Below are 261,981 nucleotides of genomic sequence, written 5' to 3' on the forward strand. Positions count from 1 at the left end.
ATTGTTAAACATTTTGAGAATTGTTTAACTTTTCCCTTTCAGATTTTGAAATGATATAATGATTGATAGTTAAGTAATGTAATTATGTTATCATGCCATAGTCTTTTGATGTAATATGTAATGAAGCTAACGTAAATATAATCCTATATTGAAGACACTGCAATTTTGCAGATTACAGATTGATTAGATCACCAGTGTGAATTTCTTATACCTTAGCTGGATCTCTTATGATCCTGATTTTTAAATGCTTTGACTAGTGTTTGCCTTGAAGTAAATCTTTAAACTGCAAGCTAGTTTGGATTTTATAGTTCGATAAGTGAGATTAACTAATGAGTAAATGTTAAAACATATTAGTTTTCAAAGAAATGTTTTTGCTATTATGTATCTGTGATTGTGCGTGTGTTCATTATTATGCTTTTGACAAAAGATGCTCCAAACACTGACGAGAGATGTTTTTTCTATTATGATTGGCTGTCTCAATCATTGTGATTGAATGGTTCAATCTTATTGTGTTGTTATTAATGTGATTGTTATTGTGTATTGAACAAATTATTATTAAAATAGGGTTTTTTAGGTTATCAAAATTGATAAAAAGAGAGGAACTGTTGGGGAATAATTTGCCCTGCATGTCCTCCTTCGCCCTCTGAGCAGCTGACCAACCTTGAGCAGCCGTTATCTCCCATAAGGAGGGGCTGCCCTAGCATATTGTTGATGTTGACAGTTTATGACCGGGCAACTCTCTGTCAGTGATAGTTATTGTTGTGGGACACCTGGAACACATCCTTCTCGGGGTGTAGATGACCCTGAGCCATAAGCGACAACAAATGTGATTCAGTGTCCTCAGCTGTTTAGTCTATCTATTGAAGAATGTTGATTATTACACTCTGAAGTTAAAACCTCGAACTACAGAAGAGTTCTTCAGAATTGATTGTGGCATCTCAACCGTGTGGTCAAACCGTGGCCTTGTGAATTCTCCGGCCTAAGCTCCGAAATAACCCATCAGTGTTTGCCATCAAAGCAGCTCTCCTCGTGTCTCTCTGAGTCCTGACTCCAATTGCTTCAGAAGTTTCCCCTACACAAAACTTTAGACTTTCAAACCTAACAAAACTAGTTTGATCTGCAGTTTGTCATTTAAAGGAAACCTATCATGCTATATTTAAATGATATATTGTAGGGCCATACCTATATAAGGTATATTTATACGTTTCTGTTTTCGAAATACCAAACAGATCATGCATTTTAGCCATGCCTCATTTCGCTCTATGTGTTGTTTGCTGTCTTCGGGTCTGATTTTGCTGACCACGCCCCCTGCAGGAGAGGGGAGACGTGCTCTGATCAGCTGCTGGGCTGTCAGAAGAGGGGGAGAAAAAGAGATCTCCGTCCTCCGTGTTTTATTATATAGAGTCGTTATTCATTTGTTTTAAAGCTCAATAAATAACAAAGAAGACCTTTGACCGGCACTTTTCTAATTTTGTCCGGAAGATTTAAACTTTAACGGACATCTTGACTGGCGAAAGTAACTGAAACTGAAACTCTGCCGCACGGTCCCCTCATTCCTTGGAAGAGGCGGAGAGGTGGGTGTTTGTCATCTGCTGGTGGACTAACCGGAGAGAATTACAGTGCTTGCCTCGACGGGGAGGGATTGCATTGCAGCGGGAGCAAACGCTTGCCTCGGGGAGGGAGAAAGAAAGCCACAGCGGAGAATAAACAGAAGGGTAACCATGGTAACCAAGTCTTCTTCGCTGCTTTTGTGGCAGACTACAGTGCCACTTACAGGCCTGGCATATGTACTACAGCGTCTCCAGCACTTTCGAACGGCAATGGCCGTGGCTGTCTCCTCCTGATTGGTGCAGTTGGCCCAATAGCCGTAGCGCCACCGTCCTGACGTCAGTACAGTGTTCAAATCTGGATCAGTTTTTATCAGATCCGTTGCAGCCCCTTTTTTAGAGATTTGGGTATGGAGGAAAATAGAGAGGGTTGTGTTTTCTGACACTTGGTGAGTTCCCTGGAACACCGGGGACACATATTCATGTATAAAAGACGTACAAAAGTGCATTTTGCATGATAGGTCCCCTTTAAGTGTTCCTCCCAGACCTTCTTTAATAATTTAACAAATAAAAAAGGGACAAAAATACAAAACAATGTAAGCTCTTATTGAGTCTTATTAGTTATTTCAGCTTTTCTCGTCCAAAACCGCATCCTGTTATTCACTATCTCCTTTTATAGACTTCTCTCAAACATCATAGTTAAATAACAGAGGGTTTGGCAAAGAAAGCGACCATCTTGGATGATTATTCCAGACAATTCCTAATATTCCTGAATTTCTCACTAGATTTACATGAATATCCTCCTATTGTAATGTGAAGTCAAAGCGGCTGAATCATTCAAATATATCAATGTCGAATACTTACAATATCAACAACGAGATCCTCTTGATTCAATTTTCTTCACTTTCAGTGTTACCTCCACTCACAAATCTTCAGGAAACATAAAGAAGATGAGATAGTTGTTCCTTTTTGCTATCATGGTTACATTGGTCCACAATCATGTCGAGTGGACTCAACTGTATTTTCCACACTGAACATGTTGTACTGATACTAGCCTCAAATTACGAAGAAACAATTTGAAAAAAGAACATGTATGAATAAATGCGAGGGAATTCAGAGATGTTAGTGGACTTTCCTGCCCTTTAAGTTGAAACGTTCACATATATTCATCAGTCCCTGACTCATGTCTGAAATGCTACCGTAACAAAGTTCAAAGGCTTCTGTGTCAAACCTTACAAAATATCCAAATCTGATAGAATTCTATCGTTATGATTTTGGTGTTCACTGTAACTGATGATAACTTCACAATATTGAACCTTCTCCCTATGTACAGTAATGTAAGAGGTACAACAAACATTATCAACAAACATCAACACTTTAGATGGAGAATTAATACACAGCTGTCTATGAATTTCACAAACTTCCTCCTACTCTGACCATAATCAAATTCATGTGATCTCTTTTAAACCACATCTAAAAAAAAAAAGATTTCACTATCAAACATTTGCAGAACCGACTGCCACACCATGTCGACCCCCACTTCCTGTGGCTGACGTTGTTTACGCACGCAGCTGTGCACTAACAATCCTCCACTACACACTGCGTGTATAGGTGTTTGAGGCGATGGAGTGCAAGAAGGTTTATCATATATCAACTATCAAACTAGATGTTTGAAAATGGAAATGTGCTTACCGCATGCCAAAATCACTGTTCCTGAGTGTGTATTCTGGTGTGCTGGGCATCAAGCATTCATGTCAGCCTGTCAACTTGCATTGCTCTCTTTTTGTGTCAAATCCTGCTGCAGAGCGCATTTCTCGTAAGGTGGTAACTCTTGGTTTTTGTTGTTTCCTCTGCTTGGTGTTAACACTGTGCAAAGGTGTCAGTGTGGTTTCTCAGAAATGTTCCTTTGCATCTGTTGATATGTATTCTAATGAGGAGCTTTTCTATATGTGTTCTGTTCACTTTGGAAAGTATCTTTCAGCTCACCAGGAGTAAGAGATTTTTGTTTAAGTTTTATTTTTAATATGCAAAACTTTCGCAGTTAAAATTCAAAATAGCTTGGATGTTTAAATGTAATGCAACAGATTAACGGTATATAAAAATTCTGATTAAAATGGTTCAACATAACTTCTTTAAGACTAAAATGTAGTCGCTAAGTAATGTTTCTAACAGTAGGGGAGGGTTCCTTTTAATATGTTAAAAATCACACAGACAAAAGACCTTTTCTTTTTGGCACCTCTTCTTTAATGACAATTATAATATATCTTCTCAGCCAAATGTAACAATAATGAACATGTGTTTATTATAGAAGCAGTCTGTCATTGTCTTGATAATGTTACATTACAATGGCAGTAAGAAAGCTACAGAAAGCTACAATGTGCAGTAAAAACCCCATATGTGAATGAATGTATAAAAATGTATAGACTATGTTAAAAAAAAGGTAAACAGTATAAAAACCATGTTAAAAACAAAATGTGTACATACTACTTTACATATTTACAAATGTGAGCCATACAACAATGTTGGGAATTATGAAAAATGACATGTGTGTAGGAAGAGTTCATTGTTGTCTATAGATTGAAATCCTTGATAAATCCCATACACAGCTCAAAAGGTTTTACATCACCCTGTGTTTGTTTTACTTTGTGGTTTTGATTAATCAAACATGAATGAGAAACTGTTTCCACAAGCAAAGGGAGAGAAACAATTTGATGTTATGAAGAACATTTGTTTTCCAAAGTGACAGCTATTCCATGCACTATGAATGTATTTATTTTGCAGGCTCATAATCTCATCACAGCGAACAGACTTCATGGTTACAAGACAAAGATTGTATTGAAAATATTTGATAATAAAAATAATTACTATCAGAGCCTCCTTGATGAGAATATGCAACGCATCTAAAATTGAATGGTTGAAACAAATATTCCATTGCAATAAAATTAAAAAAAACGATTTAAACTTACAAGCAGCTTATTAAAATGTCACACTGCTGGTTAAAAACAGTCAAAAATGGAAATTTGAAACACACATGTGGACTCTTCATGGTCCATAAAACCATAACATAATCTGCCCTACACCTTTTACATGATGGAGGTGACAGCAGAGGACTGAGACACTGTGCTCTTCCTGTATGAGCTATCTGAGAAGTCTCTGTTGGAAGGCAGAAGAACCCCAGGCACACATTTCCTCAGCAGAGGCAGGGCTCGCTTCATGAATTTTTGTCCCACAAAGGCGTAGATGATGGGGTTCAGGCAGCAGTGAGTGTAAGCCAAGGTCTCAGTCACCGTTATTGACAGCCTTAAACTGGCTTCTACGCTGCATTTGTTTGGCAATAACCCTTTAGACTTTAGAAACTCCAAGAACAAGGAAAGGTTATACGGGGCCCATAATAAGAAAAAGGCGATCACAATGGACAGGATCAGCTTGACGACACGGTGCTTTTTAGCACTCCTCATGTTCACCAGTATGGGGATGATCCTTGAGTAGCAAACTATCATCACCAGCAGAGGGATCACTAGACCCAACACATGCATTGTGAAGTTGTTATAAAGCTTCCAGTCATCGTTTTCTGGTTTACAAGCCACCCCATTGGAGTCATTTTTCACCTTTGTGAAGATGATATTCGGCAGAGAGATGCAGAAGCTCAGCATCCAGATGAACACGGTCAGGGCGATGCCTGACCTCAGGGTGCGATATTGTGCCACCTTGTGAGCGTGCATGATGGCCATGTAGCGGTCAAGCGTCATGACCACCATGAAGAAGATGCTGCTGAAGAAACCAGTGCTGTGGGAGCCGGAGGCAAAACGGCACATAAAGTCTCCGAAAGTCCATTGACCGACCCTGGCGTAGTGAGAGTAGAAAGGCAGCGTGAGGACAAAGAGGAGGTCGGAGAGAGCCAGGTTGAAAAGGCAGATGTCTGTCAAGTTGGTCTGGTTGCGATGCTTCACCAGGACACACACCACTAGGCCATTGCCTTGAGAGAGGGAGGGGAAAGATTACCATGCATCATATGTAAAGTAATGGCCTTGTTTAATTTCTCTTTCAAATTCAAATTCAAAGGGGCTTTATTGGCATGAAAGTTCAAAGAAACAATGTTGCCAAAGCATCAAAATACAAAATACTTACACAATAATATGATATACAAACAACATTAACATACATCTCAAATTGTTACATATTAATGATATATATACAGTAATACAATTACACTTCAACACACACGTGTGTCTTAGGGTGTGTGTGTGCGTGATTGTGTGTGTGTGTGTGTGTGTGTGTGTGTGTGTCTCATTCACTGTCCCTCAGGTTGTGGCATTTCTCTCTTTCTCACACACACACACACACACACACACACACACACACACACACACACACACACACACACACACACACACACACACACTCTTACCTAAGAAGCCTAGGACGAAAACAAAGCTATAGAGAGTGGGCAGAAACACTTTGTTGAAAATCAGCAAATCAGCATTGTTGCAAGGAGTGAAGTCTTCCCCAGTTCCATTGTAATAGTCGGAATAGTCATAGTTATATGTGCCGGTTGAATTTCCGTTATCATCTGCAAACAAAGAAATTCAACATTTAAGACTTATTTCAGATTGTCCATTGAGATACACTTTATTGCTTACATTGAAACTGCCAGGTTGCAGTACTGTAGTGGTGATGAATAAAACCGTTTTTGTTGGCTGCAGCATTCAACAATTATATTTAAAAAAAACATGTAACTACATCATCTCAACCAATTTCAGGAGCTAAGTTACAGTACATCTGTATTCAGTTAAACAATGAAAGCTGTTCACCCGTGAATATTCATAAAATATGAATTTATTACAATGCTGTAAACACCACAAAAAATCAGTCAAACGCAGTGTTTCTCAAAGTGGGGGGCGCGCCCCCCCTGGGTGGCGCAGAGGCATGACAGGGTGTCCAGTGGTGGTCGAGAGACCAGGAGGAAAAATGGTTTTGAAAAAACAAAATCATAATTTGAAAAATTATTGATTCGAAAATAATATGATAAGTACAGTACAAGTACGTCTGGGTCTCTGTGTTTCATTCAAGCTCGGCTCTGTGTGTGTGTGGAACGAGCCATTTTGTGCGTGTGAGAGAGAGAGAGAGAGAGAGAGAGAGAGAGCGCACCGGTACCGGAGATCGTTGTTGTTAGCTTCTGGTGCTAGTGAGTTAGTGGCCGGGTCTCAAACGTTTTGGTCACGATTAATGTAAACAATTATTTCCGAGGCACATGTTTATATGATCATTATAGTTATACAAAAATAAGAGAATAAATTAAAAACACATATGAAATACTATATGACAGTAAAACAAGAATAACGTTTAAAGGGCCCATGTCATGGCCATTTCCACTGATCATAATTCCATTGTTGAGGTATACTAAAATAGATTTATACTGTGCAATTTTCCAAACTCACATTGGTTTCTCATACAGCATCTCTGTAAACTACGTGTATTCACTGAATTTCACTCTCTGCCTTTAACGGCTCGTTGTAGCTTCAAAAGCTCCAGCCCCCAACCTCCCTGTGAGCACAGTGTGCTCTGATTGGTCGGGACGTTGTGAATCGCGCTGAGCTCCGTGGAGGTGTTGTTTCCTTGTTAGCGATACACAGCCAAACACAGCCAAACTCATCCTGAGCACACACAAAGTCACAGCCAAAGTAAAAACAATAAGTGTGGCTTGATATTGAGTAAGAAAAAGGTTGATAAACGCTGTGAGAATGGGTCTGCAGAGAGAATTTCACCGCAATCCCAACTGTCTGTTATCAGCCTGCAGCTAGGGAGGAGAAATCAGCTGAGCTGCCTGCTAACTGCACACAGATGTGTGTGTGAGGAAGTCCGTGGATTGGTCAATTTGGACCAATCAGCGGGGGCTTAACGTAACGGCTCCGCGGACGTAACGTAACGGCTCCACGGATTGGTCCATTTCGTTCCGGGTACGGCTTGACATCATGCCGTACCCGGAACGAAATGGAAGAATCAAATGGACAATGACGTATCTCCAACGAGGCGTTTTGGGGAGGTATTTTCTGTGTTAGAGTTTTACTCTTTTTTGCCAAATATCAGCATTTTCTTTCTTTTCATTTTTTTGCAAAGTGGCAAAGTATTATAACTTATTGTTCTAGCAAAGGGATTGCACAATTGTATTATGTATTTTTTTGTTTGACCACACAGACTTATGGAGCATTGTTTTATTATCACTGTTCTAGCAAAGGAATGCTCACGTTCATATTGATGTATTTTAATAAATGTTAACTTGGCCCATTACGTGACTATTTGTGTTGGGGGGGCCAGACTTTGTTTTTTCTCCAAAGGGGGGGCCTGACAGAAAAAGTTTGAGAACCATGGGGTAGATGCAGAGTAGATACACCCTAAAAGTCGGTTGTTAATGGTAGGTATGCCCTCTGCTGGTTTTAACAGGTAGTTCACTCCCTTTTAGAAACACTTAGCACATTTACAGATTAAAGGTACAATCCACTCTTTGCTTCCAAGCCAACTGCTGCATAATAGTCATACAATGTAAATTCCACATCAAAATCATCAGTTATTAAATAGCCTACTATTGTATGTAATTCTGTGTTTTTCCTTTTCACTTGAAGTTTGGCGTGTTTTTTGTATTTTAAGCCTTATAGTGTCATTTCATGTCTCTCTCTTCTAGTGTTGAGTCAACTTGCTTCATACTTTCATAGATCTTAGATGTGTTCCACAGATACAATTATTTTAGATATATATTTCAGAGTGTTTAAATAGTAACCTTATGAAGTTACTTCAGGTTTACATAATTATGCTTCAGATGTATTGCTTCCTTAACTGATGCTATTGTCTATGAATAGGTTTATACATTTGAAGGCTGTGTTTGCTCAATCTGAATAGTTTTAAAGATATTTTTAAAGGCCCTTAGATAACTGCCAAAACGTTTTTAATATACAGTTTAATGTGTCTTCAGTTTAATAAAGAAAATACCAAAATAAAATAATATTTAAGGACCTTAAACTTTGTTTTTTAAAGATCTTAAAGTCAAAAATCTAAAGAAATGTCAGTGTACTGTATTAGTGACATACAACTGACAGAACACTTTTAGACCTCAGGCATTAATAATCAGAAACAAACCAAACAACATTTCTTCAACACGCAGGTCACAAATATATTCATCAATGAATACGTTATGCAAACAAAGAGTTGTCAAAATGCATTCACCTGACATGATGATATCTCAGTGATGCCTGTTCCTCTCAGATGTAGACAGTAGCTGCTCTTCAGGGCTCTTTATTTCTCATGTAAAATGATGCACTGACTGTCTTACTTTCGGCAGTAACCTATTAATGAGTAGCATAGAAAGAGAAGTACAGCTGCTGTTTCCTGTACGTCCCTAAGTGTGAATCTGAGATCTTTATCAGTTGCCCATACAGTTTACATCTACATCAGGGCTTCTCAAACTCCGGACCAAGGTCCGGATCCGGACCGAACTGCAAATCAATCCGGACCGAACCCTGTGTCCCATTATAAAAAAAAAAAAAAATTATTAAAAAAAAAAAAAAAAAAAAAAAAAAATGTGATTCTGATAAATATATGTACATCATTGTGTACGCGCGTCTTGTGTCTGACGCGTGTCTGATTGTGAGAATGAACGTGCATATATATTTACTTGTGTGCGCGAGCGTGACACGCATTGCAGACCGCAAGTTAACCGCAAGTTTACCTTGACTTTCTAATGCTTCTAATGCCTTTTTTGCCGAGGTTCAAGGCATTGGCTACAGACAAACAGTGCCATTTCTCCCACTAGTTCAAGCCATCATACTGTATGTATGTATTGAATGTGTGTGTGTATATTACAGGGGCGCCGTTTGCCGACAGGCAAGGCAGGCAAGTGCTTGGACCAGAAGGGGGCCCCCAAAGAAAGTAGATTAAGAAGGTCCACAGCAACGACAACATGAAACACCCTTTAATTTACTGCAACGACATGTCGGGAAACCCCCTCAATGTTAAGAAACATTTTCTTAATTTCAGTTTCGTTGCACCGCTCCGGGGGGGGGGGGGGGGGGGGGGGGGGGTGACTTTACTGGCATTGACCCGGACCAGTGACCTTGTATAAAGTTCACAAGTGGACCTTTAATAAAAAAGTTTGAGTACCCCTGATCTACATCTTTTGTTATGTAGACAAATCTTTAACACATTGAAAGCAACCATAATATTTAACCACAGTCCAGTATGATTCTAAAAACATATTCCTATTAATTAGGGCGTGCAAGTATGTCCCAAACATTTTTGGTGACACAGTGACTCTTTTATTCGATACATTTACCTCCTAGCACTATATTCAAAAGGGAATTGGTGGTGTCCATTTAGATGTTTTGTTTTTGTTTTATAGGCACATTCTTTGTCTTGTTATGGTTGTCATTATAGTGGCCTATTGCTTTTTCACATCTGACTTTTCTCTATCTTACCCTATGTAAATCACCAGGTACATTAAGCTGTAAACTGTCTATGACTGACCTCTGCTGGTCTAGAACGATATTGTTGTTGTGCAGGGAGGTGTTTGATGGGCAACAGAGCACAAAGCATGCTGGGAGAAACTTGCCGGGAGAAGATATTTGAATTCATAAGAGGCTTCTCAATACTCTAATTTCCCCTCCTCTCTCCTCGGTTCCCCTCCTCGAGTCCTCCGCTAGCATCTCCTGTGGGCGGGACTAAGTCTCGAGGATAGGAGTCGAGGAGGGGAAATTAGAGTATTGAGAAGCCTTCATATCATTTCAACGAGACAACGGCTTTTTCCAAAACATGTAAACCCAACGTACAACAACAACCACCACGATATTAATAATAACACTATAACAATAACACCAATGTCTATTACTTATATGTCTATCTCTATATCTTTCGCTGTGAAGCCACATTTAGTTTGTTTGTGTACATCTCATTGGTGCTGTCGCTTTTCAGCTGGCGCTCAGTGAATTCCCAAGGAGGATGATTGACGTGAGATCTGCTGGCGAAGGCGGGCTCGAGGGAGCGTCATCAAGTTAGAAAAGCACAGCTGCAATAGACAGGAAACCATGTGGCATTGCTTTCAAAATAAAAGTGGACTCTCTCAGGGGGTCAGACATGCTTTGCGCTCGCACGTTATGGATAAACACATGAACGCATATCAGATACATTGATTACAAATAAAAAACTGAATAGTAATAATGTCTCTGGCTGTAAGTAACTCCTCTGTTGGCCATACGTAGCCTACCCTATATTCAAAATCCAAGTGTGTGTGCCCATCATCCAATAAGGTGTGCTTTAGTAGTTGGTATACTTGTATAATCAACAAAAAGAGTAAACATTGAAATAAGAATACATTACTCTTCGATTTGATTGTGTTATATGAACTCTTATTTTGGAAAAAAAGACCGGAAGTTGAATGTATGGATGCAATTGTCTTGACAATGCTCGAGGGTAAATCAACCAGAGGGACTGCGAAGATTATATCAAGTGGATGTAACTCAGTCTCTGATAATGAGGCTGTATTGAAAAGAGTAAGTTGGACTTAATATAGTCAATATGTATCGATAATTAGGTCGTAAGTAGCTTTCACAGACACTTTGCGGTCTTTCTGCTTCAGGTCAGGCAGGACTGTCATCTCTGCGCACTGTCACTTGTTGGACTTGTAATAGAACATATCAATTGTTGTGTTTTTGCCAAAAACGATTCCTTTTTTATATTTTAAAACGGTAAGAAAACTGAGTCCAGCAAGCAAATTAAAGTTATATGTGCTAACTCGCAGGTGGTGGCATAATGGAAATCTACCGAGTTTAACGACAACTGCGGATTTTTGGATCCCAGCTCGAGCACCGCTATCATCTGAAGTTGGAAATCACTGCAATGACTGACTCCTCAAAACCTCCTTTAGGGTAAGTACTTAAATAATAAGTACAGAATAATCAAATGAATTCAAGTTCAATATTATCCCTCCGATGGTTTGTGTAACTCAAAATGAACTGTTTAGTTAATCTAACCTGGGTTTGACTGCTAAAAAACGATGCGCACATTTAACGGAACATTTGTCTACTCTGCATTATGTGTGCAGATCATCACAGTCCTCAAACAATATCTCTTGTTTGCGGTTCTCAGTGTGAAGTTTCTCGTGACACTACACATAGCCTATAACATGTATTACCATAATATTTTTAGGAAACGTTTACGACTATAATTGTGAGTAACAGTCATTAATAACCGTAACTTCATTTGTCAACACTTGAAAAGCATGTGTGGTCTATATTCTATATCAATACTGACAACACAGAGAGTGTTCCAGCAGCCAGGCTAACCTGCTCTCCATTTGCCTTCTGTCTCTCCCTCACACACACACACAAACAAACACTCACACACACACAATGAATATATAGCTCTGGAGCAGAGCAGAGAGTAACAGTACAGTTGGTTTTGAGTGGATGGTAGACAGGCATGGCCTTTATCTGTTGGAAAAACAACAGCAACAACTGCAGGTGCTGTCCACAATGTGCTCATGATCTGTTGTTTGGGGTGTGGCTGGAGCTTGTGTCTCTGGCATGTTCATCAGCTGTTAAGACAACATGGTACAGTAGTGATGCTTTTTCCATTCATCCTATCTGTTCATCACATGTGTGGTATTTTTGGAGATGTGTCACCTGATCACATCAACAGATCAACCTTTAATCATCATTGACTGTACATTACATTTGATTCCACAGTATGCTACCGTTAAGAACAATGTCCATACAGTTTAACTCTGACTCGTCTGGTAATTTTCTCTTGATAGAATGGTCAAAAAGGACCCATTACAGCCTTCCATGGCCTACTTTTTGATGTGTTATTACAATGGATATGAGTTAGTTAATGAGGTACTCACTGATAGGGTACATTGGGGCTTCTTATTTTATGAGATGTCAGACAAACGTGATATCAGCATTGTTATTATTGTTTAAATATGTAGTTTTCTTGTGTCCTGCTGTCATTAGGCCTGTCACAATAGCTTATTTTTGTTGGATGATATACTGTTCCATTAATAATTGCGACAAACAATAGTCTTGTCATTTTAAGACAATTTTGTACCACTGATATTACATAATCTAATGGCATAAAAAGAGCGCTCTTTCAATGAGGTATTCACTTTTAATTCTTAAGATCATGCAGACATTTAAATTGGATTGGGAAAAAACAATTAAATACAAAATAAATGGATAAAACCACACAACATAAAAAGTAAATAATTATAGTAGCAAAAAGTATTATAATGGTTAACACAATGAGCAATACAGAGTGAAAAATGTATTAAAGGCATGCGTATGTGACGTACCATAAGTAAATCATATTTTATTGTGATGGGCCTTAAGGCGACTCTACCTTTTCTATCTATCATGCTTGAGCTCTTCTGGACCCTTTTAATAAATGTATCTACACTGTACTGTATGTTTGTAGTAAAGGCTCAACAGAAGTGTAGCGCAGATAATACATGATGTGTGTTCTTAGCAACACAATTATGCTGTGATACTGTTTTGTTTTGAATTGAGGTTTGCTCTACTTCTCCCCTGATTTTTCAAGTAAAGGTCCCTTTAACCAGATACTCTTAAATACAGTGTTTCAGACACTCAAGAGCTTCTTGGCCAAATTACAAAGTAGTCTGGTTTCACAGTCAGCTGGCAGTGGACCAGAGATGCCGGTCAGTGTGTGACATTTCTGCCCACATAAATTACCATGATGACTCCCTTTGTGTTGTGATTTCTCTTCCGTCATCACACAGTGAGTAACTACTTTACAGCATAGCCCAGCCCTAATAAAACACAGGTAATAAAAGATGCATGAAGTCAGTGACAATCATGTGTGCGCATCAAAGCCTTGTGAGTTTATTTTGGTTACATGGTTCAGTCCCTATGATCAACCACCCAGACCCTGACGTAGACAAACACATTTTTTGCCATTTGTCGATACGCAGGCTAGGTGCATTTATTTTTTCTACATAATTCCTCAAATCGTTCATAGAATACAAAAGCCCCAACCACTCTTAACATCCTGCTTTGTGTTGCCATCTGCCTCGCTGATGGTAGGTCAGACATTTGACGTTAAATGCATCTGTTTAGTTTTAAAACTCAACCACAGGAAGAGCGGGCTGGCAGATACTCCAGATAAATACAGTATGGGATTACATATAACTGTCTGTTTATCCTGAGCACACACACAGAGATAATGATTGGCTACCAACGGTCCTGTTAGCCTGTGTGCACTCATGAGCACTGCACATAGAGAGATATCAACACCAGTTGCTAGCTGCAGTGTAAATGCTCATCAATTTAAAGCTGTGCCCACTAGACTAAGATGTCAGTCTCACCCTTTGCATATATGCCATGTGTGTCTGTCAGTCCATACTGTGTGTCTTAAAATAGTCTCAGGGAGAGACATTGTGTGATAATGGAATCCCTTAGTGCTGTGTCTTTTCCTGCTGAGGTCTCAAATTATGGGGCACTAGCTCCACACCCTATCTTTCACAAAACTCCATTTAGAAGTTAAGGTTCCTGCGGTCAGCCACGAGCTCAGCCGTGCTGACTCAGGGATCTCCCTCTCCTTTTTTTTTCTCTTTTTCTTGAAAGCTGTACTGTATTGATTTTCCGAAAAGAGGAAAATGTTTCAGTGAATGTGGTCACATCTGGATATGTTGGGTTATTTTTATGATGGGTTAAATTGAACTCCTGTGAAAGCTGATATAGGCACAGAAGGAGTATTGGAGGCTATACATTTGTTGGCAGCAGTACAGTTTGCATCTGGTAACGTCTGCATTCACTTCACAGGCTGGGCCTTCCCGTTTTAAATAGAAAGGGAGTGGATGCAATGCTTCCAAAAGCATGTTCTGTACGGGAGAAGCCTGAGCAAAGCACACTCTTAGATGAAAAGTATACATTTTAACCTTTGCTCATTTTAAGTGTTTCATAAGAAAGAAACATAGCGCAAGACTGCGTGTTAAAACTTTTGCATTCGCCCATGTATGAGTTATTCCTTAAGTAGTTAATTAAATGTTTCCATCATTCACATTTTATGAGAACGTCCTCATCTTTAAGTAATGTGTCATAATAACCAATTTCAGCAACATCTAGTGTGGTTAATGAACACTAGGAATAATAACTAGGTCATTGGGCTCCACACATTAAAGCAGTACCAGCTCTCTGACTGTATTTACTCCAAAGCCGTGCCATGATACATCGGAAACATTTTAGACATCTAATCCGGCTGTATTAATAGATTGTTCTGCTCCTGAGGCCCCACTACATTTACCAACCTTTATTCTGCCTCTCTCTTTAGTGAAAGAAGCTGTATAGGTCATACCTTAACTACAAAGTGTGCCTCGATCTCAAGTATCTACAGTGTATCAGTCTGTACTATTATTTTGCAGCTGCTATGGGCTGCTCAGATTTATTTCTGGAAGCCTGCAGTCATATGTTAGTCACTGTGGTATGTGGGTTTGTCAAGAGCGGAAGACAGACGGATCGCATGTGTGTGTGCTCAGATTGGACGGACTCCTCTTACACCATCTGAAGGCCATAGCAGAGGTATCGCCTGATAACGCTGAGGTCGCGGAGTGCTCTTTCTGTCGCACAAGTTGTGATGGTTTTTGAAGCTTTTTAACACCTTTGCTATCTTCTTTATTGACAACCACTTTGTGCCACGGTAATCAGCTACAGGTGTCAAGTTGACAGAAGCTATGGAAACATGGCTGTTATTATGTGTTGGCTTTCATTTAAAAGGGCATCATATGTTTCGATGACCTGATGATTGGATGGTAAAAGAGCTTTTGCCATTCAAAAAACCCTTAAATGTCTGGATTCGGTGCGGAAGACCTGACACATTTTTTATTAAAGGTTCCCACTTATTTGTGTTGTATGTTTTTTAAATCAAAGGATCCTTGGGTGCCCATGAGCATCACCCGTAGAGCAACAATATCTGTTTTTCTTCTTGTTTCTCCACAGCCAGAGCTCGATCTAATTGAACAATTTGCTTAGGGAATAGAGAACGGACTAATTATCATTTCCTGCTATTATGTTTCTACATTCCATCTCTCCTTCCTTTCGCCTCATGTTAGACTCTACCAATCTACCCTTTTATATTCCCTTTCTTGTTGATCTTCGGCCTATGGGGCTTTTTGCCACCTGAGATTCCCTCTTACCAACCTTCGTTATCCCTCCTTCCCTTTTCTCTTCTGTTCTTCTTCTACATTGGGCCCGTTTGCCACCCACAAGCTTTACTGTACTGTAAGTCTGCTTGAGCTGCTACCTGGTGCACAATTCATACCTTTATGTCTTGTTGTACTTAAACTGTACATGCTTAAAATGTAATTCTTCTTCCTCATGATAATATTTCTATAGTTAGAATATGTACAGGACACCAGGAAAATGTTTTGAAATTACTTGACTGAGATTCTCAATCAACATTGAGCTGATTTAAAATGTAGAGTGGCTGGATTTTTACATTTAGTGTAAAGAGCATAAAGAAAACATGGTTTTGTATTGTATTTAAGTCACTTCAAATCTACCTCCATGTATAAAGGTGGTTAGTAATGAAATTGTCTGAATGGAAACAACTAGGATGTTAAGAAAGGGTTAGGATTCAAAAAGGTCTACAGAAGTGTCAGTCATATTTGATCAAATAAGGTCTTCTAAGTGATTTTCTTAAAGCTTCCTTGAAAAAAGGGAGAAAAAGTCTTCCTGCTCCTATTTTTGGAGAATGATTATTGTCTGGGAACATGTCTCGTGTTAATCTGTCACTGCGTGCCTCTGTGTCACTGGTCACAAGAGGACAGGAGGACTGGAGGAGGAAGTTGGGTGTGGTGCTGTTACACTAAGTGGATTTCTCTCTTTTAAGTAGGTGTGAAACAGATACTCAGGGATCACAAGTTACTGAGTCAGGCCCCGTCCACACGGAGACGAAACGGAGACGAAAACAAACCGAATTCGATATCAAAAAAGTCTTCCGTCCACACAGAATCGGCTCAAGAAACGTGTCCGTCCACACGAGACCGCTCGACCCGCTGGAGACGGTGTAGTACATATGCCGGGCCTGTAAGTGGCGCTGTACTTCCGCCACAAAATACACCAAAAGCTGTGAATAAGACCGATGACGATTATTATTATTATTATTATTATTATATTATATTATATTATTATTGTTGCTGATGGTTGTGGTAGAGGAGCTGTAGATTTTGCACTAAAATCTGTATCATGGTCAGTAGCGTCTGGAGCATGAACGCAACCCTGTGATCCGCCATTGTTGTTGTTGTTGGCGAAACGCATCAGCAATGACGCGGGGGTGAGCAGCAGAGGTGGGGAGAGGCGGAGCTATGGCGTCATCGTTTTCAGGAAATGATCGTATAGGGCGTACACACGGAGCCGCAAGCGTTTCGTCCTCAGACCTACCCACTTTGGGAGCCGTTATCAAAGGGTATCGGATTCGGGCTCCGAATCCGCGTTTCCGTGTCGGCCTTGTGTGGACGAACTGTCTATACGATAGAGAACGTTAGCGGATTCAACTGATATCGTCTCCGTGTGGACGGGGCCTCATTCTGGCTGAGAACATTGGGAATACATCCTGAACTCAAACCCTTTAAATAACTGGAAGGACTGTAAGCAACCTAATTGATCCAGAGGAGTACAAATTAATTTAGCACCTGAGGTGCGGTGTTGTTTTTAATCTCCCTGGGGTTGTTATGTTACTGTTGCTGACTCTGCACTCCTGTTGAACACATTGTGCTGAGCTCTCACCTGGCACGGATGTTATGGTGGACCTCCTCTGTAGTCATTATCATTGAGTAAGTTCACTTGGCATTGCAGTTGGGTGGTAATACGCATCAAGGCATATGCTAAATTACTTGTGGGCCTATAGCAACTGTAAACAAACCCTTAAAAAACCTCTTATGTCTCCAATACTCACTTCTAAAACAGAAAGTCTTTCCCCTGCTTTCTGTGCCCCTGCTCCTTTCTCCTCCTCTCTCCGGGTCACTGTGTGTATGCATCCAAAATCGACAGCTGCTACTAAACTGAGGTCTGCCCTCTTCTGCAAAGTCAAGTGGTGTAAATATAGGTTGCCATGGGGACACCATGACACCCAAGGGGGCATGCTGGCTATGTAGCAGGACAGAGGGAGTGGCTCAGGGTCCGGGATGTGTATCATTCACAATGTGTCCAATGCACACCGAGAGGTTAAAACTCAAGTGTGCACACAGACAAGTGTGCCTCCATGTAAGAGTGTGGGTGGGGTCACAAAGTGGCACTCAGGGATAAAACATGCTTACTTTGTTGTTGTTGTTGCACATCACTCAGATTATATTCTAGGTTTGAATGATTATTAACTGAGGCCCTTTTCTATATTCACATTTATATATCTTTATATAATAATTAAGCAATGTAAAAACAAGCTAAACATTTTTTAAAAGGACATTGTTTGCAGTATTATTTATATTCTCTTGAGTTGCCAAGTTATATTCTTTTAAATTACTACTACCTTTATTTAGGACTATAAGGCACAAGAAATAAGCACAATATTTTGTTAATATGCAATACAAAAAAGTGTCATAATGCATGAGACCAGTACACTTTTTAAAACGTTTCTGGGACAAAATTGATATAAGGTCCTTCTATCCTTAAATTATTCCAGGGGACAAGGGCAGTTTATTTAAACATATTTTTTGCCTTGTTCTAATCTCTGGGACGGACCTCTGTAAAACATTTTTAAAGTACATATTGATTTGTTTTTATTTACTTAAAATGCACATAACATGTCATAGTAAAACTAGGTCAGTTTGTGATGTGTTGTGCTCAAATAATCTGCACTGTTTCAAGTTGGTTGTCTTCATTAGAGGATAGTGGCTCTTTGTTTTAGTACTCCTATTGTCTGAAACTGAACAACAGACTCAAACAGAAGCCCCGTCTCTGAATGGGGACACGTCTGGCTGTCTGTCTGTCTTAGTGGCTATCTCTCTGCCTGACTTACTGACTCGATGAGTCTCTGTCTGCTGCTATAAATCATCGTTCAATCGACTCCCATCTGCAGCAGATTTTGTTGTTTACAGTACATTATACTGTAGGTATCACTGAAAGACTGACCATTTCCCCCCAAATTGTAACTGGATCCTTATGAAAGTGATGAAAAGATCACAATAAGCAATAAGCAACTTATATTTACATGAGTACTTTTAAGGTGCGAGTGAACGATTGCAGAAAATGGGTATAACAGAAAAATATTGCTTGACAAAAAAGTAGGCCACTTGTAAATGGAATTTATTTTGGTGGTGGTTTTGCTGACAGAGCACAGTTCAGAGCATAAACTAATATATTCCATTATGTGTATAGCCTACCAGAGTGGGAACTTTTAGGCCTTGTTTCCATGGCTGGGATCAACACAGTATGGGATTACAAATAACTGTCTGTCACTTACAGTTACTTCCTCTCAAAGAAAATCCTCTAGGTAGTCTCCTGTGTGTCTGAGCAGTGTTATGTAATTTGACTTGTCAACTAACAACAGTAATCTGAGTGTGACGTTGATGGATTTGCATTTTAAATGCAGTCCGACGTTATTCGCTGTGATCTTGCCAAACCTGTCATTTGAAGGGGATTTAATTTTTGCCTACATCCTGGAACCATCAGACACCTTTTCCATCTCTTTATTGACGCTCACACACCCAGGCTCGGCAACTGTGCCTTGATCAGTCAGCACACTAGTAATAGTAGGGTCAGGGAGGAGGCAGCCTATACACACACTCACTCTTACTGCAGTTAGACACACAGACGTGTTCACACTCCGACTAATCTTTAAAGAGGCTAACAGACAGACAGCAGTAGGATGTCGGCTGCCTATAGGCCTATGTCTGCCTGTAAAGGTATAACAGGTATAACAGTCTATACACATTACACTTATAGATACTCTATTAATTTACTAGCAAATAATAGCATTTGTCAACAACCAAACATTCACCAAATGCTTTGTCAGACTATCATTTTGTTGATAACTAAGAGTTAGTTAAAATATTTCCGTGTCCAATCAATTACTGTTTTATTTAGTCAAAACCTTAATATATCTGCTTCGGTATGCCTTTTTATGGAACTTTCCATAACTTAATTATCTTTGTTGAAGCATCCTTTCAATAACCTCTTTGCAGGGGAAGAGGATATAAATAAAATACAAACATCTGCAGCTTTTCACTTGCTCTTTGTGGGTAAACCATTAACAAATGAAAACCCCCAATAAGTCAACCACATGTATATTTGTTGTTGTATCTAAACTGTGGACCAAAAACTCAACTTACTGTGTACTCTCTTTATTTTAGCCTCTCACATGTTGTCATGGGTTTTTAGACTGAATTAGTCTATAGAAACCTTTAGTGCTTTAAGATTAATTCAGCATCTGTTTGTTTGGATTCCTCCTTTTGCAACTTTAAAAAAAACACATTTTGATGCTATAAACACCTTAGGCCTGAACATTTAAAAGAGGGAAGTGAAATAAAGATATCCTTGATAATGCTGTTTAGTCAGGTGAAAAGAGCTGAGAGGTTCCGAAAGGTCCATTAGTAACCTGTGTGTGTTTGTGTGTTTGTGTGTGTGCACGCTTGTATGTGCTTGTGTGTGTGCGCGTGTGTGAGCCCATTTGTAACTCGGTCCCTGCAGCAGCTCAGCACTTACTGCCCCCCTGTGCCGGAGCAGGGTTTCCTGCTTTTGGTTCCCTGCTTCTCCTTTACTCTCACACTCCTTCTGTCTCTGTTGAGACTCGCTCATTCTAACTCTGTGGGAGACGGAGCTTTTCCTAAAGGGGGCTTTGTGCGTGTCAGCGAGCGGGAAGGAGAGAGAGGGAAATGTAATGGTGAGACAAACAGCAAGCGAGAGGCAGAGGATACTAGCTGACTGTGTTAGACCTGGATGAGGCCCAGTAGCACAGATCCACAGAGCCCAGTTCTGTTCAACTTTGAAAAAACAGACTGACAAAAAATATATAAAAACATCATCCTTATGCAGGTTTTTATTCCTCCTGAAAATCTATTTTTTCTCTTTATTTTTTGTGATAAAACTGCGCTTTAAGTCAGATCACCGTGCAGTTGGTGATTATACATGATCCACACTGTGATTTGACAAACCCTAAAGTATAGTCTGTCATTCCCATGATGTATTACCCACTGAAAACACTGTGCATTGCATAATAAGTCAATGACATTATGGGTGTTGTGGGCGAGGGTTAGTTGTTAATGGTTAACTTCAGTCAGGTTAGAGTCCGCTCACTGTGCTAGGTTCACGTGCATTCTTCCTTTAGTCGGCAGGAATACCTCGTAGGAAACTGGCTAGTACACACATTCTCTCTGAGAGGGTGTGCCTATTTCTTAGAACTGGATTTATAAACAGCTTGATATAAAGCTGTTTGGGAACACTTAATCAACACAAGGACATTTTGTACGTGAGTGGAATATTATTATGATATCTAAAGCTAATATTTGTGCTGCGAATACAGAAAGGTATGCTATAGAAAAGCAGTTTGTCATCGTTAGCAGAATGAAGTGTTTGATTCCTGTCCAATCAGCTGTCTGTGTCGGGCTAAGTACAGTTCATGTGCCGAGGTCAGGTGTAGGAGCATTTGGTCGCCGGCATGTCATTGACATCTGCCACATCCCCACCCATGTGAACTGTAGTTTGTGTGTGGTTTGCTTTCTGGGTATTTTTTGTTTTCATAAATTATGCCTGGAACTTGAGCCAACCAAATGCCCTTGCTAAAATTTGAATTTGATCAGATGTTTTCATTCACTGTTTTACCAAGGAAAGGACTCTTGCAACTTAGTCAACCTAATGTCCACGTTGAAGTATTACTGATTGATAACATTCTCTGGGCTTGTCTTAAATAAACTGCTCAGGTATTGAAGAATAATCAAATAAAGGGAAGCTGTTGGTGTGGAAGTAAAGGTCATTAACAAACATTGATTTCGTTTTTTTAAGCATGAGTACTAAGAGTGATGTTAAAGAGGGTGTTATTATGAATATTTAATTATTATTCAGAGGAGTGTTAGGAACAGATTGAATAAGCAGCTACTGAGGGCAGGATCATATTGACAACCAAAAGGATCGGCTCAGCATATCTGTGTGCTGTTATGTAATCTAAGTGAAGAGAAAGCTTGTGTCACCAACAGAATCAGAATCATGGGGTCTGTTCACAAGCCTGTTAAAATTGACTGAACTCATGACAAACAGAAATGTTTTTTAAATATTTGAAATTCTTTGAGTGAATAAAAGTGAGTCAGGATGTGCATCAGAAGGATAGGCTGGCTCAATAAACGCGTCATGTGTCCTTTTAGGATCTGATAACAGTAAATATGATATGTAATAAAACTCAGATCTTTACCCTGCTTAAGCCATACATGGAAAACCTTAATAGAATGTAGCAAACTCAATCAAGCATCTGAAAGTTAGTCATGTCATCCTCTAATTGTCTCATTGTCATCTCTCAGGAGGAGAATGAAGGCCCGTGCCCCGCCCCCGCCCCCGCCACATGTCCCTCTACCCGCCCCACGCCACATCTTCAGAAACGCTGTACCTGATGGGGGAGGGACATCAGACATGGACGCCAAGGAGAACCTGCTGAGGCCCACTGTGGATTTACAGCTCACCCTACCCCAGGGACACCAGACTGCTGTCACTGAGGATGGAAGGTGAGAGGGCAATCCATCACATTCATCATGAAATGATGTTTATGAAGGTGAACAATATGAAATAATGTGCTGACCCTGGCCAGACAAACAGCATGAGACCCGTTTGTTGCCTGTTTTGGTTGCTGTGCCATGGGGCCTTGTCAAGGGTCCCATTCCCAGTCTCAGCACAAGCTTCAGCCAGGATAGTTGCCAGACGAAGGCTGTCTGCCAAAGCTCCCTGCCCCTAATGAGGTTCTCTCTTTTGGGGCAGAAAATCAGGGATGCCTCCTTATTACAGAACGACAAGGTGGTCTTTTAGAACCATAAACAAACTTTAGTCCAGTAGGCGTCACTGTGCTACTTTTTAAAAGTAGTAAAAGTAAGGTGTTTCCCTTTTCTTACTAAACAGGGGCATTTCTACAAGTAAAAATTGTGACTTTTTATTAACCATTTCAGATTGCCTACAGTATCATTCCTTAAATCTATTTATAGGTTTATGTTAGCATCGTAATCATGTTGGAGAATGGAATGTATGATAACACATTAAGGCTTCAGATAGGCTGTGTTGACACTTCCTCTTCTGACAACATCATAGCCTGGGATAGTTCATGTGTTCAAAGATAAGATAAGGCCAATGTATCATAAACACACGTGTCATAAATATCAAATGCTAAATAGAAAAATCCCCAACCATTTATTGTGTGAGCATTGACAGTTACACAAAGCCAATTAAGTTAGCAATACCTGCTTTGAATACAGCAGACGTTTGGTGCTCAGATTTCAAAGATTGTTATTTAGTTCAAAACATTTTGTGATTGTGTAGACATAACAAATGTTATGCCTTTTGCATGATCTCAAACAGATGTCCCTGTAGTGCCACTCATCATTATTCCAACATTTTATAAGCAGGACTGCAGTTAAACAGTAAAGTAATGTAAGAATGAACAATAATTGGCTCTGTAAGATGCCTTAAAGAAGTCCCTCTTGTGAACCATGGGGGGTTTACCGGTTGACAAGTTATTTTTGATGAACATACCATCTTTAAAATCATGTAAAGAATCACATAGTGACACAGGAGCCGGCTCTGTTGATTCCAGATTGTCGTCTTAGTTGTAGACTGGGTCCATTTGTAGTGATCGTCAATGGTGTCCTTTGTAGTGGTATCTCTCTCACTTCTGTCATCTGATCTGGCTGTTCCCAGAAAACATTGGAGACTGTCCCTCGGTTTCTTTATCTGAGGATTGACAGGTAGTACTGCAGGCCTCCCCATCAGCTGCACCCCCACGCATACAGACACACGCACAAAGCAATGAAGCAGACCTCAGAGCTTCTACTGTGGCTTAATGGACATAAGTAGTTCATCATAGCACAAGTACTCTGCAATTTGCCTGTCATTATATCTCAATGCCACTTGTTTTGTCCCTGCCTTTTTATTGTTTATGTCTAGATAAATCATGCAGATTGAATCAGAATGTGATAAATGGCTTCTCTGCTATCTGTTGGTGTTTTGGTATTTCTATTTCCCTTGCAGAAGTTAGATCATTTTATACAACTTCTTAAAAAAGACATACAGTACATTAAGACAGATATTTTAAAACATCAATTTATGCCATTGTTGCATTATTTATTATCAGAAAATCTGTCACCTAAATGATTAGTCGACATTCTGTTGCAGCTAAACTTTCTTTTGTCCTTATCATTTTATATTTGTGTAAGATTTCACAATATGGACATTTTAAGATTTTACAATCCTGTCATCATCAGCCAAAAACCAAGAAATAATTATACAAAATAATTAAGACAAAAATACACTTTTAATCTTATTTCTTTAGTACTATACTACAATATATCTGTGATAACATTTGAGAAGCGAATTCACTGAGGGATTTCATGGCTTTTGCGGCTTCTACCCCTGCACCAATGACACGAAAGAAAATGTTTATTTCTCAATAAGCCTCATTGTCAAGGTTTTTAATTTACAAAAATCAGCCATGCGCTGATTGATAGCGACACGCAGTTTAAGTGAAATTATAGGTGTCAGCAAAGATCACGGCATATTGTATCCATAATACTGTTTTTCTTGTCTGGTTTAATTCCTTGCTGTTTAGTACCTCTTCACCTTGCCTGAACATGTTATACTTCCTTTTGAACTCAGCCTCTATTTTACCTACTGTGTTCTAGAAGCAAAAACAACATTTAATTCATGCCACAGGGAGCGTGTTTGTGTTGAAAAATCATTAGCGCATCATCTTAGTGTTGCAATTTATTGCCAAACAATGGTGCTATAAGCACTGAGTGAATTCACCTGTTGATGTTCAAAATCCTATTCTTTGTGTGTATCAAGAAGTCTTTTGTTGTATCAAGTTATTACTACTCTGTTAAGCAGAACAAAAGCTTGTTAGGCGTTGTAACCTTATCTTTTTCTCCTTCCTCTCTGTCTCCCTCCTCATCTCCTCCTGTGGTTCTTTCTTCCTCTTACCCTCCTCCCCTCCTCCCCCTCTCGGTCCCTCCCCCCCTCTCCCTCTCTCAGTAAGGCTCTGATGGACCTGCTGGTGGAGCAGTGCAGCCGTCACCACCTGAACCCAGCGCTGCACACCCTGGAGCTGCTGACGCCCGAGGGCCACTCTTTGGGGTTCAAGCCCAACGCGCTGCTGGGCTCCCTGAACGTGGCCTGCGTCCTCATCAAGGAGAAAGTCTGGGAGGAGAAAGTGGTGCGCAGACCGGCGCCCAAAGTGCCAGAGGTGAGTCACAGCGGAGCCTGATACCTCCATATGGATGTTATTTTTGTTATTTGTGTTTTTTTTATTATCATTCGCTGTTGGCGCCGTGCTAGGTGGCAGCCTGTTACAGCAGCTCCCTGTGTCTTATAGATTTGTGCCTTTTATACTACTTTTATAATTTGTTATGTGCAATGCCTTGTTTTGTTTTATGCTGCTGCAACGAAAAAAAGGATTTTGTACGAGTTACAGCATATTGGATTGTTGGACTTGGCTTGGATTCTTGTGTTTTTTTTATAGACAGCTAATGTTTCAACAAATGATTATATATGAAATAAGAGTGTACACCCCTACCTATGTTTTTCGTAATATAGCTTATTTATAGTCCAGAATGCTAGTGATAGCATATCATTCATATAATAGTTTGCAGTCTGCATGTCCTATAGCCCCTCACCCTGTAGCCCTATGTAATGTCCGCCCCTCCCCTCTCTACCTTTACCTCTGACTGCTGGCAGAAAGCAAGGCCAGAGAAACCTGTAAGGGCCAATGCTAAGGTAGGAGGACAATTGGGATTTACTGGCCTAGCATGACATTGGACGTGGTTCTTATACACCGGTTTTTCAGTCTTAAGTGTGCCTTTTTATCATCTGTTTTGTTTTTATATTTCTTTACATCTCACTGTGCTATACAAACTTATTTCGAGCATTGCCCTTTAAGCCTCTCTTGTTTTCTCTGCCTCTCCTCTGCTCTCCTCCTACAGTTTGAATATTTGATGAGTGCCTTACCTTTAGTTACCATGCATTATTTCTCTGCTCTTCTCAGGGCTCACTGGCTGCTCTCTCTCCCTTTGACCCCATCTGGCCTCTAGCCAGCGGCTGACGCTATTTCAGACGCTATTTCAGACGCTATTTCAGACGCTTCTGTCAGTCATCCTCTTTCTGTGTATTTTCATTGTAACCCTAGTCTGAGCTGTTAAAATGAAATGATTTAAGAGTGAAATACTGAACACTCAGTGGTCAGTACTAGAGACACATGTTGAACTATATTGTATAAAAGTTAGAGCTATTTCTAAATTGAAATGAGCAGGTTAGACATAATGTAATCAGAATACCTTTATTCGTCACACAGGGGAAATGTACAGGGGTCTCTGCATTTGACTCATCCTAGTGTTAGCAGGAGTGGGCTGCCATTATGTATGGTGCCTGGGGATTACAATATCATTTTTCAGTAAATCAGTGGCAGGCAGACTTTAGCTCAGCAAAACGAGCAACAGAAAAAGTAACAATGACAAACAGTACTTTATAATAATTCAATCAAATCTAAACACTGTTTTTGGATATAACTGTTACAATTGTGATGGTTTTCAACTTCCTAAATTGGTGCAGTTGGCTTTTCTTTTTTTCTTTTACTCTGTGCTGTCATCTACAGCAGCATTTTGACTGTGAAACTCAAAACCTTCTGGAGAAGTGCTTTCATGAATTTGAAGCACCATTGACACATAACAATGAATATCCCTCTACTTGAAAAGTCACTGAGGAGCCACAAACTGAAGAGGCATTTTATGAATTCCTGACTTCAGATTGTGTTTTTATAGAGGCTGATGTACACCACTCAGTGATAAAGACTGTACAGAGTGGCACGTCTGTTCTCAATAATACAACACTATGTAATGTGTAGGAAGGAAGACATTAATGCTGCGCCCACACACACATCCTAGATCACATGTATAAATGTACACACATATGCACAAAACTTGCTATTAAATGTCACTTTTTCTGTCAGCAACCAAAGTCTAACCTTAAGTTACCCATTGTTGAAGTGTCTTTCCGTGTTTTGATATATTTATTGCCCTCTCTATCTCTCGCTGCCTTGTATTTTTACATTACATACTGTATGCTGACTACTCTTTGGTTTTTATGTTTAAGATGTATTTATTGATATTATGATGGTAGTCATTGAACTGCCTAAATAATCAGATCCATTACATCTGTGCTAGGTCAGTCAGTAAGCTTTGATTATATTTGTCTGAATTCTAACATGAAGGCAAAATCTTTTATTTTATTTATGTAGATATGTAGCCGGCATGGGACCTCCACTTCTCTAGCTTTCTACTTTCCACTGCATGGAGAAAAAAATATCTCCCTAAGTAGCATTTTACTTCATCCAGTCTGACATTCTGTCTAACTGTTTCCACCCGTCTCCCCTCTCTGTATCAGAAAACCGTGCGTTTGATGGTGAACTACCACGGCAGCCAGAAGGCAGTGGTGCGGGTCAACCCGTTGGTGCCGCTCCAGGTTCTGATACCAGTCATCTGCGATAAGTGTGATTTTGAGCCGGCACATGTCCTGCTCCTGAAGGACGGCATCAGTCGCCACGAGTTACCGCTGGACAGATCTCTGCTGGACCTGGGGCTCAAGGAGCTCTACGTACACGATCAGAGTCTAGGTAAACCTCAACTGCTTGATTCCGTCTATTTTCTGTTTCTGTGTATCAAATTCAGTATATTTCAATTTACTTAATATTTAATACAACCGTCCATTAAAACTATAGCAGATCCACATTTCTAATAATAAACTGATTAGAAATAGGCGGTTTATGGGAACAGTGTTTTTTTTATATCATAATTGACTGTATATAGATACTTGAAATGAAATCACTTGTGGTGGATGTATAGATGTATAGAGCACAGTCTTGATTTATGCTAATGTTAGTAAACTAATTCAAGCAGATAAAGACGTCAGCATGGACACTGATCGGTGACTTGGCTCGTCCAGCCTTTGAGTAATTTTATCTGATGTTGGCCTGGTAATTAATATCATCCTCAATTAGTCTAGCATATTATATTAATCAACCACAATGTCTTCATAAAAGACATGTATGCATTTGTATACAAACAGAAACAGTGAAGATTTAACTTTCCCACAAATGTGACAGCTTTATCTTGCACCATATAACGACAGTGGTATGTAGCAAAGGTTTATATGCATGGTAAAAATAAAAAAGAGAACTTATGTAATGTTTTTTCATTCTCTGTCATGTGTACAGAACAAAGGGTGTGGTGCTGCACTGGAGACTTGGCAAGCTAGGAAAGTATTTTTAGGACAGACATGTGAGGATATTCACGTTTATCCCACTAATTAGAAATTGTGTTTTTATCGCAATCAGTAAAAACAATCTCCTGTCTGCCCCTCTAACCCTTTCACAGATGGGTTCAGGAGGAAAGCAGATGGTCAGTTAGTGGGCAGAAAGTTTAACATCAACTGTTTTTACTCACCGTCACCACCTTAAACCAGAGTTTCGGTTTCAAATCTGTAAAGACACTCAAAGACCCTGAGTCTAAACAGGAAGCAGTGCACAGTATGGATCCAATGCAAATCCAGCCAGTAGCAGCTATCTAAACAGACTCCAGTGCTATGAGCCACTACCAGAATAACATTGTATTCTGTTTGCTGTACAGCATGGCATGCATGTTGACTTAGAGTTATATGCAAGCAGTCAATAATATTGTAACGATAGCCTGTTGTGTTTCCAATTATATTATTTTCAACATGAACCATGGTAAATACAATTTATCCCTTCTGGGTACTATAATTGTAAATCATTATCCTACAGTATCTTGTAGGAAGTTGAGTTATGGTCTAAGATCTGATAATATGGCTCATTACCATAGTAACAGCCCACACCCAGTGGTATTTATAGATATTGTATTTGTCCCAGAGGGTGATCTCAAAGGGAAAGCTGGTGGTTTGTGGTCATTAAGCAAATGTTCAAGAACATTTAGAACCTTTTGCAATTGTTAATGGTCAAATACTATAACATTTAGTTATAGTATGGTATTCCACCTTTCACTGTTATCATGAAGTACAAGTTGTTTATCAAGGAAAACATTCAAATGATGGTTGTTTAGTGAAACGCTGCCCGCTGTGTTGTGTTGCTGCAAAAGTGCAAATACAGATTCATTTATTGTATTCCATGAAGGTCAGTTATCCATAAATTATTTCATTTGTTTTAAACCTTGTTATGTTTTCCAGTTCTCCAGCCTAAAATGGCTTCTGCTCCTGCTCTTAACTACTCAGGTATTAGTCATGATATGTTTTGTCTGCCTCAGTGTTTCTAATTCCAACTAAATGTAGCTGTGTAACCCAATGTCCTGCTGCTTGCTTAATAACCCTGCTTTGTTGCTTTTCATTTGACATGCATTTGTGCTTCTTAGCCACCTATCATCATATAAATAATGTTATGTTTCTAATGTTATTGTAATTGTTTTCCTAGTCATAACAGTATCAGTGCTGTGTATTCTGAAATTACTTATATTTAGCTGAGTTTCTTTTGGAATCCAAACAACCCAGTAGTATAGTTGTTTGATTTAATTTCAAGGTTAGTTTACTTTCCCTCCCTGCCCTCAAGCCAACAGTGTTATCATGACACATTCTTACTTACTGCTTTGTAGACGGTGAAGGTTACATAGAGGAGGTCTTTGAGATAAATGAAGCTATAGCGCCCTCTGCTGAGAAAACCCAGTAGATGGTTATGTTCAGTTTGTGATTATTGAACACAGGTGCAGTATGTTGACCAATCCATAATGTTTTAAAATGACAAATTAAAGTATGCAAATATACAATACAACAAATGTATTGGATATCATATGGATAAAACTCAATTAAATACACGTGAGTTTTTTACAGTGTTCTACTTCCATGGGGATCCCTCACTGAATTCTGTTGTTGACCTTACTAACCAATGCATGCTGGGATCATAACAGTTACTAACAATCTACTTTTTCTGAGATTGAACCTAACTTATTTGCTTTTCTTTTATGACACATTGAAAGTATCTTGTCCAACTCCTTTCCTTCTGCTCTTCTTTTTCTTTTTGTAGAGTCCATCCACTCTAATACTAACAGTTTGGGCAGAGCAGAGAAGAAAGGCCTTCTGGGTATCTTCCAGTTCAGCAAGAGGAAAACAAAGGTAAGACCAGATCTCTGTTGCTGATATGTTTTTGTATTAATCCGACCCTTAAAATTCTTATTTTAGCAGTGTAATTCTGTTTTATTATCATAATTGACATTGGCTATAAATACAGATTATTAGAGAGTTAAGAGCAGCATGAAAGTCATCATAACTCTCAACAAAGTTTAGCAGTGACTCATTTGCTCATGAGGAATATGAGATTGTGTAACATTGTCCAAACTAACCTTGAGTGGTGCATGCAAATAATAGATATTCAGATTGATAGCCGAGGCAGGCTTAACGCATGGCTGAACGTTTGAATGCTGCATGTTAGCTGTGCCCTCCGTTTGCAGACAGAAACAACATCTATGGACATGGATGACTGTGATGATAGAGTAATCCAAAATACAGACACACAATCCGATGTAAGTATTCCTAACACATCTGTGTCTATTGTCCAGATGTGATAAGTGAAATCAGAGAGGGATTTGTTTTTTTGTTATCTCACCTTCTGATCATATACTATGGGTGGACAGAATAACAGGAACATATTTGAAATGTTTTACAATCCAGAACAAACTACTAACTAACCTCAAACATTACCACATGGTTGGATCAATAATTTAGTTTCATCCATAGAATAAATTGGACAAGCTAAAGGTATTACTTAGGTCAGTTTGTTCGAAGGGATCCTGTTGTTATGTCCATGATTGTCATGTTGTTATGTGCATGATGATGCATGATTGCTGATCATCAAACTCGAAAGATTCTATTTCTGTTTTAGAATTAAGCTTTAAATGTCTGCCATCATATTTTTTGTACTAAATCACCCTTAAAAAGTAAAGATAATACATTTGTTATTGTATACATATCATTTATGCAAGCAAATATATCAATATTATATCAGTGATATGATATGAGACTGGACTGTTGTCATTTGAACACATCACATATTTTATATTTTGAACATTTTGTGGTGTTAATGATAAATTACTTAATTGTTTAAAGAATTCTGACATCAGTTATTAGTGCAAATAATCGTAGTGTGGTAGGACAATTGAAACAATTCACATAAAAACTTCAAGATTGTGGCATAAAGTCACAATAGCCACATTTACAGTTAATTGGATGATTGTTGAGCTGTGATAATGTGCACTGATGTCCTCCAGAGGGCAGCAAGTGTCTCCTAACGCTTAGTCATCAGTGTTATTGTGCTGACAGGTCCAAAGACGATCAGTGATGCTTTTCTTTTTCCTATAAATGAGTACTGAATAATACAATGGATATGGGGAATTAAGTTAGAAGAACTAGAAGCAGCTAGTATGAATGGTGTTGACTAGATTTCACGTCATTCACTAAATAACTGAATCCACAATATAATCCCCCTACAACTAATCCAGTGTGTTTGTGTGACGTACATCCATGTTTAACCAGACATTAGGACGCTGCATCATGCAGCTCTCTACCTATAATATCTATAACTCAATCACGTTAATTTGATTTTGAAGCCATGAACTTCAAGTCAGAAGCAGCCATACGTGGCTGACCTCAGATCAATATGCCTTCTGATTGTATTATCTGGATAAACACTGCCCTGCTTACTCTAGTTGATTCACTGTTCCGTCAAGCTCAATGCTTCTGGATGGCCTACTCCACCCTTCTAGCTCTTTTTTCTTGTTTTATCTGGTACTTCTCACTCTATATCGTCATTTTGAAAGATACCTATGCAGTGATCCTTCATTGATCCTTTATTGTTAGGGATAGGGAATGAAAAAAAGATCAAATGGCACTAGAGCATGAATTATGCATTCAAACTAGTGTGCAATTTGCTTTGATTTGAAATACATTTAAAACACTGAGTCAAAGCCATTTATTAATCCATATTGCTATTTCTCGGTCAGGTCACCCTATCCAGTGGGCTTTAATGCAGCTGGGCTTTATCTCTCTGATATTATTGTTTTTTAGCCAGCGCCTGTTATCAGACCACACACATGCAGTGGTGCACACAAGCAAACACACACACACACACACACACACACACACACACACACACACACACACACACACACACACACACACACACACACACACACACAGACACTCAGTGTTATCAGCCTAAAGGCATCATATTACCCTACCTTGGCTACTAGCACTAAAAGCCCAGCCTCTTATCTCTAATTGTTCATTAGGGGATAAACTACTGTGTGTGTGTGTGTGTGTGTGTGTGTGTGTGTGTGTGTGTGTGTGTGTGTGTGTGTGTGTGTGTGTGTGTGTGTGTGTGTGTGTGTGTGTGTGTGTGTGTGTGTGTGTGTGTGTGTGTGTGTGTGTGTGTGTGTGTGTGGTGTGTGTGTGTGTGTGTGTGTGTGTGTGTGTGTGTGTGTGTGTGTGTGTGTGTGTGTGTGTGTGTGTGTGGGTGTGTGTGTTTGGTCTTAACATGGTCAGGGAGCATTATGTTGGAGGGCAGTTCTGATCTGAAGAAAAATACTTAAAATAGGGAAAATGCGGTAATTCAGGTAGATTATTTTAAGTTAAGGTTCATGATTTATTATACGTGTTTGTTTTGATCGCACCATATTTATCAAGTAACTCAGAATAGAGAATTGTTTTAACGAACATGTGGCAGGTATTTTTACTCCTACTTTTGGGAGTCAAACTGTTTTATAAACATTAAGCTCATCGTATTTGTGCCAATACCTAATCACAGCAGTTACATGCAATCATTTGCCAGCCTCAGAACTTTGAACGCATTTTTGAACCTCGAAGCCCCAATACATCACTGTCGGGTGTTCTCATAACACTTCTGACCACACCCATCAGAGGTGAAACAGACTTTAACTGTTGCCCGTAGAGGGCAGAAACATTGCTTTTCAGCCAGGTGTTCAGCAAAGAATAAAGATATTTTCTGTATTTGATGTTGTCTTTCTTAATCACATGTATTCAATTTTGTAATTCTTATAAATATAGAAAACAACAGCGAGCTGGGGTCAATAAAAGTTCACCTACGTGGAGAATTTCTCTTCGTTTAAAGTAGGTGTAGGTCTGTAGGAGGATTCTCCTCTATGCTGATCCAAGATTAATTTAAAGTTTGATTTGTAGGGAGTGATTCTGACATTTTGATAGGCCGCTGAGGATTTTTACATGGGCATGTGTGCTTTTGTAGTAGGATCAGTCCTTAAAGCACTTGAGGCATTCCCTAGAGATGCAGTATGTAAGTCATGTTCCTTTAGAAGAAGTTCTGCAGGAGTTCAATTGGGTAATTTTAAGTTATCACTTTGTAATTATGAGATCCCTCTGAGTTTTGGTTCCCCCTCAAATCCTGCAGTACTTTTGTTACAGCTACCTTCCCCTCTCTCGCTGTTTTGACATATTTCAGACTGTTTACCAGAGGGAAGGAGGAGAACAGAGAAGGTGAAAAAGTCACACAGAGTTCATGTGAATTTTCTGCTTTGAACATTATATTTTGCTGCTCCTTTTTTTTCGGATTCTAAATAGAAATCACATCAATCCTTCACTTCAAACGTTTCCTTTTCTGCTCTTTCGGTCCCCGTCTGCCACCTCCCGCTCCTCCCCCACCTCCCCCTTGCCCTGCTCTTGCCCCCAACAGTCACACAGCACAGGGAAAAATTGACGTTGAATATTTTAATGTAATATATTTGACTTTTGATATTTGTGTATCTCCAGCTTAGGTTGTACTGTGTTTGTTAGTGGCCCTTTGTATGTTTGGTGTATTTTTTACCCATTTGTTTCTGTGATGTTGTTTTTATGCATTTCAGATTATCTAGGAGGTGTTATAGTGACTAATACATCTTATTACAAGGGTGACAGTGTTTAGAAAGGTTTTAATTGTAAATGTTTATTAAAATTAGAGGTGAGAAGTATACGGCAACACTTAGTCGTTTTGGATCTTGGAAACTAATTCAATCATTTCAAACCATCATTTTGTATATGTGAAATATCACCAATGTTTTTTTTTTTGAGTGGTACTTCTTTTCCCATCCCTTCCCACTGTGAGATGATCTAACCTTGGTTCCAATTAATTCTAATGACCTGAACTTTATGTTCCTTTTTGCTTTTATGCTGTATCCAGTCATGTCTGAACGCATCAATGAATCTGCTTTAAAACAGTGCTTTTCTCAGATCAGGGGGGTGTGAGTCGTGGGTTGGTTCCCCCATTGTGCAGGGCTCTGTACCAAGCTGAGCCACGGGGACATTCAGATATTCACAAGCACTTTGGGTTCTCTTTGATCAGATATTGAAAACCATTTTTTTATCCGATGCTTTGGTCAGAAGCAGCCACCCTTTGAAAATGCGGGTGCACTTTCAACATTGTTAAATAAGTGCTGCAATAATTGTTGTGACGGAACAAAAATGACGATGACATGCGTAGTATGTGCGTGCGCGTTTGCATGTTTTACCTCAATACACTGTAAATTAGTGGGGCTCTTCCTTTGATGAGATCAGATTAAAAGTTAATCTAAATATGAAATAATTCCTTTAAATTTCTTTTTCAGTTTTAACCATTAAATCAACCTTGTAATCAGCACTGCCAGACACATGACTTGTGTTTGTTACTTGGCAGAATATCTTACTAAGTGACAGCTTTGAATGACTTTTTCTCAAAAAATAAAGGCCATGTTTAAGAAACAAGGGCTGTTGATCCCTATTCTCTAAAGAGAGAGATCACTAAAGACCGTCCATCAAAATGTGATCAATTTTGGCTCTGGGTTTTGCAAGAGTAATAATAATATAATTGTATGTGAATACTTGAATACATATTTGTCATTGTTACCTTATCCTCCTTTTGATTTAATCACCCACAGCGTCTGTCCACTGCGTCGGGGGTCATCAGTGCAGAAGGTCGGCCCCGCACCTTGGGCCAGTCTCAGTCAGTCATGAACATACTAAGGTTGTCTCCCAAGTCTGAGGCCAAGAAGAGGAGGGCCCCAGCACTGCCAGGGGCCCCAACACCCAGCATGGGACACAGCAGCTTTGAGGGCTATGAGGTAAGGGATAAACTTTTCTGTGTTGTGTTGCATTGTGGGGTCAAATTTAGATACATAGATGAAATGATGCAAATGCTTTGATGTCACCCAATAGTTTGTGGAATACTGTTTTGAAGCCCTGAGATAGCTAACTTGAATCCTTTATTCAGGTTAACTTATGGCGCATTTCCACCGCAGGCCTCGCTCGACTTAGTACGGTTTTGTTAGGCCTTGTTAGGCCCAGCTCACTTTAATGCTGCGCTTCCATTACAGTTTAGGAACTGGGGTAGTATCTATAGTAACGCAGTGTAGGCGGAGCCATGACGTCATCTTCAATGAGCACCCCAGAAAACCAACATCAGCCGTTAGCTGTTAGCACTCAAGCTCACAGCTCCTCATATCTGTTCAGAAACTCGACAAAAGTTAAACGAGTACAAACCACAGACTGCCTGTGTCATGGTGAATACAGTCGCTGGTTTATTTATGTCTGTATAGGCCGTTGTTGTGAGTGTGGACGGTCGGAGCATATATTGCGTTAGCTTAGCCAATCTCCATTTAGACAACGCGCATTTTAAAAGGTTTTTCGCCTGCCGTCTGTCTGCAGACTTGTCAAAGCATTAATTCATGGTTTTTACTAACCGGTATCAGTATGTTGTTACTTCGGCATCATTTTTAAACGTGTATTACAATTAAATCACGGTCAAATATGTTCATCTTGTTGTAGTTGTAGCCCCCTTGCCAGCGATTCTCTCTCTAGTTTAGCAAACTCAGCCTGACTCAGCCCTGTTTGCTGGCCCCGATAGAACCACGATTTTGTCGGGCCAGAAAAAAGGTGAAAAAGTAGCCCCGGGCCGGAACTAGGCATAGTGGAAACGCAACCAAAAACGGGCCCGGCACGACACGGCACGCTTAAACAGCGCTCCGCGCCATGGTGGAAATGCGGCATTAGTAAACATAATCATCTTGGGCGGGAATAGCACACGCTGCAGGAAGTGTACAATAACACAAGTATTCTGAATGCAGACTCCTTAACCTGCTAATTAGATTAGAAATAAAATAATACTAAAATCTCACACATCAAGCCACATTATTTGTCCAATGTTTACATGAAAAATGTACACCACAAACACGGTAAGTTAAAGTGACGGCTAACTGGCAGCTAGCAGCTAACAGCTAGCCATCTGTGACAGCATCTACCTGTCACTCAAAGCGACCACTCCCTAAACCCTGCATAACTTTAAGCATTGATACAATTTGATTTGTTGAGTTATATAGAATATTCGCCGCCTGTACAGTTTTCATGAACAGAGAAAAAAAGCTATATAAACCAGAACTGTTATTTGTGGATTTTGGGATTATAATGATGAGCCCACACAGTTTATTTTCACTTTAGAAAAAGTCCCAGTATGTCAAATATCAGAATCCCTCTGACTCTAAGTGTTGACCTGAATAAGTACATCTATAAAGCTGCAATCTCTTTGGCATCCTTTGTGGCTTTGTTTTGGCCTGAAATTCAGTTCCACAAGGTCAGGGTGACCTGTATCGTCTGCATTATAGAAACTGCTCCCTGCAGTCTCATTATAGTGTTATGGCAGCATGCTGGGAAATGTTGTTTAGCAACCCACATCCTTCCTCACTCCCTTTGATAATAAGATGTGTTTATTGGGAAGGGCTAGTGTTCTTGCTGGATGTTATCGAGAGAGAGAAATGTTGTTCTTAGGGCGGCATTGAGAATGATGTTATTCTCTATAGCTTGATCAACAAAACTGAGCTGAAAGGGGGGGAAGCAGAAAACATTTCTACAAAATCTATGGTGAGAAAGATAATCAATGAAAGTGCAAACACAGGTCCAGATGATCTCATTGGCGTTTAATCTCGTTTAGATACATTTACCTAAACTGAGTTCAGCTAAACCTTGTTTTTCCTTTATTTATTCTGAACTTTATCATGGTAGAGTAAGTAAGCATAGCTACTGTTCATATAGGCTCATATACGGCTAGTTTGGAAAGTCATCTATAAATATGAATGTGTCCTTCCTTTATGCTATTTATTTTATCTTGATTATGGATGTTTCATATTATTCTTTTTTTATTGGATTGTCTAAGTACTGCAATTTACCTGTGTATGAGTATTTTCTGTCCACAAGTTACATTAAGAGTTATAACAGACAGATGAGCTGAAATCTATAATGGGACCACTGGGAGTCACAAGAGCAGCTTTGCTGAAAGGTAGTCGTCGAGGTCATCTGAGGACTCAATGACTGGTCTAATTATAGATTTATCTAACTCGCTTCTATGCCTTCTCTGAACTTACCCAGTGTGAGCTCTAAGTCTCTTGCATATTCATGCACGTCCAGGGGCGCCGCCAGGGATTTTGGGCCCCATGAAAAGATATCACATTGGTTACTTAAACATTTTTTTCTTAATGTTCTAAAATGGTTTGGGCCCCTGTCAGTCACGGCCCTTAGAATCGTCCTAATTTTTCACCCCCTTACGGCGTCCCTGTGCACGTCCACACATTGCAAGGTCCTGCTGCCATGGCGGACACCTCTCGTGTTTCACCTCTCTGTTTTTCAAGGGTTGCTTTTTGAGCTGAGAGATTGGAGACACGCTGTCCATGTGTCCAGCGGGTCTTATCAACAGTTCAGCCGTAGGACAACAACTTTTCCAGACATTTGTTAGCCTATATTTTATATACAGTAGTCTGTTTCATGTGCTTTTAACCCTTTCAATGATTCGCCATATACATTTTTAGACATTTAGTTTAAAAATTGTTTGATGATAAGGAGGATATTTCTGTTTAGCCAGTGTCATCTGAGTACACCACCGAAGTGTGAGTTGTTCGGAGATTAGCAGGCCCTGTGTAGGTTGTCTGAATGTGATTAAAACGGCTTTAGTTTCATAACGGTGAAGGTAGTCATATCAGCCAGGTCTTGTCAGGACAGTTTCTCAGGGGCATTGGCATTAAAAGAGCGCTGCGTGATTTGCATCTGTGGAACAATAGCTCACGTCAAATCACATCACGTTCACAAAGTTGCACTTTTACATTAACGTGCAATTTGGTATTGCTGGAGGCAGTATTTTGCATCATAAGGAAACATTTTGCTTGTCATCTTCATAAGCTCAAGCTTCAGTGAGTACAGATGTCACGCTATACAGTACGTTACAATACAAAAGTCCAGATACAGGTTTGTCGCTCACGCACTATCTATCACCAATGTGTGTTTTTCTTTTGTATTTTTTATGTGTTGTATTTTGCTGACTCAGATGTTTCACGCACTGAAAACACTCTCCATTCCGCTGCATGCACGCTTGTGTCGTAATCCAACCAACCTTATGTAGACATTGTCTGTATACACAGTTCAACAATGTGTGTGCACTATGTGTGTTTGTGTGTGTGTGTGTGTGTCTGTCTGTGTGTGTGTGTGTTTGAGATGGCCTGGGCTCATGATAGCAGGTCATTTGAGGACAGCTCTCTATGATGGCTGTCCTCATTATAGACCTCCCTCTGAGCCGAATGAGCTTAAGTGGCCAACTAATTGTGACTTACAAGACAGAGTAATAGACATTGACATCATCATAAAAGCTATAAGGATGATGAGATTGGTGTAACGAAGCTACATACTTCAAATAGACCTCGGAGAGAAAGATATCGCTGTGGGCGGCGTTTAAATCTAGTAGGAACATAGATTTGATTAAAATCAGTTCACATGCGGAAATGTCGGTCATATTCAGGGTCGCTTTTATTGCCGTGCTTTACAACCTCTGTGTCTATCACGTTAGATAATTTAAGGATAGGTGGATTCTTTTGGTACATTTAACTTCTCCCTGGGGCTCTGTCCCGGGCACAATGTTCTACTTAGAGCTTTATGCTAAATATTCCTGGGATAGATTCGTGTTTTATTTACTTTTGCAAAGTAGTTTGAGGTATTGTTATACACAACTTTGTGTTGATATATATATATTCTTTTCTTTAAATAGATTCCACAGTATTGATATTCATTTTGCTGGAAAAACACATACTGATAAAATTCTTTTTTGAAGTCGCAAAAGTATTGTTATCATTTAGAAGTGGTTAGAGTCACAGCACATTGTGATTATCATTATCTATTATACGTCGTATTTATACAATTTGTTACACAGTATGGGCTAGTGGCAGAACAAATAACCACATGCTTTCACAAGGCAGGTTATTTATTTTGGTATTTCATTAAGCCAACAGATAATTGTTTATTTTATTCGTATTAATGATGCTGTTTGCTGATAAATGCTGATAAAGTGCAATTAAAGTCTCTAAAAATGCATTGGGCAACTGCAGACAGTGCAAGTGTTCATTTAGTTCAACAATTGTGAAACTTTCTCATTTGTTACTAACCTGATGTAGTTTATTATGCGTAACAAAACAAACAATAACAAAATATCAGAGCTCTATATGGCAGCCTCTGCGTTGGACATTCAAATACCTGTATTGGATGACCTCAATATGGATTGACATCAGAGTGTTGAAACAAGAACTTTAACATTTCTATTCAGGCTCTTGTTTCATATAAAGTAATGAAAGTATCTATTTGACCTTTGTGATGTCTGAGGGAAAGGTTGCTATATAAAGCTGTGAGAACAGAAGTAGCAGCAGCCCTAAAAACAGAAGATGCAGTAATCAAGAAAGAGGGTAAAACGTGTTTGAATTCAGGAGAATCCAAAACGTTCTCACATGTTGGGGTTGTCATCAACTCAAACAACTTTTCCTCCTTTGGTTTAACAGTCAACAGTCTGTGTCTGTCTTTATGAGAGCAGCATTCATTTAAAAGATGTTTTGGAACATTGAGTTCTGAGAGACACAAACTTGTTTTTGGATTTTATTCCGGGAGAGATAGACAATCTGTTATTGTGGTTTGGAAAGCAAGCCATGTCTACATTGCATCTTGTGATAAAGGAGTTCAGGAGTTCATGCTGAGCTTTCTGCTTCCCTGCTCAGTAACAGAAGGTGCTTCTTTAGTAAGTGCATCTGTGCCTGTGTGTTGTGAAGAGAGAACAACTGAAGCAGAGAGTGAGAGGGAGGATAGCGCAGACTCTGAGCAACTCAGAGGGTCAGAGCAAGGTAGCATCAGGTCATGTGAGCGTGTATTTAGGTTTTACATTAACAATGTATAAGCTTTGGGGTCATATTTTCCAAAATGCAGTACAGCATGAAATCTGGTTGGCATGCCCTAAGCACCACCCGTATCTTGCAGCAGGGCGACACGACATGGGAAAAGTTCAACAGAGGATGAGCAGCCTTTAAGTTCAGAAGGTGAAGTAGTAATAAAATCAGTAGCTGTAAGCAGAAGGCTGTCTGAAAGTCTGTAATAAAGGTTTTCAAATATTTTCAAATGGATTACCCACAGCTGAATATAGACTTTTAGTTTTCATTGCACCATCTCTGTACTACCATATTTCATTTTGAACTTCTGTCCCTGAACCACAATGAACATTTATTTGTTACTTGCATTTGAATGCATCTCAACATTTATAAATGATGTTGGATTTGGCCATTCAAGCAACATACAACACACAATTAATAAGTTCTACTGAACAGATTTTCTTGTGAAACCTGAAGACAAAACTCATGTCACATCAATGTTCCTGAGACAAGTGAAATCACAAATGAACCATGGTAGCTGTTGCACTTTTGCAACTGTATTAGATTACTAATACAGTATTATATTCATTAATTAAATGTTGATCTATAAAATATCAGATAGAAAATAGCAAAACACCCAGTTTCTGAAAGTCCACAGTGATCAGTCAGGATTTTTCAGTCCTAAATGAATAAAATAATACAATATCTCTGATATAATATGAATCATATTATATCAGAGATATTGTATTATTTTATTCATTGATATAAAACAGAGAAAAGCAGGAATATTTGAGAGGCTTCAAGCAGCATTTTCTGCAATTTTTCCATGCAAAATCACTTGAATGATCAATCAAATTAGTTATTTATGTGTATGCATTGTACATATTCAGTTGTGTGTAGGTGTGTTAAACAACATGCCAGTCATAGCTTTTGCCTCAGTACAGTCCCTACAGTTTTTCTGTGTAGCATAAATTTGTTTTTGTACATGCTGCATTCCTGCCTGTGTCTGTGTGGCTTCGTGATTGATCGAGCTGGCTACGTTTTTCTTCCTGATGATCTGTCACTCTGTGAAAGTAGGGAGTTGGCAGCAGAGCGAGGCTTGTTTTTCACGGCCATCCATCAGGCCCGTAATTGTCTACAACGGTAGCTAACTTTAATCTGCTCTAATGCACATCTCTGGTTCAATCAGCCAGACAAACACAAGTTGCTACTGGATCTGTCTTCAGTAATGAGCGTTCCTGTAAGGGTTTTCCTTTTCTTTGCTTCTGTTTTACTTCTTTGTTTTGCTATCCATCTGTCTTTCTTTCTTTCCCCCTTTTACTCCCTCTTGATATGAGCTTTTTCTTTTGCTGCACACCCTCTGTTTTGTCTCTTTTACAACACTTGTCGACTGGTCACAGCTTTACCCAATGAATACACGCATCCCTAAACAATATTAACAAAGAAGGTCAGCTGTTGGGTTTCATTGCTGTTTAGTCCCTGTTGTATTTGTGGTTAGATAGGGTTAGCCTTGTTCAGATAAGAATCTGAGAGAACAAGAGAGGGAAAGAGGGGGAGGGTAAAAGCAAAAAGAACTGTGAAAAGATAGAAAGAAGGATGGTGACCTGGGTGTTCCTGGTGTGATATGTCAATCATGCTTTGGAAGGTTGATAAGTATGTTTTTGACACATGGCTCCACAGTATCTCTCCATCTACTCTGTGGGAACAAAAATGTTTCTTTAAATCAGTACGGATTACAAAACAAGTAGGCTACTGCTGCCAAAGTAAACAGGCAACCCTTCCTTCACATTCATACCAGCTGAAAACTGTAGGTGCTCTACTAGTGGCTCTAGTAAGGCAATGTTCATTTTACATACGTCTTTAGAGGGCCTTGATTAATAAAAAAACTTGTTTAATTCTTAGTATGAACATACACACGAGTTGCATTCGAATAAAAATCATCATTTACACATGCATTTATAACTCAGGTGCATCAGAGCTACAGCACATCAGTGATAGAATAAGTTAGATTAACCATTAGCAGTGCTGTAACACTATAAAAGGAAATAGAAGATATGTTGCAGGGTTTTTTTTCTATCCATGTGCGTAGTACAGAAGTTAATAAAACTATGATGGCATAATAAGGCCAATATAGGTACAACACAGTTACAGAACCAGGGGAGTGGTCTTACTGTATTTTCAGTTAAAAAGGTCTGAACCACCAATATAAAGTTGAAGTGAATTCACGAAACACGGATACTCTTTGAGATTAAAGGCCTAATATAAAAAAGCATGCTTCATTGAGCAAGGTTGAAGAAAACTAATCACCGCACAGAAAATGCCACTTATCACGTCTTTTGTTCATCAGTGGATGATTTCATTAAATTATACTTTGCAATCGGCTTTAGCATTGAACATGAAATTGTGATATCAGCCCAGAATACACATGTTATAAGTAACTTTGGAAAGACATATTGGTGATTTGGGCCTTTTCAGAAGAGGACACCATACTGATTTGGATGGGATGATTAACTGTTCACCTGTGGCGTATGTGGTTGGATGAGATCGATCCAACCATGCAAATTGAACACATGTATTTCTTGTAATGTTTTTATAAAAGTTTTTTTAAACTTAATCCACTGGCCTAGCAAAAGATCCACAATGGCTTTTGTCATACACATGCATCCTAATACAATTAATGATATTCATATGAATACACACATGTCCTGTGTGCTGAATGTCTGCCTAGTCTTGGGGTCATGGTGGCTGAAGTTTAAAGTAAGTAGGAGCTATAAGTCCTCTATTCTTAAGCACTGACCTTGAAGATAGTGAAAGTGTGAGTTAGGGGCCCGGAATAGGGGAACACATCACCCTGTCATGCTGCCTACAGTATGTGGGACAGAATCTGTTTGCACTTGAAGCTGTCAAAACATCTTGTGTATGAAACTAGATAGTACAAACGAATGATGTTAATGTGTGTACGCATACGTGTGTGTATCAGTGTTAGATTCCTCTGAACCTGTGGTTTTTACTTTATATCTAACAAATTACCAGATTGTATTGCCATTTTGAAGATGTTATCATTGAACTGCTGTAGATTTCAATTAGAGTGCAATCAGGGAATAACTTTGTCAACCACATGGACTAAATGTTGGAAAATGGAAAAAACTACAAACTTTAAAATGTGAGAACTTACAACTGCTACTAAGTTACTCTACAGTGACTCCACTAACCCCTTACTAGACGCTCACTGTGTATACTGCATCACAGTAAGTGTTGGGAAAAAGGGGAAGAAAACATTCAACTTCAGTGGGTCAGTAGGACAAAGTAGACGACAATAGAACTGGGTCAGCCATGTGTCTCCTTATCCTTAGCTAGCCTTTCCTACGCCCCCCCCTTTCACACACACATTGTTAAGACTTTTAACATGAACTCTTTTCATCATACATCCCACATATGTTCATTATAACACACACACCCTCACCCATGCTAACTCTCTTCCAGCCTACTGTTAGGATGATTTTGACCTCTGTGCCCTCTGAGTTGAGACAGTTCAGCTGCATTTATTATCTCTGACACGCACATGCATATATCAATGTGCCTGACATGCACAAGCACACACACATATACAGTGTAACCCCCTCTCATAGACACATACTCCATTTCACATTAGCACCGTCTGTAATGTTGCCCTGTGTTAAAGCCCCTCACCCATCTAGAGTCCTTCAAAACCACTAATGAATATTCACGCCACCAGGTTAAAGCCTCCATGGGTGGCCGTATCTATCAACATGCTCCAACATGGGGCCTCTCAAACCATAGATGGAACATGTAATGGACACACCAGACTGTCCTCACATGTCCTTCTTTGCACTTTTGTGTAAAGGCGCATTCCTTTTAAGATATACCCATGTCCACATATGTTGCGTTGTTTCTCAATCGTTCTTTATCAGGGCAACAAACCAAACAAGAAAAGTGAAGCAAAGATACTTGTTGGTAGATAGTAACTGCTTGTTCTCTACACGCATTGAAGCCAGTAGACCATTGCCCCGACCAGTTGTGATTGACAGGAGAGATTCTAGTTATACTTTAAATTGGCGAAAATATGTGTGCAATGTATTTGTATAATTCTTTGTGATTAGTTATGTTAATTATTATCATAATTGAACAATGAAAAGCATTTTTACAGTTGGTCTAAGTGGTCATTAGTCCAATACATCAACACGGCAGAGAACAGGAAAGCTTTGAATAGCTCTCATCAAGTTCTCCATTTTACTCTTGTTAGTGGATTTCCTGTGCAAAACAAACACAATTAGCGGGGAAACAAAGACTTCAGATAATCAGATAGTCCTCACATCCTTTGTTAATCATCAGACCTGTTGATGGTGTTTCTTGCAGTAAATGTTTATCAAGATAATCAGTATAGAAGGCCTTCACCTTTTTGAGCCCTTTAGATATTCAACACCACAGAGATTATCCACAAATATGGCTCCTTGTGATAAAGATGTATAATGTTTGCATAATAAATAATGTAAAAGTAATGTGAGAGAACTGCTCTACGCACACATCACTCACTTCCACATAGTTGCAGTGATTCCATTTGACATTGTTTCTGCTTGTGATCTGATGCAACATGACTCGACTGTACTTGGGGTGTCACGACTTGTGAATCCACTTGACACTTTAACTCTCTTTTGCTTTGTTGTGACTTGACCTGTGATGGCATGACACAAGGTTGACATAAGACATGAGCAGACGTCGCCAGATCCTGCCTCGAGCTTCAAGCAATGCACGCTGTTAAAATGAGAAAGACCTATCTTATCTCAAACACTAATAAAACAAATAATATTTTTGGTGTAAAGCTATTGGTTCAAAGCTGCAAATGTAATATCAGTTAACAACACACATAAACACAGTGTATACATAATCATATCACATACCCAGCTTGACCTAATATATAGTGTAACCCTGAATGTGGTATAATACTGAGTCTTGAGACTTGACTTCAGCCTCTAATAATCTTAAGTACATGCTGCGTTCCCAGTCATGGCGCCAATAACCACCATGAGAGCATCACACTCTTAACCCTGCAACCCTTAACAACTGCACAATCCATATATATACTGTTCCTTTTTACATGCTGGAGAATATGTGCTCATACTGTTAAGTGTGCATGTGTACAGCTCTCTGCCTTTCTTAGCATAGCTTGACTGCAGTCTTCTCTCTGCAGGGAACACACACATATACATACTCACACACACGTGCATGCACTCACACACATCCATATTCATAGGCAAGTCATCCATTTCAGCTTCAACTTTGGCCCACATCCACTGGTATGTCTGTATTCATGTATGTTTGAATGCCAGGGAGGGAGAGAAGCAGGAGACCAAGGAAGAGAAAGACTACCAGTTGGGGGGGCCATTTGGATTTGCATAGCATGCATTGAGTTCATATGTGTGAAGTAGTTTGCCCGCAGAAAGGCAAGGTGGCCTGATCTCTCCTGTCCTGCTGCATGGTGCAACACTACATGAAGCCCCGGGCATGTTCTTTCTGCTGAGTCTCACAGTGAACTCAGCACAGCATCAGTAATTGGGATTTCTTAAAAGTAAAGACATCTGTACTGTTGAAACTTGCCCATAGCGCTTTTGAATGGATTCTTAGAAAACTGACTTCACATGGACTGAAATCAACTTTCATAGACGGTAGTCAACGGTCTCACCTCCCCATGGAATAACATACATGATTTTCCACTTTCTAGTTTCGTGATGATTCATGGTGTTATGCTTTTTCTTTCCTACTCTATCATCTGTGAGCCTCTATCCAAAAAAGTCCACCCCAGCCATTCTGAATGTATTTCTTTTTCCCTCAGTCATTGTGAAAAACAGAAACAACTCTTAATGTTATGAAACATCCATTGACAGATGTTTCCACTGGGATAGATGTTATTAACTATCATTTTACGTGTACCCCATCATTGACTTCATGCTTAAGTGGGTAAAGATGCTCCTTGACAACATCATGTTAGAACAGAATTGGCACACTGTATTGAAGAACGGTAACAACATGACAAGACAGAGTTTCTAAGTGTTTGTTTTTTTAGTGTTTGCGAAATTACATCATTTTGATGTAAACTGAGCCGTCACTTCATCCCCTGAAGTGATCAGTGATTCAGTATTAAGGGTAAATCAGCAAGACAAAATTGCTTTTCAATAATGCTTCATGTCGCCTTGAGATATTATGAGAAACTCCACAGAAAAATAAACACAGTATCAATATGTACTATCATGATACAACTGCATCACTTTCACTGTGTCACTGCCAGACGTTATAAGTCTTGTAAGATAATTTAAAAGGAATGCTGGCACTCTGGTGAATTTGAAGACTCAGACGCCTGCCAGAACTCCTCTCCATTTAATTACTCAGTAGTAAACTCTACTTCAGTTTTGGAAGACAGGCTGATTTACGGGTAGACCTAACACACACATTTGCACAAGGTGCTCAGATAATTAACTTGCTACTGTCGCTCTCCTTTTATTTCCCTTATTTTTTATTAGATGGGCCTTGGCACAGAAACCCTGCAGAGGAAGAGAAAGGCTCCGGCCCCTCCCCCCACCCCAGCTTCCACCACCCCAGGCCCTGATGACACTTCGACCTCCGCCTCTCCCACCCCTGATGCTACTGAAGCTCCTACCCCATCCTTCCGTATTAAAGTGGCACAGTCAAACACTGTGTCCGATACCACTGTGGTAACGCAAACAGTAAACGCCGTCCCCTTGAAAACTGTAGCACAGCCTCCACCTGTGATCGCTGCCACCCCCACCCCCAGCTCTCCGACCCCCAGCTCCCCGACCCCCAGCGGCAGCAGCACCACAGACAGCCTAGCGGTCCAGGACTCCAGCTCTGAACTCAGCCACAGCCTCGAGGACTCTGACGTTGACCTGGACCAGGCGGTGTCGTACTGCAGCACCCTGACCAGCAGCACGGAGAGCGGCTCTGCTCGGGTCCATCCCGCTGTGAAAAGATCCAGCGGCAGGGTGGAGGAATCCCAGAAGGCCAGCAGCACGACGGCCAAACTAGATCCAGAGGCCATCTCCACCAGCATCTCCAGATCAGACACTGAGTCGGCCCTGAACCTGAAACTGGATGACGTTGAGAACAACAGAAACAGCGCAATGGGTAAATATCTATAAAATGGCAGCACAGTCACTAAAAGAACAAGTCATATAAATGCAGAGATGGCAAAAGTACACACATCCTTTACTCAAGTAGAAGTACAGATACTCGTGTTTAAAAATACTCCGGTAAAAGTAGAAGTACTGACTAAACTTCTTTACTCAAGTAAAAGTAAAGAAGTATGGGCTTCGAAATGTACTTAAGTAAAAAGTACCCATAACTACCAACTGTTTTAAAGAGTAACTGACCTCCCTTTATATTAATAGAACAATAATGTTATTGTTAGCTAATGAATGTTTAGATGCTGAACAACGGCAACATGACAACGTTTTCATTGGTCCCTCTTCTTTAGAGAAGACCAGGAAATGATGGATACACGGATCGTGTTCAAATAAATAGGCACGCAATTACTCTAAATAATAATGATCACGCCACCAAACGCAGATTAAAACTAAAGTAACAAGCCTATTTTGAAAATGTAAGAAGAAGAAAGTAAAAAGTCGTCAGAAAAATAAGTAGTGGAGTAAAGTACTGATACCAGAACAATGTACTTAAGTACAGTAACGAAGTATTTGTACTCCACTACTCCCCACCTCTGTATAAATGTGTGTTGATTTTAGTGATGTTTAACACTCTCTCTGTGGGTTAATGAAGTGAAACAGTCTGAAGTTGAGTTGCCCTGGAGAAATGAGCTGTCACACTGCTGCAACCTCTGAAACTTAAACTGTCAAGAATGACGTAAATCACCTGGTGAAAGAGTGTGTGTGTGTGTGTGTGTGTGTGTGTGTGTGTGTGTGTGTGTGTGTGTGTGTGTGTGTGTGTGTGTGTGTGTGTGTGTGTGTGTGTGTGTGTGTGTGTGTGTGTGTGTGTGTGTGTGTGTGTGTGTGTGTGTGTGTGTGTGTGTGTGTGTGTGTGTGTGTGTGTGTGTGTGTGTGTGTGTGTGTGTGTGTTGTGTGTGTGTGTGTGTGTGTGTGTGTGTGTGTGTGTGTGTGTGTGTGTGTGTGTGTGTGTGTGTGTGTGTGTGTGTGTGTGTGTGTGTGTGCACTTCATGGCTGAAGTACAGGAACTTGTGGAGCTGGTTTTCATCATAGCCTACAAGACAATACAGTCCTTGTCTTTCGCCTGTGCTTATCAATCCCTCACTTTCTTATCTTCTCTTTTTTTTCCACTTTCTCTCTCAGTTGCTGTCTTAATTTCTCTCTATCTCATGTGCATGCAGCCACTCACCCGAAACCCTCAAAGCCGGCAGATACAATGAGACAGATCCATCATAGATTTAAGCCGGATCAACTTGAACTTTAACTGGCCTTGTATTGATCTTTTATAAAACCTAGATCTCTCCCCGTAACAAAGTGAGATTGCAGAAGAGGGCTGCTGTGTCTGACAGGGGGCAGGGATGAGAGAGAGGTAGACCTCAGAAAAAGGGATGAGAAAGGTGAGGGTATCAGAATGGAGTTCAGAGCAAGGAGCATGGGAAGGTTTGGCAGTGGGGATGACAAGGTAGAAACAAGAGGAGTAGGGGGGTTTCAAAAGAGGAGGATGATGGACAGACACATGAAAGCAAGAGAAAGGATGAAATATGAGGAGGTTATTGCATTAGTCAGGAATAGAACAGAGCACAGGGATCATTAATACATGTATATAACTCTTTTTCCCTCTCTCCTGACACTGCTGACAGTACAACACATTCTCTCTGCTCTTGCTTTAAAGCTTCCTTTGGTTTCAATCTTCTTTCTTTAACTTTTAAATGAAAAAAATGGTTTTATTCTTGCACTCAATCTCCACATCAACATGCAGCAACTAAACACTACATGTTATTTCTGGTACACAGGATAGGGTGAAACACCTACATCCTGCACTACAGTATAGGGTGGTGCCCTCTGTTATATATACAGAAACAATATAATATATATATTTAATATAATGTATACAGTGTATTTACATAGGGTTGATTGGCCTTTTATTTATGTGTGCTTCATACAGCCTTTCATTTGAGCAAAAACAATGTGTGCATGTCAAATGGTAAACTGTATATCATTTGCTTTGGGAGCCTTTTAATTCTAAAGACCATCACAAAGTCTTAAAACAGTCAAACTATAAGGGATACTGGAGTATAGAATAGCTCGTTAGTACAATTTTGAATCTCTGTTTGTAAATCATTGCTTCTAGGCAATATTTACATCTTCAAACTCTTGTAATGCTGAAGCCTAAGCCTATCTTTGAAAACATGTATCTGTGGAATCTGCAAATATTCTTCTCACTGCTTGTTCAGCTTGAAGAAATGAACTCAAGTAACATGTAAGTATTGTCTTACCTTTAAATCTGGTTAGCAACCTCCACTGTTTGATATTGGCATTGATATAGTACTTGTGTTTTTGAGACATTAATCATACGGTTATTTAGTTGAGCACCAAAGGCATCAGTGCAGTGTATGTCTATGTGGTTGTTTAGTTCCTTCTTTATGAGAAACATAATGTATGCAAACCCAGACACAATAACACAAGGGGGGAAAACTGTATCAAATTGTAGGATTAGAGAAGAAGAGTTTTACCGCTGGTGTGTGTGTTCCAGAAGCTGTCAAGGTTATGATGGTGTTGTTCATCATCGCAGCCCTGCACGCCGTCTCAGTTCCTTCCTGTTGTCGACAGCAGAGTACACAGATAAAGCAACACATCGAAAGCACCTGCTGACTAAGACACAGCACGCTGAGGCTTCTTTAGTCTTAGAGGGACAGTTATGTAGCTGTATTTCAACAGTGCTGTTTTACAGTCATTTTGCTTTTGCCCCTACAACCCAATATGTTATCCGGATTGACTTGAACCCATTCATCAGTCCACAATTCTGTTAGCATCACCCGCCTCCAGTGCTTTGTGAATGTATATATTACACATCTGTACTCTACTTCCTTTCTTGCTGCCTCTTCTTTCATGAACAAACACATTGCTTTTCTTCTTTGATCAAGTCAACGTTTAAAATCTTCTAAAAATGTCCTGCATTTACAAATATGCTTTGTATTGATTGTACACAAGTTGGAAGCAATACTGAAAGCCACAGTAGCAGCTAAGAAATAAAACACGAGTTCCGCTCCTGCCGCACATGTTGTTATGCAGGTTATTGCAGGATTTATCTAAGCCGAAAGTTAGCCATAAACCTGTTGTAGGTGTCACTTTTCAGCTCAAAAGACCTTTGTTGCCAAGATTTGGCCTAATATACATACAGTAGATTTTTGAAAATCAACAGGATTGTTGGTATTAAACTACATTACAAATAAATGTACTGTAAGCATAAGATTTGCTCACAGCACTTTTAACAAGTGATAAACCCTCTGGCTCAGCACCCACAGAAACTCGAGTTTGAGAACAAGAACATCCGAACATTAAGAAAACCCACTGTTTGAATAACAAGCCGTTTCTAAGAAGTGGAGCAAAGACGTTGCCAGCATAAATAAAAAACAAAATAACTGTGATTGCATAATCTCTGCTACTTTCAGTCTGATAACTTGTAAGATGTTTCTCCCACATTCCCCTCTTTTAATTACAAACATGACCCTGAGATCTTGCCCTGCCTGCCTGCTGTTTCTCCCACAGGAGCCGCTGCTCGACCAGTGCCACCTAAACCTCACCGCTCACCAGGCCCCCTGCAGCTTGTCCTCCCGTCCTCCCCGTCCTCCCCCCCCATTGAGCCCACAGAAAGCAGATCCCCGCAGAGTCCCATGGAGGCGGAGGAAGCGGCTCCCCAGTGTAGGTTCCAGATGGGCTGCCCCTCTTTTTCTTTCACTGTTGCTCTTTCTTTTCTGTAGAAGCTGCCTTCCTGGTTTGCTAACCTTTAATTCCATCCAATCAGAATGTGTTCTATCCCCTACTGCCAAACCTTTTTGTGTGTGTGTGTGTGTGTGTGTGTGTGTGTGTGTGTGTGTGTGTGTGTGTGTGTGTGTGTGTGTGTGTGTGTGTGTGTGTGTGTGTGTGTGTGTGTGTGTGTGTGTGTGTGTGTGTGTGAATAATGCATCTGTCCTCGCCTGCTTTCCATCTTTCCATCAGTGAGATAGGCGTTGTTAAATGATACTGGGGCCATGCGAGGTCAAGGTGCTTCATTTCTATAAATGTCAAACTGTTATAGTCCAACAGGTCAGAGCAGGGGTCACGACCAATCAACCAGAGATGCTTTTTTGTTGCATTTATACAGTGCATGGAATATATTAGATGTATATTGAAATACATTGTTGAGGGATGCTGAACCCGATGTAGGCCACTCTTTTTTTCTGTATGTCTTTACTTTTGTGTTTTTCGCCAAAGGCTGGTTTTATCGTCATCCCTGCTGAATGCAATGTATCTCATCTATCCATCTCAATTCTCACCTGTTCTTTTCTTTACCCCCCCCCTCACCCTGCTTTATAGTGTACTGCTGTGGGCCTGTGCGTCTGCGCTCCAAACACTCCTGAAGTCTCTCTGGCTTGACCCTCCCGTCGCCTGACAATCAAATCCAATCAGTTCCCTTTGCTTCTTCTTGGCCCCTTCTTATATCTGCTGGACTTTCACCACCCTCCTTTCATTCTTTGGAGATGTATTTTTTCTGTTTCTTCTTGTATATGTTGTCTCATTGCTACCACCATTTTCAACCGTCCATGTTTATTTGCTTTCACTTGGAGTAACTGTGCCTCACAGAAAACCACTTTAATCCATGTGATGTTTTGGATTTGAGTTTTCTGAGTACACAAAATGCTACAAGTGAAAGCAAGAAGTGCCATCCAATTTCTCTCCTTAAGCAATGGTTTTTTTTCTTTATCTTTTTTTACAAATGTATGTATATAGCGTTGGTGGTTTTGTATTTCAACTTGATCTGCTGGTTGTTATTGATTTTGCATGAGATCAGAGCTGAGTTCAAAGTGGACACAGAATGTGGTCAGAGGGCTATACAATGACAGATGAGCTAACCCCTGGACGTATCAGTTACAGCTAGATTGATGGGTGGGAGGCTCAAATGCGGCTATGAGGCAAGGTCATGCGATATCTACATGTCAATATTTTGGTGATGCGATATCTGCAGATCAATAGTTTGACAGCGTATGTTTCTCTCTCTCTGCTTGGTGTTATGGCTTGATTTAGAAATCTGAGACCTGAAAGCATGCTGCCTTTGGCAATATTATGGAAAGGGTGATATATCAATGACATGTTGCTCTTAGGTAGTATTGCCTCATGTATTTTAAAGATAGGTTTTTTAAAGACCTTCAAAGGAAAGCTCCGAACAGCTTACTTAGTGAAGAGAATGATACTACAAACTGATTTGTTGTTTGACTTATTATTTGGATAACATCCTTAGCAGTTATTCTGGGATTGTCCCTGCAACGTCAAATGTCTGGTTGAGGGAAAAACAGATTATATTTACTTTGATAAGCTATATTTTTAATCAACCATGAATCAATCAACACATTGGCACATTTTCTCTTTAAGGTAATAGAACCCTTGTATTCATCATCACTGATTCTGTCACAATATGATGCTTTATTGTGTTGTCACTGACTCTTTTTGAGGTATATCACATATTATTTGTCCTTTGCAAGCTCAAAGCCTTTGAGATGTGGTACAAAAGTGTAGCCTAGTTAAGGGAATGTGTACTCATTGAACCTGTTGTGTAGTGAGATTGAAAACATGCTTATCTGTAAAGACAATCTGTTTTGTGATTGAAAAACACAATAAATGTTTGAAAGACATTTTCCAATTAAACAGTTGAAGACTGCATCAAGATTCAAGTACCTTGGTTTGGGTTTGTGCATGGATTGCCATGGTTAGATGTTGTAACAGGTCACACTATTGATTTTGTTTGGCTTTAACTGAAGCATGTGCCTAAGGTCATGTTGAGTTTGATAACTATTTGTTTGTAATGCAAGGATATATGTGTGTACAGACCATAGGGCAGTGTGAGTATATGTGCACTTGTGTGTGTACGTGCATGTGTACGTGTGTGTGTGTGTGTGTGTGTGTGTGTGTGTGTGTGTGTGTGTGTGTGTGTGTGTGTGTGTGTGTGTGGTGTGTGTGTGTGTGTGTGTGTGTGTGTGTGTGTGTGTGTGTGTGTGTGTGGTGTGTGTGTGTGTGTGGGTGTGTGTGTGTGTGTGTGTGTGTGTGTGTGTGTGTGTGTGTGTGTGTGTGGGCTGATTGTGGCTGTAGCTGGCATGATTAAGCTGTTGCTGGGAAGGAGCTGGGAGGACAGCCCTGTGAGTCATCACCACATCTCCTGGAACTGACTGTTCTCTTAGGATCTGGCCCAAAACTGACACATACACGCACACACACACACACACACACGATATATTTGAGCACAAATGCATCCACAGTATGGTATTACAAACAAGGTCACTCACTGTTAAACTCATTTGAAAGAATCCCCTGATGGCTTCCCAGTACTGTTCACGCTGACCTAACAACTGGTGCATTTTCATTATTTTGGCCTAGAGTTCAATCATTTCAGTTACAGACTAAATATGTTCTCAGAAATCCACAGAAAAGACCAAAGCATGACTGTACTAAAGAGATGAGAGGCTTTGCAATACTATCTTTCACTGGAACCCTTAAACACTTCAGAAAAAATCAAATGAAAAGGGTTTGTTTACAATGAATGCACCCGCACATCATTAAAGATCTCAAGTGGAAGCCACAAGTGGTTGTGCTCCAGGCTTTGTGTTTGTATATGTGGCGTGTTTTCTGGTTTGTGTGTGTGTAGTGTCAGAATGAATGTTGAACCTAATGTAAATACTTCCTCCTCTATTTCTTGCTCTTGCTCGCTCTGCATCCTGTGCTCTTTTTCAAACAAATGCTCTCATGATATGTCTTACTGTTTTTATAATTGATTTTTCCAGCTATCAAAAGTCTTTAGTGTTGGTTTAAAACAAGACAAAGAAAAAGGTCAACACGTTTTTTTTAAGTAAATGCATGTCATGGTTTAACAAAACATTTAGTCTTTATTAGGTTTTTATATTTTTCCTACCCAGATACATGCCCATTCTTAGGCCTTTAATTTCACCATACTAACCTTAGGCCATTTGAAACCCTTTGACTTGGATTGTAATATTTTTAAAGGAAACTGATAACACAATACTGATGCTAAGAATGTTCTTGATCCTCTCCCAGCTTGGCTCCACTCCATGCAAAGCTCCGCAGCCGTGTCAAGGAAACCAGAAACGGGCACGCCTGATGAGGAGACCGCGTCTGTGGGCAGTAGCAGCAGCAGCAGCCTGCCTGACCAGGGCTACGCTGCCTCTGAAGGCATCGCAGAGGGCGAGGACATGGGCCTGGTCGGCTCTCCATCTGACACCCAACCCACATCCCCAAATGGGAGTTTGTCCCTGGATGGAAATAGCCGACCTGGACCAGAGAGGCTGCTTGGACCAGTACGGGACAATTCCAGTGACAGTGACGAGGGCTGTGCGACCTGGGGATCAAGACACAGGTAGTGAAGAGGAAGTGATAACAATTACAGAACAAAAGGCACGGAAGTAAGGGTTAATAAAAGTAGGGGGTCAAAGTAGAATGAAGTTAACAAGCAATAACTGTATATCTTTACATAATGTTTGATAATTAGCCATCAAGATGATTGGGTTAGGCCCATTAAAGGTCTCCTATTATACTCTTTTTCATAAATATATTATAGGTCTCAGATATATACAAACGTGTCTCTGAGGTGTTTGGCTAAAATACCAAACAGATCGTGCATTGTAGCATCCCATAAACCCCTCTGTTTCAGCCCTGTTTCAAAAGTGCTGATTTTCTGTCTGTTACTTTAGATGAAAATAAGGAGCCACTCCCCACGCCCCTCTGAGAGATATTTGGTTAAAAATAACCCACTGGTGCTCTAGGAGGAGATTCAGGTGATAAGGAGGGCAGGGGTTACCTTGGTTGGTGATTGGCTAATGGTTACACAAGCCAAAAATTCGTTATGACATCATAAAGTGGCCAAGATCTGATCAGCTCATTTTCAGACAGGTTTTACTTTTTATATAAATGGATCAGGACAAAAAGTGAGCGAATCTTTGTTCCTGAAACTTTCAGAATCTCTTTACACAGAGGGGACACATGTCTATGTATGAAATACATGAAAAAGTGAATTTTCGCATAATAGGTGACCTTTAAGGCATCTGAACTGACCTTGTGATCATATGAATGACTCGCAGCTTCTACCTTACTCATTCATCTATCTGGCCTTCTATTTGCTTTCTGCTGACTTCTACTCCTCTTCTGCCTTTCCCATTGCAGTCACCTTTTATTCTATAAATCCTGGTTTCCTGGCAGGTTGGTTAATACATGTGCCAGTCACCATGCTCTGGGTCTGAGTCAACCTAACCACCAATATGTATTACCTGCATTAATACACATCTATAATTAGATTATTGCATTTGCCGATCAAGTTTAGTTTTACATCTTTATTTCACCTGAAGAATGAACCCTCACTGTTTCAGATGACTGCACTATAGAAGTATTTCCACTGTTTAAACTGCTCCAGCAGCAATAACCAAGAGCAGTTCCCGCAATGTGTTATATTTGAGTTGTAGTCAAGGCTGGCACCCTCAACCTTTAGACGCTGGCTGACATAGTTATGGTTTCTAGGCCCTTCTTCAAAGGCTTTTGTGGGAAATTATTGCAGCCCCAGATCACTTTCCACCTTTTAAGTTGTTGTGAAATGTGCATGGTAATGTGACCAGACCAGAATCCTGGATTGCTGCTATTACTCAGAGCATTTTTATGAATCCAGGGACTGGCCCGATGCGGCCGGCTGCTCTGTTTTCCAGGAAAGCAATAAAACCTTGTTTTCTCAAAATCACTGACATTATATTTGGTTTGGCCTCCTTGTTGCAATTTGTTATGGCTAATATGCCAGTAACTCATGAGAATACTCTGTTGAACCATTCAAAAGAGTGAAGGAAGTATAAACTGTGGTAATAGTATCTTCACGGCTACGTGTTTGAGAGCCAGCAGGCGGCAAAAAAAGTGAAATCCAATTTATTTTAAATATCTGAAACCAACATTTATTTTCATTCTTCAACTGCTGAACTGCATTGAGCCTTTTGGTTTCTGGGGCAGTTTGGTGAACGTAAGGGAGCCAGATGTAACAACAGCATCAAATAAGCAGCACATAACAGCTGGTGGCTGGATGACTGTTAATAAGAATGATGGGCAGTGCTAGTTTATGGCTGCTCCTACGCACTAATCTGTTTTTTGCATTACAAATGTTTCATGACTTCATGATGTTTGTTTTCACATGTGCATCCCTCAATATGTATTATTGACACATGTTTTTGTGTTCTATCCTCAGGCACAATGACATCAGCCCACAAGCAAAGTCTGGCAGGTTAAAAAAAAAACATGACCCAGAGCTCACAGCCCAGCTCCATCAGACTTTTGCAGATTTTGAAGCGAACCTTGCAGGTGGGTGAGCATCGCATACCCATAATATTAAACTGGTATATTTGATTTCTTTATTGAGGTGAAGAATATATTACTTCCAAGGCTGTACATACCTTGGAAGTAATATATTCTGCAGTTCAGTAAAGCATTAAACCCGTTGACCATCATATCACTACGACGTCACGTTTATATATACGTTTATATATGTAGTTTGATGTCAAATAGATTTGAAATGTTTCACATGACTGGGACTATTTCAAACTGAAGTTATAGCCATGGTAATATTTTTAGAAATAAATCTGTGCCCAAAGTATGATGTATTAATGTATTCCATATTTTCTAGATCACATAGATATAGCTTCAGCAAAGAAGTCTCCTTATACCATGTCCACAGACAGTAATGAGGTGCCGGTGTCCGTAGTGGACATGGATGTGCCAGTCACAGCCATAGATGAAGTACTGGAGGACTATGAACGCCACATTGTAGAGATTGAGACAAAGTCACTAACCAGGACTGCTGGCAGCAAAGGTAGGAAGAACGATATGGAAGAGCTGATACGTTGCCGCTGCTGACAGTTGTATTATTATAATATATTTTAAATGACCTTTTCTTATCCCTTCTTATCACAGGTCCAGGCTTTTGTCAGCAGTCCAGTGTGGAGCCACAAAACAAAAACAACAATGCTTGTACAGCTGCTGACAGTAATAAAAGCAGCCGTGCAAACACTAAGCAGCTGTCTCAACCTGAGAAGCATAGAAAGTCACTGGAGAATAAGTCTTTCTCTGAGAAGAAGGAAGGCAAGATACAAGAGACAAAAACTAAAGAGATGCGTGTCACTGATACCAACAGTTTGAAAGAGGAAAAACAAAGAACATCAGCAGTGAAATCCAATGTAGACAAGCAGAAACACAGCAAGCCTGACCCTGTGAAAAGTGACGCTCAATCTTTTCAAGAGAAGAAGCCTGTTTTTCCACCAGCCAGTCAGATATCAGTACTGCCTGTAGAGAGAGATGAAGAGATGCACAGAGTTAGCCAGGGCCGCAGCTCTAATACTTCACACAGTCAAATAACTCGTAACGTCACATCACGCTTCGGTATGAAAACGTTCACTGTGGTCCCTCCCAAACCTTCTGTTGTGCATGCTGCTATGGAAAAGCCAGCTGTCAAACTAACTGTCGGTGCCATTAAGATTGACGATCAAGGAAACATGGTGAAAGGGGGTACCTCCCGAAACAGAGTCGGTGGTGAGTCTGGACTTAATTCCAGTGAGGGGTCTCCTCTTCTTGGAAAAGCCAAAGCTTTTTGGAGCTCAAACGAAAGACAAGAAAGTTCTGTGCCTCACAGCAAAGATGTCAGTGATAAGGTTAAAGAGACCACAGATGGCCTGAAAAGTAGTCCCGCTGCAATCTCAGTAACTACTTTAAGGAGCAGTAACACTGAGGACCTGAAGATGACTCAAACTCCAGTTTATAAACCTGCAGAGAGGACGCAGCCTAAAGAGATGGTTAGAGAAGAAGCGAAAGAACCAGCAAGAGCCGTCATAGTTGCAAAAGAAGAGCAGGTACAGGTGGAGAGCAACATTTCAGTGTCCAAAAACAATCGCCAGCCAAGTAATTACCCTACGCTTCCCCCTCCCATGCTTCCAGACCTGAAGAGAGACCTGTCCTTCCTCAAACCATCCAGGCGGACCTCCAGTCAATATGTGGCGTCTGCTATCACTAAATACACCCCACAGACCTCAGCTAAACCCAGCTCTATCTCTAATGTACATGACTCCTATTCTTCTTCGAAGTCACAGACTGTCGGTTTCCAGAGGGCAGGTCGCTCCATAAAAGTGAATCCAAACCAATCCTCCCAGTCATCTTTGTCAGATAATAAGGAGAATCACTCTTCTTCTAAATCCAACCCGCCCGGTCCTACGAGGTCTATGAGCTACCCGGAGTATATTTCTGACTGCCAGAGAGATTTTGCAGGAGTGAGACCGGACAGGGAAGGATTTGGAAGCTCTGTCGGATCCACCAAAGCAAGTTTTAATTCGCTGGAAACAGAAACAGCCAATAGGCTTATTCAGTCTAGTAGGCCAATCCAAAATGACATGATTGCCAGTAATGACAACGATAATATTAAACAAATTCGTCTGAGAAGCCCCAGCCCTGCACAAAGCAGAACTCCACATTCATCTTCCAAACCTCCCACGGCCCCCAAGACTGTGTCCGAAGACCAGACAACTGTGAGTAAACCCAGTATTGGAATATTTTACTGTTAAACAAATGCTTTACGTACAAATAATCACTGTCAATTAGTTATTTACAACTTCTCATCTTATCTTCAGAACACGAGGGGCACGACCAAGGCAGTCACCAATCTGATACCTGATGCAAAACTCCAGCCTTCTGTCACAGTGACAGACACAAGTGCTTACACAGGTCCTCCACCCGTTACACTGTTTGGGCCAGTAAAAAAGTTCAGACCAGTGATCTCTAAGTCTGTTGAGAAAGACTCGTCTCTGCATGGCAGCCTGATGGAGGCCCTCCAGACAGGCGGAGCCAGGGACAGGCTCAAGAAGGTGAGATACACATTGTACAGTGCACATGGATGATGGTCGAGGAAAGAGCGATTATGATAACAATATGACATTTTGGAAATAATAGAATATGTTAATAATTTTGCCATTACAGCTGAAGGTGTTGCCTGGAAGACTATATTGGAATAATAATAATTCCTCTCTTTTTATCTGTAATTAGCTATCCACTTCTGGTCCCAGCATCACAAAGAAAGCCTCCTATGTAGAGGAGGAGAATGAGAGATCTGCTCTCCTGGCTGCCATTAGAGCCCAGAGCAGCTCCGGGAGGCTGAAGAAGGTAAAACACTCTTAGCTATTTACGCAATATCACCCCATGTCTGACCATATCAAGGGGGTGTGGTAAGGAGCTGAACCAAGCCTTTAAAGTCACAGTATGATGTGTTTTTTTATTTTCATAATAAGTTTGTCATCCACTTTTAACCTCCTTAAATGAATCATTGAATATACCCACATTGCTTATATTATTTGTGCACATAAATAAATGGTCCGACCCAGTGGATGAATCTCATCCCCTTTGTTGATCTTATGACATCTTTGGTATGGTTAGAAATGTCTTGACAACCATTCATTTCCATGGAAGATGGCGCTGAGATGATTCATCATTTTCCTCTTGTGTCACCACCACATCAACATTCTATATATATTTTGTTTATGACCACATTTCTGTAAACTCACTCCACCAGCTACAGATAGAACAGGGATGCTTCTTTTAAATGTTATTAAGAAAAAATGTCAGCATGCTAACAAGCTAAAAGATGAGGAACATAAATCAGCATTTAGCATTGTCATTGTTAGCATGTTAGCCTGTAGCATTAGGCTGTTATAAACTCTTAGTCTTTAATAGAGAACAAACACATGCCCTTATAGCATTACAGGTGGGACAAGAAGGATGTTTACTAGAAATTGTGACTGCTGAACTCTCTGTCTGTATTGTAAGCTAGTTAGCAGCTCACAGAAGGGTGCATGAACCAAGTTATGCAAGCACGGGTGTCTATTTCCATCCCTCTGTGTGGACTGTGAGCTGTGGTTTGCTCTCATGTAAGAACCCATGTGGAATGAAAGGGGCAGAAAACGTGCTTCTGGAGCTAAAACATCTGCGGTTTTATTCTGGAGGTTCCTACCAGAAGTGGAATCTCTGGAATGGTACATGACTAAATCAGACACAAAAACTTCTCTTAGAGAAAGAAAAAAGATAAAGAAAGAAAACTAAACCACTTTGCACAATGGAGTTACAACAATATATACATTTTACAATCATAAGTAAAAACATTCAATGCAGAAAGATTAGGAAAAATGATGTTTAGATTAAAGAATATGGTTCAGAGATTGACGTTAGACCATATGTGAGAGCCCCTGTCTATGTTTACATGTCTAAAGTTACCATTGTTCACTCTTTTGTTTCCTACAGACCAAATCTGGGTCTGCTGATGAGCTTGAGAAGTTCAGGACCGTGACATCTGAGGAGGCAGGCCCTCCCTCCTCTCCCTCTCCTTCTGTCTTCACCCCACCACCGCTCCCACCAGCCCCCATGATGGCACCTCCACCTCCTCCTCCTGTCTTCTTGGCCCAGGGTAGGACTAGCACTGTGGCAGGTGCTAACGCCCCCATCATCCCTGCCTCGGCCAGGGAGGCTATGCTGGACGCTATCCGCACTGGATCTGCTGCTGAGAGGCTAAAAAAGGTACAAATAACGGGAAACAAAAGCATACATTTACACCACAGAGGGAAAGTTGTTACATCCTTTATCTACTCTGCATATAGAGACTCTCTTAAATATCACACACGTCACATCTGATCAAATATTACCAGAGGCTGCTGGCTTCAAAATCTCAGTTCTGTCTGCATAAAAGTTAGGGGAATATATAAACTAGTGAAGAAATAAAAAATAAAACAAAGAGATTGAAATTTAGCATTAGCACAGCAAATGATGAATATCGTAAAGATTCCATTTTTCTTTTAATGAGTCTTGGTGGACAAGGCAGCTTAATTTCACCCATAGAGCCTCTTATCAAAGAAGAAAGGAGGGAGACAGACAGAGACAAGAAAGCCAGACACACAGAAGAAAAAAGGCCTATGATATGAACTAGTGTCCTCTTTCTTCTCACATCTTTCGGTCTGGTTTCTCACGTCTTGCAACGTTCAAAGACACCACTGGCAGAACAAAGCTCTCCTGCGGTGCAGCAGCAGGGAATCTGGAAACTAATCGCACATAGTAACACATTCACAGATTCTACTGACAGCCCTACTGTACTGCTGTATGAATATTTTAAAGTAGATAAAGTTGAATTTCAGGTCAGGAGCTGTGTAAAAGTAGAGTTGACTGAACGTTTTCTCATTAATATTTGCATTGTTTTAGTCAGACGAAAGGTAAATAATTTTCACCACATTCAGACTTGAGCTAAAAAAAAGTACATATAAAACTTTCTTTAGTTAAGGCATTTTTTCTATGTTTTGCATACATGAACTTTTACCACCAAAGTGGAGAATTACAAACATGACTTGTGTTCCTTTTAACTAGGTCGCTGCACCCAGAAAGACAGTCCAAGTGAATGGCAGACTGGGAACAATCCAGACAACCTCCTCAACACTCCCTCAGCCATAGGAGGGGACGCCCACACCACCGTAACAAAGGACATATTAACGCTATTAATATATCGTTTCAGGTCGTTATTGTTTTGCCATTGTGCTTTTGCAAAAGACTTTTGGAAAACTTGAGTCACATTTTGAGTGGATGCTTTTTGAAAGTTGTGGGGAACCTTATCAAAGGCGTGACACAAATTCCAATATAAAAAATAAGAAAGAAAGAATGGTTTTTACATGCCACCTAGATATGATCGTTTGTTCATAAAGGGTTTCGCACCTCTGACAACCAACCAGGGCCTTATGCTTAAAAGATTTTGTATGAAAGGAGAATATTTAAATACTACTAATATGTATTTATGTTGTGAAAGTGGTTCTTAGTAGCCAAACCAATACGATCTCTCTGATAATTGTGTCACAGGTGAAAGGATTGCAGTTAATTCCATGTATAATATCAGTTCTATCAGTTAGCTTTTAACAATAGCCTGCTGGAGAGAGTTCATGTCCATCTTTACAACATTTCGCAGTTCCTAAACATATCTTGCCATCTGTACTTGAATTCAGTAGTCTTAACTGGAATGTTGTACAAAGTGTGTGCCAATGAAAGCAGATTTAAATGGTTTATGATTTTATTTTATTTTTTCCTTGATTTTTTCCCCTCAGTTAAGTTATGGATGCCTTAAACTGTTGCTCACTCAGTGTTATGTATATGATGTTTGCTTTAAATATTCTATATAGGGTGCAATAAGTTGAATCTGCTGATTTTCCAGATTTCAACTACTTATTATTTGTCTAACAAATTACAAAAACTGAAAACTTAAGTGCATTTTCAAAAATAATGGATATATCCATTGATGTTTGATTTTTTTGTTTAAAAGTATATTTTAACCAGATCTGGTCCATACAGTATGCCAACTTCTGCATTTCTTGGCTCTGAGAAAGAAAAAGATGGTGATGACTGATTTGTGCCTTTTATCTAAATATACTTCTAATTTAGCTTCTAATCATCATTTTGTGCTGCTGTTTAAAAGACATTGTAATGCGTGAGTGGCCTGCAGAAACATATACTTGTACAGTAGCGATACAACTGACCGTGCCTTTGATGTTAGATCTATTTGAGAAATTAAGATGAACCTTTTCTTTCCTTAAAATGTCAACATTTTTGAAGCACTGTTATGGAAAGATATCAATGGTGGATGTCACCATGAGCAAAGATATAAGTTAACTAACCAACAAGTTACTATGGCGATTGGTCGTAGGAAAGCTGTAGGAAGGCAGTAGTTTAGGTTGCCTTAATTTAGGCACATGGTGTTGCATTCCATTGTGTTCCATTATAAGTTTACAGTGTGGAGTAGCTATGATGGCTATGAGAAACCTAGAGCATTCATATTCAGGTATAAATGCTTGCTGCTGTGGATTGTGAGAAATCTGAGTAAAGGGAGTCCTAGTTTTATAGAGATTAATTTTAATTCATGCTCACCTGTTTTTCCCTGAGAGGGAAAACCTTGAGATATATTTCTTTTTTCACTAACTAGAAGGGATTATTTCATTCACGCAATAGCCTAAAGCACATTGTAGCATTGTATATTTTGTACACGAGAATCACCGTAAAATATTTGATACAAATCCTCAATAGAGAGCTATTTCACTGATAGTGTGAACATTTTATAAGCTATTGCTTTTTAAGTTTTAAGTGCACATTTATATAGACGTTTATTTTTGTCTGCCCTGCTTTTTGATTCAATAAATAATTTTGCAATCAACTCCAAAGTGACTTGCACCTGATATTCCTGTATTTTATCTTTCTACATTAAAAATGTGCCTTTCTTTTTAGCGTCATTCCAATGTGCCTGAGCCTTTTGCAGCAAATATGTATATATTGTAAACTCTCTTTCTCTTTACCACAATACAGAGGAGCTATTCCAGTCAGCCGCTCATGACCCTGACTCATCACACTTTCGCAGAACTTCAACCTAACCTCTATTCCTGATTCCTGAAACACTAGTCATTGTGCCTTTCTTCCTTCCCTTAGAATGATGCCAATATCCACATTAGCTGTGCAATCACACGTAAACACAGTGGATACACATATTGGTGGGGCAATTTCAAGTCTTTAATTATAAACAAATGCTCTTTGAATAAATATCCCCTTTTCGTGGCAAAGATGTAACCAGGTAAAATGTAAATGGTGGGATTTTTAGATACCAATGAAGGGCGACTGGTCATTTACTGGGTACTGTCGTAGCAGTGGAATATGTCTGAGAGTTTGTAAGAGTGATCTTGGCTGTAAATACCTGCAAAGGACCACAGGCTCTTCTTTTGTGGGTCAAAATTCTGCAGTTGATCTACTTTACAAATCGTGTGGTTTCTTGTCTCCCTGTGGGTGTGAGTGATATTTTTGTCGTGAGTCTGTACGTGTGTTGAAACATACGGTTCCAAAACATTTTAAGCTACCGACAACGTAAACAAGCTCTAATTCAAGAATTACCAGAAAATCACACCACATAAGACAGCAGCAGTTATACAATTTAGGTTTGGCTTTGGTTACGCCTTTATAGACATGTTGGTAAGTGTGTTGCCATAACAGTTTTACATGTAGGGCTTAAGGCAATCCACTTTAGTGAAAGCCTTTCCCTCACTGCCTTGACTTCTATTACTCAGCTTTGTTAAAGTTGACTTATGAGTGATGGAGACAGTGAGATCGATCATCAGCAGGGGTTTGTTTTGACTTTGTTTTCCGATGTTAAGTAGTCTAATATATATCTGATCAATCAATTTTAACAAAAGGCCTATGTGTGATGCTGAATGTCTGATGAGGGGAAATCAACATAATGTGTGTTTAGTTTATGCCCCAGTGCAGTCCCGCAGGAAGAATGCTTTGTTGCATGGTGGCACACTGAATATGAGTGATGTGATAATGTGTTTGTATGTCTGTGATGCAATGACTGCACAATGTGTGCTCTTTGAGTGCATGTTAACACTGATGGGACACAGTGTGAGCCCCTTGTTATTCTTAAACCAGATGCATACACACAGGACTGATGACCTTTTGCACTTCAGATTCCCATGGTGTGTTCACATCATTTAAGCTTACCCAAGTCTGAAATATCACATGAAATATGGAAACAAAGTAAACGCTAGTTCTCCATGTTTTTATTTCTGCCTGAGACTGAGCTTTATCTGACTCTGCTGTGGGCTTCAATTCAAGCTGGTGCATGTCACTCCTCCTACATGTTTTATGTTTCTCCAGTTTAAATTACAATAACCCACGAGGTGAATGTACACCTGTTGCTGTCAGTCATATACACATCAGAATGTCTTATGCAATATCCTCACAAGGCTCAGAAGTACAACAGTGCTCCAAGGTTACTCTGGTGCAATGAGATTTGACCCCCAGTTGTGCAATATGCATACTTCAGTGTTTTGTGATTGTGCACGTCAGAGCAGGGCATTATTACCATGGGACTACTTTGGTTTACCATTGATGTCCTTAAAGTATCTTATGGTAATAATCTTAACCACTGAGCTTACAATACAGTAACCTTAGCCCTTATTAAGCTTAACAAATACTATTACCCTGTTTTTATGAAAGGCTGAAGCTGAATTAAAGTTTGTTTAATTTTTCTTTACATGGTCCTCAGTAAACAACAGTGTGCATATAAACACTACCATCTTACCTAGATATTCCTCAAAACCCCCCTATTTAACCTTATTTAAACCTGGGCCGACCAAAGTCAAGCCATTAATGTTGCTTATGTTTGTTGTATGACTCAACATTAATGTTCAATGGGTTTCATTTCTTACATAAAAGTGTATTTAAAATAACCTGTTGCCTAAAACTGCAAAGTATAAGAAACTGAAGTATGAATTGAACCAATGTTTTTATGCTAATTGTGTTAGGGCTGTTAAAGTATTCTTAGCATATTTTAAAGGGTGTTTATCTTCAAAGCGAATGAGAACTGCGAGGTAAATTAGTAGGCCTATAATCATTGTCACCAATTCTATCAATATAATTTCTAAATACCAGTAAGATTTAGAGGAAAGTTAGTTGTATTATGTTTTCCATGAACATGAAGTTATGCAACAACTTGATTTAGGAGAAAGGTAAGAGAAGAACAATTTTCTATTGAGCAACTGCTTGTCTTCCTTAAAAAATATTTGGTATCGGTTTTATATGGACAACTTGAATATATAACAACCTGGTAAAATATATATTCTTATAGAGTAGGTAACGCCCTCTTTAATTCGCTTTATTTCACTTTAAAGGTACAGATAGGCTACTATATGAACAGCACACACTGAACTGAGCTCTTGAAAAAACAGCAGAATCCTCTGAACACGCCCTTATTCCCATGAGACTTGAACGCCGCATTAATCACCTCACTTGTGGGCGTGGTCTGTTCTAAGGGGGAGGAGTTGTTTGAGAGCTTGTGTGTGCGTGTTTTTGTGCGCGTATGCGTGTGTGTGCGTGTTTTTGTGCGCGTATGCGTGTGTGTGTGTGTGTGTGTGTGTGCGCTCCCCGCCCGACTGTATGAGTTGCCTGCAGTCTTTGCGGCCACTGTTTTCGCCTCCTCCTCCACCTTCTCCACTTCCTCCAGCCTCTGTCTATCTGTCCAGTCCGGGAATGTTGACCACCGTGGCCTGATCCAACGCCGCCGAGTGTCCCTTCTTCTCCTGACTGCCACTCCGTGTTCGTCTCTGAGGGTCGTAGCCTGCCTCTGGTTCTAAGGTGAGTGCATGTTACCGGATGAAGACGCTGTTCCCATGTCTCTTGTTGGGGGGTGGGCATAAAAAGTCCGCGGGGAGTTGGCAGTTAGCGCGTGTAATAAAAGTTTAATATGCTGTTGTGATTATGTTTTGCGGGTCGGAACACATGTGCGCACTGTGCGTTAACCGCCTCGCGGGACCGGTCCGTGCCCTTCTCGCTGACAACGTAGCGGCCAGTTATTGAACTTTGGAAACAAGTTTATTCATCGGGTCAGGCTGTTGCATTCAGCAATATTCATTCTACTCTATATTTTCTAGTGGGAAACTTCCACCGTGCACTGTTCCGGGGTTAGTTCTGAGTCTCGTGCACCTTGCTGCACCTTTCTCAACCGTTCTCAACCGTTACTGTGATTCGAGCGTCTCATGGCATGGGCAACACTATTTTGATCCCTGCCTTGTTTACGATTGCGTAACAGCAGTTACCCTACAGTGGCCCATAGCCTACTTTCTACCCCCCCGCGTTGACCCACACCCTCACCACCACCCCCACCCCCACCCGACCCCTTCACAGACTCAATTCTGTGAGAGTTTCGCCAGTCTCGTCTTATCGCCTTATCCTTTTGGCAGCATTTGCTTTGGGGGCGGGGAGGGGGAGAAAGAGGCGTTTTCCCTGGGTTACTCATGTAGCCCTACTGCAGTGGTTTCCAAAGTGGGCTCCAGGGTCCCACAGGGGGTCCTTGGGTGGGTTCCAGGGGATCCTGGTAAAGTGAGGAACTGAGAGGTTTTCAGTTTTTGGAGCGAGCACAGAAATGCAATAACTAGATGTTTGTAATTACTGAACTGACTATAACAAGTGTTATCAGTGCACTTGTTAAGCAGCTCTGGAGTACTGAATGAATATAAGTTCAAGAGCGCTCCCAGAGGGAGTGTGTTGGGAAGTCTTATCAAACTGAAGTGGGTTTGATGTGAACATATTTAGGAATCTCTTGCATACTTATCTCCCTTCAAGCTGTCACTCAGACAAATGCTGTAAATGCATTCTGTAAGTGCACCACTAGTTTATTGTTAGATTGTTTTAAATGATAACTGGAGGTAGGAGGCGTGTGGTGCAGTGGATTAGTGCGTTGGTGTTCGGATCAGGGGAGCACAGGTTCAAACCCCACAGCATGTCGTTGTTTCCCTGGGCAAGACACTTCACCCCAAATTGCTCCTGTGGGGATTGCCCACAGTATTGAGTATGTAAGTCGCTTTGGATAAAAGCGTATAACAAGTAACATGTAATGTAATGTAATGTAATCTCATATCAAGTCAAAATAAAAAAATGTATTTTCAACAATAATTGAAAAACTTATGTTCAATGATGGTAACACCAATAGAAAGGGTACGTGTATGAGAGCAAGTCTGATCATTATCTAGACCAGGGGTTTTCAAAGTGTGGGAAGGTGAGCCTCCCCTCAGAGAACATAAGAACAGCCGCACCCCCCCTCCCAATTATTATTGCTATTATTATTATTATTATTGTTGTTGTTGCTATAATGCAGGGGTATTCAATTGCATTTCAAAGAGGTCCAGTAAGAGAACATTTCATTAAATGCTCTGTTTTCGCTGTCTACCTTTCTCTTTTTTGAGCACGCCATTTGAAATTACTCACCGACTGCACCGATTTGATTGGCTGAGTACCTCCTTAAAACCTCCTTAAAACATTAAACAATAACTTTTTTAAACCTTTTTCTCTTTATGTTTTTAAAAAAAATTAAAAAAAATTGTAACATTTTCAACATCGTGGATAAATCCTTATATGCTCCCGGCAACACACTGAACGTCAACTTTGCCTCCTTATTACACTCACCCCTACTTTAGTGGGAACGATGAGTCTGCATCTTGGATGCGCACAGGCGGATGATGCGGGGAGAGTCCTGCATCGGGTCGGGTACTCAACGGGTGACCCGCAAAAAAAGTGATTCGCGGGTGGTATTTTTTCAAACATTTTTTTCCGGGTTCGGTTCTGGGTAAAACAAAGAAGATGCGGGTCGGGTCGCGGGTGTTGCATAATAAATATATTTAAATAATAATAATTTAATTTAATGTTTAAAGATTCCTCAGACCTCTCCCCCGCGGGACCGCGCATAATCATAACATCTGCACCGCCTCAGTCTGCTGCTGAGCGCGCCACATTCGAAATGGCTGAGGTGAAGCTCTCTAGCGGAGAATACAGTAAATAACTCTTCCTCAAGAGCGAAATCCAACGTCTGGGAGGCTTTTGGTGTCATCCTAGATGGAGAAAATAACCAACATCCCACGCTTTTTGAGCCAAATACGCAACTGCGTGTGTTAATAATTGCACGTTTTCACTGCTCATAGGATATGCGGGTTCGGATCGGTTTGCGGATCTTGTGCCGACGGGTCGGGTCGGTTTGCGGAACTAATTGGCAATATGTGTGGGTAGCGGGGCGGGTTCGGTATTGCACGTCGCGGGTATGGGGCGGGAGCGGGTCTTGAAAATCAGACCCGTGCAGGACTCTGGCGAGGATGCAATGTAGGCAGGAATAAACGCAGATCATCCTCTGGCTGCAGCCTTGACCGGTACTTGCTTTTGATCAAAGTCAATGCGGAAAACCCGCACTCACACAGGTAGGTGGAGGTGAAGGGAATGAGCACTTTTACAGCCTTTTTGGCGAGGTGGGGGAACTCGGTCTCCATAGACAGCCAAAAGTGTGCAAGTGACACTTTACTCATCTTCTTCTCGTTATTTCTTTCTCACGCTGCGCCTCCCCTGAAGCTCTCTGGCGCCCCCCCAGGGAGGTGCGCCTCACACTTTGAAAACCGCTGATCTAGACCAACTTTATATGTAAAAGTCTCGACAAAGCAACCCTTCATAGATACGGATGGGTACCGAGCCCCGGTATTAAACGGGCCCCGGGGCTGAATTATTAAAGACCGTGGTACCGTTAAGCTCCGACGTTATCGGTCTTTTTATCGGTAGCCTACTGGAGACATCTAAAAAATATGTCATGAGTATTATTGCTACACAAACATTATATTGCAGTTTTAGTGTCGCCAACGCCGTTTCTAATACGCAAAAAGACTGCAAAATGCGTAATTTTTTGTATTTTCGATCTCTCCAATCCAGACGAGAGCTCTCTCTCCCCCGCCTGTGTGCGAGGGGGCGGGGCAGTTTACACACACGCAGCTGCTACATGCAGCAACACACACACACGGAGGAGATGGCGGAGAGAACGCGCTCCGAGGTGTGGTTAAACTTTACCCGTCTCGCTCGTTGCCTAAAGTGCAATAAGAGTTTAGCATGTCAGGGCGGTAACATGAGCAATTTGTCTAAACATCTTGCAAAAGTGCACCACGTTCAGACGGAGAAATGCACCGGGTTCGACTGTCTCTCTAGTAGCTCTGTAGCCCCATCCACGAGTAACGTTTCCACGTCAGGTATATTATGTATGCTAGCAGCAACACACGGAGCTAACTCAATGATTCAAACATGGGTTAATGATTAGAGGGAACTGAGTTATTTAGTTTGTTAAAGTTTCAGCCATTCTGTTCACAGTTCTGTCATCAGATTATTTAAATGATTTGTTAAAACGTTGTTGTTTCTGTTGATGTGAAATATTATGTATTTCATTTAAATAAAAAGCAATGTTAGTTTTGTTCACAATTTGTTAATTTTCATTTAATTGTTTATTTGAATAGGGACAATGCACATTAATGAACACTTTAGACAAATAATGCTTCAAGTGTAAATATGCCGGATTTTAGCTTTGAGCTAATTTCCATCCGTAGTCCCTGACATACAACATATAGTTAGTAGGGCTGTCAGTCGATTAAAATATTTAATCGCGATTAATCGCATGATTGTCCATAGTTAATCGCGATTAATCGCAAATTAATCGCACATTTTTTATCTGTTCTAAATGTACCTTAGAGGGATATTTTTCAAGTTTTTAATACTCTTATCAACATATGAGTGTACAACTATGCTTTATATGTTTGTTTATTATCATTTGAACAATGACAAATATTCTCATGAATATTAAACACAACAACCTCTGAACATTACAAATATTCGCCTCAATTCAACCTAGAACCTCTCTCATACAATAATACAATACTGTGTGTGTGTGTGTGTGTGTGTGTGTGTGTGTGTGTGTGTGTGTGTGTGTGTGTGTGTGTGTGTGTGTGTGTGTGTGTGTGTGTGTGTGTGTGTGTGTGTGTGTGTGTGTGTGTGTGTGTGTGTGTGTGTGTGTGTGTGTGTGTGTGTGTGTGTGTGTGTGTGTGTGTGTGTGTGTGTGTGTGTGTGTGTGTGTGTGTGTGTGTGTGTGTGTGTGTGTGTGTGTGTGTGTGTGTGTGTGTGTGTGTGTGTGTGTGTGTGGAGACACTGTGATGGATTGTTGGAGCTATGTGCAGCTCAAGGCATATATGCCTGTGTGTATGAGCTGTGTTGCGCGCACTATCTGTGCTGAGTGTGCTGTCTGGCTACCTGCATAAAGTCAAGTGCTCGGCGCAGTTGTCGGCGAAATGTCGCTCCTCTGTTTTCATTGAAACAGCTCCTATATCCGTTAGCTCAGCTAGCTAGCACCAGACGCTAACAACAACACGTAAGGTGTGCTTCGCTCGCGCCACACATACACACACCCTCCCGATGGCCAGTCCGGGCCTGCCGGTGAGCGTGGAAGTGTGGTCTGCCACAAGCGGGCAGCAGGAGCGGGGCTGTCAGCATCAGCTTGTAGATGGTATTTTAAACTCGATGCGCTCTGAAACTACGGCGGCCGAGGACAAAAAATACACATGCGTTAATCGCGTTAAAATAATTAGTGGCGTTAATTTTTTTTTGCGTTAACGCGTTATTAACGCGTTAACTTGACAGCCCTAATAGTTAGTTTACCTAATTTTTCTCTCCAAAAGAACCGATAAGAGTACCGTTAAAAGACCGGACCGATAAGCGGTATCGATAAAAGTAGTAGTACCGTTAAAACCTTAACGATACCCATCCCTATTCATAGATCTAAGATTTAATCCGTCCTGTCTTTTAGGCATTCTTCCAAATCAATTTCTTTATTGGCTGCATGCAGCTTCTGCAGAAAGTTGCATAACCAACCGGATTTATGATTCTGGGAACTATCGATGTTGGCCTGTAGGTTTTGAATGCAGATCAGGTTTCTCATTGAAAATGTGGAGTTGCGGATGAAGGAAGAACATAGGGACTGATATACATGCTAAGACTTTGTAAGTAATGCATCCCAAATCTGTCCTGTCAGAGTAAACTTTCTTGGGAAAAAATTGTTGAAATGCTGAGATAACATTATCTTGTCAAAGAGTGTCTGGTGGTTTTGAGTCCATGTAGACATTAAATACATACTGCCTTAATTACTATTTGGTTAATTAAAACTCTGTATACCTTAAAGGTCCCATGACATGCTTTTCCGGTTATTACCCGTCCCCTTGTGTGTTATGTAGCTTTTTCTGCATGTAAACGGTCTGCAGAGTCAAAAACCCTCAAAGTACACCCTGTAGCGAGTAAAACTCTAACACAGAAAATACCTGTGTGTGCTGCCGCAGAACGCCTCGTTAGAGATTTTTCATTTTTTTCTTCCTGAGGGACGTAACGTAACGGCTCCGCCGATTGGTCCATTTGGGTATGGTTACGCCACCATACCCAAATGGACCAATCCGCGGAGCCGTTACGTTACGTCCGCGGAGCCGTTACGTTACTTCCTCACACACACTCAATCTTTTCTCAGCTGCAGCTCCGCGGATTTCTCAGCCTGAGACGGCGGGACGCGACGAGGCTGTGAGTCTGTGAGTCTGTGTGTGAGCACACACACAGACTCACAGCCAGGTTGGCTGCGGGTGTGTGTGTGTGTGTGCTCGGGCTGGGTTTCGCTGTGTCTCGCGGTGTCTCGCCGACCCCACGCAGCAACCAGGAAACCACACCAGTAAGCCAGCTCACACTGTCCGCTCCTCGCAGCAGCGAGCCTCGCAACGTCCCGCCAACACAGCACTCAGAACCCACGCAGCATTCTCATCTGTATGTCATTACTGGTGTCATTTTCTGGTTGCTAACGCCATTGTAACACATAATCACTGATGTTCCGCTGTAACGGAAGGGGGGGGGGCAGGAGCTCCAACAAGCCGTTTAGGACAGAGAGTGAATACACATACTATACAGAGATGCTGTATGAGAAACCAATGTGAGTTTGGAAAATTGCACAATGGAAATCTATTCTAGTAGACCTCAACAATGGAATTATGATCAGTAGAAATGGCCATGTCATGGGACCTTTAATGTAACCTCATCAAAACTTTTCAGAGTAAAGACAAGCAAAGCTCAGTCAGCAACCTTTCTGGAGTCACTAAAGCCTAACACACAATCTGACCAACCACTGATATTCCACTCAACCTGGCAACCTGCACTGGAACCTGTAGATACACAAACTGCACGGCCCTCTGAATGCAGCATACAGTCTAAAACATGTTAGTTGTCTTTTCAAGCATGTCTTTTTTGACACTCTCCCATTCATAGCCAAAGAAGATTTCTCTTTTTCTTTACCCCTGGCCATTATTTCCTGCCTTCTTTCATTTAATTATGTTGTGGTCACATCTCTGTGCACATGGCAACCGCTCTTACTGCGGTTTCTTTCACCCCCTCAGCACCAGTCCTGCTATTTCAAGTCTATGCTCAGTAAGCACAGGCATGACGGGGCATGAACTCTGCGAGACTACAGGCTGCCAAAGGCTGCTGACTGCACATATTGCACATAATTATACTTACAATAAGCTATACTCAACTTGCTCTAGGATACAGACCTGTGTCTTTCGTATTTTGAGAAACTCTTAAGAATCTAAAATGCATAATCCATTTGTTGTTTGATTTGAATTACTTTGTGCTTGGCAGTGATACCCACAGAAATGTTGCGTAACCATAACCAAAAACCTGAGCTTCACTTGAAAAACAAGTCCTTTTATTGATATACAAGTGCAGATAAGATTGTTTGCCCAGCTTTCCCTTGAGTGTATGCTTATAGTTTCAGCTGCCATCCATGGGGAAAAGGGGCAGCGGTATCCTATTAGCTGGTATTGGTGGTATAAGAGCTTGTGGTCGTGCTCCAGGCAGCATTCCATTGGGTCTTGCGTCAACCAGCAGTCATTCAGCACTGGTTAGTCTAGGCTTATGCACTGTTAATACCCCCTCCCTGATGTCATGACACAATCAACCCAAGCCTGCTGGGGGGACCTCAGCACAGTTCATGTCTGTCGACTCTTTCTGCCTGGATCTAAAAGAAAAGCAACTTGATTCCACAAGTTAACAGTCCTTAAGACTCATGTGTCCATATTGACATTAGAGCCCAATTACTGTTTTATGTCCTTGGTTTCTCCATTATAACTGCTGAGTAAACGTGTTTTGCTTTGTAAGGAGTCATTTCTAAGAATCTAAAGCTTTGCCAGATGAAAAATGTTGTGGTATTATTCTTCCCCCTCCTCCTCCATACTGTAAATATGGACCTATACATACCCAATTCTCACCGCTTTCCACTTGTGACCTAAGGTGATGCGAATGCTTGCTTGTTTGACCACTGAAGTGTACAGTGGGTTGGGTTTCTCAGTCTGTTGTTGGACCAAATGTGGCTGAAACACCAGCCTGTGTGAGAGGCAGGAATGTTGCCTCCATTCTGTAAGTAACAGAACACCTGAGGGAGCACATGCTCGTGTGGGTGCAGGTAATGTGGTGTGGACACACAGTGATGTGCCAGACCAAATTATCTCTTTAGCACATATGTACACACTTTTTGCCCCTATTCCTATTGTACCATATACCAGCTGGAATCTGCAATGCAAAATCAAAACAAACCATGGTTAGTTGGCTTTGCTAGATCTGATACCGTATGATTAAAAACACAAGGGGCTTTTCCCCCCTAGAAAAATTCCCACTTCAGGAACACAGCCATTTATTTTCTTGAGTTGTAGCACTGTCCTAAACCTCATTCTGATTCCCTCTTACAATCACTTAATCACACACCATGTATGCACTTATTTTGTCATACATAATGGCATTTTTCTTCCCTCTGGTTTTCTGGTATTATACTCAGACTTAGAAGCAATAAGGGATTAGTGTAGTGAACTTTGGTGCTTAGGAATAGGACTTTCATTCAGTCCTTCTAAATATGTTTTTTTTCAGCCAGCCAAGTTTGTTAGCATTCCTAAGAGTAAGTACGTAAAATAAATCCTGGTCCCCTGTACCAAGTGGTCACATAGAACTTCTGATACTAGTTAAATGGTTATCTACAAGGTCACTTTTATTTGGGTTTGACACTTCCTCTTGTTTTAGATGTTAATGATGCAATACCACAACACAGTGTTATGGTGCTTAAAATGAGGTCTTAAGGCCCAGGTGACCCGTGTTGGGCAAACCACTAAAGTAAGAAGGGAAAATGCATTTATTCATCTGCATTCTTAGAAAAAGTTACCGTTTTTGAATGACTAATATGGACTATTGTGACCTGTTTGTATGGAGTTATTTGCAGAACATATGGCTAGTTGGCCTTTGTCTGTATCCTTTGCGATGTGTTCAAGTGCTACTTTTTGGGCAAGATGTAGGGCGACCCGCCATTTTGCTGTGTGTAGCACAAATGCAACAGTTTTGTGCATTTTACAGCATCAGTCATTTAAATACAATATGTGCTACCAACAGTTGTAGTAAAGATGGCATCATGAGAAGGCATATCCATCTAATGCAGCCCTCCGGACCACCATTACTTGTGCACAAGAACAATTGGTCCCAAGCTCCGTTCATTCATCATTCTATGCCATTGCATAAGACCAGTTCTCCCAGGCAGCCCAATGAAATCCTCATCCAATTAGGAACTGTCCACTTTTCCAAAAGGCCTTTCTCCCATAGACTGGTGCTATTCAGCCTCCCCCGGCATGACATCAGGCCCTCTCTTATAGCCCCACTTTACGCTGCTGCTCTCAAATAATGAAAGCTGACAATTAATGACTAATCAACATGTGCAACAAGCACATCCAGTGAGGAGTGACTACCATCTAATCTGCTGATTAAAACAGAATACAGAGATGCTCTGTTCAACTCTCGCTCCCATTTTTCATCGCGGTATTGCTGTAGAAAGAACAGCCAGCCCACACAACCAAACAAAATCTTAAACTCTTGTAACCTCATATGAGAATTTTGAAAGTTCCTATCTGGAATTATTTGCAATCCTCCTTTTATAGTTGCTTGGAAGAACAATAGTTTTGAGCCGTGGTCAGGGTTGTTGGTTAGTGTAAGACCATGAAGTGCCTACAGTGAATTCAAATGATTTGACTATTTTTAAACTGTTTATTTAGTTGTATGAAGACCTAATTCTGTCCAGTTGTTCAGTGGTGTAATCTAATACATTTGCATATATACATTTTAAAGGCTGCCTAGGTGAGGACTGGTGGGAGTCTGAGGGGGAATCACCAGCCCAGAGAATCTATAGGTCGCCTCGCAGTAGGACGTTTTGATAACTCACAGCGTCCGGCTAAATATTCTCACTTAAGCTGTTCGGTTATTTTAAACAGATACAGTAGAATAATTGACCTCCCCTCCCAGGGGTTGGGTTACGGTCAGTACATTCACTTCAATGGGCTCTCCACAAGTCCCCAGACACAGAGTTGGATCTGTGCCCTTTCTTGAATTGAGACGCTGTTTATGTTCTCGACTGGAGCAGTGCTGGCTGAGGATGGGGGTCGGGGGGGAGAGGGAGGTAGCTATTTGGTTAAAGCGCACCATTGGTTATCAGTGGGAATCAGTTCGAAGGGATATTGACAGGTGTGGTACTGAAGAGAGGGTCGTGAACAGTGTCAGGGACTGGCAGCGTAGAGCGTGAATTCAAACAGTAAGTTGCCTTTAGGCTGTATTTACCAAACTCTTAGCTAATAGATACTAAAACGCTCCATAGAGCTCATGGGAATTGCATTCATGGAATAATTCCCACCACAAGGGTGTCTTCAAATCATAAATTTGAACTATTGCTAACTATATACTAATGATTGAGTAAAGCATCATTTAAATGTGTCTTCTTTTTTTTCAAGTCATGTAGTTAAACACCATGTGATTGACATGCGCTGTTCCGTCCCTCAGCTATCCTGTATCCTCCTTCACGACTCATTTCACCTGTGATTGGTCTATTGAGATGACAGACGGCTCTCTTCTGGCTCTGGGTTTCGGACTTAAAATGTATCAAGTTTAGAGCTAGAGTTGCAGAGGGTCATACAAGCACCAGCTGCCTGCTAAATAACCATCTGGCTTGTTGAGAAACATTTACCAGAAACCCCTGTGTTTAGATTTAAAATACCTGTTTTTTAAATAGTGTCTGGGGACTTTGGCGAAACATGGATAACGGCTTCAAATCCCGGTCGGAAAGTCACTGTTGATGGATAAATACCTCATTGAACCCAACTTCCAACTATCCACACTCTCACTTTATAGGAGTCATGAAGGGTAGTACGTTTAAAACTACTACAAATCATATGCACATACACTGTCTGCTCCCTCTTAAATGTAACAGTGGCTCTCTTGATGCCTTTGACACCATCTGAAGATAAGTGATGTCGAGGTTGTTCCAGCTGTACTGTCTGTCTATCTCAGTGATGCCCGAGCTGCAGTGGGATTCCACAGATCACACAGTAGCCAACACAAATGTGGCAGACGTGGGACGTATTTAATCTTGTGCAGTCAGCCTCTTTATCACGGATGAAATGTCATATACTAAAATATGAAGGCCTGTGAATGATTAGTCTAAGCATTGTATGTAAATGCACCCAGCTTCCAGTAAGCAATATGCAACCTGCCAAGAAATGATATGCACCAAGGAAATTACAGTAACCATCTTAGAAAAGGGACATGACCCATGATGTTATATCCACTTTTCCTTTACCATGCCTCAAGCTGCCATTCTTGACTTGAATGGCATTTCTTTTGGATCAAGACTAATAAACATATCGGTACCACTTTACAATAAGACTACCCTTATAAAGGATTCATAAAGGGTTTATAATTAGGTCATGAATTAGGTTGTAAACACTTTATTAATCATTAAGAACCATTTATAAACCAGTTCTAACATAGTTTTCATACGTCAACACAAGCTCAGATGACTAAGCCTTATATTGGCTACTTAGCGAGAATCAACTCTGTGAACAACAGATACCAAGGATGCTGGCTGATGAAGAAGACGAAGTAAGCTAGGTAGCCAATATAAAGCTTAGCAGTACAGATAAATGTGGGCTCACTATTTGGCAAGCAACCGGTCACAGTTGCCCTGTTTATCTCATGTCTTATAAAAGCTTATTCATGATTGATAAAGTGTTCACAACCTAATTAATAGATGAATTACAAACTATTCGTAAACCCTTTATAAGGGTAGTCTTATTGTAAAGTGGTACCAACATATCTTATAAAAAAGCAAAGCTTCTCTGTAATCAAATCTGTAGGGTTTGCACAAATGTTCCTTGTTAGATGGGGCAGAGGGGTTTTACAGAACACAAGGGACCAGGGAGTGATCAGCCTCCCTACAGGAGCTGGCCATAATCGTTGGAAGTCCTGCAGGAGCACTATGAGATAGAAAAAACAGACCTGTGCGGACCTCTGCCCCAGGGTGTAGAAGATAAAACACTTTGGTTCCTGACACGGCCTGACCCCTAGAAGCATAAAAAAATGCCCTTGTGACCTTATGATACTTAAGTAGGAAGCTTACAATCAGTGTGTGTTATGTATGCACAGACACAGTCACCAGTTCTGCCATATGTTCCTCACTTTTGTTTCAACACCACGCACCATATCCCTGGCTGGCTCACAAATCAATCTATTCGAGGTCTTGCTATATTGCACATGTTATACCGAGTGCCCTATATGGAAGGAATGTGCTCTCTGCATTCCAAAGATGACTGAGCAGAGCTGAACAGCCCGGTGTTAAGCTATGTCCAGTCCAATCAGCTGAAGGCAAGTTGACTGGGATGAACACATTTTACAAATATATACAGAGGGAATATAGTTGACACAGCTGCACAGATGAGATGTACAGATGCTGCCATTCAGCACTGTTGAGTTTGGGTTTGAGGCTACATTTATAAAATAGGATCACTTTATTCCAAAATGTAAAGAGTTTTTTGCCGAGTTTCTTTTACAGATTTGATCTGTTTAATTGAAAATCAAATCATGAATTGTCTGAATTAACAATGACTATATGCACGTACATGCACAACATATTTAGGTTTTTACCTTTAATCCAAAAAAAGACATTATTTCTGCATGTAAACACTGAACAATAAATGCCTCATCACTCTGACTATTTTTGGCCAGAAGGCTCCGGCCGGAGACACATGATACCCGTATCCATATCAGTAAGTCCACATTAGTGGTAGGAAATGCTTCTGCAAATCTTACCGTGCATGCGTACTTAGTGAGAATGCATGCTGTACATTGGAAACCCTATTTGGTTGAGTTGAAAGTCTTCTAATCCAACAAGTTACACAATAAAGACACGGTAATCCAGCTTTTCTATTGTTCCAAATAGATACTCTAGTAATAGCTTTGGCGAAGGCAGAATGGCTATCATGAATCTACATAATCCTTCAATACCTAAGCCACAAGGCATGATTTTATTCAGTAACACTGAAGTTGATTGAAGGTTTAAAGGTCCCATCATATGCTTTTCCGGTTATTACCCGTCCCCTTGTGTGTTATGTAGCTTTTTCTGCATGTAAACGGTCTGCAAAGTCACAAACCCTCAAAGTACACCCTGTAGCGAGTACAACTCTAACACAGAAAATACCTGTCTATGCTGCCCCAGAACGCCTCGTTGGAGATTTTTCTTTTTCCATTTTTTTCTTCCTGAGTATGGTGACGTAACCATGTCCAAATGGACCAATCCGTGGAGCTCCTCACACACACACACTCACTCAGCCTTATCTTTTCTCAGCCGCGGCTCCGTGGATCTCCACTCACAGTTCGCCACACACTCACGTGTGTGTGCTCAGGCTGAGTTCCGCTGTGTCTCACTGTCTCGCAGACCCCACGCAGCAACCAGGAAACGACACCAGTAATACAGCTCACACTGTCCGCTCCTCGAGCCTCAAAGGGCGGGGCAGCGAGCCCCGCAACGTCCCGCCAACACGGCACCCAGACCCCACGCAGCATTCTCATCTGTTTCTCATTACTGGTGTCCTTTTCTGGTTGCTAACAAACGCCATTGTAACACATAAACACACATCAGAGCACAGTGGGCTCTTAAGGCCCTGACACACCAGGCCGTCTTCGGTTGTCTGGCGACAACGCGTTCCTTGTCGCCCAAAGTCAATTTGGTGTGTCCCGAACCCTCGGCCGTGACACGCCTTATTTGGCCTTTCACGGTCGACACAAAATACGGACACAAGCTATCGGGCCAAGAAACCACTCTGATCAGCTGTTCAGCTAGCAAATGAGAAGCGAAACGGAAGTGAGGGACGTAAACAAACAATTTAAAAAGGCACAGGACAGCAGCTAAACCCCAGCAGGTGATACTTAAAGACATCAAACATAGCCCTTAAATGTCCTCTCTTACCTCCCACACATAGCAGGGACATCTCTGATATCGGCGGGAGCGTCCCCGGCTGTCCTCTGCTGAGAGCTCCGTGATTTGTTTGGTCAAGTCCGGTTTTTCATCTCATCGGTTTATTTGTCAGTATAAAGTTGCAGGATTAGTCTCAAGTACCTCAACATTGTCCTTAAGTACAGTGTCTAAGTAAATGAGATACTGTCTACTGCTGTTCATTTACCTATTGTGAGTCGCCTCGAATAAAAGCATCACATGGAAATGTAAATTTAGCAAGAAGTGGCCATTATTACATTACTACATTGCTGACTCAATAAACTACACACCCACCAGAACACTGCGATCATCAGATGCAGGTCTATTAACTGTGATTTTATAGTATGTCTGCACTTTATGTGCTCATTTCATCATTCATGTATTTTTATATTCTAAAACATGTTTTCGATGGACGAGAGTGAAAATGGAACGCACACGCTATTTGCTGTTTGTTTATATCGCAGTCTGTTCTTCTTCTCTGTCTTCCGGTTGTTGCCTATTTTGAATGACGAATACACACTACCGCCACCTGCTGGTAAGGAGAGTTATTGCCACTCACGCATGCACAGTTCGTACGTGCTCGGCTGAAGTCTTTGCGGTGTGTTCCAGTGCGACACATGGTCAAGGAGAACTCGTCGATGGAACTGTCGGTGTCGGCGAGTTCTCTGGTGACTGCCTGGTGTGTCAGGGCCTTCAGGGAGGAGGGGGCAGGAGCTCCAACAAGTCATTTAGGACAGAGAGTGAGTACACATACTATACAGAGATGCTGTATGAGAAAACCAATGTGATTTTGGAACATTGAACAATGTAAATCTATTCTAGTAGACCTCAACAATGGAATTATGATCAGTAGAAATGGCCATGACATGGGACCTTTAAATCTGACAACCTTTTCTTCATAATCATACTTACTTGTACACTAAGCAATTGAATGTCTCTGGATGCCCGCTAGGGCTGTGCAATTAATCGTATTTTAATCTCAATTACAATTTTGGCTTGCAACGATTACGAAAACAGCGTAATCAAAATAAAACTATTATTTTGCTGCATTCCCTTTCGCAATGATACTCTCAATTTGTCTTGCGTTATACATCCTGCCCGCGCGTGCGCTTTTGCCCCTCCCTAAAAGCCCTCTCGGCCAGGTTGTGTTGTGACTTGCAGTCTGTTTAATAAATCCATATAAACACGTTACAAAGGAAGCTTTAGTTGCCGTGTCTTTATTCTCCGGTCAGCTCTAGCCTACAGTCAACTTTTACTAACCTCGTCAAGCTGGAGCGTCTTAGCTCGCTATTTCCGGTTTCCGGATAAGGGGTTACCAAAATAAGAGCACTGCGGGTAGCAGTATAATTAAACATTACAGGTTGTGAGTGACATTAGTTATCATATTTATACATGTTTAGGCGGTTGTGGAAGTGCGCTCCAAAATATTTGTTGATCTTTATTGGTATTTATTATTTTGATATTATTTATTTAAATGTAGATATAAATGTATAATTTATAATTGTATTGGTTTTTCAGTTGAATTATACCTAAAGTTCAGGGTAATCAACTGTTAAAAACATACTGTTCGAATTTTAATTTTAATTTTTTTTAAAGTTCTATAAATGGATGTTTTCAAAGTCAATGAATAATCATATTTAATAATCGTGATATCAATATTGGCCAAAATAATCTTGATTATGATTTTTGCCATAATCGAGCAGCCCTAATGCCCGCTATAAATAACTCTCACTATTTAGAATGTTTTCCCATTTAGGAAAGGACATATATATATATATATATATATAGTTCAGACGCCTCACAGAAATGTATGAGGTTGGCAGTCACTGTCACTAGACGGCTGACAAGTAAACAGAGGGGTAAAGAGAGAGACAGGCAGACAGACGGAAATGCTATCCGAAACAGAGAGACAGGTTGACAGTTGAGACAGACAAACCACACCAACAGGCAGGCAGACGGGTCAAAAAATCTAACTGACTCCTAAGTTTACAACACATGTTTGGACGTGCAACTCAGAAGACACCTTTTATTTCAAGTTTGACCTACATAAAGTACCTGAGGTTAAAAGTTTAATATTTCCATTTCCACTCTAGGTATTTTTATTGGACTCCTTGGAAAGGCTCACGGAATGGAACCTAATAACCTTTTATTAAATCTAGGAGGAAGTTGTAGTCTAAATATGTAGTGCCTCAATTAAAAACCATTTTGAAAGCTTTTTATGTTGTTACTTTTGCTTTGCCATCCCTTATCCCTTTATGGATAATTTGTTCTGTTTACAGTACCCTCATGATATTTGTTGCAAACAGAGGCCTGCAGCCTGTAAAGTCCTCCTATAATCCATCTTTGGTCTGGTGAGCCGGTCAGCCAATGATCCACCACCATTTTTCAGGGAAATGTTTCTACGGTTTCAATTAGGCTTTACTTTAAATAGCCCAGGGTTCTGTTGATCCCAGGCCTCGCCTTTGGCTTCCCTGCAGGGCTTATCACCCTGGGATGTTAAAGCTGGACCCTTGAGATGTAAGCCTATGTCAGCACATTAACCCCTAGACTGACTAAGCATGCTGGCCCACAAAAACAGCTGCTCCACTTTGTGATACACTTGTTGGTTATAGTTTCAGAACTCAGCAAAAATGTGGCGTGGGCAAAGGCTATTTTTCTTCTCCCACGTAAGTTTAGCTTCACCTCCATAGTGACTCATCCTCTTTACGTTGTGACAACCATTACAGCATGTACCACTTAGAGGTCAAGGTGTGTCATTCTCCTAACTGCAGTAATAGAGTTTCACCACAATTGTGACTTGGTGACATGAGTCGCGTTCACACCAAGTACTTTGCCGTACTTAGTGCCGGCACTTAGTGCCCCGGCACTTATTACCCCAGGGCATTTATTACCCCAGGGCATTTAGTACAGATCGCGTTCACACCGGAATAAGTTCCCTGAGGGAAGATTACGCAAATGAGCCGCTGACGTCACTTCGTCTTCTTCTGCTTTGGGTATACTGGCAGGCCGCAAACAACTTCACGGTGTATACTGCCACCCGGAGTCCCCGGCCGGAAGTCCCCAGAGTTGGGGACTGGCTTCAGTAAAAGCTGCTGGGACTCCCAGCAGCTTTTACTGAAGCCTTCCGAGTAAATCGCCAGAACGCCGACACCTCCTCATCTCCACCACTCCCATGTTTTATTTTGTGTTGCCATAAGTTAGTCTCTCTGCGTTTGTGCGCTGGGCGAATGCTAATGCTAATAATGCTAATGCCAGGATAATAAAATGGCGGCTCTACGAAACATTTCAGAGTTTTACGGGGCGTGGTTTGCAATTCGCCCAGCCAATCAGAACTGGGGCACTTTTTTCCCCCAGGAAAGTACCATCTCTCAGCAGGCACAAAAAATGGGGGTAAAAGTTCCCGGCTTGAAGTACTCTTTTTGGTGTGAACGCAACATAAGGGTTACTAACGGAACTAAACGCGAAAAGTACGGGGAAAAGTACTCCGGTGTGAACGCGGCTATGGTCGCCTACTTTTTTTATCTGTACTTGTGTCTTACAAGTTCACATGTGCACTCCCCCTGTTACAGTTTAATGAAACTTTTTAGTAGAGAAAATAACTGAATAATTGTCTTAGTGTTTATGGCTTATTGGCTCAGCGGCGATGTCGTATAACATTGCATGTTCTAGCTCATTAAGTACAAATCTCATACACGTCACATTGGTGCGGGCTCTTTTCTAAAGCATAAGTGTTTGTTTGAATGATCTATTATTTTGCAGCGGAAAATAAAATGCCAATCCATCACTAGTTAACAATTGTGTAGTGTGTGTGTTTTGTAGATGCACATTATCAGATTTGAAAGTTGGAGGCAACGTTTTTCAAAAAGTTTCCATGTTTCTTTCAGATTTCTTATCTTATAGATACATATATTTCCAGGTAATGATTTAAAACCTTTTTTTTTATTGTATGAATTGAGTAGAACACCATATGTGAAGAATATTTGCTGTAAAGTCTCAAGCAGGATAGTGCTGAAAAGGATTTATGATTCATGATTAGGGATGGGTACCGAGCCCCGGTATTAAACGGGCCCCGGGGCTGAATTATTAAAGACCGTGGTACCGTTAAGCTCCGACGTTATCGGTCTTTTTATCGGTACTGGAGACATCTAAAAAATATATCATGTGTATTATTGCTACACAAACATTATATTGCAGTTTTAGTGTCGCCAACTCCGTTTCTAATACGCAAAAAGACTGCAAAATGCGTCATTTTTAGTATTTTCGATCTCTCCAATCCAGACGAGAGATCTCTCTCCCCCGCCTGCTTGCGAGGGGGCGGGGCAGTTTACACACACGCAGCTGCTACATGCAGCAACACACACACACGGAGGAGATGGCGGAGAGAACGCGCTCCGAGGTGTGGTTAAACTTTACCCGTCTCGCTCGTTGCCTAAAGTGCAATAAGAGTTTAGCATGTCAGGGCGGTAACACGAGCAATTTGTCTAAACATCTTGCAAAAGTGCACCACGTTCAGACGGAGAAATGCACCGGGTTCGACTGTCTCTCTAGTAGCTCTGTAGCCCCATCCACGAGTAACGTTTCCACGTCAGGTGTTATGTATGCTAGCAGCAACACACGGAGCTAACTCAATGATTCAAACATGGGTTAATGATTACAGGGAACTGAGTTATTTAGTTTGTTAAAGTTTCAGCCATTCTGTTCACAGTTCTGTCATCAGATTATTTAATATGATTTGTTAAAACGTTGTTGTTTCTGTTGATGTGAAATATTATGTATTTCATTTAAATAAAAAGCAATGTTAGTTTTGTTCACAATTTGTTAATTTTCATTTAATCGTTTATTTGAATAGGGACAATGCACATTAATGAACACTTTAGACAAATAATGCTTCAAGTAGGGTGACCAGGTGCCAGAAAGCCACAAGTGGGACAGAGAGTATGTTTGTGTGGGACAATGTGGGACATGTAAATGTAATGTTGACGCATGAACTGTCAACGGGGGGGTACACTGTGGACCTCTGTCGCCTGTCAGCGCAACTTACATAATGCCGTTTAAAACATATCATAATGGGCGGTGCCGGCCGTCAGCGAACCGAGCCGGCCTTTCTCCGCAGAAAAGCGTTTTGGCCAATCAAAATGAAATATGCGGGACATCGTCTCAATTTGCGGGACGCACCAAAAGTCGTGAAAATGCTGTGCAGTCCCGCGCAAAGCGGGACATCTGGTCACCCTAGCTTCAAGTGTAAATATGCCGGATTTTAGCTTTGAGCTAATTTCCATCCGTCGTCCCTGACATACAACATATAGTTAGTTTACCTCATTTTTCTCTCCAAAAGAACCGATAAGAGTACCGTTAAAAGACCGGACCGATAAGCGGTATCGATAAAAGTAGTAGTACCGTTAAAACCTTAACGATACCCATCCCTATTCATGATGGGCATTCTTAAGGCTTTTGTGTTTGAAGCTGGTTTGAAGTCCACCAGCTAAACGTTTTTCCTCATGGAAGTTTGAGCAAAAATCACTTTAATTAATCCAGATGCAGTCACCTCACCGCTGGGTACAGCTGCCATACCCCCAAGTCCTCCTTTCTAGTCTTTCTAGTGCGGCGACACTGTCCGGATAATTGCACTGTCAAGGTCAGAGATGCTTAAGTTTCAGTACACTGTTGAAGTGGAAGAAATCGAATCAAAGGGCTCTCAGAGGGTCTAATCCTCACAATGGAATGGCTTTGATTGTGACCAGGAGCAATTAAGCATAGGTGCGTGTGTGTTTGGTCAATATATCAGTCACTGAGAGTCACTTTGGCACTTATGAGCACTTTGAAACTTGCAAGGTATTTTAATTCTTTGTGTAATGCCTGAGATTTTCCCATGTTTTATCACGAACAGATAAAGAGAAATGTAAACCACTAATGTTGAAAGGACATATTTCTTTTATTTCAGTGGTATTAAATGTTTACAATTTAATCCTCCTGAATTGAGAGTAGCAATTTTGATAAGGATTAAAGCTTTGGAGAGGCGCGACCATTATGTTTAACTTCTAATGCAGGTCATTGAAGTCTGCTGTTGTCCTTTTTGCGCAACCTCTTGACTCCTGAATATAATAAACATGAAGTTCAGCCACATCTAGGCCGCCGGTGTGTGTGGCGCCTAATGAGGGGCTGCTCGGAGAGTTTAGGCGGATGTTAATTTGTTTTGTTTTTGTTGTAAACTGTGTGTCTGTAAATAATGTGTAAATGACGAGCTGTCCTTGCATGCCAGCCGGACAGGCCACACACATGGACTGACACAATAAGACACACACACACACACACACACACACACACACACACACACACACACACACACACACACGCACACACACACACACACTTGTTTGAAGCAAGCCCTTTTAGTGGTCCCAGTAATCGTGGTGCCAAGTTCTTTGTTTAGAATGCATTCATGGTTTGATCATTAGTTGCAAGACATATTTTGGGCATTCAAAAAACGTCTACATTTTTATTTTTGATCTCATCAGCTGACAACATTTCAGGATAACAACTGCTGAATTGTTGGTCAGATAGTAGGCATGGTTTGAACATCTCTCATGTGCCCTTTTTCAATTTTGATAAATCACATTAAGCGTAACTCGAACATTAAAGTCAATGCTGTCATGTTTAGTTTGATTTAAAAGGATGGTTCATTGTATTGCCTGTTTATTTTCTCACATTCAATTATTCAGAAGGTTTTGCAGTTTAACAGTTTTTCCAGTGTACATTGTGGTACTTTACTCTTCCGGGGGTAGGGTGGTCCAATCATTGTACATTGACAGGCCGGTCAAAGACGGCAACACACACAACTCTGTAAAGCTTCTCAAAGGCCCTGAAAATCCTAAAAATAGTGCTTTTACACACCCACGTAAAGGCTCACATGCAAAGCATATGTAAACGTCCATATACACACAAACATATTCCAACACAGTACATTTACGCAGCACATGTGCAGGCAGAAATGCACAGGCAGAAATGCACACACATATACACACACACTCTGAGGCCACACGGGCAGCCGCCACCACCACTAATGCAAACATGGGATAAAATTAGCTGTCTTTAAAATGGCTAGTCATATTTTTAAAACACCAACACAGGTTCATGAACTGCTGCATAAAAGACTATCATAGTTGCAAGCCCAAGCTGCTCGGCTTCAAATAACCCTGGGATCTAACTTAAGACCTGGAGAGGTGCCTGCAGGGTATTTCTGGGTCCACATTTACAGGTGTTTATTCAGTGGCAGCAGTGCCAAGAGGTTAATAGGATACCCACTTTAAGAAGTTCAAATAGACTAAAGTCCATGTTGTTGCATTTGGGTTTATTTGACCCAAGGAAGTCCGTGAGGGAGGCTTCATAGAGCAGAAGAACGCCTTTAAAGTCCCTTGAGGTGCCACTTCTATCGCAGCTATTTTAATTTACAAACGCCAAGCCATCAAAGTATGGTGAGATAAGCCGGTCGGGTCTGAGACTGTGGAATGATTAACAAAACCCAAAACATCAGAACTCTCATTGAGTTAAGCATCTCTTGTTCCATTATTCATAATCGAGCATTGCAGAAGATGCCAGACTTCTTCATATTTACTCTAAAAATACTGTTGTAAAATGTAATCAAGCACATTAACTCAAGTACTGTTCTTGGATAACATTTTGAGGTACTGTCTGTGCTGCAATGATGTTTAATCTCAATGAGACTTATCCTGGTAAAATAAAGGAAAACAAAGAAAAGAAAAAGGGTAGTGCAACTCCACTACATGCACTTTACTGATTTGATTGGTGCAAATCTAGTGACCAAAAATGTAACTTTCTTTAGTTCCTTTACAAAATGTTTGATCATGTTGCAAAGCATGTTTTTTCAGATGTCTGTTACAATCTGTTCCTTCTTTGGACAAAGGGAGGTACAACTATCAGTGTTGACGTTGATTTTGAATGAAAGTTATTGATTTTGCTCACAATTCAAAATGTAAAGCCAACCGCTGTTCCTCCCTTGTTGCTCATTCATATTGTTTACTGTGGGTTAAGAAGTGCTCTGTGCTATATTTGTCTCCACAGAACTTAAACTAAATGTTCCTCCCCTTCCTTCATCCTTTCTCAGTTGAACCTTCTCACTTTCCTGTGTAGTTTTATACTAACCTCCATTTTGTCTGCTCTTCTTCCTCTACAGATTCATCTTCTCTGTTCATCTTGTATCGAAACTGATCCAGCCAAGCAAATTGTACAAAAGAGCTGAGAAACACTAAACATGGCTGTGGCCGGATGTCCGGATTATTTCCTGCATCATCCAAATTATCAGGTAAATGGAACCTTCCTATGTAGGAAGAATGTATATGCTGCTTTAACAGCTCAATTTGTAGAGATGAAATGTTGCCATTGTAGTCTAGACACCCTAGACTAAAGTTTGAAGCCAGGCGTTGATGTCAGTATCAAGTGTGAAGCCAGATTTGGATTAGAAATAGTGCCATTGTCTGCATAAATTGCATTGCATTGGATCGTGTCACTGCGTCGGATGTTGGACTTGTTTATCGCCAGGGCATGGCGAACATAACTCATAAATTAGACTTCTTGGAATTTTTTAGTTGGATGAGTTTATGAAATTGGACCTCTATCCCTCTACAAACCAGGCACTCTATTATTCAGCATGGGAAACTAATAATAAACCAGCCAAGAAGTACTCAAGGTTCTGTAGATTTGCTTCCAAGAATTCTAGGAAACGGTGAGGGTGGGTGTGAATCAGGTCACTGCGGTACTTTCCAGCAGTCGGCCCTTACCAAATTCTGCCTCTCCCGGTCTCTTTTGATGATGCTCTTAATAGTCTATTTGGATTACTTGTTAGAGAGAGGGAAATAAAAGAATGGCCTTTGGTTACAGTTTGTCCTTTTAGTCTAGTCAAGACTAAAGAGAGAGTTGGTGAATGGCAGTGATATGGTCATAACATTCCACCACTGTGAACACATAGAGTTCACAAAGAGCTGCAGGGGGACGGGCTATAAAAGAGTGTTGGTCCAACAGAGGTACAAAAGCATCTTGTGGCTGACAAGCCCCCAGGTAACAGCTGCTCTCTTTTTCTATGGTCGGCCCATGTGCTTGTACCCATACACACAGAGACACATACACTAGGGTCTTTTGTACTCAAGGGTATTTCATGTGTTCTCGCAGTGGAAATCATATTTCATGTTCCTTGAGTACGTTTTCAAAAGCTCTTATTATATTGGAATGGAAAATGAGCAATGAATACAAAAACATTCATAGAAAGGCCAACAGTTTTATATTTCTATCCTGGGTTTGTGTTGATTGACTGTAGCTCACATGATTGAAAAAGCAAAGCAATTACAGGAACCCAACCTCAACCAAATATAATGACAAGGCAATCATGATAATCAACAGCACTTGTTATGAACATTTGTTAGCTTCACAGTGATCGAGAGAGAAAGAGCAGGGAAAGGATGGGCTGAGCAAATCAATGCAGATTTATAAAAATGTGTAGCATCCTTTTCAATTGTAAAGCAAATAAACAAATCAATCAATGTTGATCCTTGGTCCTGTCACAAATGAATTGACCATGGGACTATTGTCCAGGCATGTGAATTGGGAGTTGTGCTAATTTGTTATCTTAAATACAGAACTTTTGCGTTCATTAGGAAGATATGCTTCTACATGACCAAATGTTGGCTCATTGTCAGAAATAAGTCCTCTGGGACCAAATTCTATCGCTTCAGCCTCACTAGCTGAATTTGAGGTGCAGATCGTTTTTGTCTTTTAATCAAATATTTTCTTAGGTTGAATTTTCACCAACAATGGTAGGGCAGTCTAAACTGTTTTAATCCTGATGTGCTGATGTATTACTTAGCAAGGGTACACTCAACTGGAATATTGGTTTTAATTTAGTGTTAGGGGTAGGATTTTCACGGAAGCCTCCGTAGAGCAAAGGGCTTCCAAACATTTGTATTAGGGCAGTAGCACTATTAGCCTAATCAAGCTAGTCTGTTGTCTGCAGGTCATCTGGGCAACAGCTTTATATATGACCTTTGACCTCAGAGCTAGAGGACAGAGAGTTCAGTCTGCTACACTCTCTTGGATCTCCACAGCTTAGAGAGACAGAAACCAAAAATCCATATAAGTCAGGTACCTAACCCAACAAAAAGACAAGTTCTGAGTTGAAGCTGAAGTTATACCCCCTGTGATGAATCATCATACATATAGTATCCAAACACTGCCTTAAAAGCTATACAATGTGATTGCAGCGAGGAATCATTTAGTTCTTACAGGTTTTTGAATTTAGCAACTGAGGCTACAGTCAGTGTGCAATGTACATAATCTAGTTTGCACACACACACACACACACACTGAATGATAGCTGTTAAAATAACTAAACTTCCATAAATACATGCTATGCTGTATATACATGTAAAACAAATCTGGGCCCTCATCTTTAGTAAAACTTGAGTGGATTAAACAGTCAAATGCTGTGTAAGCAGAGCTCAAGGAATCTCTGTTTACCTATAATATAATTGTCATGGATAGTTGTATGCCCTCTAGTGTACTAGGCACACAATTCCATTTGTTTTGCTTAAGCTTTTGCAATGTTTATATTTCACTGCTCTGTCTGTGGGTAATTTCAGTCGTGTGTCAGTGTAGATTTGGTCTTGAGGCTTTAGTTATTGAGTTGACTTTGCAGCTTCTACTCAGTCCGTCAACACATTTAGTTTAATGTAATGCATTATGATACTATTAAATCATTTTTAGGCAAATGTATGTCTCAATTTCTTGCTGGCTACAGTGGCTAGGCAGGATCACCAGATTAAGAATGATATATTCCACAGGGATGATTTGATACACACTGGTAGATGCTTCAATGTTTAATGTTTATTAATTTAGGGATAAGGGATGCTTTACTGGATATTTTTTTATTAAAAGAAAATATGATTTTTTTTATCCGCCAATGTTATGTAAATAAATGTCAAAGCCCAGCTTGTCAGCAGCTCAGCTGTGCTCTGACAGCAGCTGAGTCCCACTGTATAAACACACAGATAAACGAAGCACTAGAGCAGACATTAGTGTGACCTCCTGATCCCATTCTGGTTAATTATGTAAGAAGGGATTTCCACTTGCTGTGTAGTGTTCATGAAGGTGTTACCAGGACTGTATACAGACATTTCTGTCAGCAAAAAATGTCTGCTAGAAGGTTGAGTAAGATTTCCAAAAAGTTAGTTCTGGGTTAAGCGAACTATAATGGACATTTCATGCCATTTTTTAAATGTTCTTATGAATCCAGTCCACTCTCAGCTGGTCTTTCTTAGCTAAAAGGCTGTCAGTAAGCCCAAGTGCTGATCTATATTCAATAGCCGGTCATTACATTTAACCTCAGTCTGACCTCTTTTAAAGACGGAGCTTGACATGCGTCTCAGTCTTTTCCTTTTAGTTTGAGCCCCGATCTCTGGACCTTTGTGTCTGTCCTGCTTTCAGTGACTTAACCTTGTCTCTGGCCCTCCACTGACCCCTTTTTAAAAGCTAAACCCTCGACCCCTAATTTGAAGTTCCTTTCAACTTCATCAATATGAAAGGGCCCTTATATGCTACTTGTCAAAACTTGGCCTACCCTGAGTCCTATTTTGACCCCTCTCTAAGAACTTAAGCAACATGTGTGTGTGTGCATATAAGTGTATGAGAAAAAAAGTAAAAACAAGTATAAAAGATGAAGCCCATCTGGGTTTTTCATTCAGCACACAATAAAAGAAGAAATGTTGACTTTTTTTTCCCTCAGTCTTTGTTGTCTCAACATTATAAGCTTTAGTAAACCCTTAGTCAAACGCAAACGCAGAGTTAGCCAATGGCATGGCTGAGAATTATGCTAAATGGTCGGTATTTATGGGATTAAACCCCCAAGTTAAAGTTTTGTCAATTGTCCATAGTCGCATCAAAGGCTGTCTGGGATTTGGGACTTTTGTTGGTAAGATCCACAAAAGAGATCAAGTTGTGCTTTAAAGATCCTTTAGTTCTTTAGTGCATGTGTGTTAACTCATTTACTCTCAGACATGCAAAATAGCCTCAAGACCGGTATATGGTCTGAAAGAATCCCTACGTTTTTGCTCAGTGGAGCTGAACCATGACCATCCTGTCCTGAACACACACACACACACACACACACACACACACACACACACACACACACACACACACACACACACACACACACACACACACACACACACATACACACATACACACACACACACACACACACACACACAATCACACAATCACACACACAATCACACATACATACACACATACATACACACTAACGGCGTACCATCCCACCACCAAACAGTGTCCCAGTGCTGTTTGTGTGGCTGGGTACTAGGGATCAGTCACAGTCTGGTAGCTGGACCCCCACACAGTATGTGTTGATGATGGGGTTTGCTATTTAATGGGAATACATCGGGTGATGCGGTGGTTATTTTACCTCCCTTTTTTATTTCAAAAGAAGGTTAGTCCCATTGCGCTCCAAAATATATTTTCCTACCCGGCCAAGACGTCTGGAACGCAAGACAATACAAAGACGGAACAATGCAATGTAATGATTGGATGCGGTTGGGTTAGTTGGTATAGCAGAAGGGTTGGGGGGGTGTTGGTGGTCAGAACCATATGCTGACTTTGACCTTCCAGTTATATCCATTTTAGTGTGGACGTAAGCGACAGTGTATGCAGCAGAGAGGAACACTTATAACTTTTTCTTCACTGGCAAATCATGGATTCTTTATTTTGTAAACTATTTGATTTGAAGAATTGAGTCATCAGAGTGGAATTCTACCTCAAGATTTACTCTCACAGTGAGTGAAATCCCTACAAAATGCTCATTAAGTCTTGTTTGTAAAGGTCATTTCCATGTTACAGATGATTTAGAAAAAGTGTTTTAAATGAGCACTATAACGTTATTTTTGTTGACAAATTTGAGCTTGAAATTCTTTAGGTAGCCTGTAAGGGGGAACACATCTGACAAAATGTATCTAAAACCTTTGAAATTCAATTAAAAGTACCTGTTTTTTTACGGTGCTTTAGGTTGGTTTTATAGTTTACGATACTCTGTGTCATTTTCTTACAGTGATTGGAAATATGATATGATAATATGAGTAAGAAAGGTCAAACGAGGACATTGTCTTTAAATTGTATCTTAAACTGTGCTCTGATACACACCTGGCAGTGTTTTACACTGTTGGTGGGATGTCGTAGTGTTTTCAAACGGGCACTGTATAAAGAGTATCTTTCTCCTAACCTTTTTGTATTTTTCTGTATTTGATAAAAAAATATCTGTATCTTGTAGCATTATCTCCAAATGGAGAAAAAAGGTATGTAGAAATAATAATAAAAAAAGGTATGATTGGTTAATTAAAAATATAAACATTTGAAGGCAAATACTTCACATTAGATTCAACAAATACTGCGAGCACAGCTTCCTCTCTTTTATGAACACATGTACAACTGCAATGACCTCAGCGGCTATAAGCACTTAGAAAACTCTATACTTGTATTTGTTTTGTCTGCATTTAAAATAGTCCCACATACAATTCTTCAATATGTGACCACTCATTTGGATAACAACTTTTCTATCAAAAAAACAAACAAAGAACCCTGATGTATAGCTTACCGTGCTAAAATGCCATTCCATGGATTTGTTCTTTGTGTTTACCAATGTTGATTGTAATATTTTATTTTGAAATATGACATGTTTTCTTTCTTGCTTCTCTCTCCCACAGCAGGACAATATAGACCGGTCCTCCAATCACCGACAAGCTGACCTCATTGGTCCGAGCTTCCAGCAATCAGCCAGTTCTCCTAACCATCAAGGTTGGTACACCACCTTCCACCAAAAGAAGAAGAAGTGTGTGTGTGTGTGTGTGGGTGTGGGTGTGGGTGGGGTGTGTGTGTGCTGATGCTTGCACATTAAACCCATCCATTATTCTTGAGTTACATTGGTGTTGTATGACACAGAAAAACATACTTGGTAATGCGCTGACATCAAATTTAATAGATTTGACACAATAGGACTTGTCATATGATATTTCATACTTCTGGGACTTACTGTACATTGACTTGGTGCAACAAAAGCTGTGTAGTCTCCATTTATTTTCATATATAAAGACTACAAAGGTCATCAAAATTACCTGGGATTGTTGTAGTATTACTATGGGTTTGTGTGTGTTTCAGTACAGTGTGGACAGCGGCTTGCTCCTCATTATCTTCCACTGGGCCGGGGGCGGGGGGGTCAAGGGGGATAATATATATTTGGGTCTCTTCCGCTGTAAACATTTCAGCAGTTCAAAGGATGATCTGCATAGACACAGGGTGCCATTATAATTACGCCGTCTATCTAATTGTGCCATACAGGGTTCATCCATGACAATCGGAGCATGAGATTTAAGCACAATATTGGCTCAGCATGGGAGGTAAGGGCGGGGAGTCTGCAAGGACCCAACCAGTGAATTAGAACGCTTGGCGCTGGCATGGGAAATAAATGGAGCAGAAATTACATTGTAATTTTTCAGGATCAGCCGGGATGGAGGGAACTCAAGAGGACCAGAGAGACAGACGAAATAATTTAACCAAGACATTTAGTTTACACTGTCTGAATGATAATTTTTTAGAGGGACTGATGTTTTATTTTTGTTTATTTCCAATAGTTTGTTAGTAGTCAGGAGCTTGATTCATTTGTGCAGACCATTTAGATTTATGTCAGATCTCCTTTCCTGTATTGTTCTTTTTTTATTTATGAAAAAGGTGTCAAATAAGCTACAACTTTTAAGTCTTTTTACCATTTAAGCCTGTTCACAAGCTGTGTTACATATCATCCTCATGGTCTGTATTATTTGTGCAGACATTTTTAATTCAGCCCCAGTTCCTGTAGTGTTATTAGTAGGGTTGTAATCCTTGCTGACATTATTAAATTCAAAACCACTAAACTATGTATTAATTATTAGAAGGCTATTAGAGCTCCCATAAGCTAGAACAGTCATAAACCAATTCATTTTGGAGGGAATAGTATGTTTTTTTTTGGAACATGTCTTCCATTATTTTACATGCTTGTAATTAGATGCTATTGCACAAGTGGCTTTTGTAGCATTTGTAAACCAACATTTGATGTAGACAAATAGAAGTTGCTCTTGCCAACAATGAATCTATTAATTCTGCCATGCACATTATATTTTACTTTGGAGTTTATTATTATTAATTTTATTGTTTTAAGTTGTTCTAATACAAGTTTAATACAGTTTGCCCAAATGCAGTATTCTTTAAATAAATAGAAGAATGACAAAACCACATTTTCCCGGGTCGTGGTGTGACACACACTGCAGTCCTTTCCAGTTACTCACAGATGCGATGTCTCAGCCTTGTACTGTGCAAACGCTGTCTCCTCTCCTCTGTTGTTTTCCTCTTTGCACACGCCAAAGTGACTTCAGTCGTATAGCCAAGTCCATTGTCTATAGGATTATATAACTTGCTCTCTGCCAAAGGCCAATACAATATGAAAATACAAAAAAATTACTTCAAGGACTAGATTTAATAATCACCAACCATCATTGAGTCAACAGTTGGCCCATCCATCTGTTTTCTTATAAGATATGAGAGAAGACAGCAAGTGTTAAGATTGCATATTTTTTCAGAATAAGCAAGACAGTTGGCAGTTAGGAACCTGCTCTTTTCTTAGTTCAGGACATCGTGTGCCCTGGCATAACATGAAGTCTGGAAAAAGACAGCAAAAGACAAGAGAACAAATTAGAAACTGTGAAAAGTTGAGTTGCTCAAATCAAATGTGATCTACTGCTTTTACTTTAGTTATGACTTAACTAGGCATTCGAGTGGCCTGGGGTCCATCATGAGTTTAGTTTAGTGGCAATTGTGAGACATACGTGGAGGTTATTAAGTATTTTTTTATTGGCCAATATCTCAGAATGTTATGTACTAGCTAGGGATGTCCCGATCCGATCACGTGATCGGGGATCGGAGCCGATCACGTGATTTTCACGTGATCGGGGATCGGGAGAAAAAAATCGGGGATCGGAATTTTTTTTTTTTTTTTTTTTTTTTTTTTATAAAATATTTTTATACATTTTATTTAATGTTACAAAACAAAAATGACCATGTTCACGTCTTAAAGTCATCCTGAGGCCTTAGTTTTGGGTTAAAATTACACAACATCATGTATGTGTTGCTTCTTTTGGGCTTGTTTTCATAGACCTGGTTGCTTATTTCTCTCAAATCTGGCAACAGAGTGGGCGCAGTGTCTAATAGTAGCAGTAAGCTAACAAGAGGCTACGTTCAGCTGGTGACTCGGGAGTCGGGACAGAGAAAATGTCAGGAGTTTGGAAGTATTATAAAATTGAAAGCGAAGGCAGTGTAACAGCCAGATGCAATGTTTGCAAGGCGGAGGTTCCGCGTGGTGGAAAGAACAGAGCTACGTTCAACATGACCAATCTAATACAAACACCACCAACAACAACACGACGAGTACACAGCGGCCACTCAGGTAACGGCACTGAAACAACCGACACTTTCAGAGACTTTTAAAAGGAAAGAGAAACTACCCCAGAACAGTGAAAAGGCCAAAAAAATAACAGCCAAGATAGCTGAATTCATCGCGTTGGATGACCAGCCGTTATCTGTTACCTTTTTTTTCCTCTTAATGCATTGCATAAAGATCGGATCGGGAAAAATCGGTATCGGCAGATTGTCAAAATCAAATGATCGGAATCGGATCGGGAGCAAAAAAAGGTGATCGGGACATCCCTAGTACTAGCTAAATATGTCTGAGGTGAGGCAGTTAAATCCTGTTCCACGCTGTAGCAGACCTGCTGATTTTGTGTACGTGCAGTACCGTGACATTCTCACCCGTCTGTTTTTTGGCTTATAACTTTGTTACAATAACAAAAGGAAGAGGAAGCATGGGATATATTTAACCTATAATTAAACTGCTTATAGGTTCTTATGAGAGGAGTGGTTTAAATGTGAGGTATAAATGAACTCAACAATAATGCCTATGATATCGTTTGATGCTTCAAAGTTTTATATCTGGGTATGACTCCCATAGTTCAGTTATGGCCCAAAACTTTGACTTTGACAGTCAATGATTAAACTCATTATTTAAATAGTATGAACAACATGTTGGAAATGTATTACAATTAAGTGTTGAAACTTGAATTTGGATCATTTACCTGACAATACAAGCTAAAAGACGTCATGTTTGGATCATTTACTTGTCAATACAAGCTAAAAGACGTCATGTTTGGATCATTTACCTGACAATACAAGCTAAAGGACGTGTTTCTGTTTTACCGTTTAAACCACTTCGCTTGGCACAAGAGGGTGGAGTGGGTGTTCAGTTTCTTTTCCTCTCTTCCGAATCTTCAGGGGTTTAAATACGGTACGTGCGTGGCTGCCTGCATGCTGCCCGTGTCATCAATCTGTCAGCCTTACCGCCGGGTGAATGACGCAGGCCTTTGTTTGCCTGATTGTGACATACACAGGTGATTATGATCGGACTGATAATGACGCAGCATTCCCACATCCATGAGTGAGTTTAAGGGTTGTTTCTTTGGAAGAAAACAGCTCAGCCAATTCCCATCCAGATGCCAAACTAGGTCATATTTCGGAGGAAACTTATTTTCTCTCACTAGCCTGGGGTTACATGTCTCACCTTGTGTGATTGATGGATGATGAGTACATGTTTTGTTCGACTTTTGCTTTTGATTTGTTTTTATCTAGCATAACCAGATAACAATTGTTAAGTGTTTAATTTTTTTGTTTAGGTTATATGTCTCTGTTCTTTGTTACAAGTGTCTTGCCCTGTCTGTTCTTAACTTGTGTATGGCCACGTATGAACCCTGTGTTCTCTGGTACATAGCTCTTTAGCTCCGCAGGCTAACTATAAGTAGCTGCTCCAGCTTACATGTCACTATTAATACCGGCAGATTAACCACCTGTGATTTACAGCCACCTGTGATACAGCTAAAAGACGCGTTTTCAGGAAAAGCTCCACAAAGGCGACACTTTAGGTTCATAAGTATAGCTTTCAGCCTCAGTGCTAAAGACAAGTTCACCTGTGTCTCCTCATGTTGTTTGTGCCTCTGGAACATTTTGTATTTTGAAAAAAGTAGTTCCATAGGAAACTGATTCCATCCCAGGCTTAAGGGCTCACTTTGAAGCCAGTGCTTTAAAACTTTATGTCAATCAAATCGTTTTTTCCCAACGTCAGCTTTCCGCTGAGCAGTGGGACTTTTAGAGTGGCATGACCCTCACAGCACCTTGCAGGATCCAGCTGTCAGCTGTCCTGCACTCTGAGCTGTGGGAAAATTTCATGAGTCACAAAGTGCAGGGCAAGTTTTAAGCCTTGTAGTTCTGGACGGAAGGACTGCATGTTAAAGTAAAATTGAACATCCAACAAATGTGCTTTAAAAAAAAAAAGACATGCTTTCAAAGTGTGTTTGCTTTGAACCTAAAAATGCACAGATAATGACAAAGCACCAAATTATTTACTTCCTAACTGTATTCATGGGCTGCTCAGAGAATGAAATGAGAAATAGCCGGTTTGAATTTAGAAAAATAAATACATAAATAAATGTGAAATAGTTGATTGTTTATCTGTCAAAGAGGTTTACTTTTGGAATAGTCGTAACAATGAATAAAAAAAGTGTAGTTCACTTAGTAAAAAGTTTAATAATTAGACTTTTCTACATCAAATTCATCATAGCTCAATAATCTTTACTCGTCACTTAAATTGAAATCCCTTTTTTCATTTTTTCACATCTGTTTCTTATGAATGGGTTTGAATCCGGCTCTGGACCCTTTTCTGCATGTCAACCCCTCTGTCTCCCAATTTCAACTCTGTCTCCACAATAAGAGCGCTGGTTGCCCCCAAAAATGTTCAAGAAATTAAATAATGTTCATTAACATTCTTTCTGATCAGATGGTTCTCTTACCATTACTGCAAATAGCAATGCAACTTATTCTCTGTCTATTATTTGGTTACAATGTAATGCATGCCATTTAAATCTGCCTGTAACACTAATTAATATGTGAGACCATGTCAGTTTGAGAGCCCCTACAGTACACTGTACAATTAGAGCCTGTCCCCCCCTAGTGGTTTACTTGTGTCCTACAGTACAGTTGGCAGGATCTGGATGATCAGAGATTTGATGATGAATTCATAATGGAGAATTATATATCATAGGACGAGTCAACACTGGAGATTGTAATTCAGAAAGAGCAAAGTTATGCACCCAGTTTACCCGGATGATAAAACTTTCATAGCATAGAGCAATTAGAAGGAGATCTTCCCTTCAATTGTGCTCGCTTCAAACTTCGATACCACATGCTCCCTTCGGTGGAAAAATTCTCTTCATGAATTTAAATGAGCCTAGAGGTTTTCACAGGGGCTTTGAGGATAGATTCCACCTTTGAAAAGAATCCAGTTTTTTTTTAAAAGACCTTTTAAAAGCACAATATTTAAAACATGCTGTGAAGTCGAAGCAGATGCTTGCTGTGCCTTCACTGTGAACCCCAGCGGTGAGAGTTGAAAAGTGTTAGGGGCAGGTTGGAGCTTGTTCCTGTTATCCCTGGAGATTTGGCTCACAGAGGAGCACAATGTTCGTAGTCAAGATACTTCTTCTGATTGGGTGTGAGTGTGTGTGTGAGCTCTTGTGTTCTGTGCCTGTCAGTTTTTTCTTTTTCTTTTCAGTATTACTCAGAATCAAGGTGGTGCAAACAAAGTGAGGTCAAGGGTTGGAATCCGGCCACAATGAAATGATAGAGAAACTAAAATAGAAAGGGAAAGTCCCAACAATATCCAGGGACTTTCTTAGTTTTAGTGTGTGCCTCAACTATTTGAAACCAAAACGGAAAGCTTAGAGGAATTTTATTTTTCCTTTTTTATTGTGTTTTATTGCCTTTCGGTTTTGATTTTCTCCCAAGCTTTTAGTTTTGTGTATTCTGCTCCACTATGTCCTTACTTTTAACATTATTTAGTAATGTGTTCCCTTTCTATATATCTCCTCCAGAGGATGATGTCGATTTGGAGGCCCTGGTGAATGATATGAACTCTTCGCTGGAGAGCCTGTACTCCACCTGCAGTGGTCAGCAGACAGAGTCAACTCCACTGCTGCACAATGGACAGACCTCTTCCTCACACCAACAGCACCATCACAATCACGTGCAACACAACCAGCCTCGGCAGGGTCAACACTCACTCGCTCTAAGCCACGTCTCACCAGAGCCGCCCTCCTCTTCTTCGTCGTCTGCAGACTCCCCACAATCCAGCCTCAGGCGGTCACAACCCATGCACATCCTCGCTGTCAGGTACATGCTTCTGGAGTAAACGCAGATATACATTTTTTTTATATTTATTTGCCCCCACGGCTAATAGTTGGATTGGTTGCCTAGCAGGCACCAGACTGCTTTGATGAACAGATCTAAATTTGAATGCAAGAAAATGTACGTACATTATTTTTGTCTGCAGAACGGCATAGTGAGTGTCCTTCAAAGCACCATAGCTAAAAACCAGCATCATAGAATAATAAGGTGCTTCCACATGAATGTTGGTATGACACGAACAGGGTCTGTCAATCAGGTTTTGAAAGGCAAAGTGCTCTTGAGCAAGACATACATTTTCCTTGCATCCAAAGGTTTCATACCTAAACTTGTGTTGCTTTTGATGCAACAGAAACACTTGTGATAATAAGTGCAAAAATGTTTTGTCCTTGAAACTTGACAAAAAAGTGTAACGTGATTTTTAGCTACGTTTTTATTTAATGTAAAGCAGTCAATAAACTATTTATCAAACTAAATGAATTGGTTATTCATACGGAACCAATCAATTAATTATAATAAACATATTAAATAATAAATAATATAAAATTGGCTCAGCCTTTGTTGAATGTATTTAACACATGGTTGATTTGAATTTTTCATAACTCTTTCCTCAGTAAAGTGTTTGCTCTCCTCAGGTGTTTGACAGTGACATCAAACGCATCTCAGGCGCCATTAGAATGAAAGACGCTTGGAGCTAACCATGCACATATACCAGCAGTTAAAAATGTAATTAAGACTTCAAACATGCACTCAGAAGTATGGCACCAAACTTAAAGCTAACTCCTTCCAGCTTCATACATTTGCACATGCATAGCCACACACACACATATAGAGCTTTTTTTCTTTCTTTCTCGCCACATCCTCTCACTCCACACTATCATTCCTCACCACCTTCCCAATAATTGGGCATAACGTTTCCTCCCCGCTCCAAGTCTGTAGCCTTTGAATGACCCGTTCCTCCTTGTCGCTCCCTCTTTGTCTCAAACTACACCAGTAGGAGGAGAAAGGTAAAAAATCTCATTTATTTGAGTACCAAGTACAAATGTCTCTCTCAATTTGAAGAATACTAACCCATTTTCTCCCTAAGGCTGTTATTGTATGCATTCAAAAGTAGGATTGCTCACTCACACATACACACACTAAGTCCCCATGAGTATGGATGGATGCATGCGTTTAGTGCACACAAACTCAAAGGCATCCACAGCAGAGCTGGTGTCAGCTCCTATTATTCGCCTTTGGAGTATTTGAGAGGAACAGAGGAGGGATGATCAGGTAATGGTGTCTTCTGTCTTATGAGCTCTCTCTCTCTTTCAAACACACGCACACTCAGGCTCTGAAGTTCTTATTATTCAGGGCTGACCTCCGAATAACCCTGTTCTCAAGCTCAGATGGGACAACATCAAAAGGCCCGTTCCCTTTTGAACTCGCTGCTTTCTACAGAGAGACAGTTTGACGGAGAAAGAGAGAAAGAGACTAAGAGAAAACCGTCTTCCACAGTGATTCTCTGAGCTAGCTGTCTAGATAGAATTTTACAAACTTGCTTGAGTGAATCCTTAAAAAGTTAGGGTTAGATCAGCTGTCAAAGTTAGATCAGCTGTCAAACCCTCCTTCCTCTCCCAGGCTGTGAGCTTTACTGTACTGTATGTGCCTAATTTAAAAACTGATTCAAAGTGATGTCGTGATTTAATATTGATGTGTGATGAATATTGCAGGAAATTAGCAGGCACACTGCGGGGTCTGTGATTTCCACTTGCTGGGAGACAGTCATTATGGGTAGATCAGATCGAAACAGACATGAGCCTGGATACTGCACAGCAATGCTTTATTTATTCCGGCGCTCTCTTGCGCACATATTTCACATGTGTCAGCGGCTCTCATTTCAAAGTTCTCCCATCTCACTTTTCAGGAGGCTGTTTTAGGTCACAACCCTAAACTTCCATTCATCGTTTTATTAGTGAACACACGCTAATGCTAAAAGTATGTTTGAACACGGTATCAACGTCCCTCTGTGTTGTGTCCATCAGGAGGTTGCAGGAACAGGAGCAGCAGCTGAGGACATCCTCTCTCCCTGCCATCCCGAACCCCTTCCCTGAGCTCTGCAGTCCAACCAGCTCCCCTGTCCTCAGCCCCGGCTCTCTACCTCCAGGAGAACCTTCCACTGGCACATATGTAAGTCCAACCCCACTAAAACACACTGTAGAAACTTTTCAGAAACTTTCCAGGAATTAATTAAGGTTTAATTTTCCCAGCAGGCCTCTTTTGGGTTTCATATTTTACAAGGTGTTATAATATGGTGTGGTTGAACTTGATATTAAACATTGTTTTCATACGATATGGGAGACCATGTCAGAATAACAGGACGTGAGACATCAGCGGATTTGCTTATATAACTGAGACTGGTGATTCAAGATATTTGTTTTGAACTATGCTGTATTTGAATCTCGTAAATCAGCTGTGTTTATTGGTCAAGTGTGTTGGACATAAGCGTTTAGGAATGTTCCACGCTCTACATCTGCCCCATGTTTTTGCTCATCCGAAGCATGCTGATTGCTTGCATGTGATAGCGTGGTGCTGCTGTGTGTGTGTGTGTGTGTGTGTGTGTGTGTGTGTGTGTGTGCGCGTGCGCTGGAGAGGGTTTGTGGCTTTGTTTGAGAAAAAAAAGAACAAGGTTAGGAGTGTAGGAGCCGAGCATATGTGTGTGTGTGTCAGTGTGTACCTGCACACATGGCTGCATTTCTGTGAGCCTGTTTGCATTTGTGAGTTCATGTGTTGACAAAGATTTAGAGACTGGTCTGTCTATTCCTGGAAGTCGGAGTCCCCCATCGTCACTGCTAATGATCTTCACATGGGGCCAGCCTATGCTGCTTACAGTAACATACCAAGTTACAGTAATGTGAGGGCGGACTACTTCTCATAAATACTCTCCCTGGCTGTGATCCTGGCCTGTTCTGGTCATGGCTGTTATGGTGCGAGATCAGAAAGCAGTTCCAGTTAAGTCTGACTTTAATACGACTTACTAAGTCAGCACATAAATGACAAGATGAAGAGATAAATCCCTCGAATCCAGTAAATGCTTTAAGAGATGGGAAGTTGTGGCTCTGAATTACCATCTATGACAAAGTTGGACAGAGTATTTAAAGATTAGAAATAACTTTAGTCTTCATGAGCAAAGGTATTTCTTTCTCTGTGGGAATGTCACAGGCTTGAATCACAAGCTGTGGCACACATTCAACACTGGATGGTAAATCTCAGTTCATACGATAAAGAGGCCAAAGATGAATGCCTTACTAAAGGGTTATGAGTACTGAATTATTAGCTGTTACATAACTTTGACTCTATATAAGTAAAGCAGGCGTGTCTGGTAAATATTCCGAAACCAATTTATTAGGCTGGGGGACCTGTTCGGGACGGGAATATTGTTAGTTTTTGAATTCCCAGGCGGCTTGTTAAGAGTGCAGTTTAAACCAGGAAGTGGAGTGGGGGATTAAAGGAGGTGCAGGGGAGTTGGAGATTAGCAGTGGAGGTAAATTATTTCTGTGCTGTTCGTGCCCCTGAAGGGACTACTAGATCTGTTGTTGACATGCACATTTTAACCTCACATAAAAATGATCATTTATTGTTCTCCCAGGATAACTTTGAATGTAACATTTACGGTTTATTTTTGGCTTTTGAGGGGAGAACTCAAATTTACGTGAACCCACACTCCATTACTTTCCATAATATAATGCGATTGTTTGCACCATTTTTGGGGATTTTAGTTCGAATAAGTTATTTGTTTTATCAGCCATATTAGAGAATAGGAAATCACGTGAAGTGTAACAAGGGTGTTTCCCATCTGTTGATACACTGACATATGCTCAGAATGTACTCAAATCTACACATGGCTGCAAAGGTATACCGTTGTTGAAAAAACTAAGTTTGAATCCGTTTTGTATGGCATGGACTACCAAACTTTTGCAACATAAACGACGATTAAGAGAAAGAGCCGTGGAAAATGTAATTCTCTTTGTGTGTTCTCATTGCACACCCTGTGTTCTCACTCATGTAAAGTTTTGTGAGTGTGCTGTGCATTCAGCCACAATGTATATATGATGTATTTGTTTTTTAGAGGCGTGTTTGTCTCTGTGAGGTCTTTAAACTATTTACAGCATTGGCTCTGTCTATCCATTGTTGATGGAAATGGAAAGAATGTCTCACTGTGGTTGTTCTTCAGTGGAAATTCAATTCAGCACCTTTTCTTCTCATCACAGACATGTGCATTTGGGTCCAGCCCCTGAGGCATGTAGAACAGTGGTAACACTGCTTTGTTGCAAACGCATATTCCTCCCTTCAGGGGTTGGTGGTGGTCTGTTTAGTTTAACAAGTGAGATGGTGAGCAGGTCAATCATTCACCGTCCACCCACACTGAAAGACCTCTAAATCATGACAGTTTTTCCCAATGTGCTCTGGTTTGTGCTGATTATCATCCGTTCACATCTGTCATTGTCTGTCTGTCTTTATTTAGCCCTCTCCCTGCCCTCAAATCCTCCAGCCAGCCTGCTGGTGAGGAGTTTCTCTGTTTAGTTTACAGAACTTTCCAACCTCCAGGCACTTTCTGACTCTCATACCTCTGTCCCTCTGTTCCTCCTTACCTCACTCCTTGGCCTCTGTGCAGGAGGCATGAGGACGCAGCGCTGGGCTGTCAGGAATCTCTGGGCAAGCTGTTTGACATGGCCATACGACTCCCAATTACCTCACTTTCCTCTCGCTCCTGTCTTTTGCCATTTCCCCTCCTTCTCCCAGTTTGTCCTTTAGCTGTACATTCCTAAAGGGGAAACTCTGTAATACAGAAAAAGTTTGCCCAGTGATTTCAAATAGATATAAACAAATGGTAGTGCAATGTTATGTAATGCAGTTCTGCAGAGTGCCAAAGTTATTCTTTGAGCTGTTCTGAAGTGCATCATCAATGAAAAATACAAGGATCATCAGAGTATACACAATTAGTTAATTTTGGAGTTGCAGGATGATTAAGAACATTGAACAAGGAAGCTGCCATGAACACTGGCACTAGTCCATTGTGTTATGTGTGAAAGTGTGCACAGACAGCAATATCCTTCAAAATACTGACTTCCTGTGCCCACTAAAGGATTACTACAAACAAAATATGGGCTTTATGAATTTCTAAAACTCCATACATTCCATATAGAGCCAACTGGTATTACAACCAAGCTACACTTAAGAAAATTCTGCTAGCTTGGCCTGTGTAATCCATGTCGTGCAATGGAAAAACCTATAAGAAGCCCTGAATGCAAGGCAGTTATAGCTAGTATATCCATTAATTTTCTCAGTCTAGTTCCTTGACAGTCTGTCCTCAGTGGTGCAATAGAGAGTGCTGTTATGTACTTACTTGGACACTGTGTTCCCATAGCTTACCCCAGTCGTTCTAGTGTGGGAACACTGATTTGATCACTGGGTTGCCAGATTTTGCTGGATTTACTGTACTTGGACTGGAAGTCCTGTAGCTCACTGTGCTCAATGGTATGGCCGGATCCCCACAACCCTGTCTCTGCCTCTCCAGTCTGTGTTTCATTATCTTTATATTGGTCCGCATATCTCTGTGTCTCTTGGACTGTATGTCAGTGTTTATCTCTCTGTCTTTCACAAATCTTCCTCAGTCATCCCTCTACCCTTTGTCCTTTAACTCCAAACTTTTAATTCAGTCAACATTTATGTTGATCTTAGGAAGTGCACAGTGTCCTGTCATAAATTAGCTCACTAGAATACGTATTCACACATTATGAAGTAAGACGCCTAAAATAGAGCCTGGTGCCAGACGAGCAGTGCACGAAGGTTGCTTTGGCACTAATCGTGTTAGCAAATGAGTTGCTTGTGCTCCGTGCCAGCATCGTGTCTAGTTTCATAAAGTCCTACTGCTTTCTATATCTTCTGTTTGAGAATAAAAAAAGAATGACCTGTTATTAATCTGCAGGAGGAGACAGCTAAGTACATTGCATACAATGTTTAGGGTAATTCCAATATTGCATGCATGTTTTCAAATTTTAAGAAATGATAAAGTTATATTGCATCTATTTATTGGCAACATGTGCGGCACATATTCTGTATGTGATGATAGTTATACTGCTATATTTGCATTGACTGTGTTTCTCCCAATATACACATGTGCTGCACACACTTACTTTAGATCACATTTAAACATGTGGAATACATTTTTAGACGCCTACACACAGCCTTAAATATTTGTTTTTGCTATAATGGTAACAGCTGTAATTCATTTTTCTTTGTTAACTGTATTTTAAATGTGTTTTGCAAAGGGATATTACTTGTTGAGTTGTACTTAGTTTCCTTTTCTGTCTTTTTTATAGTCTGAATGTATTCTCTGAATCTGCTGAGCTACAGTATCCCTGAAGGCATCATTAACATTTTGCTCTAAGGATGAAGATACTTATCAGTTATTCACCTCATCTCACTTTTCCTCATCTCCCTTTCTCTCTGGATGACTGCTACTCCAGGCGACTTCAAAGCTGTGACACCGACTCATCTTAAAAGTTTCACAGTATCAAGTTAACATTTAGATAATGAGCTGATGTTGTTTTCTGCCTCCTTATAAGCGTGAATAAGAAATCATGCGTCCTGTGTTTCAATGTGCTGAAATTCATTACTCTTAGGCTCCCCTCACACTGCACATGTATTAAGTTTTGTATAACAAGTGGGACTACTTGCTTTATTCATTAAAGGGCCCATGTCATGGCCATTTCCACTGATCATAATTCCATTGTTGAGGTCTACTAGAATAGATTTATATTGTGCAATTTTCCAAACTCACATTGGTTTCTCATACAGCATCTCTGTAAACTACGTGTATTCACTGAATTTCACTCTCTGCCTTTAACGGCTCGTTGTAGCTCCAAAAGCTGCAGCCCCCACCCTCCCTGTGAGCACAGTGTGCTCTGATTGGTCGGGACGTTGTGAATCGCGCTGAGCTCCATGGAGGTGTTGTTTCCTTGTTAGCGATACACAGCCAAACACAGCCAAACTCATCCTGAGCACACACAAAGTCACAGCCAAAGTAAAAACAATAAGTGTGGCTTGATATTGAGTAAGAAGAAGGTTGATAAACGCTGTGAGAATGTCTGTTATCTGCGATCCCAACTGTCTGTTATCAGCCTGCAGCCAGGGAGGAGAAATCAGCTGAGCTGCCTGCTCCCTGCACACAGATGTGTGTGTGAGGAAGTCCGTGGATTGGTCAATTTGGACCAATCAGCGGGGGCTTAACGTAACGGCTCCGCGGACGTAACGTAACGGCTCCACCGATTGGTCCATTTCGTTCCGGGTACGGCTTGACATCATGCCGTACCCGGAACTAAATGGAAGAATTAAATGGACAATGACGTATCTCCAACGAGGCGTTTTGGGGAGGTATTTTCTGTGTTAGAGTTTTACTCGCTACAGGGTGTACTTTGAGGGTTTGTGACTCTGCACACCGTTTACATGCATAAAAACCTTCATAACACACAAGGGGACGGGTAATAACCGGAAAAGCATGAGCCCTTTAACTCACTATGGACAAGCAACAAAGATATCGTGGACACCATCATTTCTCCCAATGCATCTTTGCGCCGTTCAAGCGGCTGAAAATACTCTAAAATATGATAATTGTGACTTCTAATGTGCTGCAGAATATGAATGTTGCATACACTCTTATTTATAGCCCCTCAGCAGCTGAAAAAGGTTGGTGAAGCATGAAGTCGCCAAACTATTAAATTAGATATTTTCAAATCATTCCTAGTTAATGTATGCTTCCCACAGTGTGAAAAATGTGAGTTATTCTCTTAAAATGTATATTAAACCCGCAGCAGTCATCCTCATCATCCTCAAAAGTCACTCCAAAGTTGTATGGCAAACAACGGCTTATTTTCACATGAGAGAACAACATGCAGACGCAGAGCAACTTTAGCATTTTGATGAGTGTGTACACCTGATGAATATGAGTTTAATAATCACTCCTGTTTTTTGCTCTATTTTGGTTTCTACCATCATGTGAGAAACAAACACATTCAGTCTTTGTAGCTGCTAAAAAATGACGTCACTGTATTTCCAAGTAACACCTGAAGGTTGAGTAAAAATATTTACCTTCTAAACTTAAAGCAGCCCTTCAAGTTGCTGGAAAGAAGGCGATAGGATTCAAACAAGAAACACCCGGTATATAAATGATGGGCATCAATCCATCCCTCCTCTCTCTCGGAATCATGGCATTCCTTGTCTGCCTCCTTCCTCAATGCTGGAAATACTCCGGGTCAAAGGGCAGATTTTTCCACTGTAAACGGAAAAGCAGATTGGAATGCTGTTGATTCCCAAACTGTTGGCCCCGATGTGTGGGAACGTCTGTGGGCGTGTGCACGAGCGTGTGTATTCAAAAGTAAGGGTGTGTTTGTGAGGCGGTCTAGTTTTGTGTGTGTGGAAGCGTGATGTTAATGTATGCATGTGTGTCTTTACAAGCACGTGTGTGCATCTGTCATAGCTTTAGGCAGTTTGTTTATGTGTGTGTGTTCTGCTTCTCATTGTAGCACTGATGTGTTCAGCAGGCCGCACTGTGCTGAGATCAAAGGTGACGCAGCACCAGAAATCTGCTGGGTCACTCTTCGTGCAGCCGGCGTACTTTTAAAAGGATCTTAAAGTGAAACACAAAACACACACACACACAGACACTTGTTGTATTGCGTAATCACAGCAGCTAGTCACGTTAATATGTTTTGTATGAAAGTGTGTGTGTGTGTGTGATTTGCAATGTTTATGCCATTGGGATTGTTTATGTAATTGTGATCATTTGTAACTGATGGGGATATAAATAATGCGCTCAAACTGAATGTTTTATTGAGCTTGTGCGTGCATGCATCCATGTGTGTATATTTGATCCATGCCTGCCTGCTGGCCTCCGTATTCCTAACATTACATCTAGTCTCTGAAACCATACACACACACACAAGGCCTTTACACACACACAACTCACAACGCAAACAGACAAACACTTTCATGTTATTTGATACTCTTTGTTGCAGAGGTAAAGCGAGCTTGCAGGCAGCACAGTGACCCTTTGTCAGCACACACATGTCCCTGCTCTCTTTCTCCTTCTCAAGCAGACTCATGCATCTCACCATATGCACACATTGCATTGAGTGACTTGAGAGGATTTGCAGCATTGGGTGCTGTGAAATACAAATAGTTTGACTGCTGTTGAACAAATGTTACCTGGAGAAGAGACAGGCAGATTGTGGTCAAGTCTGGAACATCTCATGTGTCACGGCCATATAAATGGAAACATGCCTCGGCCTGCAACTGCCACACATTCGCACACAAACAGACACACACATACAGATGGCCTGCTGTTGAATATTAAGGTAGGGCATAATTAGCCTGAGTAATGGTTCAGTTTAGATAACTAGGACTTTAAAGTTGGCAAAGGACTAAGCCACTTGGGAGAAGATTACCATCATAGTTCATGCATAACAACCTTTGTGGTTAAGGGGAATTTGTTTAGTTGCGGACTCTTGAAGAAGTATCCTTTATACATAGACACAAACTGTTGGTTTCCTATTATATGATGACTTAATTTACACGCTTCCTATGAGTAAAATGGGTCAGTTTAATTGCGACTAAGCTTTCTGCAGCTAACATCCTCTGCCTAGTCTGTACCAGAACACGGCATGTGTTAAACACCATATGATGGCTCCGAGCCAATGAAAAAGCATCAGTTTATAAGAATAAAAACAAAGCTGTAGATGCATAAAAACCTATGTTGGCACTTCTAACATACTCAACCACTGGTTTCTAAGGCATGGTAAAGTGAATTTTGCTCTAGGCTGCTACATAATACAAGCACAGAGGAAGCATTGAGACATTCAAAAGACATTGGCATATAAGAGCAAATACAGCCTTACATAAATATATTTTTAAATATCATCTGCCATACATTTCCCTGCAAGAAACCATGTTTTAAATGAAGGACAAGACAAAGTATTGGATTGCAGTGAACTAAGCTATTCAAAAACATTGGCCATGTCAGGCACTGTGTCTGTGTAGAGCACACATTTCGACTCAACTAACAACAACTCATGATGTCTAACTGTCCATTTTTGCCTACTTAAAAAACAGCCATTCTTGTTTCAGAGTATTATCATCTTAAAATTCAAGGTATACAAAGCAAGAGCAGGTATAGTCACAAAGTAGTCTAAATAATGAAAGCTTATCAATAAATAAATACAGGAAGACTCTAGATCATCGGTTTTCAAAGTGTCAGTGTTTAAAAAAGTTATTGTTTAATGTTTTAAGGAGGTGACACTACTCAGCCAATCAAATCGGTGCAGTCAGTGAGTCAGCACATAGATTCAAACACACACACAGAGACGAGACAAGAGGAGAGAAACAGTCGAAGTCATTTCAAATGGCGTGCTCAAAAAAGAGAAAGGTAGACATTTTCTCTTACTGGACCTCTTTGAAATGCAATTGAATACCCCTGCATTATAGCAACAACAACAATAATAATAGCAATAATAATTGGGAAGGGGGGCGCGGCTGTTCTTATGTTCTCTGAGGGGAGGCTCCTTCCCACACTTTGAAAACCCCTGCTCTAGATATCAACGTACATCAGGTCGTTTTAACCCAGCATCAAATGATGTCATCACAGCTCATGTATTAGTGATAGATGAATGAGGGAATCCTTTTCAGAGCCTTTTAAATTGTTCAATGAGGTAATGGTATGAAAGTACCAGCCTTGAATATAAAAAACTTGTTAATTATTAATATCCTACGTAATTCATTTCTGTATTGAATTCAGCTAGATAAATGTCTTCCATAGGAACCTGAATGGACCACCCAGATACAGGCCATGATGCACCTTTAATGGTCCATCCCTCACTCTGTGTCCCAGAAGGCAGGCAGTGTAAGATTAGAAGCCACAACTTTCACCCGGCTAATAGAGCAGGATCCCATTACTCCTGCAGCTAATGGGGATCCCTGATGGTGTAAGCTCTCTCCTCCATCTCTGTCTCTATATTTGAGATGCTCAGAGTATCAGGTGTGTGTGATTTTGCATTTAGCTACCCTGGGCAAACCACTGACAATGCAAAACAATATTGATTTAAAAACTCTTTGGCCCATTAGATAAGCCTGACAAACTTTGCTCACGTGTTTTTTGGCAACCCAAGTGACCCCTTTTCGAGCACCAGATTGTGAGTTTGCCCACCAATATGTGCGTGAATATTGGATATAGGTGTCCTGCGTTAAGGTTGATGTGTGCCCATGTGTTTCACAAATAGAGCAATGTGTTGCTGCCTGTAGGCATTTCATCTGGCCAAAGCTGAACAGAGCTGCTGGACTCATGTAGGTCATGGAGACTGCATCTCCCTCTCTCTATCCCCCTCTTTCTCAGGAAAGTAGGACAGCTCGGATTTCTGAGGCTGCTGCTGCGAAAGATGGGAAGAAAGAGGCAAAAAAGAAGAATAGAGAATGAGGAATTTAAAAGCTGTTAAAAAAGTGATATTTAGATTTATGAATGTATGGCTCACCCAGGACATAACACAGCAAAATATATATTATCTGCTGTTAAAATGTTCATCCTTTTTATAACTTTGATAGTGCTTTTATGTTGACATTATATCAAGAGAAAGCTCACGGTAATAATCAAAAGAGTCAGAAGACAAATGGGAGAAGAATTATTCTATTTTCCTGCTTAAACAGTAACTACTTACTTAAGTTAACTTAAATATTATAAAACATCAGTATCACGGACGTGCCATTTTTTATTTGAAGTCTAAAAACAGGGCACACAAAAAAGGAGGAGAATATACAGTAATGATGTTACAGATGTACCTTTTGACAATAAGTCTTCAAAGTGCTGATATTGAATTACTGGTTTTTATAGCCTAAATAGGATTTTGGAGACCTGATACAAAGAGCTCAAATAATGGGATTTGTTTTAGAGGAAAGAAAGGGGGAGAGAGAGACTGACACAACTGTGGCGCTGTGATCTTGGCATCTCAAGAGGATACTCTGTTGTTTGGGACAGTTTGTACAGATCTGAGGCTGTTCCTTTGAATGAGAAATGATTGTTTGTAGTTGACTGTAATGCTAGAAGTCCTTTATTAGACTCATGTGACACAAGGACCTGTAGAGGTTTCTCACTTCATAAAAATGTTTCTTTCTCTTCATCTTATTGGTTTTACCTCTAATATTGATATAATTGAATAAATGGCTTAATTATCACATCATTATTACAATGGTTTACTTATGAGTACATTGATATTTGTCTGCAATCTGAACGTATTAAATAAAGTATAACATGTACATTTAAGCAATACAATATATCTTGTAGTTTGGTAGTTTTGGTCAACTTGCCGTACAACCACTTACTTACGTACTTCCAGTGTATTGCCAAAATCATGCCACTGATTTCCTCCTTTGTTTGCCCAATCACATTTCCCCTGCCCCATGCTTCTGCCCCCCGCTTCTGCCCCCCTGCTGTAATTGGACAATGGCTCCAAATCAGCAGTGGTCTGAAAGGATATTTGCCGCCTGGGGTTTCCTGGCAATCGCCCCTGGTACACAATTAAGCATCCGCCCCCACTTTTACTCTTGTTGGTAAAATATTTGTCTCCATGCGGGATGTTTCTCAGCAGGTAGTCTCAATATATGGGGAAGAGATTGTTCTTGCATCATCGTAACCCTGTCTAGATGGCCTTTGAGAAGTGTGTGTATACTCTGCATGTGCACATTTAAATAACAAGGATATGTTTAACATTTTAACCAAATAGTGATCCTTTGAAATTCAAATGATACATGAATAAGTTAGATGGATAACAGGTCAGCTGTGGAGGGATGACTGAGCAATGTTGTTGACGTGTTTGTTCTACGTAAAGCAGAACATTGAAAATGGAAGTTGAGAAAAGCTAGATAAGTTGGAGCCTAGACTTTTGAGAAAAAAAAGAAATAGCGGTATTTTCCAAGAAGCATAATTTGCCATGCAGCCCCTATAAAACCAAACCAGACATTTAACCTCACATCTAGCATAAAAATCGACTGTTACCCTTAATATACACATACATTATTTGTTGTGGCTTTGCCAAAAGTCTGTCTTAAAATATCCTGACTGCATTTCTAATTGAATTTGACCTTGCTCAGCTCAAATAACTTTGAATCTTCGATAAGTCTTAAAACCCTGAGTCGTTGTTAAGACTCCATTATTTACAGACTGAGCAGCTCTGTGGGATAACTATCTCCCCAATACACAGCGTATGGTTTGATGCATGGCTACACAGTGGCAGTGATGGCAGTCTGCCACCATACATGACTTTGTATTGTCAGTGTGCTCTGGGAGTCTTTTCCTCCTATGCTTCTCTCTCTCTCTCTCTCTCTCTCTCTCTCTCTCTCTATTTCTATACCATCCCTCCCTTCCTCTCTGCCCCCCCCACCCCCCTCTGTCCCCTGCCTACTAAATCCCTTTCTGCCTTCTTTTGCTTCGCTGAGCCCAGATAGGCCTCTATGTCTTGGGACTTAATTTGACACGGTAATTGGATGACAAGGGACAGTTCACCGTCTCTTCCTCATGAGTCAGCAGAGTTTTCTTGGCTAGTGCCTCCCACCACTGCTGACTACAGGCGCTGAGTTGGGACGGCCAATTGTCCTAGCCCAATTCAGGTTTTTGTGTCTCCATCTCATCATCCGGACATCAGTTTCCAAGGGCGGGCGAGACCACACACAGCACCACATTACAGTCTGATGGGCTTTATAGAAAGTACTTGTTAATGGGAATATGCAGCAGGGGTGGGTCGTGTGAGCCAAATCAGCTTTACAATGGCTACAGTTCTTTTTTGGCAACACCAATAGGGATTTAGTCGGACATAGACAGAGCAGATATAGCTAAATGTTGAAAGTGGAGCGGTTTGTCTAGGCAAGACTGATGACCTCCAAAAAGCAAGCCCATTGTAATGATCTACTTAGAAAGACAAGTAGATAGTTGTGCAATGGAACTGTGAGGCCTTGGCAAAGGATAGGTGGAAATGAACATTTGAATAAGAAATGTATACATTTATGTATATTTTCCAGTTAACTGATACTGTAGCTCAAATTTCCTTCTGAGCTGTTTCTATTGGAGTAATCAACAATGTAATGTTTCTCAACTCCATTTTCGTTTGTATTTAAAAAAAACAAAACAACAACTATTTAATCCTGATTTATCCTGATTTCTGCTTATACAATCAAGTTTCTCTCCAGGGACCAATCAATTTAATTTCAGTATGCTCAAAATATTAAGCATGCTGCTACCAACACGCCTTTTAATCAGATGTTGAGGTTATAAATGGTTATGGTTCATTTGAGGGCTGTGGTTCGGTTGAGGGTAGGCCATAATTGTACACAGCCTGAAGGCTAAATTAAGAACAAGAACGTCCCAGTGCATGTTAATAATATTACGCACTGGGTGGAAATATTATCCTTGTTGCTACGATATTTAAGGTAGAGTCGAAAACAGGTTAGAATTTACATATGCATAGTTTGTGAAAGACAATACCTGAGGTTTATTTCCCCATGATGCTTGATCACTAACTTTCTTCCTGTTATTCTGGTTTAACTGTTTCAAAAACATTGCCCGCATTAAATGGATCCTGATGTGTGCGCAGGATTCTATATGCCTAATGGATAATAGTCATTTAGAACTGTATACTGCCACAGGAACTCCTATCTGATGTAACAGCTTGCAATGTGTACGTAACACCAAAGGAGCCATTTTTAGAACAACAGCCAATTTAAAAAAAGATGGATGTGTGTGTTGCTGGGTGTGCACACACACACACACACACACACACACACACACACACACACATACACACACTTGGGTACATACCTGAGTTTGCACAAAGCACGTTCTCATACAGCGCTGTTCCCTGGAGTGTGTGTGTGTGTGTGTGTGTGTGTGTGTGTGTGTGTGTGTGTGTGTGTGTGTGTGTGTGGTGTGTGTGTGTGTGTGTGTGTGTGTGTGTGTGTGTGTGTGTGTGTGTGTGTGTGTGTGTGTGTGTGTGTGTGTGTGTGTGTGTGTGTGTGTGTGTGTGTGTGTGTGTGTGTGTGTGTGTGTGTGTGTGTGTGTGTGTGTGTGTGTGTGTGTGTGTGTGTGTGTGTGTGTGTGTGTGTGTGTGTGTGTGTGTGTGTGTGTTCTCAGTCTCTCCCTGGGGGATTACATCACAGGGCAGTTATCAGACCTGAGTCATCAGAGAGGTTGAGAGGCCCTGTTCCTCTCTGCGCCTCCATCTAAATGAAGACACACTTCAGCACATTGGAGATAAAGACTTTCTTTCTTTCTGCTTTTTATCTTGTTTCATTTATATATGACTAGTGCTCTTATTACAACTAGTTTTCTTTATTACTGAGCTGACCTGTTCTCTTGTCCAATACAGTTCATTGTACTGTCGGCCCTGAATAAGTCTTATAACGATTAACAAAGTAAAACTACTACTTACTCCTTTTTATGCAACATTAGAAGATACAGTTCATGTTCAGGGTCTTTCTTTCATTTTCAATTTCTCTTTCTTTTTTACTTCGTTCTTTCTTTCATTTTCAATTTCTCTTTCTTTTTTACTTCGTTCTTTCTTTCATTTTCTATTTCTCTTTATGTTTCTTTCTTTTTTCTTTCTTCTTCTCTCTTTTAAAATATATTATCCTACTTAAAGGTGGGGTAGGTAAGTTTGAGAAACCGGCTCGAGATACACTTTTTGTTATATTCCATGGAATGCTCTTAACATCCTGATAGCAATGAATATCTTAAGTGCTTTGACAAAAAATCCATACAAAAATGTAATCTGTGGAAGCCGTAGTACTGTAAAAAGCACGACCAATCATTTTAGCCGGCCCGGCTAAAATAACTGGATGGCCTACCTGCCTGTCAGCCTTCCATCTGTGCCCAAACTTATCTCGTGCCCTCATTGGTCATGTGCGCGTTCGTGTGTGTTGGAGGAGGGGCTCTATAAGGAAATCTGAAGGAAGGGGCAGATTATTTTCGGCTGTGTACTTTCAAATTCTAGCGTACTCGAGCTGGTTTCTCCATTCTTACCTACCCTACCTTTAATGTACCTCGTATTTTTACTAACAAAACTATCCTTTGCCTTTAAGTAGAAGACCAAGAACTAGAGTAGGCCAGTTAAAATGGTTCACTCTGCTCTCATCTCCGTCTGCTTTCTCATTCCTTCCTCTCACGAGGCAGTCTTATGATTTCGCCACACAGCAAGATACGAGTTCCACAGCTAATGAAAGATCAGTTCCCATCTAAATCCATCTACATTTAGTCATTGCCCTTATCCATGTACACTCTCAGCTGATCAGTATCGTCTGTGTGTTAAAGTCACCAGTCACAGTTGAGGTGTTTCTAATAATGTCACAAAGAGATACTTTTCTGCTGATTCATGCTGCTCCTGGCAGACGCTACTTTTCCTTTCCGCTTCCTACACTCTGTCCTGATGTGCATCTCCACTAGCTCAGCCTCCTCGTGTTTCTTATCATACTTGCACTGAGTTTTGTTCATAACTTGCAACAAGTTATTCTTACTGTATCTCCTTTTTACACAAAGCCTTACCTCTGATAGGGGATAACATTTGACATTTGTGTGCAAAGATCTGACTGTCCCTGTTCACTTAAGACGAGGATGGAAAGTATAAGTCTCTACTCATCCATTAAATGAAACAGGACTTCGCTTGGACATGGCAGACAGTGGGGATGTCCATGTTTATCTTTATCTCCTATGATTATGTATTTGTTCACAAACCCTTTTCAGTTTTTTCAAATATCGAATAGTCAGTTCTCCCTGCACTTTACTGCGAGTGCATTATGTGACTTTAGGTTAATTTTGTCTCCATGATCCCACTTCTGTTTGCAGTGTTAATCTGACTAATAAGTAAGAGCTGCCATTCTAGTGACAAGATGATGATCCCTCACTGGCTTGCAACTTACAAACCCCGCCACACTGAACCCGTAATGCTAGAAGTTCTGCTGCTCCATATGAACCTCTGTGGTAGGCTAATGCCACATGTGGCCCAGCAAAGTTTTTATATTTACAGTTACTACTAACTATGGCATAACATTTGGTTACAAATGTGGGTTAATCAACACTTTTTGGGCTTGAAACTTCACTTTGGACATAACACAACAGTTTTGGCAAAACAAACGTTTGACCCCACCTCTGGATTATGATAATCCTGTAGACATTTTCTTGAATAGAAACCTGTCATAATAAAGCCAGGCCAGGTCATACAACGTGTTTTGATTAATATGCATCAATGGAAAACATGACAGTGTCCAGAATGCCCCAAAACAACTATGACAAAACATAAATTGTGGGGATGACAATCCCATCGTCATCAATCATCAAAAGATTTCCAAAACCTTCTGACAATTCAACTTTATGTTAAAAAGGTTAAGGGTTATCCCTATTGAGCAACTGCGAGAACCTGTATTGCAGCATTTGTGATGTGTGCAGCCTTCCTGGGGCTTTCCCCTCCGGCTGACTAACTGTGACGTACACGTGGGTGTGCGTCTGTGTGAGTGTAGTGGCAGGAGGGGGGTGGGTGGGAGAGACAGACAGCTGTGCAGGCCAGATCTGTAGCTAACAGTAGGAAGCATTCACACTACACATTCTGCTGCAGTGTGTCACCAGACAGTCTTTCTCTTTCCCTCTTGCTGCTGCTTCCCACTCTTTTCCCTTCACTTTTCTCATCTTCCTGTTTCTCCCTATCCCATACACACACTTACATATGTGACTGTGGATGTGCATTTACACACACACACACACACACACACACGCACACACACACACACACACACACACTTCTCTCTCTCTTTCCCCTCCCCCAGCTACAGACTCCCCCTTTCCCTTCCTTCATCCCTCCCCAAAGTTTCCCGCTATAGTAAATGAAGTAGTATCTCTTTGACTGCTACCACTATTTCCTCCTTCCTTCTGTGGAACTGTGCTCATTCCTGGATTACACCTCACCCACACATGTACAAATACTCTTCCTTCTTCTGAAAAAAAATAGGAAAACCAAGAAAAAGTTGCTTCAACGACAGAGTAAAGCTGTTCTCGCCTCTCCCAGACGGGGTGTGTCAAGGCTTTTGTCTGTCTGATGCCGTATTAAATATCAGAGTTAAAAGGAGGGCTGGGGGGGGGGGTCTGTGTGCGTGTGCATGTATGTGCAAAGGTCTTCAGGTTTTTTGTTCTTTAGTGAGAAAGAATGTTGGCACGAAGCTTGCCACCAGGGGAGGAGAAGAAGGTCTGAGTGCTCAAGTGCTGCTCCAGGTTTGTTTCATTTCATTTGCTCTGTAATGAGTCTTGTTACTGCTGTAAGAGGCAGAGAGATCTGACTGGGGAGTTCAAAGTTAAGCCACAGGGAGGGAGGAAAGGAGGGAGGAAGGGAGGGAGAGGAAAAGAGAAGCATGGAAGAGAAAGAAAAGAAAAACCTACTAGCCCTCACTTGAAAACTTCTGAACATTTTGGAGACAAGAAGTGCGACAAAGAGAAACTTTTTTACTCCTTAATTTCTCCTTTCTTTCTCTTCCTGCTCCTCCTCCTCCTCACTGCCCCACACCCTTCTCAAATGAAAACTCTCGCTCAGAGCTCTGCACATAAACTGAAGCAGAGAAGCTCGCAAGAGGTCTGAAAAAGTTGGCTGTGCCTGTGCATGACTGTGCGTCTGTGTGTCTGCTGGAGTGCGTGTGCGCCTATCAGAGTGTGTGTGTGTGTGTGTGTGTGTGTGTGTGTGTGTGTGTGTGTGTGTGTGTGTGTGTGTGTGTGTGTGTGTGTGTGTGTGTGTGTGTGTGTGTGTGTGTGTGTGTGTGTGTGTGTGTGTGTGTGTGTGTGTGTGTGTGTGTGTGTGTGTGTGTGTGTGTGTGTGTGTGTGTGTGTGTGTGTGTGTGTGTGTGTGTGTGTGTGTGTGTGTGTGTGTGTGTCTAGGTCTGTGTGGGAATGATTACATCAGCCTGCTGCTGCCTTATGATTGGTTGGTGAGCGTGTGGTTTGATTCAGTGTGCCTCGGAGCCCGTGGCTGAGGCTGTAACCCTTTGTGAGGGGGAGAGAGAGAGAGAGAGAGAGAGGGAGGGAGAGGGAGAGAGAAAAAGAAAGATAGTTGTCATACTCAACCGGCACTGGAAGCACTGTACTGTACCTGCTGCCATCCAATCACTGACTGTCTCTGTGTCTGTCTTGTGAGCTGCAGCTTTAGGTCACACAGACAGTTTATTTTTTTTTGGAAAGACAGAGCCGGCGGCCTACATAGACTGAAGGACTGTCTGCAGGCTATGTGACAGGTAGCACAACTGTCAACTGTCGCCACTGTATCTCTGGAGGACACAGGGCTACACAACTGAACGGATTTTGTCTTAGTGACTGTGAGTGTGACTGTGTGTATATGTGTGTGTGTGTGTGGGGAGCCAGGCTCACTCCAAAAATGCCTTCGTGTTCCCCGGACTGCTGCCTATTGCGGGCCGAGGTAAGACCGCTCTCTTTCTGTGTCTCTTATCTCTCCCTGTGTGTCTCTGCCTTTCCTTGCCTCCTTCTCTCTTTCCATTTCTCTTTGAAGTACTACCAGGGGCGAGACATGGAATGTGTAAATACATTAAAGGCTGAAGACAATTTGTCTTTTTTCAAGATGTGAGCAGAGCAGTTTAAATAAGGCGTCAAATAGGACAGCGGTTTTGAATGATTGAGGCTCCTTTGCCTTTCTTCTTGAACATGTTGGACATGTTAGGAGCCTCAGGCCTGGTTTGTACAAACTGTGAGGCTACAGACTTCTTCTTTGCCCTCCAAGGGAACAGAATTTCTTTGTAATGTCATATATTATGTGGGAAGTAGTGTGCATACATGACATGCGTAGGATTAGTAGGCTGGATTCCTGTGTAGGCTAACAAGGCTGGATTTATCTGCAGGTTAGGGAGGCTGTTTGTGTTGTCTGTGGGACATGGGATTATATGGTTATCTTTTGAAAAGCAAAGATAAGGAAATTAAGGAATATTTACCACTTTAAATGTGTTATGGGAAATATAATTCCTTGATGCTTTGTTGATCTCCAACAAGTCAAGGCTTCCAGTATATAAAAGAATATATCTGGATGTAAATTGATGTCTCTTACACGGATGAGATCTTAGAGTGTAACCTACTCCGAGCCTGATGCACTGTTGCTATACAGTTTATCAGTGTACAGGTCAGTAGTGGCTAAATATGTATCTGAGTATGTATTGAGTCAGTATTATTAATGTAAACTGAAATACAAATGATTGTAATTCCTGGATTGGATTAATACTGGCTCAAAACATATACCTGTGTCTATGAAGTTGGAAGAAAGAAACACTTTTTCAATAAGCTATAATTAGAAGCACCATGCTAACTTCCTCTTAAGCTACAGTACAGTATCCATTCAGTGTATACTGCCCCTCTTTGTGTTCACAAGGGCAGACGCTTGTTATGCACTGCACTTTATTTGCTTCTATATTACACCAACAAGTTGCTATAAGAACTGCTTGTCTGTGATTTCTAACACCACAATTGCTACATAGTTTTGAATGTCTGTTCTTTTCTATTGTGTGCTATAATTACAGGCCTGTGTATTCTATATTGTATGGGACGCTATATGATAAATACTGTGCTAGTGTTTGAAGAAAATTGCTGGCTTCACCCACCTATTAGGCCGAGTGTTCAAAAAATGGTTTGTGTTAAATGACTTTATCACGAGTTCCTTCTGGGGTTACCATAAAAATGTAAATTCAAACCATCTCATGCTAAATGTATCCTTGACAGATGTAACAGTTTATTAATCTTAAGCTTAATTTCCCTCACATCAAGGACATCCTTATAACTGGTTTGACAGCATTTTTGTCCTTTTTTAAGATTTCATTTTTGAAACACTTCCGTCTCTAGTTTACCAGACTTCCTTGAAATGATCCCTCTTAATGTAAGTTAACTCAAATTATATTTTCTCCTCCTAGATTGTGAAGATCTTCAGTGAAGACGGCATGGGTAAAGTGGTGGAGATCCCAGCGGACATGACAGCCAGGGACCTGTGCCAGCTCCTGGTTTATAAAAGCCATTGTGTGGACGACAACAGTTGGGCACTTGTTGAACACCACCCGCTGCTAGGACTAGGTAAGGGGCAGAGCCCTGCTGGCTCAAATACACACACACACACACACACACACACACACACACACACACACACACACACACACACACACACACACACACACACACACACACACACACACACACACACACACACACACACACACACACACACACAGAACATGGACAAACTCTCACAAACCCACACAGAACATCATGGATTTTTGGGTGGGCTGAGACATGCAATACAATCACTGACTTACACAGGTGCATTCACATAAATGTATGCATGAATGCATGTCTGCATACTTGGGCAGACAGGCGCATATTCTCACGCAGGCATGTTTTCAAGCATGAGTGCATGCACATGCTTTACAGAAAATGCACAGAGCCATAATGTCCAGTGATCTAATCATGTCTAACACAATGGCTGTGTAAAAGGTCAATGGAGTAGTGCAGTATTAAGCATACGAGGAAGGGAAACTGTTTCCTGTGAAAAACCCGAGACAAATATTGAGCTGCTTAATATTTAGGAGAACATTTTAGTTGAGTAAAGTGAATATGACGTGTTTAGTTGAGTGTTGCCTATCCTGTCTCTGGCTCCGGTGTATAATATGCTTGAAGCAGCATGAACAATTATGTTAATTAAAGATCTATTTCCAAAAGTTATTGCTCTGGCATAATTTCCATACGTGGAGAAAGCCTTTCCTACAGAGGTGGGAGAAGTACTCAGACTGTGTACTTAAGTAAAAGAAGAAGTACCAGAGTGTAGGACTACAATAAATGTAGTGGACTAAAAGTACATGATTTACCGCTGAGTTGTAGTGGAGTAGAAGTAAAAAGTACCAAAACATTGAAATACTCAAGTAAAGGTAATCATTTAGTGACCATCAACTGGCGGCCCGCGGGCCACATCCGGCCCGCCAGACATTCTCATCCGGCCCGCATGACAGGGGTGACTGTGGCGTTAGTGCGTTCGCAGCAGCTGCGGGACAGTAGCCTGCGTACTGCGTAGCCTTCCCTGCCCTGAAGTGATCCTTCGTTGTGAAGAGTATGCTTTATGCGCTCCGCAGCAGTAGCCCCGCTACGACAGAGTCCAACAGAGAGGCAGGAGCTGCGGGACAGTAGCCTCGAAGTGAGTCTGCTAAGCTTTATGCGCTCCGCAGTACCTGAGCGTGCTCCACTAGCCCCCCCCCCCCCCCCCCCCCCCTGGTCAACAACTTCAAAATTATGGGCTATATAAAAATCGCTGGCCTGCGAAAGTGTCTATTGGATAAATGTTGGCCCTTGGACAAATGTAGTTGGTGATCCCTGGATCATTACTGATACAACGATGCGACTGATGAACATAGTATCAAACCTTTGGCTGACTTGTGCCTCTCTCAGTGTCAGAGTTGGTGTAATGCTATCGATCCAGTTCTATAAATGACACTGCAGAGAGGTGATGGAAAAGATTGATGGAGAGTTTAAAAGGCCATGTTTCAAGTTAAAGTTTCTTCAGACCAAGAGCAACAATCACCACTCTCCTTAAAATAGAAGCCCTCAGTGCATCAGACACAGACCTCATGACTAATGCAGCATAATAAGGTCAAAGCCATGATACTCAGGAATGAGGAACCATATTCTATGCAGAACATTTCATTTGATTATACAGATTTAGTTGTTGCATTTTAGTTGGCCTGACATTAGCACTGGGTAGAATGTTACACAGTAGATTATTCATGGATTCAGGAATACTGTTTGATATTTGAGAAAGTGGAGGCACTAACTGAGCTTGGTGTCTTTGTACCAATTTGTAAGGAAAAGTAGTCTTAAAAACCCTTGATCAATCCCTAGTGTAGAGCATCTTTTTATGTGTTGCTTCATTACCACGGAAGAGTGTTTTGCGTTTCTGTCGGGCTGATTTTGTGTTAGACTTGGCAGTATAACTGTACGTTGGAAAAGCTGTGGTCAGCTGAACGTTAGAAAACCCAACCTCCCCCTGAGGAGAGGGCGATTATAAAGCACTTATGGAAGACAAGTTGAGCCTGTGCTCATGTCTTTACAGTTTAACAGATGTGGGAGAGGAGGGGGTGTAGCTTTATTTAGAGCAGTTTTCCTGTTACTGTACATGCTGTAGGAAGAGACATGGTGGAAAAAAGTGGAATTCTGCTGTCACGACTAACAGAGTTTTCTTGCCTGATGTGCTGTCACCTCAGGAAACTTTTTGAAAATATATTTGCATTATTCAAAGTGCAGGTCCTAACACTCTCGCCTAATATTTCACCATCCATCATGATCTGATTACATTTCTCATCAATGCTGCCAAAAGGATGCTGCCAAACACAGTTACCTGGGCTTGTTGTAAATGACATCACTTTTGGCTCAGAGTAATCTTATTCTATTATAGCCCTCCTTCTATTCCGGCGCACCTGCTCTGCACCCGTATTCTTGCCATATTTTATGTTCAGGAGTTTCAGAAGATGGGATGTGATAAAGCAACAGTGTGCTGACTGTTCAATTTCAAAAGGTTATCCATTTGCATTGAGTTTGTGTCCACAACAAAATTATGAAAAACTTCAAAAAATGGTGCTCATTTCACAATTTGTAGTATCTTTGTAAATGTCAAGTTCTATTTAATGGTATATGTTACTCCTTTGTGCATTGAATGCATTGTATGGCATATTATTTACCATTCTAAGATATTCCAAGTTACTTTAACTGTGGTTGTTGCATTGTGGTTAACCTATTTATTTGTATAGTACTGATGTTTTTATTCTAGTAGTGTGTATACTGTACAGTATGTTCACGGAGCCACCTAAAAGATAACAGTTGTCGTAAATTAAATGAATCTTCTGAATCATAGTTGATCAACAAACTGTATCTGCTGACATGCTGTATCTTCTCAAATATATTTGTATAGTTATGCAGTTTGTGAAAGTACTGCTTGTGTATGTGCATGATCCTACGTGTGTGCAGACTGTACGTCTGCACTGCACATACATGTTATGTGATCCTTCATGTGTGCACATGTGGTTGGGTGGTAGACGAGAATAGAAGTTTCAGAGAGACCCGAACAATAGCGTGTTTGAATAGAGAAGCCTATTCCCGTACATCGCTGCCCACTCACTGCTGAATGGGATGAAATGGCCCTTTGAGATAAGCAACACTGACCTCCACTTGTCAACCCCAAAAAGGTTAACAGCTCTGGGACAGTGAGGTAGTGTTGCCAGGGTGAGTCACTGTCACGAGCACGAGTGACTCATCAGACAGGCGACAAGATGAAACGGAGAGAAAGAGAAGAGTCGTGACAGAGGGGGAAAACATGAAATGAGATAATGATGAGAGCTGTGCACTCACACATCTCTGAAGTGCTCTATTCCACATCAGGAAACCAATATCAGAGAAAACACTGATATTGCAGAAGTGAGTTAAGCTGAAGCATTTTAATTAGATCTACTGGGGAAAGGAAGGATGTCTTTTATTAAAGACGTGTCAGAGAGGACTTGTTAGGCTGTTGGAATTGAGTGAGTCATGACCGGTCGAAGCATTGGCAGGCACAGAATATAAATCACCAGGACCTCTGAACACGTCCATACAAGGACACACTCTTAGTGGAATCACAGCCTCTTTTGCTCACTTTGAAAGGGGAAGACCAGTGTCTGATCATCAGTCACAACTTGTGTGATGAGTGCATGCCATTAATAGCAACCTGCATTTCTAAATATTCTGTCACACCACTGAGCTGGCCAAAGTATATGTTTAGAGCCTTTAGTACCATTTACTGTACGGTTGATTATTTTGGGAAAATATTCGTATCTATTTTGAAAAATATATTATAAAAAACGTGATTGTGTTTTGTTTGGTCTGTTCATTTAATTGTGTAGGCTGGGACATCTCTGCAGCACAACCATACTTATTTTTTATTTTATTTTTTTATGGTATTTTGGCACAACAATTGTGCGCCTTTCATAAAATTCAGATTCATTGATTAGCCCTTGACATTTTTTTTTTTTAAATGTTGAATTGATTATTGGCCAATGTTATTATGGCACAAGCAGGCGTATCCACACATGGTGTTGTTAAAGTCTGCCCTTTCCAAGTGCAAATGTCGGTAACTGTGACCAAAATCTTATTGGAATCTTGTTGGCATAACAACACATGGAACAAACTTGACATGTAAAGATGAAACATTTTGAACAAAACAATGCACTGGTTTTAAGTGTTGTTTCAGTGTTATTCGGACCATATTAGATCAATCATATTTGTGTTTTAAAGGAAATAAGAGTACTGCTTTAAAAAAGACAAAAAAATTACTTGTTGCGAAGCAGTCAGTGTGGTTTTTCTTTCCGTTTCATTTGGTTGTGTTTCTCGACTTTTTGGTCCTTTAATTCTAAAATCAAATGTATTTTCCATGGTGCTTGTGTAGCTTACTCGGAACATTTGTAATATTTAAGACTGCAGTATATTGAGAAATACACATATTCACATATTGCATTAGCTCCGTTGACTGTCATATTAATGTTCATTTTATTTGACAATTCTGTAATAGTAATCATATATTGTATAGAATAATAAATGCTAACCTCATTCCTTGTTGTCCTCTCTCTGCCTGTCCCCTCAGAGCGCTGTCTAGAAGACCACGAGCTGGTGGTTCAGGTCCAGGCCTCTATGAACAGCGACAGTAGATTCCTCTTCAGGAAGAACTATGCCAAATATGAATTCTTCAGAAACCCCCTGGTAAATTCCTTTTTTTAAAACATTTCTTATCATGTTGTGTCACTTTCAGTGTTGTCTTTTTGATATAAGTTAAACCAATACCCCTAAAATTTAAATTAAAAAAAATGCAGCTATTCGTGGACTGTGTCTTTGCATTTTTGTCATTTTTTTAAAGATTCAAGTAAGGAGTTTACTCGTGTAATTTGCTCTAAAGAGTGGCCTTTCGGAAATGAAAGACATTTCGTTGGACAGAGTGTCTCACTTGGTTTTGGGATCTTGTGAAATATTATGACAGCTGACCGTACTAATGAGATTTGCGCAACGTTTTCTTCCCCCTCACAAATTCCTACCTAATAATTAACCTATAATTAATATTGTCACAGTCACTAATATTCTCCGTCTGTCTGTCTCCATCTCTCTCGTCTTTCTTCTTCCCCCAGACATTTTTCCCTGAGCAAATGGTTGCATGGTGCCAGGAAACCAACCGTACGATTCCACCATCTCAGCTCCTCCAGGTATGAGCAGCACACGCACGTTTCCCTCTCTGTCACTCTCTAAGTCTCTCTCCTCCTCCTGACACGCACAAAGCTTACTTTACCTCCGAGTCAGCACCCGCTGCATACTGTACAATCAGGCTGACATACCTCACCTCTGACCCTGAGACAGGGTGTCTCGTCAGAGCCTGCAGTAATAACTACCGTTGATCCCCTGTTGACACACGGCTGTCTCTGCACACGCACCGCAGTCCTCACACTTGCGATGGATGGAATTAGGCAGTCAGAAATAGAACATACAGTTCCTTCATGTACCCACCATATGTTTGCACAGCACAAATTCACACCTGTGTGTCTTAATGCTTCTTATCACAGACCACTCATGAGCCATCCACTGCTTTCACAAAAGAGATGAAGAAAAGTCTGGGAGGAGACCAGACAAAAAGATTCTCGGGATTTTGAAGAGCTTTGTTCTTAATGGACGGAGGGTTTACATGCAGTCTGGCTCTCTCCTGTGTCTAGTAATGGAGCTGTCAGAGACAGAACCACAAGTGGAATCCATCCCTTCATCCTTGCCACTCACAGAAAGCTTTTAAGTCCCCTGCTGATCATACATACGTTATGCTCTACATAGAGGAGTCAATAAATGAATGGGGAATGTGTTGAGCCTGAGTTGTGCAGGAATCCCCAGTGTTTGACTTATTCTAAACACAAGATCTTTGCACTCAATTGGAGTGCTGTCCAAACCGAGAGGGTTCTGACCCGAGCTCAACCAGGTGTTAGCAATATTTGCCATTTATGCAAGAAACACCTGTCAACGCAAAGCAGAAGGCTGTAGAACCTCAAAAAGAAAGCGGTTTGAATGAACGTCGCGTGTGAGCGTGCGCTCCGAAAAGCTCAGAACCTGCTCATGCATGAGGCCCACTGTGGGGTGTTTCCAAAACACTGGGGAACATGTGCTTTAAATACTGAGTCCTCTGGAGCAGTTTGCCTTCAAGCCACAAGCCACAGATTCCAAATCACCTCAAATAGCTCAACCTGCCACTCTATGGTGTGATATTTTAGTGAAAAATAGAAACCACAATTCAAAGTATTTCATACACCTACTCGACAATTTACGCTTAAGGGGTTTCCAATCGGAATTGGGACACTTTGTCTTTAGTTTTTAAAATAGAAACTATGATTGTTTGCTGCTTAAACTATATACTAAGTTGTGTATGTATACACACATGCCAAAGTCAAGATCCTGTCTGCCTTCCTCTGCCCTCTTCAAGACTCTACACCCTAAGATTGTTCAGACAACAGCAAAATGTCTTGCCTCATAGTGGTTGCTACCGTTCTGTGTAAGCACTCAAGCAGCCGCCCATCTCGACCATCATCTGTCAGTTTTGCACTGATGCAAGGAGCCCAAATGACACTGTGTTCTTTGACCAAAAGCAATTGCCTTCCATCTGTGATGCCTCTACAGATGGTGTCCGCTACAGCTGATAGTATCTGAGAGTGTGACAGGGACACAGAGCTTATAGGCTTCAGATGTGATCCAACATTGCCCTCCGGAGGCTGAGGGCCCTTGATGGAGGACATTATAGAGAGAATACATAGTCCAACATGTCCAACACATTGATTCAGCTTTTGTCCAAAATATATATAACACAATCATATTTTCCAAATGTGTATATACTGTAGATCAGGGGTCGGCAACCTTTTTGATATGAAGTGCCATTCTAAAAAAAAATGTTTATCAGCGTGGGGGGGGTGTTGAAGAGCTCGACGAAAAGTGATGTTTAAAACTCAGTTAATGGGGCTCATTCACTGGCGCTTCCACAAACAGCAACCAACATAATTGTTACATTCAAATGAAGTAGCCTACATTATTCAAGTTTACATTAACTTTGGATAATAAAACGGGAACGCTCTCTTTTCCTCTCTCCCCCTCTCTCTCTCTCTGTCCTGACAGCCTGCCAGTATCTCAAGCAGCTCACTGATCCAGTAATGAGTGACAGTGAAGAATAAATATATTTATAACTAGTTCCAAAGGTAGATCAAATAGCTAAGTGTGTTAGGTCTAACTCTTGTGTGTTCTGCTCCGCTCACCGGTCCGTCACAGCGGGCAGAGCTGCAGGATTTCTGCTTCACACACGCTGCATACCGCTATTTTATTGTCTTTTTCTGACACCTTAAAATACTGCAAGACTGGTGAAGCGATTTTGGCGAGCTTGTTTTGCCGCACACAGAGAAAAGTGTCATGTATGTTACGTCTCGCAATCGGCCTTTTTGAGTGGGGCTGCGTTGCGTGCATGGCTTCCTTCTGCAGGTAACGGGGAGACGCGCTCTGGCGGCGGTCTCGTTCAGGATCCTAAAATAAATATTTTGTACACTTATTCCACTTATTCCTAGTGTGCCACTGGTTACGGTGCCGCGTGCCGTTGGTGGCACGCGTGCCAGGGGTTGCCGACCCCTGCTGTAGATGCATGTTGTAATCATTATTCCCTTCCTTTCCTCCCTCAGAACTTCCTAGCGACCAGTAGCTGTCCAGAGATCCAGGGGTATCTGTATGTGAAGGAGGTGGGAAGGAAGTCGTGGAAGAAAGTTTACATATTCCTTCGGCGCTCGGGACTCTACTGCTCGACAAAAGGAACCTCAAAGGTAACAGAAACTCAAAATCAGAATATTTTTCCGTGTCATTTTTTTAGCATGTTCTTTTTTTTTTACTTTGTAACTACAGTCTTAACCTATCAGAAAATAATTGCAAAGCGTAACATTTAAATGTTAAAGTTTCAACAGCATAAATATGTGAAATGTTATAACCTTTAAATCCGCCTTTTATCGATGGAGGTCCCTGTTCTGGTCTGTGTCTCTCTGTCACCTCCTGACTTATTCATTATTTCTGTCTCCAGGAGCCCAGACATCTACAGTTTCTAGCAGACCTTGACGACAGTAACATCTTCACTGTCACCACAGGCAAAAAGCAGCACGGAGCACCGTCAGACTACGGCTTCTGTATCAGGGTGAGTGACATAAAGCTGATGTCCAATTAAATGTTATGGGGTGAGGAATGATTGACATCCTGTGCTGCTGCCCCTGAATTTGTTACATTTGTATTATTGTTGGGGTGCTGGTAGTGATTATTATGAATGATCTGTGTTCTCATTCCGTCAAATGTTAACTTACAGCCCAATAAATGTCGAGGGGAGCTCAAGGAGTTGAGGATGCTGTGTGCGGACGATGAACAGGGCAGGACGTGTTGGATGATGGCCTTCCGGCTCTTTAAGGTAACGCCATAATAAATGTCCTATATAACAACGTTTTTGATTAAGTGTACCCCACAGTCATTAAGAATTGTGATAGTCTTGCTTAACCAGCTCTCTCCTTTCCTTTACAGTATGGAATTCTGTTGTACCAGAACTACAAGATTCCCCAACAAAGGAAAACATTACTTTCACACTTCTCGGCACCTGTGGTAAGTTTACTGATCAACTTTGCTTTTACTAACTCCCAGATTTCTGAAATAAGCAAAACATTCATTGTACGTGAATACTATTGTTATGCAGGCACTAGGAACAGCTCTAGATATTTGGCTGACAATTTAAAGAAAAATTGAAACTTTTTTGCTCTGCCTGTGTTTGCAGTTGTACATCGCTGCACTTATCTCCCTGCCTTTGTATCCAACATTTGACTGTTGAACTCTGTCTCCCCCTAGCGGAGTGTATCGGAAAACTCCCTTGTGGCCATGGATTTCTCAGGGAGGATAGGCAGGGTGATTGACAACCCTGTAGAAGCTCAGAGCGCTGCCATGGAGGAGGGACATGCATGGAGGGTGAGACACAGCTTCTGTTCAAATGGAGCCAACCTTTTAATGGTCACTACAGATGACACCTTTTCTTTTTGCTTAACTATTCATACAGGTTTAGTTTTCCTCTGGTTGTAGGTGTTGACTTTTTTGTGTCCATAAGATATTTGACTTTTTATATAATATCAAGAACACCAGATCATGAACTCATCCCAGTTGTTTTGTCTGTTTGTGGCATCTCTCTCAGAAGAGGAGTCAACGAATGAACGTATTAGGCTCCCACAGTCCTCTACACCACTCCTCACTAAGCTCAGGTAAACGCAAAAGCATTTACAAAATGCTTGATCTTGTTCTTTACACATTTTCTGTCGGTTAAAGCGTATTTAGAAAGTATTTTAAATACATGTTTTCCATTATTCTCTGCAGTCATCCACATAGCTCAGTTGTGGTTCCACGGCAGGATAACCAGAGAAGAATCGCATCGCATTATCCACCAGCAGGGACAAGTCGATGGGTAAGGGATCTGGAGCTAAAACAGATTTGACACACTTTTCCTATTAACTGAATCTGAAAAAAAAAACCTTACTGGAGAGTTATTATTTATATTTTTCCTAACTTAAAATCAAGTCGGTGGATCCTTCTCACAGTGTCTTCCTTTCTCTTGTTTCACAGGTTGTTTCTGCTCAGAGTCAGTCAGAGTAATCCCAAGGCGTTTGTGCTCACGTTGTGCCATCACCAGAAAATCAAACATTTCCAGATACTACCGGTATGCATTGCTTGGTTTTTGATTTCCTTTTTCTTTTAATAAATAATGGTCCTTGAACAGTGAATGTTTGTTATTGTGAGAACCTTTTTAGGTATTAATACATCTTGAGACAAGTGAATTTAAAATAGAAGCAACCGAGACTTTGACGGTTGTGCTGATCAAAATGATTTTTGTTAAAAGGTATAATAATCTTGCATCTGTTAGCCCATTAACCTAACGTTATAGTGGACAGATCTTTTTTGTGAGCTATGTCCGTCAAAAATGGCAAACCTTCAAAAGGAGGATATTGTGAATTTGGTCTAACTTGAATAAATAAGGTTGCTTGTATCCAGGATCTACAATGTAGGAAATCAATATTAAAATATATATATATATATATTTAAATTCAATACTTGTATATTTCAATACTTGATTTGTTGCCAATGAGTCGGATAATGTAAACGCATTGTTATAGTCCTTTTAAAAAGACTTATATTCTCTTTCTGTTTCTTTGGTGTGTCCCTGCTTGCAGTGTGAAGAGGACGGCCAAATCTTCTTCAGCCTTGACGACGGCTCCACCAAATTCACCGACCTGATTCAGCTGGTGGAGTTCTACCAGCTCAACAGAGGAGTGCTGCCTTGTAAACTCAGACACCCGTGCACCTTCGTGGCCTTATGACATCGTCAGATCACCTGACCCCCGTCACTTGACCTGACTCTGCCTAAAACAACAACACAAATCTTCCTGTTGGCGTTTCGTTTTTTTATCTCTTCAAGAAGCTGGTGAATTGACTGATGTTCCGCTGTCATTTTGATCTGTTGTGAGTCCTCTGAAGACTGCTGAATTGTTGGAATCCTTTTGCATGAATGTTGGAGGAGTCGGACTGACAGATTGCTCACAAGGTTCCTCGAGAAGAGAAGAGAACAGATAAAGGAAATGAACACTGCCCTTTGTGTCAATGCTCTTGCAAATTCTTCTACAATCTTGCTACCCATAGTCATCAATAAGCTTGGACACACAGTGAAACTCAATGTTTATCTTCACAAAGTGTAGACTGTGTTTCCTTTCAACTGAACAATCAGCAGGACCACCCTCTGCTCTCCGAGAACAGACTGTAATCGCATTCAAGTCTTCATCACACGTCCTCAAAACATAAACTGTTGATGGAGAGTTGATTTCTCTTTAGTTTTGCACTCATGGAACTGGGAGTTGCCTTTGACGGTGCATGACTTCTCAGCTGTCTTAACTGTGAGATGGTTCCACCGCCCTCTAGTGTCATAGGCATGCAAGGACATGTCAAAATTCAACATCGACGATATTTAGAAGCCCCAGAAAGAGACACAGAAGTTTGTCAAAGTCAAACTAGCTGGAGGAAAAATCTGGAACTGTTGAAACATTAATTTTTATTTGTGGACAACACAAAACCTGCATCGCGGCCCTCACAGAAATGCTCATCTCTCAGCACACAGGGTTTATTTTCTTATTGATACATTCATTGTTTTGTAATTGCCCCTTTTGCATTCTGGATATTTGCAACTCTTCATTATTTGCGTGCTCCATTTCCCTAAAGTATGTCCGATGTAACTTCCACAAAAATAGAAAAACATTTATCGAAGGGTGAAAAAACAAGTAATAACGTTAGAGGATGTTTATAGCCATGTAGACAGATGTGTTGCGTGGAAGGTTGGAAAGTGAATCAGGTATTTATTTGGTGGGAAATGTGTACGTGCAGTAGTTGACTGCAGGAAAAGGCATGGTGAGAGTATCAATATGTTATTCAATTCTCCTGCACAGGGGAGAATAACCACTAGCATTTCCCTCAGGTGTTTTTCAAGGAAACAAAATAATTAGATCAGATCTGGTTTGTCCTGTCCTTGTTTCAAATGTTGTCCCACAAATGTACCTCCTGGGAGTTGTGAGATAGAGTTAGATATACATGGTTAAGTGTGACTGTTCATTACATTACATATAATGCGGCCTTGGTCTGCCTGGCAGTACCTGTGTGTACTGACACATCACATATAAGCCTCTTGCCCTCAGCACGCCACCTCTTAATGAAATCAGGCAGAATGTTTTAGAAAGTAAGCTAAAGGTTTGGGAAAAATATGTAATAAGAGAAGCGTATAGAAAAGATATCTGCCTCTCCCTAGTCATCTCGTTCTTTCCTCAGCCTGTCTAACCTGGTGTCATCACACTCTCATCGGCATGCTGTGAAAATGGACCTCTGGTACATGATGTGTTTTTGGCAAAACTCTTACTGAGTTAGGTTGAGGATGACAGGAGTAAATAGCCTCAGTTATTGGAAGTATTTTGATGATATTCCTACTCAAAGTCTGTCACAATTCGGTTCATAGTCACTGTCTTTTAAAGTTGCACCACACACTTTTAATCTCAATCTGGGATATTTCTAGAAACTCACATTTTAATTTGTATGTAGTCAAAACGTTGGTGTCAGCTGTGGTTTGGCCACCAGCCAGCAGACCGTTAGATATCCGTTTTTACGTACCTGTAATGCAAACTCAACAGCCATGATTTATTGACCTGCAGGTTATCTCAAGGTTTATTGGTCTTCTGTGATGCAGAATAGCCTCACCATATTGACTCTGTGCATGGTCACCATTATTTATCTAAGATGCAATGACTCAATCATTTTTTTTAAGTATTGTTGCAGAAAAATTTATTTATTTATCTCCATGTGACTGATTACTTGAAATTTTTAGATTTCTTTTTTTTCTCTGCGCTGTTCTGTACTGTTTTCTATTGTCATTACCATGAAATGATTGACCAGTGTGATATATAATTGTTATTATTGTAATGAAATAGCATCTATTGTTTTTTGTTTTTGTTTTGGTTCATTCAAAAACTATTTTTTCATCATAAATACTTGATGTTTAAAAGCACACTGGCATCCATAGTTTTAACATCATTCCAATAGATGTCAAGTGGAATGTTGTTAAACTGAAAAGTTTCCCAAAGCATGAACAATATTGTATTTCCTGCTTTTCTCATTTCTCTCAGACCTTTAAAATATCTTCTGTTAAAATGTTTAACCCCTTTACTTTAAAAAGCCTCAAGTGCTCTCATCGTCACTCGATTGTGGTGACCTAAACTAGAACAATAGTAATTATTTAAAGTAGTGAAGTCACAAATATTTTGGGAAACTAGGTCAATCAACATTCTCATAATGCACTGTTTAAACCACTTGCCTTGACAAAAGATTTGTAGAAATTTAGATTTAGAAAAAAAGCCCTTTACTTTCAATTTAAGTTCGATTAGATTAGATATAATTAAAGAAATGCATAACAGCAGTCCCTACTCACCTATGGGCGCAGTAAGGCATAGTCACTATTTTAATCCCCTTAAAACTGCAATGAACAGGAAGTGGATGCTCCACACCGATAAATCAAACCACACCAGAGCACCGCTGTCAACCTTCTTTCAGCAGAATGAAGCATCTTAATCTGCTATATAGGTTTTATCATTTGCATGAATGTGGATTTTGAGGGTTTTTTATGTACATATAATGTCACTGATTTGTTGATATTTTTTAAGAATCTGAACAACATAATAATACATAAATAATTATGTAGTCTAATATCCCCTAAGATTTGATTCAGTCTGCCCAATCATCTTTAAAGTCCCAATATGTTATTATTCCTGAATGACGTGAATGGTAGCAGATGTCAACCTGTGAGGGAAAGGTAGCGTTTTTAGGATGAGTGAGTATTTGCATATCCACTTACTCTGAATGAAAAAGACGGACAGTAACTTCAATTCGAACACGTACAAAAAAACCTCCACGTTTTTATACTTAACAGAAATGAATGTAACTGGGTTGCTCAGGGTTGACTTGGAGCGTGTTAAAACTACTGGTCCATCAGTTTTTTTGGACTGTTGTGTACAAGATGATGAGGGATTTATAATTACCTTAGGTTTGGTAAACTCTGTGGTCACAACATACTTTTCTTTCATTAAGTGCACCACCATTCTGCTAGTTGTGAATACTTGAAAAATATCCTTGCAGAAAATGGAGTAAATCCAGTGCTATTTAAAAAGGACACTTGACAGCGTTGTTCATTTTATTGTTTAGGCTGTTTATAAAAAAAGAGCCTACAATACTTGCCTGGTTACCTGAGCTGATTTAAACCCTATCTCTAACATTTTTGGCAATTTAACCACAGTTATCATATGGCAACAACAGGTGACCTATTCATTGAGAAATCTTCATATTTCAATTAAATCAGGCGAAATTGTAATGTTATCTGATCGATTTAATCATGCAAAAAATGTAAATACAATTCCTAATAGAGAAGGGCAAAATCAGTTCTGGTTGCCAGGTAACACAACGATGGTGCCTCTGATGACTCTGTGGACCAAAAGACACAAAGCTAGTTGATAAATACAACTCAAACACAGAGAAAACGTGTTTGAGTTGTATTTAACTCAAAATACAAATACATCCCCCTTATGGTTTCAGTTTATTTTTGGAGTTGGAAGTGAATTAGCCCCGATCCTGCAAAAGTGGATTCATCAATTATCATCTCAACTCATGCATTTTCACTATGTTGTCACATTGCAAGATACTGTGGCTGTACAAATGAGTAAAGAAAAAATATATCTATATATGAAAATATAAACTATTATGTATTTCAGGGAATGCAAAAAAGAAAACGGTAACTTATCTCGTTTTTTCAGAGAGAGCTCCTGTATTCGAAATGTGCTTTGCTTAATTCTGTAAATAGTTGAATGGCTTATACATTTTAATTGTAACCTTTTCAGGTATTTTTGTACAAATAAGGGACTGATATATTCTGTTTATTGTAATTAGAATAAAACATTAATACATTGATATAAAAACCTCAACTCTGTTTGTCTTTATTAATGGAACGTTATTATGCGACATTTGCTAACTAAAGGATGTAGCACTGCTGAATCAGATTTATTTATTAGATCTGCACAGTGTTGTATAAACCGTACTGCATGTGCACTGGTTTTGATAATCATTGTTTTTTCAGATTTAGGTGTGCTTAGAATCTGAGGTGTTATTTTAGGTAAAATACCCATAAGGTCTAATGTTTCAATCTGTCTATTGATTTAAATGAGGATATTTGCTTTGCATGTACAATACAGATGCCTTTGTTTAAAACACCTGTCAACAGTGATGGTGTATCTATTTGCTTATTGGTCCTAAAACAAACACAGGTTAACTGTGATGCACTGACATCGTTCAGAGTGAACCACTGACCACTAGGAGGCGCTCCTAAACAAACTTTTATCTTTTACTTGATATATCACATGAATAATATATGTGAGTCTTTATTTAAGTAGATACTTTCTAACATGGTTTTATTTTCAAAGACATTCTGTGTAAAACTAATTGAAAATAAAGCTGCAAGCAGCGTTGAGCGGGTCTTCGACGCTCCGCAGGCTGTTGTCCGCACGTCGAGGTGTGTGTGTAGGTGTCTCGAGGACTCGGCCATTGGCAAACGTGGGAAGTTTCAGGCCGATCGGACAATGTATTTAGGAGTTATGAGAAAACCGTGTTTCACGGCGACCATTTTGTTACCATGGCAACGGCATTTGACGAAATCTCAAAACTGACACATATATGTCTTAAGGGCTGTACTGTTAGCACACATGTAAAGTTTGAACACTTTTTTATCATTTACACAGGAGTTATAGCAATATCGTGCTTAACGGCGAGGGATACATTGCCATGGCAACAGCTTTTGAGGAAAACTCACTTTTGTCATATTGAGGTGTTGAGGGCCGGACCATTAACTGTCATCTGAAGTCTGGTGCAGTTTGGACCATTTTCCATTGACTTAAGACAACATTGTGTTTTACGGCGAGGGATGCGTTGCCATGGAAACGGCATATGATGACATCCCATAATTGGCGTAGAGCTGTTGAAGCATGGACCGGTGATATAAAAGTGAAGATTGGGGGACGATGGGACCGTGTCCATTGGAGTTACAGCGACACCGTGTTTTATGGCGAGGGATGCGTTGCCATGGTAACGCCATATTAAGTAACATCACATTTGACGTAGAGCTGTTCAGGGCCGCAGTGTTAACCATCACGTGAAGTTTGGTGGCGTTCTGAGTATGTCAGTTGGCGTTATGACATCATCGTGTTCCATGGCGAGGGATCGCCTAGCATCGAGCGAACGCGAACTTTGGCGCCAAATCACAGCTACGCCGTGCGAAAGAAAAAAACTTCCGTGATAACTTTGAATTGCCCATGTCTCGAGACGCTACCCGACGAATTTCGAGTCGTACGGATAAAGTCCCTGGGAGAAGATAGATTTCGTGCGGAGGACGAAAAACGCGACCATTTTGTTACCATGGCAACGGCATTTGACGAAATCTCAAAACTGACACATATATGTCTTTAGGGCTGTACCGTTAGCACACATGTAAAGTTTGAACACTTTTTTACCATTTACACAGGAGTTATAGCAATATCATGCTTAACGGCGAGGGATGCGTTGCCATGGCAACAGCTTTAGAGGAAAACTCACTATTGTCATATTGAGGTGTTGAGGGCCGGACTAGTAGCTATCATCTGAAGTCTGGTGCAGTTTGGATCATTTTCCATTGACTTAAGACCAGTGGCGTCGCCTGGCCTGGGCATCCGGGGCTTTAGCCCCGAATGTTTTTTCTCTAGCCCCGGACAATTCTCCCTCAATAATATAATACATTAACCGTGCTTTACGTGAACCTCATCATGACACAAGAGAGGACGGCAGCACTGTAATTTCCCGTGTTCAGTGAATGCAACAGAGGCATGACACCAGACCAATCAGAGAGTTGCATGGAAATAAACGTGTGCTTGTGTCATTCAAGCTCGGCTCTGTGTGTGTGTGGCAATAGCGCATTTAGTGTGAGAGAGAGAGAGAGAGGGAGAGAGGGGGAGGGAGGGACCGGTGCCAGCATGGACCGTGTTGTTAGCATCTGGTTTGCTAGCTGCACTAATGGACATAAGGAGCTGTTTGTTCCACAAGAAGCTGGAGGAGAGTCCTCTCCTCTCAGACTGAGAGACTCAGGTGAGCTAAAGGACTCTCTGAGTGTTTAGATACATAACTTTAGTCTAAGTTATCTCAGTGGGTCTCAAACGGTTTGGTCACAAATTATTCAAAAGATTATTTCCGCGGCACACCTTCATATGATCATTATAGTTATAAAAAAAATAAGAGAATAAAGGAAAAACAGTTATGAAATACTATATGGCAGTAAAACAAGAATAGAGTTTAAAAGGGGAGTGATTAGTAAAATATCCATAAAGAAAAAGTACATCTGTTTACAGTTCTGCTTCATATGGGTGCTGAGAGAGGTATCCATAGATCTCTTCATTTTGCTCTCAAAGTGCACCAGATTGATGCATTTAACTTCAATATTTAAAAAAAAATCTTCCCAGGGGAGCATCCCCCCCGGACCCCCCTAGAGGAGGTGAGCCCCCCACTCATAAAAAATACCACTTTACCCCTGCCTATATGCCGTGAGCTGATTATCGAGCCTTCATTGTAACAGTCGCGGGTGTACTGTGCGTGTGGGGAGTGTTGCAGTAGAATATTCCACTGTAGTGCTGCCGCCACTGTGGGCTAAGCCCCGAATGTTTTCAGGTCCAGGCGACGCACCTGCTTAAGACAACATTGTGTTTTTTGGCGAGGGATGCGTTGCCATGGAAACGGCATATGATGACATCCCATAATTGGCGTAGAGCTGTTGAGGGCCGGACCATTAGCCATCATCTGATGTCTGGTGCCGTTTGGACGTTTTTCCAGTGAGTTAGGACAACACAGTGTTTCATGGCGAGGGATCTGTCGCCATGGCTACGGCATATGATGACATCCCATAATTGGCGTAGACCTGTTGAGGGCCGGATCATTAGCCATCATATGAAGTCTGGTGCAGTTTGGATCATTTTCCATTGACTTAAGATAACACTGTGTTTCATGGCGAGGGATACGTTGCCATGGAAACGGCATACGGTGAGATCTCAGATTTCTCGTAGAGCTGTTGAGGGCCAGACCATTAGCCATCATCTGAAGTCTGGTGCAGTTTGGAACCTTTTCCATTGAGTTAAGACAACATTGTGTTTTTTGGCGAGGGATGCGTTGCCATGGCAACGGCATATGGTGACATCCCATAATTGGCGTAGAGCTGTTGAGGGCCGGACCATTAGCCATTATCTGTAGTATGGTGCAGTTTGGATCATCTTCCATTGACTTAAGACAACATTGTGTTTTTTGGCGAGGGATGCGTTGCCATGGAAACGGCATATGATGACATCCCATAATTGGCGTAGAGCTGTTCAGGGCCGGACCATTAGCCACCATCTGAAGTCTGGTGCAGTTTGGACAATTTTCATAGGAGTAACGGAAACATCGGGTCTTTTGGCGAGGGATGTGTTGCCATGGAAACGGCATATGATGACATCCCATAATTGGCGTAGAGCTGTTGAGGGCTGGACCATTAACTGTCATCTGAAGTCTGGTGCCGTTTGGAACCTTTTCCATTGAGTTAAGACAATATTGTGTTTTTTGGCGAGGGATGCGTTGCCATGGAAACGGCATATGATGACATCCCATAATTGACGTAGAGCTGTTGAGGGCCGGACCATCAGGCATCATCTGAAGTCTGGTGCCATTTGGATGATTTTCATAGGAGTAACGGAAACATCGTTTTTTTTGGCGAGGGATGCGTTGCCATGGAAACGGCATATGGTGAGATCTCAGATTTCACGCAGAGCTGTTGAGGCATGGACCGGTGATATAAAAGTGAAGATTGGGGGACGATGGGACTGTGCCCATTGGATTTACAGCGACACCGTGTTTAATGGCGAGGGATGCGTTGCCATGGAAACGGCATATGATGACATCCCAGAATTGGCGTAGAGTTGTTGAGGGCCGGACCATTAACTGTCACCTGAAGTCTGGTGCAGTTTGGAACCTTTTCCATTGATTTAAGACAACATTGTGTTTTTTGGCGAGGGATGCGTTACCATGGATACGGCATATGATGACATCCCATAATTGGCGTAGAGCTGTTGAGGGCCAGACCATTAGCCATCATCTGAAGTCTGGTACAGTTTGGATTATTTTCCATTGACTTAAGACAACATTGTATTTTAACGGCGAGGGATGCGTTGCCATGGAAACGGCATACGGTGAGATCTCAGATTTCACGTAGAGCTGTTGAGGCATGGACCGGTGATATAAAAGTGAAGATTGGTGGACGATGGGACCGTGTCCATTGGAGTTACAGCGACACCGTGTTTTATGGCGAGGGATTCGTTGCCATGGTAACGCCATATTAAGTAACATAACATTTGACGTAGAGCTGTTCAGGGCCGCAGTGTTAACCATCATGTGAAGTTTGGTGGCGTTGTGAGCATGTCAGTTGGAGTTATGACATCATCGTGTTCCATGGCGTTTGATGGGCCTAGCATCGAGCGAACGCGAACTTTGGCGTCAAATCACGGCTGCGCCGTGCGAAAGAAAAAAACTTCTGTGATAACTTTGAATTGCCCATGTCTGGAGATGCTACCCGACGAATTTCGAGTCGTACGGATAAAGTCCCTGGGAGAAGATAGATTTTGCGCGGAGGACGAGAAACGCGATAAATTGCGTTTTTTCGATGCCAAATTCAAAATGGCCGACTTCCTGTACGTTATTTTTTACCCCTCCGCACCCTAGATATGCGTAGCGAGATTCATTCGTTTACGTGAAAGTTAAAGTGGGGGGAGTTTACGTTAAAAACGGAAGTGGGCGTGGCCTACGCAATTTTTTACGCAAAGTTCCGGAACCAATTACATATCGCAAGTTGCACCACTTCTGACGCGCGTGCAAAATTTGGTGAGTTTTCACATGTGTTGCGGGGGTCAAAGGTTTATCGGTCGCTGCGCGACCGATTTCAATAGGGTCTTCGCCGACCTAGGTCTCAGACCCTAATAATTAAAGCTGCAAGCAGCGTTGAGCGGGTCTTTGACGCTCCGCTGGCTGTTGTCCGCACGTCGACGTCAGGCAGATGTCTCGAGGACTCGGCCGTTGGCAAACGTGGGAAGTTTCAGGCCGATGGGACAATGTATTTAGGAGTTACAGCAGTATCATGAACATTGTGTTTGATGGCGAGTGATCTGTCGCCATGGCAACGGAATTTGATGACACCCCATAATACGCCTAGATGTGTTGAGGGATGCATCGTTATCAAACCTGTGAAGTTTTGGGCCGTTTGGAGCATGTTAACTCGAGTTATGAGAAAACCGTGTTTCATGGCGACCATTTTGTTACCATAGCAACGACATTTGACGAAATCTCAAAACTGACACATATATGTCTCGAGGGCTTGATGGTTAGCACACATGTGAAATTTGAACACTTTTTTACCATTTACACAGGAGTTATAGCAATATCGTGCTTAACGGCGAGGGATGCGTTGCCATGGCAACAACTTTTGAGGAAAACTCACTATTGTCATATTGAGGTGTTGAGGGCCGGACCATTAACTGTCATCTGAAGTCTGGTGCAGTTTGGACCATTTTCCATCGAGTTAAGACAACATTGTGTTTTTTGGCGAGGGATGCGTTGACATGGAAACGGCATATGATGACACCCCATAATGGACTTAGAGCTGTTGAGGGCCGGACCATTAGCCATCATATGAAGTATGGTGCCGTTTGGACGATTTTCCATTGAATTAAGACAACATCGTGTTTTATGGCGAGGGATTTGTTGCCATGGAAACGGCATACGATGAGATCTCAGATTTCACGTAGAGCTGTTGAGGCATGGACCAGTGATATAAAAGTGAAGGTTGGGGGACGATGGGACCGTGTCCATTGGAGTTACGGCGACACAGTGTTTTATGGCGAGGGATTCGTTGCCATGGTAACGCCATATTAAGTAACATCAAATTTGACTTAGAGCTGTTCAGGGCCGCAGTGTTAACCATCATGTAAAGTTTGGTGGCGTTATGAGCATGTCAGTTTGAGTTATGACATCATCGTATTCCATGGCGAGGGATCGCCTAGCATCAAGCGAACGCGAACTTTGGCGCCAAATCACGGCTACGCCGTGCGAAAGAAAAAAACTTCCGTGATAACTTTGAATTGCCCATGTCTCGAGACGCTACCCGACGAATTTCGAGTCGTACGGATAAAGTCCCTGGGAGAAGATAGATTTCATGCGGAGGACGAAAAACGCGATAAATTGCATTTTTCCGACGCCAAATTCAAAATGGCCGACTTCCGGTACGTTATTTTATACCCCTCCAAGAGGCTTTTTTGTTCGTCTCCGCACCCTAGATATGCGTAGTGAGTTTCGTTCGTTTACGTGAAAGTTAAAGTGGGGGGAGTTTACGTTAAAAACGGAAGTGGGCGTGGCCTACGCAATTTTTTACGCAAAGTTCCGGAACCAATTACATATCGCAAGTTGCACCACTTCTGACGCGCGTGCAAAATTTGGTGAGTTTTCACATATGTTGTGGGGGTCAAAGGTTTATCGGTCGCTGCGCGACCGATTTCAATAGGGATCTTCGCCGACCTAGGTCTCAGACCCTAATTAAAGCTGCAAGCAGCGTTGAGCGGGTCTTCGACGCTCCGCAGGCTGTTGTCCGCACGTCGACGTGTCACGCAGGAGTTTTATGGACTCGGCCGTTGGCAAACATGGGAAGTTTCAGGCCGATCGGACAACGTACATGGGAGTTACAGCAGTATCATAAACATTGTGTTTGATGGCGAGTGATCTATCGCCATGGCAACAGCATTTGATGACACCCCATAATACGCTTAGATGTGTTGAGGGTTGCATCGTTATCAAACCTGTGAAGTTTTGTGCCGTTTGGCGCATGTTAACTGGAATTATGAGAAAACCGTGTTTCACGGCGACCATTTTGTTACCATAGCAACGACATTTGACGAAATCTAAAAACTGACACATATGTCTCGAGGGCTTGACGGTTAGCACATATGTGAAATTTGAACACTTTTTTACCATTTACACAGGAGTTAAAGCAATATGGTGCTTAACGGCGAGGGATGCGTTGCCATGGCAACAGCTTTTGAGGAAAACTCACTATTGTCATATTGAGGTGTTGAGGGCCGGACCATTAACTGTCATCTGATGTCTGGTGCAGTTTGGACCATTTTCCATTGAGTTAAGACAACACCGTGTTTCATGGCGAGGGATCTGTCGCCATGGCAACGGCATACGGTGAAATCTCAGATTTCACGTAGAGCTGTTGAGGCATGGAGCGGTGATATAAAAGTGAAGATTGGGGGACGATGGGACCGTGTCCATTGGAGTTACAGCGACACCGTGTTTTATTGCGAGGGATGCGTTGCCATGGCAACGGCATTTGATGACATCCCAGAATTGGCGTAGAATTGTTGAGGGCCGGACCATTAACTGTCATCTGAAGTCTGGTGCAGTTTGGATCCTTTTCCATTGACTTAAGACAACATCGTGTTTTACGGCGAGTGATTCGTTGCCTTGGAAACGGCATACAATGAGATCTCAGATTTCACCTAGAGCTGTTGAGGGCCGGACCATTAACTGTCATCTGAAGTCTGGTGCAGTTTGGAAGCTTTTCCATTGACTTAAGACAACTTCGTGTTTTTTGGTGAGGGATGCGTTGCCATGGAAACGGCATACGGTGAGATCTCAGATTTTGCGTAGAGCTGTTGAGTCATGGACCAGTGATATAAAAGTGAAGATTGGGGGACGATGGGACCGTGTCGATTGGATTTACAGCGACATCGTGTTTTATGGCGAGGGATGCGTTGCCATGGAAACGGCATACGGTGAGATCTCAGGTTTCGCGTAGAGCTGTTGAGTCATGGACCAGTGATATAAAAGTGAAGACTGGGGGACGATGGGACCGTGTCCATTGGATTTACAGCGACACCGTGTTTTATGGCGAGGGATTCGTTGCCATGGCAACAGCTTTTGAGTAAAACTCACTTTTGTCCTATTAATGTGTTGAGGGCCGGACCATTAACTGTCATCTGAAGTCTGGTGCAGTTTGGACCATTTTCCATGGAGTTATGACAACACTGTGTTTCATGGCGAGGGATCTGTCGCCATGGCAACGGCATATGATGACATCCCATAATTGGCGTAGAGCTGTTGAGGGCCGGACCATTAGCCATCATCTGAAGTCTGGTGCCGTTTGGACCATTTTCCATCGAGTTATGACAACACTGTGTTTCAAGGCGAGGGATCTGTCGCCATAGAAACAGAATTTGATGACACCCCATAATACGAGTAGTATGAAGCTGCAGCCTCGGAGGCTGCACTCTCAGGACCACACTCTCAGGACCACACTCTCAGGACCCTAGTTGTTTTGCAACATCGCCACCTAGTGAGCAGGAGACATGAATATGAACGACAACGCAGAGAGTGTGAGTAGTGTGAAGTGCTTTTAAAGTTTTATTTGTTTAACATTAATAACAATTCCGGTGTCTTGAAATGAAGTGTGATTAGCTAACATTAACTATGATAGTCTTAAGGCAATACAAACAAACATCTGTTAGCTTATGATAGCTTCTAACAGTATTAAAGGCACTAAAAACAATTATTTGTTAGCTATAGCTTTCGGCAAAAGCTAATGCTAATAGCATTAGCTTCATTAGCATATTTGATTATTTGTTTAATGAAACTGTAGCGTGATTTTGGCAAGCCCAACTAGGTGTCCTACATTAATTGTTGATTTAATCACTAATTACAGTAAGAGTGTGAGTAATGTGAATCATGTTGTTTGTTTAAAGTTAACAGCTAAATGTCATCTGTTAGCCTATGATGACTCGCTGCAAAACCAACTGTTAGCCTTTTTGTTTATTTGTTTAATGAAACCGTATGTTATGGTTATGTTATTTAGCAGAGGCTTTTATCCAAAGTGACTCACAAAAAACATAAAAGAACCATAATTAACATTAGATTATCAATACAAATAGTTACATAGTCAGTTACATTACGTATTACATTTTTAACAGGGTAATTAGTCATCTGTAACCTACATTTAAAAAAAGTAAACTTCCCAACCCTGATCATTAATTATAGTCAGCTAATTAATTAAACTTCAAAGGATGACAAAAGCATGTCAATATGATCTGTCTGTCCGCTACATTAAATCAGCAGTAGCCTAATATAAGTTCTGTCTTCAGTGTAAATGCTTCTTTAATAGTCATTGTATTACTATTTGAATTCATTGTAAATAATCTTAACTGTGCTGACTGCCTGTTTACTGTTTATCAGACAGTCTCATCATTTTGACATGTTTTGTAATATTGCATGAGGTGTTTTAGTCAGTTATTATGTCGGCCTATTCTGTAGGTTAGAATCTGTCGTGTCAGAATCTAACAATTAGGCCTAATTTATGTCTGTCTGTGAAAGTATTTCAAAATGTTCAGTTTGACCAATTAGGCTCTCTCTTTTTCAAGATGCATATTTCAATCCAAGAAGGGGGCTTCCCGGGGTACTGCAGCTGGAGCTGTTGTCTGGTGGTTGAGGGAACAGCAGACCCCGCCTCACCCCAGTGAAGAATCCACAGTGCCCAATAAATAAAAATGTATTCTGCACTGAAATTCCTCTCGTCAAATTGCATGTTTATCTTTTGCAGCCTGGTGCATAAACACACTAACAGTTGTTTTTGAGTAATCTAGCACCTCTTCAAAGACACATTTGATTTGATTTATTTCGAACGTGTAATACAATAAAAAATATATATATAATAATGAAATGAAACAAGAGAATTATGATACTGTAGAAACATAAGCAGTATCAAATTGATTCAAAGGAGTTTACACTTATTTAACCCCACCCCTTCTCCCAAAAACTAAATTAACAGTTTTGTTTTAACAAAATATACATCTAAATGTATGTCTACATACAATATACATTTACAATTATAAATAGATTATATCATTATTACTACAATATATATATATATATATTTATGTTGTATGTCAAATTTGATAAGACAAATATAAAAGACTATCTTTTTACATCTGACATACAAAATACATTTGTTATTAAAAATCAAAAACATATTAACAACAACTTGTTGTTAATAATAATAATAATAATGTAATTTCAGTAAGAAAAACATATTTTCATGCATTTTTAGATGGTTAATAACAAGCATTACAATGTCTAAAGAGACTCGCAGTGTATGAGACTCAATACTCGCTGGTTGTACTTTTGCGGTCATCCAATCCGCTAGGTGGCGATGTTGCAAAACAACTAGGGTCCTGAGAGTGTGGTCCTGAGAGTGTGGTCCTGAGAGTGCAGCCTCCGAGGCTGCAGCTTCATACTATTGCATAATACGCCTAGATGTGTTGAGGGCTGCATCGGTATCAAACCTGTGAAGTTTTGGGCCGTTTGGAGCATGTTAACTGGAGTTATGAGAAAACCGTGTTTCACGGCGACCATTTTGTTACCATAGCAACGACATTTGACTAAATCTCAAAACTGACACAAATATGTCTTTAGGGCTGTACACATGTGAAGTTTGGGGCCGTTTGGAGCATGTGCAATTGAGTTATGTGGAGTTAAATGAATACACTGTTGAAATTGAAAGCTGCTTTATTCTGAAAACCGGATGTTCACACACTCGACTTCCGGTATTCGCAGTCAACTTCAGGTTAGCATTAGCAGATTCCCAGCGGAGTGAAGAAAACACATGAAACTCACGGGACTCACTCCTCAGTTTATACTGTGTTTTGTTTCAATTAATGCATCATTCAGTTACAAATATGTGATATATCTGAACAACAAAGTGGTCAAAAATTATTTTATTCATTTATTGGAAACATTTTCATGATCACTTTTTCGTTTTACATTTTCATTTATTGTCATTTCCATTCAGTCAGTCATTAAGTGCTATTTAACATGTTAATGTGCTACATATCCACACAAACAACGTGTGCAATCCAATGATTAATGAATGTTAATCTAACTGGGTTTTGATAGATAACATATGTCTTTTTCTTCTCTGAATTATTTTATTTCTATTGTGCACTCTAATCAATATTAATCCAACTATTGTTCGTTTATACATTTTAAGAATGGCGTTCATCTTTTTTGAGAATGAGTTCTTATTTTATTTAATGTATTTGGGTCTACAACAGATGATACAAATGTTTGTGTCAGTAATGTGTACTAACAGAGGCCGGGGTGTTTGTGAAAATAACGGGGACAGAGCTGGGTTGCGTTCGAATACTCCAAAAAAACAGCTCCTAAGTTCTAACCCTATCGTCTATTCCTTGACCTCGGAGTGAAACGTCATGGGGTTAAGGGATAGTGGATAGGAGAATTCAAAAGGATTTAGGAGAAGAGACTGCGGCACTTTAGAGAATCCGACTGCACTTTCACTATCCGACGTGTTTATGATGCGCCAGCAGAGGTCATAAATGTGCGCCTGCTGCTGTGGGGAAACTATGGAAACTACAGTTTTCTATACAACATGGATGTTTAATAAGAACGAGGGACTACTGTAAACTCATCTAGAGACTCTGCACCGTGCTCTGATGCTGTTGTTTTATGCTTTATGAACGGGGACAACAGAGAAACATATTCTTCATGACCAAAGTTGGAATTGAAATAAAAAAGGAAAGTGAAACTTATGCTCGTCACCCTCTCCCTCCGGTCCACATTAATACAAATGATCCCAATACATATGATTGTATGAAAAGATCTTAAAATCAATACAAATGTATTTATTATAAACGTTAGTCCTTAACATCTATCACTGTGTATATCACCATTCAAACATCTTTTAAAAGTTGAACAAACCCCACACAGCTCAGTAAAGACTGTGAAATGTTGACTTTATTTGATCATTTCAGTAAAAACTAACGTTCATATTTCTCTTTTTGATTATAATACTGATGAACGTTCAAAACAAAGCACTTTGGCAACTTACCACATACGTTTTAAAATGCTTAATAAGCACCGTAACTTTCATGATATCATTTCTCGTTCATAATCGGTTGTTTCCGTGAACGGCCGACTGTTGTGTGACGGCAAATGCTGCGGCCGCAAGGCATTGTGGGGCAGCATTTTCTCCTCTCCTTTCGGTTAGGGAGGTCCAGTGGTTCCTAGGCTAAAGGAGGTTATAAAGGAAGTTTGAAACCTCCTTTCCTTTTAATTTAGAGAATTCGAACGGCACTTATCATGGCTGCCACTGAGGGACTTCCGGGTCATTTCACTCCGTTAGGAAGGTTCCTAAGCTAAATGGACTATTCGAATGCAACCAAGCTTTTGGTTTCACAAGTAAAGAAGCAAAGGAGTCTAAAAATGAAAATGTCAACCAAACAACTTTTAGTTCGCCGGCTGTAAGCGGCGTTAGGGTCGATTGTGACAGCTCCACACCGAGGGAAAGGCCTGCCGATGCGGAGCCAGAAGAGGCTTCAACAACGGCAACAGCCGCCGGTTTGACCTGCACTAGCGAACATGACGCTGAAGATGTCCATGATGGCCTGCCTTTTAACTGGACACTGAAAAGATGGAGTGAGTGGAAAGAAAAGTATCCATGGCTTTTCATAAAAAATGAAAAATGTGGATGTGAGATTTGCAAAGAGGCAAAAACTATATTGATCTCCTTGCCGCTCGCAGAAAAATCCACAGGAGTGCACCTTTCACCAGAATGGATTCAGGGAAAAGTCAGCTGTGATCAACAAAATAACCTGCGAAAAAAGATATATAAGCACCATAAGAGTCAGGCACACGAAAAAGCAATCGCATGAGAAAGATGTCCTACCAAACAAGGTATTAGCAATCAATGCGGATCTAATGCAGGAAACATTTTTTTTAACATAGCCTCATGTTGTTATTTATTCTCTCTAAAATGTTATTGTGCCTTGGCAGTAATACCGTCTGTAGTAGTAGCAGAGTGTTTTTATAGCAATTGATCGTATCCGCGCTGCTGCGCCAGTCAACAGAGCGTGCGTGTGACATATTTAGTAGCAGGATGTGCACTAAAACATAGGGCTCCCCCGAAAGCAAATGGGTAATTCGAACACTGATAACAGTACAGCACTGTGTTAGCGTGTTAGACAAAAAGTGTATGTGTGTGTCTGTGTGTTAGGGGTGTGCAATTAATCATATTTTAATCGCAATTACGATTTTGGCCTGCCACAATTACGAAATTATTTTGCTTTGCTAGGTTGTGACAGTGCACTACAACATATTTGATCTAATTAATTTTAGTCTAATTTATTTTTATTTATCATATTTATACATGTTTAATAGCTTGTGGAAGTGCGCTCCAAAATATTTGTTGATCTTGTTTATTGGTATTTATTATTTTGATATTATTTATTTAAATGTATAATTTATTTAATTTATTTTTGTATTGGTTTTGCAGTTGAATTATAGGTTCAGGGTAATCAACAGTTAAAAAGATACTGTTCAAATTATTATTTGTTTTAAATAATTAACACATTAGCAAAACAAACGCTAATTTATTTTTCAAAAGGTGCAGCGGGCTTCAAACACGTTCCCCTCCACTGGTTTCACCCAAGCACTAAATTCGATGTTTTCCAACCAAATACGGTTGAACTTACACTTCCCCATATTTATTTGTAAGTAGATTTGAAGATACATGAGTTTCTGACTGTCGCTAGCTGAAGCTTGCTTGCTAGGTTACTAGCTGGGTGTTCTCCAATAAGGGGCCGGGGGAAACAAAGTTAGTGATTACTGGTTCCATGTTGATTTATTTCAATACAAATTGTTGGGGGGAACTGAAAGGCTCTTACCGTACTGGTTACTTTGCAGCCCGGACATTTCCCCCAAAACACATTTAGACGCTATCGCAACACAGAAGTACCTTTCAAATCCCATCATTTTTAAGACCTTCTAAATCATATTTAAGACCTTTCTTATTTTTTTGGTCATATTTAAGACCTTTTTAAGGCCTTAAATTCAGATTATAAAATGTAAGACTTTTTAAGACCCCGCGGGAACCCTGTATATTTCTATATATATATATATTTATTTGCTTTCATTGGTTAGATGACAACAACATGGCTGACAGTTAAGACACACACAGACACCCCAGATAGCAAAAAGTAATTGAATCAACATTGAGATATTGTCACGCTGAAGATTGTGATCAACATTGATGTCAGACATTGAAATTAACATTGAAAGTGCTCGCTATGATCAGCATTGAAAGAACATTGAATTTTCAATCAATCCCAACAATGAATCAACCTTGATTCAATTACGATATGATCAACATTGAAATAATGTAGAATTGCAACAACATTGATTCAACTATATTATGCGTTGCATTATACATTGAAACAATGTTATTATCAGATAGCAAAAAGTGTTTGAATGAACATTGAGATATTGTCACGCTGAAGATTTCAATCAACATTGATGTCGGACATTGAAAATGAACTAACAAAAAAAGAGCCATTATTTATTCAGTTGATTATTACGATTTAATTCAATTATATGAACATTTTGTACATTTTTTGTCTACTTTAGCACACAAAACATTCTCTCTTTTAAAGGTCTTATCATATGCTTTTCTGGTTATTACCCATCCCCTTGTGTGTTATGTAGGTTTTTCTGCATGTAAACGGTCTGCAGAGTCACAAACCCTCAAAGTACACCCTGTAGCGAGTAAAACTCTAACACAGAAAATACCTGTCTATGCAGCGCTGTATGGAAGCTGTCAGCCGACTCGCCCAGCCCAGCTGTGTGTGTGTGTGCTCAGGCTGAGTTCCTCTGTGTCTCGCTGTCTCGCAGACCCCATGCCATCATCATGTTCTGTTTAAAGCAGCTTTGCTAGACGTTGATAACATGCATTCTTCACATGCTGAATATATGGATTTGAAAAAATGCACGTTTTGCAACATAACACAAGTTAAGGACATTTCTTGACATAATAAACATCTAGCAAAGCTGCTTTAAACAGAAAATGACGATGGCCTTTGAACACAGATTCTGAGGATGGTTTCTGCTTCTGCTTTTATCCATCAGGTCAAAATAGGATTCACACACCTGTGATATATCAGGCCTCAGCCTCTTCAGCACATCACAATCAAAGAATTTAAGAATAAACAAATATAACAATTACAATCCAGTGCCTCTTGTCAACTGGCAACTCACAATTCCACACATTTCAATTTCACAGGCAAATGGGACTTCATGCTAAAAATGACTGCATGTGCAAGTACATACATTGAAGTTTTACCTGATCACTAACAATGAACTTGAACAGTAGAAATACTGGATATGCCCCTCTTTTGAACTGGCAACTTACACATCCACACATTCTTTGATTCTCTATTTCAGAAGGGAACTTATATGCTTCAAATGAAATGAATGCTGTGAGGTTTTACATGAGCACTAACCACAATGCACTAGAACAGGCGAAACATAGGTTAAAGTCATGTCTGGCTTCCCCATTAACATTCACAGCAAAAGCTTTGTTTTCCGAGAGCTTATGCGCTGCGAGCGTCGAGAGCCAAGCTCTTAAAAGATAGTCTGAATGGCTTCAAAGGTATACCTCATCTCCTTTGGAAAATCCATGTTCATTGCATAAAGTATGCCAAAGAGGTATGCAAAGGCAGTAGAGAGGTCTGGTAGGTCATGCAGTACAATGGTCCCTTCCAACACAACAGCCACGTCTCGCACATTTGGCGATATAGCGGCATCATCATCTTCAATGACGGTGAGGATGGCCACAGACACACCTCTGAGCAATCGTTCTTCATGGTCAGTGTCCTGAGGAAAAGTAAAATATGCATGAATGAGTGCTATGGAAAACTAAACAACAAAATACATATCCACTGATTCTAACTTTAGCACCAATCTACTGAGTCTTACCATTCAGCTTGTGGAAGTTATAATTGCAACTCAACAGCACGGCATCTCTGGGCTCAAAATTAAATCTTACACAAAGTGTATTGTGCATAAAATGTATAACTAGTTTAGCTAGTTCCAGAGGTAGATAAAATAGCTAAGTGTGTTTGGTCTAACTTGAAACGTGTGTTTTGCTCCGCTCATCGGTCCGTCAGCGGCTGAGCTTTAGGTGAGCACTGAGCTGCGTGACCTAAACACGGCAAGTGTTGCGGCAAAGTATATATTTTTTCTCTCTCTCTTAATTCCCCAAGCCCCAAAATTCACTCGATGATTAATATACCCGTTTTAGGAAAAGTCACGAAGTTTGAGATGTGTTTTACCCTCAACTAAACAACAAGACCTGTAACGCAACAATGTCAGAGTCACCGGCTGCCGGCTACCCCAATAAACAGACGTTAATAACCGGTGTAACGGCGGAACAACAATGCCGCCCCCCCCCCCCCATTCCGTGTATCGTCACATACACACAAGTTCTGTATAAAACGTATGAACATGGCTCACAGCGAAAATGATAACACATACATTAACGCCATGGTCTACATGCGCTTGTACGTCGCCGCCATGTTTCGACGTCACGTTCACAGTGATCCCTTTTTATTTACTACAAGACAAATGTGCCGTCTTATTTCATACAGTTCCATTTGGATTGAGACAGGGAAATAATCTAAACCTCACGCGTGGCGTTTCACTGTCAAGGGGGGCGATATAGCGTGTATGTAATTACATTGCAAATACTGACTTGAGCACCTTAGCCCTACCATAGGTTACCCAACAAAAATGCTCTGGCGCCGCCACTGACTATAACACCGGTCGTCTCACCATCTAAAATGCATTATAAACGCCTTCAGGTGCTTGAACATAAATGCAACGCCATCTGTAGCTAAGCTAGCAAACCTGTGGTGGGTAGTTGAAGTCATTGTATCTATCTTTTGGTTTAAATAGTACAGTGCACTTTACTGTTAACATTCCTTGTTAGGTAAAACACACACTTACCCGATTAGGCAAACGAGGTAGACAAATGTCCCAAGAATCCCGAACTTCACACTGATGTGTGTCTGACAAATTCACTCAGCGACGGGACCCTGCAGAAAACCCCGTAGACGAAAGCAATGCGCATGCGCGCAGCCGGTGTGACTCTGCACAGCAAGCAGTTGACATTCAAATGTAAATATTAACTATTCTGATTGGAGGGGAGAAATACATATTTTAAAGAAGGAGAACTCTGATTGGTCGCTCATTTCATATATTATGCCTGTTCAACTTGTACTGGCCCTCTCTGCAATTTGCCTGAGGTGAGTGGATGTTGTTATAAATTCATTGTGAAGCTGGTTAACATTTGTTTCTAAAATAAGGGCACATTTATGTCATTTATTAACAAGCAGGTTAAATGCTTCAATAGCTTAAATAAAGTAATGTTTGAAGTCATTCAACTATGAACAATTAAATATATTTCAAGGCATACTTTATTTATTCAAGGTTGAAAGAAGTAATCTGATCCTTTACTTTAGAACAAATACTCATTAGCACATTTATTTGCTAAATATACTTCAAGTATCAAAAGTTAAAGTCAAGGATGCAAACTTGTCACCTTTTGGCGAAATTCGCCGTTTTGAATCCAAAATAGGTCGTTTGTGTGATTCATGTAGATCTGCAATAAAAATATTTTTGGGGTATGGGGGGAGTCTGGGACCCGGAGTAATCTGCGGCCGGGAGCTGTTATGTGCCATCATGACACGTATGGTGTATATATATTATAATGCAGCGCGATCTGTGTGCTCCCTGCCTGTCGGCTCTGCTGATGGATGTATAATAAGGCTCTGATGCCGTGATGTGCACTGAAAAGTGTTTCTGTCGCAATATTATCGTTGTCGAGCTAGCTAACTAGCATACATTGTCACCATCTGCTAACGTTAGCTTTAGCCTTCGTTTTCTAATAGTTTTTTTCATAGGCTATAAACGGAGGTGGTATCAGTATATATCTTGTACTTGAGTAAAAGTAGAAGTACTCAGATCTTGTACTTGAGTAAAAGTAGAAGCACTCAGATATTGTACTTGAGTAGTGGGGGGGGGGGGAGGGGTGCAGAGCTTCGTGACCGCGGAGCGTGTGGACGTTGTGATCAGCTGTTTTAGAGGCCGACTCTGCTTTGTGACACAAGTTACGGTAAGCATTTCAGATTGTTGCCGCGCATGCGTACCTGCGTACCAGTTATGTGCACCCCTGGCTGACATGGATGACAGTTAAGACACACACAGACACACTATAGCTCAGTTATATTTTTAATCAAAAAACTATTGAACACTGAAGTAACTATGATTGAATTGACTACAAATATGGCAATGGTGGTAAAGACTACAACAGCCATAATCCATTCTTTGTTTCAGGGACCTCTGCACCTGACCCTTTGATGTGTGATATTTTCATAACATGTCTGCATAGCAAGCAGTTGACATTCAAATGTTAATATTATATATTTCGATTGGAGGGAAATTACAAAAATATTTTAAAGAAGGAGAGCTGTGGTTGGTCGCTCATTTTTTTTAAATTCGATATATAGTTTGGTTAAACCAGAGACTGTCCTCTCGTTCATCTTATCTTGTCTGGGGTGAGTGATCATTCCTCTTGTGAATTAATTGTGAAGCTGGTTAAAGCAGAATGTCTAAAATAAGGAGCTTATTTTTGTCATTTATGAACAAAGGAAAGCTGGTTAAATGATTCCATAGCTTAAATAAAGTAATTTTGAGTCATTCAACTATGAACAATTAAATATATTTCAAGGTATACTATATTCAACGTTGGAAGAAGTAATCAGATCCTCTACTTTAGTACAGGTACTCATTAGCACAATTGTTAGCTAAATGTACTCCAAATATCAAAAGTAAAAGTACTCTTTATGCAGAATTCATATTTTCACAGAATGATATTATGGTAATTGTATTATCCTGTTTTTATAAATGCAAGAGCATTTAAGCATTTACAACGTGTACCAAATGTTTAATCACCATGTGTGCAAGCATTGTGTTTGCAAGGTTTAATTTTAATTTTATTTTCACAGAGTGACGACTATTGAGCAGTTCATTACTGGTGAGTGTTGGTCAAAGACAGTGTTTGTAGTAACATATACCATGACAATATGTGGAACTTTCCAGTCTTTTCTTTGCAGGGTTTAATGCTGTGTTTTCCCCACAGATTGACAGCTTTGAGCAGTTCTCTACCGGTGAGTTGTGGTCCAAGACACTGTCAGTAGCATAAAGTATAATGAAAACAGATAGGCCCTTTATTAGTGTAAATCTAAGTGATTAGCAGCTTCTAATACAATTGATAATTTTTTTGTTTATAACTATTGTATGCTAAGCTATGCGATTGTATTGTACATTGTGTTAAGTAATTATATTTCCATGTCTGTGATGCTGATTAGTTTCTTCTCTGTTCTAGTTAAACAACCTACCGGCTTGACCAGCTACCCATCTACCTACTCATCTACCTTCTTCACTAGCTACCCATCTACTTTCACCACCTTCTCATCTACCTTCTTCACTAGCTACCCATCTACCTTCACCACCTTCTCATCTACCTTCTTCACTAGCTACCCATCTACCTTCTCATCTAGCTTCTTCACCAGCTACCCATTTAACTTCACCGGCTACTCATCTACCTTCAACACCCAGCTTTATCTCGTGAGCAGTTACAGTAAGTACATTTTTGTTGAACAGGATGCATCAACTATTAATGGACTTGTACGCTTTTGTTGCAGTTGAAATAAGTAATTGCGTAATTATTTGTACTATTTAAGGGGTCTGCTAATGTCTTTATTAATTCTAACAATGCCTACATACTTTCAGATGCCACGTGGTAAATCGTCCCGCCGTTCCCAGGCTGCAAAGCTACGCGTGGCTGGGACACGTGTGGGACATCAGCAGCCTGGCAATGCCAGTTTCGCACGTAAGTAGTCGAGGATTTTGTCATTCAATTTTGTATATGTTTAGGGTGTCCATTTTGGTTGTATCATTGTAAAATGTTTTTGCATGTGCATTTTTTACAGGCAGGCTCGTGCACAGATACACCCCTCTGTGGGCAAGCGAGCTAGTTATGATGAGGAGAATTGACTGAAATACACTTGATTTCTTTGCATTCATTTTTAGATAACTATCATGAAGCAGTGTTTGAAACATGGATTTGTTTGAAATATATACATTTTAAAATTCAATCACCGGTAGGACCCTTTATGCATTTGAGCCCTTTCCCTTCTAAAATCCTCTGCACGTGCCCGTTTACAGGTGTTATTGTAGGAAGGTGTGTTATTATTGCTTACATAATTTAAGAATTGTAAAGGTTCATTAAGTTTAATGTCGGTGTCATTTTCTCTGTTTTTAAATAGCCGCTGGCGGTACGGGTAACCGCCATAGAGTGCAGAAATGGCCAATTTCGTCCCTGACAGGACGACAACACAAGATGGTCATACCAGCGGAGTCTCCAGACAAGGAAGTATGAATTGTTTTCAGATTTTGTTAACAAAGTCTGGGTAATCATTAGTGATTTTCATTTGAAATAATGTCTTCTGTTGTTACAGTTTGTCCTCCTTGTTGGAGCTTCACATCTCCGTTCCATCGTCGATGGAATTGTGAAGATGCCAGAGGGAAGGTTTTCCTTTGGTGCCATGTCCACACCGGGGGCATGCGCAACCCAGCTGCGAACCGAGGCAGCCAATGCTGTGCTGCCTAGGACACCAGATGCAGTCTGTGTGATGGCTCCGAGCAACAACCTGACATCCAGTAGGACCATCACCGAAGCAGGAGAGGACTTTGCGAAGCTCCTCGCCACTGCCTGCAGTCGCTGGCCCAACGTAAGCTTATTTTTTATTGTATTTATTATAGTTCTTATAATATTACATTTTGTATTCTTATTGATGTGGTTGTATGTTTATGAATTTCTGAAAAATTGACATTTTTATCAACAAATTGTGAAAAATAGCGTACCTTTGTAACTTTGATTAGGTTTTTGCCATGGACTTCCCCCCGCGCCTTACCGTTGACCCTGACTACCAAGACATGATGCGTCAGGAATTTCGTCGTGTTGCGGCACGTATGGGTATGTTTAACAAATATTTAGGTTCAAGTACTACCGTAAATCATTTTTATCATTTTCCTATTTTTCATTATTCTTTGTTTTAAAAGAGCAAAATATAATATCTGTGTGGATATGTTAGTAATTGATCTTGTTGTTTTTTTTAGGCGTGAAGTACACACCGCTTGCAGAGTACTTCCCTTTCAAAGAACTTGACCTGTGGAGCAGAGATGGCGTGAGTGACATGGCAAATGGAAACGTTTTCTCTGTATACTTGTTTGTAGCTGAAATTCCAAGTTCCGTTCTTGAAAAAACATATTGAAGGTTATGTGCTATTTGTAAATGTATTTGTATTTGCTGGTTTTTGCAGGTGCACTTGAGTGACAGTGTGGGAATGCCAATCCTGGTCGGTTCTATCTGGAACGCAACATACTTATTTCACAGGAATTGGAGGAGAGTTATCTTCCACTGACACCTGTGTGGTTCAGCAGTGCAATGTTGGTTGAGATGGACAAGATTAGTCCATCCCATCTTCCTGGCCCTGATGAGTGCACACCACCGGTTCCAACACCACAAAAGGTAATTTGTTTGTATGTTGGTTGATGCCCTATTATAAAATGTATCCTTCCTGACAAACTTTAAATGTATTACAGTGAGGACAACTTATACTGTCCATAAGGAGTTATTAGTGGAGGATTAATCATTTTGTTTTCCTTACGTTAGAAAGCAAAGTTGGAGCTGAAGCAGAGGGCTCCTGCCTCCAAGAAAACCCTGGCAAAGCGACAGGTTGTTCTTGTTTTCTTCTTTTTTAAAGGCAATATAGGACTTGTTTAAAACTAAGAAGTTACACGAATATCGGTGGTGTTATTTATTCTCAAGTTTACTAAATTGTTTTGTTTTTTTAGGGGGAGGCAGCTCCCATTGTTGTGGAGGTGATTTTACGGCCACCTACCAGTAGAGGGACAGTTGCTGTGGAGCAGCAGGTCTGTGCTCTTTGTGTGAACGATGTGCTTTCAGAGTGACATTTGAATGAATCATGCTAATTTATTGACATAGTTACTTTTGCTCATTGTTAAAATAAAATAGTTTCAGTTGTTAGCCTGCATGCAGTCAACGTTGTTTCAAGTGTACACAATCAATGACAAGAAACCTCTCTTTTGAGTTCCATTCAATATGTGTGTGGGTAAGTAGAAAAACAAAAGTTAATATATAACAATAATCATTTTGTATTAGTAATTGTATATCTTTCTATTATTTAGTTAAACGTTTGTGAAACAATTTAAGACACATAGTGTTTTTAGCAGTTTTTTTATATATGAATTTTCTTCTAGGAGGAGCCATTGCCGGGGTTGGAGCCATTTCCAGGAGTGGAGCCATTTCCAGGAGTGGAGCCATTTCCAGGAGTGGAGCCATTGCCCCGCGCAGAGCCATCACTGAGCGTGGAGCCATCATCCAGCAAGGAGCCATCACCCAGCGTGATAGTGGATGTTGATGAGGACAACGGATGCAGAACAGGTAAGGGCTATGCTTGCATGTGTTCAGAAAAAGTGCAGCTGGCTGTTGTCGCAGGGACTGTTGTGAGGTATGCATCCGTTTCTGACAATAAAATATCTGTTGCATGTTCTATAGCGGCTGCGATCAAACATTTGATTGCGCCTGTGTGTTCGTGGAGCAGTACAGATATCGATGCCATACGTGTTGCAGGGTCAAAGCTTAACTCATTTGTATTAGGGGAAGCCCATAAAATGAATGTAAAGCCAAAGAACTTGTGCAGGTTGGTTGAGCAGACCAGTGTGTTTGGACGTAAGTGGAACGTCAATATGGGTCTGCCAGTGTACGGCGAATTTAATTTGTCTGAAGGGGAACAGGTATTGTCGGAGAAGCTGCTTGAACACTTATCCAGGGATGGCATGTGTCTGTTTAGCCTAAGTTCCGCAGCCAGTGTCATTATTCAACACAATGACTGTATTGTGGTCGTTGATTGTGGCACACGTGCTGCGTCTGGGTTAGCATCCAGTTATGGCACATCTGTAGCCGTGTTCAACACATGCCTTAATGACCTGATGTTTTACATCAGGAATCTCAATAATTCATTGAATGCACAGAAGTTTAGCATTACAAGACTTTCTGTGAAAGCAGCTGAAGTTAATTCGGAGACGGCTAGAGTCATTGATGGGGATATGGGGTGTGTCAGGGGAACATTCAGTCAGGGTGATCAACGCTTTAAATATGCAGGACTTCAGTGCATGGCTGTAAGTTTGGTAGGCATAGCCAAACACAACATTGACAGCGTGTTTACATGGCAGACCGACAACCTGGATAAAGTTGTTGTACTTGGTGACAATCTGTACACCTCCCTGCGTGACCAACAAGGTATCAGTGGAGGATACAGTCTACTTTCGGTTCCAGATCTGCCCAAGGAGACCATTATCGACGGACGAAGATTTCTGTTTCAATACAGTGACTTTGTGTCTGGAGATGTGGATGTGGTTGAGGGTGATTTCATTGATCAGGGTGTGCACACCACTTTAAAATACGCACTGGAAAGCATGTGTAGTAAATATGACACATGCTTTCTGACAATGAATGGCGCTACATGTGCCATCATTGGTCAAGGTGGACACTACGCAGTGGTCGACTCCCATGCACGCAGTGCGTCTGGGATGAGCGATGGCGAGGGGCGTAGTGTTGTTCTGTATTTCAGAGGCCTTGAACACGTGTTTGAATACATATGGACATTTGCAGCGTTCCTCAAGAAGTCTCAAAAACAGTTTGAGATCGCTGGTGTCCGAGTCACTCACATAGGCCCAATTGAAAGCAGTAATCTGTCTTTGGGTCCAAGAGTGACTCCCAAAACGACAGAGACTGATTTGGGTTGTAGTTCAGCTATTCAGTCCACCAACATTCAGATGGGTGCAAAGCATAACATTCCAAAGGGATCTTCTGAGTCTCAAAAACAGTTTGAGATGGCTGGTGTTCGAGTCACTCAAATAGGCCCAATTGAAAGCAGTAATCTGTCTTTGGGTCCAAGAGTGACTCCCAAAACGACAGAGACTGATTTGGGTTGTAGTTCAACTATTCAGTCCACACTTGGCTGCACCAACATTCAGATGGGTGCAAAGCGTAAGATTCGTAAGGGATCTTCTGCTTGCAAAAAATTTAAAAAGAGTGATGTTACCGCAGATAATTCAGACGTTGCTTTTGTCAAAGAAGTAAGAAGTGGACGACTGCAGTTTAATCCTCTTAGTCATCAACTTGCACAAGCTCTTTGTGAGCAGTTACACCGTCAAAGTAGATGTTGTGTCTACACAAATTGGTTTAATAGGGGCTCCATGTCTCAATGAAAAAATAGAGGGTGACGGAAACTGTTTCTTTAGAGCAGTGAGTCAAGCTGTGTGTGGTACACAAAGGCATCACACAATAATTAGGCGTGCAGTGGTTCATCAAATGCAGAGCAATGCTGTGCCTTATGAGCGTATTTTGACCTCCATGTCAGAATACCTCAGCACATCCAAAATGCGGGAGGTTGGCAGTTGGGCAACAGAATTAGAAATTCAAGCAGCAGCAGATGCGTTTGGAGTTAATATATTCACATATTGTGATCCACGCTGGCTAAAATATAGTTGCGAGAACGGGCAGTTGTCTAATCAGGGGGTTTATTTGGAAAACTGCAATGGTAATCATTATGAGACTGTTGTGTGTGTAAAACAACCTAATTTGCAGAGTTGTTATGGGTATTGCAAATTTGACACTTCTTTGACAACTAGAGGCAAAAGGAGGGTTACCGAACAAACGCATGGTACATCGTCTGCTGGGGACACAGATTGTGTGGAAAAGAGTGATGTAAGTAAAATCACTCTTGAATTTAATCCTTTGTGCAATGAAGTGGCAAAAACACTTTGCACAAAGTGTAATATAGACTTTGAAAAGCAGGATGTACAGGGACCTACAGTAACTGGGTCCCTAGGTGTGGTCTGTAAGACCGAAAAAATTAAAGAGGGACGCTAATAGTTTCTTCGGAGCGGTAGCTCATGTTCTCAGTGGTTCTCAGAAGAGCCATCGAAAGATTAGAAAGACTGTTGTGAAGCATATGATGAATCACGCAGAACAAACTAAAGTAGTTGGGGGATCTGCTTCAATTTCAGACTACATTGAGAAGTCTCGGATGAAGTATGTAGGACATTGTGCCACAGATGTAGAAATCCAAGGGACAGCAAATGCTCTTGGAGTGGACATTTTTATCTGCAGTGGGGAAAAATGGCTCAAATACACTTGTAATTGTGCAATGCTTTCAAAAGAAAAAATATGCTTGAAACATTGTGATAAAAATCATTTTGAGCCAGTGGTTTGTATCAAACCTTACGATGAACAAAGGTGCTTTGAATTGTGTAAAGTGGGGGGTTTGTCAGAGACACGGTCTATGCGTAGCAGTGTCGATATCTGTACTGAGAAGGGTGGGGTTAAAGACAATGCAGAGAGTGTTGCAAACAGCTGGAGTCGTAGTCATTCAACATATTTAAAAAAGAAATACAGGTCACAAATTAAACTGCATTATAAAAGTAACACAGGGTACCAGCAAAGGATTAGGGATGCGTCCATGAAAAAGTATAGTGATGCAGATTATCAAGAGAGAGTAAGAGTCGGTCTTAGAAAAAGGTATTGCGAGGATGAGGATTTCAAACACAGAGCAATTGGACATACTCAGGTTAGATACCATGAAGACCCATTGCATAATCAGATGATAAAGGATTCAAGTAAAAGTAATCCGTTGAAAGTAAAACAATATAGGTTAAAAAAATATCATGACGATGATCTGCATAGAGAAAGGGTTATAGCATTAAGCAAACAGAACTATAGACTAAAAGTTTTACATAGAGAGAAAGTTATAGCATTTAACAAACGTAAATATAGGCAAAATAAATTGCATAGAAAGAAGGTCAAATCCAAGGTATCATGGTAATCCAGATTATAAGAAGCGAGTAACAGCTAGCAACAAATTGAAGAGGCAACAAATGCAAAAAAATAGACAGGTATTTGATTTTGTGATGCAGCAGTTTTTGGCCAAAGTTAAGAATGGACCCGTTTTTATATGTAGCTGCTGCGAGAAGTTGTTATTTGAATCGCAGGCCTTGCACTGTAAAAAAGACAAATATAAGAATCAAGAACTCGCTAATAAATGCATCAGAGACACATATTTACACACATGTACTGATGACTGTGAAGTAGCCTGTGTTTGGATTGAAATTGGGAGAGGGCAGTCTTGGATCTGCAGCAACTGTGATAACAAACTTAAGAGAGGTGTGATGCCACCTGAATGTGTTCTCAATAATTTGGCAGTAGACCCCATTCCCCCAGAATTGGCTTGTTTGAACAGCATAGAGCAGCATTTAATTGCCAAAAATATACCATTTATGAAGATGGTGGCATTGCCCAAAGGTGGGCAAAATGGAGTTCACGGACCGGTGACGTGTGTTCCAGCCAATATAGTCCAAACTACAAATTTGCTCCCCCGCTCAAGGATGGAAGGTTCCATCTTGCGAATAAAGTTAAAGCGTAGATCGACCTACAAAGGTCATTATAAATATCAATTTGCAGACCCAATGCGCATAAAGCGTGCATTACATTTTTTAAAAAGAAACAATAAGCACTATAGGGATATTGAATTTAATAAAAGTTGGTATAACGAGTTTTGTAGGGAGGAGGAAGAGAATGAACAAACCCACACCAAGGAAACATCATCAGAGGCTGCTGAGGAACAGCCATGTTTGTTTCAGGACATGGATTTGATGGCTGTGGATACTGATCTGGAAATTGCAGATCAGTTTTCAGATAGAGAACTGAACATGGCCCCAGCAGAAGGCAATAGTCCTGCAAAAGAAAGTTCATTCATTCCTGTAAGGGTTCCCGAGTTTGAGGAACTTGATGACGCTCTGCTTAATGAGTTTTGGAGGGAAAGGGATGATGACTTTGTAGACAATCCGACCTTGATGGATTTGCCAACTAATGAAACGTCTGATGCTAATGCTGATGATGAGCTTTTACACGACAGGCAACAGCATTGCATGTTTCAGGACACATGTCTGATGCCTGTTGATATTGGACAGGAAGTGTTGGATCAATATTTTGATAGTACATTAAATGTCGCTCCAGCAGAGGGTAATAGTCCTGTGAGGCTGTTAGCAGACATTTCCAACGAAGCAAAATGCTTTCCTGTATTGTTCCCACTGGGCATTAACACCTACCGTGATTCGAGGCCCCGCAAGATAACATTAGCACGCTATTTGAATATGCGTGTTTTAAATGCTGATGTTAGGTTTGCACAAAATATAGAATACATTTTTTATGCTCAGTATTTGTCTGAGGTGCAACAGGTATTGTCCAGTGTGTCTATTGCATTGCGAAAAGGCAAAGCAGGCTTTCCATCCAAACCGATAGAAGATAATTTGTTGAATCAGGAAACCATAAGAAAACTGTTGCAATTTGATGATGTCTTTCGGTTTCTCTCACCTATTAGAGGTACTCCAGCATTTTGGCAGCGCGCACAGAGTGACCTCCTCGCTTGTGTGCGTCAACTTGGTGTGCCTACCTGGTTTTGTTCATTCTCTTCGGCTGATCTTAGGTGGGCAAATTTACTCAACGCTATTTTAAAACAGGAAGGTAGAACACAGACCGCTGAAGATTTAGATTGGGCAGACAGATGTGAACTCTTGCGTCGTAATCCTGTGACAGCGGCCAGGATGTTTGACTATAGATGGAATTGTTTTTTGAAAGAAGTACTTATGTCCCCTTCACACCCAATTGGCAAGATTGTAGATTATTTCTATCGCGTGGAATTTCAGCAGCGTGGCTCACCTCATGTGCATTGCTTGTTTTGGATTGAGAATGCAGATGAAGAGGTGATTCAATTCATCGACACATATGTGACATGTGAATTACCATCACAAGATGAGCCGTTAAAGGACATTGTGACATCTGTGCAACAGCATTCCAAAAGACACTCTAAAACGTGTAAGAAAAATAACACTGTTTGTCGATTTAATTTCCCCAGGCCAGCTACTGCCAGTACATTTATATGTCGCAGCAGTGAAGATCAATGCTTAGCAGAATGTAGCTGTAACTTGACACCATGCGAGTGTGTAAAATTAGAGTCTTTGGCCGAAAAAAAAGAGAAGAAGGAGTTTGCAGTTAAAATTCTGAACTCCGTCAAAAAGGCTCTTTCAGACAAAAATGTAATATTTGAAAGCCTGGAACAATTATTTGAAAGTCTGGGGATTAATCAAGCGATCTTCGAGGCTGCTTACAAATTGGTTGGTAGAAAGACACACGTTGTATTGAAAAGACAAATTGGCGAAGTCTGGATTAATCAATACAACAAACCACTGTTAAAATGCTGGAATGCCAATATGGACATTCAGTATGTGGTCAATGCCTATGCATGTGTTGTCTATATAATTTCCTACATCTCCAAGGCAGAAAAGGAAATGGGATTATTATTGGGTAATGCACATAAAGAAGCATCACAGCAGGGCAATCTAGATGCCAAGGATGCATTTAAAAAGTTAGGGAGTGTGTATTTACACAACTGAGATGTGTGTGTGCCCAAGAGGCAGTCTACAGATTGACACACATGTCCCTGAAGACATGCTCTCGCTTGGTCCAATTTGTGCCAACAGGGAAAAATACAATTAAAATAAGTAGGCCATTAAGTGTGTTAAAACAGATGGCAGATTCAAATAGTCTAACCACAGACAACATGTGGATGACTGGTTTTGTTGACCGTTACAAAAATCGGCCAAATGACGCGGTTTTTAATAATATGTGTTTGGCAACATTCGCATCCGAATACAGGGTTATGTCACAGAGTGAAAGTCTCAGTGGTCGGCGCAAATAGAGCTTTGTTTGAACTTGATTCAGATGAATTACAAAAAATCCAAGACTCTTTAGACGGTAATGTAGATTTTGAAGACGCTTGGTGTGACCTGTGCCCCGAACAGGAATTGGAAAATCTTCAATGCAAAGAAGAGCGGGAACAAATTGAAACCGTAGACGGGGAGCAAATAGACGCTATTCCTGATCTTGCCGTTAATAATCGGCAAATTGGCCATTTGGAAAAGACAGAATATTTTGAGCAGAAGCGAAGGGCTGAAATTAGTTCGGTCTCTAAACGAAACCCAAATGTCTATTTTCTATCAAATACGACAATGGTGTTTAGACAAAATCTCGGGTAAAAATCCAGACCCGTTTCACGTATTTATAACAGGCGGTGCTGGGACAGGAAAGAGCCATTTGATCAAGGCTCTGCAGTATGAGACAGCCAGGTTGCTCTCAACACTCTGTGAAAACCCTGATTCTGTGTGTGTGTTGTTGACTGCCCCAACTGGAATTGCTGCATACAATTTAGACGCAGCAACTATACATAACACATTTAGCATTGGCGTTAATTCAAAATTACCCTACACACCTTTAGGCGAGGAAAAAAGAAATAGTCTGCGGGCCAAATATAGAGACGTGCAAATTTTAATTGTCGATGAAATATCCATGGTCGATCACAAACTCATGGCATATATTCATGGCAGATTACGTCAAATTAAACAATGTAATGATTATTCCCCATTTGGTAGAGATAGTGTGATAGTTGTTGGAGACTTTTTCCAGCTGCCACCAGTGAAAGGAAATGCCTTGTATGTAGAGAAAGTAGGATTTAACCTGTGGCACAACCTATTTAGCACTGTAGAGCTTAAAACAATAGTCAGGCAGAAAGATATTGTTTTTGCGGAACTGCTAAATAGGTTGAGAACACGCTCAAAAGAAACAGCATTGTCAGCTAGTGACATTGATTTGTTGAAGAGCTGTGAAACAGGGGAAGAAAGTTCAGCATTACACATTTTCCCCACAAACGCTCAGGTTAATGATCATAATCTTGTGCAACTGTTGAAAACATGCCCGGAACATGTAGAAATAGAAGCTCAGGATACTGGCCATAACAGAAAAACTGGAAAACTTGAGTTAAAACATGGACATCACACCAACATCTATCAGACATGTTTAGCGGAACGTTTGGTTCTTGGGGAAAATGCTCGTGTAATGTTGACCAAAAATATAGATGTAACGGATGGGCTTGTGAACGGGGTATGCGGCACGGTGAGACACATAGTGATTTCACAAGGTGAAAGATTTCCACAAACTGTGTACGTCCATTTTGACGATGACAGAGTTGGGGCACAGCGCAGGAAAGACTCTGCAAATGCATCAAGTCAATTAGTGAACTGTACACCAATTTTTCCAGAAGAGGATAGAGTCACCGTTAAAGGTGGGTTGCGTCGCCAATTTCCCCTTAAACTGGCTTGGGCTTGTACAGTACATAAGGTGCAAGGGATAACTGTTGATAGAGCTGTGGTGTCACTTAAAAAAAATATTTGCTGCTGGACAGGCATATGTTGCATTAAGTCGTGTTACAAATTTATCAGGCTTAATCATTCAAGATTTTAAAGCTAATGCCATCTATTGTAAAACAAATGTTACGCAAGCAATTCAGTGCATGCCTCAGTTTCTACGTGAAGAAAGGATCCACCCCAAATTGCACACAGACAATTTTACTGTGTTTTTGACAAATGTGCAAAGTTTGACACGTCATGTCGAAGATTTGACCCTTTGCACACAGCATTTGCAGCCTAACTGTATTGCTGTTACAGAGACATGGCTGCCTGCTGTCTCATCATTTGACGACATTAACATCAGTGGTTATACATTTGCTAGTTGTTCTCGAAGTGCATCTTACACCAGCGAGAACCCAGCATTGGTTGCTCTGCAAGACCAACAACATGGTGGTGTTGGCATATATAGTGCAAACAGTATTGAATTTAGTATTCTTCAAGTGCCAGATGTAAATTTATAATGTATAGTGTACAACTGTTTGTCTCACGACATATTAATTGCGGTAATTTATAGACCACCATCATATCCCATGTCTTTGTTTAAAGAACATTTAGGCAAATTACTAGATTTGTTAGATCTATTAGGTGACACAATTGCTGTGATGGGTGATTTCAATGATGACATTTTAAAAACATCAACAATTTGCAAATTTGTAACAGACAAAGGGTATGTGCAGCAAGTCAAACAACCCACTACCGAAAAGGGCACATTAATTGACCATGTATATGTGAAAACAACACAGTATGATGTAGAATCAACTGTGTTGCCCACCTATTTCAGTGATCATGAGGGGATTCTGTGTTCTTTTGCACAACTGCTGAGGTAGAGTAACTTCAGACGTCAAGCAAATGTAGGTAGAAATTCTGTGTTTTTTCTTCACCTTGTGTTTCATCGTGCCAAATTATGCGCTTCTACAGTCTGTCGAGATATTTTATCAGATGAAAACATCCCCCCCCTAGTTTAATTTGGTATGTTTTTAGGTATCATCCCCCCCTGGTTTAATTTGGTATTTGTTTAGGTATCATCCCTCAAGTTCATCATCTTCACCTTCCTCATTCAAAATTATCCTCATCTCTCGGCCCCCTAAACCACATCCCTCCTTCCTCTCACTTAACTCCTCAAAACTAGCTTCATCCTCCCTACTTTTCGACCTTAAGATGACTATTGAGTCACCCACCTGCGAGCTGTCATTCAAATTCTCTACTCTAATAGACAATTTACTGTCAACCAAAACTTCACCTTCCCGACCCATGCCAAAAGACACATCCTCGACTTTGTCTTCTATAAAAACCTCCCAGTACCTTGGCGTAATGTTTGGCCCCACCCTTTCCCTCGATCCTATCATCTGCCAAGTAATCAAAACCATATTTTACCAGCTCTGCAAAGATCTGACCCTCTCCCTGAAATTACAAAAGTCTCATAGTTAGGAATTATTTATTAATTTATATAGTTATTCTGTCGGTCTTCAGTTCTTAAAATCTTCTCACTTAACTCCCCAAACTAGCTTCATCCTCCCTAGTTTTCGACTTTAACATGACTATTGAGTCACCCAGCTGTCATTGAAATTGTTCTTTATTATTAGTTCATTTTTAGCGGCTTTATCTCTCTCTCACAAACACACACACACTACACAATAAAACTAATACAAACAATAAATATTCATGGGGGACGATGGGACCGTGTCCATTGGATTTACAGCGACACCGTGTTTTATGGCGAGGGATTCGTTGCCATGGCAACAGCTTTTGAGTAAAACTCACTTTTGTCCTATTAATGTGTTGAGGGCCGGACCATTAACTGTCATCTGAAGTCTGGTGCAGTTTGGAACCTTTTCCATTGAATTAAGACATCGTGTTTTACGGCGTGGAATGCGTTGCCATGGAAACGGCATATGATGACATCCCATAATTGACATAGTGCTGTTGAGGGCCGGACTAGTAGCCATGATCTGAAGTCTTGTGCAATTTAGACAATTTTCCATTGACGTAAGACAACATCGTGTTTTACGGCGAGTGATTCGTTGCCATGGAAACGGCATACGATGAGATCTCAGATTTCACGTAGAGCTGTTGAGGGCCGGACCATTAACTGTCATCTGAAGTCTGGTGCCGTTTGGAAGCTTTTCCATTGAATTAAGACAACATCGTGTTTTACGGCGTGGGATGCGTTGCCATGGAAACGGCATACGGTGAGATCTCAGATTTCACGTAGAGCTGTTGAGTCATGGACCAGTGATATAAAAGTGAAGATTGGGGGACGATGGGACCGTGTCCATTGGATTTACAGCGACACCGTGTTTTATGGCGAGGGATTCGTTGCCATGGCAACAGCTTTTGAGGAAAACTCACTTTTGTCATATTAATGTGTTGAGGGCCGGACCATTAACTGTCATCTGAAGTCTGGTGCAGTTTGGATCATTTTCCATTGACTTAAGACAACATTGTGTTTTATGGCGAGGGATGCGTTGCCATGGCAACAGCCTTTGAGGAAAACTCACTATTGTCATATTGAGCTGTTGAGGGCCGGACCATTAACTGTCATCTGCAGTCTCGTGCCGTTTGGACCATTTTCCATTGATTTAAGACAACATTGTGTTTTATGGGGAGGGATGCATTGCCATGGAAATGGCATATGATGACATCTCATAATTGGCATAGTGCTGTTGAGGGGCGGACTAGTAGCCATCATCTGAAGTCTGGTGCAGTTTGGACCATTTTCCATTGACTTAAGATAACATTGTGTTTTACGGCGAGTGATTCGTTGCCATGGAAATGGCATACGATGAGATCTCAGATTTCACGTAGAGCTGTTGAGGGCCAGACCATTAGCCATCATCTGAAGTCTGGTGCCGTTTGGACCATTTTCATAGGAGTAACGGCAACTTCGTGTTTTTTGGCGAGGGATTCGTTGCCATGGTAACGCCATATTAAGTAACATCAAATTTGACTTAGAGCTGTTCAGGGCCGCAGTGTTAACCATCACGTGAAGTTTGGTGGCGTTCTGAGTATGTCAGTTGGCGTTATGACATCATCGTGTTCCATGGCGAGGGCTGGGCCTAGCATCGAGCGAACGCAAACTTTGGTGCCAAATCACGGCTGCGTCGTGCGAAAGAAGAAAACTTCCGTGATAACTTTGAATTGCCCATGTCTGGAGATGCTACCCGACGAATTTCGAGTCGTACGGATAAAGTCCCTGGGAGAAGATAGATTTTGCGCGGAGGACGAGAAACGCGATAAATCGCGTTTTTCCGACGCCACATTCAAAATGGCCGACTTCCTGGACGTTATTTTATACCCCTCCAAGAGGCTTTTTTGTTCGTCTCCGCACCCTAGATATGCGTAGCGAGTTTCGTTCGGTTACGTGAAAGTTAAAGTAGGGGGAGTTAACGTTAAAAACGGAAGTGGGCGTGGCCTACGCAATTTTTTACGTAATATTCCAGAACCAATTAAATATCAACATTTTCACCACTTCTGATGCGCGTGCAACATTTGGTGAGTTTTCACATATGTGGCGGGGGTCAAAAGTGCGTGCGATGTTCTAAAATAATAATTATTATTGTTAAGGAATAATTCTTCTAGATATCTAACCTTTTGCTCTGTGACGTTTTATGATCTACTCTGACGTCTGTTATCTCCTTTAAGGAAAGGCCTTGTTGCCATATGTGTTGTTGTCACCAGTTTGGGACCGGTCAACTTGTCTGGCACGAAGGGTAATTGTTGTGAGAACACTGAGGCACTTCTTTATCGGTGTTTGTGGGCTCGAAGATGTGAAATCTTTGAGGCCATGAGTGTCGGACGCAGGTGGCTCAGTGTTCCCAGCTGTTTAGTCTACTCCTTCAGAGATGTTGATTTCTCTCTGTGAACCAGTTAAAAGGTCTAGCATAGAGAGAGGCTCTTCAGAATTGACGTGGCAACTCTACCGTGTAGTCAGAACCTCTGACTCTTTGATTTGTGATGTGAATCCTCCGGCCGAATACTCTGAATAAACCCATCAGTGTTTGACATCAAAGCTCCAACTCTCACCGTGTCTCCTTCCTGAGTCGGTGACTCCATGCATTGCTACACAGAAGTTTCCTCCACAATAATAATAATAATAAATAATCTGACCAATATCAATAATGTGCTAGTTTACAGTGACAGCCCACGTCACTGTAAGTGGCGTGGGCTACCTACTGTCATGATTTAGGCCACTTTTAATGGGCTTTTGCCCGTCTTTTTCCCTGTTTTTTTGTGGGTTTTGCATGGTTATTGCTCGCTTTGCGAGCGACTAAATTGATCGTAACGATATTAATTATGCGAGTTGCAGTCACGTGGGCGGGCTCACGCGGACTATCTGCCGTCATGATTTCCGAACCTTTTCTGTGCTGTTGCCGGTCGTTTTCCCTGTTTTTAGGTGTGTTTCGCAGGTTTATCGGTCGCTGCGCGACCAATTTCAATAGGGTCTTCGCCGACCTAGGTCTCAGACCCTAATTAGGCTTACAATCTTTAAAAACATAATATAGTATGTTGAAAATATCAAGGAAAAAGTCATAGTTTGGTTTTTGTTAAATATGGAAAACGTCATGGTATACTCTGTTGAAAAAGTCATATTACTCTATGTTGAAAATAAAAAAATGTAAAAGTCACAGAGTATGGTATGTTTAAAATGTCATGAAAGAAGTTGATGTATAGCATGTCAAAAGATATGGATAAAAAGTCATATAGTATGTTGAAAAATTGCAAAACGTATTTCGTCTCAAATATCATGAAGTCATAGAATACCTTGTCAGAAAAAGTAATAGTATAGAACGTCAGAAAATGTGAAAAAAGTTATAGGAAATATAACTAAAAAGTCATGATATAGTATGCCCAAAAGAATCATGTTGAACATATTAAGGAAAAAGTCTTTACATATAGTATAGGTTTTGTTTTAAATATGGAGTCATTGTATAACTTGTTGAAAAAGGTAATTGTATAGTATGTTGAAATATCAAGGATATATGGTATAGTATGTTCCAAAAAATTATAATATAGTATTTTGAAAAAATAATGGAAAACTCATGTTATAGTTTGTTTAAAAAAGCAATAGTAAATATGGCAAATTTATATAAAAAAATGTGTACAGCATATCGAAAAATGTTATTCTATGATACGTCGAAACCATTCATCTTATTTTCCACTAGATGGTGCAACATGAAGATCAAAAGTTGATCATCAGTTATGATGGAGAATGATTTGTTGGCACTGTAACAGAAACATATTATGCTCATTTACTTACTTTTAGAATAACACTGTGTGATTCTTACTTGCTAATGTTTATCTCTATTTACAACAGTACCTTCAACTTCTGTGAACTGAGAACATCCTGCCTCCCTAAACTTCCAGGATGCTCCTTTTTTATTGCCAAGCGTGTTTAAATATGCAACACAAACTCTAGTATTCATCTTTCACTCTGCAGACAGTGCTCTCTGTACGATTGACTGAACTTCTTGCAAGAATAAACTACAACAAAGAAAATTGAATGATTCATTCTTAATTCACGTTTGATAAATAAATTCCCACAACAGGCACCACGAATACTGTTCTGTTAATTCTGAGGAAATCCGGTGAATGTTGGCTGCCACAGTAAGAGCCCTGCATTGATCCCAGTGAGAATGGACCCTGTGACCCCCCCCCCCCCCCGCTCTGGTCTGTCACACCCTTTGGATTATCAGTCATGCAAAAGTAGTAAGGTTTTGAGGCTTATAGTTCTGTTGTCGGCAAAGAGAAGGATAAATATCTCTGAAGGTCTGAGTGTGCTGACACAGTAACTGTTAAGGAACATTGTACACACACAGTGACAAATGTATAGGACACATTCACATATTGGATGGAGAAAATAACATCCAATCCAATCCAATCCATTTTATTTCTATAGCACATTTAAAAACAACAGAGTTGAACAAAGTGCTGTACATCAACAACTGTATAAAAACATAGCATAAATACATAAAAAACAGACAGGACATGAAACAAATGTAAAACACAAGACAATGAAACCAGATCAGAAGCCACAGACTGAAACATGACGTAAAAACAATACAAAACACTAGTAAGATAAAAACCCAAATGTAAAAGCACAAGTGTCATACCTGGCCTGTAAATGCAAGGGAAAAGAAGTGGGGTTTTAAACGAGATTTAAAAACAGGCCGAGTTGGAGCAAGTCTAACCTGGAGGGGCAATTCGTTCCATAATTTTGGAGCTGCAACAGCAAAGGCTCTGTCTCCTCGCTTCTTTAGCCTTGATTTTGGGACGACCAGAACGAATCTGTCAGCAGACCTCAGTGACCGTGTGGGTGTGTAATATGTTCACGCCTGCCTGTCCTTGTACGGAGGCGTGCAGCAGCATTCTGGACCAGCTGTAGGCGTGACAGGGAAGCCTTGCTTACTCCAATGTACAGAGCATTGCAGTAATCCAGTTTAGTGGATATAAAACAATGTATTACTCTCTCAAAGTCATTAAAAGAAAGGACAGGCTTGACCTTTCCTAAAAGTCTTAGCTGAAAGAAGCTGGATTTTACCACAGAATTGATCTTGTTGTCTAGTTTAAAATCACGATCAATCCGTACACCCAGGTTTGTGACAATGGGTTTCACATATGGGACAAGAGAATCCAGCACAGGCGGGGCATTGGGGCCACCACTGGGTCCAAACATTATCACTTCGGTCTTTTTTTCATTGAATTTTAAAAAGTTCAGGGCCAACCAGGCTCTGATGTCCTGCAGACAGTCAGACAGACGTTGCTGATGATTTGGGTCATTTATTTTCAGGGGCATGTAGATTTGCGAGTTATCTGCATAAAAATGAAATGAAACGCTATATTTTTTAATGATAGCGCCCAGGGGGAGCAGGTACAGGGAAAATAAAATCGGCCCAAGAATGGAGCCTTGGGGTACCCCGTACGGGAGAGGAGCAGAGGAGTGTGGGGGAAACTTCTGTGTAGCAATGCAGTGGGAGTCACCGACTCAGGAAGGAGACACGAGGAGAGCTAGAGCTTTGATGTCAAACACTGATGGGTTTATTCAGAGTATTCGGCCGGAGGATTCACATCACAAGTCAAAGAGTCAGAGGTTCTGACTTCACGGTAGAGTTGCCACGTCAATTCTGAAGAGCCTCTCTCTATGCTAGTTCACAGAGAGTAATCAACATCTCTGAAGGAGTAGACTAAACAGCTGGGAACACTGAACCACCTGCGTCCGACACTCATGGCCTCAAAGATTTCACATCTTAGAGTCCACAAACACCGATAAAGAAGTGCCTCAGCGTTCTCACAACAATTACCATTCGTGCCAGACAAGTTGACCGGTCACAAACTGGTGACAAAAACACATATGGCACCAATGCCTTTCCTTAAAGGAGATAACAGACGTCAGAGTAGATCATAAAACGTCACAGAACAAAAGGTTAGATATCTAGAAGAATTATTCCTTAACAAGGAGGAAGTAAATTAATTAAGATTTACATTAAAACTTCTTTCAGACAGATACGACTTAAACCAGTCTAGAGCAGTACCACTGAGTCCCACAAAATGCTGCAGGCGAGAAATGAGGTAAGGTCTAAAAGTATAAGAACAGCACTGTTCCCAGAGTCAGTAGCTAAAAACAGGTCATTAAAAACGTTTAAAAGAGCAGATTCAGTGCTGTGGAGGGGTTTAAACCCAGACTGGAATACCTCAAGAATGCCATGCACATTTAAGAAAGACTGCAACTGCTTCAGTACCACTTTTTCAAAAATGTTGGACATAAAAGGAAGTTTAGAGATAGGTCGAACATTGTCAAAAACAGAGGTGTCTAGGTTTTTTTTTTAATCAAAGGCTGGACCACAGCATGTTTTATGCACTTTGGTACTATTCCTGTAGTCAGGCTGCTGTTAATTATATTAAGAACGTTAAGTCCAACAATGTCCCAGATTTCTGAAAAAAATCGCGCAGGGACAACATCGCTTGGAGAACCCGAGGGTTTCAATTGAGCAACAATTTCCATTAGAGCAGGAAGTGACACAAGCTCAAACTGATCCATAACAGCTGAGCAAGTGTCCATGATAGATGAATCATGGGAAGGAAGTGAGATGTTTGCTCTGATGGCGGCGACCTTGTCAACAAAAAACTGCAGAAACGCCTCACAGGTTTCAGTGGAGGTTACCAAGTTGATGGATTGTGGGACATTTAGTATACAGTTTATAGTGCTAAAAAGAACACAGGGTTTATGACAGTTATTACGTATAACATCTGAAAAATACTTCGTTTTTTCCGCTTTAACAACTTTCTGATATCTACACCAGGAGCCCTTTAAAATATCATAAGACACATGCAGCCTGTCTTTTTTCCATTTGCGTTCAGCCCTTCTGCACTCCTGTCTGGCAGTACGAGTGGACTCATTTAACCATGGTTCAGACTTAACTTTAGGGCGAACAGCTTTTAGTGGAGCAATAGTATCAAGGATGTCTTGACAAGAGGATTTAAAGAAAGAAAGTAACTCCTCTGTATCACCAGTAATAGGATATGCTTTGTCATCCACAACATTTTTGAAGGCAGTAGAAAACTGAACAGCGGTGCAGGGTTTAAACATGCGATGAAAATGAGCAGACTGTGGACACTGTTTACCAACAACACAAGGGAGAGTGACATCAAATAGAACAGGCATGTGATCGGATAAATTGGGTTGCATATCCAGGGCCGTCCCTGGCCAACATGAGGCCCCACGCAAAGTTATATGATGAGGCCCTCTGTTTCGCGAGCGTCGACACGGGGGGGGGGGGGTTGCTAGTGGAGAAAACCGTGCCGCAAGCGCATAGGTGCGCCGCATTTTCGGGTCAGTTGAGGCCCCCTCCGCAAGGTGAGGCCCCACGCAGTCTGCATGATCGGCCTGTTGGGAGGGATGGCCCTGCGATGGCCCTGCATTTCTCAACATTACATATTGATAGACCATAAGACAGGACAAGATCAAGAGTATGCCCGTGTTCGTGCGTGGGGCCAGAAACCGATTGAACACTGCACACAGGACCGGATCAGAGCGGCCCAACTCAAATGAGTTCAGTTCAAAACATAATGTAATACAAATACTTTAAATAATGCATTGGCTCTAGTATGTAGTACTGGATTGCATAATGCATAATCATTTTCTTCAAAACATACTAACCACTTGACATGGTTGCTGTTTTAGCTCTAAATTGACTAAATATGCTATGTTATAATGAATTCTATGAATAAGTGTTTTTGTTTGTAGATGGGTGTCCGTAAGATGGTATTGAGGTCCTTTGTTATTTGTTACAGATAACTGCCTGCATGTCATGTTAATGGTACAGATTGATAAATGCTGAACACACACACCAAATCCTTTTGTCTTTATTCAAAATACAAATGTAAGACATACTGTATCTTCCTGTGTATAACATTTTGGCAAGAAAATCTGATCAGATGTCCTTTGCACTGTGTTTTATTGAATTCTGTCTGGTTCTTGATTTTTTTTTATGATTTTGTAATTTATTGTCATTCAATGAAAACGTATGTGTCATGATTACTATTTGGTTTGATATGATGATTTAAGTTTCAGACACACTGAACTTAATTCAGAAAAATGACAGATGTCTTCTGTATTTATACAGTATTTAATGCTGATTGGTGATGTCTATATATTTGCATAAGCTTTTCCTTTTTATTGGGGCACTCTGGTGATGTAGTATTGCAACTTTATCATCTCATGGTGTTTTAAGTTTAGGACAATTCACTCAAATTGGAAAGAACATGACGGATGTCTTTAACTATTGACAAACGTATGTGTTGGTTCTTCATGGCCAACTGCCTGGTATAACATTTGTTTTAGAGGAGTGTGTGTCTTATCATGTAAACAAAACACCCCTGAAATGCATAACTATTTAGACAATGATCAGTTGTTCCCTTGACAAACGTTACAGTCAGTAAACGCTCACTCGTGCATATCAGTAAACTGACCTTAATTCACTCTGAACTCAACACTGTTGTTTGGAAACCATTATGATAGGAGTGTGTGGTTAACATTTTGAATATAAAGAAAGAAAAAAAGTAAACAGCAATGAGTGATCAGGGTTTTTTAATGAAGGCATCTGTAAGGCAGGAAGCTGATCCTGCCAACACAGATTAACTAACCTAACAGTCACCAGAAAAAGTTATTAGCTACAGGAAGTGAGCTAATGCTGGATTCTCGTAAGTATAGCAGTGTCCATTCCTGTAAAGTATTATGGATAATAGTGGAGTTAATAGTGGCCAGTGGCATAGTATGAATTGTAAAAGTGGAAATAAACAGATGTCTGAAGGCTGAATGTTGAAAAAATCTGCAAAGTCATCAGTAAATGAACAATAGCTTAACTTTGAATATGCTACGCAATAAATGCACTCAGCCTACATGTTGTGTAACTTCCATCCTTCTTTGTAACTGCCAATTATAACCAATTACCTTTCTTAGCCTCTGCCTTCTGTTTATTTAGTTAAAGTTCATACAGGTGCAACTAAACACATTTCTATATAAACAAGCAGGGCCGGACTGGGACAATAAGTCAGGCCGGGAATTATACACCCAGCCAGGCCACTACCAGTTTTCTTTTGTGCCATTTTGCTGGATTTATTTGTGAATATTTACAGCGTTGCTGCCCATAGTGATAGCCCTATAGTTTAAATCTACTACCCAATAATAAACATATGGACATATTACTATTTAAAGAAATGTGCAAATGTATTTGGGAACCTATCCATGTGAACATATTTGAAGTGGGGGTGGACTTCAAATCCTCGAGGGGGTCCGGAGGCATGTAAGATATTTTTTGAAATTTTGGAATTAAATGCATCAATCTGGTGCACTTTGAGGGGAAAATAAAGAGACTAGATCTATGGAAACAGTGAACACCCATATGAAACAGAACTTAAATTAAAGAATTTAAATAATCATAAAATCATAAGAACATGGACATAACCAATAACATACCATATCCAATATTAAAAGAAAATTGAAAGTTGTTTATTTATTTATTTTTGGTTCATTTATAGTTGTGAGTGTGTCCGGGCTCCTGAATCAGCCTCACCTGTCCCCTTCTCCCCCCTGCTCCTCTTTGAGGCAGCAGCAAAGACTAGTTTTAGCTCTCGACAAGTTTTAAAAGTTTCTTACCTTTTTTCACCTATTTAAATGTTTTTCTTTTTATTCATGCGTATTTTACTAATCACTCCCCCCTCAAATGGAAATATGTGTTTACATAAATGGTGACCAAACCGTTTGAGACCCACTGAGAACTTAGACTAAGTTAACTATCTAAACACTCTGTTGCCCCTTTCACACCGGCGCTTTTCCAGCTCCTGCTGGGAGCTAGAGCCTGAAAAGCGCCGGTTTTTCCTGTTCACACCGCAGCGGCGGCGCGTCATAGCTCCGGAGTGCGGTTCACTTCCAGCTCCAAAAGTTGTCGGTCCAGAGGCAAGAGCTTTGGAGCTATGACGCGGCGTCGCTTACGTCTCTCTTACGTCCGTCGAGGCGGAGGCGGGGGCAACCTTTTGGGTATGCACTATTTTTATAAGAATATTGTTCATACCTGTTTATCTGTTTACATTCTGTGATTTGTATACAAAATAAAACACAATTCAAGTCTGATCCAGTGATTTTATTGTAAGAGGCATGATACAAAATAGATCAGGTTTACTGCAGTAATATTAGTGGTCCCCCATGTTGAAATACTCCAATGCAGATCTAACGTCAGCTCCTTGTCTACCGTTCTCTGGAAAGGGGTGTAAAGGGGGTTGGTTGTACACAACTTCATGGCAATATTCAGTCGTCCCTTGAAAAGTCGTCCGATGCCTTCCATTTCGTCTCGTAAGAGGATAACCACAGCGAACAGCGCTTCAATACAATCGGCCATTGTTGTTGTGATTTCCGCGCGGTTTGGGTTTTAGGAAGCAGGCACGTAAACGGTTACGTCATGACGCAAACGATGAGGCAATGACGCAGTACCATCCCGGCTCTTGAGCGGTGTGAGCGGTGTGAACAGAGCGGGAGCTGAAAAGGGAAACGGGAGCTGAACCAGAAAAGCTCTCGCGAGGAGCTAGAAAGTGAAAAGCGCCGGTGTGAAAGCCGCAAGAGAGTCCTTAACCTCACCTGAGCTGTAGTTATCTCTCTCAGTCTGACAGCAGAGGACTCTCCCTTGAAACAGCTCCTTATTTGTTAGAGCAGCTAGCTAACCAGATGCTAACTACAAAAATACAAGTAACCGGTGCGCGCTCTCTCTCTCTGTCGCTCGCTCGTGCCACACATACACACACCCTCCCGAGTTTGAATGACACACAGAGACCAATCGAGGGCTTTGATTTATGATCGGTATGGAAGTGGCCATGTCGGCAGGCCACATCATGTAGACAGACAGTCACCCTGTGTGAGGCAGACCCACATTTGCGCAGCGTTGCGTTCACAATACATAACAACAACAACAAAAATTCGCCAGTCCGGGCCTGTAAACAAGACACTCCCTCAGCAAACCGGATGCAGAAAAACTGGTCAATGCTTTCATCACCTCCCGCATAGACCAGTGCAATTCTCTAAGCGTTGGCCCGGGCACCGTGATGCGGCCGCGGGGCTCAGAGGCTCTCCTGCCGTGCATGTTGTGCGATAAAATACCTCCGTTAAAACTATTCCCTACTACTTTATAACCCAGCGGTTATGTAAGAGTAAGTTACTAATGCGCCTATTTGATATTAATTCCTCTATATGTATTTCGCCGTTTGTTTTACTGTGAGCAATGAATTATCTTTCTACAATCTTAGTGTACCCAATTTAAACTCATAGTCTGCAGTTACAGCATCGAGTTGTTATTATACAAAATTAAGTGCAAACTATATTTTTCATGCTTATGCAACGCTATAGATGCAAATCCATGTTGGAATCTGCAGGAGAGTTAACGTTAGCTCTCAGTAGAAAGTCACGGAGGTGACTTCAGTTAAGGTGCATTCAGGCGCAATTCAGTAAAATTGTGTATTGGGCGAGGAGGCATGTATAACGTCAGCAAGATGTGTTCAATGTAGAACAGTAAAATGCAGTCTTTAGCGAGAAATATCAATAAATACAGTTTTATTAAGGAGATGTTTTACTACAACATAAAGTAGATATTAGACAGTATGCAAACGAGATAAAGGAGTGTATATTGAAGTTATTAGGATCTGCTGTGTAGAGAATCATGGAATTGTACTGGTATCTAACAATACCATCCTTAATAAATGCCATCCTTATAAATGTATATAAATACAATACCGTTTTAAATGATACTGGTGTTTTAATGTTTGATTCCATTAATTAATTAAATATGTTTTGATGAATTCTACTGAAATGATTGTTACATTGTCATCATGTAACTATTTTGTTCTTTCATTTGCCTCACCAGAAAAGTCACACCTCCTTTTGCCTCCTGCTATGGACTTCAGGTTCACATTAGGTAAGCCCTTGAGTGTGTCAGACTAGTTGTTGTTTCAGAGGTTAATTCAAGACGTGTTATGTTTGCATACCAATATAATGAGCATCAGGTAAACGTACCCATTTCTATTTTTTTAATCACAGATGGGATACCACTCAAAGTGATATTTTAAAACATTATCGACTCCATCATGGAAACCTTTGGACAGAAACGTGCCTTGCCCTGCATTCATGTAGACTGGCCTGCGCTCTCACTTATCAAGATAAAAGTTGAAATAATCGTCTGTTCTTTTTATTCTAGGACCCATGTGCCACTTTCAGGGTGCGTACGGGTGCTGGAAATCCTTGAAAATGCTTGAAATTGTACGAGGTGTTTTCAAGGTTTGAAAAGTGCTTGAATTCTGGGAATGGTGCTTGAATTTGGGATAAAGTGCTTGAAATTGTAAATGCTTTACTTCGCTTTTTAGATTAAAAGAAAATAAAGAAGTCGGAGCGCGCTTAATTGCTTCGCTTTTACATAAAACAGCTCCGCTCCGGCCTTCCCGCGCAATGCGCGTGACCGGCAAGTGTTTTTGTTACGTGTGTGACCTGGGCATTCTGATGAGAGTGATAGATGACAGTATGCCAGGAGGTTGCCATTTCAACGAGCGTTGGCTAGCAGAAGACAAATACAAGCCATAGCTAAGACGAGGGTCAAGCGAAGCCCAAGAGTAGCCTCCTGCAAAGTGTGCAACAATAACGATGCGAGAGTCTGCGCTGACGAGCCACACCACACGAAAGGTACGCCATAGTAGAGCATTTTAGATTAGGCTATCGTTGCATGTAAAATACATGACACTTTTCTCTGTGCGCGGCAAAAGAAGCTCGCCAAAATGGCTTCACTAGTCTGGCAGTATTTTAAGTGTCCGAAAATGACAATAAAATAGCGGTATGCAACGTGTGTGTGAAGCAGAAATCCTGCAGCTCCACCCGCTGTGACGGACCGGTGAGCGGAGCAGAACACACATTAAGAGTTAGACCTAACACACTTAGCTATTTTATCTACCTCTGGAACAAGCTAAACTAGTTATAAATATATTTATTTTTCACTGTCAGGTCGCTCATTACTGGATCAGTGAGTTGCAGGAGATACTGACGGGCTGTCAGGAGAGAGAGAGAGGGGGAGAGAGGAAAAGAGAGCGGTATCGGCCGATACTGATTCCGGCGATCGGCTCCAAAATTGGCGATTGGAGCATCCCTAATAATTGTATATGATATGTTTTATAATGATTGATCATGAAAGTGTTATCAAAGCTGGTAAAGTTGCAGCTAGTTTGAATGACTTTGTATACTGCAGGGTAGCTTGTGGATTTACTCCAGGTGGAACTAAAGTCTGATTTAACACTTGATTATATTTCACATCATTCATCCACATCTGTGAAGTAACTAAAGGGATTATATACATGCAGTGGAGGAAAAGTACACCATGTACCTCTGAACTGTAGTGGAGTAGAAGTACACCGTGTACCTCTGAACTGTAGTGGAGTAGAAGTACACCGTGTAACTCTGAACTGTAGTGGAGTACAAGTACACCATGTACCTCTGAACTGTAGTGGAGTAGAAGTACACCATGTACCTCTGAACTGTAGTGGAGTAGAAGTACACCATGTACCTCTGACTTGTGTTTACTGCCAACCTAAAAGTACCTCAAAAATAGTAATCAATAATGTATTGAAAAGTTATTTGGCTGATCGTTTTATATTGGCTCAGCCAGGTTATATGGGATGCCCAGTCTACGTACAGATGGGTCACTCATTTTAAAATATTAAACTTAGTTTTCTTTTCTAACATTTTTAATTTGTCATCCTCATGTAGAATGCTATTATGAAACACACATTTGGTTGTTTATAGCATAAAGAACATCTGATTTAATGTGAGGTAGGGAAATAATCATTTGAGTATAAGTATGTGTATATAAATATGTCATTTACAACAGCTGTAAGATGCTTGAAAAGCTTGAAAATGCTTGAAAAGTGCTTGAATTTGACTTTGGAAAAGGTGTAAGAACCCTGCACTTTATATAAATTTCTGAGCATGAGGTGGGGTTAAAAATAAGTAGTTGGACATTTTATGAACTATATCAATATCATGACTATTTGGTTCATTTTCTTGCAAACCAGCCTTTTTTTGATGGCTTAAACCCCTTGTAATGCATGTGAATAGCACCTCTGTTACCGTCTGTTAACAGCTAATGTAAACTGGCTCGTTATGTTTTCAAGACGGATTTGATTTTTGTTTTGAGGAAAACACATGGTGTGTCCTGATTTGTACTCAATTTAGTGTTTTGTTTGTATTTACAGGGAACAGCAGAGGTCGAAGTGCAACAGGCTCGTGATGCACAGCATGAAGTTATACATTGCCCAAGAGCCAGATGCAGTTATAACCATCAAGTAATAACCATGTGTCTCCATGTATGTTAATGTGTTGTGCTTTTAAACAAACTTGTTACTCTTTTATGACAACTGTTTTGAAATAATCACATTTTAATAAAATGTATTAACATGCCCATAACGTTCCCTTTTTTAATTTATTTGTTTAATCTGCGATGTTTCAATGCTATCAAATATTTAAAGGGTTGGATTGAAATCAGGAAGAGTTTGTCGTATATAGGTTCCGGCAACTCAATTGTGTTTTATAATTTACTTTATTCTCGTGTGGTTCTTAGCAGATTGTTATTTGCATTGGTTACACTTAATATCTGGGCTTTTAATTGTAGGCTCATCTCATCTTTTCATATGCAGAAAAAATCACATTAGTGAGTTTACCCAACTCCTATAATTGCTTGGAATCGCTTGACACATATTTTTTAAGTTTTACCAAAGCAACAGTTTTTACAGTGTGTGAGGTGTTATACAATTGTACTGTACTCTGGAGAGTAAGGTAAAAAAGGTAAAAAAGAAACAGCATGATGGGATGCGCAGTACTAGTAGAGAGAACCAAATATGTAAAGCACTTTTTTGTTAATTTATGATTTGCTGCATATAAGGAATAAAACAAAAATCCTCTGTCGTACCAAATTGAAGTATCATTATTTTGCATCGTGTTGTATCGTATCGCCCCGTATCGCATAATGTTGAATCAATTTGTATCGAACTGTATCGCAACAGGGGTGAATCGTATCAGCTCTGAACTCAACACTGCTGTTAGGAAAACCTTATCTGACCCGCATATTTCCATATCATGTGCAAATGTAATATTTGAAAGTGATTTCTTGTGTTTTACAGTTCTTCTCCCTCTTCAACTTCTTCTTCTTCTTCTACTTATTATTTCATTATAATGATTATTATTTATAGAATTACAGTTTTCATAATAATAGTCATAATTATACAAGTCTTCTTGTATATCTTATTCTTCAAACGGAGTCAGACATGTCTATAATGTCTTATTTAAATTTTTGGGGGGTGTGTCAGGGGTCATTACAAAATTATATTTATATTTACTGATACATTCAAGCTTCTCCTTTATTCAGAAACACAGATACACAGAGTGTATTGTAAATACTTAAAATACAGAATACTTAAAAAGTAACAATTATACGATGTTTAATGTTATAATTGTCCAAAATCTTCTTTTATCATTACATGCACAGAATACAAATCTGAAATGTACTAAATATAATTATTTTGTTTGTTATTTTTTCAACCTGGCTTTATTATTAGACATTTCAATTACGGCGTGTAATTCATCCAGATTTAATAAATATTATTTGTTTAGTTTTTTTAAATTAAAATGTACAATTGGTACATTTGGTGACTCATAACATAAGCCTGTGTAGAATCAGGAAATAATAGAAATGAAAAAAAAAAATGTGTATAATATTTTATAACATCTTCTTTACTTTTATTATTTCATGTCTGTTTCTTTTTACCACTGTACACTGTACATGTCCCCGCTGTGAGAATAATAATAATAAAGGATTTCCGATTCTGATAATACTGTAATATATTTTTTATACATTCTTAATATTTTCTTGGTGTACCTTGATTATTTCAATGCTAACTATGTACATGTATACATGTTTTGTAAGTATACACCTAAATGTGTGTTCCGTGGATATCCTTGTGAATCAACACTTGTACTTGTTAAGGAATAATTCTTCTAGATATCTAACACTGAGGCACTTCTTTATCGGTGTTTGTGGGCTCTAGGATGTGAAATCCTTGAGGCCATGATCGTCGGACGCAGGTGGCTCAGTGTTTAGTCTACTCCTTCAGAGATGTTGATTTCTCTCTGTGAACCAGTTAAAAGGTCTAGCATAGAGAGAGGTTCTTCAGAATTGACGTGGCAACTCTACCGTGTGGTCAGAACCTCTGACTCTTTGATTTGTGATGTGAATCCTCCGGCCGAATACTCTGAATAAACCCATCAGTGTTTGACATCAAAGCTCCAACTCTCACCGTGTCTCCTTCCTGAGTCGGTGACTCCATGCATTACTACACAGAAGTTTCCTCCACAGTACTGACCGTGAGCCCTGTTCCCATTGGCTGGAATAGTAGGGGCTGGGGGGTGGGGGTGTGAGGGTGGCAAGATAAAAGGAGCAAATGTCTCTCGTCCTGCTTACACACACAGACACACTCACCCTGTGCCTGCCTGTCTGTCCGTCTGATTGTCGAGGCTAAAGAAGAGGAGAGGCTCCACCACCTGAAGCTTTCACTTGAAAATGTAAGTACGCTCACACACACACGCACACACACACACACACACATCCAAACATGTGTAATCCTATTTGAGATAAGGCTGAGGATAAGGGCTCTGCTTCTTAACAAGGGAGAGAGACATGCAGGGTAAAACACTTGTTGAACAACACGCCCTGGCAACACACTCTCACTCCCTAAGCGTCCAGGAGCGACGCTTGGTCAGGGTCCCGTGGCATCCAGTTGTGACGCGCCGAGGCTCCTTCAGCTTCATAAACGGACGCAAAGAGCTTTCAACTGATTGCAATGTATTCCCATCGGCGTCGGTATTTGTTTGTGTCGGAGGCTGTTAAAGGCAATGTGACCGTCCATTCCCATTGGATAACGGAGAATTGTACACCCGGAAGTAAGTATTCCCCTTACTGTCGATTGATTTGACAGTGATATCTCCACTACTCATCAACTCAAAAACACCAGATTACTGTATCCTTGTTAATTAAATGACATTGATAGGTTTTATTGTGTGTACAATGCTTTTGTCACGTTTTCCCCTTCAATTCTGACAAACAAGTCGTTTTCTATGAGTTTTGGATGGCCGAAGACATGACATTACCCACAATCCTCTGTAGCAACCATAGACTGTATAATATAGACTGTATAAAACAGTTAAATAATACATTATTCCGAGTGTGCTTGCTTTTCTCTTTGAAAGTCATCACATAACGGCATTGTAATACACGTTTCGGCTGCATTAAATATGACATATCTGCCGTAGTTAACTCTATGTATAGAGCCCTGATGACAAGACTTCCAGACAAACAGGAACTGCCGCCAAAACTGAAAACTTGATGTGGATCTTAAATATATAAGCAATTAAACAACATCTTACATTTCTTTTCACACAATATGTCTCCTTGCAGTATCAACACTAATTCGGCTGACTTTTATATTTGATCCAATTGATAGATAGGCTGTATTTACGCCATAACGGTGCACAGCTGATAGAAAGGGACACCTACTGGTTAAAGCACGTTATTGCATTTTATAATTGTATTATTAGATATGAATAGGATCCCTATAAAGTATATTCTTTACTCGTCGTTATTCTCTACTAATAGTTCATTAAAGACTGTATATAATGACTTTTGCACATCCCTTTCAAGATTTCAAGATCTTCTAAGGTTTATTGACATTAAAGACTGTATATAATGACTATTTTGCACATCCCTTTCAAGATTTTCTAAGGTTTATTGACATATCATATTATACACAACTACGGTGTAGTTATGCAATGAATGAAAAACTTGGGTCGCAGGTTCCTCAACAGTGCATTACAAGACATCTATCAATATGTGTGTACCTCCACCATTACATTGTCATATTCTGCACATTTCTTATACTATCTACATACATCTTATAAGAGTATAATACATATGTATAATATCAGTTTAAATAAGTGCTTAAACATAGTTAACATGGCAGGAAAGCAATATATTAGACGTTAAGTACTTTGTCAGGCTTAATATTTATCTGTAGATACAAATTTCACTGTGTGTGCTGTGTGCTCTGCATGTGTGACCATCAAAGAGGGTTTCATCCCTCCATATTCATCTTCTATACCCCCAAAGCTTTTTTCTTATTCAAAAGAAGACCTTAACCTAAAGTATTCTTTAATGTTTAGATAAAGCCTTATTAGTTTGCAGTGTGCGAAAAAGCACACGTCCCACCGTCCGGGACGTGTTATTTACAATATCGGACAAGTAGATCTTTCAATTGACTTGTCCGGTGGACAAGTGACGTTTTTAGCCCTCATTTATTGACAAATTATTGATAAATTCAGTTTACAAAAGGCAGAACTCATTCGCAAATTGTCCGTGTCCGCCATTGTTCGTTTAGAAATGTTAGTTTCGGTTCTGCTTGTCGATTCAGGAAATGCATCTCGCCGCTTTCTGTACTGTTAGACGGGGGCGGGGCGGGAAGTGTAGCACAGTGGCAGGGTTGGGAAGCAAAACTCGGTTCCGAGTAGGAACAAATAACAATGGTCCGGTACCGGGATTAATAAGAGTTGTGAGGACAGGAGGCCGAGCCCCGCGGACCGCAGCTCTCTCTCCCTGCTCCGGATCATCTGATCGCTGCATGGTGCAGCTCAGCGTCTCTCTCTCTCCCTCTCTCTTTCTACACTCAGCGGACCCGCTGCCCGTTTAACAGCCTAATCTTTGTTAAACTTTCTTATGTTCTTTCTTTAACGCGTAATGAAGGTTATTAAGCGTTTTAGCTCCTACGTTGTTAATATTGACCGCCATTTCCTTTATGAAGTAAAGCAGCCTCCCTGTCTGTGTCCTCGCGCTGTCCTCACATCCCCCGACCCCCAGACTCGGAGGAGCACAGGGATGTCAGTATTGTTTATGAAGCAGGGTATAGAAAATACATTATTGAAATGAAAATACTATTTATTTACTTTTACAAACAGTGAGCAGCTGGGCAGCTGCAGCATGTGTATTGCAGGACATGTGTAAGCATGCAAGCGTCTTTGAGTTGTAGAAAAGCGCTAGGCCTATAGGCTATAAATATAATGTATTATTATTATTAGGCCTATGTGTTGGACATGTGTGGTTGGACTCTGTCTCACAGGCAGGTTGCAGTGTAACATCAGAGGAGACTTGGCCAATTGTACATTCTCAAACTGCACCACATAGAACTAACTAAACAATGCAGAGATTATTTTTATATAATTTTATTCAATAACCGTAAGAAATTAAACAGTATGAAGTGATTTGTAAATAGGAATACAGATTTGACTCGTTAAAATCCAAACTATACCCAACCCTATGTGTGATGCAGTAAAATCTTACCGCTCACTTACGTTAGCGGTGTCATAAAAAACGTGGGAAAATGTAAAATACGTTGGCGAAGAAGAAGATTCCAGTGGCCCCAATTTTTGTCCATTCTGGACAAGTGAAAAATGTATTCGGACAAGTAAATTGCCAAACTCACTTGTCCATGGACAAGTACTCTCTCAAAACTTTTTCTCACACTGGTTTGTCTGTTTTGCACATCCTCCTATTAATATCTAATAATAAAATTATAAAATGAAATAACGTGCTTTAACCAGTAGGTGTCCCTTTCTATCAGCACCGTTATGGCGTAAATACAGCCTATCTATCAATTGGATCAAATATAAAAGTCAGCCGAATTAGTGTTGATACTGCAAGGAGACGTATTGTGTGAAATGAAATGTAAGATGTTGTTTAATTGCTTATATATTTAAGATCCACGTCAAGTTTTCAGTTTTGGCGGCAGTTCCTGTTTGTCTAGAAGTCTTGTCATCAGGGCTCTATACATAGAGTTAACTACGGCAGATATGTCATATTTAATGCAGCCGAAACGTGTATTACAATGCCGTTATGTGATGACTTTCAAAGAGAAAAGCAAGCACACTCGGAATAATGTATTATTTAATTGTTTTATACAGTCTATGGTTGCTACAGAGGATTGTGGGTAATGTCATGTCTTCGGCCATCCAAAACTCATAGAAAACGACTTGTTTGTCAGAATTGAAGGGGAAAACGTGACAAAAGCATTGTACACACACTAAAACCTATTAATGTCGTTTAATTAACAAGGATACAGTAATCTGGTGTTTTTGAGTTGATGAGTAGGGGAGATATCACTGTCAAATCAATCGACAGTAAGGGGAATACTTACTTCCGGGTGTACAATTCTCCGTTATCCAATGGGAATGGACGGTCACATTGCCTTTAACAGCCTCCGACACAAACGAATGCCGTGCTTCCCTAAGCGTCAAATACCGACGCCGATGGGAATACATTGCAATCAGTTGAAAGCTCTTTGCGTCCGTTTATGAAGCTGAAGGAGCCTCGGCGCGTCACAACTGGACGCCAAAGGACCCTGACCAAGCGTCGCTCCTGGACGCTTAGGGAGTGAGAGTGTGTTGGCCCTGGTGTAGGAAAAGGGGCAATGTTCACATGTTGGGACATTTGAATAAGCACCGCTAATCATTTGTAAAGAAATATGTTCAAAGCGTTTTTCTACAATAAAATTAACTTAGTGTTGTCGTACTGCAACAGGATTTTTCTTCAATACAATGTATATGCTTTGTTCGTTTGCAGTTGACAAAAAAGCTTATAGTAATTATATTTTCCGTTGGTCATTATGTTCATGTGATGTGATCTTGATAAGACTATTAACCGGGTTTACTGTATGTGGCTGTACTTTGGCCCATTGTGTTATATGAGAATGAGTTTATAACAGTCAATAAACTATACATTTGAGAATATGTATTTTTTCATGCCAATCTGTTCTGTTCGCATACATCAATAAATTGAAAGAAAACTGAGGGATTATCACACTGGCTTAATGTGTCGGTAAGAGGGTCAAGGGTTCATCCATTCATTTATATTGTGCAAGGCTTAGGGTGTGTGTGTGTGTGTGTGTGTGTGTGTGTGTGCTGTAAATGAATACAACACTTAATTTAATTTATTAAGAGTGAGAACAAAGCATTGTAAATGTGTCGTAAAAGAGAAAGGGGATCATATGAGGCATTAAAGTTAATAATTAAAAAACAGTTTTGGAAATAGCAACCAACAACATTGTTATTTTGTTCTACTTGTTGGCAATGAACAGTTTTCCTTTCAGTTTGAACTTGCGCTCTTCTAATTGTTAAGGAATAATTCTTCTAGATATCTAACCACTCACTTGAAAAAAAACTGTGAATTAGGACCTGCTAGCCGGTACTTGGCCAAGTGGAAACGCAACCAAAGACAGGCCGCTGACGTCACAGCTCTCTTAAACGGGGCTCCGCGCTGTAGTGGAAACACACCATTATTTTAGCCGGGCCGGCTAAAATGATTGGTCGTACTTTTTACAGTATTACGGCTTCCACAGATGACATTTTTGTATGGATTTTTTGTCAAAGCACTTAAGATATTCATTGCTATCGGGATGTTAAGAGCATTCCATGGAATATAACAAAAAGTGTATCTCGAGCCGGTTTCTCAAACTTACCTACCCTACCTTTAATGTATGATGCATATGTCATGTGTTTGAGCTGCCAGTTTTTCTGTATGATTTGAAATTGGTGGCTCAACAATCCAATTGAAACTGCTTACTATTAGACTCAGGGCCAGGTCTCCAACACGTCGATCACGAGCTACCGGTAGCTCGCGGGCAACTTTTCAGTAGCTCGCCGCTCGCGGTTCACAGACTGTGTAGATGAAATCCGACGACAATAAATGCACGCACCTGAATCAGTCCGTGTCGCTGCGGCTCAGACACACATGGATTTATGTTTAAAAAAATACTCGCGTTAGCACCATGTCAGGTTTGTGGTGGATTTAATCAAGTCTTGGATTGCATAGTTTGAATGGCCTCTTGCTATTTTCAGTTGATAAATACGTGTGTAAACTAAAGTTTGTGAAGGCAGGAGGAAAAAGCTTCCGCGATCACCGTCTCCTCTGTGTTCCTTCAAACCTCGCCCCCTCCCTAAAAATAATGAGTGACAGGCTGGTAGTAACCTGATAGAAACGTTATTATTCACTTAATCACTGATTGAGATATGATGAAGCTAACTTAATCTCATACATTCATGGGATTTATGTAACAGTAAAACAGAGAATAAGTGTGCACCCACATGCAGTATTTTAGTTTTGATATGCTAGCCTGTTGTAACTACTCCTGTTGTCTGCTGTGTTCAGACTCAAGTCATGTTTGTGATGCCACATTCAGGACATTCAGTGTCCTTTTTTTTTAACAGAAGACCGTTGCTAGAAGTATTGTTTTTTTGTTTTTGAGGATGGAACAATTTCACACACAGATATAGGGAGGCTAGACCTATACAATTGATTTATTATGGTTTATAACTTAATGTCAAGACGAAGAAGAAGAAAAAGATGGCTGAACTGTTCAGTGTCAATCCTGTGAAGATGGAGATGGAGGTTATAAATCTCCAAAATCATGTTCAGCTTAAGTCTCAGCAAAACTCACAACATTTCTGGAGCCTTGTAGACCCAGAAAACTATAAGAACATTCACCAAGCAGCACTGAACATTTCTGCTTTATTTGGCTCTACCTTTGTGAAGCAGCTTTTTCTGACATGAATGTCATGAAATCTAAATACAGAACAAGACTGACTGATGAACATTTAAATGACTCTATTAGAGTGAACCTAAGTGGGTACACTCCAGCATGCACCTCTATGGTGGACTCCATGCAGTGCCAGTCATCTCACTAACTGTAAAAAGGAGTGAATGCACTTATTTTACACATGTGCCATAAGATGCTTGTAAGGTGGTAATGAAGGTGATTAAGGTATTTACTATGTGGGCCATAATAAGAAGTGAACAAATTGTCCTTTTTGTTTCTTTTTCAAAGTAGCTATTAGATAAAGAAAAGGTTGGAAACCCCTGACCATTCCCCCATAGACCATATACAGATTTGAAACTGTCATATGAATAAACAAATGTGTTTTTAAAATTCAAGTGTTTCACATATTTAAATGCAATATAATGTTACAACATGTTACAGATTTTACATGAAATGTGTCAATGTTGCTACACATTTTAAACGTAGCTGCACATTTCAGTGTAAGCAAGTATGACTTAATTTCCTTTAACCTCACTTGGCATTACAAAACTGGATAGATTTTACATCGATCCACTCATCCCTACAAGCAGTTGTGTAGAAATCAGGGCCGTCCCTGGCCAACACAAGGCCCCATGCAAAGTTATATGATGAGGCCCTCTGTTTCGCGAGCATCAACGGGGGACGGGGGACGGGGGACGGGGGATTAGTGGAGCCTCGCAGCTGCGAAACCGTGCCGCACCACACTAATTGCGCCACATAAGCACATAGTTGAGGCGCCCTCCCCAAGATGAGACCCCCTCCGCAAGGTGAGGCCCCACGCAGTCTGCATGATCGGCCTGTAGGGAGGGACGGCCCTGGTAGAAATGATTCAGATATTTAAGTAAAAATAATCTACAGTGTCAACATTATTTATTATAGTAAAAGTCCTTGATTCAAAATCAAATGAAATTGCCCTCTGAAATGAAATGAAGATACTCATTACTCGTACAAAAAGTACACCTCAAAATTGTAAGTGTTTGAGAAGTTTTTTTGTACTATTTTCCAGTGTTACCATGGATACAGCAGAGTTCCGGCGCAGGGGGAAGGAGATGGTGGACTATGTGGCCGACTACCTGGACAACGTGGAGCAGCGACCGGTCTACCCAGATGTGGAACCAGGGTACCTCCGTTCTCTGATCCCCGCTGAGGCCCCTCTGGAGCCTGAGAAATATGATGATATAATGACAGACGTGGAGAGGGTCATAATGCCAGGGGTGAGATCATGCTTCTGTTGAATTGTTGATGCCCTCGATGGCGTTGGTGATAAACATATTCCCTTGTGCTTCTTCTGACTGTGTAGTTCAGATTAGCTCGTTTAGAAAAGTTATACTGGTATAGAGAAGACAGTTCTTTTATTGAATCATGACAACACATTTTGAGAATATATCAAGTAATCTGATTACAACATGTTTTTAGGTGTCCAAAGCTTTCTCTTGGACTCAGAATAGTGTATCAATGTATTGGCTTTGGAGGAAGGCCATAAAGGAGGGGCTGGGATTTTAGATTAAAAAAAAAAGTGATACATTTCATGAAGTGCTATTTTTAGGATTAGCAGAACCAAAGTTGTTTTTTTACCGTATTTTAAAATACGGCTTTATGAAGACATATTTAAAGGACATTCATACAGCAAACCAATCCATCTGGGGGGAATTTCTCCCAATACATTACATGTATTACTCTCATTGTGTCCTTGGTTTTCTAAACAAATGACTGGAACCAAAGAAAGGTAAAAATACGTTTTTCAAAAAATAATGACAATGACAAATGACAAACGAATGACTATCCAAGGTCTTGTTTTCAGATGAATTAAGTATTTGCATGTTTTTTTCCAGGTCACTCACTGGCACAGCCCATACTTCTATGCCTACTTTCCAACTGCTTCCTCTTACCCTGCCATGTTGGCTGACATGCTGTCTGCAGCTATTGGATGCATTGGATTTTCCTGGGTAAAAGACACTTTGCTGTGTCTCCGATTTACAATGTTATGAACATATGGAAACACAGAACATTTGAGAAAATATTTTTATATTTTGGGTTTGTTTTCCAGGCTGCCAGCCCAGCGTGTACAGAGCTGGAGACAGTGATGTTGGATTGGCTGGGCAAGATGCTGAACCTGCCTGAGGATTTTATCGCTGGGACAGAAGGCCAAGGAGGAGGAGTCATCCAGGTAAATGTTTTTTGTGTTTTTTATGCTTCCCTGCAAACATTTTCCCAGGCAGTCCAAGGAGTAAACCTACGTTTTATAATCTACCCTGGTTTGAGACAAGCCAAGTCAAAGGCTTAGTTTTATAGGCTTAAAAGAACCGTGACTCACAACTGAGCGCTGCTGAAATCATATTCACTAGGAATTTGGGTACTATTGATTGTTGCTTTTTCTCTCCCTGGTTCACTGACAATTGGCAGGAAATTGCCTTTTAATGTGTCATCAACAGGTAGACAGAGATGATGATGCTGGGATTGTTTCGTGTGGCAAAAGGCTAAGCGTTAGTTTAGTGTTCCATCGACAGAAGTGCAGTAGCAGCAGAGGATGCTATCTATATACAAGTGTGTGTGTGTGTGTGTGTGTGTGTGTGTGTGTGTGTGTGTGTGTGTGTGTGTGTGTGTGTGTGTGTGTGTGTGTGGTGTGTGTGTGTGTGTGTGTGTGTGTGTGTGTGTGTGTGTGTGTGTGTGTGTGTGTGTGTGTGTGTGTGTGTGTGTGTGTGTGTGTGTGTGTGTGTGTGTGTGTGTGTGTGTGTGTGTGATGGTGAGTAGTGGAGCATGAGAGTGCACTCTGATGACAGATCATTTCATGCCTCTTCTATTGTGACCACCTGTGTGTGAGTGTGTGTGTGTCTTGCCACTCTCCTTTTTAAGTGCAGCCTACAAGCTCACTATGGCAACCAATGGGGCTCTTCTCCCCGCAGCAGGGCTAATGAGGGTTGTGACAGCACATTGTCAGCCTATTATTATAAACCTTATGCCAACACAAAGGGGAACGGGGATTGTTTCAAAAAGACCCTCGTGACCTTAGATCTTCCTTTCTATGACTGTGTGAGTCATTAGATCTGACGGCAAAAAAAAACAGTTTTCCTATGATTAAAATAAATTGCAAATGACAAAAGAGTATGGAGACTAATTGACAAAAATGCGCTACTTAAATATGTTAAAGACACAAACTTGCACTTTCTCTTTACATGTTTACTTTACGATCATGACATGTATACTTAAAAGCAGTGTTTATAATTTCAGCTGCAACAGGTTTCAATTATTTTGTGCTAAATAGTGTATTTGGTTATATTTGAAGCAGAACAGGCTCTAGTTCACTATTACAAGTGGTAGCTAGGAGGATGGATGAGAGCTGGTAGACTTTTGCAGAGGAAGGACATAAAGCCCAGTTGGGTATGTTTGGAATACTTGAGGTTATTTGCTTTTTGCATTTATAAAAATGTATTTTCTTTGGTCATTTCATTTGAGCTAGTGCCATGTTTACATCATTGCAGTGATGGATTTGTTTATTGATGTTTTGGGTCCCTGATGTCTAAAATTGGCTTAATTTTACTCTTCCTGTCTATTTGTTTAGACGTAAATGAAATAGCCTATATTGCCTTGTCTGGGGAGAGATTTGTGCTTATTGATTAAGTAATTGGAAAATGTAATGATGTTTTTGTGGTAATGCCCCAGATACCTGAGAAGCCATGGCTCATTATGTTGCCTCAAACAATTGTCAGACTGGGTGATGACTCAAGACATTGTTTCTATCTACAATGATTTAATTATCTAATGAGGAAGTGGATGTGTCACCAGCTTCATATCAGTGGGAATATCCAACAGCACAAACTGTTTACTTAATGTCCTCCCTTGTGTTCATGAAGGTGTTTGCAAATGGTTTGGTATCTGTCAATTAACATCAGTGTATCTGCCAAATAAAATCTAGATAGGGATTGTTTACACCCTTCATTGGATCCTGCATCCTGAGTCCTGGATCCGGAGTCCTGGATCCAGGACTCCGGAAAGCTCTATCCTGAGTTCTGGAGTTGAGTCCTGGACTTCGAGTTGTGGCTGAACCTATCACTGCGGTCCTGCCTGACTCTCATCATACTACTTCCCTGATGGTTCCACAGGATTGTTGACATCCTCGTGGATTCATCTTCTAATTATAGACACATGCATTTCCAAACATTTGGTCTACCTATGCTGTCAAATGTATTATCTCTTCGATTTACACACGGCATCTATTGCACGTCTGTCCGTCCTGGGAGAGGGATCCCTCCTCTGTTGCTCTCCCTGAGGTTTCTCCCATTTTCCCCCTTTAAACTGTGGGGTTTCTCTCTGGAAGTTTTTCCTTGTACGATGTGAGGGTCTAAGGACAGAGGGTGTCGTATTGTCATACTGATATTCTGTACAAACTGTGAAGTCCACTGAGACAAATGTAACATTTGTGATATTGGGCTATGTAAATAAACATTGATTGATTGATTCATTAATTCTGTTTAAAAGCAGAGATAGGTACACAATGCCTAGGATAGATGACTTTTCTCTAAGCATCAAAATCAACTCTTTTCCAAATATATATATTTTTAGAGATCTTGCAGAAAAAACAGGTGCTCTGGATTCCTTGAAGACTCCATGTATTTCATGCTTGCTTCTATAAAATGTAAAGATGCTTATCAATTTCCTTCTTATTCTCACAGGGCACAGCCAGTGAGGCCACCCTGGTGTCCATGCTCGCCGCCCGCTGTAAAGCAGTCCGCCGCATTCAGGTCTCCAACCCTGAGAAATCAGAGGCTGATATCCTCTCTAAACTGGTGGCTTACACTTCAGAGCAGGTAAGCACAAACAAATATTTACAATCTTACATATTTCCTGTTTAATGCACAGGCCAAGCGTACTTATACTTATACAGATTTCATATTTATTATATCCACAAGTGTAACAATCTTGACTTCTGTAGGGTCTTACTCAACATATTGTTCTTGTAAACTTCCATTATTAAAGGTCAGGAACAGTAAAAGAGATTTTCAGTGATTTAGCGAGACAGAGGGTCAAGGCAGTAGCTAACTCTGATCAGGTTTAATACCAGGCTGACTGTGATTGGGTTAGGGAGTCGCCTGAGGGCCACACAGACCTTTACAGGGACAGCAGTTTGTGTTTCTACTGAAGAACACCATCCTTATATCCAGGTGTACATGTCTAATCTATGTGTGTATTTATTTCTGCATACGTGTTGTGAAGTTAAGATGGGTTTATCTTCTAAAAGCTGAAGGAGATTCATCTGGCGTACAGTGCATTTCTACAACATGTTTCAATTACTTCCTCCTAAGGCTCATTGTTCAGTGGAGCGTGCTTCTCTGATTGCTGGAGTGATGATGAAGAAGGTTCCTGTAGACAACAACTATGGTGTAGAAGGAGCCATGCTTAAGAGGATGCTAGAGCAGGACAAAGCAGATGGACTCATCCCTTTCTATGTAAGAAAATAAAACACTATTTATTCATCCCATTTGCACAGAACACATGGACATAAAATACATTTCAACATTAGATATGGGTGATTTTACCATTGAGATACACACATCTGTCAGTACATTGCTTTGCAAAACATGTAAATCTAACAAACACACACAACTGAGGGAAAAGCTGCAATGATACAAAGTGTGTGATGATGCTATGCACACCCTGAGGCTTCTGCTGTTTGTGGTGAACTTAATGTATGTCTATCAGGTTAAGGACAATAATCCCTGTCTCAGCTGGTCTCACCGATCACTATCAGTGAACAACAGTAGGCTGAAATGGTCCAGGAGCACTAAACCATCAAAGATATCCAGATTTAAATGAGGATATAAAAGGAATTAGATAAAAGTGATATTGCACAGTACCTGAAATAAGTGTGAATTTGTAATCTTTACATTTATATTATAGAGAGTGCCATTGTTGTGAAAAAATGTTGTACCAATTTTTGAAATTGCTACAGGTAACAAAGCACTTCGGGACGTGAATGATTTGTACTGTATGTCTGTGTCTTTTTCAGTTCTGTGCGACCCTTGGCACCACGCCATCATGTGCTTTTGATCACATCACCGAGCTGGGGCCAATATGTGAGTCAAGCTCACACACACAATTTTCTTTTGTGTTACAACAGGAAATGGATTGTAAGCTTTTGTGTGTGTGATTGAGAAACAGACAGACAACAAATTATTTAGTCTGTCAGTTTACCAAACATTCAGTATCTTCCTTCAAAATTCAGTACAAATGATATGCAACTCGTTTCCAAATATATATCTTGGAAATTCATGAATCATATTTTTTATATCTCAGGTTATTAAATCTTGATTGTCAAAAGTTGTTATTTTTAAAACCTTAATAGCCTCTCTGTTTTGTGTCTGTTCCAGGTAATGAAGAACAGATGTGGATGCACATTGATGCAGCATATGCAGGGAGTGCATTCATCTGTCCTGAATTTAGGCCTCTGTTGAATGGCATTGAGGTGAATGGCATATAAAATATCAAAGCGTTCCTGTTCAATTAGTAATGATGTTTAGTTACTCAGTTTTGACATGGTTTGAATCTCGATCATCCCAATATGTGCAGAACAGACTTGATATCGTGTGGTCAACATTTGAAGTGTGCATCCACCTAAATACAAGCTGAAGGAGAAAACAGCCTATTTCTGTTCAATTAGTTGTAAAATATCTCTCATTCGATCTATAAAAGGCAACAATAACTGCATGCTGATTATATCCAGCTGCTTTATTTTTGTTTCAAAATGTCATAACGTTAATGTCAAGGAGGAAGCATGCACGAGTGAGTAATAGGCCGAACAATCGGCATTGGTGCAGGAGCATCAATCTGCCTTTTGAAGCTGCCGAGGAAGCTGTTGCTCCCCGAGCCGTGCAGAGACGCAGAGATAAGGACAGAGTAATTTCCTGAGGCAGCGTTAGACCTTTATATATCACTGTTTATTAGCCACACAAGTTCAAACAATGTTGGTGGGAAGACTCAGAAATCGACTTGACTGTAAAGACCAACTGTGGTTGCATCTAAAATTATCTATTGGAACACATTTCCCTCTTATACTTGCAATTTTACATTTTATTGGAATTAGTATTTAGGGTCCTTCTATGAGGAAGTGGTGAAGGGATTACTTATTAGAAAAACCTACTAATTGTATCCGCATGCTGTTATATAAAGTATATTGTAGTTATAATGTAAACATTTGGAGCCAAAAAAGGTGAATTTGAATGATCCAATGAGAAGATGGTGTGTGTTTTAGGATGAGAGTGCAGCCCTGCTGGAGGGCTGGTTGCTAGGATATGACTGATGGGCGAGCAGGAAACCAGCCCCCTTTGAATCAGTCAGCATGGCAACAGTCAGCCAGGAGTCTGCCTCACATTGTCTCTCCACGCTGAGTTATTGGATTTGTGGAGGTGGAGAAAAGGATATTACAAAAGATAGCCAACATAGAGATGAGAACAGATTGGGAAAGGTTTGTTTCTCTTTGAAGAAACGCTGCCAGGAAAGGGTTACTTTCCCTGCGCTCTGCAAGCTGTCGGCTGAGTGTTCCTCCTTTGCATTTCAAATATACTGAGGATGCTTTAGTCCAGATAACGCTGTTGGTGAAAGGGTGTCACTGACTGCGTCAGTAATGGTAAATTAAGATGTAGTAAGATGTGTGTTTTGGTCAACACACATTTTTCAAGTTTAACTAAAGATACAGAAATAATATTAATACTTTTATAACCATTAATTTCATGTATTTTGTTTTACTTCCTAAAAATATTAAGCAGTATATGCACACAATGAAATACACTGATATTTAATGAAATCATAAATGTTTTATTTAGATTTTCGTTATTTCATACATACATGTTAAATCAAACTTGATTCCTTTCTATTGTTTATTCTCTTTTCTTCTAAAGTTTGCAGACTCATTCAACTTCAACCCACACAAGTGGCTTTTGGTCAACTTTGACTGCTCTGCAATGTGGTAAGTTATACATTTCATTATAGCGTGTGACACTAAACCCCGAGATTTATCATCCCTCTTTTTAGCATTTAGCATGGTGTGTTTGTGAGTGTCCAACAAGGACAGAACTTAAATGTGTTATAAAAGGCCACAGGGCTCATATTACCTTTGTCACATTTAAAGAAAACATACAGATATGAGGGTGTCTGATACAAAATGATAGCCAATGACGTCAACAAAAAGGAGGTTGTTCAAGTCACACTATTATATACTGATGTACTGTAATGAACTACAGTGTGAAGAATAAGACATTTAAAAAGGGCACATGAGTAAGCATTTTTGACATAATAATGTCAGTATATATGTCATATCAGTAAACTTATTATTATTATTATAATAAACTCAATTGAGGATCAGTGTGTTATTTGGTTTGATGAAAATATTACAAAGATGTGGAAGATCCTGTAGACTTCTGGCCCAGCTGCAGGTTCATGGGCCATGACAATAACACCTTCTGTATTTTGTCAGATTATTTACCAATTTAGCTCAGAGTGACTCATTGCCCCATAAAGTAACAAAGAGTAATCCATTTAAAACCGGTTTCCATCTACACCTCAATCATTTGTAGAGTAAAAATAGAACTACGCCTCCCATCTGCCCTTCTGTCAGCAGCAAACAAAACGAGACATGCTCTGAACAAGATGCAAACAGAGGTGAATCAAATCTGACAGAAGGGGGCGGGAAGAGGGGATAAACCCTTTTTCCATCAGCTCTGGCTCAGCTTGTCACTGCTCACAGGATAACTGTTGACTTATATTTATTTATTTAATGCAGTATATTTAGACACTAAGAATACCCTATACTGTGTAAATCAGTACACCATACTAATAATGTAGTGTATTACTATCAGGTTATTTAAGACACATGTCATATGTAAAATACAAGGGGAACACTAAACTATTACTAAACATAATATATGATGGTGCCAAATCTATAAGATTCCTTTGCCCTTATTAAATGGTCAGTTAATATTTGATGTAAACATTATCTCTGCTTGTCAAAACCTATCAACAGGGTAAAGAAGAGAGAGTCAATTATTGGAGCCTTCAAGGTGGAACCTCTTTACCTGAAACACGAAAACCAGGAGTCAGGTTAGATCATTCACTTATAGTATTTGAATCAATGATCACAGATCAGGTTGAATTGACTTTGGCCTTTACAGCAGAACATGACAACAATGAACACCTTTTACCTTGTTTACTGTTTAGTTGTGAATAGGGCAGTTAGTTTGAGCCATATTTCCGATTAAACATTAGCTGCTGAAGCATGCACCAACCTCTTAAAACGCAGTGTTGTGAAGCCTATCCAGCTTAAATAGGCATGAAGGTGAATGTCTGACAACCAGACAGTTGTACAAGAGTGTTCTTGTAAACCTATGTTTGTGAGCACATTTTCACAACTCGATGCTAGCTGAAGTTACGTTTTTACCTTTGTGACCTCACATAATATATATACAGCCCAAAAACATAATCTCGAAAAATGTCAACAAGACCTAACATAGAAAAGAATATATAATATGCATCAATGTCTGTGTGTTTGTCTTCTGTGTGTATTCTTTACATGCTATTAGCCTGCAGATGGGCTCAGAGCTGCTCTGTAATTTGTCTGTCACACAAGCACACAGAGGGAAAGACAAAGCTACCTCACCACACTGAGGCACCTCACGAAAAGCCATTCGCTTACACAATGTGGGTTCTTCCATCTAATGAGTGGTTTCTAGCTCCAGCTAAAAAGAGATGAGCTATCTGTAGCCAGTAGCCTGTGTGGGCTGACTGAGTGGGGGGGGGCATGGGGGGCACGATGACACAACACCTGGACGGTGGAAGGCAATGCCAAATACAACACCTGACAATAGATCATTTTCTAAAGCGAATAATGTTTAATGTCAATGCTTTGTTCATTGCACTCTATACAGTAGGTACCAGTTGTTGTTGTCTGTTGTTTTCAGCATTTTTGTTCGGATGTCGTGACCAGAACACTAATCCCTAAATATCTTTTTATAACAAGTTGCTTTTAAAATGTAAACTATAAGTATATGATGTGACATTTTTAACTGAAATGTTTATTCTTTCACAGGGGTGATCACAGATTATAGGGTAAGATAAAAGTTCTTTAAATAAGTTATTCCCACAATTTACAAGATATAAAATGTTCCAAATTACCCAAAAACGTGCAGAGGGTTAACCCTATATATTGGACTCTCTACCTCCTGTGCCCTGTAGCACTGGCAGATTCCCCTTGGCAGAAGATTTCGCTCACTCAAGATGTGGTTTGTCTTCCGTTTGTATGGGCTCCAAGGCCTACAGGATCATATACGCAAGGTAGGACACCAGCTGAATAATCCATCATGTATCATTGCTCTTACATTTCTTTAATGGTCAAAATCTTAACATTTATCTCTGAAAGTATTAAGAGAAATTCAGTTGATAGGTTCTGTTGATTCATGACCTTTAACATATTATGTTTTCATTTCTCTAACCAGTTAATTGAGGTAACAATAGTTTTATAATAAATGCCATCCCATCCGTCCATCAAACGCCTCGGCCAACATAATCTTCCTTAGCACTAAAGTCTATTCCCTGCCCTCATCTCTGCCTCCATCAGCGCATCCTGTCAGTCTTATACGTCTGGTCTGCATCTTCTTTTTATAGCAACATTTCTCCTCCAATGCCCATCCTTTTCTCCATGCCTCTCTCTCTCCCCTTTCATATTCCTCTTCCTCCCTCCAGTCTACTCTTTCAATCAAATGAGTCTGTTTTGCGTTTACTTCCATTTAAAATGAAGCGGCAGCAGCAGCAGTGAGCCCTGCGGCCATAACCCATGACACACTGCTCCACTGTGCATCCGTCCTCTTGATTAGATATAACAGTTTGATCTGTATTTTTTATCCTTTAAATCTAATCAAACAATATTTAGCCTACAAATTGAAATACAGAATGCGAAACAAACTGAATTGTCTTCTTTCCCAGTGGAGGAAAACATTTACTTTGTTTCTTTACGAATACCTAATGATGAATCTTCCTTCCCTGAGAAAAAGTTGTAAATTAAGCATTTTAATGTCAAAGGCATGTGGAATGTGAGTCTAACTAGCCTACAGTAATTAGAAATGAGGTCATTATAGTATATTGGCTTGTAAACATCTCTGAGTGATGGTGAATTACTGGCTGGGAATGAGAACACAAGATGGTGGTCAATCCGTTGGTCATTCGTAACTTTCATCAGCTTTATAGAGAAGCAGGAGAGTGGAGGTCCTCCTTGTTATTGTGATCAGATGCAAGAATACAGGTTTAGTGTTTCACCATTCTTTGATCATACGTGAATTAATGAGGTTTGTGTTGTATGTATGATCATATTTTGCCATTTAAAAAATGTGTAAAAAGGAGTGCACATTATTTGATGGAAGCAGAATATGATGCAGACTATTTCATGGTTAATGGCAGTGCTTCCTATCAGTTCAAAAAACCCTTGAATCAATGGGGTTGTTTATCAATCGTTTCAAATGGTTCCATTGAGATTATAGTAAGGATGTTACACTATAAGGTATAGAGTAGACTGAACCAGTTGGAAACAGTTTTCTTATTTTCTACCAGTGGGAAAAAAAGGCTCTGATCTGTATGACTGAAAGCCATTATAACTGCCATCTAGTGAACATCATTGAAATTACAACATTTAGCAGAGTTGCTTGTCAAATATTGTCTTGTTGAGGTTATCTGATATACTTTAATCTACATGCAGAGTAAATTATAAAGTACATTTACCAACCTGCAGTTGGTCATAGCAGATTACAGTTGTGTATTCTCTTTACAGCAAGTGGCCCTGGCCAAAGAGTTTGAGAGTCTGGTGCGAGCAGACAACAGGTTTGAGATCTGTGCAAAGGTCGTCATGGGACTGGTCTGCTTCAGGCTCAAGGTAAGCACATCCAACATCTAAGGACCACATGTACTTGATCCATGTGTTCCTCTTCTGTTTGTGAAAGTGTGGCTGTATTGTTGAATATATATTATTCAACATTGTTCTGAGTGAATATAGACCTCCCAGTTATCAACAAAATTGCAACATGATACATATTTTAACCCAGTAACCCAGTGTTTAGGCAAGACCAAATTCCAGACTTTGGTATATCTTCTCACTGTGATAGGTTTGTTCTTCCTTTCCCCCTCCTTTCAGGGCTCCAATGGGTTGAGCGAGCTCTTGCTGAAAAGGATCAACAAGAGCAGAGAGATCCACCTCGTGCCTTGCCAGCTCTCCGCCCGCTTTGTCCTGCGCTTTGCCATCTGTGCACGCAGTACTGAATCAAGACACATCCAGCATGCATGGAAGCATATCACGAAGCTCACCTCTGAGATGTTGGAGTAGAGGCATTAACCAAAAAAGATTCTGAAAGGAGGACCAAAGTTAGTTCACAACATCTAAATCATTTTGCAGGTATGAAATGTCATAAAGGGAATGAACAATACTTCATAACTCACTTAGCAGTCAGGTTCTGTTCTGTTCTGCGGAATTTTGAAAATGATTGTATGTGAAAATAATTATATTAGAAATCTACAAAAAAAATTAAATGTGAATAAATGAAAATAATGCGCTTCTGTGTCTTCTACATACAAAAAAGGTGATTGGAATGGAGAAAGGTTTTGTGTTAATATTGCAAATTTTTTATTTGATTGAGTTTTTTGAGTATGTGTCTAATTTTCTATTGGTGGTGCTTTTTGATGTTGTACGCTAAAAAATAAGGAGTTGTTATGGTGTGAAAGAGTTATTTTATCACATTGCTCATGTTGTTTGGCGATATATTTTATGGAGGACTTCGAAAAGCCTGTAAAGGTAAAGAAATTGTTGCTCCTACTAATCAGGTAAAACCCTTTTACAAGTGCATTCATTTATTGATGACCTTATCGGCAAAAGTACTTATTGTAATAGATGATGATAGGCAAGGTTTTATAATAAAAAATTTAAAAAGATGATATTCTATTCTATTATTTCAATAGTGTCTTATGCACAGAGTGTATTACTGAGTGTATTCCCAAACATTACAATGAGACAGGGAATTTATTTGTGACACAGATTTAACATAATCGGCATGTACTGTATTGTGTGTTCCAGTAATCTAGGATCCTTCACAACATCCACATGTATCTCTCCCTAAATACTGCTTGTGTAAGCCTCAAGATAAAAAAAAGATTGTCATGATTTACAAATGTAAAACTTCTAAAACAAGGCTAGTCTCCTGTCTGTCAATAAAACGTGTCACCATGGTGTCTGGGTTGCTAATCCCTCCTATTTGTCTGCCAGGGGAAGACCTGCATATCTGTGGTGTGACCTCATCGAACCTTGTTGTCAATTCATTTGAATGTTTCAAAGTATACTACTTTCTGACTTGGCGGTGCAATGGTATGGGTTTGTTTCAATAAAGTCTTCTCTAGTCTGCAAAGTGTTTGAATCTCTCTTTTTAAATAATCATTAAAGGTTTATAATATATCAGGGTCACTATGTAAATATTGAAAAGGGGTGTTGTGGTGTTTTAAAGTTTTGGGAAAAATCTGGGCTACATTATATAGTATGAAAAGGTTCTGTCTGCACATAACTGTTACAACCTGTTAAGCCCCGCCCCCAAGCCTGTTTTTCAGGTCTCAGGCTCGAAAATGACATTCCCAGAACAAATGACCATATCTTCCCTTCTAAAAGGGTTAAATTAATAATCTTTTTTCTCAAAGTAATGATAAACCTGTGAGTTGGATGTAGAAAAGTCAGAATCAATATAAATGTTTTTTATTTTAAAGAAAATTCAGATTGAACATAGTAAAAAACTGTAAATTATAGAGTCCGTCCAAAAATTATCTTTTACTTATAGTGAAAACTGTGGGGGAAACTTCTGTGTAGCAATGCAGTGCGAGTCACAGACTCAGGAAGGAGACACTGGATAGAGCTGGAGCTTTGATGTCAAACACTGATGGTTTATTAGGAGCTTCGGCCGGAGAATTCACAAAACAAGTCCAAGAGCCAGAGGTTCTGACTTCACGGTAGAGTTGTCACGTCAATTCTGAAGAACTCTACCCCAGACCCATGTATTTAGCTAGTTCAGAGAGAATAATCAACATTGTGCATAACAAGATAGAATCATAACACCTCTATCAGCTGACGCCAACAGGCAGGAACAGGGAGACAAAACACTGAGAGCACAGCAGCCAAGGTTACAGGTGTGTGTGCTCAGTCAGGACAGTATGAACTGATAAACTGGGTCAAAGTCATGGGCCTTGGAATATATTTCCCCAACAAAAACTACCCTTGGATGATGGTAAGGTAGACTAAAAGCTTTAGGAATCCAAAATACAACATATAATAAGTACCCTGTATCAAGATTGATGCAAAACAATTGACATTTTTTTAGAGAGGTTTAGCAAAAAAAACTCCAACTCTGAGGTGATCTGGGTGGAAATGGCCTTTTTTACCGTTTCTCTGGAACCCATTGGTCGATTTTGGTGATTGACATCTCTTTCTGACCGTTAGAGCCAATAGAATCGAAGGGGAGTTTCCACATACACACCAACGTTACCATTGAGAAATGAGAGCTCTGCGCACGCAGTTTTGCATGAGAGTGAACCTATCTCTCGCTCTGACATCTGAAAATGAAAAAGCAGGTTTATTGCTTATGGATTATCAGAAATCATTTCAAAGGGACACAGACACATTGGATTAACCTATGGATTAACTTCAGCAGCGTTTTTATCGTTTTAATGCCTTGAAGACCACTTTTGACTAGACAACGACACAGGTAAGCCATGTTAGCGTTTTTAGCTACCTAGCGCCACATGTTTTGATGTCTGTTTTTGTTTATAAAGTCGCAAGTTCTTATCATGGAGTGATGATGTAGGTACCGATCGATTCTGTGTCTTCTCACGATGCTAGTCGATATGTTGGACGTTGTTGATAAATCGTGATCTTCTCACTCCCAGGAAAGAAACTTAAAATAACGAGACTAATGGAGTCTCTGAAAAGGCCCGCCCCTCCCTACAGGCAGATCACGCAGACTGCTAAAGTTTCAAATGTTCTCTTTAGTTCAGTTTCCATTGTCGCATAAGACTGATCCAGATAGCTCTGACTATGGCTGTCCTCTGTCTCCTGCTATCTGTATTTTGCGCAGTATATCTCTGAACGATGCGATGGTGATTCCACTGTGCAAATGGGCAACATTACCTCTACTATGAAGGATGCTACAAGCCTGTCCATCTCTGCTTTGGTTACCGGTCCTCCAAATTCTAATTTGTGCCGCTTCGGAGTCGGCGGCGGCGACTCACAACATCCTCACTCTGGGTTCGGGGGTCCGGTCCTTAGCTATTAGCTTCACCTTAGCATGTGTTCTTTGCAGGTGTTTGTTGAGGTTTGACGTGGTGTTTGCAGCAGTGTATAACAGCTTCTGGCCTGGACACAGTTTGCACCTCACCGTCACATTCCTGTCTATTCTTCGGACGAACTCAAAATAATGGGCATACCTCCACCCCTCGAAAGTTATCGCTGACTCTGCCATGTTTATGCAGCACTGCGCGTGGATATGTGGACGCGCAAGTCGCGCAGATTACGTACATATAAACCTGCGGCAGAAACCCCTCTTGTCTGTCAGTGTGATTATGACTGATTTTATAAAAGTAACGAAGTAACGCGTGTCGGGGCAATGTTAGTAACTGTAGTGTGATTACTGAATTATAAAAGTAACGCGTTACACTACTCCGTTACCGACAAAAGTAATATTATTACAGTAACGCGTTACACCCAACTCTGCGTTACTTTGTAACGCGTTACACCCAACTCTGGTTATGAGTGAGTTTCTGTGCCAAACGCAGTTAGCATTTTTTCGCTCGAGGCTAATTCATAGGCCCAGCGCTAGCTTTGTGGGTTTTTTTGAAAGAAAAAGAAAAAAAGATCATTTAGCTGAGTTTCTTCCCGTTACATGGATATAAAACATTCATAGTTTATTGAATATTAAGATGCCCTCAGGCGCTGTTTCCTGCAGATGACGCGTTTTCCCCCCGGTGTCGGGGGTGCGGTGTGGAAGAGGTTAAATTAATAATGGCTCAAACAGAGAGCATAACATGTTCGGCACCACCAACAACTATTGGATGCAATCAGTGTTTATGTTTCCTGGTAGTCACTAAAAGACTGGTGAATACAAATTCAGCGTGATATAGCCCTGCTTTCACTTAACTGCAGTGTACTAAATTAAAGATGACAGGCGTACAGTACACACACACACACACACACACACACACACACACACACACACACACACACACACACACCACACACACACACCACACACCCACACACACACACACACACACACACACACACACACACAGCAACCATTATGCTGTGCACTTCTCTGAGTTTCTCTGAGCAACCTATAATCCCTGAGGACAAAGGCCAGCGTACTATAAATACAGATAAGGATTCAGTAGTAGAGGTTAATTCTTAGCACCATATTACTGGTCAACAGTATTGGCCTGTTCACTTACTTCAAAAGCTAAATTAAGATTGTTCTGCAGGCTGTATACAAGAAGATCTTTATAGTTTTTGTTTTGAGTATTTTGCTTTAACTGTAAAACACTTACAATCGTGCAGCTGGTTGAGAAAATGCCAGGAGACAAGTTCTTAAGGACTGTCTGCTCAGACAAACTGTAAACTAGGGTGATGGCACACATGGGATATAACAATGCTATTACAGGGGTGCAAGTTCAAATGCTTGTGTGAGTGCTCTTGGCCATATAAATAAAATATGTGCTTTTGCGAGACGCTCTGTTTGCATTGGTTATTGAGTGAGATGTCAGTGCTTAAATGCACACAGAGAGATACAAGTAAAGGGATTTCTTTTTTGCAGGTTTCTTTTGCAAATTATTTTTCTCAAAGCATTGCTTTGGGAACAGTCAAATTCATCAGTGTGGTACACATGCTCAATGTGGTACAGACTTGTATTTTTAAGGCCTCAATAATTCTACATAGTATATCTTGTTGACGTCAGTATAAATGTGGTCTACAGTAGGCTATATATGACGATATCATTTTCCAATAAAAAACAGCTTGTCAGAATAACAAAATAATGAGTATACTCAGTTTGAGGCATCACTTTAGTTGAGGGTGCAAAAAGAGATACTAGTGATCAAGTAATGAATAATGAATAAGTAGTTAGTACTCATTAGCAACTATGCCGGTCAGCGAAAGTGGACGACATTCTAAATTACAGACATTTAAAAATGAGTGCCTTAAGGTTCTTGTCATTCATCATTATCTACTATTAGTTCAACTCACACTTGTGTGCACTTTGTGTACTGTGTGTGTCTACTTTATTGTTGCTCTTCCTCAATGTAATGCAATCTTTTGCAATGATTGCCTGGAGTTGGAACTGCTCAGTTTGGCCCACAAGAGCTCGCCATTACACATGTTTCCCAGAGAAATGCTGCCACAACTGCTGTCAACTGACATTCACACCGTTGTCATTGGATGACCCGAATCAGCACACTGATGATAAAGGCACCAATTGATGACTAATAGATTAGTGCCTGCCCTCTGCATGTCCAATATGTCTCTTCTAGACAAAATACACTGCATACAATGCAATGTAATCTTACTGTTTTGGTTTACTTTCACCATTCTCGTGACACAGCACTAAACAGCAGACAGACACAGTGAGCGACAATCTTGTGAGCATTTGGCACGACTGACTAATGGACTTGCTTTCATCTGGTTGTCAGAAAAACGAATGAATGCTTATGTTGTTCAGTATCTGCTAGACGTGTGAATAGGCTTCTGTTTACTTACAGTACCGTGTCAACTTAAAAGGTGATGTTGGTGTCAGTGTTGTGTTCCAAACTTGTGGCATGAAAGTCAATATGTGTGACAGAGAGTATCACTGATGATTAGATTGAAACCAGGAAGAATATGGGACCATTTGCGGCAATAAGAAAAGTATATTGTGTCCATTACTGGCACCCAATTTAGCTTTGGGCCAACTCCGAGTCTTGGCTCTTTGCTGTATTAAATGTCCTCTAACGTCCTTGCCTTTCATTTGACTCTCCACGCTTTCACTAACTGATCAATTTAGCTGAAGTGCATAATAAATAAATATAATGTATTAAACAAATTATTACTGACTGATTATGATTGTCTCATCATATCAATCTATCATGAATCAGTCAATAGGTCCAAATGCAATTTTGAAAGAATAACCCTCCGTTTCAAAGTATAATAAAAAAAAGTGTACATAAGTGTACTGTACTGAATTTAATGAAATGTATTATGTCAACACATTTCACACAACTGTATTATGTTAGTTGAAAGCAATAATATTAAGTTGAACCTAATATTTTACAAAGTGATGTGAAATCTGTTGAGATAATACATTTAAATAAAGTCAACGTTTTTTTTTTTCTGTGTACAAGTAGTAGTAAGTATAATCTGTGTTTTGTTAATGAAGGATTGCATGAGAAATGTTCCCCTGCAAGTTTGAGAACCCCTGTTTTAAACACTAAACTGTGTACACAATCATTCATGGTGGACAAAAAACAATTCTGACCCAATCTTTTCAGGTGCTGAAAAGTCCCATTGAGCCTGGATGATGCACGAGGCGTTATTGGACTCCCAGTGTTACAGTGGAGTCCAACACATGATTTCCGCTCCACTGTTTGCTTGGCACAAGCAACAGCAGCTTTCAAACATTTATCATATATGAGGTTACTGGTTGAATGCTGCCACAGACATATTCCTGGGGATGTCTCTCTGTAATATCACTGGCGGAACTGAGAGTGTTTTCTATATTATGTAAAGGCCACGTCATAACCATAAAGAGAGTTTGCCACTGTATTGAGTTGGGTTTGAGGTATAGGGAGCAGGGCTAATGTTAATAAAAAGGGGTTTGGGTTTAAAGTGCACAAGCCCACACATTACAAACATACACAGAGGCATGATGGATTACTTTCCTTCATCATGGCAGGGCAGAATGCTTCAGTATGTATAATGTGTGTGCTCATATCATTTTTTTCACATTAAGACGTTAAAAGATTACAAGGATAAAGACATCCTTTTGCTTATAAACTGTGACTTGAGTGGCTTTTTATGAAGAGTATAATACCTTTGATAACATTGCAATGAGTTTGATAGAAGCCTCATGATAATTACAGTGAATACTTTTCAATACCAGGGCCCCCCAGACAAATATATTTTTGCATGTCCTACAATTAAGAAATACATTGAACAAAGTACATTGCATGTTGATTGTGATTAAGAAGTAAAGTGTGTAATATACAAAAGACCCGCACAGTGAAGGCGTTTGACAAATGTTGAGCATGAGTCAGAAAGAAAGTATACACATAGAGATGGATGCAAACCCCATTATCAGCCGTGGCTCAAATTGAGATATTTGAATAGCAGACGGGGTCTTTCTGCGGATCTGAAGTGCATCTGTCCTCTAATTGATCTGGCTGCAACACCACCACAACATTTCCTGGGCTGTGGCGGAGATTCCTGGGGATGTTTGCTGTATGTTGAAAGCTCAGAATGAGACACAGACAATTAGTGAGAACTCCTCTGGGCAGCTCTTCAAATCCCATCGGACTAGTAACAGCCTTAATGCAGTTGGTAATGAGCTGTGAGGCGGATGGAGCTGCACTTGGTTGTTAAGACGACTACATCTTACTATAGTTAAATCTTTAATAAAAACACTTGGAAGTATGAATTATTATATGATTTTTTTTCTCAGAAAAGCACACGTTTTTCTTACGGTAAGGAAAATGTTTCATTATTTTTCTTAAAAGGATTGACACAAAATAATGCCCAATTATTGATTATCTGGCAGTACATTTAATACTGGTGATAACTTTAACATTTACGACCAGACAATATAGAATATACAATGCATGTAATAGAAGTAACTTATTAAATAACAATAGGCAACTCAGACCTAGCTTTACTGTTTATAATAAGTATATAATGGAGTAGCTTTAAAGGATATTACAGCTTAACTGCCTAGATTTTATTAATAGGAGTCTGAAGCATTGGGCCGGTGTCCATAGCATCTGAATAAAAAACCTCCCCTGTGCAGACTGATTTATGTGTTGATAATAATGTACAGTGAAAATCCTTGTTATTTGTTTAATGTGTGTATAATTTCATATTTGTTACACATGAGTTCCGTCAGGAATACCAGCTGTCGCTTATTTCCCTTTGCTGGTGGATTTTCTTTTGTTGTTTTGCTAAATGTTCTTAGACATAGATATCTTTCAACAGGCTTTGAGGTGAATGACATTACTTTGTGTTCCAGCACAATATAACAACTGCATTCAACAAAGATATTGCTCTCACCTGTCTTGTGAAAGAACTTCCCAAAGTTGATCCCCTCATCTTCTTTCTTACTTCTGTTTGTTAATTCTCAAATTAGTACAAGTACAGAGCAGTTTTCAAATAAATGTCAGCAATACAAGAAAGGACACACCTCTGTATCTAACAGGTTTGAAGTACTACAGAAATGTAATGCAATCTATATTCAGGAGGCGTGAAGCACATCAAGTTAAGTAGGAGCTCTCTGTCTCTCTTCTATTTCCTCTCTCTGTACAAATCCAATTTTCAGCGTCCTGTCCGTCCGCTTCATTCAGACCAGCAGGTTTCAGGTCTCACTTTGGGCAGCTAAAAATACTTTATCTTCACTCTCTGAGAACTGAATCAGACAAGTAATTCACTTATGACTGGCCCCATAAGTGTGTTCTTTGTAGACAGTCCAGATAACCAGTAGACCACCGACGTGCTGAAATGTTTAGGAATTCACCAGAAATATAGAGCAGCCACATCGATAGGAAGCACTGCAGCAACTTAAAGTCATTGTAAAAGCAAATATGACAAATACAAAATATGACATGGGCCAAGTACAGGATCGAGCACCAGATGTTCACATTCCTAGTTTACTCTCAACTCAGAGGAGCAGTTAACACACAGCTGAGCCTTTGGATACCTGGGTGAACAATATGACCGACTGAGCTCAGTCTAAGCTATTTCATTTAGATCCCTGTGGAGCCTGAGCTTGAGTGTGTGAATGCAATAGCTACACCCACTAAGAATAACATTCAAATGCAAACTATTGCATTAATGAAAAACATTTAAAAATCAAACCTAATTGAACATTAACACAAAAAATATATATATACTGTATGCTCTATTTTTCATACGGGACATTCACAAAGAGTTTGTCTCCAATAAAATGTTCATTCATTGCAACTGAAGCTGGGTTAGATTTCATTATTGTATTAAAGTGTATTACAGCAATTACCTTGTTAAGAGTGCCCTCCAGGTCTTTAGCGTTACTCCCATGATTTTGAAAAAGAAATGTCAAAAGCAGCCCCTGAGGCTGATATATCCTGCCTTTTGGTACCTTTTTACCAAAGTTTTAAATTGGACCCTTTCTGCCTGGTAAACTTTTGTAGCTTTAAAACGTCATGCTTCATTCTTAAAGTGTAGTCTCCAAGCTGACTCCAAGCTGACATGCTTAGGTTGATTTTTACTTGAGTTATTTTCCTGGATGCACTAAGTTCTTCCAGATTCTCAGTAGAAATGGTTTTCAGAGGCTGGGTATGATCCTCTCGTGACTAGTACATTTACTTTGACATGTATAATTGGTGGAGTGCCTCTTGGAGGTTAGCAGAACATTGTGGTCATGGTAACATTGATAGGTTTTTGTGGCGCCTTAAGAACGTTAATACTTCCTGTATTAGACAAGGTTGGAAACTATGGGGTATGTAAAGAAAAGAGTGAAATAGTGAACGCTATATTGGATAACATACATTTAAATAGAGTGTTTTGTAAAATAGAATGTATGATTGTTTAGATATGATGTCGAAACTGGTTGAAGTTGTTTTGGCCAACAATCTGGACTTTGAAGGGTGATGCATTTAGAGGACCCTCCACCTCCTTACAGTATGTGATTTTTGACTAAAAAGTCAAATCCAGCATGTTTTGATAAAATATAAAAAAATACAGTCACATCCCTGCGTGCAAATACAACTACTCACACACGCACAGACACAATGAAAATTACACTATTGGTTATTTACTGTCGGCCGCTGTAAGCAAAAAAAACACTGGATTACAGCACAATCATCCATTCATTTGCAAAATGAATGACTCATGGATTTTACTGTGAGAACTTGAGTTCTCCTTTAAATTTGGAGCTTGCAGGTACCAACACATCCATGTTTGTTGGTACAGTGCTTGATCCTCTACTTTTCATCGCACTTACCTTTAATTCAGGCCTGTCAAATAAGAGCTGACTTTGTGATAACGTGTGCAGCAGATACTCAACCACATTGCACTTTATCTTATTGATTACATCAATTAACTTCAACCCTAGTCAACTTCTCCCTTATTACATTATCTTATGCATACACAACAACACCTTAATCTGTGCTAAATCATTACACAAAGACAGTGAGCGAGGAACAAGCCCTGCATCATTCCCTGCCTGCTCCTACGGGCTGCTTGCTGTGTGTCTTCAGTGCAATGGGATTGGTGAAAACTAGAGTTTCCCCACATTGCTCCTCCCATGTTTTCCTCCCTCCCTCACTATCTCAGTTGTGTTGGGGTACAACAGCTCCTGCTCCTGTGGGAAAATCACTCGCCCACGCTCACAACTGACTCTCTATCTTCCTCTCCCTCCCTCTGCTGATCCCTTGTTTCCTGCTGTGTTTCTTCATCCTTCCTTCAGAGCCACCTCACTAGGATCCAACCAGGATCCACAAACCAGCTCTTCAAGGTAAGAAACAAACAAAGCTACTTTCCTTCACATGCATACATATTTATTTAGCACACACAACACTCTAGAATATTTCAAACACAGTTAAGACTGCTTTACTTTCACTGGGTTTATCTCCTGTGATTATGCTATATGGGTGTGTGGACATGTTTCAACACACACTCCTTTACTCATGAGGACCAGTCCCCACAAGCAGAGGCTACATGTTCAAATGTTCGTGCAGGGGTGATGTGGGTGTTAATTCTTGCTATGCATATGTAAAGGAAATACTTTAGATAACTTTGTTTGCGGTATTGTGTAATTTGTTTACCTTGTGCACAAATGAGTGTGGTTGTGTATAGGGCTGGATAACAGAGAACTGCATCTATTGAATACAAAACAGTTTTCGGTGTAATATCACAATATATTATGTCCAATTATATGAAACATATTGCTGCTTTGCTCTTATTTAACTTTTTTAGATGAAAATTATTCTTACAAGAAATAAACTCAGAGATAAAATACAGAGTATAGAGATAAAGGCAAATTACAGGAATTTACTTAAAACAATTCTAAAAACAAGTTGCCCATCTCTTCTTAGCTCACTTGCTTCAACTGTGAGTGTCTCCACATTTCAGTATTTGTGATGTAATGTTTTATGGAAGGAAAAAAATATATTTGTCAAATCATATTGAGAAGAAATACTGTTCATATAATAGAGACACAAACCTGAATTACCCCTTCTTTAGCTGTAGTAAAGCACACATTAACCAACAAATTACAATCCCTTTGAGTTGTTGTTTGAAATACTTGGTAGCCTAAACTATTATTATGAAAAGTCACTGGGATTTAAGCAACCTGGACCCAACAGCAGCTGGCCAGTGAAGTCAGAGATCAATGAGCTCATGTTCCCGTGCGCTTTTAGACATGTTTCTCTTTCTTCATGGTGCAAATGATTAAAAAATGGTTAAATAGATTTCAAAAACAGCATATTGATATTTTTTTCTTGGGCACACAGCAACCGTAAACGCCAAACTCATTATACTGAAGCACATATTTAAATCTTCGGGTTACAGAGAAAAAGCTTAAATATTAGAGAGCAGAAAAGCAATCGTAAATCAGCTCTGATTTCTTTCGTTTTTCTTATCTTTCTTATCTTTCTACCCCCTCAAGTCCATGTGTATCACAAGCCTGGGAAAAAGCCATTAATCGCTATAAAAATAAAACACAAAAATATATACATTTCATATATAAAACACCAACACCATTTTTTTCTGTTTTTTCTGTTTTATTGTGTTGCTCTGTTGGAGGAGCCTGTGACCTAACATTTTCATCGTCATAACTACACTGTAGCTATGTACGTATGACTAATAAAAGCCTTGCACCTTGAACCTTGATACCAATGATACTAGCAAAATGTACAAAGTATAGAATTGACAGCATGAAAGGAAAAGGGAATAAACCAGATAATTTACAAATACTTTTTTTAGAGTTTGCACACATTCAGATCACAAGCAGCTGCTGTTCAAAGTTTGTGTGTGAACTGTTAATGCATCAATAATGCATTTTACTGAAATACTGGAGAAATGCTTGTGTGATTCTGGTCTTGTGTGACTTTCCTCCTCCAAAGCACATATGGTGGTTTTAAGTGCTTTTCTCCTCCAAAGCACATATGGTGGATCTGGCGTGAAACACTGTTTTCTGCAATTCAGCAAAAACTTGAAGCTCAAACAGAGCATGCTATGTTTATTAACAAGATCCAAATCTGAGTGAAAAATAGTTTATCTGAGGTTAGGACTTTTCCATTGCCGGATCAAGTTCCTTTGTTCTGAGTGTTTGTACTGAAGGTCTTTTGTTTCATCATAGCCATAAAGTAGAATCTAAAACAAAACAAACCTAATGATCAGCAGATTTTCCTTTTGGTTTGTGCAATATTGAAATGTCATAAAATGTCATATTGTGTTGGAGTTTATACAAACATCACAACCAAAACGTCAAGGCTAAATATCATGTAAGGCTTTCATGAGCAGAACATTTTCTAGTTGGCTGTTGAATTAAAGCATTGGCCTTTGAGTCTTTGCTCACTTCTTGCCCTTGAAAAACGCTTCCCTTAACTTTGGAAAGCACTGACACCCTCTATAATATCTCTTATATCAAACCCCAAATCCACAGTTCACTTTCTTCAAAGAATCTGAAGCTGAAAGAGGCCTATATTCTCCTCTACAGATCATACAAAAACTTCCCATTTCATTCCATTGCTTTGTATGTATAGCTCAAAGATAATCTTATGGGATTAAAGTATCTCATAAGATTATCATTGCCTGGAATAAAGGTATACATTTAAACTGAACAAGACAAAAAAAGAAAATCTTCAGACAGCCAATCATTATCCACAATTTTCCTCATGATTCTGTTTCCAGTTATATTTGTGTATGTTTTCGATAAACCTGGTGGTCATACTTAGTCCATCAATACTACTAATGTGTTTTTATTCTATTATTGCTCGTCATTGCTCAAACCTCTTTGAGTGCTCAAATGCTTTTAGTGAGAACAACACTTTTTTCCCCCCTTTTTTTAAAAAACCCACATTCCTTGTTCACAGGAAATGGCTTCCAAACAGCCAATTGGCTACAAATGTTGCATAGCAGGAGTGCTGCTTCTCCTCTTGGCCAGCGTTGCCGCCCTAGTTGCTGTTGCTGTCATCCAGGACACCTGGAGGTTCAACGACTACAGCTATGAGGTAAACATGAACACACACAATGGATGGTCCCATCAATCTGTGCACTTCCTCAATTCAACAAAGAACAAAAGTTCTCAATACAGAGAGAGGGACAAGAACTGGTTTACAAACCCTTCAGATCACCAACACTCTCATTATGTGAATGTGATGCCAGATGGTTTCCAGATGTTAGGGTAATTTCCATTGAAAGGGGTCATCAGTCAGTGACACTGACAATGTGTTTTTTCAGGGGTGGACAGGGTAACAACAGCCTCTTTATAGTTTAATTGAATGCTTATAGTCTCAGCTCTCTCTCTCTATATATATATATATATATATATATATATATACACATACAAACCTCTTCATTAGGTGTATTTAACTAAGCAAGGTAGAGGGTAAATCAGCTCAAAAGGAAATGAAACATGTGGACCAGTAACAACTAGAAAATGCATTTCCTGCAGAAAATGCGTGCGAATGCTGTAAACTGTGAACATTTGTGGCTGAATTTAGCTGAAAATGCAGAAAAAGCTGAATATGTTATTAGCTGAATGGTAGCTGCTTTTAGCTACAAAAATGCAGAAAAAGCTTAATATTTAAAAGAAAAGGGTTAAAAAAACATGTATAGCCTTGATGTCCTGAAATAGCTGAATAATGTAATAGTTGAATGGTTTCTGCAGCTGAAAATAGGCTGAAGGAGTTACATATCAGATGTAAGTAGTAGTGAATGAATTTGTATTAAAATGAGAAAATAAAGTAAAAAGGCTTGGGAAAGCAGCAGAATATTTGAACTACAAACTTTTGAACTAACTTGATGGTGAATTATCTGTCGCCATGGCAACGGCATTTGATGACACCCCATAATACGCTTAGATGTGTTGATGGCTGCATCGTTACCAAACCTGTGAAGTTTTGGGCCATTTCGAGCATTTTCACCGAAGTTATGAGAAAACCGTGTTTCATGGTGAGCATTGTGTTGCCATGGCAACGGCATTTGAAGAAATCTCAAAACTGTCCCGTAGATGTCTTCACGGCTGGACTGTTAGCACACATGTGAAGTTTGAGCACTTTTTGAACATTTTCATAGGAGTTATACATTACATTCGGAGGTTACATTACTCTCTCTCTTCTCTTGATCGCCCTCTCTCTTCTCTTGATCACCCTCTCAATCTTCTATCGCCCTCTTTCTCTTCTCTTGATCGCCCTCTCTCTCTTCTCTCTCTCTTCTCTTGCTCGCCCTCTCTCTCTTCTCTTGATCGCCCTCTCTCTTCTCTTGATCGCCCTCTCTCTCTCCTCTTGATCGCCCTCTCTCTCTCTTCTCTTGATTGCCCTCTCTCTCTTCTCTTGATCACCCTCTCACTCTTCTATCACCCTCTCTCTCTTCTCTTGATCGCCCCTCTCTCTCTCCTCTTGATCGCCCTCTCTCTCTCCTCTTGATCGCCCTCTCTCTCTCTTGATCGCCCTCTCTCTCTTCACTTGATCGCCCTCTCACTCTTCTATCACCCTCTCTCTCTTCTCTTGATCGCCCTCTCTCTCTCCTCTTGATCGCCCTTTCTCTCTTCTCTCTCTCTTCTCTTGCTCGCCCTCTCTCTCTTCTCTTGATCGCCCTCTCTCTTCTCTTGATCGCCCTCTCTCTCTCTTCTCTTGATCGCCCTCTCTCTCTCTTCTCTTGATCGCCCTCTCTCTCTTCTCTTGATCACCCTCTCACTCTTCTATCACCCTCTCTCTCTTCTCTTGATCGCCCTCTCTCTTCTCTTGATCGCCCTCTCTCTCTTCTCTTGATCACTCTCTCTCTTCTCTTGATCGCCCTCTCACTCTTCTATCACCCTCTCTCTCTTCTCTTGATCGCCCTCTCTCTCTTCTCTTGATCGCCCTGTCTCTCTCCTCTTGATCGCCCTCCCTCTCTCCTCTTGATCGCCCTCTCTCTCTCCTCTTGATTGCCCTCTCTCTCTCCTCTTGATCACCCTCTCTCTCTACTCTTGATTGCCCTCTCTCTCTTCTCTTGATCGCCCTGTCTCTCTCCTCTTGATCGCCCTCCTTCTCTCCTCTTGATCACCCTCTCTCTCTCCTCTTGATTGCCCTCTCTCTCTCCTCTTGATCACCCTCTCTCTCTTCTCTTGATCGCCCTCTCTCTCTTCTCTTGATCGCCCTGTCTCTCTCCTCTTGATCGCCCTCCCTCTCTCCTCTTGATCACCCTCTCTCTCTACTCTTGATTGCCCTCTCTCTCTCCTCTTGATCACCCTCTCTCTCTTCTCTTGATCGCCCTCTCTCTCTCTTCTCTTGATTGCCCTCTCTCTCTTCTCTTGATCACCCTATCACTCTTCTATCACCCTCTCTCTCTTCTCTTGATCGCCCTCTCTCTCTTCTCTTGATGTGTCTGTGAGAGAGAGGGAGAGTGTGTATCAGGGAACCCCAATGAACTGATATATGTTGTTTTTTTTGGTTTTGTGTTTAAAATGTGGAGATGGGAGCAGTTTGTCTAAAGTGTACTTCTCTCTGTTCTGAAGAAAGTTCCGGAAAGATTTAACATGGGAATCAATTGGGAGCTAGCTGGACTTTTTGTCACTTCATGCCCTCAAGAGGCATTTTGTTTAATTTTTTTTAATTTTCCAACCTAGGAGAGGTTTTCCTACGTTTTTCATGAAAAATGATGTCTGAGGAGTGTAGGGTTTGGGAATTATGGCAGGTTTAAAAAAAAAAAATTGGGAGAATTTCAAGCACTCTTCCACTCTTTTTTGAGATCAAAGCACTCTAGACTTAACGAGCTGCTCCATCCACACTAATGTTAAAATCTGAAGAAAGCCTCTTTACCAAATATCTCAAAAAGTGTAAAAGATATCAAAAATAAAAGTCAAGTTGTATAGCTGAAGGTGTTGTGATCATTTGAAAGTTGGAATGAAGTGTCTAGCTGAAATTATGTGGAAGGAGAAGCATTTGGCGCAAAGTGTAGGAAAAGAGGATTTGAAGGCATCTCCCATTGACTTCAATGTTAAAAAAAAGAGTTTAAAAAGCTGAATATTTCAAAAAGTATAAAATATTTTTAAAAATGTGAAGGTTTCCCATCGATTCCTGAACAGGCTGAATAGTTTAATATTTGAATGGTTTCTGTAGCTGAAAGTAAGCTGAAGTTATGGAGAGCCAAAGTATTGGTGAAATAAAGGGAAGAATAAAGAATTGAAGTACTATAGTGGAATGCTGTGGCACAGCATTCGCACTAATGAAACAGGAGTGGTGACTGAGCAAATTAACTGTAAAGTTGCTGGTGAGTCATGGTCTATAAAAAAATGCATCTTTTGTACTTAATAGTTTTACATTTTCAAGAATTAAGTTAGAAAAGAGAACATTGACAAAAGTCATAGTGAGCATTTTAAAATACTCTGTTTGAATAATAAATCTTAAACACGGCCAGAAGGTTTTACTTTTATTACATCTGTATTAAAACTGAATCTGAATCTGATATGAATAAGTTAACTATATATCAAAATAACCTAAAACTCATAATTTGTATACAATTCAACTCTTCGTTCTCACTAAATGGGTCATTGCTGGGATCAACATTACATAACTTTTCTTTTTCATTTTAAATAATTATCACCCTGTTTACCTTACCCTGCTCAGAGACCTTTATCAATGCATACTGTTATCCCGTTGGCTCAAACTTTTCCTAAGCCCATTACTGCTCTCCAACAATGATTTTTCATTCTGCTATCCTATAGTAATAACAGTTTTATTACAGACGTATATGGTAGTCAGTTGATATCTATGTAACTGTGCTTGAGAATATGATTTTAGCTTGGCCCTGTTCCTACAGGTGATGGTATCTCCGAGATGAAAGTTGACAAGGAAAAAGATGCCAAGTCAATGGCGGCATTTAAAGTGTGCATTAAGAACATCACCGAAGCTATTCCTGCTGAAAAATGCAAAACCACAACTCTTTTTCTAGGAGCAACTGCTGGAATGAGACTGCTACAGTAAGAAAGTGTTGAAATAAGTTAAACACAGGATATTCTCTTGACATTACTTACTATGCCAGAAGGATCAGAGCAATTTAAACCCATTCATGCACCACATGATTCTTCCCAAAGCCCTCTGAGGCACAGGTCAATGGCTATTTCCTCTTCCTTTCAGTCTCCATGTTAAGCCAAGCTAACCTTCTCCTGGCCAGCGCTAGCTTCACATGTACTGTAGCATACATACACCAGAGTAACAATCTGATTATCTCACTCTAGGCAAGAGAGCAAAACAGGTGCATTTTGCAAAATATAAAAATAAAGATGAATGATACTCATTTCACAATTGACCACTGCTGTTTCCAGTAAGATATGTTCTCATGTCACTTGTTCTGCTTTGCTTTAAGGGGATGGGATGAACAGAGGTCAAGTGAAATCATGGAAGATCTTAGGGAATACCTGTCGTCTCTGCCTTTCGTCTTCCAAAACGCTTCCATTATTTCTGGACAAGCCCATTGTAATTCTCTACTTAGAAAGACAAGTAGATAGTTGTGCAATGGAACTGTGAGGCCTTGGCAAAGGATAGGTGGAAATGAAAATTTGAATAAGAAATGTATAGATTTATGTATATTTTCCAGTTAACTGATACTGTAGCTCAAATTTCCTTCTGAGCTGTTTCTATTGGAGTAATCAACAATGTAATGTTTCTCAACTCCATTTTCGTTTGTATTTAAAAAAAAAAAACAACAACTATTTAATCCTGATTTATCCTGATTTCTGCTTATACAATCAAGTTTCTCTCCAGGGACCAATCGATTTAATTTCAGTATGCTCAAAATATTAAGCATGCTGCTACCAACAAGCCTCTTAATCAGATGTTGAGGTTATAAATGGTTATGGTTCATTTGAGGGCTGTGGTTCGGTTGAGGGTAGGCCATAATTGTACACAGCCTGAAGGCTAAATTAAGAACAAGAACGTCCCAGTGCATGTTAATAATATTACTCACGAGGTGGAAATATTATCCTTGTTACTACGATATTTAAGGTAGAGTCGAAAACAGGTTAGAATTTACATATGCATAGTTTGTGAAAGACAATACCTGAGGTTTATTTCCCCATGATGCTTGATCACTAACTTTCTTCCTGTTATTCTGGTTTAACTGTTTCAAAAACATTGCCCCCATTAAATGGATCCTGATGTGTGCGCAGGATTCTATATGCCTAATGGATAATAGTCATTTAGAACTGTATACTGCCACAGGAACTCCTATCTGATGTAACAGCTTGCAATGTGTACGTAACACCAAAGGAGCAATTTTTAGACCAACAGCCAATTTAAAAAAAGATGGATGTGTGTGTTGCTGGGTGTGCACACACACACACACACACACACACACACACACACACACACACACACACACACACACACACACACACACTTGGGTACATTCTTGAGTTTGCACAAAGCACGTTCTCATACAGCGCTGTTCCCTGGAGTGAGTGTGAGTGTGTGTGTGTGTGTGTGTGTGCGTGTGTGTGTGTGTGTGTGTGTGTGTGTGTGTGTGTGTGTGTGTGTGTGTGTGTGTGTGTGTGTGTGTGTGTGTGTGTGTGTGTGTGTGTGTGTGTGTGTGTGTGTGTGTGTTCTCAGTCTCTCCCTGGGGGATTACATCACAGGGCAGTTATCAGACCTGAGTCATCAGAGAGGTTGAGAGGGCCTGTTCCTCTCTGCGCCTCCATCTAAATGAAGACACACTTCAGCACATTGGAGATAAAGACTTTCTTTCTTTCTACTTTTTATCTTGTTTAATTTATATATGACTAGTGCTCTCATTACAACTAGTTTTCTTTATTACTGAGCTGACCTGTTCTCTTGTCCAATACAGTTCATTGTACTGTCGGCCCTGTATAAGTCTTATAACGATTAACAAAGTAAAACTACTACTTACTCCTTTTTATGCAACATTAGAAGATACAGTTCATGTTCAGGGTCTTTCTTTCATTTTCAATTTCTCTTTCTTTTTTACTTCGTTCTTTTTTTCATTTTCAATTTCTCTTTCTTTTTTACTTCTTTCTTTCTTTCATTTTCTATTTCTCTTTATGTTTCTTTCTTTTTTCTTTCTTCTTCTCTCTTTTAAAATATATTATCCTACTTAAAGGTGGGGTAGGTAAGTTTGAGAAACCGGCTCGAGATACAATGAATATCTTAAGTGCTTTGACAAAAAGTCCATTAAAAAATGTCATCTGTGGAAGCCGTAATACTGTAAAAAGTACGACCAACGACCTGGATGGCCTACCTGCCTGTCAGCCTTCCATCTGTGCACAAACTTATCTCGTGCCCTCATTGGTCATGTGCGCGTTCGTGTGTGTTGGAGGAGGGGCTCTGTAAGGAAATCTGAAGGAAGGGGCAGATTTTTTTCGGCTGTGTACTTTCAAATTCTAGCGTACTCGAGCTGGTTTCTCCATTCTTACCTACCTCGTATTTTTACTAACAAAACTATCCTTTGCCTTTAAGTAGAAGACCAAGAACTAGAGTAGGCCAGTTAAAATGGTTCACTCTGCTCTCATCTCCGTCTGCTTTCTCATTCCTTCCTCTCACGAGGCAGTCTTATGATTTCGCCACACAGCAAGATACGAGTTCCACAGCTAATGAAAGATCAGTTCCCATCTAAATCCATCTACATTTAGTCATTGCCCTTATCCATGTACACTCTCAGCTGATCAGTATCGTCTGTGTGTTAAAGTCACCAGTCACAGTTGAGGTGTTTCTAATAATGTCACAAAGAGATACTTTTCTGCTGATTCATGCTGCTCCTGGCAGACGCTACTTTTCCTTTCCACTTCCTACACTCTGTCCTGATGTGCATCTCCACTAGCTCAGCCTCCTCGTGTTTCTTATCATACTTGCACTGAGTTTTGTTCATAACTTGCAACAAGTTATTCTTACTGTATCTCCTTTTTACACAAAGCCTTACCTCTGATAGGGGATAACATTTGACATTTGTGTGCAAAGATCTGACTGTCCCTGTTCACTTAAGACGAGGATGGAAAGTATAAGTCTCTACTCATCCATTAAATGAAACAGGACTTCGCTTGGACATGGCAGACAGTGGGGATGTCCATGTTTATCTTTATCTCCTATGATTATGTATTTGTTCACAAACCCTTTTCAGTTTTTTCAAATATCGAATAGTCAGTTCTCCCTGCACTTTACTGCGAGTGCATTATGTGACTTTAGGTTAATTTTGTCTCCATGATCCCACTTCTGTTTGCAGTGTTAATCTGACTAATAAGTAAGAGCTGCCATTCTAGTGACAAGATGATGATCCCTCACTGGCTTGCAACTTGCAAACCCCGCCACACTGAACCCGTAATGCTAGAAGTTCTGCTGCTCCATATGAACCTCTGTGGTAGGCTAATGCCACATGTGGCCCAGCAAAGTTTTTATATTTACAGTTACTACTAACTATGGCATAACATTTGGTTACAAATGTGGGTTAATCAACACTTTTTGGGCTTGAAACTTCACTTTGGACATAACACAACAGTTTTGGCAAAACAAACGTTTGACCCCACCTCTGGATTATGATAATCCTGCAGACATTTTCTTGAATAGAAACCTGTCATAATAAAGCCAGGCCAGGTCATACAACGTGTTTTGATTAATATGCATCAATGGAAAACATGACAGTGTCCAGAATGCCCCAAAACAACTATGACAAAACATAAATTGTGGGGATGACAATCCCATCGTCATCAATCATCAAAAGATTTCCAAAACCTTCTGACAATTCAACTTTATGTTAAAAAGGTTAAGGGTTATCCCTATTGAGCAACTGCGAGAACCTGTATTGCAGCATTTGTGATGTGTGCAGCCTTCCTGGGGCTTTCCCCTCCGGCTGACTAACTGTGACGTACACGTGGGTGTGCGTCTGTGTGAGTGTAGTGGCAGGAGGGGGGTGGGTGGGAGAGACAGACAGCTGTGCAGGCCAGATCTGTAGCTAACAGTAGGAAGCATTCACACTACACATTCTGCTGCAGTGTGTCACCAGACAGTCTTTCTCTTTCCCTCTTGCTACTGCTTCCCACTCTTTTCCCTTCACTTTTCTCATCTTCCTGTTTCTCCCTATCCCATACACACACTCACATATGTGACTGTGGATGTGCATTTACACACACACACACACACACACACGCACACACACACACACACACACACACACACACACACACACACACACACACACACACACACACACACACACACACACACACACACACACACACACACACACACACACACACACACACACACACACACACACACACACACACACACACAAAGAACATGGACAAACTCTCACAAACCCACACAGAACATCATGGATTTTTGGGTGGGCTGAGACATGCAATACAATCACTGACTTACACAGGTGCATTCACATAAATGTATGCATGAATGCATGTCTGCATACTTGGGCAGACAGGCGCATATTCTCACGCAGGCATGTTTTCAAGCATGAGTGCATGCACATGCTTTACAGGAAATGCACAGAGCCATAATGTCCAGTGATCTAATCATGTCTAACACAATGGCTGTGTAAAAGGTCAATGGAGTAGTGCAGTATTAAGCATACGAGGAAGGGAAACTGTTTCTTGTTAAAAACCCGAGACAAATATTGAGCACAGCTGTCATTTTTTAATGACAGTTGAGCCTGTCATTCAAAAATATGTAGGTTAAACGTCAAATCTGCCTGTGCAGAGGATAAAGTTATGAAGGTGGACGAGGCATTGCACATGGGTTCCGGGTTGCAGGGATGATTTTCTGACTTAATATTTAGGAGAACATTTTAGTTGAGTAAAGTGAATATGACGTGTTTAGTTGAGTGTTGCCTATCCTGTCTCTGGCTCCGGTGTATAATATGCTTGAAGCAGCATGAACAATTATGTTAATTAAAGATCTATTTCCAAAAGTTATTGCTCTGGCATCATTTCCATACGTGGAGAAAGCCTTTCCTACAGAGGTGGGAGCAGTACTCAGACTGTGTACTTAAGTAAAAGAAGAAGTACCAGAGTGTAGGACTACAATAAATGTAATGGAGTAAAAGTACATGATTTACCGCTGAGTTGTAGTGGAGTAGAAGTAAAAAGTACCAAAACATTGAAATACTCAAGTAAAGGTAATCATTTAGTGACCATCAACTGGCGGCCCGCGGGCCACATCCGGCCTGCCAGACATTCTCATCCAGCCCGCATGACAGGGGTGACTGTGGCGTTAGTGCGTTCGCCCCCCACTAATTTTTTTTTTATACAACGTCTCGTGAGTAATGTGCAGTACCGGAGTCCAACAGAGAGGCTGCAGCTGCGGGACAGTAGCCTGCGTACTGCATAGCCTTCCCTGCCCTGAAGTAGAAGTGATCCTTCGTTGTGAAGAGTCTTTGCACTCAATTGGAGTGCTGTCCAAACCGAGAGGGTTCTGACCCGAGCTCAACCAGGTGTTAGCAATATTTGCCATATATGCAAGAAACACCTGTCAACGCAAAGCAGAAGGCTGTAGAACCTCAAAAAGAAAGCGGTTTGAATGAACGTCGCGTGTGAGCGTGCGCTCAGAAAATCGTGTCAAGGAAACATTAAAACATTAAAACAGTTACTAAACAGTTACTAAATCAGCCTACTATCACCTAAAGAACATATCTAGGATTAAAAGACTAATGTCACAGCAGGATTTGGAAAAACTTGTCCATGCTTTCATCTTCAGTAGACTCGACTACTGTAATGGTGTCTTTACAGGTCTCACTAAAAAATCTATTAGAAAGCTGCAGCTAATTCAGAACGCCGCTGCTCGAGTCTAACACTAAGAAAGTGGATCACATCACTCCTGTTCTGAAGTCCTTACACTGGCTTCCTGTGTGTCAAAGAATAGATTTCAAAATACTGCTGCTGGTTTATAAAGCTTTGAATGGTTTAGGCCCAAAATACATGTCTGACCTACTGCTAAATTATGAACCATCCAGATCTCTCAGGTCTTCAGGGACTGGTCAGCTTTCTGTCCCCAGAGTCAGAACTAAACATGGAGAAGCAGCATTCAGTTATTATGCTCCAAATATCTGGAACAAACTCCCAGAAACCTGCAGGTCTGCTGTAACTCTTACTACTTTTAAATCCAGGCTGAAGACTTTTCTTTTTGCCGCTGCTTTTTTTTTTTAAATGCCATTTTCATAATGTCTTCCATTTTTGTAAAGCACTTTGAATTGCCTTGTGTTGAAAGGTGCTATATAAATAAACTTGCCTTGCCTTGCCTTGCCTAGGTATCATGCTGGGTCCAGATGCCGCAAATGAGCTATCCAAAGTGCCGTCGTCTGATAATACCATCAAAAGAAGAATCGACGACATGTCAGAAGACATTGAGCAACAATTGACAGAGAAACTGCAGGCGAGCGGCAGATTTTCCCTACAAATAGACGAATCGACAGACATAAGTGGGGCTGCCCAACTTCTGGCAAACGTCAGATATGTTGATGCTGACTCTATCAAAGAGACGTTTTTCTTCTGCAAAGAAATGGAAAGCCATACTACGGGAGAAGAAATATTCAGGGTAACTCATAACTATTTAAAAGAGAACAGTCTGACCTGGAATATGTGCGTCAGTATTTGCACAGATGGTGCAGCAAGCATGACGGGGAGAGTGAAAGGATTTATTGCTAAGGTGAGAGCACAAAACCCACATATCGTCACAAACCACTGCATTTTGCATAGAGAGGCATTAGTTGCCAAAACCATGCCCCTGGAGATGACTGAGGTGCTGAATCAGGCTGTGCAGGTGGTGAATTACATAAAATCAAGGCCCCTGAAATCTCGCCTCTTCTCCCAGCTGTGCGCCGAGATGGGAGCCGACCACCAAAGCCTGATCCTCCACACAGAGGTACGTTGGCTGTCACGGGGGAAAGTCCTATCCCGTCTTTATGAGCTTCGGGAAGAGCTTTTGGATTTTTCACGTGAACACGCTGTCCCACATAAAGACAAGCTCGCGGATGAGAGGTGGTGCGCCAGGCTGGCTTACCTCGCTGACATATTTGGGCATCTCAACGAGTTAAACGCCAAGCTTCAGGGCAGGAATGAAAACATTTTAACATCCACAGACAAGATTCGGGGGTTTATGGGCAAACTTATCCTGTGGCGTGAGGCTTTGGAACAGGGCTCCATGGACATGTTCCCGCTGGCATCAGCTGCGCCGCAGGCAGCAAGGGAGCGCGCTGTATATGCCGAACACCTTCAGACCTTAAAAGAGAGGTTTGACCGCTATTTTCCACATGTGGCTGACATCGAGGACTATGACTGGATCCGAGACCCATTCCACCCGGAACTCTCATCAGAAAAGCTCACTATGAAAGAGAGAGAGGAGTGCGCAGAGCTCCGTGTGGACCGCACACTGAAACTCAAATTTAGTGAGCTCCCACTGGATCAGTTTTGGTTGGCTTCTGCATCGGAGTACCCAAGCATCTCCCACCACGCGATTGAGCAACTTCTTCTTTTTCCCACGACCTACCTGTGTGAGTTGGCGTTCTCTACTCTGGTTTACATGAAGAACAACAGGAGGTCACGGCTCTCTGTTGAACAGGACTTGCGAGTGGCCCTCTCCTCAGTGCCACCAAGGATTAAAAAAATCTGCGCGCCCCGACAGGCACATGTATCTCACTAATTTGTAAGTCGGCAAAAATATTTACAATAGCACATGTTTCTATGCTGATTGCTGAAATGTTATATTTATAATTTGTAGTTCAGGTCCTTGGACAGTGCAGCTTCCTTGCATTGACAGTTCTCTGTGCTGAATTTCTGCTGAGTTTCCTTTGCCTCATTTTTTATTGTGTGACCTGTCTGGTTTAAATGAGTGTGTTGCTGCTTTGATGAAGCCTAATTTCATAAAGTTTCAAATTAATTGAAATATTTCGTTAATAAATAGTTCATGATTAATATAGTTGTCTTTGTCACATTTTATTTGGCATTAGTAAATAATTATGCACATTTACAGATATTTTACATGATATGAGTGATAACACGTGTTATACGGGCTATTTTGCAAAATAGGTGTGCCTTGAGATTTTTTTTTGTCCTTTGGTTTGCCTTGGGCCAAAAAAGTTTGGGAACCACTGCTCTACACCACTCCTCACTAAGCTCAGGTAAACGCAAAAGCATTTACAAAATGCTTGATCTTGTTCTTTACACATTTTCTGTCGGTTAAAGCGTATTTAGAAAGTATTTTAAATACATGTTTTCCATTATTCTCTGCAGTCATCCACATAGCTCAGTTGTGGTTCCATGGCAGGATAACCAGAGAAGAATCGCATCGCATTATCCACCAGCAGGGACAAGTCGATGGGTAAGGGATCTGGAGCTAAAACAGATTTGACACACTTTTCCTATTAACTGAATCTGAAAAAAAAAACCTTACTGGAGAGTTATTATTTATATTTTTCCTAACTTAAAATCAAGTCGGTGGATCCTTCTCACAGTGTCTTCCTTTCTCTTGTTTCACAGGTTGTTTCTGCTCAGAGTCAGTCAGAGTAATCCCAAGGCGTTTGTGCTCACGTTGTGCCATCACCAGAAAATCAAACATTTCCAGATACTACCGGTATGCATTGCTTGGTTTTTGATTTCCTTTTTCTTTTAATAAATAATGGTCCTTGAACAGTGAATGTTTGTTATTGTGAGAACCTTTTTAGGTATTAATACATCTTGAGACAAGTGAATTTAAAATAGAAGCAACCTAGACTTTGACGGTTGTGCTGATCAAAATGATTTTTGTTAAAAAGGTATAATAATCTTGCATCTGTTAGCCCATTAACCTAACGTTATAGTGGACAGATCTTTTTTGTGAGCTATGTCCGTCAAAAATGGCAAACCTTCAAAAGGAGGATATTGTGAATTTGGTCTAACTTGAATAAATAAGGTTGCTTGCATCCAGGATCTACAATGTAGGAAATCAATATTAAAATATATATATATCTATATTTAAATTCAATACTTGTATATTTCAATACTTGATTTGTTGCCAATGAGTCGGATAATGTTATAGTTGTCATTATTATATAATGTCATTGTTATAGTCCTTTTAAAAAGACTTATATTCTCTTTCTGTTTCTTTGGTGTGTCCCTGCTTGCAGTGTGAAGAGGACGGCCAAATCTTCTTCAGCCTTGACGACGGCTCCACCAAATTCACCGACCTGATTCAGCTGGTGGAGTTCTACCAGCTCAACAGAGGAGTGCTGCCTTGTAAACTCAGACACCCGTGCACCTTCGTGGCCTTATGACATCGTCAGATCACCTGACCTCCGTCACTTGACCTGACTCTGCCTAAAACAACAACACAAATCTTCCTGTTGGCGTTTCGTTTTTTTATCTCTTCAAGAAGCTGGTGAATTGACTGATGTTCCGCTGTCATTTTGATCTGTTGTGAGTCCTCTGAAGACTGCTGAATTGTTGGAATCCTTTTGCATGAATGTTGGAGGAGTCGGACTGACAGATTGCTCACAAGGTTCCTCGCTCGAGAAGAGAACAGATAAAGGAAATGAACACTGCCCTTTGTGTCAATGCTCTTGCAAATTCTTCTACAATCTTGCTACCCATAGTCATCAATAAGCTTGGACACACAGTGAAACTCAATGTTTATCTTCACAAAGTGTAGACTGTGTTTCCTTTCAACTGAACAATCAGCAGGACCACCCTCTGCTCTCCGAGAACAGACTGTAATCGCATTCAAGTCTTCATCACACGTCCTCAAAACATAAACTGTTGATGGAGAGTTGATTTCTCTTTAGTTTTGCACTCATGGAACTGGGAGTTGCCTTTGACGGTGCATGACTTCTCAGCTGTCTTAACTGTGAGATGGTTCCACCGCCCTCTAGTGTCATAGGCATGCAAGGACATGTCAAAATTCAGCATCGACGATATTTAGAAGCCCCAGAAAGAGACACAGAAGTTTGTCAAAGTCAAACTAGCTGGAGGAAAAATCTGGAACTGTTGAAACATTATTTTTTATTTGTGGACAACACAAAACCTGCATCGCGGCCCTCACAGAAATGCTCATCTCTCAGCACACAGGGTTTCCTTTCTTATTGATACATTCATTGTTTTGTAATTGCCCCTTTTGCATTCTGGATATTTGCAACTCTTCATTATTTGCGTGCTCCATTTCCCTAAAGTATGTCCGATGTAACTTCCACAAAAATAGAAAAACATTTATCGAAGGGTGAAAAAACAAGTAATAACGTTAGAGGATGTTTATAGCCATGTAGACAGATGTGTTGCGTGGAAGGTTGGAAAGTGGATCAGGTATTTATTTGGTGGGAAATGTGTACGTGCAGTAGTTGACTGCAGGAAAAGGCATGGTGAGAGTATCAATATGTTATTCAATTCTCCTGCACAGGGGAGAATAACCACTAGCATTTCCCTCAGGTGTTTTTCAAGGAAACAAAATAATTACATCAGATCTGATTTGTCCTGACCTTGTTTCAAATGTTGTCCCACAAATGTATCTCCTGGGAGTTGTGAGATAGAGTTAGATATACATGGTTAAGTGTGACTGTTCATTACATTACATATAATGCGGCCTTGGTCTGCCTGGCAGTACCTGTGTGTACTGACACATCACATATAAGCCTCTTGCCCTCAGCACGCCACCTCTTAATGAAATCAGGCAGAATGTTTTAGAAAGTAAGCTAAAGGTTTGGGAAAAATATGTAATAAGAGAAGCGTATAGAAAAGATATCTGCCTCTCCCTAGTCATCTCTTTCTTTCCTCAGCCTGTCTAACCTGGTGTCATCACACTCTCATGGGCATGCTGTGAAAATGGACCTCTGGTACATGATGTGTTTTTGGCAAAACTCTTACTGAGTTAGGTTGAGGATGACAGGAGTAAATAGCCTCAGTTATTGGAAGTATTTTGATGATATTCCTACTCAAAGTCTGTCACAATTCGGTTCATAGTCACTGTCTTTTAAAGTTGCACCACACACTTTTAATCTCAATCTGGGATATTTCTAGAAACTCACATTTTAATTTGTCTGTAGTCAAAACGTTGGTGTCAGCTGTGGTTTGGCCACCAGCCAGCAGACCGTTAGATATCCGTTTTTACGTACCTGTAATGCAAACTCAACAGCCATGATTTATTGACCTGCAGGTTATCTCAAGGTTTATTGGTCTTCTGTGATGCAGAATAGCCTCACCATATTGACTCTGTGCATGGTCACCATTATTTATCTAAGATGCAATGACTCAATCATTTTTTTTAAGTATTGTTGCAGAAAAATTTATTTATTTATCTCCATGTGACTGATTACTTGAAATTTTTAGATTTCTTTTTTTTCTCTGCGCTGTTCTGTACTGTTTTCTATTGTCATTACCATGAAATGATTGACCAGTGTGATATATAATTGTTATTATTGTAATGAAATAGCATCTATTGTTTTTTGTTTTTGTTTTGGTTCATTCAAAAACTATTTTTTCATCATAAATACTTGATGTTTAAAAGCACACTGGCATCCATAGTTTTAACATCATTCCAATAGATGTCAAGTGGAATGTTGTTAAACTGAAAAGTTTCCCAAAGCATGAACAATATTGTATTTCCTGCTTTTCTCATTTCTCTCAGACCTTTAAAATATCTTCTGTTAAAATGTTTAACCCCTTTACTTTAAAAAGCCTCAAGTGCTCTCATCGTCACTCGATTGTGGTGACCTAAACTAGAACAATAGTAATTATTTAAAGTAGTGAAGTCACACATATTTTGGGAAACTAGGTCAATCAACATTCTCATAATGCACTGTTTAAACCACTTGCCTTGACAAAAGATTTGTAGAAATTTAGATTTTGAAAATAAGCCCTTTACTTTCAATTTAAACGTTCGATTAGATTAGTTATAATTAAAGAAATGCATAACAGCAGTCCCTACTCACATATGGGCACAGTAAGGCTTAGTCACTATTTTAATCCCCTTAAAACTGCAATGAACAGGAAGTGGATGCTCCACACCGATAAATCAAACCACACCAGAGCACCGCTGTCGACCTTCTTTCAGCAGAATGAAGCATCTTAATCTGCTAGATCGGTTTTATCATTTGCATGAATGTGGATTTTGAGGGTTTTTTATGTACATATAATGTCACTGATTTGTTATTTTTTAAGAATCTGAACAACATAATAATACATAAATAATTATGTAGTCTAATATCCCCTAAGATTTGATTCAGTCTGCCCAATCATCTTTAAAGTCCTAATATGTTATTATTCCTGAATGACGTGAATGGTAGCAGATGTCAACCTGTGAGGGAAAGGTAGCGTTTTTAGGATGAGTGAGTATTTGCATATCCACTTACTCTGAATGAAAAAGACGGACAGTAACTTCAATTCGAACACGTACAAAAAAAACTCCACGTTTTTATACTTAACAGAAATGAATGTAACTGGGTTGCTCAGGGTTGACTTGGAGCGTGTTAAAACTACTGGTCCATCAGTTTTTTTGGACTGTTGTGTACAAGATGATGAGGGATTTATAATTACCTTAGGTTTGGTAAACTCTGTGGTCACAACATACTTTTCTTTCATTAAGTGCACCACCATTCTGCTAGTTGTGAATACTTGAAAAATATCCTTGCAGAAAATGGAGTAAATCCAGTGCTATTTAAAAAGGACACTTGACAGCGTTGTTCATTTTATTGTTTAGGCTGTTTATAAAAAAAGAGCCTACAATACTTGCCTGGTTACCTGAGCTGATTTAAACCCTATCTCTAACATTTTTGGCAATTTAACCACAGTTATCATATGGCAACAACAGGTGACCTATTCATTAAGAAATCTTCATATTTCAATTAAATCAGGCGAAATTGTAATGTTATCTGATCGATTTAATCATGCATAAAATGTAAATACAATTCCTAATAGAGAAGGGCAAAATCAGTTCTGGTTGCCAGGTAACACAACGATGGTGCCTCTGATGACTCTGTGGACACAAAATACATCCCCCTTATGGTTTCAGTTTATTTTTGGAGTTGGAAGTGAATTAGCCCCGATCCTGCAAAAGTGGATTCATCAATTATCATCTCAACTCATGCATTTTCACTATGTTGTCACATTGCAAGATACCGTGGCTGTACAAATGAGTAAAGAAAAAATATATCTATATATGAAAATATAAACTATTATGTATTTCAGGGAATGCAAAAAAGAAAACGGTAACTTATCTCGTTTTTTCAGAGAGAGCTCCTGTATTCGAAATGTGCTTTGCTTAATTCTGTAAATAGTTGAATGGCTTATACATTTTAATTGTAACCTTTTCAGGTATTTTTGTACAAATAAGGGACTGATATATTCTGTTTATTGTAATTAGAATAAAACATTAATACATTGATATAAAAACCTCAACTCTGTTTGTCTTTATTAATGGAACGTTATTATGTGACATTTGCTAACTAAAGGATGTAGCACTGCTGAATCAGATGTATTTATTAGATCTGCACAGTGTTGTATAAACCGTACTGCATGTGCACTGGTTTTGATAATCATTGTTTTTTCAGATTTAGGTGTGCTTAGAATCTGAGGTGTTATTTTAGGTAAAATACCCATAAGGTCTAATGTTTCAATCTGTCTATTGATTTAAATGAGGATATTTGCTTTGCATGTACAATACAGATGCCTTTGTTTAAAACACCTGTCAACAGTGATGGTGTATCTATTTGCTTATTGGTCCTAAAACAAACACAGGTTAACTGTGATGCACTGACATCGTTCAGAGTGAACCACTGACCACTAGGAGGCGCTCCTAAACAAACTTTTATCTTTTACTTGATATCACATGAATAATATATGTGAGTCTTTATTTAAGTAGATACTTTCTAACATGGTTTTATTTTCAAAGACATTCTGTGTAAAACTAATTGAAATTAGGCTTACAATCTTTAAAAACATAATATAGTATGTTGAAAATATCAAGGAAAAAGTCATAGTTTGGTTTTTGTGAAATATGGAAAACGTCATGGTATACTCTGTTGAAAAAGTCATATTACTCTATGTTGAAAATAAAAAAATGTAAAAGTCACAGAGTATGGTATGTTTAAAATGTCATGAAAGAAATTGATGTATAGCATGTCAAAAGATATGGATAAAAAGTCATAGTATGTTGAAAAATATGAAAAATTGCAAAACGTATTCCGTCTCAAATATCATGAAGTCATAGAATACCTTGTCAGAAAAAGTAATAGTATAGAACGTCAGAAAATGTGAAAAAAGTTATAGGAAATATAACTAAAAAGTCATGATATAGTATGCCCAAAAGAATCATGTTGAACATATTAAGGAAAAAGTCTTTACATATAGTATAGGTTTTGTTTTAAATATGGAGTCATTGTATAACTTGTTGAAAAAGGTAATTGTATAGTATGTTGAAATATCAAGGATATATGGTATAGTATGTTCCAAAAAATTATAATATAGTATTTTGAAAAAATAATGGAAAACTCATGTTATAGTTTGTTTAAAAAAGCAATAGTAAATATGGCAAATTTATATAAAAAAAATGTGTACAGCATATCGAAAAATGTTATTCTATGATACGTCGAAACCATTCATCTTATTTTCCACTAGATGGTGCAACATGAAGATCAAAAGTTGATCATCAGTTATGATGGAGAATGATTTGTTGGCACTGTAACAGAAACATATTATGCTCATTTACTTACTTTTAGAATAACACTGTGTGATTCTTACTTGCTAATGTTTATCTCTATTTACAACAGTACCTTCAACTTCTGTGAACTGAGAACATCCTGCCTCCCTAAACTTCCAGGATGCTCCTTTTTTATTGCCAAGCGTGTTTAAATATGCAACACAAACTCTAGTATTCATCTTTCACTCTGCAGACAGTGCTCTCTGTACGATTGACTGAACTTCTTGCAAGAATAAACTACAACAAAGCAAATTGAATGATTCATTCTTAATTCACGTTTGATAAATAAATTCCCACAACAGGCACCACGAATACTGTTCTGTTAATTCTGAGGAAATCCGGTGAATGTTGGCTGCCACAGTAAGAGCCCTGCATTGATCCCAGTGAGAACGGACCCTGTGACCCCCCCCCCCCCCCCCCCCGCTCTGGTCTGTCACACCCTTTGGATTATCAGTCATGCAAAAGTAGTAAGGTTTCGAGGCTTATAGTTCTGTTGTCGGCAAAGAGAAGGATAAATATCTCTGAAGGTCTGAGTGTGCTGACACAGTGACTGTTAAGGAACATTGTACACACACAGTGACAAATGTATAGGACACATTCACATATTGGATGGAGAAAATAACATCCAATCCAATCCAATCCATTTTATTTCTATAGCACATTTAAAAACAACAGAGTTGAACAAAGTGCTGTACATCAACAACTGTATAAAAACATAGCATGAATACATAAAAAACAGACAGGACATGAAACAAATGTAAAACATGAAACAATGAAACCAGATCAGAAGCCACAGACTGAAACATGACGTAAAAACAATACAAAACACTAGTAAGATAAAAACCCAAATGTAAAAGCACAAGTGTCATACCTGGCCTGTAAATGCAAGGGAAAAGAAGTGGGGTTTTAAACGAGATTTAAAAACAGGCCGAGTTGGAGCAAGTCTAACCTGGAGGGGCAATTCGTTCCATAATTTTGGAGCTGCAACAGCAAAGGCTCTGTCTCCTCGCTTCTTTAGCCTTGATTTTGGGACGACCAGAACGAATCTGTCAGCAGACCTCAGTGACCGTGTGGGTGTGTAATATGTTCACGCCTGCCTGTCCTTGTACGGAGGCGTGCAGCAGCATTCTGGACCAGCTGTAGGCGTGACAGGGAAGCCTTGCTTACTCCAATGTACAGAGCATTGCAGTAATCCAGTTTAGTGGATATAAAACAATGTATTACTCTCTCAAAGTCATTAAAAGAAAGGACAGGCTTGACCTTTCCTAAAAGTCTTAGCTGAAAGAAGCTGGATTTTACCACAGAATTGATCTTGTTGTCTAGTTTAAAATCACGATCAATCCGTACACCCAGGTTTGTGACAATGGGTTTCACATATGGGACAAGAGAATCCAGCACAGGCGGGGCATTGGGGCCACCACTGGGTCCAAACATTATCACTTCGGTCTTTTTTTCATTGAATTTTAAAAAGTTCAAGGCCAACCAGGCTCTGATGTCCTGCAGACAGTCAGACAGACGTTGCTGAGGATTTGGGTCATTTATTTACAGGGGCATGTAGATTTGCGAGTTATCTGCATAAAAATGAAATGAGACGCCATATTTTTTAATGATAGCGCCCAGGGGGAGCAGGTACAGGGAAAATAAAATCGGCCCAAGAATGGAGCCTTGGGGTACCCCGTACGGGAGAGGAGCAGAGGAGTGTGGGGGAAACTTATGTGTAGCAATGCAGTGGGAGTCACCGACTCAGGAAGGAGACACGAGGAGAGCTGGAGCTTTGATGTCAAACACTGATGGGTTTATTCAGAGTATTCGGCCGGAGGATTCACATCACAAGTCAAAGAGTCAGAGGTTCTGACTTCACGGTAGAGTTGCCACGTCAATTCTGAAGAGCCTCTCTCTATGCTAGACCTTATTTAACTGGTTCACAGAGAGTAATCAACATCTCTGAAGGAGTAGACTAAACAGCTGGGAACACTGAACCACCTGCGTCCGACACTCATGGCCTCAAAGATTTCACATCTTAGAGTATGCTCTCTGTCATCCACAACATTTTTGAAGGCAGCAGAAAACTGAACAGCGGTGGAGGGTTTAAGCATGCGATGAAAATGAGCAGACTGTGGACACTGTTTACCAACAACACAAGGGAGAGTGACATCAAATAGAACAGGCAGGTGATCGGATAAAATTGGGTTGCATATCCAGGGCCGTCCCTGGCCAACATGAGGCCCCACGCAAAGTTATATGATGAGGCCCTCCGTTTCGCAAGCGTCGACACGGGGGGGGGTGCTCAGTTCAAAACATAATGTAATACAAATACTGGTCATTAGGGGCAGGTGGCACAGCCCCACCTAGTGTCAGCAGAAAGTATTACAAATAATGATTACAAAAAATGCAAAACAAAAATTAAAACAAATATTTTAAGATCATGTTTAATCATCTGATTCGTCTGTACATTGCTGTTTTAGTCTGTGTTCTTCTAATTAGTGTCTACAGTGTGTGCCTATTGAGCTGTTTTGAGCCATGTGGGACAAAACCTGATCATGCCCCTCCCTCTCACTGTCTAAGTGAACGGTGACTATAAAAACTACACTGCGCATACTCAGAGTATTTTCCTATTTAATGTGTGTGGCAAAAAAATAATGACCATAGGGGCACTGAGCCATAGATATATATAAACAGTGTTTATATATATCTATGCACTGAGCTGCCATCCCCACCATACGTCATCTCACATAATTCAGAGCTGATTGGCTGTAAGTACGTGTGCCGTGAAAAGTGTGGTGTGTGAAGAGGAGACGAGAGAGCTGCAGTGACGCGTCCTAAAACCCGGAAGTAAGCTGCGCATGGCTTCCCTCGACAAAAAAGCAATGAGATTTCTCCATAGGATTTTAGAAAATAGCTCGAAATAAGATCTGTGGGAAACGTACCTGTTAGATAAATGCACGTTTTGTTCAGCCGGATAACATCCACATGTCTACCCTACTTTTGTAATTTTTGAATCATAAATCTATCGATTAGATTTATGATAGACTTTTGAAACTACAAGAAGATAAGGAGGACTTTTACAAAAAAGTAAAAGACATTTTTGTCCAGAAGAATAGGCAAATGGACTTCATCTTCAAGTCAAGGTAAGACCGCAATTTTATTGAAAATGGGATCTTACAAAGAGAGAACAATTCAATATTTAAATTTTAAATGATACAATTACATTTTTTGGGTATCCTTTTGTTGAACTGTCTGTTTAAAATTAATCGAAGCATCAGACAAAAAAAGCTTTTGAAAATAATATTATATTTTGGTTTAGGTCAAAATATAATATTTGTAAACCTGAAGAGTCAGTGCCAGTGCCTCACCAGCCATGAACCTCACTGCACGTCACTGCAGAAGCTTATATATAGACATCTAAGTTTTTTGTGCCCCACCACTTTTGTACATATAAAAACGCCACTGCAAATACTTTAAATAATGCATTGGCTCTAGTATGTAGTACTGGATTGCATAATGCATAATCATTTTCTTCAAAACATACTAACCACTTGACATGGTTGCTGTTTTAGCTCTAAATTGACTAAATATGCTATGTTATAATGAATTCTATGAATAAGTGTTTTTGTTTGTAGATGGGTGTCCGTAAGATGGTATTGAGGTCCTTTGCTATTGTTACAACCTGAACAGATAACTGCCTGCATGTCATGTTAATGGTACAGATTGATAAATGCTGAACACACACACCAAATCCTTTTGTCTTTATTCAAAATATAAATGTAAGACATACTGTATCTTCCTGTGTATAACATTTTGGCAAGAAAATCAGATGTCCTTTGCACTGTGTTTTATTGAATTCTGTCTGGTTCTTGATTTTTTTTATGATTTTGTAATTTATTGTCATTCAATGAAAACGTATGTGTCATGATTACTATTTGGTTTGATATGATGATTTAAGTTTCAGACACACTGAACTTAATTCAGAAAAACGACAGATGTCTTCTGTATTTATACAGTATTTAATGCTGATTGGTGATGTCTATATATTTGCATAAGCTTTTCCTTTTTATTGGGGCACTCTGGTGATGTAGTATTGCAACTTTATCATCTCATGGTGTTTTAAGTTTAGGACAATTCACTCAAATTCGAAAGAACATGACGGATGTCTTTAACTATTGACAAACGTATGTGTTGGTTCTTCATGGCCAACTGCCTGATATAACATTTGTTTTAGAGGAGTGTGTGTCATATCATTTAAACAAGACACCCCTGAAATGCATAACTATTTAGACAATGATCAGTTCTTCCCTTGACAAACGTTACAGTCAGTAAACGCTCACTTATGCATATCAGTAAATCCGAGAGTAAACTGACCTTAATTCACTCTGAACTCAACACTGTTGTTTGGAAACCATTATGATAGGAGTGTGTGGTTAACATTTTGAATATAAAGAAAGAAAAAAAGTAAACAGCAATGAGTGATCAGGGTTTTTTAATGAAGGCATCTGTAAGGCAGGGAGCTGATCCTGCCAACACAGATTAACTAACCTAACAGTCACCAGAAAAAGTTATTAGCTACAGGAAGTGAGCTAATGCTGGGTTCTCGTAAGTATAGCAGTGTCCATTCCTGTAAAGTATTATGGATAATAGTGGAGTTAATAGTGGCCAGTGGCTCAGGAAGAAATCACTACGGATTATCAAAGACCCCCATCACCCCAGCCACAAACTGTTCTTTCTGTTGCCGTCTGGCAGACGTTACCGCAGCATCCTGGCAAGGACAAGAAGATTCGGAGACAGTTTCTTCCCGCGGGCAGTGAGACTGTTAAAAAATTGAACTGTTGAAACAACATCAAACATTTATCTGCTACTCAGTAGTATGTATCTAATACCTAATATATATATATCATTCCAATAACTTGTATATAGACTCGTACTGCACTATTCCACATCATAACTTTATTTCATTTTTATAACTATTATTATTTTTGTATTGCTCTTGCTCTTATTGTTATTATGTTATGTTATTATGTTGCATTGTTGGAGAAGCCTGTGACATAAGATTTTCAACTGCATAATTACTCTGTAGCTATGTCAGATTGACAATAAAGAACCTTGAACCTTGAACCTTGAACCTTGGCATAGTATGAATTGTAAAAGTGGAAATAAACAGATGTCTGAAGGCTGAATGTTGAAAAAATCTGCAAAGTCATCAGTAAATGAACAATAGCTTAACTTTGAATATGCTACAAAATAAATGCATGCCTAAATGTTGTGTAACTTCCATCCTTCTTTGTAACTGCCAATTATAACCAATTACCTTTCTTAGCCTCTGCCTTCTGTTTATTTAGTTAAAGTTCATACAGGTGCAACTAAACACATTTCTATATAAACAAGCAGGGCCGGACTGGGACAATAAGTCAGGCCGGGAATTATACACCCAACCAGGCCACTACCAGTTTTCTTTTGTGCCATTTTGCTGGATTTATTTGTGAATATTTACAGCGTTGCTGCCCATAGTGATAGCCCTATAGTTTAAATCTACTACCCAATAATAAACATATGGACATAGGTTACTATTTAAAGAAATGTGCAAATGTATTTGGGAACCTATCCATGTGAACATATTTGAAGTGGGGGTGGACTTCAAATCCTCGAGGGGGTCCGGAGGCATGTAAGATATTTTTTGAAATTTTGGAATTAAATGCATCAATCTGGTGCACTTTGAGGGGAAAATAAAGAGACTAGATCTATGGAAACAGTGAACACCCATATGAAACAGAACTTAAATTAAAGAATTTAAATAATCATAAAATCATAAGAACATGGACATAACCAATAACATACCATATCCAATATTAAAATAAAATTGAAAGTTGTTTATTTATTTATTTTTGGTTCATTTATAGTTTTGAGTGTGTCCGGGCTCCTGAATCAGCCTCACCTGTCCCCTTCTCCCCCCTGCTCCTCTTTGAGGCAGCAGCAAAGACTAGTTTTAACTCTCGACAAGTTTTAAAAGTTTATCTTACCTTTTTTCACCTATTTAAATGTTTTTCTTTTTATTCATGCGTATTTTACTAATCACTCCCCCCTCAAATGGAAATATGTGTTTACATAAATGGTGACCAAACCGTTTGAGACCCACTGAGAACTTAGACTAAGTTAACTATCTAAACACTCAGAGAGTCCTTAACCTCACCTGGGGCCTCATTTATAAAGGGATATACGCTCAAAAAATGGCGTACGCCAGTTTCTACGCAATGTTTGCGATTTATAAAATACTAACTTGACGGGAAAATGTGCTGTCCTCCACGCAAACTCTAACCCATGCGTACGCACTAAGCACACAAACGGGAGAGACGAGAAACTGCGACACCGTTGGCAGAAGGAAGAATGGAGAGAAATATGTGGAAATAATACCATAAATAAAATGTTACCTCTCATTTATCAAATATGAAGAATTCATTTTCAAACATTGATTAAAGCCAATCTTAAAATGATTGAATGATGAACGCCTGTTTGAGACTCCTCAGTGCACACAAAAACATAACTTGGAAAAATAAATAAATACGGATATGCTATTTAAAACCACCTCGAATATGTTGTGTTAATGTTATGAAATGTTTTCTCATAAATGATGCGGTAAGCAGGAGGACAGAATTACGTCTAAACTGACGCCGTTTTGCATTTCTATAGGTTGTAGATACGAGCATGGTTTTATATACTATCACGTTTAATCGTGTTTTATGCCGTTTGCCAAGACTTGATAAGTCGCTCGTAAAACACAGGAGGTATGGAAACTAAGAACACCATATGTGGTAAATTGTACAGCTAATATAACACAATCCATTAGTTGTATTTCCTTTAACTGGTGGATTATGTATATATAGTTGCTGATCGACAGCTGGAACACAAACCACCAAATACAACAAAAATAATTCAGATCCAGTCGTCATGACTCCACTCCGGAGGGATTCCCCGATCATTTCTTACAGTTTCTCATCAAGGGGGGTGTCTCCTGTCCCCGGGACAAACACACTGCCTGAGGAAGGTTATGTGTATTTGTTTTGTCATTAACTTTTTTCGGACCACTTATTTATTTATTTTGGTGACGATCCGACCTCCATGCTGCTACTCTGGTTCAAACTGCATCCACCAAACAATATGATTTATCTCGACCTCCCCACAATAACCAAAATCTGACACGGTGTGAGATGTCTTTTTTAGCTGTTCTATCGTAATTTCCTGCGATCTTCTTCATGCAGTCAGTCAAAATGAATGAATGAATGGGCGTTTCTTTGACTATGTATAGGCAAATATGGGCGTTACGAGTCGATTGTGATTTATCAAGGGAAACAGGCGTAGGGAGTGCCGTACGCACTTCCCTCGCCGGTACGCAACGTTTTGTGAATCGGAAAATGGCGGAAAATGTATGTACCTATTTTTGTGCTTTGTACTACGTAAGCAACCATCCTACGTCAATCCTACGCAAGGCGTTATAAATGAGGCCCCTGAGCTGTAGTTATCTCTCTCAGTCTGACAGCAGAGGACTCTCCCTTGAAACAGCTCCTTATTTGTTAGAGCAGCTAGCTAACCAGATGCTAACAACAAAAATACAAGTAACCGGTGCGCGCTCTCTCTCTCTGTCGCTCGCTCGTGCCACACATACACACACCCTCCCGAGTTTGAATGACACACAGAGACCAATCGAGGGCTTTGATTTATGATCGGTATGGAAGTGGCCATGTCGGCAGGCCACATCATGTAGACAGACAGTCACCCTGTGTGAGGCAGACCCACATTTGCGCAGCGTTGCGTTCACAATACATAACAACAACAACAAAAATTCGCCAGGCCAGGCCAGGCCATCGGGAAACCTCCCGGTCCTCCCGATGGCCAGTCTGGGCCTGTAAACAAGACACTCCCTCAGCAAACCGGATGCAGAAAAACTGGTCAATGCTTTCATCACCTCCCGCATAGACCAGTGCAATTCTCTGCTTGCAGGCATTCCAACAAAATCCAGCCAGAGACTGCTTTATGTTCAGAACAGTGCCGCCCGGATTCTCACTAAAACACGCAAATCAGAGCACATCCTATAACAGCCACACTGACCCCACTTACCTCCAGGAACTGCTCACCAAACAACATTTACAGACATCAGGCACAGGTCTGGCAGCTCCATCTCTTTGCTGTTCCATTGACAAAACTGTCCATCATGGGAGACTGTGCTCTCTCCTACCTGGGTCCACCTCTGTGGAATCAGCTCCCAGAGGATTTCTGCATCATTCTTGGTTTTCAAGAAAAGCCTTAAAGGCCCTGACACACCGAGCCGATATCGGCCGTCGATAAATGTCTGGCCGCCGATGCGTCCTGTCGCCCTACTCAGATTGGTGTGTCCCGCACCGTTGTGTCTTTTCGGCCGTGCCGACACCTTCCGCCGCCGATTCAACATGTTGAATCGGGAGGCTGTCAGCAAAAGAAATCACTCTGATTGGCTGTTCAGCTTAGCGAATCAGTGCATGAGAAGCGAAACGGAAGTGAAGAAGGCACACACAGACGGCTATTCTTTTTAATTTTCCAGTACCGCACTCAACATGTTTTCGATTATAAGTCGTTATGTGAAACAGTCTGTGATGGTTGAGAGTGAAAATGGAACGCACGCTATTTGTTGTTTGTATATATCACGCAGTCTGTCTTCCGGTTGCCTCTTTTGAATGACGAATACACTAGGGATGTTAAGATTCACAGATTTGCATCGGTGCACCGGCATAAATGTTCAAGATGCGAGTGCACCGGTTGAAAGAGTGCACATCGGCTACAGTTTGGGTTGAACTCGTGATGCATCGATTGTAGCGTCTTTTCATCGGTAAAAAAAAGATTCATTCATATAATATCCCCTCATCCTGTCAGCACTCAGCAGAGACGATCTTTGATATTTGCTTCGCACTACGGAGGCCGAGAGTCTCAGTTATCAACAAACATGGAAGTCAAGGAGAAAGAGAAACACAGCGCACGAACAAATACCTACAAATCAAACGTTTGGCAACCCTTCGGATTTTTCAAGAAAGACGGTCAACTTGAAAAATCGCTCGCAAATTGTAAACGATGCCGTGCCGCTTTAAAGTACACAAGTAGTACGAGGAACTTATACCTCATTCACACCAACGCAACTCCGGTTCAAGCTCCGTGCTGGAGCTTTTCAGGTTCAGAACCGGTTCTTCGGTTTAGCTCCGGCTCTTTTCATACCGCCCAGAGTCCGACTGGTGCTGCGTCATTGCGTCATCGTTTGCGTCATGACGTAACCGTTTGCGTGCCTGCTTCATAAAGCCAAACCGCGCGGAAACCCCTCACAGCTCACACCGACAACAACAACAATGGCCGATTGTGTTGAAGCGCTACTCGTTTTGGTTTTCTGCAATTGTTGGAGAATTGCTTTGGACCGCGTGCTCCCCTCCAGCTTCCTATGTACCTCTTCGGAAGACCAGATTCCCAGTAGGTAGCTGGTCTCTTCAGTGGACCACTGCTGCTTGTTAAGTTTCTCCATCGTTGTGTACAAACTGGATAAAACGCGGGCTTTTTGTTGTTGTTCTGGAGTTGACCCCGCCCCTGCCCCTGCCCCCGCCTCGACGTAAGCGTGACGTATGCGGTGCTTTTGCTCTAGCCGGACAATTCTTTAGTGCTTGAAACGAACCGGATTCCGGAGCTAAGAGGCTGCTCCGCTGCGGGGGGGAACAGGAAAACCCGGTGCTTTTCAAGCTCCAGCTCCGAACCGGCCCTGAAACACCGTTGGTGTGAATGAGGTATTAGCGACGCACATAAAGAGGCGACATGGGGTCTGCGGCTGAAAAGAAAAACCTGAAAGTTAGACATATGAGTTAAATCACTCAGTGAGGTGTTATGTCAGAGAGAGTGGTGTTTAGTTTACAACAGCCTGTGACTGCCAATAATAGTTTAAATGTCTTCCTTACAATTGTAAGCAGTTATGAAATACCTGTCTGTGAAAGGTTATTTGTATTCTTTATTGTTCATATAGAAACCACACCACTGCTTTCTGCTCACTGGTGAGTTAGCCTATGAATGAGTGTTAAGCACATCAGGCTGGCAGTTGTATGGGCATTGCACTATGGTAGTTGTTATTTGCACATTGTTAATCATGGGCAATGCATCCTTAAATTGTTTAACTGTGAGGTGTTATACAATTGTACTGTACTCTGGAGAGTAAGGTAAAAAAGGTAAAAAAGAAACAGCATGATGGGATGTGCAGTACTAGTAGAGAGAACCAAATATGTAAAGCACTTTTTTGTTAATTTATGATTTGCTGCATATAAGGAATAAAACAAAAATCCTCTGTCGTACCATATTGAAGTATCATTATTTTGCATCGTGTTGAATCGCATCGTATTGCCCCGTATCGCATAATGTTGAATCAATTCGTATCGAACTGTATCGCAACAGGGGTGAATCGTATCATATCGCATCGCCTGGTGTTTCAAATGTATCGTTAATGTATCGTATCGTTGGCAACGTATCGAGATGCGCATCGCATCGGCCTCAGTGATGGAGATGCACATCCCTAGAATACACACTACCGCCGCTTGCTGGTAAGGAGAGTTATTGCCACTCACGCATGCGTATTTCGTACGTGCTACTTGGCCGTCGGCTGAAGTCTTAGCGCTGTGTTCCAGTGCGACTGTTGGCCAAGACGCAGGAGACGTGAGGCGGCACAACAATCGTGTTCCGTCGGGACGTGTTCTTTGGTGTCAGTTTGGTGTGTCAGGGCCTTAACTTGTTATGCTCTTAAACAAATACATAGCTGTTTCGACGATACTCTCTTGATCCATTGTCACCTTGCCAAATGTTACAGTCAGCAAACGTTCGCTCATGTATATCGGTAAATACGTGAGTAAACTGACCTTAAACCACACAGCTCTGAACTCAACACTGCTGTTAGGAAAATCTTATCTGACCCGCATATTTCCATATCATGTGCAAATGTAATATTTGAAAGTGATTTCTTGTGTTTTACAGTTCTTCTCCCTCTTCAACTTCTTCTTCTTCTTCTTCTTCTTCTTCTTCTTCTTCTTCTTCTTCTTCTTCTTCTTCTTCTTCTTCTTCTTCTTCTTCTTCTTCTTCTTCTTCTTCTTCTTCTTCTTCTTCTTCTTCTTCTTCTTCTTCTACTTATTATTTCATTATAATGATTATTATTTATAGTATTACAGTTTTCATAATAATAGTCATAATTATACAAGTCTTCTTGTATATCTTATTCTTCAAACAGAGTCAGACATGTTTATAATGTCTTATTATTTTAATTTTTGGGGGGTGTGTCAGGGGTCATTACAAAATTATATTTATATTTACTGATACATTCAAGCTTCTCCTTTATTCAGAAACACAGATACAGTACACAGAGTGTATTGTAAATACTTAAAATACAGAATACTTAAAAAGTAACAATTATACGATGTTTAATGTTATAATTGTCCAAAATCTTCTTTTATCATTACATGCACAGAATACAAATCTGAAATGTACTAAATATAATTATTTTGTTTGTTATTTTTTCAACCTGGCTTTATTATTAGACATTTCAATTACGGCGTGTAATTCATCCAGATTTAATAAATATTATTTGTTTAGTTTTTTTTAATTAAAATGTACAATTGGTACATTTGGTGACTCATAACATAAGCCTGTGTAGAATCAGGAAATAATAGAAATGAAAAAAAAAAAATGTGTATAATATTTTATAACATCTTCTTTACTTTTATTATTTCATGTCTGTTTCTTTTTACCACTGTACACTGTACATGTCCCCGCTGTGAGAATAATAATAATAATAAAGGATTTCTGATTCCGATTCTGATAATACTGTAATATATTTTTTATACATTCTTAATATTTTCTTGGTGTACCTTGATTATTTCAATGCTAACTATGTACATGTATACATGTTTTGTAAGTATACACCTAAATGTGTGTGTGCGTGTGTTCCGTGGATATCCTTGTGAATCAACACTTGTACTGACCGTGAGCCCTGTTCCCATTGGCTGGAATAGTAGGGGCTGGGGGCTGGGGGTGTGAGGGTGGCAAGATAAAAGGAGCAAATGTCTCTCGTCCTGCTTACACACACAGACACACTCACCCTGTGCCTGCCTGTCTGTCCGTCTGATTGTCGAGGCTAAAGAAGAGGAGAGGCTCCACCACCTGAAGCTTTCACTTGAAAATGTAAGTACGCTCACACACACACACACACACACACACACACACACACACACACACACACACACACACACACACACACACACACACACACACACACACACACACACACACACACACACACACACACACACACACACACACACACACACACACACACACACACACACACACACACACACACACACACACACACATGCAAACATGTGTAATCCTATTTGAGATAATGCTGAGGATAAGGGCTCTGCTTCTTAACAAGGGAGAGAGACATGCAGGGTAAAACACTTGTTGAACAACATGCCCTGGTGTAGGAAAAGGGGCAATGTTCACATGTTGGGACATTTGAATAAGCACCGCTAATCATTTGAAAAGAAATATGTTCAAAGCGTTTTTCTACAATAAAATTAACTTAGTGTTGTCGTACTGCAACAGGATTTTTCTTCAATACAATGTATAGCATGCTTTTTTCGTTTGCAGTTGACAAAAAAGCTTAGAGTAATTATATTTTCCGTTGGTCATTATGTTCATGTGATGTGATCTTGATAAGACTATTAACCGGGTTTACTGTATGTGACTGTACTTTGGCCCATTGTGTTATATGAGAATGAGTTTATAACAGTCAATAAACTATACATTTGAGAAAATGTATTTTTTCATGCCAATCTGTTCTGTTCGCATACATCAATAAATTGAAAGAAAACTGAGGGATTATCACACTGGCTTAATGTGTCGGTAAGAGGGTCAATGGTTCATCCATTCATTTATATTGTGCAAGGCTTAGGGTGTGTGTGTGTGTGTGTGTGTGTGTGTGTGTGTGTGTGTGTGTGTGTGTGTGTGTGTGTGTGTGTGTGTGTGTGTGTGTGTGTGTGTGTGTGTGTGTGTGTGTGTGTGTGTGTGTGTGTGTGCTGTAAATGAATACAACACTTAATTTAATTTATTAAGGCGCCGTTTACACGAGGAGAAAACTGCTTGTATCTGCATTGTTTCGCGTGCGTATAGCCCTATTATTTACACGAGGCCGATAGAAACTGACCCCACAAACGATAACGGGTCCCAAGGTGGATAGATTTGCAAACGAAACGCTCTGGGGGGTCAACCGAGTCTGTGTAATCACCTCTATACGAATATTTCCTGAAAAAATAACGATAGCCCCACCTCTCCTGCTCACTGCTGTAGCAACTATCAAAAATAGCTGTGTTAATTAAACGCACAAGGGGTTCTTGAATGAAATAATATTATAAAAGGCAAACCAGAATTGTTAACGCCCAATATACTCCTTAAACAAAATAAACAGAGTCAGATTTCATGCATTGATCCATTATATTGACAATTTTCCAGCCAAACAACACAAACAAAATTAAACAGTCCGCTCTGCGATACACCAAACTTGTCTTTACTGCCTAATCCAGGCCATTATTGTTCATTGCTCCTGCGCCCGTCGGCGGCAAAAAGAGAAATGTTTGTAGGCAGAGGACCGGCGTGTCCCAGAGGAGCGATCTCACCCGGTGTTTGTAGAGAATATCTCTCTTTCTGAGCGCGTCCTCTCCACGGAGACGTGCTTCTTGGTCGGTCGATGCAATATCCACAGGTTCGGTTTCTTTCAGTTAACTTCCCCGTTGCATTTATCCATATGCTGAGGAAATTACTATATCCCGCTGAATACCAGCAATCGCCACACACACTTCCTCCTGTCAGTAGCTACTGCTAGTGCTACTGCTACTGACCATGCTACAGATATTAGTGCAAAATCTACAGCTCCTCTACCACAACCATCAGCAACAAGTGGACATGGAGAATTACATGAACTACATGTTGCTAAATACACCGCGGGGCATAAACAGAAGGGTAGCCATGGCAACATTGCTGCGGGGCTGCTCCGGGCTGCTCTTCTTCGCTGCTATTGGTGTATTTTGGCGGAAGTTACAGCGCCACTTACAGTCCCGGCATATGTACTACAGCGTTTCCAGCGGTCTCGTTTGAACAGACATGTTAAATGAAACGAATGCATGTGAACGGAAGACTTTTTTGAATATGCATACTGTGCATAAACGCAAACGTTCCCGTGTGAAGGAGGCCTAAGAGTGAGAACAAAGCATTGTAAATGTGTCGTAAAAGAGAAAGGGGATCATATGAGGCATTAAAGTTAATAATTAAAAAACAGTTTTGGAAATAGCAACCAACAACATTGTTATTTTGTTCTACTTGAATGAACAGTTTTCCTTTCAGTTTGAACTTGTATTGCGCTCTTCTAATTGTTAAGGAATAATTCTTCTAGATATCTAACCACTCACTTGAAAAAAAACTGTGAATTAGGACCCGCTAGCCGGTACTAGGCCAAGTGGAAACGCAACCAAAGACGGGCCGCTGACGTCACAGCTCTCTTAAACGGGGCTCCGCGCTGTAGTGGAAACACGCCATTATTTTAGCCTGGTCGGCTAAAATGATTGGTCGTACTTTTTACAGTATTACGGCTTCCACAGATGACATTTTTGTATGGATTTTTTGTCAAAGCACTTAAGATATTCATTGCTATCGGGATGTTAAGAGCATTCCATGGAATATAACAAAAAGTGTATCTCGAGCCGGTTTCTCAAACTTACCTACCCTATCTTTAATGTATGATGCATATGTCATGTGTTTGAGCTGCCAGTTTTTCTGTATGATTTGAAATTGGTGGCTCAACAATCCAATTGAAACTGCTTACTATTAGACTCAGGGCCAGGTCTCCAACACGTCGATCACGAGCTACCGGTAGCTCGCGGGCAACTTTTCAGTAGCTCGCCGCTCGCGGTTCACAGACTGTGTAGATGAAATCCGACGACAATAAATGCACGCACCTGAATCAGTCCGTGTCGCTGCGGCTCAGACACACATGGATTTATGTTTTAAAAAATACTCGCGTTAGCACCATGTCAGGTTTGTGGTGGATTTGCATCTTGGATTGCATAGTATGAATGTCCTCTTGCTATTTTCAGTTGATAAATACGTGTGTAAACTAAAGTTTGTGAAGGCAGGAGGAAAAAGCTTCCGCGATCACGGTCTCCTCTGTGTTCCTTCAAACCCCGCCCCCTCCCTAAAAATAATGAGTGACAGGCTGGTAGTAACCTGATAGAAACGTTATTATTCACTTAATCACTGATTGAGATATGATGAAGCTAACTTAATGTCATACATTCATGGGATTTATGTAACAGTAAAACAGAGAATAAGTGTGCACCCACATGCAGTATTTTAGTTTTGATATGCTAGCCTGTTGTAACTACTCCTGTTGTCTGCTGTGTTCAGACTCAAGTCATGTTTGTGATGCCACATTCAGGACATTCAGTGTCCTTTTTTTTTAACAGAAGACCGTTGCTAGAAGTATTGTTTTTTTGTTTTTGAGGATGGAACAATTTCACACACAGATATAGGGAGGCTAGACCAGGGGCGTCGCCTGGACCTGAAAACATTCGGGGCTTAGCCCACAGTGGCGGCGGCACGACAGTGGCATTTTTTACTGCAACACTCCGCACACGCACATACATAGTACACCCGCGACTGTTACAATGAAGGCTCGATAATCAGCTCACGGCATATAGGCAGGGGTAAAGTGGTATTTTTTATGAGTGGGGGACCTCACCTCCTCTAGAGGGGTCCGGGGGGATGCTCCCCCGGGAAGATTTTTTTTTAAATATTGAAGTTAAAAGCATCAATCTGGTGCACTTTGAGAGCAAAATGAAGAGATCTATGGATACCTCTCTCAACACCCATATGAAGCAGAACTGTAAACAGATGTACTTTTTCTTTATGGATATTTTACTAATCACTCCCCTTTTAAACTCTATTCTTGTTTTACTGCCATATAGTATTTCATAACTGTTTTTCCTTTATTCTCTTTTTTTTAATAACTATAATGATCATATGAAGGTGTGCCGCGGAAATAATATTTTGAATAATTTGTGACCAAACCGTTTGAGACCCACTGAGATAACTTAGACTAAAGTTATGTATCTAAACACTCAGAGAGTCCTTGAGCTCACCTGAGTCTCTCAGTCTGAGGAGAGGACTCTCCTCCAGCTTCTTGTGGAACAAACAGCTCCTTATGTCCGTTAGTGCAGCTAGCTAACCAGATGCTAACAACACGGTCCATGCTGACAGTCACCGGTCCCTCCCTCCCCCTCTCTCCCTCTCTCTCTCTATCACACTAATACCCCTTTCACACCAACGGTGTTTCAGGGCCGGTTCGGTGCTGGTGCTTGAAAAGCACCGGGTTTTCCTGTTCACACCGCAGCGGAGCAGCGTCATAGCTCCGGAATCCGGTTCGTTTCGAGCACCAAAAAGTTGTCCGTCTAGAAGCAAGAACCGCATACGTCACGCTTACGTCGGAGGGGGGCGAGATTAACCTGAGCTAACACTTAAGGCGAGTACGGCAAATAAAAGTTGTAACAAGCAGTAGTGCTGAGCAAAGTGACTAGAACGCAACCACACACTTGTTAAAAAAAACACACTTTATAAAGTCAGGCAACACTAACCAGGCTTCGTGTGATTCTGTTTATTTGTACCTTACTTTGACCATCCGTTCGGTGTTATTGATCATTGTGGAGAGCAGGCAGACGTTTTGTTGTTATTATAGCAGCTATCGGATGGAATCAATACATGGGCTGCACAGGTTGTCATGTCCGACTATCACAAGTAGAATCATAATGAAAAATACGTCGGTAAAAAGTGCCTGTAGAAAACTGCTTAGCAAGTAGTCAGTTTAGCTTCGGTTGCTATGCTAACATCACCCATGTTATACCAGAGAAACTTTCATAACAGCGTTGTGATGCCAAACAGCGTCAATTCAGACTGACACCAAACAGCGTCAATTCAGACTGACACACATTCACTTAAGGGGAACTGGGGATATGTATCAGCTGCTTGTGTGACAGTCAGACAGTGAATACTTTAGAGCCGTGTGAGCTAACCCGGAGCTAACGGGAGAATACACTCGTGGAAGAGCAGCCGGCCAGCACTGCAGCGGTCGGTAAATGCCGCTGAAACACATTAATAAACAATGAACCACGGCACTCTGGAGAAAAGTATAAGGTTGGAGAAGTCGTTATTTAATTTATTCTGGCTTCGTATGATTAAAAGCAACGCAGTCCCCGGCCCGTTGTTATTGTGAGGTGAGCTCCGGCGTTGGGGAGAAACTCAGCGACGTAAACTGTGACGTCATGACGCAGCAGCGGCAGCACCAGTCGGGCTCTGAGCGGTGTGAAAAGAGCCGGCGCTAAACCGAAGAACCGGTTCTGAACCAGAAAAGCTCTAGCACGGAGCTTGAACCGGAGTTGCGTTGGTGTGAAAGGGGCATTAATGCGCTATTGCCACACACACACACAGAGCCGAGCTTGAATGACACAAGCACACGTTTATTTCCATGCAACTCTCTGATTGGTCTGGTGTCATGCCTCTGTTGCATTCACTGAACACGGGAAATTACAGTGCTGCCGTCCTCTCTTGTGTCATGATGAGGTTCACGTAAAGCACGGTTAATGTATTATATTATTGAGGGAGAATTGTCCGGGGCTACAGAAAAAACATTCGGGGCTAAAGCCCCGGATGCCCAGGCCAGGCGACGCCACTGGGCTAGACCTATACAATTGATTTATTATGGTTTATAACTTAATGTCAAGACGAAGAAGAAGAAAAAGATGGCTGAACTGTTCAGTGTCAATCCTGTGAAGATGGAGATGGAGGTTATAAATCTCCAAAATCATGTTCAGCTTAAGTCTCAGCAAAACTCACAACATTTCTGGAGCCTTGTAGACCCAGAAAACTATAAGAACATTCACCAAGCAGCACTGAACATTTCTGCTTTATTTGGCTCTACCTTTGTGAAGCAGCTTTTTCTGACATGAATGTCATGAAATCTAAATACAGAACAAGACTGACTGATGAACATTGAAATGACTCTATTAGAGTGAACCTAAGTGGGTGCACTCCAGCATGCACCTCTATGGTGGACTCCATGCAGTGCCAGTCATCTCACTAACTGTAAAAAGGAGTGAATGCACTTATTTTACACATGTGCCATAAGATGCTTGTAAGGTGGTAATTAAGGTGATTAAGGTATTTACTATGTGGGCCATAATAAGAAGTGAACAAATTGTCCTTTTTGTTTCTTTTTCAAAGTAGCTCTCAGATAAAGAAAAGGTTGGAAACCCCTGACCATTCCCCCATAGACCATATACAGATTTGAAACTGTCATATGAATAAACAAATGTGTTTTTAAAATTCAAGTGTTTCACATATTTAAATGCAATATAATGTTACAACATGTTACAGATTTTACATGAAATGTGTCAATGTTGCTACACATTTTAAACGTAGCTGCACATTTCAGTGTAAGCAAGTATGACTTAATTTCCTTTAACCTCACTTGGCATTACAAAACTGGATAGATTTTACATCGATCCACTCATCCCTACAAGCAGTTGTGTAGAAATCAGGGCCGTCCCTGGCCAACACAAGGCCCCATGCAAAGTTATATGATGAGGCCCTCTGTTTCGCGAGCATCAACGGGGGACGGGGGACGGGGGATTAGTGGAGCCTCGCAGCTGCGAAACCGTGCCGCACCACACTAATTGCGCCACATAAGCACATAGTTGAGGCGCCCTCCCCAAGATGAGACCCCCTCCGCAAGGTGAGGCCCCACGCAGTCTGCATGATCGGCCTGTAGGGAGGGACGGCCCTGGTAGAAATGATTCAGATATTTAAGTAAAAATAATCTACAGTGTCAACATTATTTATTATAGTAAAAGTCCTTGGTTGCGTTCGAATACTCCAAAAAAACAGCTTCTAAGTTCTAACCCTATCGTCTATTCCTTGACCTCGGAGTGGAACGTCACAGGGTTAAGGGAGAGTGGATAGGAGAATTCAAAAGGACTTAGGAGAAGAGACTGCGGTACTTTAGAGAATCCGACTGCACTTTCACTATCCGACGTGTTTATGATGCGCCAGCGGAGGTCATAAATGTGCGCCTGCTGCGGTGGGGAAACTATGGAAACTACAGTTTTCTATACAGCGGACTACAACAGGGATGTTTAATAAGAACGAGGGACTACTGTAAACTCATCTAGAGACTCTGCACCGTGCTCTGATGCTGTTGTTTATGCTTTATGAACAGGGACAACAGAGAAACATATTCTTCATGACCAAAGTTGGAATTGAAATAAAAAAGGAAAGTGAAACTTATGCTCGTCACCCTCTCCCTCCGGTCCACATTAATACAAATGATCCCAATACGTATGATTGTGTGAACTATGAAAAGATCTTAAAATAAATACAAATGTATTTATTATAAACGTTAGTCCTTAACATCTATCAATGTGTCTATCACCATTCAAACATCTTTTTAAAAGTTGAACAAACCCCACACAGCTTAGTAAAGACTGTGAAATGTTGACTTTATTTGATCATTTCAGTCAAAACTAACGTTCACATTTCCCTTTTTGATTATAATACTGATGAACGTTCAAAACAAAGCACTTTGGCAACTTACCACATACGTTTTGAACCGTAACTTTCATGATATCATTTCTCGTTCATAATCGATTGTTTCCGTGAACGACCGGACATTCCCTCGGCTTAAATGCCGCGGCCGCAAGGCATTGTGGGGCAGCATTTTCTCCTCTCATGTCGGTTAGGGAGGTCCAGTGGTTCCTAAGCTAAAGGAGGTTATAAAGGAAGTTTGAAACCTCCTTTCCTTTCATTTTAGAGAATTCGAACGGCACTTATCATGGCTGCCACTGAGGGACTTCCGGGTCATTTCACTCCGTTAGGAAGGTTCCTAAGCTAAATGGACTATTCGACCGCAACCCTGGATTCAAAATCAAATGAAATTGCCCTCTGAAATGAAATGAAGATACTCATTACTCGTACAAAAAGTACACCTCAAAATTGTAAGTGTTTGAGAAGTTTTTTTGTACTATTTTCCAGTGTTACCATGGATACAGCAGAGTTCCGGCGCAGGGGGAAGGAGATGGTGGACTATGTGGCCGACTACCTGGACAACGTGGAGCAGCGACCGGTCTACCCAGATGTGGAACCAGGGTACCTCCGTTCTCTGATCCCCGCTGAGGCCCCTCTGGAGCCTGAGAAATATGATGATATAATGACAGACGTGGAGAGGGTCATAATGCCAGGGGTGAGATCATGCTTCTGTTGAATTGTTGATGCGCTCGATGGCGTTGGTGATAAACATATTCCCTTGTGCTTCTTCTGACTGTGTAGTTCAGATTAGCTCGTTTAGAAAAGTTATACTGGTATAGAGAAGACAGTTCTTTTATTGAATCATGACAACACATTTTGAGAATATATCAAGTAATCTGATTACAACATGTTTTTAGGTGTCCAAAGCTTTCTCTTGGACTCAGAATAGTGTGTCAATGTATTGGCTTTGGAGGAAGGCCATAAAGGAGGGGCTGGGATTTTAGATTAAAAAAAAAAGTGATACATTTCATGAAGTGCTATTTTTAGGATTAGCAGAACCAAAGTTGTTTTTTTTACCGTATTTTAAAATACGGCTTTATGAAGACATATTTAAAGGACATTCATACAGCAAACCAATCCATCTGGGGGGAATTTCTCCCAATACATTACATGTATTACTCTCATTGTGTCCTTGGTTTTCTAAACAAATGACTGGAACCAAAGAAAGGTAAAAATACGTTTTTCAAAAAATAATGACAATGACAAATGACAAACGAATGACTATCCAAGGTCTTGTTTTCAGATGAATTAAGTATTTGCATGTTTTTTTCCAGGTCACTCACTGGCACAGCCCATACTTCTATGCCTACTTTCCAGCTGCTTCCTCTTACCCTGCCATGTTGGCTGACATGCTGTCTACAGCTATTGGATGCATTGGATTTTCCTGGGTAAAAGACACTTTGCTGTGTCTTCGATTTACAATGTTATGAACATATGGAAACACAGAACATTTGAGAAAATATTTTTATATTTTGGGTTTGTTTTCCAGGCTGCCAGCCCAGCGTGTACAGAGCTGGAGACAGTGATGTTGGATTGGCTGGGCAAGATGCTGAACCTGCCTGAGGATTTTATCGCTGGGACAGAAGGCCAAGGAGGAGGAGTCATCCAGGTAAATGTTTTTTGTGTTTTTTATGCTTCCCTGCAAACATTTTCCCAGGCAGTCCAAGGAGTAAACCTACGTTTTATAATCTACCCTGGTTTGAGACAAGCCAAGTCAAAGGCTTAGTTTTATAGGCTTAAAAGAACCGTGACTCACAACTGAGCGCTGCTGAAATCATATTCACTAGGAATATTGGGTACTATTGATTGTTGCTTTTTCTCTCCCTGGTTCACTGACAATTGGCAGGAAATTGCCTTTTAATGTGTCATCAACAGGTAGACAGAGATGACGATGCTGGGATTGTTTCGTGTGGCAAAAGGCTAAGCGTTAGTTTAGTGTTCCATCGACAGAAGTGCAGTAGCAGCAGAGGATGCTATCTATATACAAGTGTGTGTGTGTGTGTGTGTGTGTGTGTGTGTGTGTGTGTGTGGTGTGTGTGTGTGTGTGTGTGTGGTGTGTGTGTGTGTGTGTGTGTGTGTGTGTGTGTGTGTGTGTGTGTGTGTGTGTGTGTGTGTGATGGTGTGTGTGTGTGTGTGTGTGTGTGTGTGTGTGTGTGTGGTGTGTGTGTGTGTGTGTGTGTGTGTGGGTGTGTGTGTGTGTGTGTGTGTGTGTGTGTGTGTGTGTGTTGTGTGGTGTGTGTTGTGTGTGTGTGTGGTTGTGTTGTGCGTGTGTGTGTGTGTGTGTGTGATGGTGAGTAGTGGAGCATGAGAGTGCACTCTGATGACAGATCATTTCATGCCTCTTCTATTGTGACCACCTGTGTGTGAGTGTGTGTGTGTATCTTGCCACTCTCCCTTTTTAAGTGCAGCCTACAAGCTCACTATGGCAACCAATGGGGCTCTTCTCCCCGCAGCAGGGCTAATGAGGGTTGTGACAGCACATTGTCAGCCTATTATTATAAACCTTATGCCAACACAAAGGGGAACGGGGATTGTTTCAAAAAGACCCTCGTGACCTTAGATCTTCCTTTCTATGACTGTGTGAGTCATTAGATCTGACGGCAAAAAAAAAAACAGTTTTCCTATGATTAAAATAAATTGCAAATGACAAAAGAGTATGGAGACTAATTGACAAAAATGCGCTACTTAAATATGTTAAAGACACAAACTTGCACTTTCTCTTTACATTTACTTTACGATCATGACATGTATACTTAAAAGCAGTGTTTATAATTTCAGCTGCAACAGGTTTCAATTATTTTGTGCTAAATAGTGTATTTGGTTATATTTGAAGCAGAACAGGCTCTAGTTCACTATTACAAGTGGTAGCTAGGAGGATGGATGAGAGCTGGTAGACTTTTGCAGAGGAAGGACATAAAGCCCAGTTGGGTATGTTTGGAATACTTGAGGTTATTTGCTTTTTGCATTTATAAAAATGTATTTTCTTTGGTCATTTCATTTGAGCTAGTGCCATGTTTACATCATTGCAGTGATGGATTTGTTTATTGATGTTTTGGGTCCCTGATGTCTAAAATTGGCTTAATTTTACTCTTCCTGTCTATTTGTTTAGACGTAAATGAAATAGCCTATATTGCCTTGTCTGGGGAGAGATTTGTGCTTATTGATTAAGTAATTGGAAAATGTAATGATGTTTTGTGGTAATGCCCCAGATACCTGAGAAGCCATGGCTCATTATGTTGCCTCAAACAATTGTCAGACTGGGTGATGACTCAAGACATTGTTTCTATCTACAATGATTTAATTATCTAATGAGGAAGTGGATGTGTCACCAGCTTCATATCAGTGGGAATATCCAACAGCACAAACTGTTTACTTAATGTCCTCCCTTGTGTTCATGAAGGTGTTTGCAAATGGTTTGGTATCTGTCAATTAACATCAGTGTATCTGCCAAATAAAATCTAGATAGGGATTGTTTACACCCTTCATTGGATCCTGCATCCTGAGTCCTGGATCCGGAGTCCTGGATCCAGGACTCCGGAAAGCTCTATCCTGAGTTCTGGAGTTGAGTCCTGGACTTCGAGTTGTGGCTGAACCTATCACTGCGGTCCTGCCTGACTCTCATCATACTACTTCCCTGATGGTTCCACAGGATTGTTGACATCCTCGTGGATTCATCTTCTAATTATAGACACATGCATTTCCAAACATTTGGTCTACCTATGCTGTCAAATGTATTATCTCTTCGATTTACACACGGCATCTATTGCACGTCTGTTCGTCCTGGGAGAGGGATCCCTCCTCTGTTGCTCTCCCTGAGGTTTCTCCCATTTCCCCCTTTAAACTGTGGGGTTTCTCTCTGGAAGTTTTTCCTTGTACGATGTGAGGGTCTAAGGACAGAGGGTGTCGTATTGTCATACTGATATTCTGTACAAACTGTGAAGTCCACTGAGACAAATGTAACATTTGTGATATTGGGCTATGTAAATAAACATTGATTGATTGATTCATTAATTCTGTTTAAAAGCAGAGATAGGTACACAATGCCTAGGATAGATGACTTTTCTGTAAGCATCAAAATCAACTCTTTTCCAAATATATATATTTTTAGAGATCTTGCAGAAAAAACAGGTGCTCTGGATTCCTTGAAGACTCCATGTATTTCATGCTTGCTTCTATAAAATGTAAAGATGCTTATCAATTTCCTTCTTATTCTCACAGGGCACAGCCAGTGAGGCCACCCTGGTGTCCATGCTCGCCGCCCGCTGTAAAGCAGTCCGCCGCATTCAGGTCTCCAACCCTGAGAAATCAGAGGCTGATATCCTCTCTAAACTGGTGGCTTACACTTCAGAGCAGGTAAGCACAAACAAATATTTACAATCTTACATATTTCCTGTTTAATGCACAGGCCAAGCGTACTTATACTTATACAGATTTCATATTTATTATATCCACAAGTGTAACAATCTTGACTTCTGTAGGGTCTTACTCAACATATTGTTCTTGTAAACTTCCATTATTAAAGGTCGGGAACAGTAAAAGAGATTTTCAGTGATTTAGCGAGACAGAGGGTCAAGGCAGTAGCTAACTCTGATCAGGTTTAATACCAGGCTGACTGTGATTGGGTTAGGGAGTCGCCTGAGGGCCACACAGACATTTACAGGGACAGCAGTTTGTGTTTCTACTGAAGAACACCATCCTTATATCCAGGTGTACATGTCTAATCTATGTGTGTATTTATTTCTGCATACGTGTTGTGAAGTTAAGATGGGTTTATCTTCTAAAAGCTGAAGGAGATTCATCTGGCGTACAGTGCATTTCTACAACATGTTTCAATTACTTCCTCCTTAGGCTCATTCTTCAGTGGAGCGTGCTTCTCTGATTGCTGGAGTGATGATGAAGAAGGTTCCTGCAGACAACAACTATGGTGTAGAAGGAGCCATGCTTAAGAGGATGCTGGAGCAGGACAAAGCAGATGGACTCATCCCTTTCTATGTAAGAAAATAAAACACTATTTATTCATCCCATTTGCACAGAACACATGGACATAAAATACATTTCAACATTAGATATGGGTGATTTTACCATTGAGATACACACATCTGTCAGTACATTGCTTTGCAAAACATGTAAATCTAACAAACACACACAACTGAGGGAAAAGCTGCAATGATACAAAGTGTGTGATGATGCTATGCACACCCTGAGGCTTCTGCTGTTTGTGGTGAACTTAATGTATGTCTATCAGGTTAAGGACAATAATCCCTGTCTCAGCTGGTCTCACCGATCACTATCAGTGAACAACAGTAGGCTGAAATGGTCCAGGAGCACTAAACCATCAAAGATATCCAGATTTAAATGAGGATATAAAAGGAATTAGATAAAAGTGATATTGCACAGTACCTGAAATAAGTGTGAATTTGTAATCTTTACATTTATATTATAGAGAGTGCCATTATTGTGACAGTAAAAATGAAAAAATGTTGTACCAATTCTTTTAATTGGTACAGGTAACAAAGCACTTCGGGACGTGAATGATTTGTACTGTATGTCTGTGTCTTTTTCAGTTCTGTGCGACCCTTGGCACCACGCCATCATGTGCTTTTGATCACACCACCGAGCTGGGGCCAATATGTGAGTCAAGCTCACACACACAATTTTCTTTTGTGTTCCAACAGGAAATGGATTGTAAGCTTTTGATTTAGTCAGTCAGTTTACCAAACATTCAGTATCTTCCTTCAGAATTCAGTACAAATGATATGCAACTCGTTTCCAAATATATATCTTGGAAATTCATGAATCATATTTTTTATATCTCAGGTTATTAAATCTTGATTGTCAAAAGTTGTTATTTTTAAAACCTTAATAGCCTCTCTGTTTTGTGTCTGTTCCAGGTAATGAAGAACAGATGTGGATGCACATTGATGCAGCATATGCAGGGAGTGCATTCATCTGTCCTGAATTTAGGCCTCTGTTGAATGGCATTGAGGTGAGTGGCATATAAAATATCAAAGCGTTCCTGTTCAATTAGTAATGATGTTTAGTTACTCAGTTTTGACATGGTTTAAATCTCGATCATTCCAATATGTGCAGAACAGACTTGATATCGTGTGGTCAACATTTGAAGTGTGCATCCACCTAAATACAAGCTGAAGGAGAAAACAGCCTATTTCTGTTCAATTAGTTGTAAAATATCTCTCATTCGATCTATAAAAGGCAACAATAACTGCATGCTGATTATATCCAGCTGCTTTATTTTTGTTTCAAAATGTCATAACGTTAATGTCAAGGAGGAAGCATGCAGTGAGTAATAGGCCGAACAATCGGCATTGGTGCAGGAGCATCAATCTGCCTTTTGAAGCTGCCGAGGAAGCTGTTGCTCCCCGAGCCGTGCAGAGACGCAGAGATAAGGACAGAGTAATTTCCTGAGGCAGCGTTAGACCTTTATATATCACTGTTTATTAGCCACACAAGTTCAAACAATGTTAGTGGGAAGACTCAGAAATCGACTTGACCGTAAAGACCAACTGTGGTTGCATCTAAAATTATCTATTGGAACACATTTCCCTCTTATACTTGCAATTTTACATTTTATTGGAATTAGTATTTAGGGTCCTTCTATGAGGAAGTGGTGAAGGGATTACTTATTAGAAAAGCCTACTAATTGTATCCGCATGCTGTTATATAAAGTATATTGTAGTTATAATGTAAACATTTGGAGCCAAAAAAGGTGAATTTGAATGATCCAATGAGAAGATGGTGTGTGTTTTAGGATGAGAGTGCAGCCCTGCTGGAGGGCTGGTTGCTAGGATATGACTGATGGGCGAGCAGGAAACCAGCCCCCTTTGAATCAGTCAGCATGGGCAACAGTCAGCCAGGAGTCTGCCTCACATTGTCTCTCCACGCTGAGTTATTGCATTTGTGGAGGTGGAGAAAAGGATATTACAAAAGATAGCCAACATAGAGATGAGAACAGATTGGGAAAGGTTTGTTTCTCTTTGAAGAAACGCTGCCAGGAAAGGGTTACTTTCCCTGCGCTCTGCAAGCTGTCGGCTGAGTGTTCCTCCTTTGCATTTCAAATATACTGAGGATGCTTTAGTCCCAGATAACGCTGTTGGTGAAAGGGTGTCACTGACTGCAGTCAGTAATGGGTAAATTAAGATGTAGTAAGATGTGTGTTTTGGTCAACACACATTTTTCAAGTTTAACTAAAGATACAG

At 40.4% G+C, this 261,981-nt stretch overlaps 7 protein-coding genes and 1 pseudogene across 15 annotated transcripts; 7 read left to right on the forward strand and 1 right to left on the reverse strand.

Annotated features, from left to right (window-relative positions):
* Positions 1-3,775: 3,775 nt before the first annotated feature.
* LOC117480281 (C-C chemokine receptor type 5-like) lies at positions 3,776-9,025 on the reverse strand. The gene is made up of 3 exons (XM_034127555.1): positions 8,766-9,025; positions 5,956-6,117; positions 3,776-5,523 (listed from the first exon to the last, which is right to left on the reverse strand). The coding sequence occupies exons 1-3, from the start codon at positions 8,770-8,772 to the stop codon at positions 4,631-4,633; spliced, it is 1,062 nt and encodes a 353-aa protein (XP_033983446.1). The 5' UTR covers positions 8,773-9,025; the 3' UTR covers positions 3,776-4,630.
* Positions 9,026-11,005: 1,980 nt separating this feature from the next.
* cobl (cordon-bleu WH2 repeat protein) lies at positions 11,006-63,465 on the forward strand. 5 transcript variants are annotated; one of them, XM_034127765.1, is made up of 19 exons: positions 11,006-11,083; positions 11,332-11,458; positions 22,048-22,248; positions 24,758-24,968; positions 27,161-27,389; positions 28,976-29,020; positions 29,823-29,911; positions 30,247-30,318; positions 34,714-34,896; positions 46,530-47,151; positions 50,736-50,888; positions 54,270-54,588; positions 56,449-56,561; positions 56,884-57,069; positions 57,171-58,771; positions 58,874-59,107; positions 59,286-59,402; positions 60,534-60,806; positions 61,644-63,465. In XM_034127765.1, the coding sequence occupies exons 2-19, from the start codon at positions 11,430-11,432 to the stop codon at positions 61,725-61,727; spliced, it is 4,761 nt and encodes a 1,586-aa protein (XP_033983656.1). In that variant the 5' UTR covers positions 11,006-11,083; positions 11,332-11,429; the 3' UTR covers positions 61,728-63,465. The 5 variants fall into 5 exon arrangements, with proteins under 5 accessions (XP_033983656.1, XP_033983661.1, XP_033983659.1 ...); XM_034127770.1 differs by lacking the exon at positions 50,736-50,888 and having other exon boundaries at positions 61,644-61,865; XM_034127768.1 differs by lacking the exon at positions 30,247-30,318 and having other exon boundaries at positions 61,644-61,865.
* Positions 63,466-66,222: 2,757 nt separating this feature from the next.
* Positions 66,223-134,117, forward strand: LOC117480092 (growth factor receptor-bound protein 10-like). Of its 3 annotated transcripts, none has more exons than XM_034127268.1 (17): positions 66,223-66,434; positions 88,220-88,348; positions 93,810-93,900; positions 100,104-100,401; positions 102,438-102,582; positions 121,423-121,579; positions 126,159-126,274; positions 126,694-126,768; positions 129,256-129,393; positions 129,645-129,755; positions 129,921-130,019; positions 130,130-130,207; positions 130,448-130,564; positions 130,785-130,851; positions 130,964-131,051; positions 131,210-131,303; positions 131,815-134,117. In XM_034127268.1, exons 2-17 carry the CDS (start codon positions 88,298-88,300, stop codon positions 131,959-131,961), a joined length of 1,872 nt encoding a protein of 623 aa, XP_033983159.1. In that variant the 5' UTR covers positions 66,223-66,434; positions 88,220-88,297; the 3' UTR covers positions 131,962-134,117. The 3 variants fall into 3 exon arrangements, with proteins under 3 accessions (XP_033983159.1, XP_033983160.1, XP_033983161.1); XM_034127269.1 differs by having other exon boundaries at positions 130,788-130,851; XM_034127270.1 differs by lacking the exons at positions 66,223-66,434; positions 88,220-88,348; positions 93,810-93,900; positions 100,104-100,401; positions 102,438-102,582 and adding an exon at positions 119,371-119,930.
* Positions 134,118-155,746: 21,629 nt separating this feature from the next.
* Positions 155,747-157,698, forward strand: LOC117480535. Its single transcript, XM_034127876.1, has 7 exons — positions 155,747-155,852; positions 156,005-156,104; positions 156,541-156,647; positions 156,733-157,005; positions 157,157-157,250; positions 157,394-157,461; positions 157,597-157,698. Exons 2-7 carry the CDS (start codon positions 156,005-156,007, stop codon positions 157,696-157,698), a joined length of 744 nt encoding a protein of 247 aa, XP_033983767.1. The 5' UTR covers positions 155,747-155,852.
* Positions 157,699-157,733: 35 nt separating this feature from the next.
* On the forward strand, positions 157,734-167,583 carry LOC117480536 (annotated as a pseudogene).
* Positions 167,584-184,700: 17,117 nt separating this feature from the next.
* LOC117480093 (aromatic-L-amino-acid decarboxylase-like) lies at positions 184,701-204,333 on the forward strand. The gene is made up of 14 exons (XM_034127271.1): positions 184,701-184,793; positions 191,913-192,120; positions 192,739-192,852; positions 192,954-193,073; positions 195,577-195,711; positions 196,207-196,350; positions 196,911-196,977; positions 197,272-197,366; positions 198,799-198,866; positions 199,920-199,996; positions 200,982-201,001; positions 201,128-201,226; positions 202,713-202,814; positions 203,073-204,333. The coding sequence occupies exons 2-14, from the start codon at positions 191,920-191,922 to the stop codon at positions 203,259-203,261; spliced, it is 1,431 nt and encodes a 476-aa protein (XP_033983162.1). The 5' UTR covers positions 184,701-184,793; positions 191,913-191,919; the 3' UTR covers positions 203,262-204,333.
* Positions 204,334-213,528: 9,195 nt separating this feature from the next.
* On the forward strand, positions 213,529-231,096 carry LOC117480094 (growth factor receptor-bound protein 10-like). Of its 3 annotated transcripts, XM_034127272.1 has the most exons (7): positions 213,529-213,687; positions 216,269-216,406; positions 220,197-220,356; positions 228,418-228,509; positions 228,622-228,709; positions 228,868-228,961; positions 229,494-231,096. In XM_034127272.1, the coding sequence occupies exons 3-7, from the start codon at positions 220,214-220,216 to the stop codon at positions 229,638-229,640; spliced, it is 564 nt and encodes a 187-aa protein (XP_033983163.1). In that variant the 5' UTR covers positions 213,529-213,687; positions 216,269-216,406; positions 220,197-220,213; the 3' UTR covers positions 229,641-231,096. The 3 variants fall into 3 exon arrangements, 2 of the variants coding, with proteins under 2 accessions (XP_033983163.1, XP_033983164.1); XR_004555634.1 differs by lacking the exons at positions 220,197-220,356; positions 228,418-228,509; XM_034127273.1 differs by lacking the exons at positions 213,529-213,687; positions 216,269-216,406 and having other exon boundaries at positions 219,807-220,356.
* Positions 231,097-247,165: 16,069 nt separating this feature from the next.
* On the forward strand, positions 247,166-261,605 carry LOC117480720 (aromatic-L-amino-acid decarboxylase-like). Its single transcript, XM_034128153.1, has 9 exons — positions 247,166-247,258; positions 255,212-255,419; positions 256,039-256,152; positions 256,254-256,373; positions 258,983-259,117; positions 259,613-259,756; positions 260,329-260,395; positions 260,656-260,750; positions 261,534-261,605. Exons 2-9 carry the CDS (start codon positions 255,219-255,221, stop codon positions 261,579-261,581), a joined length of 924 nt encoding a protein of 307 aa, XP_033984044.1. The 5' UTR covers positions 247,166-247,258; positions 255,212-255,218; the 3' UTR covers positions 261,582-261,605.
* The last annotated feature ends 376 nt before the right edge of the window (positions 261,606-261,981 follow it).

The sequence above is a fragment of the Trematomus bernacchii genome, unplaced genomic scaffold, assembly GCF_902827165.1.
Source record: "Trematomus bernacchii unplaced genomic scaffold, fTreBer1.1, whole genome shotgun sequence".
NCBI lineage: Eukaryota > Metazoa > Chordata > Actinopteri > Perciformes > Nototheniidae > Trematomus > Trematomus bernacchii.

What these genes read in the sequence shown, in the direction of transcription:
- cobl (XM_034127765.1), top strand. Translation starts at nt 11,430, where the DNA reads ATGACTGACTCCTCAAAACCTCCTTTAGG. An exon ending in TCCTCAAAACCTCCTTTAGG is followed by an intron (nt 11,459 to 22,047) that starts GTAAGTACTTAA and finishes GTCATCTCTCAG; the next exon opens with GAGGAGAATGAAGGCCCGTG. An exon ending in CCAGGGACAGGCTCAAGAAG is followed by an intron (nt 59,108 to 59,285) that starts GTGAGATACACA and finishes ATCTGTAATTAG; the next exon opens with CTATCCACTTCTGGTCCCAG.
- LOC117480720 (XM_034128153.1), top strand. Translation starts at nt 255,219, where the DNA reads ATGGATACAGCAGAGTTCCGGCGCAGGGGGAAGGAGATGGTGGACTAT. An exon ending in AGAGGGTCATAATGCCAGGG is followed by an intron (nt 255,420 to 256,038) that starts GTGAGATCATGC and finishes GTTTTTTTCCAG; the next exon opens with GTCACTCACTGGCACAGCCC. An exon ending in GATGCATTGGATTTTCCTGG is followed by an intron (nt 256,153 to 256,253) that starts GTAAAAGACACT and finishes TTTGTTTTCCAG; the next exon opens with GCTGCCAGCCCAGCGTGTAC.
- LOC117480093 (XM_034127271.1), top strand. Translation starts at nt 191,920, where the DNA reads ATGGATACAGCAGAGTTCCGGCGCAGGGGGAAGGAGATGGTGGACTAT. An exon ending in AAGGAGGAGGAGTCATCCAG is followed by an intron (nt 193,074 to 195,576) that starts GTAAATGTTTTT and finishes TTATTCTCACAG; the next exon opens with GGCACAGCCAGTGAGGCCAC. An exon ending in ACACGAAAACCAGGAGTCAG is followed by an intron (nt 199,997 to 200,981) that starts GTTAGATCATTC and finishes ATTCTTTCACAG; the next exon opens with GGGTGATCACAGATTATAGG.
- LOC117480094 (XM_034127272.1), top strand. Translation starts at nt 220,214, where the DNA reads ATGAAAGTTGACAAGGAAAAAGATGCCAAGTCAATGGCGGCATTTAAA. An exon ending in CCACTCCTCACTAAGCTCAG is followed by an intron (nt 228,510 to 228,621) that starts GTAAACGCAAAA and finishes TATTCTCTGCAG; the next exon opens with TCATCCACATAGCTCAGTTG. An exon ending in AACATTTCCAGATACTACCG is followed by an intron (nt 228,962 to 229,493) that starts GTATGCATTGCT and finishes CCCTGCTTGCAG; the next exon opens with TGTGAAGAGGACGGCCAAAT.
- LOC117480281 (XM_034127555.1), bottom strand. An exon ending in TTTCGTCCTAGGCTTCTTAG is followed by an intron (nt 5,524 to 5,955) that starts GTAAGAGTGTGT and finishes CCCTCTCTCAAG; the next exon opens with GCAATGGCCTAGTGGTGTGT.
- LOC117480092 (XM_034127268.1), top strand. Translation starts at nt 88,298, where the DNA reads ATGGCTGTGGCCGGATGTCCGGATTATTTCCTGCATCATCCAAATTAT. An exon ending in TGGCCTTCCGGCTCTTTAAG is followed by an intron (nt 130,020 to 130,129) that starts GTAACGCCATAA and finishes TTTCCTTTACAG; the next exon opens with TATGGAATTCTGTTGTACCA. An exon ending in CACACTTCTCGGCACCTGTG is followed by an intron (nt 130,208 to 130,447) that starts GTAAGTTTACTG and finishes GTCTCCCCCTAG; the next exon opens with CGGAGTGTATCGGAAAACTC.
- LOC117480535 (XM_034127876.1), top strand. Translation starts at nt 156,005, where the DNA reads ATGCCACGTGGTAAATCGTCCCGCCGTTCCCAGGCTGCAAAGCTACGC. An exon ending in CGGAGTCTCCAGACAAGGAA is followed by an intron (nt 156,648 to 156,732) that starts GTATGAATTGTT and finishes CTGTTGTTACAG; the next exon opens with TTTGTCCTCCTTGTTGGAGC. An exon ending in TCGTGTTGCGGCACGTATGG is followed by an intron (nt 157,251 to 157,393) that starts GTATGTTTAACA and finishes TGTTTTTTTTAG; the next exon opens with GCGTGAAGTACACACCGCTT.